The sequence below is a fragment of the Diceros bicornis genome, chromosome 5 (assembly GCF_020826845.1).
Source record: "Diceros bicornis minor isolate mBicDic1 chromosome 5, mDicBic1.mat.cur, whole genome shotgun sequence".
NCBI lineage: Eukaryota > Metazoa > Chordata > Mammalia > Perissodactyla > Rhinocerotidae > Diceros > Diceros bicornis.
The window spans coordinates 62,386,983-62,675,340 of record NC_080744.1 but is presented as its reverse complement, the minus strand read 5'-3'; the positions used below and the strand labels follow the sequence as shown (position 1 = coordinate 62,675,340).

General features: G+C 48.7%; 2 protein-coding genes and 1 non-coding gene across 5 annotated transcripts; 2 read left to right on the top strand and 1 right to left on the bottom strand.

The window, feature by feature from the left end:
* The first annotated feature begins 2,895 nt into the window (after positions 1-2,895).
* Positions 2,896-3,002, top strand: LOC131406699 (U6 spliceosomal RNA). Its single transcript, XR_009220325.1, has one exon. It is a non-coding gene; the product is annotated as a U6 spliceosomal RNA (small nuclear RNA).
* Positions 3,003-27,206: 24,204 nt separating this feature from the next.
* Positions 27,207-65,862, top strand: ANP32A (acidic nuclear phosphoprotein 32 family member A). 3 transcript variants are annotated; one of them, XM_058541943.1, is made up of 7 exons: positions 27,207-27,504; positions 57,941-58,090; positions 58,330-58,452; positions 60,972-61,170; positions 62,524-62,621; positions 64,318-64,381; positions 64,644-65,862. In XM_058541943.1, exons 1-7 carry the CDS (start codon positions 27,346-27,348, stop codon positions 64,703-64,705), a joined length of 855 nt encoding a protein of 284 aa, XP_058397926.1. In that variant the 5' UTR covers positions 27,207-27,345; the 3' UTR covers positions 64,706-65,862. The 3 variants fall into 3 exon arrangements, with proteins under 3 accessions (XP_058397926.1, XP_058397925.1, XP_058397927.1); XM_058541942.1 differs by lacking the exon at positions 27,207-27,504 and adding an exon at positions 27,520-27,705; XM_058541944.1 differs by lacking the exon at positions 27,207-27,504 and adding an exon at positions 28,598-28,837.
* Positions 65,863-108,187: 42,325 nt separating this feature from the next.
* On the bottom strand, positions 108,188-245,123 carry CORO2B (coronin 2B). The gene is made up of 12 exons (XM_058541941.1): positions 244,784-245,123; positions 174,894-175,094; positions 134,576-134,692; positions 122,010-122,159; positions 121,150-121,314; positions 119,054-119,170; positions 118,813-118,917; positions 118,086-118,182; positions 114,508-114,620; positions 114,080-114,170; positions 113,737-113,876; positions 108,188-110,167 (listed from the first exon to the last, which is right to left on the bottom strand). The coding sequence occupies exons 1-12, from the start codon at positions 244,796-244,798 to the stop codon at positions 110,036-110,038; spliced, it is 1,443 nt and encodes a 480-aa protein (XP_058397924.1). The 5' UTR covers positions 244,799-245,123; the 3' UTR covers positions 108,188-110,035.
* Between the last annotated feature and the right edge of the window lie 43,235 nt (positions 245,124-288,358).

Sequence of the window (288,358 nt, the reverse complement as noted above, 5' to 3'; positions counted from 1 at the left end):
GGCCCTGCAGGCTCACAAGCAAAGTGACAATCATGAGACACTGAATACCGGTGGACGACAAGGGACCCGACGTAGGCACAAGGCGGTGAAAGCAGCTTGCCGACAGTCGGGACGGCAAAGCTTCCTTGAAAGAAATGAAATTTACACCAGATAAGGAATGGCGGATAGGACTTAACTAGCCAGACAGAAGGAGGGGAGAATGTCTTAGCTGAGGGAAGTGACATGATACAAAGCACAAGATCAGGGTGAGCCTGTGTTCCTGAGGGAAGGTGGACGGCATTCAAGGTGGAAAGACAGGGTTAGGCCAGATAATAGAAATCTTCCATCCAGGGTGGCTGAGACACAACGAGGTGGTGGAGCTGCACCTACAGAAGATCCATGTGGTAGGGATGCAGGGACACGGACGCAGGGACGTGGAAAAGGAGGACGGATCCCACTGTGTCCGTGAGGCAGGCCTGAGACAACTTCCATACAGAGAAAACAGACAGAAGCCTTCTCTACCAGCCCAGGTACTGGTGGGAAAGAACCTGGGTTGAGGCCTGGGCAGTGGAAACCTCAAAGGAAAAATGCTAAGGCTGGTTTGAAGGGAGAATCAGCAGGATTGGGAACGTTTGTGTCCCTTGCATTTAGACACTCACGGCAAACTGTCTTATCAGCTAATTCAGTGTTTAATGATTTTGAATGAATGTGTGTAAAATTGGAGGTTCTTTCCCCCACCCCCCACTGTTACCTCCACTTGTTTATCCTAAATGCAGAAATGTTAGTCACCTGAGAGGTAAACAGGATTTTTCAGCTTATTTTCTCATCCCTGAAAAAAATTCTAGTGCAAAAGCAAACCAAAAGTATGTATTAGGAAAGTTCACTTTTGAAAATTTTGTATTTGATACTGCTCATCTGTAGCACTTAAAACCAATTCTATTCAGACTCAGTACTTCAGTATTCATATTCTAGCCTGTACTGTCCAACATATAAGCCACTATCAAGTGTATGAAATGTGGCCAGTCCAAACTGAAATGTGCTGAAATTGTAAACTATATCCTGGGTTTTCAAGATAGTGGAATAAAAGAATTTAAAATATCTCTTTAATATTTTTATATTGATTCTTTATTGAAATGATAATGTTTTGGATATATTGGGTTAAATCAAATAGATTATTAAAATTAATTTTACCTATTTCTTTTTACTTTTTTAACATGACTACTAGAAAATGTAAAATTATATATGGGCTCACATTTATGACTCCTATTATATTTCTATTGGACAGTGCTATTTTATTTTATTATTTTTTAATTTTTAATTTATTTTTTTCCCCCCAAAGCCCCAGTAGATAGTTGTATGTCATAGCTGCACATCCTTCTAGTTGCTGTATGTGGGATATGGCCTCAGCATGGCCGGAGAAGCGGTGCGTCGGTGGGCGCCCGGGATCTGAATCCCGGGCCGCCAGCAGCGGAGCGCACACACTTAACCCCTAAGCCAGGGGGCGGCCCTTGGACAGTGCTATTTTAAAAGCTTCATTTTGTCTAGAAATATTATGCTATGGAGTGGTCCGTACTGCAGTTAATGACATTAACAGGTGAAAGGGTTTTGCACGCCCAGTGAAATGATAAATTGTTCCCTACATTTCTATTTTCTTGCAGGCTGAATCTGCGATTTAGCGATAAATCATACAACCATCTTCATGCACATGCTATATTCTATGCTTTCAAGGACAGCCATTTATGTGATTATGATTGCTTTTCTCATAGGGGAGGGACTACGAAAGAGATTTGCAATAAAATTTTCCATTCGTTAAAAAGTTTTAACAATAAATATTTTAGATTACCACTAAAGCGTGATAAATGATGTGCCAGCATCATTTTAGCACCAATTTCCAAAATCCATAGGCAGCCAACAGTAGGCCCTTACTGAAGAGGTGTGGTGTTTTGCTGCTGTTGTTATTGTTTAATTACGTCTCTCAAGTATCTTTTAATCTACAGCAGCCCCCTTGCTGCTGCTGCTTCATTTTTTTCATGGCATTAACTTTTCAAAGATTTCAGGCCAATTGCTTTGTAGAACAACCCGCATGGTGTCCCTTCACTTGTCCCACTATCCCCCAAATTCCTGGAAAATGGAGATCGGGTCTAGAGAACTTTGATTATGTTCGGGCCACACATTTTAGTAAAAATACTTAATAGTTGATGTGTACTTAATATTGCATCATACTAGGAAGCACATATATCAAGTTTTTCTATGATTTGTGATGTTGAATTCGATCACTTGTTTAAAGTAGTGATTGCCAGATTTCTCCATATCAAATGTACATGTTTCCATTTGCAATTAATAAGTAATCCAGGGGATGGTACCATGTGAATATTTGGTTTCCTAATAATTGTTCACTTAATGGCTGTAGCATCTATTACCAGTCCTTGCTTGGAGCAATTATTTCATTAGGAGTTGCAAAATGGTGATTTCTAAATTCTATAATTCCTTTTACATCTATTAGCTAGCACTTTTCTATAAAGAATCACTTTTTCCTTTGTCTCCTTTTTATTACCGTGAATTCACGGATTGTTATTTATGCAATATACTACAATCAAGTACAGTCATTACTCATTTTGATGCTCAAATTGTCCCAGATTTGGCCAGTGTCCTTTAGACATGCCCCATCATTCCTTGAGTACTTCCTGGCTTTCCAGCACAATGAAATGTCTCAAGCTCACCTGGTACTTTCTCTACCCCAGACTGGGTCCCCTTTAGTGAAGAAAGATATTTAGAAGCCAAGATGTGGACACTAGATGTGCTCAGTGCTATAAGGGTCTCTCAATGAACGGTTTTTTAAAATTGAGATATAATTCACATACTATAAAATTCACCCTTTAAAAGTGAACAATTCAAAATGTAAATCAAAACCCCTGAGTGCTCACTTCAGCAGCACATACACTAAAATTGGAATGATATACAGGAGATTAGCATGGCCCCTGTGCAAGGATGACATGCAAATTTGTGAAGTGGTAAAAAAAAAATCCACAATGAGATACCACTTCATGCCCATTAAGATAGCTATCATAAAAAAAACTTTTTTTAAACAGAAAATAACTAAGTGTTGACAAGGATTTGGAGAAACTGGAAGCCTTGTGCATTGCTGGTGGGAATGTAAAATGGTGCAGCCACTATGAAAAACAGTACAGCAGTTCCTCAAAAAATTAAAAATAGAATTTTCATATGACTCAGCAATTCCACTCCTAGGTATATACCCAAAAATACTGAAAGCAGGGCCTTGAAAAGATGTTTGAACATCTATGTTTATAGCAGCATTATTCACAATACCAAAAGGTGGAAGCAACCTAAGTGTCTATCAACAGATGAATGGATAAGCAAAATGTCATAAATACATACAATGGAATATTATTTTGCCTTAAAAAGGAAGGAAATTCTGACACATGCTCCAGCATGGATGAACCTTGAGGACATTATGCTCAGAGAAATAAGACCAGGTACCCAGAGAAGTCAGATTCATAGAGACAGAAAGTAGAATGGTGGTTGCCAAGGACTGGGGAGAGGAGGAAATGGAGAGCTGTTCCTTAATGGGGTATGGAGTTTCAGTTTTGCAAGCTGGAAAGAGTTCTGGAAATGGATGGTGGTGATGATTGCTCAACAATGTAAGTGTACTTAATGCCACCGAACCATATACTTAAAAATTGCTGAAAAGACAAATTTTATGTATATTTACCACAATTGTTAAAAAGTGTACAATTCAATGATTTTTACTGTATTCCCAGAGTTGTACAACCATTACCACTATCTAATTTTAGAACATTTTTATCACCCCCAAAAGAAACCTGGTATTAGCCATTACCAGCAATTACTCCCCAGTCTCCTTTACCCTCCAGTCCCTAATCTACTTTCTATCTCTATATATTTGCCTATTCTAGATATTTCATATAAGTGAAACCATAAGGTATGTGGCCTTTGTGTCTTTCATTTAGCATAATATTTTCAAGGTTCATCCATGTTGTAATAAGTATCAGTACTTCATTTCTTTTCATGGCCAAATAATATTCCATTGTATGGATATACCACATTTGTTTATTCATTCATTAGTTGGTTGATATTTGGATTGTTTCCATGTTTCAGCTCTTAAGAATAATACTGCTATGAACAGTAGTGTACAAGTTTTTGTGTGAACGTCTGTTTACATTTTTCTTGATTGCTGGGCTATATGTTAACTCGATGTTTAACTTTTTGAGGAACTGCCAGACTCTTTCCCACAGCGGCAGCACCGTTTTACATTCCTACCAGTGTATGAGGGTCTCAAGTAAGCAGTTTTTGAATGCTGTCATTTTCTAAACTTTCTAAAAAGGTTGTATAACTTTGTTTAAATCATTTGGCTTTGTATTTCCTTTTGCTTTGCAAATTTGTAATAAAATAAGCTGAGGATGCCACAGGTGAAAAATGAACTATTTTAATAATAAAATATATAATATAACCTCTGTTATCTATAATGCAGATTATTTTTCTATTCAACTCTAACACCTGTGGCTCTTGACTACTTGTCTGACTCTGGCAGGTAAGTATGGGGATATTCTCAGATAGACCTGGCACGTGTTGCTGGAGACACTGTTTTAGCATTCAGCATCACTCCTGCCCCTCCTCCGCAATGCAGAGCCGCAGGGAACTACATTTCCCAGAATGCCCCCCACCCACCCAGGTTGGAGTTTGCATGAAAGCAATTTGGGGGAAATTTGGAAGGCAGACGGGAAAGGGAATCTATTATTCTCCAGAGGTGGTGACAGCCAGATGCTGAGCAGATGGAAGAGTAACCCAGGCTTCCCAGCAAGGTCTCAGGAGCCACTCGCTTCAGGCTGAAACCTTCAGCGCCCACTTCTACCTTCGCAGCAGCTGCCCTGAGCTCCGTTCCCTACGCTCTTCCAACAATCGTGTAAGCCCCTAATGCTCTGTTAAACCCCTTATACCCAGAAGACATAGAGTGGCTCGTGTTTTCCTGAACAAATCCTGCATAATACACATGTATTTGGGGGCAGAGGTACCATTTAATGTTTAATATTTTTAAAATACAATGAAAGGGGAAAATGTGTGTAGAGAGAGTGCTTTTTCATCAATGAGGAATTTGTTTCTGAGCCAAACTGAAGTACAGCCTTGCTATCCTTAATTTATCAGGAGCATTAAAAAAAGGCGTAAAAAAAGAAAAACGTGTCATTAAAAACTCATTGTAAACACCATTTAATGGTAGAATAAAAATCCATCAAGCAGATATCCCACAATTTAACAAATTAGTCCCATAATGTTGGCATTTAGGTTATTTTTATTATTTTGGCTATTATGAATAATCCTGAAAAGAGTGACTTTTTTGATTACTTCCTTTAGGCAGATTCCAAAAAGTAATATTTCTGGTTTAAAGGATGTAAACATATTAAAGATTATTGATATACATTGCTAGATTGGTTTCCAGAAATGTGGCAATTGACACTTCTACACGTAGTGACTAAGAATTCATCTTGCCACTTCGTGACTGCCATCAAATACGATAATGTAACTATAATGTTTGCTAATGTGATAGGTAAAATTTCAGGTTTACTTTTTGTTCACTTGTTGATTAGCCATTTGTGTTCTCTCTCCCTTCCTTTCCTTTGTTCCAAACTTCACTCCCCTCCCCTCCCTCCCTTCTCCTCTCTCCTTTCTCCTTTTTCTTTCCTTCCTTTTTTTTTTTCTCCCTCTCTCCCTCCCTCTTTCCTTCCCTCCATTCTTCCTTCCTTTCTGGAATTCACATACTTTGCCTATAAGTCTGTCAAATATTATGTTTTTTATAAATTTCCCCAAACTTCCTGTTGCATTTAATTTTGTTTATATCTTTATATTTTTATGCAGCAAAAATCCATTCCTTTAGATTCCTAACATTACTTTTAATATTAAAAAGTTTATTTGCCATTGAGAAATCAGATGAATTTTAACTTCTATTTCCTATTACTTATGGCTTGATTTAAAATTATGGCTTGATTTTATACATCAACTCTTTGAACTACCTGAACTTTTTTTTTTTTTGGTACATATTAAAGGGAGATCAAACTTAATTTCCCCTTAAAATAACTAGTTGCTTGAGTACACTTTGGACAAATCTTATCTTTATGTAATTAATTTTAGATCCTAAATGTGGCTCTTTTTAATAATTAACATGCTTGTTGAAAAAAGCTCACAGACCTCAGAAATACATAATGTGGAAAGCGAAAGAATCCACCCCCTAGAGAGAACCATGGCTGATGATCTAGTGAATTAAAAAAAAAATTTAGCTTTGTAAATTGAGGTATAATTTACAAAATAATATACATAGATTTTAAGTGTACCGTTTGATAAGTTTAGACAAATGCGTACACTCCTATAACCACCACTCAATCAAGATATAAAACATTTCTGCACCCAGAAGGTTCCCTCTGGCCCCTTTCCAGTCAATCCCCATTCCCCCAAAGCAACAACTAGTCTAATTTCAGTCTCTATAGTTTAGTTTTAACTGTTCTTGAACTTCATATAAATGGAATCATAAGTATAAACTCATCTGTGTCTGGCTTCTTTCACTCAACATAATTCTTTTGAGATTCATCCATGTTGTCTGTGTATTAACAGTTTGTTCCTATTTACTGCTGAATAGTGTTGCATTGTGTGGATAAACCACAATTTATCCATTCACTTATTGATGAACACTTGGCTTCTTTCCAGTTTGGGGCTATGTCAAATAAATCTGCTAAGATCATTCTGGTACAAGCCCTTTTGTGGACATTTTTAGGAGTGGAATGACTGGGTCATAGGGTAAGGTGTAACTTTAATTTTGTAAGAAACAGACACACAATTTTCCAAAGTGGTTGTACCATATAACCACCCACCAACAGTGTGGGATGGCTGCTCCACAGCCTCACTGATATTTGGTGTTATCTTTTGTGTGTGTGTGTGTTATTATAATTTTAACACTTCAAAAAAAATTTGGCACAATCACAAAAGTTGCAAGTATAGTACAAAGAACATTTTTTCCTTCACCATTTCAGAATAAGTTGCAACCTGATGCCCCATCTCTCCCTAATTCTTTTTTTTTTTCTGTAAGGAAGATCAGCCCTGAGCTAACATCCATGCCAATCCTCCTCTTTTTTGCTGAGGAAGACTAGCCCTGAGCTAACATCTGTGCTGATCTCCCTCCACTTTATGTGGGACGCTGCCACAGCATGGCCTAACAAGAGGTGTGTCAGTGTGCGCCCGGAATCCCAACCCAGGCCGCCAGCAGTGGAGGGCACGCACTTAACCACTACGCCACAGAGCTGGCCCTCCCCCTAATTCTTTAGTGTGTATTTCTTAGAACAAGGACGTTCTCCTACATAATCATCAAAATTAGGAAGTTCATATTGATGAATTACAACCACCTAATCCTCAGACACTATTCAAGCTTTAATAATTGTCCCAATAATGTTCTTTCTAGTAAAAGGATCTCGTTCAAAAAGTGTATGTCACATTTAGTTGTCAAATTTCTTTAGTTTCCATCAAACTGGAACTGTTCTCAGGTTTCCTTTTTCAAAGTTTTAATGTTTCCAAGCCAACTATATTGTAGAATGGCCCGAAATTTGGGGTTGTCTGATGTTTCTTCATAATTACATTCAGGTTATGCATCTTTGGCACAATTATCACAGAAGGTACATGACATTAATTTGTCCCTTTACTGATGATGTTTGCTTTGATCAGTTGAATAAGGTGGTGTCTGCAAGGCTTCTCCACTTTTCATTTTGTAATTAATATTTTTGTGGGGAGGTACTCTGAGATTAGGTAACTATTCCATTGCTTCCTAAAGTTTCAATTTGTTCATTTGTTAATTTATATCTGTATGAACCCATGGTTTCCTATGTTCTTCAGTGAGTAATAATCTATTACTATCATTATTTACTTTGATACTTAAATCGTACCAGATTTGACATTACAATCTGACTTCTGTGTCCTTTTGACATATCCCTCTCATTCTTGGAACAATTCTTTGTTTTCTGGCACAAGAATATCCAGAATCACCTTGAACTTTTCCTGCCCAGCCCTGGAACCAGCCATTTCTCCAAGAAGCCTTAGTTTCTTTTAATGGAGAATGGTATTTAGAAACCCAAGATTTAGGCACTTGATGTGCTCATTGTTACTAGCATATCACTGCACCCAGTGCTTCTCTCAGGAGAGAGCTAGGGAATATATGGATGGATACAGACACACCCTCCCAAATACATACATTTACAGCTATGCTCATTTCTGTACCTCTCTACATGTATTCAAAACCATCAGTCTACACCAATACTTCTAATTCCAATCCAACTCATAGGGTTCACTTTAGTTTTCCCCCTTTCCATATTTGTAGCTCCTTTCTCTGACATGTGTTATCCTTATTATATTTACTTATTTGATCAATATGCTGAATATATCCAATCTCCCACGTCCACTGCCATCCCCTCTCCCATGTGGTCACCCTCCTCGCTATGCTTACTCTCTGACACTCCACTCCAGATCACTCCCTACCAGGAGACCCTCCTCTCCTTGCTCAGGTTCTAAAATCTTGCTTTGGGCCTCCCATCCAAGTGGATGCCCTCCTTAATCCACTTAGACTGTATCTCCATGCTGGGCTGTCTCCCATATGGACTCTGCTCTTCCTTTCAGGCTCACATGTAAGATTGGGCTTCCTCTGTGAGAAGGCTTGTCTCACCCTGCTTATGCTCTAATATGCCATGTTGGACTGTCCCTGAACATGGTTGCCCCCTCACCCTGCCAGAGCTCTGATACAGTGTTCTAACCCATTGTGGCTGCCCCTCTTCCCAAGTCTCCATCATGTGGCAAATTCCTTGCTCTGCTCTACATAATGGCTTTAGGACTGAATCATTTGGTAAGGGAATGGAAGGGAAGAGGGGAGGGAAAGGGGAAGGGTGTGGAACCATTGTCATTCTTTTAAATTTTAGTTATTATAAAGGGTATGACATGGTGTCTCATTATGTTTTTAATTTGTATATCTCTGATGACTAATGTCATTTTTGCATGTATGTCTTCTTTTATGTGTTTATTAGCCATTTGTACATCTTCTTTTGTCAAGTACCTATTTGAGGGTTTTTAAAATAAGGTTGTTTTTCTTTGCCTTATTGATTTGTAGGGGTTCTTCATTATATTCTGGATCCAAGTCCTTTTTAAACATATGAGAATGTATTCAACCACTCTGTGGCTTGCCTTTTTGTTTTCTTAATGATGTTGGTGATCAGAAATTTTTACTTTTTATGAAGTCCAATTTATGAGTTTTTAATTTTGTGGCTAGTGTTTTCCGTGTTCCATCTGAAATATATGCCTACCTCAAATTCCTGAAGATATTCTCCTGTGTTTACTTTTAAAAGCTTTAAAGGTTTAGATTTTATGTTTAGGTCTTTGATCCATCCCAAATTATTTTTTGTGTATGCTGTGAGACAAAGGCCATGGTTATTTTTTCCATACAGATATCTAGTTGTGCCAACACTTTTTGTTGAAAAAGATCTTCATTTCCTGATGAATGACGTTGGATCTTTTGTCAAAAAACAATTATCATATATGTGTGGATTTATTTTTGTACTCTCTATTCTGTTCCATTGATGTGTAGTCTACCAGTGCACTAATACCCCATTGTACTTGATTACTGTAGCATGATATTCAGGTGGTGTAAGTCCTCCACTTCTGTTCTTTTTCAAGATTGTTTTTGCCAGGTCCTTTGGATTTCCATATAAATTTTAGAATCAGCTTATTGATTAGCTACAAAAAATGATCCTTGGGACTTTGATCAGGATTATGTCTAATCTATAGGTCAAATTGGGGAAAACCACCTCCTTAATAATATCAAATTTTCTATTCCATGAACATTATATATCTTCATTCATTTAGGTCTTTGCTAAATTTTCTCACAATGATTTATAGTTTGCAGCGTAAATGTCTTGCAGATCTTTTCTCAAATTTATTCCCAAATATTTTGTTTTTGCAATGCCATCCTAAGTGGTACTTTTTAAAGTTCATTTTTTCAGTTGTTTGTTAGTAGCATATACAAATATGGTTGATTTTTGTATATTTACCTTGTATCATGCAATGTTCTCAAATTCACTTTTCAGTTTTAGTATTTTTTTCATAGATTTTAAAAGAGTTTTCAGTGTAAACAGTCATGTTGTCTGTAATAAAGACAGTTTTACTTCAACCTTTTTCAATCTGTATACCTATTTCTTTCTCTTGTCCTACCACAGTGGCTAGGACTTCCGATATAATGTCAAATAGAAGTGGTGATGGTGAAGATCCTTGCCTTTTCCTGATTTTAGGGCAACATTTTTCAAAATTTCACCATCATCATACAATATTAGCTGTAGGATTTTCTTAGAGGCCCTTTATCAGATTGAGGAAGTTCCTTGCCATCCCAGTTGAGATGCTTTAATTATGAACTGATGCTTGCTTTTATCAAATGCCTTTTCTGAATCTACTAAGATGATATAGGTTTTCACCTTTACTTCATTACTGTGACAAATTTCACTGATTGATATTCTGATGTTAGACTGCCCTTGCTACCCTGGAATAGATCTCATTTGCTAAATTTTGTTTAGGATTATTGTAGCTATGTTCATGAAAGATATTGGTCTGTAATTTTCCTTATTTTATTTATTTATTTTTAATTTTTTTTATTTTTAATTTTTTGTGAGGAAGATCAGCCCTGAGCTAACATCCATGCCAATCCTCCATTTTTTGCTGGGGAAGATCGGCCCTGAGCTAACATCTATTGCCAATCCTCCTCATTTTTTTTTCCCCCTGTTTCTCCCCAAAACCCCAGTAGATAGTTGTATGTCATAGTTGCACATCCTTCTAGTTGCTGTATGTGGGACGCTGCCTCAGCATGGCCAGACAAGCGATGCATCGGTGCGTGCCCGGGATCCGAACCCGGGCCGCCAACAGCAGAGCATGCGCACTTAACCGCTAAGCCATGGGGCCGGCCTCTGTAATTTTCCTTTTTTGTGATATCCTTGTCAAGTTTTAGACCCAGGTTATGCTGACCTCATAAATGTATGAGGAAATATTCTCTTATCCTCTAAATACTGAAAGAATTTGTGTAAAATTAGTATCTTTTCTTCATTAAATATATGATAGAATTCACCAGTGAGGCCATCTGTGCTTGGAGTTTACTTTGTTGAAAGGTTTGTTATTAGAATTTCAATGTGTTCACTAGATATAGGACTATTCAGATTTTCTATTTCGTCTTGATTATATTTTGGTAAATTGTATTTTTCAAGGAATTTGTCCATTCATCTAAATATTCACATTTGTTGGCAAAAATTTAATCATAATATCATCTCATTCTTGATACTGGTATCTTGCGTTTTCTCTGTTTTCTTATTCAGTCTTGCTAGGGCTTTTTCAATTTTATTAATTTCAAAAAACAACTTTTGGCTATGTGGATACAGTCTATTATAGGTGTGTATTCTATTTTATTGATTTTTGTTCTTATTTTTATTATTTCCTTCCTTCTACTCGCTTTGGATTTTCTTTGAAGTTCTTTTTCTAACTTCTTGCATTGGAAGCTTAGATCATTGATTTACAACTATTCTTCTTTTCTAATATATCTTTTAGATCTATAAATTTATTTCTAAATATTGCTTTAGCTGCATCTCACAAGTTTTGATAGGTTGCATTTTCATTACACTCAGCTCAGAATATTTTATTATTTCCATTGTAATTACTGCTTTGGCCCATGGATTATTTTTGAAGTTTTTTCCTTAACTTCTAAATACTTTGAGATTTTTAAATTATAGTTCTGTTAGTGAGTACTAGTTTAATTCTATGGTGGCCAGAAATAATACACTGTATGATTTTAAACCTTTGAAATTTGTTGAAACTTGCTTTATGGGCTGAAGTACGTTTTATTTATTTGACAAATGTTACATGTGCCGGGGCTGGCCCAGTAGTGCAGTGGTTAAAGTGTGCACGCTCTGCTTTGGAGACCGGGGGTTTGCTGGTTCGGATCACGGGCGCGCACCAACGCACCTCTTGTGAAGCCATGCTGTGGTGGCATCCCATATAAAGTAGAGGAAGACGGGCACGGACGTTAGCCCAGGGCCAGTCTTCCTCAGCAAAAAAGAGGAGGATTGGCATTGGATGTGAGCTCAGGGCTGATCTTCCTCACACACACACACAAAAAATGTTACATGTGCCCTTGAACAGAATGTGTATTCTGTACTTTTGGGGTGTAGTAGTCTATAAATACTATTTAGGTAAAATTGGCTGATAGTGTTGTTTAGATAGTTTATATTTTAATTTTCTAACTTTTCTATAAATTACTGGGAAAGTTGTGTTGAATTCTCCAAATATGGTTGTAGATTTGTCTATCCTTTTATTTTGTCCACTGCTGCTTTATGCATTTTAGGGCTATGTTCTCAGGTGCATATACATTTAGCATTGTTGTGGCTTTCTGTTGAATTATCTCTTTTATCAATATGAATTTCCCTCTTTATATCAAATAATAGCTTCTTGCCTTAAAGTTTACTTTCTCTGATATTAATATAATCATATTTGCTTTCTTTGGTTAGTTGTTTAAATGACATATTTGAATCATCTTTTCACACTAAACTTATTTGCGTGTTCATATTTTGGTGTATTGTGGTGTGTCTCATGTAAGCAGCATGTAATTGGGTCTTTTTTTAAATCTTCTGTCAAGCTATGTTTTTTAATCAGGTGTTTTGTTCCTTTACACTGACTCTAATTATGGATTAATTAAGTTGAGGTTAATTCTACTATCTTGCTATTTGTTTTCTATTTTTCCTGTCTGTTCTTTTCTTCCTCCCTTCATGCCTTCTTTTGTTTTGGTGACGAAGATTTGCCCTGAGCTAACATCTGTTGCCAATCTTCCTCTTTTTTTGCTTGAGGAAGAATAGCCCTGAGCTAACATCTGTGCCAATCTTCCTTTATTTTGTATGTGGGTTGCCACCATAGCACGGCTGACAAGAGGTATAAGTCCACGCCTGGGATCCAAACTCACGAACCTGGCCCACTGAAGTGGAGCTAGCCGAACTCAACCATTATGCCATGGGGCCAGCCCCCATGCCTTCTTTTTATTAATGAAGTATTTTAATATTCCATTTTATCTTTTTTGTTTACTTTTACTATCAGTCTTTTAGCATTTTAGCATTTGTAAAATCCTAGAATTTACAAAATGCATTTTTAACTTATTTCAGTGTACCTATCATTATCACAAATAATACAAGATCTTAAAACAATTTATCTCCATTACCCACACACACATATTTTTATTGCTTTTATATATTTTATTCCCTACCTATGTTATAAATCCCACAAATATTTGTTATGATTGTTATTTTAATAGTCAATAGGCTTTTATATTTACTCAGTATGATGATGTGGGATCATTTCCCTTCAACTTGAATAAATTCCTTTAGGATTTATTATCATGTTAGCCTACTAGGGATGCAATTTTGCAGCTCTTATTTGTCTAAGAACTTTTTTTTTACTTTCATATTTGAAGGTTTTTTTTGAACACAATTCTAAGTGGCAGGGTTTTTTTTTTTTTTTTTTTTCCCTTTCAGCAGTTTAAAGATGTTATTCCATTGTCTTCCAGCTTCCATAGATTTATGTTAAGATATCAACTATCATTTTTATTGTTGTTTCCCTAGCAGATATTGTATCTTTTTCTGGCTACTTTTAAGATTTTCTTTTTATCTTAAGTTTTTATTTTTTTTATTTTTATTTTTTGTGAGGATGATCAGCTCTGAGATAACATCCACGCCAACCCTCCTCTTTTTGCTGAGGAAGACTGGCCCTGGGCTAACACCTGTGCCCATCTTCCTCTACTTTATATGGGACGCCACCACAGCATGGCCTGACAAGCGGTGCATCAGCGTGTGCCTGGGATCCGAACCCTGGCCACCAGCAGCGGAGCGCATGCACTTAACCACTACACCATGGGGCTGGTCCCCATCTTAAGTTTTTAGAAGTTTGACTATGGTGTGCTTAGGTGTTTTTCTGTTTGTTTGTTTTTGTGAGGAAGATCAGCCCTGAGCTAACATCCATGCCAATCCTCCTCTTTTTGCTGAGGAAGATTGGCCCTGGGCTAACATCTATGCCCATCTTCCTCCACTGTATGTGGGACACCACCACAGCACGGCCTAACAAGCGGTGCATTGGTGAGCACCCAGGATCTGAACCCGGGCGGCCAGCAGCAGAGCGCGTGCACTTAACTGCTACGCCACAGGGCCAGCCCCTAGTTAGGTGTTTTTTTGTTTTTGTTTTTAATTATCCTGCTTGGTGTTTGTGACACTTTTTTAATCTGTGAGCTTTATCATTCATTAAATTAGGAAAATTCTCAACTATTGCTTGTATCCTGTCTCTCTCTCCTCTCCTTCTGGGACTCTACTTATATGTATGTTAGACCTTTTGCCTGTGCCTCACATCTCTCTCATAACTTGGTCTTTTTCATTATTTTTCCTCTGTGTTCAGTTTATATATTTTCTATGACTATCTTTGAGTCTAATCCAGTGCTGTAACCATTCAAATAGTTCTTAATTTCAGATAATTCAACTTGTATTTCTAGAATGTCCATTTGATCTCTATTCATAGATACAAATTCTCTGCTGAAGTACTCTATCTTTTCATCCACTTTGTGTATCTTTTCCTCCAATTTCTTTAACATACTAATTATAGTCATTCTGAAGTTTTTGTTGGCTAACTCTAATATCTGAATCATCTCTGGGTCTGCTTCTTTTACTGTTTTATCTCAAGGTGATTTGGTTGCTTTTTTCTTTGCATGCCCAGTGGTTTTTTTGTTTTGTTTTGTTTGCTGGTTAATACAGTAAAGAAGCTCTAGATCATATTGCCTTCCTCTGAGTGTTGAATCTTGTTCTGGCAGCAAGTGTCTATTTAAGTTTAGTCCTTATTCCTATTGTGTAACACTGCTAGTTCATGATCCTTAATCCTAGGATGTGGCCTTTCTGAGATCTCCGTTAATGGCTAGGTATTTATAAAGGTTTATACAGTCTACATTAGGCTGGGCCTAGCCTCTCATGTCTCCCCATTATTGTGCAACCTCTGATATCTCTGTTCAGCTCTCAGCCTCCCAAACATTGTTCTCTGCTAGGTCACCTGGAGTCCTGCCCTCCTCATACACATCTTAACAGTGGGCCAAGTTCCTGAGGGAAATTGCTATGCAGTTTTGGAGGGCTCCTTCTTTGCAGCTCCCTCGTCTAAGGTATCTTGCCCTCCAAACCCAGCTGTGTTAGTAGGCCTGGACTCTGATCTCTGTTTCCCTTGCCCAGAGACACTGCTGCCCTCTGCTGGAGCTCTGTATCCCTGTGCTGAGATGAATGTGAGGCTGACCTCATGTGCTTCCCTTTTCTGAAGGGTAATAACCCTGCTTTGGTTTTGTCCAGTGCCTGCAATTGTTGTTTTACACGATTTGTCTAGCTTTAATTGTTGTTCACAGCAGGAAGGTGAGTCCAATGTCAGGTATTCAATCATAACCAGAGCTGGAAGTCAAGAGATTCATACTTTAAAAGGAATGAATTTAAGGAACCATTATGTTTTTCTCGTCTCTAGTTATAGTGCAAGGCTCAACATAAAGAGCCTCTTACCAAATGCTCCCACTCAAATTCAAATTCCAAATTGAATGTCTTATATTTTTATAGGGTTCTGTCTTTATTTTCATGCCTTCCATAAATTAAAAGCTTAATAAAATATACTTATTCTAATCTTTGCTAAATTTTCTATACATATAATTGGAGTAAAATTAAAACATTTACATATTGATTTTCATATTTATTAATCATTACAGAAAAAAGTTAGATTTCTTAGGTCAAAGATAGAACATGGAAGTACAAGTGCTCAGATTCCATCAATTGTTAAATAAGAGTGAAATAGATGAGCTTTGTCATCTCGTTCCTTCTTTTTTTACATTTTTAAAAAATTTTTTCCAGTTTTGAGACGTAATTGACATAAAACATTCTATTAGTTTTAGGTGTACAACATAATGATTTGATATATGTATATATTGTGAAATGATTACCACAATAACTTTATTTATTTTTTTGGTGAGGAAGATTGGCCCTATGCTAACATCTGTTGCCAATCTTCCTCTTTTTGCTTGAGGAAGATTGTCCCTGAGCTAACACCTGTGCCAATCTACCTCTATTTTGTATGTGGGATGCCACCACAGCATGGCTTTATGAGCAGTGTGTAGGTCTGTGCCTGGGATCCAAACCCATGAACTCCAGGCTGCCAAAGCAGAGCACGCGAACCTAACCACTATGCCACCGGGGCCGACCCCGCACAATAACTTTATTAATATCCATCACCTCACATAGTTACAAGTTCTTTTTTTTTTTTTGTGAGGAAGATCAGCCCTGAGCTAACATCTATGCTAATCCTCCTCTTTTTCCTGAGGAAGACCGGCTCTGAGCTAACATCCATTGCCAATCTTCCTCCTTTTTTTCCCCAAAGCCCCCCAGTAGATAGTTGTATGTCATAGCTGCACATCCTTTTAGTTGCTGTATGTGGGATGCGGCCTCAGCACGGCCGGAGAAGTGGTGCATGCCCAGGATCCGAACCCAGGCCGCCAGTAGCGGAGCACACGCACTTAACCGCTAAGCCATGGGGCCGGCCCTACAAGTTCTTTTTTCTTATGATGAGCACTTTTAAGATCTACTTTCTTAGCAACTTTCAAATACACGGTACAGTATTATTAACTGTAGTCACCGTGCTGTACATTACGTCCCCAGAACTTATTTATCTTATAACTGGAAGTTTGTACCTTTTGACCCCCTTCACCCATTTTGTCCACCCCCCCACCTTTGGCAACCACCAATCTGTTCTCTGTATTAATGGGTTCGGTTTTTTTAGATTCCACATATAAGTGAGATCATACAGTATTTGTCTTTCTCTGATTTATTTCATTTAGCATAATGCACCCAAGGTCCATCCATGTTGTCACAAATGGCAGGATTTCCTTCTTTTTTTTTTTTTTTTCCTGAGGAAGATTCACCCTGAGTTAACATCTGTTGCCAATCTTCCTCTATTTTGTTTGTGAGCCTCTGTCACAGCATGGTCACTGATGAGTGGTCCGCACCCAGGAACCAAACCTGGGCCACCAAAGCAGAGTGCACTGAACTTAACCACTAGGCCACTGGGGCTGGCCCAGGATTTTCTTCTTTTTTAAGGCTGAGTTCATATATATATATATGAACATATATACACATATATGAACATATATATACATGTGAACATATATATATGAAATCACATTTTCTTTATTCATCCATTGATGGTCACTTAGGTTATTTCTGATACTTGGCTGCTGCAATGAATATGAGGGTGCAGATATCTTTTCAAGATAGTGTTTTCATTTTCTTTGGATAAATACCCACAAGTGGAATAGCTGGATCATATGGTAGTTCTATTTTTAATTTTTTGAGGAACCTCCATACTGTTTTCCGTAGTGGCTGTACCAATTTACTTTCCTACCAACAGTGCACAAGGGTTCCCTTTTCTCCACATCCTCACTAACACTTGTTATCTCTTGTCTTTTTAATAATAACGATTCCAACAGGTGTGAGGTGATATCTCATTGTGGCTTTGATTTGCATTTCCCTGATTAATGATGTTGAGCACCTGTAATGATGTTTTCACATACCTGTTGGCCATTTGTATGTCGTCTTTGGAAAAATGTCTGTTCAGTTCCTCTGCCCGTTTGTTAATGGGATTGTTTGTTTTTTTGCTATTGAGTTGTATGAGTTCTTTATATATTTTGGATATTAACTGCTCATCAGATATATGATTTGCAAATATTTTCTCCCATTTCATAGGATGCCTTTTCATTTCCTTTGCTTTGCAGAAGCTTTTTAGTTTGATGTAGTCCCTCTTATTTATTTTTGCTTTTGTTACCTTTGCTTTTGGTGTCAAATCCAAAAAATCATTGCCAAGACTGATGTCAAGGAGTTTACAGCCTATGTTTTCTTCTAGGAGTTTTATGATTTCAGGTGTTTGAGCTTTGTTATCTCATTCCTTCTTACTTTTTGATGGATGTAAAACTCAAAGGAAAAAATATTGTGTACCTTCACTAAAACTGGCATAGACACAAAATTAGATTAGAGTTATGGAGCTCTGTAATTCCCATCTCTTCCACAAGTTGCATTTTAAGACAATTCAATCCCTGGGTAGGAGCCTAAAATAAAAGGACAAGACAGTTCCTGGGTAGGAGGCTAACATAAAATTTTTATAGTAGAAAAGCTTCTGTGTTATGGTCATCGAAACAAGAATTTATTTTTGTTTCCCTCATGTTGGAAAGAATAAAGAAGTTACTTAGTAATCCCTGTTTCCCCCAATACCCTATTGCTACTTACTTGATATTGAAGATTAATGTTATGTAAATGTTTCAAAGGGACTTTTTAAAGTAGGGTGCCTACTATGTGCAAAGCATTTGTTCAGTCATTAAATATATATTGAATATTTAATGTTCAAATAATGCAGGGGTAACAAAAATGTGTCAAATATTCTTATCTTAAAGCATTTATTGTGGGAGGGGTAAATAAACATAGTACATGGAAGTAAGTTGCCCCTTGCTACCCTTTATAGTGTTATGAAAGTTCCAGGAGAGGAAAGATCTTATTTGTTTGGGTGATCAAAAAAGGTTTCATGAACACAGTGTCATCAAATTTGGTCTTAATATTTGGGTAGGATTTTGACTAGTGGGGATAAAAGGAAAGGGTGTATAAGCTTGGAGAATCACATAGTCAAAGACAGAAATGGAGGGAACAGCGGAAGGTCCAATTTGTCTGGAAATTAGAAATAACAATGGGAAGGTGGTGTGGGGTCTCCTTGTTGGGAGTTTAAATAGCAGGTTGGGGGGGTGTGGCCCATGGGGAACCAGAAAGGTTGTTATTGATTGGAGGAGCACTACCTGAGTACAAAATCTTTGACAATGTTTTGAGTTTGCATAAAATTAAAATTATTTAACTTAAAGGACTCTCCTATATTCCAAAGTTGAGTCCTCCCTACATTATTATTTTAAAAATAGTCTATAGAAAAATAAATGATAAATGCCAATGTTCATTGCAGCATTATTTACAACAGCCAAGACATGGAAACACCCAAGTGTCCACTGACAGATGAATGGATAAAGAAAATGTAATATATATATATATTTATAATGAACAATATATATTATATATAATGGAATATTACTCAGCCATGAAAAAGTTTTTAAAAGAATTTTTTTATCTGGCAAAATTAAGAGCTGGCAATCCTACATTGGTCCTTAAAACAGTTTTTTGAATGTTATTGCTAAGAAAACTAGAAGCCTGGGAACTGCTAGCTCATGGGGTCAATTTAGACAAAAGGGAGATTGAAGTTGGTTCAAGTACTCTTGGATAGAGTGGAGAAAGTGGGCTGAAAGGAAGAAAGATATTTGGGAAATAAAACTTAGAAGATGAGGCAACCATTTGGCTATGTGAGTCAACAGAGGACAATTTCAAGGGTGCCATTGAGAAAAACAGGAGAGTAAGGAGCATGATGGTATTTGGTGGTGGCAAAGTAGGCAGAGGCTGACAGGGAAGACTATTTTAGTTTTGGAAATGTTCTGTGGACGTTCCTGTGGGACAGCTGTTTAGAAATGTCCCATGGGCAACTGAAATGTCAGTCTGGAGCTCAGGAAGGAGGCTCAATTTATTGATGAAATAACAGACATTTATTTTTACACCTACTATGAGCCAAGCACTAAATTTGGGGGAGGTATATTTGCATGTCATTTATATAGACTCCTTTACAATTATCTTCTCCTCGTTAAATACTTGTCATTTAATATAACCCTTTTATCTTTGTTTTATGGCGCTTCTGAGAATCTTTAATTCAAAGATATATTACAACACAATAATAAATATTTGAAATTTGCAATTGATCTACAAAATCATAAACGAATAGAAAACTAAGACTGAGAAAAAACTTTTAGTGTATTAGCATAGGCTGCAGTAACAAAAAAAACTCAAACATGTCATGGCACAGCACCATAAAAGCTTCTCTCTTGGTCACAGTTTATCTCTTGATGATCAAGTGAATAAGCTGGCAGAATGGCTCTCCTTAAGAGACCCAGGCTGAAGGAGATGCCACCTTGTGAACAACACATGGCTTCTAAGGTCACGCTGTCACCTCCATCTCAGTCAGCATGCATTGGAGAGTTCAGGCCTCAGAGTAGCAAATGTCACTTCTATGCACACTCCACTAGCCAGAACTCAGTCATATGGCCCAATCTAACCACAAAGGCAGCTGGGAAGCATAGTCAAGCTTTGTGTCCAGGAGGAAGAGGAAATAAATTTTATTGAATAATGAGCAGTCTGCCATGATTTGCATTAAACCATCTGAGAAAAAGCTGAACTCTAATAAATAAGACAGGTGGTCATGAAGAGCTGTTTGTGTATCAATGAACAGAACCTTTAGCACTGCATCTCTGGTGAGAAGTTATTGCCACTGATAAGGAACTTCTATTCATGTAACAGTTAAACCATGTTTTAATAGTTGTAAAAATAAAACTAGAAAACAGTTGAATTCTTATAACATTGTTCAGAGTCCTTGCGAGGGTATCATTTGCTTTTTCTAGCTGAAAAGCAATCTAAGCTAAGTGACCTGAAATGAAGGGGGGCAAGAGGAAAGAGGACAATATCCCAGGATAATATATTTTCTGTAAGCAGATCTTTTATGACCTTCCTCTTTGTTCCCAGGAATATGGGCCTCTTTGATGTGTTTGTGGTTTTTGCATTTCTTTCACCATCAGCATTTGTTCTTCAAAACAGTCCTTAAAGTGACTGCATCCTTTTATGAACCCTCACTTAGCCTGTGACCACTTGCCTACTTCCAATAAATTGTTACAACAAATCTCATACCCTTCAGCTTAGTTCTGCACTTGAGCCTGAACATGTGCTCAGAGCAGCAGACTGAAACCCATCAGCAGTAGCATATCATTACTCAAGATCTTATATTACTTGATATCCAGAGATCTCTGCATTTATTCATGAAATATAACATGTAGATTATTCCTATCTTTAGTGTACCCCTTAGGACTAAATTCCTTATCATTTAAGATCAAACATCTCTACTGGGGATCCTTCTTCTGGAAGCTTCTATTAGCTCTGCTTTGTTAAGTATTCCAATGACATCAACAATATATTGTTTCTCCTGGCCTAGGATTTGGAAAGGGAAGCATTTGAAAGGAAATTAAGGATTTCAGATGTTAGCTCTGTTTGGGGTTGATGGCAAATAGTTGATGCAGTCTTAGTCCATTTGGGGTGCTATAACAAAATGCCACAGCTCGAGTGGTTTATAAACAAAAAAACCTTTATTTTTCACAACTCTGGAGGCTGGAAGTCTGAGATCAGGTGCCAGAAGGAGGCCCTCTTCTGGCTTGCAGATTTCTCGCTGCATCCTCACATGGCAGAAGGGCTAGGGAGCTCTGTGTGCCTCTTTAAGAATGGCACTAATCTCAGTCATGAGGGCTCCACCCTCATGACCTAGCCACCTCCTATTAGGAGGCTCTACCTCCTAATATCATCACCTTGGGGATAAGGATTTCAACATATGAGTTTGGGGTGGGGGAGACACACAAAAATTCAGACTATAGCTAGTCTCTTCTTGGTAAGTGGTAGGGAGCTGGAGAGGAGTTAGAACAGGTAATTTGGATCATTAGGAAACCTTCATAGTATTGTTTAATCAGAACACTTCAGTGGATTCTGACCTAGCATCAGAATACTCTTTGGGTAGAATCCTAAAGTTGATGAGAGGCAGGGTCACATATCCCGCCGTAGAAGCTACAGGAGGCAGATAATCACCCATCCCCCTCTTCCGCCCCCAACAGCTGGGGCATCTGCAAACGTTCCTGCCAAGGGCTTTGAACCTTGAGGGAGTGACGCAAAAATGGAGGCTCCTGAGAGATCATTTGCAGCAATGGAGGGGTGCAGAGTCCACAGCTTAGAGATGACTTCTAGGTGTGGGGTCTTCCGCAGACTATAACTGGAACAACATCTTGGCTGCTCCAGACTGCCCAGCTTCCCGTTTCCTGCTCTTTTCCTGGCCCTTGTTCTTTGGTTCTGTGATAGCTTTATAAGAAATGGCTTTCTGCTTGCTTTGGTCAGGGAGAATTTCTGTTGTCTGCAACCAAGAATTCTGACCAGCACAAAATTCCCCCAAATCTGCTATACCTATATTTTCCATTAAAAATAACTTTTTCTTAATGAGAAAATTATCAACTGGAAAACTTAGACAAAACAAAAAGCACTGTAACCCCTTCACCCATAAAGAACCTTTGTGAAAAAATTTTAAACATTTTTGGTGCATACTCTCCCAGACTTTTTTCCCAGGCGTATGAATATATTCTCTTTCTTTCTTTAGCTTTTATAAAAAGTGCTACCACACTGTGATCAACAGGCTCATTATTTGCCTGCTATTCTGCCTCATCTATAGCATTGCCTCTCCACGTGAACAGGAACACAGACATAATGAGTTGGTCCAGCCTAGTGAAAAGTCTTTGCCACACTTACTCAAGTTGCTTTTAAACAGATATATATAGAAGTGATGATTCTCATACGTAAGAAGACATTTAAAAGGATTTAAGGTAAATTCTTGGAACAGAAGACCAACCCAGCAGAGTAAAGCATGTGTTCCTCTGCTGGGCAAGGGTCCTCAGGCATCCAACATGGCTATCTCATTTGGTCATGGGCAAATGAATGCATAATTTTTATATTCAAGTTTTTAGGATTCAGAATTTCCAGAGAAAGTTTAGGCTATAGGTATACTCTCCTGAGGACCTACTATTTCAACTAGAAATGTATTTAAAAATGACTAATTTCTCAGAATGCATTAAATTGATCTCTAATTCAAGAAGAGCTGTAGTATATATATTTTAAAAATAATTACGTATATGTACAAATAATAACTACTATTACAAAGTAGATAATCTGAGAGGACAATTTTACTATGTATGCTTAAAATTATAAATACTATTTGCAAATAGTAAATATATTAAAGGTTCTTAGAAAGTCTGGCCTCTACCTCTTATATATATATATTTTTTTAATTTTCTTACTGTTTTATTCGGACATAGGCTAATAACAAAGCAAACTTCACAATTTGATAGATGGCAAATAGTTTGGATAGGTAAAGATTTTTATGATTTCTTTTTGCCTAAGATTTCAGTTGGAATTATTGGATTTAATAAAATATTATGTAAATCTTCATTTCCCCCATTACTTCACGTTGACTGCCAATGAATTAATGATATTTAATTTCACCTAATGTAGTTTCCTTATCATGGAATGTGAATATAATGAAAGGAATGTTTTCCTATAGTCTTGTATTTTAGGATGATTACATGTCTTATGAAAACCAGACTTATTTTGTCCTACCTCTTATATCAATAGACTTTAGCACCCTTCTCTTCATAGAGGTAAACTTCAACCCCAGATGGATTAAAACAAATTAGCAGATTCTAACTTAATTGCATTTCTATTTTTTCAACCCAGATTGCCTTTAGTCACAGTCTTGTTCTATGACTCCTCATTCCATTATTTGCCTTCAAGGCATTTTTTTTTTTTTTTCCTTTATAGCCATATTTTAACACTAAAAAATAAGAGCTCATAGCTCTGGTTTTCTTCCTGGTGAATGGTAAACAAATTTTTCTCTTATCACTACCCCCAAATTATCTTTAATAAATATATTTAAGAAACTGATTCACAAACTTTCTAGTGATTTCCAAACAAGTGTGCAGGTAATAGTTTTTTTTTCTTTCTTTAAGCTGCTCTTAAAATTTTTACTATTAATTTCTAAAATCACATATGACTATTTTCATCTAACAGTGCTTTTTGTCCAGTACCAACCCATTGATAGGGTAACTATTCAATAATTTAAAACATAAAACCATCCAATTCTTTATTAAACAAAAGAATTAAGACTAGTTAACTTTTTAGATCCTGGGCCTCAACACTGCTTTGCTATTCGAATCAAAATACAGTAGTCTTCACATTTGTTACCATGGATTTCAAAAGAATCATCTACATTTCTAAAAGCTATTTATATAGAAAGACAAAAGAGAACATAATTAAGCTGGAGTCTTTCCATATTATTGTATTTTGGGGGCCAGGCAGCAGAACCATGATGTAGGTGGAAAAGTCCTATGGCCAGTCCAGTGTATGTGATTCAAGCTGAAGAACAGAAAGTTGCACTGTGAATACATTAGCTTGACTCATAAAAAGGATGTTAACCAAAGGGTCCCCATCTTTAGAGACCAAACAAGGGCAAATGAGCTAAAATGGCAGCAGCATCAATGTGGGTTATTTATAAAACAGTACTTTCCAACACGTATCAAGGCTAGGACACCCATTGCTCATACCTCTTAGAGAACAAGATAGGCTGTTTGGAATGGTTCTTGAAGGAAAATATTTTGGAAGACAGGAAGCTATCTCTCCTCACTTAAAGGTCATCTTTCTCCCTATGGGCTCAAACCTTTGAACTGTATCTCATTTACTCTTCTCAGTGTGAATCAAACCCAGTTGTGGAGGTTACAGACTACATCATTCACAACCTAACTCCCATTGTAGAATCACTCAGCAGTTAGGAACTCATCCTGTTCCCTCTCCATATCAAAATCCAGCCAAGATTCCTTCTATGGGACTTCTTTTCTTACTATATCTTCTGATAGTCGAGCCATTCAGAGCATTTATTTACTACTATAATATGCAATAAAATGTAACTTAAGAAACAACCCTGTAAAATAAGGAATACAAGATTTTATTTTGTTTGTTTGTTTTTTAATGTTTGGTCAAGTAGCCTGAAGCAAACGGCTCAGCTTTAGCTGAGCTATATTACTATTTCTTTTTTGATAAAAAAATCAAAACCACTAAAATTTTCTTAGAAATAAACTACAAACAAATGTATTTGTAAAAGTGAGAGGAAATCTCTTCTTTCAAAGTATATTGGAAAGATGGAAAGTTAAGCATTCAATTGGTTATATACAGTTTTTGGGTATTTCAACTTATGTGATGATTGACATCCAGCAAAGTCTTCTTTCAATTTTCTAACACCAATACAAAAGCTGTTATCAAAATGTGAAAGGTAAGATGCTTCTAAAAACAACTACTAAATTTAATATTTTGATGTAGTGATCAAGCCATAACTATTTGAATTCTAAATTTAATTTGTTCCTATACACTCTCTTTAACGGGGGTTTGGGCTTCCAAGTCATCCTCTTCCATCTTTGTACAATAAAGTGAGCTATTTGCCTTCCTTTAGCAGAGCTGGATGGGGAACATCTCTGCATTTGATTGGTTGGCTTTAAGGGATTACTCCTTGGGAAAGGGGCTGTCCCAAATCACATTGCTAGCAGTGTGGACTTCATTGTGGTTAAAAATTTAAATTGAAGATGAGCATTTACCATCAAAGAGAACATAAACCTCAGAACTCCTATGTTACATAGTTCCTACACATCATATTGACTTGATGTGTTTGTGATGAAGAGCTGTTTTGTAACAACCTTAAATACCACATCCAGAAATAACAACTGACTCTGGCAAAGAGAGGTAATTTGGGGTCCCTGTATATTTTAGAACAAAGCTAATACAATTTTTAAAAGAATAAATTCCAACTACACAAATTGACTTCAATAAGATTAACAAAACTGAGGAAGACAAATATGTTAGCTAAGTCAACAAGTCAAATAACCTACTACTCTATGCTATTTATACCCAGATGAAATAAAACAATGACTTTCCATTTTATTTTGCATTTTTCCAGCTACTCAAAGAGTAAACATCATCACTTTTCAAATTCCACTTATTATTTTATCTGAAAGAGGAATTTACTTAGTAAATTTAGCTGCAGGATTTTGTTTGCAATCCATCAGGTTACAGTATCAAAGTTACTACAGTTTCTTCCCCAGTGTAAGCATTCTATACGTGCGTTTTATTTACATTCTGTCACTTATTTCCTCCTAAACGTTATATGCTGAAGAATGAAACTGTATTGGTGTTATGTAACAATATTTCAGATTTGCAACATACATATTGGTTTCTTTCTCCCTTGAACCCACGTCCCTGAAAAATAAACACAATGTATTCAAAAAATAAAAAACCACCGTAAAGTGTATGGGAAAGAGTGTAGACACGTAGAAATAAAAGGGCTAAAAAACAGTTGTGGAAGGGTAAAAATGTATTTGTCCTTGTTGACGACAATCCTCATGATTTATTAACAGCAATAGGCAGCTAACTTAGTACACAAGGTCCTAGGCCTGGCCATAAGAAGTTGGTAACCAGCGGGAATTAAGGCTTTAAGGTCTCTCACAACTAATGTGATTCAAACAAACCCAAAGCAAGCAAACCGTAAAACCTGGAGAAAGTGCTCCAAATAGAGCCTCTCTGGCAACCCAAATTGAACCAAATGACTCAGGTGGACGATGAGCGTCAACTGTGCGCCGTTTTCTTTCACTAGGTCTATAAAGCCCATAAATTACGTTTGGTCCAGAAAACCAGGAGTTATTAGCACCTTCCTTTTCCACTTTTTAATATTCAATATATTCAGCAACAATTCTTAATGCATGGTCTCCATTCATTTGTTGACTAAACGAGATCCTGGGTGCCTCTTGGTGATCACTCCTTCCAAGCTGACCTTATATCACAGCAAATTGAAATGCCCCTCCGTGGAGACAGTCGAGACCGCGAGGTAAGTCATCCAAAGGTGGACGCATCTCGCTTTTATTTACTTATTTATTCGAGGGGCGGCGACGGCTGCGGCTGGACTAAGACGAGGCGGCAGGCGAAGGGGCGCGCGGGCTGGGAACCGCAGCCCAGGGGTGGGAGCCCGCGGAGGAAGTGGGGGGCAGCAGCCACGCTCCACCAGCTCAGCCCGCCGGACCCAGAAAATGACCAGCCCCTCCCCCAATGCACCCTTGACCCCTCCCCCTCCTTCCAGACCTTTCATCCGCCCGCCCGCCGAGCAACGCTCGGCCCCCAGACCTCACGCCGCCCGCCTCTCTCCGCAACCCCGTGGTGCGGCGCGGGCAGGCCCGGGGCGGCCCAGCGGAGACCCCGACCCGACCCCTCCGGCCGCGCCCCTCCCCCTCGTATAACGCACCTGCGGCCCCGCCCCCGGCCAAACGCTGAGGCGGTGGCGGGCTGGTGAGGCCAGGCGGCTCGGCCGTCGAGGCACAGTCACCGTCCCTTCCCCCGCCATTCCGCCCACCCCCCTCGCTCAGCCACCGAGCAGCCGCCGCGCTCCTCAGCTGCCCCGAAATCTAAAGGGGTCCGTCCCCGGCAGCACAACCAAATGGCTGAGCCTCCCTGGCCGGCTGCGCAGTCCGCCCATTGGTCCCTTCCCCCCCGCCGCCGCCACCATTGGCTGTTGCCCGGAGACCCTCGGCGGCGATTGGCTCAGGCTGCTGCCGCTCATCTGCGGGGCCGCAGATCCCGCCTCCACGGTGATCAGGTTAGTGTGCGCCGCGGGTGCTGGGGGCTCGAGAACCGAGCGGATCTGGTTGAGCCTTCAAAGTCCTAAAACGCGCGGCCGTGGGTTCGGGGTTTATTGATTGAATTCCGCCGGCGCGGGAGCCTCTGCAGAGAGAGAGCGCGAGAGATGGACATGGACAAACGGATTCATTTAGAGCTGCGGAACAGGACGCCCTCTGATGTGAGCATTTGCCAAAAATATCTCTGTCGGTCCATTCTCCTACTTTGTGTGTGTGTGCGCGCGTTGGGGGGAGGCACTTTTTTTTGAGGGGGGGCGCCCGGGAGGTGTGGGTTTGGGGGTCGGACTGCAAATGAATTGCAAGGTTGGGGGGTTGCAATGCCATCCGAGCATGTTCCGGCTGCCGCCGCCGCTGCCCTTGGTGTGTGACTACCTGTGCGTGTGCTCCCGCGTGTGTGAATGTGGGTGCGAGAGTGTGCGTGCGAGTGTGCACCCATCGGGGGCCAGCGGGCGCACGCGTTTGGGTCGGAGAGAAGGAGGCAAAATAACCCTCTGAGCTCGCTGCTCCCGTGACTCCGTCTGGGGGAAAGATTAACGAGGGGAGGAGGAGGAGAGGGGCTGCCTCCTGGATTTAACAACAAAAAAAAGGGGGTTTATATTTTATAAATGAATCCCCCCTTCCGCCCCCTCCCGCTCCTTCCCCCTCCCTTTCTCTCTCTCTCCGCTCGCACACACACAATAAGTTTTGGGCTTCGCGAGTCCGGTTTAGTTTCTGATAAATGTGGGCCGAGGCCCCGGGGGAGAGCGCGTGGGGAGGGGGCTGCAGTGGAGTTGGGAATGGCTCGAGTTTAAAGTGCGTCTTCATTTCTTTGCAGTGATGAGGCGAGAGACGGGGGAGCCATATTTGTAACTTTGTAGTGTTCGTGAACGCGCCCTTTCTCTCCCTCCCTCCCTTTCTCTGCCTCCCTTCCTCTCCTCCTCTTTCTCCCTCACTCTTTCCACCCCACCTTCGGGCCAGATGCTGATGTTTCTTCCTTTTCTTCAGAAGGGAGGATAAATTGGAAGAAGGGGGGAGGGATTTTCGAACGTTCGAAGCCACAGATAATCCCCGCGCCTCCGCACCTCGGGCGATCGCTACTGCAAGTTACCCAAAGGCGACGTCCCGGTCCCCCTCGCCCCTGCTCCTTCCGGGCTCCCTCAGATGCCAGCCTTGAGCCCTGGCTCAAGCCCCCCGCCGGGAACCCCGGCCCGTCTTTCTCTAGGGTGGGCTCCTCGGCAGCCATTCGGCGCCTGGTTAATAAATGGGCACGGGAAACTTTGTCAGGACGCGAGCTGCCCAGAGCTGGTGCCCGTGGTGGGTATTGGCTGGGTCCAGATTTATGCGGGCACAGCAAACACGCAGCTCCGGGATGGGAGTTTGCCTTCTGGTCGCCGTTATTGATTGGGCAGCGGCGGGAGTACGGCCAGAGGAAACTTGCGCGGATGGGAACTGGGAGGCTCGGGCGAAAGCCCACCCCCAAGGAGGGGAAGGTGAAGGTGGGTTACTCAACGCTCCTTTTTCTGTCTCCCTCTCGCTTTCAGACAGTGTTTTATGTGAGTTGGCGGCTCAGCGTCGGGGACCCCGGGTCTGGGGCGGAGACGCTGGCCGACTCCCCTCGTGGCCCCTCGGGGGACCAGGGGAGCGCAGGCCGGAGGACCCCCCCGCGCCTCGGTGGCCAGGGTTCCACAGAGTTGGGAGTTTGGGTAGCACTGTGCGCTGACCTATCGCCCCTCCAGCCCGTTAAAACCCGAACCCCTGGCGAAGGCAGGCCTTGCTTCCTCTTTTCTCTAGTTCCTCCCCCAAACCTGAGTGAGACTTTTGAAAACAAGATCGTTTTTGTGCCCCCCCCCATCATAACGCAGCTGTGGACTGTAGACGTGCCGTGCCTTATGGCGCGCAGGGCGGGGAGGGGGGTGGCGGAGGGAGGGGAGGGGGTGCCCGTCGGAGGAGGCAGGAGTTTCCGCGAACAGTTTGCCGGTGGTTTGCCTTTCTCTGGCCGGTTTCATCCCAGCTTGGACCGCGAGCCGGCGGATTTGGGGGCTGGGTGTGGTGATGGGGGAAGGGGCCGGAGCCGTGGTCTTCCCGCGTACTTTCCGGAAGCCCCCTGTTCGGAGGGGGAAGGGCGCCAAGTTGGGGGCCCGGGTCGCGGCGGGTGGGTGTGGAGGCGCGGTTCGCCCGGCCAACCCTATCCACACTGCTGGCCAACTGGGAGTGAGATCGAAAGCGGGTCGAACCGGCTCTTTAAACTTCCCCGAGTGTGTGCTGGGGGAGGGGAGCGCGCCGCGCCGAACTGGGAGCGATTCTCACGCTTCGCCCCCTCGCCTCCCGAGTGTCTCTGCCCACACGCCTGCCCCCTGCCTTGAGGCGGGGTGGGGCGCGGTGGGGGTGGAGGGGGCACTTTCTGCGCATTTGGGGAGGAGGGGGAGAAAGCTAGCTAATGAGGGACAAAAGGGGTGGGGGAGGAGGAACTATTTTTTTTAAAACGTTCTGAAGACAAATAGCTCCCAGAGAGCGCCCCCTGCGCCCCTCCCCGCCGCGTTCCCCCCCGGGGCCCCCACACACCCACCTTCGGAGCCTCTCCCAACTCTGATCCGGGGGCTGGTGGCCACGCCGCGACGCCGAAATAGGACGAGCAGCCATGTTTCCCGGGTCTCTCGCGGCCCGCCCTGCCCCTGCCCCTCCCCCATGGCGCTGCCGGCGCCGAGCGCGGGGCTCCGAACGCGGGCGCCCGGCTCCATGCGGCGCGGGGCGCGGGCCGGGGGGCCCCGTGCGCACGGGCAGGGGCGCGGGCGCGGGCGCGCCGGGCTGGACCCGGGCGGGCCTTTTGGCCTCCCGAGCTGGTTTGGAGCTCGAGGTGTTTTATTTGTTATTATTATTTTTTAGCGGCCAGGCCCGTCCGAGGCCGAGCCCGAAGGCCGCCGAGGCGTTATTGGGGGGCAGAGGCCGCCGCCAGGGCCCTCTTCGCCTGTGGCACGACTACCGGGCGCCGGGCTGCCATTTTGTCACCGTGGCTGTTGTCGCTGTTGGAGGGGGAGCAGAGTCTTGCGCCATCGCCCCGACGGCCCCGGACGTAGAGGCAGCAGGCGTAGTCGGCTCCGGGGGCCCCCAGTTGTGCTTTGGGCCCCGATGGGGGTTCGCTTCCCGCGCCCACGGCCTGAGGCTTTGCTGGAGCGTCGCGGCGACCGTGCGCTGGGAGGGCGACGATCCTCTCTGCAAGTGCTCCCCCCACCCCCAACGCACTCCCTCCCTCCCCCGCCCCTCTTCTCTGCCTTATTTCGTCGTCCTCCTGCGGGCATTTTAGACAGAGTTAAACGTGGCCCTAAAGAACCGATCGCTCTGGTGTTTGCTCTTTCGGCGGAACTGATAGGAGAGTGGGGGGAGGAATTAAACCTGAGGTTTCTTTTGGGGGGGGGGGAGGCGCACGCGACTCAAGCGGCCCTGACTGAAGCCAAGGACAGCAGCCGCTTCCCGGGAGGGACGAGCTGTCGCTGCGCTGGGGAGACGCCCTCTGGGGCTGGGCTCTCCGGGAAGGTAGGTCGCGCTCGGGGTTTCAGGTGGGTGTTGCAGCGCGCCCTGCGGGCTGCCAGGGGAGCGCCCCTCGCTCTTCCTTTTCCCCTCCCCTTTTTATTTTTGCCTAGGGGAAGGCAGCTATAGTAGTAAATGTAACCCTAAACCGAAAAGAGAAGGGAATAGGTTTGTTTCTTTAAAAAGTAAATGATGTCTTTCTGCCGACTGCCTTTCTCTATTGACTGCGGAGCCAGGCAAGGCGTCGCGTCGCTGGCGTCGCTCTGGGACTTTTTAAAAGCCACTGTCGATGCTGGTTAAGCTCTTCACTGGTTAAACTCTGGTGACTGTATGGAGACTAGCTTTCATGGCAGTGCCCAGCAAAGGCTGCCCAGGAAGCCAGGTTTCACTTTGACCTTTGGAATACATCGCATGATGTTTTCCAGGCTGACTTACTGCCTAATTGGGTTCAAGTAGCTTGATATTAACTCCAGTTTATGCAAGCCGTCCAGGGATCCACAGGCAGAAAATTGAGTGTGAGCTCCGTATAATCATGGTCAGTTATGTTTTGTTACTGAATTGTGCTGATGATGGTAGTTTTGAGTCTGGGGGCTCCATGGTGAAGCTGGGACCTGAGTTTTAATTCCCCCTGACACAAAGAGGTAGGATGAGTTAAACTGCTCCTGTGATCTCAGGCAGGTTAACTTAACCCCTATCTCTTTGAACCTTGGTTTCTTCACCTGTAAAACAGGAACAATAATCCTATTTAATGAGTAAGTGGAAAACTGGCTTGATCTGGCTCTCAGATGCTCAGTGTGTGATAGTGTTATTCTCAGAGAGATGTTGGGGTGCGAGGAGGCACAACTTTAAGTTTCTCTACAGTTTAGAATAACAACAATAATAGCTAATGCTTATGTAGCACCTCTGCTATGCTGGCAGAGCTCTGAGTGGGTTTGACATGTATCAATTAATTTAGTCCCCCCAACAGCACTGAGGTAGGTACTATTATTATCCGCATATCACACACAAGGAAATTGAGGCATAAAGGTTATCACAGCCAGTCTGCATATTCAGTTTGTGCTCTCTCCTGAAGCACCTTTTTTGTAAGACACGCTGGGGAAGAGCTTTTTCTCTTCTGGCTTTGACATGGTACCACCTTATGAGAGTGCGTTTCCTGTCATTGAAGGTATTGAAATGAAGACTGGATAGCCGCCTGGTTGAAGATATTGAGGGGGGTGGTCAGGACCCTAGGGGGAAGCCATACACTTTCTGATGAATCTGGCCTTCTAGGTGTAGGGGGACACCTTTTCGGTAATGAGAAAACAAGCAGGAGCAACTTTTAGGCAGTGTTTTGTATGGCATCCTGCATGTAATGTATTTTCCATTTTTATTAGTCTCCATCTACAGCCAAAAAACTGAAGGGAATGGCATGTCTTTGGTATCTAGGATGCAGTATACTAATAGCACTGTATGGATCACCTCAGTTAATCTTCCCAACAACTGCTTAAGGGTAGGCCAAGCGGCGTGAAATCCTTCCTCTTGTGAGGGTGAATCACCCAGGTTAGGAGAGAACAACCATTACATAGCAGAGTTGGGTTTCCCCCGCCCCGTGTAAAACCAGAAGCCCCTTAGTTGGACAGTAAGGACTTTGAGAGTTCTGTGGTCCGTTGGCTCCCATCACCAGAATCACCTGGAGGATATAAAATACAGATTCTTGGCTCTACCGCTGGGCTTTCGCTTAGCACAGGCTTCGCCAAATTATGGGTGAGCTGCCTGTTTTTGTATCATGAGCTAAAATAATTTGTACATATAAACATTGCAATCAGTTTGATGATGTGGAACAGTTAACTTTGAATCCCAAATAAGTGAAATGTATCCCCCCCAAAAGAATTCCATTTGTCTTGCCAGACCTTTATTGCAGAAAGAGTTGTACTCATTACATATTTTTAATTTTATCAATAAGAAAATTGTGGAAATTTGTTTTCTCTCATCATGAAAGTCCCTATGTAGTATCGTCAGTTTTGCTTCTAGGTCAAGTTGACTATCTAGCCCTTTACAGAGAAAGTTTGATAATCCCTGGTTTACTAGATTGGGAGGAGAGATGCTGGCATCTGGGCTTTTAAGTTAAAATTTTTTTTTTAAGTTTCTTATTAAGCGTATGGCAAACCATTCATTTGGGAGGTGCTTTAGGGTCTTTCCAGGTCCTTCTGTGTGTGCCCTTTAACTAGCTGATGCCTAGTGGAAGTCGACCTCAATCCAAGAACCTTCGTCAGAAGAGAAATTGTCCTCGTTACTGGTTTAGAATTGAGCTTCTCTCCAGAAGTTCTTCTCTGTAACCAACTGAAATTCTTTATCTTGCATACTCAGAATATTTCAAAAAGTTTTTGCATATCTTGTAGTTAAATGGTTTCTCTCAAATTTTAGATGTTTTCTCTGAGCTAGAGGTAAGGAGCTTTGAACTGCAACGGTTTGAGCTTTGAGGCTTGTGAAGGTGCAGCAGCTGTGTACCCAGTGGCTAATACCAGACCCTCAGAGCGTAGATCATTGAAAACCACGGATAACCCTGGAATCTCGAGACGTGGCCTGCCGCTCTTCCTGGGGAAGGAACCAGCAGCAAAGTGGCTTTGAGTTTCAGAGCCCTTCTTTCTACCTCCAGCCTCTTGTGCCTGAGCTGATGAGCGGAAGGAATAGATACAAGGTTGGCCAGGCCGAGAGGAGGAGGAGATAGATCCAAGGGGGTGAATCCCGGTCCCCCTAATTGCAGCCTGTGCTTTAAGGACAGCAAACCACAGGCCCAGTTCCCTCTCTTGGCCGCTGCTGCACCACCAGCCTCTCAAGGTGGTTTGCTCTAGACTCACGCAGTCCTTCTTACTTATAATACAGGCACCTGATGACCAGCTCGGGTGGTCATCCCAGAGCTTCAGTCCGAATTAATTACACCGCATTGAAATCAACATCTTGGTGATCCTTTATGGAGATTGAAGGATACTCATCAGATGTCTCCTCACCATTCTGCCTGCCCTTTCTACCTTGGTGTAGTCACTTAGCAGAGAGCTTGTTGCTGAGTGGTGATGAGCCCTGGTCGAATGAACTTGGCCCAGTTGTGTGGCCCGAATTCTGACTTGGTGAAGAGGAGGCTCATTACTCTGGTGTCCAGAGGGGGCAGTCCCTTAGAGATGTTTGCTGCCATGCCCTCCCCCCCATTTTGTCCTGTCCATCCCCTGTTCTAGCTAGTTCTCCATTCTCCTAGGGAGTACTTTGCACCAGTGCCCCATCACCACTCTCTTCCTCCCACAAACAGGTAGAGAATCATGGGCCTGACTCGGACTATTACATTACATTGAAATATAATTATACAATAAATGATAAATACCCAACAATGATGTTTTCATTAAAGAGATGGAGTCTGGCAGGGATGGAGAATTGGGAACGCATCTGTTATTCAGAACTTCTCATTAAATAAAATTTGTTGAAACTAGATGAGCAAAGCCCCCATGGCCCTGGGCCACCTGCCTAGACGTAGAAACAGCCTTCTTGTTTAGAACCAGTTGTCCTGATATTTGTTAATACAGAGTCAGTACACAAGATAAAATGTCCTTGTTCTACCACACCAGGCCCTGTCCTGTGCCTGCTGGGCCACACCCGGCAACCCCCATGTTTTCACTCAAGTTTATTTTGTTTCGGAGCCACCCTGGTGCTCTCATCTACCATCTCCCTTTACCAGAACTTGCTCCAGGCCAGAGATCTAAAAGATCAGCTTACTTACTCCCCTATCACTTACTCTAATGTGGATTAAAGTCAGGGCTGTCTTTCCCAGAGCTGTTTGCATTTGGAGATTCCGGTTTGGTGAGGAAATTACCAGAGAACTATTAGAGACCTGGGTGCTGTTCTCAGCTTTGCTATTAACTAACTTGGATAAGTTGTTTGCTTCGTGGGGCCTCTGTTTTCTCCACTCCAAAATGAGAGTGTTGAATTAGATCAGCAGCTTTCAAACTTTTCGATCCTAACAGTAAGAAATATGTTCTACACCACTACGAAGTATGTATGTACGTACGTATGTTGTACGAAAAACTGACAATACGCTCCCTTACTTTGTGTAAAACACTTCTATTCATTAAAAAAAGTGTGCTGGCTTTGACCCATAAATTGATTTTATTACTTGTTAATGTTTAAAAGACATTAAAAGATGACTATTAAGGTTCCTTCACACTCAGATATTTTGTGGTTTTATTTGGGGGAATGCCATTTGTAGCTTTGTGAAGTCTTTCCACCAAGGGTCAACAGTGAGTCCTCCTGCTTTTAAGCCAGCTCATCTCAGGGTCCCATGTTCTCAAGCTGCGCTCCTTCTAGCTCTTTCCCAACCCAAACCTTCTCACGGCATCAAGGAATCATTATCCTAAATTCCTACCCCGGATGGATGCCTTCCAAGACTCCTGGTTGTGCCAGTGGCCCTCAGCCAAGCCTGTTCCTCCACCCCCTTCTTTCTCCCCTCATCAGCCGTTGCCCTCCAGCCTTCAGTGTGCCATGAGCCACGAGCTGTGCAGGTTGCCTGGGGCTCCCACGTTTTTCAGCATGGAGGAGAGAAGGCTGGGGAGAGAGGGGAGTGCACTTGGCTTCTGCTCCCACCCACGCTTCCCCGGGTGTGCATCCTGTGCCCCACTTGCAGCCGTGGCACTGGGCAAGCTCCTTCTCCTGAGGGCCTTGCCTTTTTGTCTCTGTAAAATGACGATGAAATAGTACCTACCACACAGTCCCACACACAGTAAGCACTCAATAAACGTTAGATGTTATTGTTGTTATGGTCTGTTCCTCTAGAACACCACAGTTGGCATTCACTTAAAAAAAAAAAAAGCTTACATTATCAACAGACTTATTGTATAAAAAGTTATATTTGTTTCAGTGGGGAAAGAGGTTAGAAGCTAGAGATTCAAACTTGCCAGAAGTTATTTTCCCCACAAGCAATTCAACAGTAAATGTGTCGTTTCTAGATGTGAGTATAGCTATAGCATCTAAACCTCTTGGAGCAGCCCCAGTGTGGAATTCCAGGTAGTTTCTGCTGAGGGTAATGTCACCACTCGCCCTTCTCCTGGGCAACTCCTTTTGTCCCTGCCCTCAGCAACTGTTTCGGACTCTACTCCTCCAACTGCCCACCGACCCTCCACTCTCTCCAGCCCAGCCGGTGACCTCTCCCCTCACAGAGAAAATTGAAACCTGGTTCCCTAAGAAATTCCTAGAGCACATCCGCGCCCAGCTCAGCTATACTTTGGGTCTCGTCCACCCCTGCCCTTCACTTCCCTTCTTCCTTCCTGGGCACCTCGCTGCTCCTCTCATTGGATCCTTCTCAAGTTTGGGCTGTTTCTCCCATTTGAAAGCAAACAGAAGACCTTCCTTGGTTCTTAAATCTCCTTGTAGCTACTGTCCCTCTCTCTCTTCCCCTTTACATTCCGCTTGCTGAATTGTCTGTAGCCACCTTCTCCATTCTCTCTCTTTTCTCCCACCCCAGCCGCCTTCAGTCTGGTTTGCTTCCTAAACAGCTCCAGAAACCCTACAGTCCTCACTGTCTGCTCTTCCCTGCTTCTGCAGCAGCAGTATTTGCACCCTTGACCTGCATGAGATATGTTCCCCCTTGCCTTTCCCTTTTTCCAGTATTTCTCCTGCAGGTCTGGCTCCTCCTCTGGGTAGCCATGAGGTATTGGACGCAGTCAAGCCTGGGCTCTAGACTCTCTTCTGTATTCCTTCCCCATGAAATCTCGTCGTCCCTCACTGACAGCTGCACACAGTATGTGCTGCCCTGCCATCTCATGTTTACCCCGACCTGTTGGCTAAGCTCAGGACCCACCCAGTGCTTCCACCTGAGTGTGCCCAAAGCACCCCACACATCATGTCCAAAGGGAACTCGTGACCTCTGTACCCTCCTCCATCCTCTCAATGCGTGATCATCTATCCATCTCAAGTCCCGTCAATTCAGAATATCATCCTGTACTCCTTGCCAGCTGATCTTCCTGCATCACAGCCCCCTTGAAGCCATGCTTCACACTTCAGCCAGAATGATCTTCCCAAAACACAGATGTAATTCTGTCACCCTGTACTTAAAATACATTGTTGTTCTTAGGATGAAGTCCAGAATCCTTAATAAGACCAACAAGGTCCTGCATGAACTGGCCACTGCTGGCTTCCTCCTCTCGCCTTCTCCCTCAGCCCCCTTCTCACTGTGCTCGCCTCACTCACCACCTTTTATTCCCTCAAATGTACACACTGTGACTGCCACCCTCACCTGCTTAACATCTAATCATCTTTACCGTCTCCTTCATCTTCCACTCCTCCTCAGCTCTAGGACTGGTTCTTTTGTTATAAAACTCTCATAGAAATTTCCTTCTAAGTGCTTCAGTTTGTAATTTTACATTCCTGAGTGGGAGTGTTTTAATTAGCATCTCTGTCCCCCTGTGTAGCCGGTAGGCTGCATGATTTAAAGGACCTGTTTTTGCTCATCACTGTATCCTCAGAGCTCAGCACTGCACTTGGCACATGGTGGGCATTCTAGAAGTACTGGTTAGTGAAGGAATCATGGTACTTACATGTTCTTGTCATTTTCATTACCCACTGTCTGATAAGCCGGGCACGAAGCCACTGAAACAAAGCATCCGAAACAACACAGCGGTTTCCCCTGGGTTGCTGTGAGCTTCTGCCTCTGGGTGGCTGATTCACACTTTCTCAGCCCAGTGGTCTTTTTTTTTGGTGTTTTTGAGGAAGATTGGCCGTGAGCTAACATCTGTTCCCAGTCTTCCTTTTTTCTCCCCAAATCCCCAGTACATAGGTGTATATCATAGTTGTAGAGTTGTAGCTCTTCTATGTGGGATGCCATGTCTGCATGGCTTGATGAGCAGTGAGTAGGTCTGAGCCCAGGATCCAAACCGGTGAACCCTGGGCCGCCGAAGTAGAATGCGCCAACTTAACCACTACACCACTGGGCCGGCCCCAGCCCAGTGGTGTTGAAAGTATAAGTTAAAAAAATATTAAAATATAAAAGTTCTAATTTCTTCCTGTACCCCAGGGGATTATCTTGGGCGATCCACTGAGGAGACCACTGTTCTAATCAGTTGCTTACTAAGATCTTCCCAGCGCTGGTGTGTGATGAGTAGAGGTGGAGAGCATTCATAACCCCTCTTTGATAAATAGGGAAAATCCAGTTGTATGCGTAAGATCCCCAGCAAATCAGATGTCTTGCTGTGTGTCAGCTCAATGCTGCCTGGTTAGGCTGTGTGCACAGACCCACCAAAGCCCCCTTACATCATCCCTTAGGGTCCAGCAAAGGCAAACCCTGGGCTGTTCCTGCAGATGTCTTGAGAGGCCCAGAGGTGCTGAGGTGAAAGGATTCTATCAGCCATAGACTTAGGCTAGTCAGGGGGCAGGGGGAGGGGGGCTTTCTCCTACTTATCCTCAGCCTGGGAACAAGTAAAAGGCAGGATCTGCTGCAGGCTGGAAGAGCTGGAATGGAGGGCCCGAGTGAAGCCTGGAGGAGAGGCCTGCTGGTGTCTCCATGTGACGCACTTCAGCAAAGTTGTGCTGGGACCCTGCAGTCAGAAGTGCCCAGAAGGTCTGGATCGCTGGATTCTGCTGCCTTCCACCGAAGTCATGAGAGAGAGAGTGAGAGAGACAGAGAGCGAGTGTGCGTGTGTGTGTGTGTGTGTGTGTGTGAAGGGGGTGGGAGGGTTTAGGCAAGATCCTGTAATAGTAAATTTAAAGGGATTACTTTTGGGTTTCTTCAGGGGCATGCCTCCTGCGGAGGGACTCATCCCACATTATGTAACCAACTTGCACCTTGGCTGTTGGCCTCACCCGCAGGCCCAAATGGCGTGGCTGTGAAGGGTGGCTGGGGGGAGCCCCCTTGACTGACAGGGCCTGTGTGCCCAGCGTCCAGAATGATGCAGAGAGTTATATCAGTGCTGCTTAAGTATCTGTGTAGCAGATTGAATTAACTGAATCTGGTTCCTGTGTCCTCGGCTAGTGGGGTGGGGGGTTACGGGAAGATGGTATTGCTTGTTTCTGTGGTGGAGTTGGGAGGTAGAACACAGCACATAGACAGGAGGAAAGAAAGTGTGGTTAGTAAGGCAGATTTCAACCCCAGCTGCATATCAGAACCACCAGGGGAGCATTTTAAGAAATTCCCAGGCTCTAACCAACTACAGGATCAGTCTCAGAGGGTGGTGCCTGGTCTGTGTATTTTCAGAACGCTTCAGAGGGGGCTCTGAAGCACGGTTGGTAGCCACCACATTGAAGCAGGGTGCAGAACTTCACAGCAGGTAGGAAGAAGTAAACTAAGTGGATGTAAAAAGAGGAAAAGGGAGCCAGGAAAACAGCAACCAGGAAAGCAGGGTGCAGGCCCCATGCATGGAAGTCACACACACCCATGTTCCTTTTCTCACACTTGTAATTTCTCATTTACCTGTATCTCGTGAGGCTGCTCCTGGAGTGTTGAGGGGGGTTTCCTGAGTGAGACTGGACTTGGCCCGTCCTCGATCTGCCAGAGATTGAGAGGCCAGTGGGCCTTTAGTAAGAAAGAGGAGACCCCAGGGCCAAGCAGTCACGTGTAGTAGGCAGTGCTGGGGACTGCTGAACTCCATTGCTGGCAGGTCACCTCTTTGAGCCTCAGTCACCTCATCTGTAAAGTGGTGACTGGCAATAATACCTGCTTCTCCGGGGTTGTTGTCAGAGTAGAAGAAGTAAGGTTTGTGCCAGGTGTGTCGTGGACAGCTCCTGAAGGTTAGTAGATTGTAACTGGCCCGGGCTGGAAGGAGGTCTTTGAATGGGGCTAGGGGGCGGCCCGTCTGAAGAAGGCCTCTGCTCGGTGTCTGAGCTTGTGTGTGGTGGGAGCAGTTCTTGGGAGAGCTGCCTTTGCCTGCCCCAGAAGGAGGCCTCACTTGGAGCTGCCAAAGCAGGTGGGAGCAGGGGACAGGAGGGGCCCCAAGCAAGAGACAGAGCCCCGGTTTTTCGTTGTGGGGGGGCTGGAGCTACATCAGCCAAGCTGCACACCTCACCTGCCCTGGGACCTCCTTTCCCGTGGTGGGGTAGGGGCAGGGGCTCTGCCTGGCTTGCCTTTTCTGGAGCAGTTGCTCTGTGTCAGGAGGCCCTCCTGCCTCTCAACTCCCCTCCTGGCTGCTGAACTCTGGGTCTGCCCCTCCCACGCCTTTATCTTTCATTCAGACATCTCCTGAGAGGTCTCCTTCTCCAGGAAGTCTTCCTCAGTCACTGGAAGAAGGGGAGCAAATTGTGTCCTTCCCAGGTCAGGTGGCGGTGTTCTCCTCTCAGCTGATTCTGGTAGCGCCTAAGTGGGGTGTGCATTGAGGCTCGCTCTCCGTTGGGTCTGGTCAGTGTCTGTTCCCCCTTCCAGAGGGCAGCATGGAGGGTTTGCAGAGCCCAGCTCAGCTCTCCTGCAGCTGGGTGCATGGGGAAGGCTTTGCGATGACGTCATGTGGTCTCCAGCCTCCCTGCCTGGCTGACTGTGGGAAGGATCTGTCTTTTCTGGCACAGGGGCCTGTTCCATATGGAGGGCCAGGAACTGGCCATCCCAGTCACCCGGGGCGTTCCTTCCACTTCTGCACGTCTCCCCTTCCCCATGGAGATTCGGGTGTACCTGGGGTGTGGCCTAGGAAGAGTGGGCAGGCATGTGCTTTAGTAAAACTCCCAGCTGTCTCTGTTAGGCCTGAAGAAGCCTATCTGCAGAGGCTGGCCTGCCGCCATCGTGAATGGTTCTGCTCCTTTGAGCCCCCATCTCGTTTGCGGCTCTGCTGCAGACATGCCTTTGTGTGTCTTGCTTAAGAGAGCTGGTTGTCTGTACATTTAGGTGTGGTTTGAGAGTCTGAGGAGCCCTGTCCTGGAGTAGGGCCCTCCAGGGCTGCTGTTCAGGCTGGAGGTAGAAGAGCAGGCCTAGGAGCAGAAGTGGAATGCTGTCCTCTTAAAAGCAAAGGCCTGCTTGGTTCAGGGCAGGCAGGTGGCCTCTGTAGGCACCCAGGAGCCTTCCCTCAGTTCCAGTGGCCTATGTGGTCATTGTCAGGAGTGGCCACAGCGGGGGGTCAGATATGGAAGTGACAGTGCACCTCCAGTTTGACCAGCGGCCATAGACTCCAGCAAGGTCTGGATCCTGGTCTGAAAGGTGCCCACTCTGCCGGAAACCAGCCTTGTATTGGGCACATGCCTGGCCAGCCCCAGGAGGCTCATTAGGGCCACAGATGTCCCTGATGAGCAGCACGTGGCCAGCTAGTGTCTGATGTCAGAGTTATGAGGGTGATTTCTGCAAATTGAAGACTGTGGAGGGGTCATTCTTTTTCAGGTATTGATTGAATGTCCGCCACGTGTTGGGTTCTGTTCTAGGAGTTCTAGGATATAGCAGTGAACCAGACAAGCCTATCGTCTGTACTGCCTCTGTGGGGCTCCCGTTCCATTGAGGGAGATGGTCAGTTAGCCAAGCAAAGGCATGACTGTGGTGTGACAGGTCCGGTGAAGACAAAGCTGCGTTAAAGGGGAGGGATGATCCAGGAAGGCCTCTCTGAGGAGGTAGCATTTGAGGAAAGACTCATAACCTGCATTGGACTTCCAGCCCTCATGAGCCAGAACCTTAGAATATCTGATCTGGAAGTCCCTACGAGTCATCTTGCTAATGAGTAAGCTGAGGCCCAGCGAGGTTAAGATGCGAATTCATGAGGTGATTAATAGGAAAGATGAAATGATAACAAAAGAGGGACAAAATATAACTGGCCAGTACTCTCTGCTCACAACCTTAGGCATTTCCCCTGGCCAGCTGACCTTCTGCTTTTTCATCCCAAAATGTCTTTTATTATCCTCTTGAGACTCACACTTTGAAAGATTTAAACTTCCAAATTGCATTTATTAACAGTAGTAGATTTATTTTCTCCTTTATGGCTGGGTGTGTTGGTGGGTGGGGGGCAGAAATTACAAACACATCTGTAACCACAGTCAGCCCTCCCGACAAGGACTAGCCACCTGGAGTTGGTCTTTTTGCTGCCTTTCACAATGGGATTTCCATTGGTCTTTCTGAAACAGCAGTTTCTTGGAGGACCCCCATTGCTACTCTTTGGATTCCATCTGGACCTTTCAGGTCCTCCCACCCTGGTTTGGGGGTCCAGGTGCCTTTGGTCAGAGCCTACCGACGCTCTGACCAAAATGGTGAGGCAGGACTCAGAGGGCCCCCAGGGGTTTTTTTAGGAGGAGAAGCCCACAATTAGGTTAGGTCACAAATCCAGCCCTGACCCACCTCTCCCAGGGACCAGGGTGAGCCTTAATTGGCTGATAGTTTTCATCTAGAATCAGGCGTCCTGCATGAATTTGAAAGGAGCTTCTGGTGAAGTAAGACTTCATTAATTAGCCTGTTAGGAAGACACCTTCCCAGTGTTATGGGGGCTGGATAATTTGATGCCTACTGCTCTTTGAGCTTCTAAAGGGAAGGCACTACATTTTCATCTTTTTACTAAATATTGAGAAAAAGTATCTTTGCTATGTGTTTTGTTTTTAACTGTTGGATATCTATATTACATATTTAGGGACACCATATTTATTCTTATTTAATCTATACGGAAATGCTACAAGATGAGTGGATTGTTGCCACTTTAACAGATAAGGGAACTGAGGCTCAGAAAGCTAGTTAAGTAAGTAGCTCCAAGTCAAATAGTACCAAGAGCTGTGCTTGGGTGCAAAGCCGGGTCATTGACTTCAGGGCTGTGCACAGAACCTGGAGTCTTAACTTTCACCTCCTGCCTCCTCCCAGCCACTTTGGGGCCCCTGATAATATGGAAATGCTCTAGACTCCTGACTTTCTCTTTCCATTTCTTTCTCTTTATTGTTTCCCTAGGAAAGCAAAACAGATATGCCAAATTTTCTAACTTTTAAAAATGTTTTATTGTGAACTAGAACACATGTAAAAGTAAACAAAATAAATGTGAGGCTCAATGATTTTTCTCCTTTAGATTTTTTTTCCTTTAATTGATTGTTTTACACTGTCAGTGAAATCAACTCTCCCTGTCCCTGCCCTTTCCTTGCTGTGCCAGGGTCCTAATAAATGTGTCTGGGTTTCCCCTTACGGCTCTGACATACTTCAGACACGAAGGCTGGTGCACACAGATGAGAAACATACCCAGGGCGCCTCCGAGATACTAAAGAGAGTCTGGAAAGTGGGAAAAGACCAAACTGTTTTCCAATGAAAGTAGACTAGGACATGGTTAGGGACTTACATGCTGCCTCAAACTAAGTAGCAGTGCAGTCCAGGCTTGTGTAAGAAGAGAATAGTGGTTATTGTGGCATGGCTGTGGCAGTGCTGTGCATTTTGCCTGGAACACCTCGTTCCCCTTGCCATCAGCAAGACCCTTCTGGGACAGGAGTTGGGCTCACTCCTCACTGAGCATCCACTATGAGCCTTGCATCATGCTGGGTACTTGGCAAGCATTACTTTTTTGATCCTTTAGAACACCTGTAAGGTGTAGGTACGGCCACCCATTTCCAGACAGGGAGACTGGCCCACAGAAGTCAGATGGCCTTCAAGGCACACTGAACTGCCCCTGTGTGTTGTAGCAGTCCCTTCCTGCTTGTCCCTCCCAGACTGGACACTGAGGGCAGAAGGCAAGGACACCTTTATCGCTGGATGCCCAGCGCTTGGCACAGTGCCTGGCATTTGGTAGGTTCTGAGTAGCATTTACTGGATGGGTGGAGGTGAGGTAACTTGCCCACATGGGTGCAGTGGTGAGCCCATTAGATGTAGGACCGCAAGGCTGGTGACTCTGCCCTGTGAGTCAGAAGTGAGATATCCTTCCAGCTCTTTGGTTAATAGGCTGGGTGAATGCAAAATGACGGATGTGCCAATTTGTCTGTATTGTAAGATTATTGTAGCAAAAGATTGGAAGCAACCCAATTACTCATCAATTAGGGGCTAGTTAAGAAAAATGATGGCCCATCCACAAAATGGAGCACCATGCAAATAAGAGACGAGGAAGGTGTTTGTGTACTCTATTACACAAAGCAAAGATCAGTGTATAGTGTGCTAGTTTTGGGTAAACGGGAGAAAAATAAGCTTCTGAATTTGCTTTTATATGTGTAAACACACTCTGGAGGGATAGTTAATGGGTAAGATGGTTAACTGTACAGGATGGGAGGGAGAATTAACTGTATAATTTACAGTTTTGGGTTTTGAAACCATGAGAATGAATGTGTTACTTCTTAAAAAATTTTTTTTAAAAATACCAAAAGTGACTTTGGACCAGCTATTTTACATATCTGGGCTTCAGTCTCCCCATCTGTACAGTGAGGCAATTGGATTAGGTCAAGCCTTCTTCATCTGGAGTGAAATGCTCTCTGTATTGTGTGTATTGTGTATCTTTGGCTTTCGTGGGCTTTTCCAGGAGACCCTGACCCTGTACAGTCCCTTTTCTTGGTGGCCTGGATCTGGCCAGGTTCTTTTAAGTAGATCTCTCACCCCCAAGGTGGACTTGGACCTGGATCAGCTCAGGCTGATTGAGAAAGGCTGGGGTGGTGCAGAGCAAAGAGTTTTCGGCAGAGGTAGCAGGCCTTGTTCTTGTCCCCGTTCCTGGGAGTCTGTCCTCTGAACACCCTGCCCTGATGTGACTCAGTTGGTTCTTCCGCCAAAGTGAGGGATTACAGCGAAGAGAGACTGATCTGGAGCATTCTGGCAAAGTGCTGCACTTTCATAGGAAGAAAAAATGGCAGAATGTTTTCCCAGGTTATTTTTAATGCTTTTCAGTTCAGCAAACATTTATTGAGAACTAAATGCAAGGCAGTGTGGGGAATCAGAGCTGCATGTCACCTCGTCTCTGCTCTCTGGGGTGCGAAGTCGTGGGTAAGAAACTTGCTTGTAAAACTCCTCCCTGTCCCCTCAGCACGGTTTGCCTCATCTGGTCCCATGGAGACTGGTGGGATCGGTAGGGGTTCTTCTCCCCATTTTACAGACGAGGAAATTGAGTCTCAGTGAAGGCTTGCCCAAAGCCACACAGTTGTAAGTGGTAAAGCCTGGAACCAAACCAGATTTTCTGACTACTTCTCAGAATCAAACATTCTGCCCTTGGATATTCCCAGGGGTGTAGCTTAGGCCCATTTCTACCTGGAAACACTGGGTCAGCACAATGCAGAGTAAAGCTTCCTCACTTGTTTCCTATACTCAAAAAAAGAATATAGGTTTTTTTCCTTCAAGGAAGGGCAAGGGAAATCTCAGGCTTATGGTTGTGTCTTGGGTCTTACCCCTTTGCTGTGGTCTAAACGGTTCTATCCTCCGCTACCTGTGAAACCCACCACCCTACCAGCAGTTATGTGCTGACTGTCCCTGTGCTTAAGGGTGTGTGACAGACAGCAGCTTTCTCACCACCCCATTCTCATGCCTCTACTTCCTTTCCTTCCCTTGCGCAAACCCTGTTGCTGCCACCTGTAGTCCTAGAAAGGCCAAGCACACTCCCCTCTCAGGGTCTCTGCCCTGGCTGTTCCGTCTGCCTAGAAGGCTCTTCCGTCATCTTCACTTGGAATCAAGTCCCCACTGACTCACCTTGGACAGGCCTTCCCCAGTCACCCTTTCTAAAGTGGTGTCCCTTGTCACTGTTGCTTTTCGGTCCCTTTTTTTTCTTTGTAACATTTATATATATTATATACAGGTCTATACATTTATTGGTTTATTATCTTGCTCCCCCACTAGAATGTAAACCTAGGAGGCCAGGCCCCTAGCTTTGTTTATTGCTGTAGCTCTCGTGCCTAGCATAGGTGCCCAGCATGTTATAGATAACTCTGTAAATATTGTTGAATGAGTAAATCGGGCCTGTGGCCTAAACAAATAATGCTTCTTTAAAGAAGAAAGAATCAGATCATGGCATTTTAAGAGGTGAAAAGACCCAAGGCTCTTCTATTTGCAGGGCTTCATCATACAATATTGTTAATTCATTTAATAGTTGCTCAGCACTGTTTATGTGTAAAGTTCTTTGCAGACGGTCACTTAGCAGCCTCTGATTTGTGTGCTTACAGGGACAGAGAGCTCACTGAGTTTTCAGAGCAGCCCATTCTTCTGTGGGACAGCTGTAATGATTGAAACACCCTCTTATATTTTACATTGGGCTGAAAACTACCTCTTTGTAAAGCTGCACACTGATCTTAGTTCTGGAACCTCTGAAGAACACAGAATAAATGTCCTTCTATTTGCATTTGACACTCCTTCAAATAACTGTAGAAAGATAGTTATCATGAGTCTCCCCACCTTCCCGCCTAAACATTACTAGTTCCTTCAATTGTTCATCCAGTGTCACAGTTTTCAGATGCCTTCCCACCCAGGTTGCCTTCCTCAAGTTTGCTCTGCTTCAAGTTTTGGAATTTAAGGTTTGGTCCTGTCAGAGCAGAGTGTTGAGGGACCCTGACTGGGGATCCTTGGTCCATCCCACTTATTTCTGTTAACACAGCCCGGGGTGGCTTTGTCTGTGTGGACCACCTTGGTAAGGGCCTCCTACATGAATTCCTGATGAAGATCAAGCTCTTGAGGTTCTTCTTTACATTGTTGCTAGTCACCTGGCCCTCCCTGCTGACTCTTTAAGAATCATAAAGGTGGTAAGGTTTTTGGTTTTGGTTTTTAGCATTTTGAGATTAAAGCAGCTGTAGACCTGTGAACAACGATGAACTCAACCTGTACTCTATTTTTAAAAACAGTAAACGTAGGTCAAAATTCAAGTGAAGAGGGGCGACCTCTGAAAGTAAAGCAAAACCTACAAAGCCTATAACTCTCCTTTCTGCCCTCTTTCTGTCTGTCTGTCTGTCTCAGTGTCTGTCTGTCTCTCCTTCTCCCTCCCTGTTCTGTTCTTCTCCTCCCCTTCCTCCCCCGTCCCTCACTTCCCCGTTCCTTCCTTGCTCTCTCTCATTCCAGTGCTTCCCATTTTCCCCCTTTCAGTTAGCAGACGGCTGGAACTAACATGACTTCTTAGCATTTCTTGTGCTTCCATCACCAATACTTTTGCATTAAAGCGTTTAATTTACAGATTATGGCAAGTTGCGCATGTCACATTTCTTTAAGGGAGAAAGAACTGAGATTAAGTAGCTTCTTATGTGTGACCCTTGGCTAGTTTGTTTTGTGGCCTTGGATAGAAACATCTTTCAGCCCCAGCTTTAGATTCTTCTGCATGATTGGTTCCCATTTCTTCCCAAATCAGTGGTTTCCCATTGGTGGTTGGACACCAGGGCTTCAGTGCCGCGGTGTTTGCTCTGCTTCTGTCATTGCCAGCGCCGCTGTCATTCTGGGTAGAGGTGGCAGGGAAGGAGGCCAAGGTCGAGGGTTTCTTCTGAGGCCACTTAGCCTTTCCCTGCCTCATCTGCACTTCCAGCCCTACTGGGGGGTGCGTGGAGGCTGGGAGGGAGGGAGAAGGGGCCGAGCTCACGGCTGGGGCTCTTTTCCTAACAGCTATTTTCTTTTTCCTCTTCTGTTTTCTTCTTGCTTCAAAGAGAGGCCATGTGAGAGGCCTGTGACTTTGGAGTATGGGCCCTAAGTTAGGAGAATTGAGAACGGCCCAAGGTTTGATTCCACAGCGGGCTAACTGTGTGACTGTGGGTGAGTCGCTGGGTGGGTTTCCACCTCGCTTCGTTGGTTGCCCGAGTTGCTGGATTGAATCCACTGGTTCCCCAGAGGTGGCAGTGATGGGATCCTTTAGTTCTCTGAAGCATTTTTTAAAAGCCGACTGGAAATCCAGCAGAGGCCCATATAGGGCCTGTGGGCGTGTCCCAGACTCGAGTCTGAATGGCGTGGTGTCTTAGCTGGGTTATGTGGCTGGGCTGAGCAGAGGCTCTGAAGTGCCAGCTCAGGGATCTCTGAGTAGTGAAACTGAGGAAATGAAATAACTTTTGTTTTGCAGACCATTCTTCCACTTAGGGGTCCATGGGGAGTGGGCAGCTGTGAAGGTCCCACTGGAGCCATGGCAGAGACCCTGGCCTGTGCTCTCTTTTTAGCCTCTTTTGCTTCAGAAAGTGAACAAGGGGTGAGCCTTCTAGAATCTAGATGATTCTCCAGAGCCCTTGCCCCCTCCCCCCCCCCCCCGACTCCATCCCTTCCTCTAGCTCTAGTGACCTGATCCAGTTTGACCACTTAGCAAGAAAGCCAGCCCCTCTGGGCAGGGCACCAGGGGGACACTGAGACCTCAGACCTTAACAAGCCTGTGTTTGGAGGACAGACAGCAGGAAAAAAGACTGCCAGCTGTCCTGTGGCTGAGCAGGGCCTCTCAGAGGGCCCTGGTGGACAGGGCAGTTTCTCTGGGAGGGATGGCATGGGGAGAATTCCAGTCGTCTGTAGATTCAGTGGGTGAGGCCTGGGGAAGCACTTTGTTAACTGTAATGTGCGGGGGAAATGCTGGTAGTGGCACTGTGTTTGCTGAGGTCAGGGAGGCTGGCAGAGGGGTGCAGTGGGGACAAACTGCCTTGCAAGGAGGCATGGGGCTTTTGGTTAGGGAGAATTGATGGTTGGGGGACTGGGAATCCTCCTCTGCATTTGCACTTGATCCCTGTGGCCATTGAAGGGTTTTGGACAGGGGAGAGACAGACAGGATCAAGTCGCATTTTAGGCAGATTGACCAGGGTCTGCCCTCTCTGCTCTCCAGGGCTCCAGTCTCCTCATGGCTTTTCTGTTGCATGGGCCAGTGCTGTGGCTCTTTAACGAGATCCTCGTGGACAGTGTGGGTTTTTTATGAACCACAGGATTGTTGAGCGGGAAATAGGACTCCATGGGTTGAGGTGCCTGCTCCCTGCTGCCCTGTGAGGTGGCAGACATCAGATGGGGAGGTGCCAGAGTCCCACATTTGGAACCCAACACCCTGGGCCTCTGGGGGCTATTTTTGTGTGTTTTTAAGAGACTAACTGATTGATTTTTGCATTTCAATAATTATCCGGGATAATGGCCGGGTGTCCTAGATTTCCTTTCTGGAATCCCTGAATGATGAAGCTTGGGCTCCTTTAGCCCGTGAAATCTCCCACCTCCTTTTGGGCAACAGTGACTGTTTGGATGTAGGGGGGGACTAAAAGCATATGGACCCGCAGAATTTTGGAACTGGAAGAGATCTATCTCATCCCTGTCCTCAGGCTCCATTGTCCAGTGTATGGATTAGGGACTGGCAGAAGCCCGGAGAGTAGATATGACTTCCCGCAGGGCACACAGCAAGGTAGTGGCAAAGTGAGCACCAGAGTCCAGGCCATCAGACTGCCTGACAAGCATCCTTTGCACTGCACCTCAGTGCTTCTTGTCTCCCTTTCCTTCTGGTCACCATCCAGACACCGCCTGCAGGGACCAGTGTCTTCCTTGGACTCTGCTTCCAACTCCCACTTCTTCAGGCCTTCTCCACCCACTGAAGGTGGGAAGGGACAACCATTTAGAAGATGTAGTCTGCTAGATTGTCACCTGATCATGTCATCCACTAGTTCCAAAAGCCTCATCTCCCTCTCCCCACCTCACCCCCAGCAAAGTCAGACCCAAGACTACTCTTCCCCACTTCCTGGCCCCCAAATAGCCCTCTGAGCCTATTTCCTTCTGTTCTGGGAACAGTCCTGCACATACTCTGAAATCAGGCATGGCTAGCGCGGGGCTGGGCAATCAGGGAAGGCTTCCTGCAGGTGGTAGAACTGGCAGGTCTTTAAAGTGGACTGGAATTTAGACTGGCTGGAAGGGAGGAATGAGGTTTAAGGGGAAGAGACGGAGGGGCGCCAGCTCAGCAGGCCCGTTCAACAAGCCCAAAGCCCAAGTCCTACACTTAACCCCGGTGGTCCTCGGGTTACTGCCCTGGAGTCTGTCCTGGCTGGAAAGAAGCATCTGCAGTGGAACCAGCTCCTCTGTCTTGGTAAGGCAGAAACCAAGTCCGCCCCACACCCAGGGACGGGCTAGGAAGTCTGTTCCAGGCGACGTGGGAGCCAGTCACAGGGCTGATGTTAATAGGGCCCTCCCCTAGCCGCCGCTTAGCCTATTACCCGGGCCCTGGCCGACAGCTTAATCACCGCTGCAGCACGCCCTGGCCTGCCTTCCATGCTTCCCTAAAATAATACGGATGGCGTCACCGACTTCCTGCGGCCATGTGCTCCCACCCGAGCCGGCAGAGCTCTATTGTAGGAAACAAACAAAATCCAGAGACTCAGATGCTTTTTTCTTGGAGAGATGTTTTTGTTTGTTTGTTTTTTGTTTTTAAAGTAATGTGGGCCCCTGCCCCTCAGTGAAGCTTTTAAAGATCTTTGAGAGGTTTGGAGACCTGAGTCTTAGCTACCATTGAGGCTGCAGAGTAGCCTCCTGTTAGCAGCAACTCGAAAGCTGCGTGGATGATCTGTTCATCCCACGGTCTTCCACCCGGGACTGTGAATTTTGATCCAGAGCAGCGGTGTGGTGTGGTATGGTGTGGTGTGGCAGAATTACCCAGCTCTGGGCTCGTGGGCTCCAGGCCAACTCTGGACCTTGCTTCTTCTGGAAAAAGAGGGCTAAACTAGACTAGCATTTTATAAACTGTTGTGGGTCATGTTAAAAAATATTTATTTTTTTAATGTTATAGAAAAGAGTAATTGTAAGGGTGAGTTTTGTTTCAGTGTGTGCCTATACACACACAAAAACATGTGCACTGAGCCAAGGTATAAAATGTACTTTTTACTGTGGGTCGTGGTCAGAAAGCCGCTGACCTAGATGATCCCGAAGGCCTTGCAACGTGTCCGGCTTTTCTCCCAGAGCCTTGTTGTTCCCCCCGTGGAACCTGACTGATTTTTGCAGGTTTTGCCACACTGACTGTTAAGCAAAACTAGAGATTTAGTGGTTAAAACGACAAAATCACAAGCATCTATCAGGCCTTTGGAACACCTTTGGGAAGAAGCCCATTTCCCCTCTGCCTTGGTGTCTCAAACAGTTTGGCCTTCTAGCTAGAAATGGGATCTGCAACAGGGGATGGCCCATTTAAAAGCTGACCTATTTAAAACCCATGAGCACCAAAAAAACACGGGGTCAATTTGATTTGAGTCTTCTCTTCTGTGCAAGCCTGGAATTTGAAAACTAAATTGGTCGGGGACTGGCAAGGTGGAAACCAAAGCTACAAATATTTATTGAATTCTTGCTCAGTGAAAGAAAAGAAAATCAGGACTCAAGGATAGTGGGAAAAGAAAGAAACAAAACAAGGTATAGATGCAAAATCAAGAGGGCACACCATCTTAGTTCTCCAGAACTCCAGAACTGTTGAGGCCTCGTATGTTCCATGAGGAAGCCTTGCAGACAGCTTGGTGACTCAGTCTCTGGCCTGCCTTTGCTCCCACTCTTGTGCCGTGACTGTGGACACAGCAATAAAGGTGGCTGTGGATCAAGGAGAAGGAAGGCAAGTGGTTTTTTCCAAGCTGGGGATGCTCTAAGTCCATTATTTCATTTAATCGAACCCTCGGTATTGTCATTGGAAACAGAAACTCAAGAGAGGTGAGATGAGCTAGCCAGGGGAGAAGCTGGACTTGGGCCCGGTCTGTCTGACTCCGGAGCTGCCGTCTGTCCCCCTCTCCACACTGCCTCAGGAAGTGCTGCAAAAATAAAGCGTGGTTCTCACTCGAGCCTCCTCTCTGGTTCTGGCCTTCAGAGGGCTCTGTTTTAGGCCCAAGCTGTCCATTTAAATCAGGGCCAGCTTCACAAGCTTGTGACCTGTGTAGTCACACAGGACCCTGTGCTCAGAAGGGCCTTGCTCTTGAGTTTAATGTGCTGCTGTCACCGTGTTGGAATTCTTAGTAATTTTTGAGCAAGAGGTCTCACATTTTCATTTTTGCAGTGGGCCCTGCAAATTATATGACCAGTCCTGACTTTGATGTAGTGCGTCCCCTTTCTTAGTCTCTCTGGGTCCCTCTTCTCAGCCATTAGCGTGCCTGTCCTCTCTGGAGTGGAGGCATTTGAAGAATGCACTCTGTCCCAACCTCAGGCCTGCTACCTGGCACACTGGACTGGAGTTGTTTACCAGCCGTCTGTCTCCTCCTAGCCCGCGGCTGCACCTCTTGCTGGCAAGGACCCCAACTGTGGCTCACTGTCGTCTTTGTGTCCCCTCAGCCTTTGCCCAGGTGAACAATGTCGCAAGAGCACCCTGTTGGAGAGAGCGGTTTCTTACAGGCAGGAGACCTGTGTGCAGAGCACTGGGTCAGGTCAAGAGGAGTGTGCACAGTTGACCTGCCTCCCGGGGGCTTATACTTGTCTCGGGGACACAAGACATACACCAGAAAAGTTGTTGTTACTGTTCATAAAAGGATAGTGTTCATTGAAACTGTGTTGGACCAGTGACACTGTACGTTTCACGATGATTTGCCTCACCCTTTATGCCCGGCACCTCGTGTTGTGCCTGGCACGATAAACAGGACATTTGTTAAGTAGTTTCTCTGCTGTCCGCTCCCCGCTAGGCTGATTACGGGGAAGGACAGTCCCTGACCTCTAGGAGGATCGGATGCTTAATACATGATTAAATGATTCATGCGGCAGCTGCCCCGGTGCCCCAGGATGCTCAGCGCTAGATGCCGGGAAGGTTTCCTGGGGAGGGAGCTTGCACTCGGTTTGCAGTGCAAAGGTGAGAGGTGGGAGCGAGAGGATTGGGGTAAGTGGGGGGAGATCGAGAGTAGAGGGCCTCCTTAGGTCAGTTTAGGAACTTGAAGTTTTCCCCCCAAGCAGCAGGGGAACACCAGGAAAGTTTTCTAGGCTAGTTCTTGTTAGTGCCATTGAGTTGATTCCCACTCCTGGCGACCCCGTGTACAGCAGAGCAGAACCGTGCCCAACTTTTTTGTGCCATCCTCTCACCTTCTGGTGCTACATCAGATGATGCCCCCTACTATTCATAGGGTTTTCATTTCCAGTTTTTTTGGAAGTGGAGATCCTTCCTAGTCTATCATAGTCTGGAAGCTCCACTGAAACCTGTCTACCCTGGGTGACCCTGCTGATATGTGAAATACCGGTGGCATAGCTTTCGGCATCACAGCAACATGCAGCTGCCACAGTATGACAGCCGACAGACGGGTGGTGTGGTTCCCTGACCGAGAAGCGAACCGAGGCTGTGGCAGTGAGATTGCCGAACCTTAACCACTAGACCACCAGGGCTGGCTTTTCCAGGCTAGAGTTTGCACTTTATAGGTTAAACAGGTATCTTCGTTCCCTTTCTGCAGAGGCAGAGCCTGAGACCTTGGGGACAGAGGCGGGGTCATCCAGCCAGCCCGGTCCTTGGCCTCCAGGTCGAGGCCTATTCCCAGTAGTCCAGCATCCTCGCTGTCACAGAGACCCTATTTGGAGGCAGAAGCAGGCTTAGAGTGACTTAGATGACCGTGACCAGGACTGAAGTGTTAGGAATAGAGAGAAATAAATAGTCAGATTTGAGAGATCTGTAAAGACAAGATTTCACAGTTTTGAAACAAGCAACGGGTTGTTCCTTAGAAGAGTAATGTGTTCGTGTTTATCATGGATGTTTCAGCTCCCACTGGTAAGAAATGACTGCTGCGTCTTTGCTCTGGGGACAAGTTTTTTAGGAAATGCCAGAGCCGGGTAGTCTGATTTCTTGTGAACCTTCAGTGCCTCCCACTGACATCTCTTGGGGGCTGAGTATGAATATCCAGGCTCCTCTTGGGTGTTAACACTTGAGAAATGAAGCATAGGAGCTGTGTAGGTTTGTCATTGGGGTGTTTGAAAAGCTCCTGATAGAAGCAAAGTAATTCTAGTCGTTGGACTAGAGAGAGAGTAACCACATTCGGATATTTTTAAATGGCCAGTGGAATCGGGAGAGAGTCTAAACCCAAAGTACAAATTTTCAGTTTAATTTTAACTTTGCACTTAGCTCACACCCAGGATTTGGTGGGGAAAATGGGCCTTACTTTTTTTTTTTTTTTTTTTTTTTTTCTTTTTTAAGCGGAACACACCCTGGATGTAAAAGGGCTGTTCTCTTCTCATGGAAGGGTTTAGAGCCATAGCCACTGAGTAGAGAGGAGAGACGAGAGATAGGAGGAAATGGGTGGGAATTGCAGCCAGGAGTTCAGAGTTGATTTAAGGAACGCTGGGGCAGGTTGGAGGTTTTGAAACATGCCAGCCTGTCCTGGAGCCCAAAGACAGTGTGGGCCTCCGTGGAGGGCGGAGTGACTTCCACAGGTTGGCTCTTGGGCTGGCATTTTTGTTTTTTCCTGTTTGATCTCTTTCAGACACTTCATAGTCAGCTAACCTGCCATCTCCAGTGTGACACATCACCCCACAAAGAAGCAGTGGGTTTCCCCGACTGATTTGGGCTTTTTGGTGATATCAGCAACCTCAGCGTCTAAGCCTAGGCCTCTCCCTCTCCTCTTTGATCTCACCCCAAACAGGGCTGAAACCCCTGCCAGGAAGGAAATGCAGAAACCGTGGGGATGCCAGAGGCCCCCCACCCGGACCTGTAACAGCCCCCCCCCGGCCCTCCAGACACACAGGGTTTTCTTCCCAAGTGGTTGGAAGCAGTCTCCTGCTACTTGGCCGAAAGCAGGGCCCCAGCCCCCAGCCCCTCTCCAGATCCCCGCTCGCTGACTGCAGCGTCATCTGAGCGAGGGCTGGGTTGGGTTTTGTGCTTTGGTTACTGAGGAAGTGTAACCAGGGTGGAGACTGCTGGGAGTGGCCCCCACCCGGCTGGTGGAACAGTTAGAAGAGGGGCTAGGGGGAGCAGGCGCAGTCGGGAGCTTGTTCAATTCAGTTGGGGGGTCTGGGAGAGCCTGTGCCCCACGTTTGGGAACATCGGAGAAGCCATCAGGTGCCCTTCCTCATCTTGCGGCAACACTGACCCCCTCGGTCCAGGGGACACCCTGCTGTGACCATTCCTGGGACTTTAGGATAGGTGGTTCTCCTGTGGCTGTAAGACAGGAGAATACCCCATGGAGCGATTGTGAGGATTAAATGAGCCAGTGCGGCTGAAGCACTTGGAGTGTGCCTGGTTATCATTAATGAAAACATTTATAGTAGTGGCTTCATCTGTCCCCAAGAGGAATAGCCCCAGTTTGGGTGTGGTGCTGGGAGCTGGAACTGGAACCTCCTATTTATCTATAGAATTCCCAGGCAGCATTGTGCCTCTCCAGGAAAGAGGCCGACTTCCGGGAGGAATTCCCTTGACTCCCAGCACTGCCTCCCCGTTACTGAGTCCTTCTCCTTGGCTAATGACCGTAAGAGGAGAAGCCCTTGACCCGTGTAGAAAAACCGCATGTCTGAAATCTTTGAGGGTGGACTGGAATTTGTCTTTCTTTGCTGGAGCTTAAAGAATTCCCAGGGCCTTCCAGGGAACCGAGTAACTAAAGACGACTGTGGGCCTTGTGACTCCAGCATTCACTGCAGCCGAGGGAGGGGCTTCTCCCTCCCCCAGTACAGCCGATCTCCCTTCATTTGCTCTGCTCCCCTAAGGCCTGGCTTCCTGGCTCTACACAACTTCCTGCCCTAGGGCAACAGGCCTCGCAGGATTTATTCCCAGGCACTCTTGCCAGTGACCTTGAGAATGTGGCTTGACCTGGACACCTGGCCTCTCCTGGGAGAGTGGGGAAGGACTTAACTTCTCCCGTCCCAGATCCAAGGGAAAGGTGGACCTTGGCGCCAGTGCCTTGGCCGAGAGCTTGATAACTCTGGGAGAGAGCTGTGGCACCTAGCTTGGCCCCTCCTGTCAATTGCTGCTGTCCTGGGCTGAGCGGTGTGCTTCTCTCTCTACCAGGGAAGAAGAAATCAGGGCAGCTGTGGGGCTCTGCAGCCCACATGTGCCCTGAGCTCCCCTAGTCTGTCCACTGGCAAGGGTGGACTGAGGAGGGCAGAGCTGACCTACTGTGGATTCTGGTCCCTCAAGTTGGCACTTGGCCTAGAGATGCCCAAGAGGGAGGGGCATCTGGAGGACCATGGCAAGGTGGTCATCCTGGGCCCTGCAGGAAGAATCTAGGCAAATTGGCCTGCTCAGTGGGGGAGAAGCCCTGGACAGGGACTGGTTAGGAGGCGCATCTGCTTATCCAGGAGAAGAAAAGGTTCTGAGGGGCAGGAATGACTCCCTCAGACAATGTGGGACTGCTACTGAGAAGGACAAGCCTGTACCGTGTGACCGGTGGGTGGAATCCAGGCAGGTATCCTGTCCAGGTGACATCAGCGTGTGTTTCCTGGAGGCTGCAGGGAGCGGGCAGGCTGGGATGCTGTGTCGAGCAGCAAATGTAGCCAGGGGGTCGCCTTTAAGGTGCCTGACACACCTGGAAGGCCAGGGAGCAGCCAGACTGCTCTGGGACGGGAGTGGTTGACTCTGGGCATCTGCCTAGACAGCCAGGCACCCTGGCCTCCCTTGCTGACCCCTCTGGGTCATTTCAGGCCTGAGACCTGATTACTCTTCCTCAGCCTGTCTCCCTGCCGTCTGTATGGGAGCCTGGAATCTCACCTTCAGCCAGGTCTGCCTTTTAACAACCTAAAGAGAGGGTAGCATTTTATCACTTCTTTCTACCTCATTAGAAGTAAAGGATTTAAGGCCCAGATTTTAGGTAAGAAGAGAAGAGAGGAGAATCTGAGAACTCTAACAGGGCAAAACTGCTTCCAGGGAGTTGGTCAGGGGAGAGATAGGGCCACCGAGGTGCCCTCAAAGACCAACTTTTGGACTTTGCCAATCTAGGCATTTCAGTATGGGTCTATCCTGGGTTTGTGGATTTCCATTCTGTGCACATCTGCTCTCAGGACCCTGAAGAGCAAAGTCTAGAGCCTTGATATCTGATATGGTAACTTACATGTGTCTCTTTACACATAGATATATATATATTTTTTGTGTGTGAGGAAGATCAGCCCTGAGCTAACATCCGTGCTAATCCTCCTCTTTTTGCTGAGAAAGACAGGCTCTGAGCTAACATCTATTGCCAATCCTCCTCCTTTTTTTTTCCCCAAAGCCCTAGTAGATAGTTGTACGCCCAGTAGATAGTTGTACGTCATAGTTGCACATCCTTCTAGTTGCTGTATGTGGGATGCGGCCTCAGCATGGCCGGACAAGCGGTGCATTGGTGCGCACTCGGGATCCGAACCCAGGCCACCAGTAGCGGAGTGCGTGCACTTAACCATGGGCCGGCCCTCTTTACACATATATTAATTAAAACTCAATAAAATTTAAAACTCAGTTCCTCAGTCTCACCAGCCACATTGCAAGTGCTCAGTGGCCACACATGGGCTAGTGGCTCCTCTCTTGGACAGTGCAGAAGGTTTCCATTGTCGCAGGAAGTCCTGTGGGACAGCACTGGTCTAGAGAATGGGGAGTTGGAGGAGTCCCTGGTCTGCTGCCACTACTGTGGAGCAGGCCAAGCCGGTGACCATGGTGACAAAGGCCAGGCCCGGTGGGCAGGCTTTGACTGTGGTGGCAGGAGCAGGTGAGAGCGAGCGCACCTGTGCATCTTGGGACCCCTCAGCACACAGAGGGAGGCGGGACTGAGGATGGGAAGTAGTAGGTAGGTGGCCTGGGGAACGTGGTCAGGCTGGGGCCACGACGGGCATGGAGGTGAGGGGATCTGACGGTGTGGCTGGTGCCCATGGGAAGCTGGGGACCATGGTGTTTTACTCTGTAATGGAGTTTTGGAAGAGTGTGGCAGTGGATTGGAATGAGACTGCCATCCTTGCCAATGGCAGCAGGGCTTGTTGAGTTTGTCTTCTCCAGTCTGGCCAAAGGCTCCTGTTCAGAGTGGCCCTCTGGTTCGCAGCTCTGCTCGCCTCCCCCCGCCGCCATGTTGTTGCTGGAGGCAGAAGGACCAGGGTGGGCATTGGCAGTGCCATGCTCCGGAAGAGCTGGAAGAAGTGCTCTTTGTAGCGTATGATGGGCTGCATCCTGGCTCTGTCGCCCTGTCCTCCAAGGAGGCCTGACACCCTTCCCCTGCCTCAGCCTCCATTCCTCGCCTCCATTCATGCTGCCCTTCCCTTTTCAGGTGAAAGAGCTTGTCCTGGACAACTGTCGGTCGAATGAAGGCAAAATTGAAGGCCTCACAGATGAATTTGAAGAACTGGAGTTCTTAAGTACAATCAACGTAGGCCTCACCTCAGTCGCAAACTTACCAAAGTTAAACAAACTTAAGAAGGTAAACAGAGTGTAGGAGCATGTGTGCACGGGGAGGCGGGGGTGGGGAGGGGGAAGGGGTCATTACTTTGTGTTCAGGGAGCATAATTGAGGGTGAAGCCAGGCGCGTGCACCAACACGCCTGATGATTTCCCGAGACGACTTTCCCCTCCTCGCCTGTCTGCGGAGAGCTGGGCGGCGTGGAGCCCAGAGCCTTCATTTTAAGAGCTGTTTCTACTTTTTCTCTCCTGCCTTGTTTAGCTTGAATTAAGCGATAACAGAATCTCAGGGGGCCTGGAAGTATTGGCAGAAAAGTGTCCGAACCTCACACATCTAAATTTAAGTGGCAACAAAATTAAAGACCTCAGCACAATAGAGCCACTGGTGAGTCATGTGGGTCCTCCCTGTCCGCGGCAGGAGGTGGGCAGGCTTGAGATCAGGGGTACTGCTTTTGTGTTTGTATAGCATCCTTTTTCTGACTTATCTTCCTTTATTTGACTGTCATGTATTATGAGATAGAGTTGGAGTGGTAATTTCTACTTCATCTGTAGAGAAACTGAGGCCTAGAGAAGTGAAATAGCTTGACCAAGGTCACATAGCCAAACTGGGCAGGTGGGGTGGGGTGGAAGGGTAGACCTGGACCTCAATTTCTTGTCTGATGCGTTTCCTCATACAGTTTCTGCTCAGTTTTGGAAACCTGAGCTGTCATTTCTCAAGCTTACAGCATGCCTCATTGTCCCTCTTTGGGGAGGGAGGAGACGTCCAGGACTTAAGCTGACCCTGGAGGTGGACACCTCTTTTCTGCGTGGGTCACTGGCCTGAGGCTGGTGCCTCTGAACCGTGGGAGCCGGGTGGGTCCTGACACAGGCCCCCCAGGATGGCAGAGAGCTGTGTGGTATGGGAGCCTCACGCAGAACTTCCTCTATGTGCCATAGGGAAGAGTGACCCGTGGTCTCCAGTCCTTGGTCACATGGTGACCAGGGCCTCAGAGACCTGGGCAGCGTTTCCGGCTCCTTTACTTGTCCTCATAGAGCTGAACACACCCCAAACTTCCCTGATTTCACTAGCCAGAAAGGGGCAAGTCATGGTCAGAATAACAATTGCTACATTACCCAGATCTGAATGACTATGTTCCATTGATTTCAAGAAAATCAACTGTGTCAACAAGTTATGTCATTAAGTAATAGCTTTTTTGGAATATAAAAGTACTACCACATTAAGTAAACATGCTTATTGTAAATACACACAGAAGAATCACTTCATAGACCATGCATCTCAGATCAAGAAAAGGCCATGGGGATGTTTTTGCCAAATTGCTACATTTCCCTCTTCTGGGTATATATTGTGCAGGTCGGGACATCCCTCAGTTTGGGTTTGTAGGGTCTTGTCCAAAAAGCACTGCTTGTGGATGCTCTAGGGGAGCTGGTTGATGGGCCAGGGTGACAGAACACGAAGCTGGCATTTCTTTTCCAAGCTCAAATTTTGCCTGTCCACCTGTGGCATGGGGTCAGCCACTAGAATAAGCTGCCCGTAGAACTTGTCTTCCACACATTTCCTAGGGGAAAGCAAAACTATCTTGATCTACCTGGGCGTCTTGATTTCAGAATTTCATTACGAAAAGAAAAAGCTTTGAAGTTCTGTATGTGTGTGTTTTGGGAGGCGAGGTATGAGGATCGAGTATATAAAACATTGTGGTCAGTCACTGTTAGAGATCGGACATAGACACACACACCTACACACACACACTGTGCTTCCCCCCCCACCGCCCCGGCCAGACCATACACGTTTTTGTAGCTTCCCCTTCCCTGGTTATCAGTGTGATGTGTTACACTTGCCTCCTGTGGGTGGGAAACTGCCTTTGGCTGGGGAGTCCTGGGCTCGCCCACCCAGACCACAGCCTGACTTCCTCCCCGCCCTTGACCCTCTGCTGAGCACGCCCAGGTCTCTATCACAAGATCCTGAGAGAGCAACCTAGTTCCCAACGTTGACCCTGAGGGACTTCACTCCCTAGTTAGGCCTGGCCCATTGGAACTGGGACTCAGCCTGGGACGGGTGTTCTTGTACCTGCGCCTTGAAGACGTGAGGTGGGAAGTCGAAATGTTTCTGTTTCTTGCCAGCTGTGTGACCCTTGCACTTCCTGGGCTTCATTTTCCTCAGCCACCAAGCAGGCATAATATGGGTTAGAACCCCTCTGGTGTAAAGCTTTAACAAAGCAAGTCGGGTTAAGTTCTTCCAACAAAATCCAGATCCTCCATCGTTTTTTCTCTTGCCCCTTTTGACAGGCAGTATTGCAGAGTAAGAGCACAAGTCTGGAGTTGGGCTGGCTCATCAAATCCCAGTTCTCTGCCCTCCATTTCCTCGTCTATAAAGCGACTTAATAATTATTTTACCTTGTTGGGGTTGTGAGGATAAATTGAGTTAGTACATAAAGTGCTCTGTTAAGTGTCACCATCATCATCGCCATCATTACTAGAGGCAGAAGAAGTTAGTTGTTAGTTCATGTTACCTTTTTAGTTCCCCTCTGACTCCTTAGTCACAGGTGCAGCAGCAAAGCTCTTGGCTCCTGCACCAGGAGAGCCCAGGTTAATTCCAGGCCAGTCACTGTTGAGGTAAAAGCTGTGGCTGGAGAACAGAAGTGTTAGCATTGGATGAGGCTTTAAAGATCCTCAAGTGCAGCCCCTCATTTCCAGGTGAAGACTGAGGCCCCCCAACCAGGGGTGATATGTCAGGGGTTACCTCGTGGCTGAGCAGAGCCAGATCAGACTTTCCTTATGTCTTGTGAGCCAGGAGCTCTCCCCGCTGTCACACGTCACCCCCACCTGTTTCTGGGGGGTGTTTCGTCACTACCCCTCACCTCACCTACCACACGTTGCTCACTGTTGACTTCATTTCTCTGCTTGCAGAAAAAGTTAGAAAACCTCAAGAGCTTAGACCTTTTCAATTGTGAGGTAACCAACCTGAACGACTACAGAGAAAATGTGTTCAAGCTCCTCCCGCAGCTCACGTATCTCGACGGCTACGACCGGGACGACAAGGAGGCCCCTGACTCAGACGCCGAGGGCTATGTGGAGGGCCTGGACGACGACGAGGAGGACGAGGACGGTGGGTGATGGAGGGGACGGGCCAGGGCAGGCCCGGGCTTCCTCCCTGCTTTACAGAGCGGATGGGCTGGCTGTTGGGAGGCCCCCACTGGCCACTGAGGGGCCAGCTGGCTGACAACCTTTTTCCAGAACTAAGGAGGGGAGTGAGGCTGTCTTTTTCGTTTACCATTGTCCTTAAGATGTCTCGTTGGTTGACTCCCCTAAAAGAACAGGGCATGAGCCCCAGAGAAAAACAGCTTGAGATTCTCCAGTTGCATTGTAACACCTTAGAAACCATCTAGCTGAATCTTCTCTTCAATTTTTTCTCTTTTCCAAAGTCCGCCAGGGAATGAGATTCAACAGTCTCTCTCTGTGGTGTGACCCTGGCCTCAAACACTCGCCTAGGGAGGGGGTGAGAGAGACAGGAGGGTGGGGTGTGGCCTGAGAGGCTCCTTTCCCCATCTAGGTGTCCAGTAGTAGAGGTGAGGTCATGAGCTGGAGAGGTCGTGGGGCCCCCTGGTGGCTGCAGCCCACAGGACCACAGACCAGGACTTGAGGGGTGTGGACTCCGCAGCCCCAGGGGCCCTGGAGGTGGAGGAGGCTGCAGGCAGCACGTTGGCTCCCTGCAGTGGCTCCCTGGCAGTGCGCGAGCAGTGGGCCTGCAGGAAGGAGAGAAGGAGAAAGGAGCCCCTCCTCCCGTCCCTACCCATGGCCCAGCACAGTGCGGCTTCCCTGCAGGTCTTCATGGCCAGTCAGGTTGAGAATGGAGACGCTTGCCTGAGTAATTCAGACACGAGATTTTGTTTCTCCTTGTTAGGTGGAAGTATTTTGCAAGATATTCAGACCCCCGTTTGCCTTAGTGTGTTCCATCCTGTGATGCGACAGAAAAGGCCCAGGGCTGGAGTCCTACAGTCAGGTTTCTAGGCCCAGCTCGCAGCTAACTGGATGTGTGACCTTGAACAAGTCACTTCTCGCCTCTGGGACTCAGATCTCTTACCTTTAAAGCAGGGAGTTTCGTTAGATGCTCTTTCTAAATGAATTCATTTCTCGGCTTTCCCAGGCCCTATAACTTGTTCCTCTGATCTGGCAATTTCCCTGTGGTCTCAACCGCCACAAGGGATCTTTGAAAAACTTGGGAGGGTGGCTTATCTTTGCGGACAGTTTAGGATGCTTATCTTTAGGATTACTTTAGGATGTGCTCACTCACATTAGAGTGTCCAGGCTCTGGGCCTGGGTGGGTGTGGGAGGGTCCTGGGCGCTACACTGAGGACCGGACGCCCCGTGTCAGGCCCATCAGCCTGGGTCCTGTGCTGTGTGAGGGAGGGGCCAGCTCACCGCCACTTCCGTTCTTCTTGTCCCCATTTCCACTGCACAGAGGAGGAGTATGATGAAGATGCTCAGGTAGTGGAAGACGAGGAGGATGAGGAGGAGGAGGAGGAAGGTGAAGAGGAAGACGTGAGTGGAGAGGAGGAGGTAAGAGGCTGGGCTGAGTGGGGGTACCATATCCCCAAGTCCCCCTTACTTGCTGCGTCTGAGTCAGTCCCACTAAATGCCTCAGTGCCCAGCCTTTGGCAGCCCGGGAACCCTGGTTGGGCAATTGAGTCCATTTTCAGGGCCTCTTATTGCGCTGGTTTGGGGGAGGCAAGACTTGCAGCCGGCTGTAGGAGGGGTAGAGAGGGGGGATTCTGGAGGCAGGTGAGGAGGGGACTCACCTGCTGGGGTAAAGCCTAGCCCTCATTTCTACGTGAAAATTGGTTCTCACAGAATCCACATTCCCACTGCCTGCCTTTTTGCATTCATATGTTAGTTCAGATATTCACTGAGTACTTACAGTGTGTCAGGAAAATCAGAGACTGCCTTGAACTGATGGGAAGCAGGATAGGCCACTGCTGGATCCCAAATCAGAGAGTGACAAGGGTCCCCTGCGCACAGTAGAAATAATGCCATTGTCCTAACACGTTGGCTGGCTCCCAGTTTTTTAACAAGGTCTGCGACCTGTCTGTGAGGGGTCATATAGCACAGAGATTAAGAGCACAGTCTGTGAGGGGGGGTCCCAGCTCTACCACTTGCTGGCTGTGTGTCCCTGGACAAGTTCCTTGACCTTTCTGAGCCCGTTTCTTCAGTCAAGGGCACAGGCACCCCTGCACACAGCCCGCTCAGGCAGGATCTCCCAGCCGGCCCACTGCAGGCATGGAGAGGCAGGTCGGGGCAGATGGAAAAGCCAGTGAGGTCGGGGGTTCCTGCCTCGTTGAGTGGCTGGGTTTCTCTTCTCCCGATGTGCAGGCTGCTGGGCTCACCTCTGAAGAGTATTGCAAGTGTTTTAAAAATAAAGACTTAGGAAAACAGGTCCCCCGGGCCAGGGCAGTAAGTCGTGTTGGCTAATGGGTTTTTCGTCTTGCGCTTCCTGTCGCTGGAGCACAGCATGCAGGTTTTGTTTCTTGTTTTTTTGTAATCTCATTGACCATCTGCAGATTTCCAGCTTCCAGTAAAGGAGAGCTTATACACGCACAAAAAAACCAGACTCTTAGCAAACACACTGGTTAAGGAACTATTTGGTGACATTATAAAAGGATATTTCCCTTGACAAAAAGAAGTCTATCACCATTTCTTTTAAACAATGGGCTGCCTGATGCTTTAGGAACAGCGTCCAGCATGGAGACGTTCAACCAGCGTGGAACTTCAGGAGCAGCATAAAGCAAGGGTCGGGTGCTGAGAATGAATGCACGCGCTTGCTGCATCTCAAGGACCTGGGGATGATGTCCTCAGGGGGGCTTGAATTTATCCTCCCTTTCCTTCCCCGCCAAGTGATCCACTTTGGCAAGATGGTGAAGGGACTGGGTAGGGGGAGGTTGGACTCGCCCACAGAATCTGGATTTGCCGAAACCGGGGTCTTCCCTTGAAACCAAAACTAGAGTGAGGACAGATGAAAGGATGGCCTACTTTACCTGACAGAGAACCGGCTTGGGGAACTCTTCTCCTGAGAGCGTGCAGACTGGAAAGCTGCGTGAGTTATAGGGGGCTTCAGGTCGGGAAGTCTAAACCTCGGGGTAGGACTCCCCCGCACACATTGTTTGCAAGTATTGTAGTTCAGTGTCAGGGAAAGTGGCTTCCTCAGCAAGTCCCTAGGCTGCAGGCATTCCTAATGTCTGGTGTCTGTTTTCTCTCCTAGGAGGATGAAGAAGGTTATAACGACGGAGAAGTAGATGATGAGGAAGATGAAGAAGATCTTGGTGGTATGGCACCTTTTTACTCTCAGCTGGTTGCAGGCTGGCCCCTTCAGTTGACAATAGATTGATGAGGCCCTGAGGACCTGGCGGTGGGCAGAACGGGCCCATCTGAGGCCGCAGGTGCCTCCCTGGCTTTGCAGACCCCCCGCCTCAGTTTGCCAGCGTTGGCAAAGCTTCCTGGCTGTATGGTCCCCTGGTTTCCCAGCGGGTGGGCTGGGTTAGAGGCAGATCAATGTTTAATCTAAATGCCTTTTTCTTACTCTTCCAGAAGAAGAAAGGGGTCAGAAGCGGAAACGAGAACCTGAAGATGAGGGAGAAGATGATGACTAAGTGGAATAACCTATTTTGAAAAATTCCTATTGTGATTTGACTGTTTTTACCCGTACCCCCCCCCCCCGAATCCCGCCCCCCGAAACTTATTTTTTTCTGATTGTAACGTTGCTGTGGGAACGAGAGGGGAAAAGTGTACTGGGGGTTGTGGGGGGAGGGAGGGTGGGAGGGGGTGGAATAAAATACTATTTTTACTGCCACTCTTTATTTTTTTTCCCCTACTCTTTCTTTGTGTCTGGTTCTGTCCCTGTAAATGCGATAGCTGAGTACACACCAAGTGAGCATTTGTTCCTTACTCTCGGAGAGGATGATTTGGAGGTCTCTTACATTTCTTGGTATTTCCCGTCTCTTGAGTTGGTTGGAAGGCCGTGGCTGGCCCCAGTTTCGTTTCTCAAAGCCCAGGAGGGGCTGGGCACCAGCCACATCTTACCTCTTGTTCTGGTTCACGTGATTTCTGCATTTCTTGGGCCTGCTAGAGGCATCCAACGCCCTGGTCTGTAAATAGCAACCTAAAGGCGTATTTTGGCACTGGTTGGGGGACGCTCCCCGTCTCCCATTCCCTCTCCCTCTTCACAGATGGTGGTGGGCTTCACTCTGCAAAGAAGACCCTGATGTCACTCTTACGAGTATGAGCCAGAGAGCTGAAAACAGCAGGCTCATGAGTTATGAGTAAAATGGATTTGGTAATTATAATTAAAAGAGAAGCAAACCCTCAAACTTCAACCTCTTTAAAAGATTCAAAAAAAAACTATCTTGTTCTGTAAAATATTAGAACACTTTGTTTTACAAAATGACGAGAGAATTCTTCCACCTGTACTTCTATGCTTAGACCGTTTCTACAAGCCTCAGTGCGGGAGGCGTGCATGTCGGCTGGGTTTTTTTTTCATACACCCGAGCACGGAAAAACTAATGCAAAATTGTATTTTCTTACCTAGTGGAAATCTGAAATGACTGCAAATTCCTAGTGAATGTACAGGTGTGTTTTCATGTCCCTCTTCTGGATTGCTTTAGAAGTGACGTGTGACTCCCTAGCCCGTGTTTCATCTGTATAAAAAAACATCGGCCCCGGTTTTTCTCCTCCCCCTCAGAAGAGCCAAACTTTTGAGTTTTATGTCTGTTTGTCATTGATAAATTTCAATAAATCTTTTTATACAATTTTTTTGGGGATGGCTTCTTTGAGTCCAACAGGCCATTGGTGCTTCTAAGATGCATTCCAGATAAGCTGCTCGGCGACCAGTGGAAGCTTCACTGGTTACCTGATAAATAGCTTTTCTCAGAGGATGTGTAACTTGATACTAAGTTTGGATGCTTTGAGTCTCAAGGCAAGACTCAGTGGTTGGTGTCTTATCTTCATTAAAAGCTTCATTTTGAGAAAAAAGAGATAAAGATATAAAAAGAGCTATTAAAAAACCAAACACCAAAACAATCAAAAAATTAAGCCAACTTTGGAACCTTATTTTGAATATCTTTCTTTGTTTTGTTGTTCAGACTGTAAAAAGAATATATGCTTGAAATCCTCAGGAATGTATAAAACCAGTTATTTCACAAACCCAGAGGTTTACATGGTGGTTTTTTGTTCCTTTTTTATTTAATGTGTGATAATTTCTCTCTACCTCTAAAGAGTCTTCAAAAGCATATATCTTAAATGGCTATGTAGTAGTTGATTAACTAGTCTGATTTGCTTAATTTTAACCAAATAGATGTTTGGCTGTAGTGGACATTCTGTTATACTTTTGGGGGGTTTCTTAGTATAAATTCTTAGAAGTAGTCGTTAGACCAAAAGATAACATTTGTAAGGCTAATGTGCAAACTTCTATTATGTTTTCCAGAAGGGTTATACCAATGTTCTTTGGTAGTTTATATATACACACATATATTCATTCTCAGCCTTACAGCCTTGAACCCCACGGCAAGCCCTAGTGTGTCTTAGAGTCATTGTGGTTCCAGCAGTGAATGCCTTCCAGGAGAGGGACCCACCCGATGCTTTGCACAGTGCCCTAGCACCTACTGTCCCTTTCTTTGGAGCAGACAGACATGCTCTGGCTCCAGGTGTAGGATGGGAAGGTGGCCTCCCAGAGGCCAGGTGCTGTGCTGGAGATGGGGACTGTAAGGATGAACCAGGCAGGTGTGCTCTGTGTCTCTCGGAGCTCGTCTAAACATGGGAGTAGGGTGCAATCAAGAGATGCTCTGGCCTGGCCTCGGGTTTTCTGGCCCTGACTCTCCAGAAGGCTATAAGGATCAGTTGACTCATGTAGATACAGAAATAAATGCTATACAATGTAAGGTAGAATGAATGATGATGAATGGGTTAATGCTGATGGGTCTAAGGGAGGAAAACCCTATCTGTATCAATCATACCAAGCATTGACATCAACCCTCGAGGAAAGGTCTTACTGTGCCCATTTTACACATGAGGAAAACTGAGGTTCAGTGACTTGGAGGTAAGGAGTGGAGCCAGGGTGAGACCCAGATCTATCTGGGCTATTTCCATGTCATCAGACTTAGTCATGAAGCAAAGAGGAAGAGAAAGCTCAGCCAGAGGAGAGGCAGTAAGAGCTGACCTTTATTGAGTGTTTGCTGCGTGCCAGGTACCAGGCTTTATATGCAGCGTCTCATTCATATTGAATCCTCAGCCACACGAGGTAGGTGCATTACCCTTGTGCGGGTGGCTCAGAGAGGAATTTGCCAAAGGTCCTGCAGCCAGAAAATAAACCAGGAATAATGCAGTCAGGAATAAACCAGGGGTGTGTAGTTCCAGAGCCAGCCCTCTCCCCTTACACTAGAGCCTCCAGCTTCTGCTCCCCTGAGCTGCGACCACCTGATGAGCCCACTGTGTTGAAGCAATCCCTCACCCTCACCCATCACAGCTCCGGTGAGCAAGGTTTCCCCACTGAGGGCTAGCAAATGCTGTAGGACAGACCCTTGAGAGGAAGGGCCCTCAGAATTCAGCCAGTCCAACCCTCTCACTGGACAAAAGAGGAAACCAAAAAGCCGGGAGGCCAAGTGATGTGCCCAAGGTCACGCTGCAAGGCAGTGGCAGAGCCAAGCCTGGAACTCAAGACTCCCATGCTTGGGCTTCTGCACCATATCTCATACCACTGCACTGTGTGATTGCAGGGGGGCCAGCTGTGGTGAGAAGCAGAAGATGCACAGTCTTCCAGGACGAACGCAGCCAAGCCTCGAATGGATATGATGTAGTGAGCACCATGGCGCATCTGTGTTTCATGTGCTTTGAGTGCACCCTGTGTTTTTAAATATTACAGTGGATTTGGCTTCCCAATAGTGTCCGAGGTTGATCACCTCTGGAAAGGGTGTGCATTTCTTGATGCAGACCAGTGCCTGGAAAAAAGAGGAATAATGATGATTCTAGATTATGAGCTCCTGCTGTATGATATGCTTTATATCCATTGCCTCCCCTAACCCTTGCACAGATTTCATAGACGAAACTGAGGCTCAGAGAAGTAAGAAAACTAGCCGAGATAGTAAGTGGCACTTAAGCCTCAAACCTATGATTCTGACACTAGACACCTTGTTCTTATCCACTATGTTAGAAGAGCCAGGCAGATGAGGGAAGGGGGGATGAGCAATTCAGTTTGTCTCATTTGCTGACTCGCAAAGGCTTTTTTTATCCTGGTTCAGAAACTCATTGTTCATAGTTGGAAAGATTCCCGCGGTGGGTCCCTAACAAGCAGCTTTGGACAATGGCGGCCCTGAGTCCCTGGACCAGCCCTTGGACAGGCCCCTGTGGCAGGCTGGGCCCAGGGGTGAGTGGGCCGAGGAGAGGGCTGGAGATGGTTGGACAGATGAGGGCAGGTCTGAGGCTGAATCAGCCTAACGGAGGCCCATAAGGCAAGCCACGAATTTGCCAGCAGGGGAGGGACTGGAGAAAGATTCAGACCTGATGGGGCATCCATAGACTGCTAACTGACTGTGTGACTTTGGGGAGCTGATGCAGGGGACGTCTGTGGAGTGGCCTGCTAAGCATCAGTTCCTCTTGGTCTGGCAGAAACACTAGAGGGGACCACTGGAAGGAGTCATGTGGATATGAACCATTCCCATTTCTGAAGTGCAGAGGGGCTAACCGCCACCTCTCTGGTTCCTGGGGAGCAAGTGACCCAGTCCTGGCCAATCAGCATATTCCAAACTTAGACTATAGTGACTGGTACAAGGAAGGGCCTGGAACCCAAATTGGTTAAATAAGGCTTGGTCTCTGGAATTTGGAAAATGAGAAACTTCTTGCTATGGGTCCTGGGCTGGGAGGATGGAGGCCAGGAGTTGTGGAGACAAATCCCTTGGAGAGAGCCTCTGGATGATTCCATTTCAGCCTGAGTCCTAACTAATACAATGAAGTGAGGACACTAATACATATTTAGAACTTACTGTTTGCTGGGCATCGTACATTATTTTGTTTGTTTCTCATAATAACCCTATGTGGTTGTCATTATTTTCCCCATTTCAAAGATTGAACACATATAAGCACTTGATAGATATTAGCTGTTTAGTGCCAGACATAACAATAAGTGCTTCATAAAAATCAACCTCGTGTTTCCCAAATTTCACTGATAAGAATCGCTGGGGCTTGTCAGACTGCCTGGCCTCCCCCCCTGGGAATTCTGATTCAGTAGCTCTGGATTGGGGCCTAGGAATCTGTGTTTTAACTAGTACTCAGAGGATTCTCACCAGTGGGGATCTTTGCGAAACGCTCTGTTAGACTCAATACCCACCACAGCCTGTGTGGAAGGTATTATGGCCGTGCTTATTCAAAGTCAAGGGAAGTGAGGCTCAAGAGAGGTTAAGTAACCCGCCACACTAACACAGGCAGTGAGTAACAGACCTGGGATTTGAACCTGTGTCTACATGACTTTCACACTTTTTTTGTGTGTGTGTGTGAGGAAGATCAGCCCTGAGCTAATATCTGCCAATCCTCCTCTTTTTGCTGAGGAAGACTGGCCCTGGGCTAACATCTGTGCCCATCTTCCTCTGCTTTATATGGGACACCGCCACAGCATAGCTTAACAAGCAGTGTGTCGGTGCATGCTGGGATCCGAACCCCGGGCAGCCGCAGCGGAGCGCGCGCACTTAACAGCTATGCCACTGGTACGGCCCTGACTTGCACACTTCTTGTAGAAAGGGGATGATAATAACGACCTGTGTATCTCTCAGGTTGTGAGACAATGCAAAAGATAGGAAAGAACATTGCAAAGTGGAAAGCAAAAACTGCTATTAAAAAAGAGAGATGCCAGTTTTATGAAAAAGAAGCCCAAGCAACATAAGTATTTTCTGTAACAAGGCCAAAGTCCTAAAAGCCACTTGGTAATTAAGATAATCTACATGGGACTGGCCCCGTGGCCTACTGGTTAAGTTTGGCGTGCTCTGCTTTGGTGGCCTGGATTCGGTTCCTGGGCATGGACCTACACCACTCATCAGCGGCCACGGTGTGGCGGTGACCCACATACAAAATAGAGGAAGATTAGCACAGGTGTTAGCTCATGGCGAATCTTCCTTAGCAAAAAAAAAGATAATCTACGAGTTTTTTTCCTCCCTTTGAAAATTTACCTATAATAAAATTCACTCTTTCTATCAACCCACTGAGTCGTGATACAGTTCATGGAAAATCTTAGCTGTAAAAAGAAATGGATTTTTGCTCTGGGAGTATCCTAAACCTTGCTGATGGCCTTCGGAAGGTGTTACAAGTTTTGACCAGGGTTCAGAAGTCAGGAGACCTGGGTTCTCGTCCCAGCTTGAGACTGACTGGCTGGGTGATTGCAGACAAGTCACTGTTATGTCCTATAAGAAGAGCGATGCAGATAAATGACTCTGACAGCCTTAGTCCGTAGCTGGTTGTTGCACTCTTTATCTCGTTGCCTGAGGCCTCTAGTTATGTCTCTGTTGAGCACAAAGTTTAGTAAAGGTGTTCCCTGCCAAAACCCCGTGGTGGCAGTAGGAAGGGTCACTGCGGGAAAAACAGCCTTTCTGCTGAGGCAGGAGCAGACTGATGAGGAATTGGCAAAATGACTTTCTGAGGTCTCAGTGTGTAGACAGATAGCCTGGTCTATACACACCCACAACTGCCTGGGTAATCCAGCTGGGCCAGTAGGGAAGCAGAGATAAAACTATAGTCATGCGCCACATAACGACGTTTTGGTCAAGGACGGACTGCATAAACATAAACAGTGGTCCCATAAGATTAGTACCATATAGCCTCGGTGTGCAGCAGGCTGTACCATCTGGGTTTGTGTTCACACAGAGAGGAAGTAGCCTAACAAAGCATTTCTCAGAACATATCCCCGTCGTTAAGCAAGCGGGACTGTAATCTATATTGAGTGCTCACTATGTGGCCAGAGCTTGATAGGTGTGATCTCATTTCATCTCATGGCAGAATTCTCTTCGAGGTAGTTATTATTCTCTCCACTTTCCAGACGAAGAAACTGAGGTTCAGAAATATTTTGGAACTTTCTCCAGATCACACAGCCTGGAAGGAACGAGCTGGCATTAGAACCCACAGCTTCCTGGCATGAAGTACAGAGGTGTTTCCTCACTTCTCAGGTCCTGTGCAGCTTAGAACCAACTGCATCAAGATTCATCGCCTCCAAATCTTGGTTTGACTAATTTCACACCTTTTCTCAAGATTCTAGCTCTCAGGCCCAGCACGGTCCTCCCACTCGTCTCTGCAGTTCTCCAGACTTCTAAGTCTGTGACAAAACCAGTCTCTCTGTAGTCCCTGGGAACAGATGTCTTGCAACAAAAATGATTTGAACCTCAGGAACGAGGAGAATTGATCTCTACCTCTGGAGAGAGGGACACTAGATGTTTTGAAGGGTCAAGAGGAGCTCCTTCCAATGCTCGAAAAATAGGGAGAGGCAGCAGAGCTAGTGGTACCATCCTGGGCTAGAGCCAGGAGGTCTGAGTGACCTGGGACAAGCCACCTCTCTGTAGTATCTACCTCCCAGAAGTGTGAGGAGATACACGGCATGTTTGTGTGCTGATAAGAATGATCCAGCAGAGAGGGAGGCATCAATGATGTGGAAGAGACAGAGAGAGTCTTGGAGAAAATCAGAAGCATGGGGGCCTGTAACTAAATAGAAGTTTAGCCTTTGGTAAAGGAAAGGACACTTCACCCTCTGTATCAGGAGGGAAGGGAGAGAAAGGCTATCAATCAGGTAGGTGGGTAGATTTGGTGGAGGGAAGATGGCAGAATTTCTATCTGCTTTTGAAGGAAATATGAGGCAAGGTCATCAGTGGATGGGGGCAAAGAGGGGCAGAATGGGAGTAGGGGTTTGAGGAGAGATGAGAAGGTGTGAGACAGCTGTTCTGGAGGGTGGGAAAACAACCACCCTCGGGAAGCCTGGGCGGAGCGAATGCCCATTTACCTGTGACTGGTGACCAAGACTTTAAAGAGGGACTGGTCAGCATGGCTCAGCCGCTTGAGTGCAGGCATCGAGGAGGCAGGCGGTTGGGTTTAACCAGCTAGATGATTATAATGCATAAAACATGGGGCAAGGAAGATGGGGTGTTTAGAAGATTGTAAAGATGGATCATGAATTCTAAATCAGCTAAGGAAGGAAGCGAGCCATGACTGATAGTAAGACCGTGGGAGAAGGTCAGTAGATTGGAGAACTGCTTGGGTTGAAGGATCGTTGGGATGGGAACACCAAGGTAGGTGAGCTGCAAGGAGAAGAGGCAGCAGTGGGAGAGTGGAGATGTCCTAGGTGGGGCAGTTATTTGTGAGAAGGTCAAGGATCTGACTGGGGGGTGGGTGTCTGAGGTGGGGTGGAGAAGCAGATCTTCACTGGAGGTGAGGAGTTTGCAGAACTGAGAGGTCAAGGTTTTGGATAGTTTATCCTTGAGGTCATTGAAGTTGCTAGGAATGATGACAGGAATAATAATAGGAAAAAAGATAATGATCCAACTACTAGAGTCCTCACTAATCAGGAGGCAGATAACAGCAACAGAGGCCCTTTAACTGCAGTTGTGATCTTTAAAGGAGGAGGGAAGAGAAATGGAAGCAGTGATGGGGAACAAGAATATGCCCGCTTCCTCGAACCCTATCCAGATTCTGCGTGTTCTGGCCTACCTTGATTGGCCTCTGGAAGTCCCTTTGACCTCCATAATTGAGGTTCCTGACACAGTCCTTCTGCTCCTGACCAGCTCCAAGCTGTTGCCATCCAATTCCTTAGAAGGCAAAGGAGAGCAGAAAGACACAGTGAGGCATCTTAAAAAGCAGGATAGACCAATGGTTCAGTTGACACCGTAGAGTCAAATTCTACCCAACAGATCAATATTTAGTGAAATGGACCACACTACAGAAAATATTAAACAAGCAGTCATTGACCACCATGCCAGCCATAGTAGGAGGTATGGGGAGGGACTACAGTGTTGAGGGAGGGTTACCTCCTACCTTATTTCAAGATGGCAGACTGAAGCACAATTTGGACTTGAGGTGTCCCTTGAAATTTTATAGTGACAAATTAAATTTTGCAAAATTTCATCAATAGCCATCAAAACTGATAAATCCTAAAACTGTATCAGAATGGAAAAAGGCGTATAACACTTTAAAATAGGAAGTTTCCTGCTGTCTAGGAGGGAAACAAGGGGAAATATGATGATATAATATTTATTGAAAAGAACAGAAAACAAATTAATATGCATACAAATAAGAACAGTATATAAAGTTTATTGTCATATGAAAAGATTACATGCTATACAATTTAGTAAGAACAAAAAACCCAGTGAAAAAATGAACTAAATATCGGAACAGACCGCTTCACAAAGGGAGATACAAATGGCCAATAAGCACGTGAAAAAGTGCCCAACATCATTAGCCATCAGGGAAATGCACATCAGACCCACGATGAGTTGTCACTCACCCCCACCAGAACTCTCATGTATATTTGGTGGGTGCATAAAATGCTACAACCTCTTTGGAAAAAGTTCTGACAGTTTCTTTTAATTTTATAATTGTATACCTACCTTCTGACCCAGCAATTCCACGCCTAGATATTTACTCAACAGAAATGAAACATGCTCACAAAAAGACTTGTACACGAATATTTGCAGCGTCTTTGTTTGTAATAATCCAAAACTGGAAACAACGCAAATGTCCAACAACAGGCGAATAAGAAACAAATCGTGATATATCCATATAAGGCGGTACTCCCCACCAGTAAAAATAAATGAATTACTGATAAACACAACAACTCGGAAGAATATCAAGGCCATTATGCTGAACAAAACCAAGCCAGACACAAAAGAGCACATACTGTGTGATTCCACTTACATGGAATTTAACAACAAGCAAAACTAATCTATGGTGATAGAAGTCAAACACTGGTTTGCCTCTGGGGGCATGGGTCTGGGGATTGATTGGAAAGGGGCATGAGGGAACTATCTGGGTGATGGAATTATTCTATATCTTGATTAGATGTGTTACACATATGTATACATTTGTCAAAATTCATCAAACAAGACTGGTGTATTTCACTGTGTGTAAATTTTAACCAAACAAATTAAGACCCATAAATAAATATTGAACTTTGGCTAGTGATACGTGTGCTGAAGTGTACTGACTTCTGGAACTTATTTTGAAATGCATAAAAAAATAAAATGGATTGATGGATATGTGATAAAGTAAATATAGCAAAATGTTAATTATGGCAGCTAGGTGGTAACTATATGAGTGTTTAATGTATAATTTTTTTTTCAGATTTTCTGTATGTATGAAAAATTTCAGAATGAAATAATCATGTGATGACAACATGAAAAACAAAGATTATTATAGAATTTAGATTATGAATGATTTCTTTATTTTTTATTTTTATTTTTTGCTGAGGAAGATTCGCCCTGAGCTAACACCTGTTGCCAATCTTCCTCTTTTTCTTTTTTTTTTTTGCTTGAGGAAGATTAGCTCTGAGCTAACATCTGTACCAATCTTCCTCTACTTTGTATGTGGGTTGCCACCACAGCACGGCTGATGAGTGGTATACGTCTGTGCCTGGGATCCGAACCCGCAAACCTGGGCTGCTGAAGTGGAGTGCGTCAAACTCAACCACTACACCATGGGGCCAGCCCATGAATGATTTTTTTAATCACCTAAAACATTAACTTTATATTTTATATTCAACTACAATACTTTAACATTATTCTTGTATTACCAAAGGAAAAAAAAAGCTTATTATAGAAATTTTGGACTATGCAGAGAAGTAGAAATAAAAATTTTTAATCTGTAATCACAAGACCCACAGAAAGTCACTAAACGACATATTAGCATATTTTTTTACTTAACATGTCTTGAACATTCTCCTGCCATTAAATATTCTTAAAAACATGATTTTTAGTTAGTAGTATATTCCATTGTATGTATGTACTATATATAAACTGTTAATCATTCCCTATTGTTGAATGTTGGCTTGTTTCCAAGTTTTTCTATTGCAAACAAAGCTAGGTGAACATCACTGTGATACATCACTGACTACATTTTGATGTTCCTTAGGATGGATTCCTTGAAGTTGAACTTAGGTCAAAAGTTAGAAACATTTTTTACATTTAACACTAGCAAATTGCTTTCCAGAAAGGTTATACCAATTTACATACCCCAAGTAGTCTATAAGAGTGCTTTTTTTCCTGTAACTTAGTCAACTTTGGATATTTTTTTAATTTAGGTTTTTTTTCTGCCAATTTCGTAGGAGGAAGATTGTATTTTATTATAATTGTAATTTGTATTCCTTTGAATACTATTAAAGTTAAACATTTCTTTTTCCAAATTCTTATTAGTGATTTGTATTTCTTCTATGAATTATCTGTCCACATCCTTTTCCCTATCATTCTGGGGGGATTTTTACTATTTTTATATTGATTTATTAAAATATTGATATTAAACTCATTTCAGTAAAATGAGTTTATGAATCCCATGTCTTATGTGTTTGCTACAGATATTTTCCCCAGTTTATTGCTTCTCTTTTTTTATTGAAATTTTTATTTTGAGATAATCGTAGATTCACATGTAGTTGTAAAAAATAATGCAGAGAAACTCTGCGCAACCTTCACCCAGTTTCCCCCAATGGTAATATCTTGCAAAATTATAGTACAATGTCATGACCACGATATTGATACTGATATAGTCAATATACAGAACATTTCCATCACCACAAAGATTCCTCATGTTGCCTTTTTTATAGCCACACCTACTTCCCTCTTGCCCCCAATCCCTCCTTCACTCCTGGCAACCACTATTCTGTTCTCCATTTCTATAATTTTGTCATTTGAGAAATGCTGTATAAATGGAATCATACAATATGTAACCTTTTGGGATTGTCTGTTTTTACCCAGCATAATTCTCTGGAGATTCATCCCAGTTGTTGCATGTATCAATAGCTTGCTCCTTTTTATTGCTGAGTAGTATTCCATGACATAGATGTACCATAGTTGAACCATTACACCCATTCTAGGACATCTGAGTTGTTTCTAGTTTTTGGCTATTATGAATAAAGCTGCTATAAACATTCATGTATAGGTTTCCATGTGAACACAGAAATGGGATAAATGCCCAGGAGTGCAATAACTGGATTTTGTGGTAGTTGCATGTTTAGTTTTCAAAGAAACTGCCAAACTTTTCCAGAGAGGCCATACCATTTTACGTTCTCACCAGGAATATATAAACGATGCAGTTTCTCCTCATCCGCCAGCACTTGGTGTTGTCCTATTTTTTATTTTAGAAATTCTGATGTGTGTAGTGATATCTTATGGTGGATTTAATTTGCATTTCTCTAATGATTAATGATGTTAAACTTCTTTTCTTGTGCTTATTTGCCATCACTAGATCCTCTTTGGTGAAACACCTCATGTGTTTTGTCTATTTTCTGATTAGATTGCTCCTTTCTTTTTTCTTCTTTTTTTTTTTTACTGTTGAATTTTGAGAGTTCTTTATGTATACTAGTTACTAGTCTTTTGTCAAATATGTGGTTTGCAAATATTTTCTCCCTGTCTGTAGCTTGTCGTTTCCTGCTCTTAACATTGTATTTTGCAGAGCAAAAGTTCTTAATTTTGATGAAGTCCAGTTAAGCCTTTTATGGATGATGCTTTTGGTGTCAAAACTAAGAGCTCTTTATTTAGCCCTATATCTGGAAGATTTTCTCCTATGATTTTTCTAAAAGTTTTATAGTTATACATATTACATTTAAATCCATGATCCATCTTGTGTTAATTTTTGTATGAAGTGTGAGGCTTAGGTTGAGAGTTTTTTTTTTCAACCTATGGATTTCCAGTTGCTCCAGCACCATATTTTGAAAACCCTCCATTGAATTGTTTTTGCACCTTTGTCAAGAATCAGTTGGGCATATATGTGGGGATATTATATTATATTATATTATACTGTATCGTATTATATTATATACAAAAAATATATATATGTCTATTTCTGGGTACTCTATTCTATTGATCTATGTGTTTATCCCTCTGCCAATAGCACACAGTCTTGATTACTGTGCTATTTAATAAATCTTGAAATTATGTAGATGAATTCCTCCCACTTTATTCTTCTTCTTTAAAATTGTTTTAGCTATTTTAGTCCCTTTGTCTTTCCGTATAAATTTTAGAAAAACCTTGTCTATGTCTACAAAAAAAATATTTTGTGGGATTTTGATAGAAATGCGTTAAACTTATATATCAGTTTAGAGATAAGTGACATCCTTACTATATTGAGTCTCCCAATCCATTAATGTAATCTATCTCTCCATTTATTTAGATTTTTAAAAATTTCTTTCATGGGTATTTTGTAGCTTTCAGCACACAAGTCTTGTACGTTTTGTTAGATTTATACTTATTTCATTTTTTTGAGCAATTTTAAATGGTATTTTATTCTTAATTTCAGTGTCCACGTGTTCATTACAAGAATAAAGAAATACAATTGATTTTTCTGTGTCAATCTTATATCCTGCAACCTTGCTGAACTCACTTTAGTTCTAGGAGGGATTTTTTGTAGATTCCTTGGAGTTTTCTCTGTGGACAATTATATCATCTGCAAATAGGGCCAGTTTTATTTCTTCCTTCCAATGTTTATGCCTTTAATTTCCTTTTCTTGCCTGAATGCTCTAACTAGAACTTCCTGCGCTATGTTGAATCAGAGCGATGAAAGTGAACATCCCTGTTTTGTTCCTGAAATTTGAGAGAAAGCATTCAGTCTTTCTCCAGTAAGTATAATGTTAGCTGTAGGTTTTTTGCATCAAATTGAGGAAGTTCCCTCAATAGGAAGTTCTATTCCTGTTTTTCTAAGAGTCTTTATCAGGAATGGATCTTGAATTATGTCAAATGCTTTTCCTGCAATGATTCATATGATCATGGAATTTTTCTTCTTTAGACTGTTAAGGTGGATTACATTAATTGATTTTCAAATGCTGAACCAACCTTGCATCCTGGCAATAAACTCCTCTTTGTCATAGTGTATAATACTCTTTATATAGTGCTGCATTCCCATTGCTAATATTTTGTTAAGGATTTTTGCATCTATATTCGTGATACACATTGGTTTGTAGTTTTCTTTTCTTTTCTTTTCGCTGAGGAAGATTTGCCCCGAACTGACATCGTTGCCAATCTTCCTCTATTTTGCATGTGGATTGCACCACAGTATGGCCGCCAACAAGTGGTGTAGGTCCCCACCTGGGAATGGAACCCAGGCTGCCTAAACGGAGTGCTCCAACTCACCCACTAGGCCACCGGGCCAGCCCCCGTAGTTTTATTTTTTGTACTACGTTTATTTGGTTTTGCTATCAGGGTAATACTACTTTCATAAAATGAATTGGTAAGTATTCTCTTCTATTTTCTTGAAGACATTGTGTAGAATTGATGCTAGTTCTTTAAATGTTTGGTAGAATTTCCCAGTGAAACCACGTAAGCCTGAAGATTTTTTCTCTGGGAGTTTTTAAGTTATGAATTCAATTTCCTTAATAGTTACAGGGCTACTCAAGTTATCTATTTCATATTAAGTGAGTTGTAGCAGTTGTGCTTTTTGAGGAATTGGTTTTTTTTTTATCTAAGTTGTCAAATTTATGTGTGAGAGTTGTTCATACTATTATTACCTTATTTTCATTTTGATCTCTACAGCGTCTGTAGTGATTGCCTCAATTTCATTACCAATATTGGTAAGTCATGCTTTCTCTCATTTTTTCTTTGTCTTCTTAGTTTCGTCAGTTTCATTGATCTTTCCAAAGAACCAGCTCTTCGTTTCATTGATTTTTCTCTATTGTTTTTCTGTTTTCGATTTCACTAATTTCTCTTCTTGTCTTTATTATTTCCTTCCTTCTTCTTGCTTTGAGTTTATTTTGATCTTTTTCTAGGTTTTTGAGATGAGAGTTTAGATTGTTGATTTGAGACTTTCCATCTTTTCAAATGTATGCATTTAGTGCTAACATTTCCCTCTCAGCACTGCTTTAACTGCATTCCACAAATTTCAACATGTTTTATTTTCATTTGAATTCAGTTCAATGTGTTTTTTTATGTCTCTTGCGACATCTTTTTTGACCCATGGATTTTTTCCAGTAGTGTGTTGCTTAGTTTCCAATTGTTTGAAAATTTCACTGTTATCTTTTCATTATTGACACCTAGTTTGATTTCATTGTGTTCAAAGAACAAACTCTGTATGATTTTAATTCTTAGATTTGTTGAGGCTTGTTTATGGCCCAGGATATGGTCTACCTTGGTATATCTCGGTATATGTTCTGTGAGTGCTTGAAAGGAATGAGTATTCTGCTGTTGTTGGGTGGGATGTTCTAAAAACGTCAATGGGATCCCGTTGGTTGTTGTGTTCTCTACTCCTGCTGATTTTCTGTCTAGTTGTATCAACGTTGAGAAGGTGGTATTGAAGTCTTCAACTATACGTGTGGATTCATCTATTTCTCCTTTCAGTTCTATCAGTTTTTGCTTTATATATTTTTCAGCTCTGCTGTTGGTGCACACACATTTAGGATTGCTATCCTTTCTTGGCAGATAGGCCCCATCATCACTGTGTAACGTCCCTGATAAAATTCGGTGCTCTGAAGTCCACTTTATCTGATATTAATATAGCCACTCCTGCTTTATTTTGATTGATATTTGCAGGGCAGCTATGTTTGCTAAAGAGCGTTTTTAATATGGAAAATGGATGATGAGAATTCTAGTTAAATACTTTTTAAAAATAGAGCAAACTCTTGGTTATCCATAATGAAAGGAAGCTAAAAGTGCAAAGACTAAGTAGCATTGCTGAATTTACTTATTTTACTCCCTATGTACCTTCTGGTGGGTGAACAAATTAATAAAAAAATAGAAATGAATCTTAGTAACTTTGATATGCCTGATTCAAAACTGGCTTATATATAATCCTTGCACAACTTATGCCACAGAGCAGAACTACAGTCAGAGGTCTTCTCCAAATTTCTATTTTGTAGGAACAATTCTCTCCAGCCTCTAGAATTTTCCTGGATTCCCCCAGGTCTTGCATTCACAGAATGTCTTAAATATAGAATTTTAATCTTATTTCCAAATGAAATTATACATGTAACCACAGAGACACTCTAAAAAAATTAAAGGGAGATGTTCACCCTGCAACTTTCTTTCTTTCTTTTTTTTTTTTTTTTTGTGAGGAAGATCAGCCCTGAGCTAACATCCATGCTAATCCTCCTCTTTTTGCTAAGGAAGACTGGCTCTGAGCTAACATCTATTGCCAATCCTCCTCCTTTTTTTTTTTTTTCCCCAAAGCCCCAGTAGATAGTTGTATGTCGTAGGTGAACATCCTTCTATTTGCTCTATGTGGGACGCTGCCTCAGCATGGCCGGACAAGAGGTGCGTTGGTGTGAGCCTGGGATCCGAACCCCGGGCCCCCAGTAGCAGAGCACGCACACTTAACCGCTAAGCCACAGGGCCGGCCCTACCCTGCAACTTTCAACACATGGCCCATTTCTGGACCACATTGCTGATCATGTGCTGTGAATTAATATTTTTGTCAATTCTGTAATTATCTTCTGATTAGCACAAATATAGTGAATTTCGTTATTTCTGTTTTTGTCTTAAAAGGGCCAATTTTAAAAACGTAGATATTTATAATACTTAAAAGTTTTGTGGCCCCATTTGGGCATTTCTTCATTTTATAACCTACCAGGAATCCAAAAAATGGCATTAGCTGAGGTCTCTTTTGATGGCTAAGGGAATCTACGGTGAGCCCTGAGTCTTTTGAGTTCAGTATGTTCTGACCTAGGATGACTGGATTCATATTAGCTGATGATTTAGGCCTTTATCTAGAAAGAAACAGGATTCAGGTATTTTCCTCTGGTGCTGGAAAAGCACCCTGGAAGAATCAACACTTAGGATGGTTGCTTTCTACTCACTGCCTTGAAGCATCAGGCTGGGATGCTGATCTACCAACGCAAATGAACCATTTAACAAAACCAAAATATCACATCATGTCCTTCCTGTAAGTAATAGCAGGGGAGCTTCGCAAACGGAATACAAATTAAAAGTAGACATTTTATCATCTTTTCAGGAAAGCCAAAAGCTTTCTCTAAATTTACTTGAAAGCTGATGCCACGACTGTGTAATATAAATACCACCAATCCAAGTCCCGGTCCTTCAAGATAGGATATTTTGGGGAATCTAGATGTTCAAGAGATTCAGGTCCCCCGAATCATGATGGAGGAAGATGTAGGGAGAGTCGATGGCCTCGCTAACTTGAACACTATAGTGAGTTAAAAGACTTAAGAAATCAATACACAACACAACTGATATTTGTGCTATTCCATTGTTCACTCACTGGAAGCAACGGCCCGAGAGAGCAGAGTGGTCAAAGAGAAGCGTGGAATTATGCGTAGGTAATATGTTACCATCCTTGTGTTGCCGTGGTCTAGCAGAGCCATGTATAAGGTGTTATGATGGGATTCAAGCCTTGAAATCATGATATTTGTGATCAGGATTACTGGAGGTTTTCATCTGCTATCTGTTGCTACTTTAAAAACAACAAAACAAAATCCTTCTGAGGCTTACAAGATAAATATTAAAAGAGCAAATAGGTACAGAAATCTCATTAACTGAATACTTAGGACCTCTTCTCTCACACCACTGGCATATGAATTTGAAGCAAAGTTAAAATTATTGTTTTGTTTTAGTTTAAATAAGTAATACATTCACATGGATCAAAATCAAATAACAAAAAGGTGTACAATAAAAAGTTTCATTCCCACCCCACCTCCAGTTACTCAGTTCCCACCCACTAAGCTACTGATATACTTACATTGTCTTTTCTTTTTTGCATTGCTTTTTTTATTCCTTCTAAGATTCCATTTTGCAAATATGAATATATTATTATAACTCTCTCCCTTTTTTATACAAAAGATTTGCATAAAGAGCATTAAGGGCATGATCTCTGAAGCCAGTCTGCCAATGCTCTAACCTCAGTTCTTCCACTCGTTAGCTGTGGGTCTTATAAGCTAGGTTCATAACCTCGTAGTGCTTCAATTTCCTCATCTGTACAATGAGGATAATAATAGCATCTGTCTCACATGGTTATTTGAGGATTAGATGAGCTAATATATGTATGAAGCACTGAGGACGGGGCTGGCATCCAGGGAGCCCTCTCTATGTGATCTGTGGTGCTGTCACCGCAGGGAGGTGTGGTGTCAGGAATCTAAGAGCATGGGCTCTGGAGAGACTGCCCAAGGTCAAATCTCATTTCCTTACCTGTAAAGTGTACAAAATAATAGTACTTACCCTCACACGGTTGTTGTGAGACTGAAATGGACAGTGCCTCACACTTGGTAAGCACTATTGTATTTCATCAAATCCAAGATGCCACGGATTGTAAGACACATCATTATTTTATGGACTAGGAAAGAAAAACCATTCCAATTAAATTATGGCATGCCTTAGACTACAACACATCCTCATTTCAAAAATGTTACAAAGTGAAAAAATGCACATCTTAGAATTGATGAAATATGGGATACAAGTGTTAGCTATTACACTCTTCTTTTCACTTAAAAATACATCTTGGATATTGCTCTGTATTGGTACAAAGGGAGCCTCTCTTTTTTCTTTTTTTTTAAACAGCTATATAGTAATCCATTGTGTGGATGAGCCATAAATTATTTAACCAGTCCCCTATTAGTTTCCAGTCTATTGCTGTTACAAACAATACCGCAATGAATAACCTTGTAGACATGTCATTTTGCAAGTCTGCTAGTATATCTATAGGATAAATTCCCAGAATTGGCAATGTTGGGTCGAAGAGTATACATATTTGAAATTTTGGCAGGTGTTCGAAGCTCAAGTTTAAATTGCCAGGCTACTTCAAAGTGAGAAAATCATGGATCAGGAATGTTTGAAAAGGATCCACCTAATGTAAGAGGAGAGCTGAATAGAAGCGTCCAACCCTAAAGGTATGGGAGAAAGAACATTCTCATGCACTACTGGTGGCCATGTAAATCAGTCAGACTTTTTGAAAGGCATTTTGGCAAGTCTCTTAAATTCTACTTCTAGACATCTATTTTACAGAAATACTGGGACAAGTTGCAAAGACATATGTAATAATAATTATAGCAAGCACTTGCAATGTGGCAGACACAGTGCAAAGTGCTGTACAGATATGAACTCACCTAATCCTCACAGCACTACCAGGTAGGGGCTGCTATCCCAGTTTAACAGTATGGAGACTTGAGACACAGAGAGGATAAAGCTAATAAGCTACAGAGATAGGATTGGACCCAAGCAGCCTGATACAAGTCTGTGCTCTTAAGCATTGTACAAATAACTATTTTGAAAAAGTAAAAAAATATTTGAGAAGCCTAAATGTCCCGAGTTAGTAAATATTATTAAAAACCCACACTGTGGGAAACAATGCAACCATGATAAAGTATGAAGTAAATCTTTATATAGCAACCTCAACATGTGAACATAATGTATTGTCTTGTTAAAAAAATGAAAAGGAGTGTGACATCAGCATCATGGCAGAGTGAGCTGTTCCCTTTGTCTCTCCCCTCTAAGTTATAATCAGTCAGACATCTAGTGACTGAAAAAGGACTCCCTGCACAGTACACCAGAATACCTGAGTGATCCATGAATCTATACATCTGAAGGTGAGTGGACTGGACCTCCAGGAGGCAGTGGAACTAGAGGAGTAGCCCTCTGCCTCTTCCCTAGTGGTGGCAATCCAAAACATGGATCCTCACACTGGCATGCACACCAGCGACCACAGGCTGCAAGGGCAAACACAGCACTTGTGGCTTGGCCCCTGCCCTGCCCCCAGTGGTGACAGGTGGCACACACATCTTGAGGCTATAGGACACAGTGGAGCTGGCAACCCGGCCCCCTCTCCCTCCCCCAGGAGTGGTGCTGGTCTCTCCAGCAGTGGAGACAGCAACCAAAATGTGGATTTCACTGGCAGGAGCAGGGTGCCCTGAACTGAGGTCTCAAAAAGCACACTGGTGGGAGCCAGTCATCAGAGACTGCAGGGCCAGCAACACCTGCTGCTTAGCCCCTACTCCTCCCCCAGCAGTGGCAGGTGGCACTTGTGACTTGAGATTTCAGGAACCACAGCAGAACCTGAGACCCAGCCCCAGTGGCAGCACCCCTGTCACCAGCTCTACTAACAGTTGGGGCTGCTTACAACAACCTGGGCCCCAGACACCACGGTGACACCTGTGAACTCAGTGCCCCTGCCAGCAGTGCTGCCAGCACCCCCAGATAACCCAGAAGCAGGAGTGCAGGCAGTGCAAGGGGCAGCAGCATCCTAGCCCATAGAGAGCCTATGGAGAGCAAGTGGAGGAACACGAGACCCAGGTGACCCCAGAAGCAGCAGAAGTGCTCACAACCTGGTGACCCCCATGGCAACACCTGAGACTGCAATAACATCGAAAGCAGCAAGGCATCAGCAACCTCAGAGGCACAAGTGGCACAAGCAGGACAATGATGACATCTCTGGATGAGGCAGTGGAGGGTGGAAAGTACAGGCTCTCAAATATGACCAGAAGCAGATCAGAACCAAAGTAACCAAAGCTGCACTCAAATAAGAAAGGTGGTTACTACCACAAATGCACTGGCAGAGGATCAATTCATCAAACACCATGAAGAACTACAGTAACACAGCAGAACAGGAGAATGACAGCTCTCCAGAAACCTAACTTAAAGTCACAGAAGATTACAATCTGACTGACAGAGAATTCAAAACAGCTGTCATAAAGAAACTCAGTGAGTTACAAGAAAATTCAGACAGCTCAATGTGCTCAGGGATAAAATTAATGAACAGAAGGAATACTTCACCAAAGAGATTGAAGCTCTAAAATAAAAACCAAACAGAAATTCTGGATATGAAGAACACAATTAATGAGACATAAAAAATAGCGTAGAAACCATAAAAAATAGAGCAGACCTTATGGAGGAGAGAATCAGTGAGCTTGAAAATAGGCACCTAGAAGTGATGCAGGTAGAGGAAGAGAGAGAATTAAGATTTTTAAAAAATGAAAAAATTCTTTGAGAAATATCTGACTCAATTAGGAAAAATAACATAAGGATTATAGGTGTCCCGGAGGGAGAAGTGAGGGGGAAAGGAGCAGAGAGCTTATTCAAAGAAATAATACCTGAGGGCCGGCCCTATGGCTTAGTGGTTAAGTGCGCATGCTCCGCTACTGGCGGCCCAGGTTCGGATCCTGGGCGCACACCGATGCACTGCTTCTCCGGCCATGCTGAGGCCATGTCCCATATACAGCAACTATGTGCAACTATGACATACAACTATCTACTGGGGCTTTGGGGAAAAAAAAAAGAAATAATACCTGAGAACTTACAAACTTGAGGAAGGAACTAGACATGCAAGTACACGAGGCTGATAGAACTCCTAATGACATCAATGCAAAAAGACCTTCTCCAAGGCATATAATATTAAAAGTGTCAGAAGTCAATGACAAATAAAAAATATAAAGAGCAGCAAGAGAGAAGAAAATAATCTACAAAGGAACCCCCATCCGGCTTTCAGTGGATTTCTCAGCAGAAACCTTACAAGCTAGGAAAGAGTGGAATGATATATTCAAGATACTGAAAGACAAAAACTTTCAGCCAAGAATACTCTATCCAGTGAAATTATCCTTCAGGTCTGATGGAGAAATAAAAGCTTTCCCAGATAAACGAAAGCCAAGGGAGTCCATCACCACTAGACTTGCCTTACAAGAAATGGTGAAAGGAGCCCTCTACCTGAACCAAAAAGGCAAAAGTTTACAAAGCTTTGAGCAAGGAGCTAGACAGACAAAATAAAAAAAATGCAGCTCTATATCAGAATAGGTTACAAACATTTAATTATAAAATAAAGGGTAAAGGGAAAGAAAGCATAAAAAATAACTATAACCACTTCAATTTGGTCACAAATTCACAACACGAAAAAGAATAATTTGTGACAATAGGAATTCAGAAGAGGAAGAGGAAAGGGATGGAACCTGCATAGGCTAATGGAGATAAGAGGCTATCAGAAAATGGACTATTTCATCTATGAGATCTTGTATACAAACCTCATGGTAACCACAAAACAAAAAATCAGAGCAGAGTCACAAATCATAAATAAAGAGAAAACTGAGAAAACCATCACAGAAAACCAACAAACTGAAATGGCAGACAGAAATACAAGGGAAAAGAAACAATGGAAATATAGAACAACTGGAAAACAAAAGAAAGATAAAATGGCAGTGTTAAGCCCTCATATATCAATAATCACTCTAAATGTAAATGGATTGAATTCTCCAATCAAAAGACATAGAGTGGCTGGATGGATTAAAAAACAAGACCCAACAATATGCCTCCTCCAAGAAACACAACTCTACTCTAAAGGCAAACATAGACTCAGAGTGAAGGGATGGAAGATGGCAAGCAAAAGAAAGTGGGCATAGCCATGCTTATATCAGACAAAGCAGACTTCAAGATAAAAAAGATAAGGAGACACAAAGATTGCCATTATATAATGATAAAAGGGACATTCCAAGAAGATATAACATTTATTAATATTTGCACCTAATACAGGAGCACCAAAGTATATAAAGCAACTATTAACAGACCTAAAGGGAGAAATTGACAGCAACACAATAATAGTAGGGGACCTTAACACTCCACTTACATCAATGGATAGATCATCCAGACAGAAAGTCAACAAGGAAACAGTGGCCTTAAATGAAACACTAGACCAGATGGACTTCATAGATATATGTAGAATGTTCCATCCAAATACAGCAGAATACACCTTCTCCTCAAATGCACATGGGACATTCCCAAAGATAGACCATATATTGGGAAAGAAAACAAGCCTCAATAAATTTAAGAAGATTGAAATCATATCAAGGATCTTTTCCAACCACAATACTATGGAACTGGAAATCAACTACAACACAAAAGCTGGGGAAGTCACAAATATTTGGAGACTAAGCAACATGCTACTGAACAACTGTTGGACTGATGAAGAAATCAAAGGAGAAATCAAAAAGTACTGGAGATAAATGAAAATGAAAACAACATACCAAAACTTATGGGATGCAGCAAAAGCAGTACTAAGAGGGAAATTTATAGTGATACAGGCCTATCTCAAGAAACAAGAAAAATCTCAAAAAACAAGCTTACCCTATACCTAAAAAAACTAGAAAAAGAACAACAAATAGAGCTCAAAGTCAGTAGAAGGAAGCAAATAATAAAAATCAGAGCAGAAACAAATGAAATAGAGACAAAAAAAAAAAACAATAGAAAGGATCAACGAAACTAAGAGCTGGTTCTTTGATAAGATAAACAAAATTGACAAGCCCTTTGCCAGACTCACTATGAAAAAAAGAGAGAAGACTCAAATAAATAAAATTATAAATGAAAGAGGAGAAATTACAATAGACTCCACAGAAATACAAAGGATGATAAGAGAAAAGCTTTTTCTTGCCTAATTGCTCTGCCTAAAACTTCTGAAAAAGTTTTCAGAATGAAAAACTATATGCAAACAAACTGGATAACTTAGAAGAAATGGATAAATTCTTAGAATCATACAACATCCCAAAACTGAATCAAGAAGAAATAGAGAATCTGAATAGACTAATCACAAGCAAAGAGACTGAAACAGTAATCAAAAACCTCCCAAAAACCAAAAGTCCAAGACAAATGGCTTCTCTAGTGAACTCTACCAAACATTCAAAGAAGATTTAATTCTTATCCTTGTCAAACTATTCTGAGAAATTGAAGAGGACAGGATACTTCCTACCTCATTTTACGAAGCCAACATTACTCTGATACCAAAACAGACAAGGACAATACAAAAAATGAAAATTACAGGCCAACATCACTGATGAACATAAATGCAAAAATCCTCAACAAAATCTTAGCAAATCGAATACAACAATACATTAAAAGGATCATACACTACGATCAAGTGGGATTCATTCCAGGGATGTAGGGATGGTTCAACATCTGCAAATCAGTGTGATACACCACATTAACAAAATGAAGAATAAAAATCACATGATCATCTTAATAGATGCAGAGAAAACATTTGACAAGATCCCACATCCATTTATGATAAAAACTCTAAGCAAAATGGATAGAGAAGGAAAGTACAGCAACATAATAAAGGCAACATATGACAAACCCACAGCCAACGTCATACTGAATGGAGAAAAACTGAAAGGCATTCCTATGAGAACAGGAACAAGACAAGGATGCCCATTGTTGCCACTCTTATTCAACATAGTACTGGAAGTTTTAGGCAGAGCAATTAGGCAAGAAAAAGAAACAAAAGTGATCTAAATTGGAAAGGAAGAAGTGAAATTCTCACTATTTGTGGATGACATGATTCTATATATATAGGAAACCCTAAGGAATCCACCAAAAATCTACTAGAAATAATCAACAAATACAGTAAAGTTGCAAGATACAAAATTAACATACAAAAATCAGTTGCAGGGGCTGGCCCAGTGGCGCAGCGGTTAAGTGCGCAGTCCACTTCGGTGGCCCAGGGTTCACAGGTTCGGATCCCGGGCACGCACCAATGCACCACTTGTCAAGCCACGCTGTGGCAACATCCCATATAACGTAGAGGAAGATGGGCACGGATGTTAGCCCAGGGCCAATCTTCCTCAGCAAAAAGAGGAGGATTGGCATCAGATGTTATCTCAGGGCTGATCTTCCTCACAAAAAAACAAAAAACAAAAAACAAAAATCAGTTGCATTTCTATACACTAATAAAGAACTAGCAGAGAGGCCGGCCCCATGGCGTAGCAGTTAAGTGCACGTGCTCCACTGCTGGCGGCCCAGGTTCGGATCCTGGGCACGCACCGATGCACCGCTTCTCAGGCCATGCTGTGGCGGCGTCCCATATAAAGTGGAGGAAGATGGGCACAGATGTTAGCCCAGGGCCAGTCTTCCTCAGCAAAAAGAGAGGAAGATTGGCATGGATGTTAACTCAGGGCTGATCTTCCTCCCTACCCCGCCCCCCAAAAAAAAGAACTAGCAAAGAGAAGAATACAATCCCATTTAAAATCAAAACAAAAGAATAAAATACCTAGGACTAAATCTTTCCAAGGAGATGAAAGTCCTATATACTGAAAACTATAATACATTATTGAAAGAAATCAAAGAAGGCATAAAGAAATGGAAAGATAGTCTATGCCTGTAGATTGGAAGAATAAACATAGTTAAAGTGTCCATATTACTTAAAGCAATCTACAGATTCCGTGCAATCCCAATCAGAATCCCAATGACATTCTCCACGGAAATAGAACAAAGAATCCTAAAATTTATATGGAACAACAAAAGACCCTGAATAGCCAAAGGAATCCTGAGAAAAAAGAACAAAGTTGGAAGTATCACACTCCTGAATTCAAGTTATACTAGAAAGCTATAGTAATCAAAACAGCATGGTACTGGCAGAAAAACACATACACAGATCAATGGAACAGAACTGAGAGAGCAGAAATAAAACCACACATCTATGGACAGCTAAACCACTGTGCCACTGGGCAGGCCTCACATATTCACATATATTGAAGTGTACTCATGCTGTGCAAACTGCCCTGCAGCCTCCTTTTTTATTTTATTTTTAGTATTTAGTTATTTATTTTAAATCTATTTTATTGAGGTCATATTTGCTTTTAACATTGTGTAAATTTCAGGTGTACATTATTATATTTTAGTTTCTGTATAGATTGCATCGTGTTCACCACCAATAGTCTAGTTTTTATCTGTCACCATACATATGTGCCCCTTTATCTCTTTTGTCCTCCCCACACCCCATTCCCATCTGGTAACCACTAATCTGTTCTCCTTATCTATGTGTTTGTTTATGTTCCATATATGAATGAAATCATATAGTATTTGTATTTCTCTGTCTGACTTATTTCACTTAGCATAATACCCTCAAGGTCCTTCCATGTTGTCGCAAGTGGCGACACACACACAAAAAATATATATATGTGATGTATCAATCAAATAGATGGATAGATATTAAAAGGTCTGGAAGAATAATTAAACAAGGATATTCATTGCACATACCCCTGGATATGAGAGTGGTAGGGAAGGGGGACTTAACTTTGTATATTTCCCAATTGTTTGATTCTTTTTAATGACGAGTGTGTTCTTGTCCTGAGCTTGTTGTTGTTATTAAGAGGGCGTTTAATTACAGACTCCTAAAATTTTACTTCATCTCTGCACCAATGTCATCAGAAACACCAAAAGTGATTGGATATAAAAGGGCACTGTGGACCCTGTGAGTTAAAAAAAGAGAACCAACCCAGATTCAGAGATAAATAGCACTGATCCGTCCTACTGCGTTACCTGGAAATGATTCAGCAAGAACATCTACCAAAGTCACTTATCAAATACTAATATTCTTCTTTTTTTTTTTTTTTGTGAGGAAGACCAGCCCTGAGCTAACATCCGATGCCAATCCTCCTCTTTTTGCTGAGGAAGGTTGGCCCTGGGCTAACATCCGTGCCCATCTTCCTCTACTTTATATGGGACGCCTCCACAGCACGGCTTGACAAGCGGTGCGTGTCGGGGATCCCAACCTGTGAACCCCGGGCTGCCTAAGCGCAGTGTGTGCACTTAACCTCTGCGCCACCGGGCTGGCCCCCTAATATTCTTTAAAAGATTAAAAGATAGTGTAGTTGTCTCTACTTTTAGTATTGTTTCCTCCGTTTCTACGTTCTTTTTACTCCCTAGAATCTTCCCAAGCTGACGACTCCCTCTTTAAAACCTACCACTTAAAGTAAAATTTAAGATATTTTACACCAGGATGTGCAAGGTGTCTATGAATGATCCTGCAGAGAATACCCTTTCGTGAAAGTTCCAGTGTAGGCTGAGGTGGTGGAACAGGCCTGGGCACACTGGTAAGAGGAAAATCTTTGATGATTTCAGAGAGCAAGGGGCAGCTGCCTTAAGAGGGAGGCAGTCTCACACCAAGATAGCCCAACCCGCGAAGGAACCCTGCCCTGCCCACTCGTTGAGGGTGGTGCATAAAGAGCTCACGGCTTCTTGGGAGGAGAGACTTGCTCTCAAGGAAGGAGGAGAATCACTGAAAAATGATGGTTTGGTGTTTGGAGAAAGTCATTTGAAATCATACAAAGGGAACTTTTTTATTTTGGTGAGGAAGATTAGCCCTGAACTAACATCTGTTGCCAATCTTCTTCTTTTTGCTGAGGAAGATTGGCCCTAAGCTAACAACTGTGCCCATCTTCCTCTATTTTATATGTGGGACGCCACCACAGCATGGCTTGGTGAGTAGTGCAGATGTCCGTGCTCGGAATCCGAAGCTGGGAACCCCGGCGGCCGAATTGGAGCACCCAAGCTTAACCACTAAGCCACCGAGCCGGCCCCCTAAAGGGAACTTTTAAGGAATCAGTTCTTTATGAGGAAAGCTGAGAAGAGAGGATCTGAAGTTTCATCTTCTATAGAACTTCTGTGCTGCTAAGTTCTCAGCAGGAAGCATCTATTTCAGTACACTGACCCTCTGAGGACAAAGTTGTTGCCCTCTAGCTTCAGGCTCTGGATAATGTCCCCAACAGAGGATCCTAATTTCAAGCCTATTCTCCTTTTTATCACCCTTTTCTTACTTCATGAGGTAGTCAGCCTGCCTTCCTCCTTTCTCTTTGCTTTTTTTTTTTTTTTTGCTACTATTCCTCTGCTGAGAGTTTCCTGGAGTGTGGGGCATTTGGAACCTTTTTTAGGAGAAAGATTCTTGGTTCTGACTCCTTCTTTCCTGTTTATCTTAAAATGTGATGTTTGCTGCATCTTGGGGACCCTGTTCTACTGTCCTGTGACTCACTTTCCCATTTATTATTCTGCCCTGATATGTTGGAGGTGACTAGAAGGGGTTTCTTGAACTGATATGGTTCCTGAACTTGTAAACTCCCTCTGTGTCCAGAAGTGGGAGGAATCTGCAGTCTCTGGCTGTGGTGGGGAAGTTGTATGCAGGGCTTTACAGCAGAAAGGGGCAGAATTTGCCATTTTCTTGGAGATCTTTCCCATCAGCGCTCATCCTCACTGGTGGATTGGCGATTGGCACTTTGGTGTTTGTGCTTCTTTTCCTTTTTCCTCTCCTTTTCTTTCTTTTCCTTATTTAACTAAAACATTGTCTTGATTGCCTTCTGCTTCACGGAAGTATTCAAACATCTATTCTTTTCAACTGTTCTTCCCTTATGATGAAAGGGGGCAAATATGGGGCCTGGAAGAAGCCTGCTTCCTGGTCCTGGGTCGTCTCACCAACAGACTGACAGAGCGCCTCCTCAGGGCTAGCCACCACCCCAGGGGGTGGTGCATCCAGTCCCGTCTTCCTGCTTTCTCCACAGCTCTCACTTCTGCAAAGCTCTGCGTCTTACCCTGAGCCCTTCGCTCAAGAGTTGCCTGTGCAGAGTCTCAGCAAGAATGTCTGCCTCCTGTGCCTTCAACTGGATATAAAGCGCCACTTCCTGGATCGCGTCTTTATATGAAGTACGTAACTTCCTGGATTGTGTCACTTCCTGGAGTCTGGCATCTCAGTGGGCCCAGCGAACCAACTTCCCTATTCGATTTTGTCCTTGTCACCTACAGGTTACTTGGAAGTCACCTCCTGACTTTAGTCACTGATTATGGTATTATGCGCTTCAAAATTTGTTAAGAGGGTGTTGGTGTTCTTGTCACAAAGAAACAAGCAAACAAACAAAGGACAGAAGGACATTTTGGGAGGTCTATTCTCTCGTTTGTGGTAAAGGCATCAGGAGTGTGTGCACATGTCCAAACTCATAAGATTGTACACATTAAATATGTGTCATTATTTGTATATCAGCTGCGCCTCAATAGAACTGTTTTAAAGTAAATAACTCCAATCTTTTATAATGTTCTGCAAGCAAACCTGCCCAACCTTTGCCCTGGAGGGACAAACACATGTGACTATTATTTTTTTTCCAGGAAATTATTCTTTCTAGGTTTTTTACATCTCTCAACCAGCTCCTCTCTTTTGAATGTTGCATGTGTGCACACACACTCAGTGGGCAAAACTAAAGTGTACCATCTCTGGTGGGCCAAAGGCTGCACTTCTCAGACTCGCTGTGAAGGATCTGGGATGTAGCTGGGTAGATGCTAGCCACACCAAACAGGCTTCTGGGGTAGGCCTGAGCCTATTTCCCTCATTCCTCAGTGTTGCTATTTGCTGTAAATGTCCTCTAGGCCCTGGTTCCCCTGGAAGGCAGTGGGGCATCATAAATAATCCCCATATTTCATTGGTGCTTTTCTATCACTTAGAATTTTTTAATTTTGTATTTATTGAAACTGCTCTTTTAGACTTATTTAGACACAGATTTTCTTTTATCATATATCTCTCTTGTATACACATAAAAAAGAAAATATAAACAAAATAAATTGGTTATGACCTCCCTAAACTTGTCCACATTTAGAGTCTGGCTCTTGTGCATCACCATGGCTCAGCATCATCAACGTCTGTGTTTTTCTACACAAGGTCATCTTCTGTGCCATGAGGTGGTTGAAGAGGCAGCATTTCTTAAATGGACACTTCCACTGTAATCTTTGGAATTTTCTTCCTAACCCCTGACACTGATTTTGCAAGTGCAGGCAATAAAACTACCTAAAGATGCTGCCTGGCCAATATGGTTATGAGACACATCCCAATATCAGAGATGTCAAAATGGGAAAAATGAGGGTCTTTGAACTGGAGAAGTATAGCACGGAATCTATTTTTCCTCACGTGATGTGATGATCAATAACCTGCCTATTGTTTCTTCATAACCCTTTGTGATGTAGGTCATATTATCATCTCTATTTTTTAGGTTTGGAAACTAAAGCTCAGAAAGGTAAAGTAACTTGTGCAAACAGTTTTTGGAAGGGTTTGCACTCAGCTATATCTGACTCAAGCCATCCTCTTTCCATGTCCCTTCCCATTCTGTCATGCTCCATCTGTCTGACTCTTTAAAGCCTCTTATTTTGCCCTTGGAGGTTAATAGAGCTTTGGGCACAGTTTCTCTAGGCCACAACAGCTTGGGGGACAGAGAGTATAATTGCATCATAAATAACATGAATGAAACAATGTTTTTCTGACTCAGCCTCTACCCAAGTAATTGCAGGAATCCCAGAGCCTCTCAAATCCCTCCCAACCAGTTTAGGGAATACCCAGGGGGTCTCATATGTGCTTCCCAATTAGTCCACCTGACCCTTACTCAGTATGTTTCCCTTCTCCCATTTATTCTTCTGTGGGCCAAAGGTCACTGGCCAGAAGTTCCACAGGGAGGACCTCCCATCCTGTGCCCCCATCTGCTCTAAATACCCTCCATGTATGGTGGGACTCTCTTCTGCTCCCTGCTCCAGGGCTCGGCCCTTGTACCAAGACTGTGGGTTGGGTCTCTCTTTGGAGAGAGGCTCTCTGACCTTCATGGAAAATGATTCTCGTCCCTTCAGCCTTCCTGTCTACAGTCTAGACACCACTGACCCCCGACCCCCCCCCTTCCAGATATGCTCAGATGCATAGGAATTTATAGCTGTGGCAGCTTAAGGCTAAGCTCTCGATCATGGAACCCCAAGACACCAGCCCCGTCTCCTTGTATTCTTTCTCTGTTGCTGTAGTAACAAATCACTACAAATGTAGTGTCTTAAAACAACATGCATGTATTATCTCACAGTTCTGTATGTCAGGAGTCCAAGATAGCTTGGTTGAGTTCTCTGCTTACGGTTTTCATAAGGCTGAAATTGAGATGTCAGCAGGACTGAGCTCTTGTCTGGAGGCTCTGGGGGAGAATCCACTTCCAGGCTCATTCAGGTTGTTGACAGAATTCAGTTCCTTGTGGTTGTAGGACTGAGGTCCCTGTTTCCTTGCTGTCAGTCTGGGGCTGGTCTTTGCTCCTAGATGCTGCCCTCAATCCTTCCCATGCTTTCCATGTGCCCCCTCCACCCCTCCAGCAATAGTCAGTTGCCCTCTTATGCTTTGAGTCTCTCTGGCTTTCTCTTCTTCCTCCTCTCTCTGACTCTAGCTAGAGAAAGTCCTCTACTTTTAAGGGCTCATGTAATTAGATGCATCCCACCCAGGCAATGCAGGATATCTCCCTATCATCTTAAGAGCCAAAGCCTTAATTACAACTACAAAGTCCCTTCTGTCATGTAACAGAACATATTCACAGGTTTCAGGGATAAGTGCATGGACATCTTTGGGGAGGCCAGGATTTGACCTACCACACCCCCCAACTAGTTTGGAATCTCCTTGAGGAGTGAGGGTACTGCACAGCCCTGACAGTGTGAGTGCCTAATAAATTCTGTTACTGCAGGGACTTGGGGGGTCCCACTGTCTAATATAGAGGATTAAAGAGAAGAGTTCAAATTCCTGAGGATTCAATTTTTAAAATATTCTTTACTCAAAAATTGATAGGGAAAGAGACATTGCCTCCTTGTGGGCGGTAAATGCCTTCAAGTCAGTGGCTTTGGCTGGTGGTACTCGTCAGAGGTTGATGTGAAGAAGGCTCTGGGTACTGTCTGCTGTTGCCTGGGTGGATGGACCAGATGGCCCAACTCTTGTTGGTGATCAGACTGGGCAGAGTGGGTTTGCTTAGGACCGGGGAGTTGGGTTTAGAGAGATGCAGGCTTTTCTCAGGCTAGCTTTCAGCCAGAGCTTTGGGAAACCTTGGAAGGGGAGGCTATGTGGCTGAAAACAAGTCCACAGGCATTTGGTCAGGTCTCCTTTGTGCTAAGACTTCAGGACCTCACCAAACCTCACAGAAACCCCTCTAGGTAGGTTATAGAGGCCCCATTGTATAGGTGAGGAAACTCAGGCTCAGAGAGGTTAAATGACACACTCAAAGTCATGCAGTGATGCACAGAGGCAGGACTAGAGCCTGCTCTTCTGTCTCGTAGTTCAACGCTGTTTCCTCCATACTGTAGCTGTTTCCTGGGTGGGAGGTAAGGAGCCATGGTTTGTCACTGATGTATTGGTGGACTGTGGAAGCTTCTCCACTCATCATTCAAGTCCTAGCCTACCTCTTTCCTGACTAGCCAATCTATACTGATCTCTTTTTTCTTCTGAAAGAAAAAAGGAACAACCTTCATTCATTTATTCTGAACTCAATACACTTATTCAGTATCTATGACACACTGGGCACTATACCAGATGCTGGATATGATGGGGAGCAGGACAGACATGGTCCATCTGTCTTGGAGAAAACAATTATGCAACTAACAACTGTGAAGAGTGATGAGTGTTAAGACAGGGAAGTCAAGGATGAGTAGTAGGGTGTAGGTTCTAACCTATTCTAGTGATGGGAAGGACCTCTTGGGAGGTGGCATTGAAGTTGAGACCTGAAGGATAAGATGAAATTAGCCAGACCAGGAGACGGGGCAGGAGTGATGCAAGCAGAAGGGATATGGTGTACAAAGGCCAGGAGGCAAGACAGTGTCTTGAAAAACAGCTCAGGAAATCAGGAAAACAAAACGTATCCATTTGAGATATTTTCTGACACCAGCCAATTCTCCAACACCAGTTGGGTTTTCAATAATTCAATTCTGAAACTAACTAACTAGAGTTAGCACAGACCCCACAGCTTAAGGGCTTGGTCCCACAAGACTGCCCCCACCTCAGAGCCAGTTGCAAGTCTCAGGCCACCCATACTTCTGACCGACTGGCTATAAATTGGCGGCTTCCATAACCCCCTCCTTGGATTCGATAATTTGCTATAACAGCTCACAGAACTCAGGAAGGCACTTTACTTGCATTTACCAGTGTATTATAAAGGATACAAATGAACAGCCAGATGAAGGGGTACATATGGAGAGGTTGGGAAGGGTCCTGAGCAGAGGAACTTCTGTCTCCATGCAGTTGGGTTGCACCACCATCTCAGCACATGGATGTGACCAACTCCGAAGCTCTCGGGATCTTGTTCAAGAGTTTTCATAGACCTCAACCTCCAGCCTCCCCTCCCCAACTCCCAGGAGGTCAGTGGGTGGGGCTGGAAGTTCTCACCCTCTAATCAATTGGTATCTCTGGTGACCAGCTCCATCCTGAGGCTATCTAGGGGCCCTGCCCTAAGTCACCTCATTAGCATAAACTCAGATGTGTTAGAAAGGGACTCCTTATGAATAACAAAAGACACTCCTATCACTCAGGAAATCCCAAGAACTTTAGGAGCTCTGTGCCAGGAAAAGGGACAGAGACCAAATATTTATTTTATTATACAGCAGTCTATAAGGAGCAGAGAGTTTCAGGCAGCAAATGGCAAGACATGAGGCCAGACAGATAAGAGGACCAGATCAAGAAAGACTTGTAGATGAGGTTAAAGAAGTTCTACTTTAGATTAGGGCAGTGGGGAGCCACTAACAGTTTAAGTAGGGGAGTGACAGGGATGAGATTTGCACGTTATAAAGATCACTATTTTTGGAGAACTGATTAGAGGGACAAGCCTGGAGTCAGAGAGACTGGTAAGGAAGCTATTGCGTTAATCCTGGTGGAGACAATGATGGCCTTGAGAGGTCATGAAGATGGAAAGAAGTGGGTGATATCATGAATAGGTTGAGCTGGCTGGACTTTGATTTTGAATGCATTGTGATCTCTATCCTTAGTCCAACAATTACTTGTGTTCTTCTTCAAAACATTTATTTTTATTTATTTATTCCTACTCCTTTAATGGTGTTATTTGACTTTTCATGCATTTATATCTTGTCTCTCCAAGATTCCTTAAGATCTGAGATTATCTCGCATACCTAATCCGAATTTAATATTTTGATCCTTTGGCCCTCATTGTTAACATGGATTTGATAACCCATGTCTTTCCTGCTTCATAGGGTTATTTTGAAGACCCAGTATTCAATGAGATAAAATGGTGAAGAAGCTTTAAATAGCGTGCAGATGCAATAGATTATTATCATAAAGGAATTACCTATCTGCATTAGATTAGCACTGCCCAAAGAGTATATTGGTCAGGATGCAGTCAGAAAAGAGAAGAAAAAAGCTGATGTACTCTCTCTTGTTTGGTTGATTCTTAAATTATGACTGAAGTTCAACCAACAATAGCCAAATAATATTGACTTCAGCCCGAGAGAAGCCTGGAAAAATGTTTATTGTGATAATCGACAAGAATTGGATAGCTGATGGTTTCAAATATCTACTGGGTTAATCCTAACACCTCAACTCTATAAGTGATTGGTTTAAATCCCATCTCACAAGCTAGGGAAACCCATGCCTTCTCCAAGATATCTGTGAATTCCCTGGATTTGTTTTTCAGGAATTTGTCATCTCTGGCTCTGAATTTTCTTCTTTACTGTCTTGTGGCCACACCTTGATCTCTATCTCAGAATTGCCCCAAAAGTTGAACCCAGCCCCTTCTCTTTGATGCCCACTAACCCTGCTCCACAAGGTAGCTTTGTGTAATAGACATTTATTGGAGGCTTTGAGAATGGATTACATTGGAGAGAAGGTTGGATTGCAGAATTGCAGTCTAGAGATCTCTCTGTTCTTAAAAAGCTTCCCCAATTTCCCACCACCTAGGGCTTTAGTCTCTGACTAATAACAAACCTTTTAATCTCAAGTTGTGCCAGATGTGCAATAAGCCAATCACTGAGACACCGTGCTTGGAGATGGAGAAAAGTTTATTTGAAGTGGCAAAACAAGACGGTGGGAGGATAGGTTCTCTCAAATCTGCCTTAACAAAAGAAGAAAGCAGCGGGTCTTTATAGAGCTAAGGGGCTTGGGAGGAGGAGTTTCAGAGAAACAAAGGGGGAATCCATGTTTCTTTCACTCCAGATAAGCTCTAGGGCAATCAAACTTCTGGGTATCAATGAGAGCTGGGGGCTGGTTATCTGTTGATCGTAACTTCCTTAAAGGCATTCTTTTTCTTCTGCAAAACAAGCTTATAAATCCTTGTGACCCTTGAGTCACCCCTCAGGTTAAATGAGAAAACAGCAAATTAACAAGATAACTTCTTTTCATCTGTGTCTTTGCTGGGAACAAGGTTGAAAGGTAATCATGTTCTTATTGAATATTTACAGTAACCTTCAGGTACCTGGCTTCATGACCATATTGCCTAGTTTTCCTTTTTCCTCTGTTCTTCCTGATCCCCAAATTCTTGGTCACTTATTAGGCTAAGTTATTTAGCTAGCTTTGTTTTTTCCCTCCCCACCCACATCCTCAGGGCCTCACCTGCTACCCCAAGGGGGCTATCAAAGTATTTTCCTAAACAAAGACACTTCCTTTCCTAAAAGGAATTCTGGTGTCTGCTGATAAAATAATAACTTGTCTTATCCGCTATGACAGTGACAAGGTTGCCAAATCGTGTTTCTTCTTTGGGAGATCTGATATTAGTTGGGCCTTCTGGCCAAGGGGAAAAGTAACTGGTCCGCACTCCTGGTAATTTAGGTTTGCACCCATTGTGTCATTTGATTTGATGTTCACCAGTTTGGGAGAAAGGCTGGGTAGTTCTGTTTAGCCCATTTTGTGATGGGCAAAAATAGGGTTTAGAAATGGTCAGCGACTGGATGAATGAGCTTATGAGCTAGAACTTGAACCCAGATCTCAGCTCATTCAATTCTCTTTCCCTTGAGAGTTCTCATGAAAATGGAAATTGTCCCTTGTTTGTTCATCAAGTGAGCTGTTTTAAGAATGAACTTGTTGCCCCTGTGTAGAAGGTCAAAAGAGACATGAGTAATTTGGCAGACAGGTTTTACATAAGTGCTGGAGGAAAAGATAAGCTGTCAGCAGATGCTTTTCTGTGTTGAAACTGAAATGTTATCCCCCCAAGATAACCATCTTGAGGCTGTTAGGAACAGCTAAGGCCAGGGAGGAATCCCACAGGACTGCTTAGGACTCATCTCTCAAGGCCTTCTCTTTGCCACGGACAGTTTTCCTTCTCCTCTCTCCTCATCCATACACCATCTCCTTCAAGGCCCACTTCCCACTCCTGAACATCCTCTGGGAAGCTGTCCTGGACAGCCACATGTGGATTGAAACTGTCTCTCCTGGGAATCCCATTGGCAATTACTTTCTGCTTTGCACCATTAGTTCATTCTAGATCAGTGGCTTTTCAACTTGGTTGTGACCCACAGTGAACAACACATATTTTACCTTGCATCTCAGTACACACACCACACTACCGTCTCCCTCTCTCTTTCTCTCTCTCCCTCTCTCTCTCACACACACAGAGCAATACACACATGTATACTACTGAACAAAGTTTCATGCAGATATTTACCCTTATTGTGTGATATGCATACTATTTCTTTTCTATTCTACTTAATTCTATTCTATTCTAAGAAAAAATGCTGGTTGCCGACCCATTAAATTGATTTCATGACCTGCTAAGAATAATTATTCCATTAATCTCTCTGCAACTTAGAGTGTGATATTTTATTATATATTGCGGCCCACTTCCCCTCCCTCCCTACGCCCCCCCCCCCAACTGCTCCTGATTCTGAGTTCAGTTCCCTTCATTTCTCACCTGGGTTCTCCAAGAAGCTCCTCACCAGCCTCCAGCCCTTAGTCTCTCTCTCTTTTCCACTATCCCTATTGACTTTTCTCAAACACAAATTTCATCTGATCGTTCACAGGCTTATAACCTCCTGAGGCTTTCCATAATGGAAAGCATAAAAGTGCGCTTCAAATGAATAGCCTGAGTATAAAGTCCTTTGCAGACTGTCCACTCGCCAGCCTTCTCCTCAGCTTCAGCAACTCAAGGCCCTTTGTGATCCCCCCAAATGCCAGCTGTTTCTTGCCCTTGACTTTGCACATGCTGTTCCCTGACTGGAATGCCTCTCTCTCTTCTCTGGTGGAAAACTGCTTTCACTTCAAGAACTCAGATTACTAGAAAGAAGGAAATCCTGCCATTTGTGACAACAAGGGTAGACCTTGAGGGCATTATGCTTAGTGAGATAAGCCAGACAGAGAAAGACAAATACTGTATGGTCTCACTTATATGTGGAATCTAAAAAAGCCAAGAGTAGAATGGTGATTACCAGGGGCTGGGCAGGTGGGGGAAACGGGGAGATGTTGGTCAAAGGGTAAAAACTTGCAGTTAGAAGATGAATAAGTTCTGGGGATCTAATGTACAACATGCTGACTATAGTTAACAATACTGTATTATATACTTGAAAGTTGCTAAGAGACTAGAACTTAAATGTTCTTACCACAAAAAAGAAGTGGTAATTATGTGCCATGATAGAGATGTTAGCTAACGCTACAGTGGTAATCATGTTGCAATATACAAACGTATCAAATCAACAATGTTGTACACCTTAAACTTACACAATGTTATATGTCAATCAAATATCAATAAATAAAAAAAAATAGAACTCAGATTATCTCTCACCATGAGGTCTTCTTCTGTCTTCTGTATTTTGATTGTTTTTATATACAGCTCTGATATAGTACTTATTACACTGAATTGTAATTACTGATTCACACTTCTGCATCCCTCAATAAACCCAAGGCCAGCGACTTGTGTATGTCAATTGGTTTTATATCACTGGCAGCTAACGTAGTGTCATTGTCCAGCAGATATTAATTGAAAATTAGCAAAAGAACACTATTCTCCAGGTCCATATCATTAATTAAATTTCTCCCATTCTATATGGTCTTAATCTCTCTGGCCAGGGGCCGGCCCCGTGGCTTGGCAGTTAAGTGCGCGCACTCCGCTACTGGAGGCCTGGGGTTCGGATCCCAGGCGCGCACCGACGCACCACTTGTCCGGCCATGCTGAGGCAGCGTCCCACATAGAGCAAATAGAAGGATGTTCAACTATGACATACAACTATCTACTGGGGCTTTGGGGAGAAAAAGGGGAAAAAAAAAAGGAGGAGGATTGGCAATAGATGTTAGCTCAGGGCCGGTCTTCCTCAGCAAAGAAGAGGATTGGCATGGATGTTAGCTCAGGGCTGATCTTCCACACACACACACACACACACACACACACAAAATCTCTCTGGCCATTTTGATGATCCGGTTGTGTGTGTGTGACAGCGTGCGCGGGGGTGAGCACCTGTTGGGAGAGGGTTGGTGGAGAGGGTGGATTTTGGAAAGAATACCAGTTGTAGATCTTGTAGTCCCTTCTCCCTACCCCAGCCAGAGGTATTCATTGTCTGAGGGAGGATCAGGACTCTGAAAGCAGGAAGGCATAAATAAACAAACCAATAAATTGTCAATAGTCAGCTTTTGAGTTTCCAAACAGATTTTCAAAATTTCATAGCTGAGAAAATAAATAGCTTTGAAAGCCAAGAGTTTTGATTTGAAGAGGAGAAAGGGCTCCATGCCAGAGGAAGCAGGTCATAAGGTTTATGCCACAAACAGTAGCTAATGGGAGGATGGGTGAAGAGCCAGTGTACCCAGGCAAGATTAGGGGTTGGGGCCACCTGGGGTGGAATGGGAGGAGGTCAGTGGGTGGACAGACCCAGAGGGATCAGGGAAGGCCAAGTCAGCATCAAGAGGATCCAGGCAAGGCTGAGCCAAGGACCCATGAGCATCTGGTGCCACCTTTGCCTGTGCTGGGGTCCATGTGAGCTGTACATCTCAGTGGCAAGGAGCTGGGGTCTTCCTGTCAGGACCCACCTGTCAAGTGTCCAACAGAAGTGACACCTGGCCAGATCCAAGTCTGCTCACACCATCCAACTACTCATGTGGGCAATCTCCTCTTCTGGTCCAGAGGGACAGTGGTGATGTGGGAGGAAAAGCCCCAGTACCCATACCTGGTGAACTGAATGGAACAAGCCTGAAGTTTCATCCCAAGGGACACAGTTGGTGGGAAATCCTTAGCTTTTACATGTGTTTAAAATATCTTTGTGTGTGTGTGTGTGTGTGTGTGCGTGTGTGTGTGAGGAAGATTAGCCCTGAACAAACATCTGTTCCTAATCATCCTCGTTTTTCTGAGGAAGGTTGGCCCTGGGCTAACATCCGTGCCCATCTTCCTCTACTTTATATGGGACGCCACCACAGCATGGCTTGATAAGCAGTGCGTAGTCCGCATCGGGCATCCAAACCTGTGAATCCAGGGCTGCTGAAGCAGAGCACATGAACTAGTAGGGTAGTGCACAAGCACTACCCCACCGGGCCGGCCCCTAAAATATCTTTAAAGTTAAAAAATACCTTCCTCTCTTATTGGAAAAAATATATTTATTGTAGAAAAATGCAGATATTCAAAAAGAATAGAACGAATCCATTTTCCATCACCCTGAGATAATCACTGTTAATCATCTTAGTTCTTCCAGACACTTTTCTCTGCGCTGCATCTGAATTTTAATTATACGTTAGACTGGAACCTCTTTGAGAGCAAGAACCACGTCTTGCTCACTTCTTTAGTCCCAGCACCGAGGATAATACTTGACGCAGAAAAGGCACTTGATAAATATTTGCTAACATAGTTTTTGAATGAAAACTGTTTCAAACCTCCCAGTAGGCAAAGAGAGAGAGAAAAATGACCTATTTTCATTATCATTACAAATGACTTAGTGGAAGGATGGACGATGTGTGAATTTCAGGCATCCCGTGTCTGTCTGGTGGGGGGCAAGTTAGGTTGAGAGACTCTAGGGTGGGTGGGGGCTTTCACTTAACAGTGCCAAGCAGCCCCAAGGGGCAGCCAGGTCTTTCAGTGATAAAGAACCCAACAAGTTTTCTATGAAAGGCCCTCCCTCTGTCAGCTAGTCAAAATGACACCTGTGAAGCAGGGTGCAGCCAGCACCGTCCTCGGGTGCTTTTGGGGATGGTGCTGGTTTATGAGAGACATAAAACCGGCTGCCTACCTCTGTGCAGTGCCCCATCTGATGGCAGGGGTGGCTCATCTCCCATCCCAACTCTGCCTCCATTCCTGGGAGGTCTCCTAACATGACCCCTCCCTCTGCCTCTTCCCTGCCCCATTTCCCACCCCCAACCCGTTCTCCCCCTGCTGCGCCCACCCCCCACCCTCCTGACCAGAGATGTCCATTCTCAAGTCTGCCCTGACCAGTGCGGCAGCCACGCCCCCCCAACCCCCACCCCCGCCCCGGCCCACTAGCCCACCAGCCCCGACCTGGCTCCCTGCTTCAGTGCTGCCCTCGAATCCTTTCCTCTCGCAGCAGCCAGAGGGAGGGGGTCCATTCCTGCTTCAAGCCCTGCCTTGGCTCCCAGTCTCCGTGAGTGGAGTCCAGCCTCCCGGGGCAAGAATTCCGGGCTTCCTCAGTCTGGCCGCGACCCCTCTTCCTCTGCCCCGGCCTGTATCCGTGCTTGGGATGCTGCTCCTGTTTCTCTCATCAGTCACTTCCTGGAGACTGCGCGGCTGGAGCTGGGGAGCCCCGGGGCCGGGCTGGGCTGTGACCACCCGGCTGCAGGGATCTGGCCTGGACCCCTGCTCCTCCCTCCCCTTCCTTTTTTCCCTCCTCTTCACATTCCCCGCTCTTCTTTCTGCCGCCTCCTCAGCCCCAAGCCTCGTCGAATTGCAGACTCTCCAGGCAGAAAGGGCCCCTCTCTGTCATTGTCCCTGCGGGGAAGCTGCTCACGGTCACGGAGCAGGTCAGGGGCTGGGCTAGGACAGGAGCCCAGATCCCGGCCTCTCTCCAGCGCTTCAGGGCAGACGGCCTCAGAGGAAGAAGGTGAGGGGAGCGCCCTCCTCTGGCCGCTCCTTGGAGACAGCTGACCTGGGGCAGCAGGAGGGTCCGGCTGCCTCCTTTTGAACCTCCCTTCTCCAATACTTGGGGCATTTCAGATCCTGGCTACTTTGTGTGCCTGCTTTGCCACCAGGCCCTGGTGCCTCTGGTTGGGTCCTTAATTCTAGGGTGGGGTGGAAGGTGGCAGAAGGGACCCAGCTCAGGAAAAAAGGACTTGATAGGAAGACAGTAATCTGCCACCTGCTGGCTGAATTCAAGCTCCCAGCAAACTCTTCCTGGCCTTTGAATCTTGCCTTGATCACTGTGACCTTGAAATCCAAGATTTCTGTCCTTAGTGTCCCCACCTCCCTCCTCCCACTGGAGACGCGCCCTTTTTCATTGTCTCCAGGTTCCTTCCCAGTCTGTTAACCACATTCACAGTAGCATCCCAGTCCCTGGGGATTTGTATATGAAGAGGGCTCTGACAAGGGCACTGCTTAACTCAAAGGGACTGTGTGCTAATGCGGGGATTCCAGGCAGTGTGACAGGCAGGTATGAGGGAGGGGCTCTGGGACAGGAGCTTCCTAGAACTCCTAAGACAGTACTCTGTAGATGCTCACCTTCTCTAAGTAAGGCTGACCCACTTGTGTTTGTTACTGAATTAAAATTCCAAGGGAAGACAGGCTGCAGGTTGTTTCCAAATAGAAACACACATGCAGAGAGAACAAGGAGCTTCTGCCAACATCCCAGACAGGGCTCTCTTCCCCTCCCTGCTCCACAGGCCAGCAGTCCCTGGGCTGGCCGTCTGGGGGAGGAGAGGGATCTGGTAATGCTTCCTGTGGTCGAGGTAAATGTTTGCTCCTGCTCCAGGCAGCCCTTCCAAGCAGGAAGGCTGGCGGGGGGGCTGCGGTGGGGGTGTTTTCAATATGAAGTCATTTCCCACAGTGAAGAAGCAGCCACGTTCTGCACGGTCCACTGGTAGTCTGGGATGTTTGCCCGGCACCAGGAGAGAGTCTAAAAATGCCCAAACCCATCTTGGGAGCTCAGGAGGCTGTCTGGAAGAGAACCCAGGAGTCAGTGAATCCCAAAACAACGGCACCCAGCAGAGGGTGAAGCTCATTCCAGCTGCCAGGGGCTCCGCGTCCTGCTGGGTGACATGATGCCCATAGATTGACCACTGGCCGGAGCCCCTCAAGGGCAGGCCTGTTTCTTCCCCATATCTGGGTTCTCAATGCCCAGTACTGAGTAGATCCAGCTACTCAAGTGTGTGTTAGAGTTGAAATCCAAGTTGGTGTTGAGGGTGGGACAGGGAGTTCTAGGCACACCCAGGAGGGACCTCTCCACAGAAGACAAGGGTCTGGAGATTAGCCTAAGGTGTCCTCACCTGGAGAAAAGAGGGGAGCAAGCACCTGGTGGCAGTCGGAACGGGTTCAAAGAGCCGGAGGGGCGGGGCGCTGGGCGCGGCTCAGTGGCGCAAGCGGTTAAGTGCGCGCGCTCCGCTGCGGCGGCCCAGGGCTCGCAGGTTTGGATCCCGGGCGCGCACCCACGCACCGCTTATCAAGCCATGCTGTGGCGGCGTCCCATATAAAGTGGAGGAAGATGGGCACGGACGTTAGCCCAGGGCCAGTCTTCCTCAGCAAAAAGAGGAGGATTGGCATGGATGTTAGCTCAGGGCTGGTCTTCCTCACAAAAAAAGCACAAAAAACAAAGAGCCAGGAGGGGGCTTGCTCTCCTCCGTCCTCACAATAGTCAAAGCAGTGTGATGGGCTGGGCCGTAAGCGGCAGCAGAGTATATCCTAGAAGACAAAGAACTAGAGGGCACGTGGACAGCTAACAAGGATGAGGAATTCAACAAATGCAGTTGGAAAAATGGGCTTCTTGGGGGGAAATCAAGTTCGACTGACCTTGGACAATTTGCCCTAATAAGTAATGATTAAAGAGCTGCCCAGTTGGGCTCAGAATTGAGGATTTGGTGGCCGAGAGGCACACCGGAGACAGATCACCTTGTCCATTCACCTGCTCCCCCGGGCCAGGCGGGGGAGGCCTCCGCCGGGCAGCCAGCTCCATCTTCCTCAGCATCCCAGGAGGAGGAGCTTAGGGAGGCCGGACTCTCAACGACCTTAGCATTTCTTTCAAGCCTGGGACTTTGTCAACTGATCTAGGGCAGAAACTCCAGGGCTGTCTTTGTTCAAATTCATGTTTAGCAAAAGTGCTTTTCTGCACCCAAGCCTTGCAGGAAGCCGTCCTGCTGCTTCCCTTCTCCTGGTGTACTTCCTGTTGCACCACTCAGGCTAGACAATGGGGGGTCTTGGGGAATCATCCCATTCTCCCAGCTGCTGGTATAATGGAAACTTAAGATGTTAGACCAGGAAGGGGCCCTAGAAATTGTCCTGTGTCCATTTTTATAGATGGAGAAAATGACGCCCAGAGAGGAGACGTCAATTACTCGATGTCACACAACCAGTCAGCGGCAGAGCTCGGCCTGGACCCCCCACTCCCGGTCTCTGGCGTCCTGCCCACTGCTCCTCTCCAGTCCTTTATCATTTCCTCTCCAGCCCTCTTGTCTAGGGCCTTCATCGCTCTACTCTGGCTCTTCCAAGTTTCCTGTGGCATCCACACTGCTCCGTGCCAGTCCACCTCGCAGCCTGACAACTCTGCTCCATGACAACCCTGGCCTGGTGAGAGTGCGAGGGTGCGCTGGTGGCCTGGAAGTCCCTGCCCAACATCCCTTGTCTCATGATGGGCCCCAGCCCTCCTCCCAGAACAGACTCTGCCCAGCTCTGAGCCTGGCTGAGGACTGTGAGCATGTACCTTCTCTGGCTCTGAGCTCAGAAGATCCATGTCCCTGTGTGTCTCCCTCACTATATCAGCTGAGTGACCTTAAGCATGTCACCGCTCTAGACCTGACTACTCTTCTTAAAAATAGGGATAACATTAGAACATAACACCTAGAGCTGCTGTGAAGATAAAAAGTCAAAGATATGGAATAGTGCTTTGTAAACAGCAAAGCATCATTCCAATGTAAAACGTTGGTGTTCCCCAGACCCCAACACAGGGCTGGGCACAGAGCAGATGGCTAGTGAATAACTGTAGAACAGTGGTTCTCAACTGTGGGTGATTTTGACACCCCAGGGGACGTTGGGTGATATCTAGAGACATTTTTGTTCAACACAACTGGGTCGGGTTGCTATGGCATCTGATTGTGGAGGGCAGGGATGCTGCTAAACATCTTACAGTGCACAGGACAGCCCTCACAGCAAAGAATTATCTGGCCCCAAATGTCAATAGTGCTGAGGTTCAGAAGCCTCACTGTAGATGAATGAAAGTGTGAAATTGTATCTGTAGATACAGACGTGGGGTGTTGTTCCCGAAAGGCAAAGGAGCCGCGGCTGGGGAGGTGACCAAGAGCAGGAACCACCCACGGTGAAAGGAGATGGCCACGCCCAGCTTTGATAAGTTGAAAACATTTTATTTCAATTCTATCCTTGGGAGGCAGCATAAATAATCACAGAAGACCACAAAGGTCAATGGGGAAGAAAAAAAAGCTCAAGAAGTGTGGGGAGGAGGAGATGAGAGCTGACACTGTCTGGCCGCAGGAGTGGGAGGTGAGGAGACCCTGCTTTAGCTGGCTGAGAGGTGTAAGGTTCTTGGAGGAAAAGCCCGAGGGGTTGGGGGGGGCTTTCCCTGCCCAGGTCACCTGGAGGGGCTGTGGGTGCCCCGGTCACCCATCTGGATGGATGTTCTGCAGGGCGGCCATGGGAAGAGCAGGTGTGGAGTATAATGCGTGTAGTAGATCCTAGCTAATGAGAGAGAAGAGTGGACACCCATTTCTTGATCCCCAGGCCAGATCTCACCCCCAAACCGTGACTCTTCTGAGAAGAACAGTGTTTATGGACTCTGTGGATAGTGGGAAATGAAGGGAGAAAAGAAGGAGGAAAAAAAGAAAATGTGTAGAAGACCAAATGAAATGTGGCGTTTCAGAGTCCTGTGACCTCGGGCCACTTCTCGGTTTCCTCATCTGTAAAATGGAAAGAATGAACCCTACCTCCTGGAGCAGATGTGAGGCGCAATGAGATCTTATGTGTCAAAGAACTGTGTAAACTTTAAAGTGCTATATGACGTGAGGGGCTGTGGTCATTCTACAAGTGTAAGGCTGAAAGTGGCTGAGATCGCAGTGGCGAGAGACACACGTGGAGCATCTCTCGAAGCAATCGGACCCCTGCTCTGCCTTCCCCGGGCCGAGCTCCCCCCTTCTCAGCCTCAGCCTCCAGGAGGAAGAGGCCTCATCTCAGAGGGAGTCCCCCAGGGAGTAAGAGCAGAGGGTGGGGGTCAGGAGGGGCACTGAGTGTGAGGGGCCTCAATTGGGCAGTGTGACACATTGGCACTACTGGTGTTGGGCAGACGGTAGAAGTGGTTTCCAGTTTTCATTCTTCACAGAGACTTGGGCACCGGTGAAACCCCCATGGGATTGGCATCTTGATGCAGTGGGAAGGGCCCTGGCCACAGGGTCTGGACACCCTAGGTCCTGGGCCTGGGTCCACTGTTGACCTGCTGGGTGACTTAGTAGGTCACTTCCCCATTGCAACCCTCAGTTCCGTCAACTGTAAAATGGGGACACTATTCCCTACCCTGCCTGCCTCACAAATTAAATGGGAAAAGGGTGTTGCAAGAGCTTTGAAGAGAATCATGGGAAGGCAAAGGGTCATTATGGCCTTGGCGAGCAATCCTCTTAATTCCCTGAAGACAAGAAAGAGAGGGCAAGAGACAGAAAGGAGCTGGGCTGCTTGCAACCCTTGTCAGGAGAATTGGGCTTCTGGGGCTTTGAGGGAATAGAGGGAGGTGGGGGAAGTGGAGGAAGAGCTGACACGCGCAGTCCGGCGATATGGTCCATCAGGGATGCTGTGAGCCACAGCAGGGAGTGCTGAGAAGTCCTGGCAGCCCCCTTTGCGGGGGGAAGTTCAAGTTCTAAGTCTACTGGGATGCTGGCTTCCCGCTGCGCTCCCTGGTCCATTGACGGCACCCCTCAGAGAGTCCGTGGTCTTTGCCTGGCCGAGAGGAAGCCAAGGCTCCTGGGGTGGCAGGGAAAGGGGCTGGCAGCGGTGGGTCTCCGGGAGAGGCTGGGGACTTTTATTAGCATGAGGTCAAGAGGTCAAAGGTCAGCTTCCAGTTCTTGAGGTGGCAGGTGGGAGTCCTCAGGCTCTCCCCCAGCTCCAGTCCTGGCTCTGTCTCTGGGATCACCGGATAAGGGAAAGTTAAGGGACGAGTAGAAACAACGGAGAGATCGGCTTAGAAAGCAGCCCACCCGGGGAGCTAACAGTTCTTGGGGCTGTTGCGCAAGTTTTTCAGTTCCAGCTGTAGCTGCCGAATGCGGATATCCTTCTGCACCAGCTCCTCTTTCAACCGCCGAATCTCATCCTGCTGCCGGAAGAACATTCGGAGGAGCTGGGGTGGACGAAGAGAGGGGGCCACGGAGGGCCAGGGAGAGAGCAGGTGAGAAGTGACTTCTCGGGTGGGTATCCAGACCCCTGCCCCGCCCTTCTCCCCCCAGGCCTTCCACTGCTCCCCCACTTCAGCATCCCAGGTGACTCATGTCACTGCAGCTCTCCCTTCTCCAGACCCAGCTCGCAGCTCCTACTTTCCTCTGTGAGGTAGGAAAAGAGAAAGCTGTGGCCTATGCAGACCTGGCTCAGGGTCACCGCGGAAGGGTGAGTCCACAGAGGCCAGTTTTCCAGACATCCCAAGCTTACCTTTTTAGGGGTCCAAATCTAACAAATTTATTTACCATTCTGGATGGAAACCTTTCTAAAATGTTTTACATCTGTCTCTTCTTAAGGAGGCCTAGGGTACAGAATGAAACCTAGTGTTTTTCCTGCTGACAGGTGACTATCATAGGAACACCAAAGTTTGCACGGGGCAGTGATTCATTTGCTGAGGTGCGCAAGGGCGAAGCACAGGTATCTTGACAGACCTTCACGCAGAGGACTCTCGGGATTGACCAGTCTCTCCATTTCTTCCGTAAAACAGACCAACAGACACCCACAAAACACTGAGTCCTGGAAGGCAGCCGGTCACCTGAGGACTCCACACACTTGAGTTCAATGTCACCAACAAACAGTGGTGTTTGTCCTCAAACTTCCTGGTGTGAGTTGCATTTGTTCTTGCAATTGCATAATTTAATTAAATCTGACATAAACTGACGAAATATGAATACAAAAAGAGAGTTGCTGTTTCTATAAAAACTAAGTTGAATGCATTAGAAAATCTTCATAGAGGCAATGCTAAAAAAGTTGCTGCTGAATTAGGTGTGGATGATATTACCATAACAGATTGGGGAATATTCCATATCTTGATTGTGTGATAGTGGTTACACAGCTGTATGCGCTTGTTAAAACTGACGGAACTGTACGCTACAAAGAATGAATTTTACCATAGGTAAATCAGACCTCAATAAACTTGTCAAAAAAAATAGGGAAAACTTTGAAAAAACTAGGGCTTTGTTTTCAGGTTGACTTTAAGTTCTTATTCCACCTAAAAGCAACTAAAATCGGAAATTAGAGTTAAAGTGTGATTTACGTGAAAAAGACAGCTGATCCCAACCAGGGGAGGCCTCAAAGAAAACATCTTGATCCTGCATCAAAATATGTTGGAGGAATCTTTATGTTTTTGTTTTAAATGAAAAAAATGGTTTAAAGAATATATATATATATATCATTTTTATGATTCTTTACTTTAACTGACTTTAAAAAAAAAATTAACCAACAAACCAGTCCTGGTTACATCTGTTCAGAGGGATGATACGCAGTTTGCCCTACAGTAAATGATTTACGCACTCCCGTGCCTTCTAAGTTCTCAAAATGTCTTTGCGTAATTTCTTGGTTAGCTTTTGTTAAAAATACAGCTTTATTGAGGTGTAATTCACATACAATAAAGCTCACTAATTTTAAGTGTACAATTCAGTGATTTTTAGTGAAGTTATAGAGTTGTGCAACCATTAGTCTCCTCCCCTGTGTCAAGCTACCAATTGTCTCTTCACACTTAGCCCAATGTGTGTACCACCTGCAGCTCCATTTTCTAATTGGTTGCTTCTGGTCTACTGTGATGATTAAAATTGTGGGCAAAAACGGAGTTAGCAGGCTCTGAGCAAATTTCTTCCCACAGAGGAGGTGCACAAACTTTAATGTAAAGAGACTGTGGCATCTGTGTTGTCGGCTCAGAGACCCTTTAAAATTTTCCTCCACATCCTCAGTTCTGATGCATACAGATAAGGCTATAGCTAAGTGTTACTCAGTGTAACTACTGTTCAACTCCCCCTTCTCCACACTCGATACTGGAACTGAGTTCGGGCTCTTGTTATGGCCCACGCCCACCTGGGCTAGTGCAGCAATTCAGGTACCTCTATCTTCTCAGGGTACTTAAATATATATATTTTTTAATGGAAGATGCCAAATATATGCAAAAGAATAAGGATTGGACCATGAACCTTCAAGTACTCATCACCTGGCTTCAACAGATAACATGTGACCCACTTCCTCTGCACACCCCCCTTGGGGATTATTTTGAAACAAATCCCATTTATCACATGATTTCGTTCAGCCCTAGAAATCTGAGCATCTCTATAATGGCACATAAATATATTTTACAGCAACTATCAGTTTGCCTGCCAATTTTCCCTTTAAGATGTTCCCCTCCCCGATGTTATCCCCTCCCCTCCAGGGTGGACTGGACCTAGTAACTTGCTTCAAATGAATAGAAAATGGCAGAAGTGACAGGATGTCATTTCCAAGGTTAGGTTACAAAAGGACCGGCTTCTGTCTTGGATACTCTCTCTTGCTCACTCACTCTGAGGGACACCAGCTGCCATGTTTTGAGCTGCCCTATGGAGAGGTCCATTTGGCAAGGACCCGAGAGAGGCCTCTGGCCAACAACCCACGAGGAACTGAGACCTTCAGTCCAACAACTTGTGAGGAAATGAGTCCTGCCAGCAACACGTGAGTGAACTTGGAAGCAGGTCCTTTCTCAGCTGAGCCTCCAGATATGACTGTAGCCCTAGCTGACAGTTTACTCCCTTATGAGAGATTTGGAGCCACAGGCACCCACAGAAACTATGAGATAAATGTTTGTGAGTTTAAGTCATTAAGTTTTGGGGTAATTTGTGACAATAGATAGCTAACAGATAGCTAATATGCCAATAGATAGCAAACATGGTTAGCCTCTTTGAGCACTTAGTATGAGCCAGGAAGACTGCTAGACACTTAGGGATTATCTCTTTAATGCTCACAGCATTTCACATCTCCATTTTACCATGAGGAAATGGACTTAGAAAGGTCAGGAAACTTGCTCGGGCACAGCCAGGAAACGGCAGAGCCAGGATTCAAATGCAGACGGATCCATGCAGCCATCTCTACTTCAGCTGCATCAAGCCAAGCGTCTGGCACACAGGAGGCATTCTGCGGATCCCGGTTGAGCTGAACTGTCTTGGCACCAGGGATTGAGGGTGTGGTTGGAAGGAGAAGCCTTTGGGGCACATGGACAAGGCCCAGCTATGGATGCCCTTGAATGAGCTGCTCCCATTCCAAATGGTACAAAGAGTACTTTCATAAACAGCCTCTTCCACAAAAACAGGAAACTGTCAGACCCTGTTGCCACTGCAGTGCCAGGGAGGAAGGCAGTGCTGTAATGCATGAGGCCGGCTTTTCCCCGTGAGTCAGGAATTTATAACTCCCGTAACAACAAATGACAGCAACATTCTGAATTGAATTCATGAGGAGACACGTAACGCTGTGGTTTAGTGAATTTGAGGTAGGGGGAGGGGCGTCAATATCCCTACCATATCCCAGCCTCTATTTATTGGGGTCAGAGGCAACGGAAGCCAATAGCAGGCTACTTATGGTATTTGTCACTGAAAGAAAAATGCCTCAGAATCGAGCTGGCTTAAAGGCCTGAAGCCCGTAATTGAAATGTAAGGTCTCGCTCTTCCAGAGCCTGTGGAGGTAATAACTTATATTCCTTACCTCGTTCTCTGTCCGGGGTGGGACATTTTCTAATAAATCTATTCCGTTGACCACAACGCTCTTCTTTTCTTTGATGGGAGCCTTAAATACCATTTTTGAGGACTTCTTATAGCCTTCTTTCAACGACATCAGCACGGGATCTAAGGAAGCAAGGAACATGTTCTCACTGACTGTTCGATGGGCTGGCAGGTGATGGTGTTGACCACTGACACCCGGCTTGACAGTGGCCGAGTGTGAGGGGAAGTTCAAACAGGAGGAGAGGCAAGGGAAATGGGGCGAGCTAGACCGTAGGCGAGGGCTGCAGTCTCTTAGCCTCCTCTGTGAGGTCCACCCCTTGCGGTACCTCGGTTGATGCCTCCCAGCCATTCATCAGGGGTCAGAGCTGGCTCCGTGCCCGGCGTCATGGGGTAAATGTCTTCCTGGTAGGAATCCGACTACAGCGGGGGGAGCAGAAGAGTGGACAGATGGGGGGCTGCCGAGAGAACCCCTGCTCTCCAGCCAGATGCTTCTCCTTGCCGACCTCCAACCCTGCTACCTGCTTTCCTGCCTCCGAGCCTTTGCACTCACAGGCTTGGAATTCCCACCCTGATTAGTGAGCAAGCCAAACTGTCCCCACCTTAGAATGTCCCCCACCCCCCACCCCAAATTGTGCCTGAAGACCTCAGTCCATAGGACCTCCTTCTTCTGGGCGCCTCCAAGCTTACAGTCAGCAGTGAGCGAGCTAGGATTCAATGCAGGGGTCCCTTCGGAGGCCGGCCCAGCCCCACTTACCCTCCGGGGCACGATCATGGAGATGGGCTCGATCAGGCCCTTGAGAGTCACCAGCTTGTAGAAGCGGAACACCTCGCAGGCCGACACATCCAGCCCGTGCTTGGGCATGACCCCTGTGGACAGGCACACATGGCTCCAGGGGGGCCTGGGAATCCAGCCTCCGTGCCCCTCCTCCCTGAGGCCCTGGCCAGGGGAAAGGCCCAGGGGGTGGGCATTAGGTGTGGGGGCAACACCCCATGCAGAGGGCAGCAGGTGGGCTGGGGGCTTCTTGAGTCAGGTCTGCCTCTGGGTGGTAACTTCTCAAATAAGCCCTGTGGGCTAGACCTGCCTCACCAAGGTGCATGCTTTAGAATCGGGGCCTTTCAGAACTGGAAGGGGCTGTAGATATATTTGAATCTAGTCCATTCTTTCTATAGATGAGACTCCTGAGGGTCAGAGGGGAAGGGGAAGGTCACAGAGTGTTGTTACAGTATAAGCCACAGAGCCCATCACCTTCTGAAATGAACTGGCTTCCCTAAGCCTGTGTCACTGGTCCTCAGACAGAAAGAAGGACAGAGAAACCTTTCCCCACATATCCCAGAAGTTTAAATGCAGCCTAAGACTGCTGTTCCGTCATATGTCTTCTAGGACCGACAGTGCCTGCGTGTGTGTGTGTGTGTGTGTACTGTCTGCGTGTGGGCACTAGTCATAGTGTCCCTACTAGGGGCACCAACTGAACACCCACTCGGGGAGCAGCGCATTGTGGTGTTAGGAGCACAAGCTTTGGGGTCAGACAGACCTGGGTCTGAATCCTGACTCTGCCCCTCTTTCTGACTGGGAGTCCTTGGGCAAATCACTACCTCCCTGAGCTGCAGGTTCCTCGGCTGGTTAGAGGAGGACAATGGTAGCCCCTCATGAGTTGGTCAGGGGACCGAGCGCGAAGATCCTTGTTGACTGCCTGGCATGGCGATGAGCACAGATAACGTGAGTTCCCTCCCCATGATGTGAACATGAGTTAAGGTTCTACCTCTCCTCGACTGGAATGGAAGGCCGCTCTTCCAGATATGGGGATTCCAGGAGCTGGAGGGAAGTGGCCTAACGGTACCCAAGTGGGATTTGAAGCCACCAGACTTGGGTTTGAGTTCTGGCACTGCCACTTATGCGACCTGCCTGGGGTGAGTTACTTAGCCACTCTGAACCTACAAAAGTGCCTGGCTCACGGTAAATGCTCAATAGTGGCCACAGGTGAGGAGGATGAGGAGATATTGTTATCCATGGTTCCTCCCTCTCCTGTCCTCCTCTCCAAGTCCTGCTGACCCTACTTTCCATACATCTGGGTTCATCCTCTTCTCCTCATCTTCAGGCCATCCCCTGAGTTATCATCCTCTCTTGCCTAGAAGTCCACAACGGCCTCCTAACTGGTCTCTCTGCCTCCCTCCTGCTCTTTCAAAATCGATTCTCCATACAGAAGCCACAGCAATCTTAAACTAACCTTTCAGATCACATCACAATGTCCCATCTCCCACCCCGCCGAAGCCCCCCAGAAAAAGAAGACCCTCCAATGAGTTCCCAATAAAACCCAAACTCCTTCCCCTGTGTGATGGTTAATTTTGTGTGTTGGTGGACTCAGTAAAGTAAATTGCCCTCCCCAGTGTGGGTGGGCATCATCCTCCATTGAGGGCCTGAATGGAAGAAAAGGCAGAAGAAAGAGGAACTGGCCCCTTTTGTCCTGCGTCACTGCTTAAGCTGAGACATCTTATCTCATCTTCTCCTGCCCTCAGACTGGGATTTACACCATCATCTCCCCTGGTTCTCAGGACGTCAGGCTTGGACTGAATTACACCACTGGCTTTCCTGGATCTTCAGCTTGCAGATGGCAGATGGTGGGACTTCTCAGCCTCCATAATCATGGGAGCCAATTCCTCATAAATCCCCTTATATATATATATTTGGATGTTTCTCTGGAGAGCCCTAATACATCCTGTCTAATGCATCCCCTGCAGCCCCTGCCCAGCTCTCCAACTCAATCTCCTAATGCTCTCCCATCTTCTGCTGCGTCACAGTGTCTGCTCTATGCTGAGCCACACTGACCTCCCTTCTGTTCCTAGAACATGCCAGGCTCATCCTTTGCACTAACTGTTCTTCCTGCTGGCACTACTCTTCCCCCTTCCTGCCTCTCAGATCTTAGCTGAAAATGTCACCTCTACAGCCAGGCCTTCCCTGACCACCTGGTCTAAAATCACCCCCAGTTACTCTCTGTTCTATCACCCCATTTGATTCTTTGCTTAGAACTTACTACCATCTGATATTTTCCTTCCTTCTTTGTTTATTGTCTGTCTGCACTTCAGTGGCATGTGAGTAAGGCTGTGTTCTGTTTTATTTATCACTGTATACCTGGACCTAGTCCAGGGTCTGATATCCAGCTGGTACCCAATAAATGTTTGTTGAACAACTACATGAAGGAGCAGGAGGAGCCAGGTGCTCTGCCAAGTGTGTTGTCCACATGGTCTCTAAGCTTTACAACGGCCCTTCAAGGTAGGTTTGATTATCCCCATTTTACAGATGAGGAAACCGAGACTCAGAGGGGTTAAGTACATAGTTGGAGTTGAGACTCCAAAGGCCAGGCTGCTTTTTAAACTATTTGATAAAAGGATGACAGTGAGGGAGCTGGGGATGACAGAGAGTTGAGGAAGGGTGAAGTCAATGGGATGGTTATCAGGACCTCAGGATCTCTGGGCTTCCATTTTACTGTCAGTCACTGAGGTGGGCTCTTGGGCCCTCCCAGCCCTGATGTCTCTGAAGCTGGCCCTCAGGCCCTGTCCATAATACTAGATCCTCTGAAGGAACAAGCCAGACTCAAGTCCAAAGGAGAGGTGGGAAGGGAGCCCCTGAAGAGATTTCTTCCCCTGGGTGATTCGGACCCCAGATGGGGAACTGTTCAATTGTGTGCACTGCCAGTGTTAGTTAATAGGAATGAAAATTTTACTGTGAGACTGTAGTGGTGGGAGAGCGTGCAGTGTGAAGAACATCTCACCCCTACCCTGACTCACTACACTCGTCAATCCTGGGCCCGCTCTAGGGTTTGCCTAAGAACCTGGGGAGCCTGGGGATGCAGGGATGGGGACACCCAGGAACTTCCTCCTGTCCTCTCAGGCAAGGACAGAGCTGCTCCTGGGGCCTGGGGGTCCTGGCTTCCCAGAGGCTTCCGGAAGGGGTCTGAGTCTAGACCCTGCTCTGACCTTTAGTTACTGAACCACCTCCCCTCAGTGTCAGAACCACGTTGGGCTTCCCATCTGCAAATGGGAATGAAGACACCGTGCACACCCCTGCAGGCTGCTGATAACCAGAGACGGTGGAGGACACCAGCACCACGGAATGATGGAGCCAGTCAAGTGGGCGGTGACAGGCTGGCTGAAGAAGGGCAGGGGCTGACCTTCATAGGGGCAGCACCTGTAGGTTCCATTCTGACTTGCCCATGAGCTGTGGCCTTCTGAGTCTGCTTTTTCATTGGGGTAACAGGGTGGGAGTGTCTCATGAGCCAAATGTCCAGTCTCTTCTTCCATAGCCTAACAGCCATGGCAGCCTCTGGACCCCCTTACCGAGGCCTTTCTGCGGGGCTGGGGAGCGGAACTCCATGAGGTAACTCAGGTAGGGCTTCTCAGTGCTGATCTCGTAGTACCGGATGTTTCCATCTCCCTGGGGGCAAGGAGACAGCGAGGTGAGGAAAGTAGGGGGAGGGGAGGGCTGAGCAGGCCCTGGTCCCTGGGGTCTGCTGAAGAGAGCCTCTGCTGTGCCTCAGAGGTGGTCAAAGGACCAGGGAGACCTGGCCTCTAGGCCCCTGGTGGCCCTGCCACAGGGGACTTGCTGGGGTGGTGGGATGGTGTGTGTGTGTGTGTGTGCGCGCGTGCGCCACAGGGGACTTGCTGGGGTGGTGGGGTGGGGTGTGTGTGTGCGTGTGTATGTGTGCATGCACACATGTGTATATAGACAGCCTTTCTGACAAACAAGGCCATATTTGCTAAAGATCTCCTGGCAGGTTCTTCAAATTCCATCACTAATCATTGTCCTCTACACTCTGATCCTTATTCCAATGTAAAACCCTCACCAATCCACCTCTGAAAGAATTCTTAGTCATTGACACTTCAGTAAGAATGAGTGTCAGGCTTGAGGATAGGTTTTGATGGAAGAGGGTGAGACCTAGGTTAGATCAAGGGAAGGCCAGCGAGGTTAGGCTGGCTCTTCTTAGGGGAGCAGGGCAGGAGCAGGGTACCAGTGGGGCAGGGGTCTCCGACAGGCTGCCCCCGTCCCTCCCCCAGCTTCTACTACCTTTCCAGCCAGGTAGAGCATGTGGGTGTCAGCGTCGTAGAAGGGGAACAGGAGGCCGGAGAGCCCATCAATTTCCTCCTCGATCAGGGGCATGGATAGGTCCTCCTGTGGATCGAGAAGGGGGCCAGTATCAGCCTATGTCCAGGCAGGATGGCACCTCACCTTCCCAAACCCCAGCAGAGCCCCCAGAGCTAACACAAAAGGTCCCTCCATGTCACCACCCACTCTCCCCACAGCTGACCTGGTCCCAGAGGGCGATCTGTCTTGTGTTCCACCTGGAGACCCCTGTCGTAAGAAGCCGCTTCATGTTTCCCAGGAACACCACCCGGTTCACTCTGTGGTTTTTGCAGTTTGCCTCCTGGGAGGGACAGAGACAGCTGGTGAGCCAGGCCCCCCAGACACTAGGGTACTGTAGCAGGCTGGATGGTGGCCCCAAAAGATATGTCCATGTCTTAATCTCTGGAACTGTGAATGCTTCCTTATTTGGAAGAAGGGTCTTTGCAGATGGAAGTTTAAGTTAAGGACCTTGAGATGGGAGATTCCCCTAGACTATCCAAGTGGGCCCTCAACACCTTCATGAGTGTCCTTATGAGACAGGCAAAGGGAGATCCCACAGGCACACCGAGGAGAAAGTGATGTGATCGTGGAGGCAGAGACTGGAGTGAAGTGGCCACAAGCCAAGGAAGCTGGCAGCCACCAGAAGCTGGAAGAAGCAAGAAGGGTCTCCCCTAGAGCCTCCGGAGGGCGTGTGGCCCTGCCAACCTTGACCTTGGACTTCTGGACTCCAGACTGGGAGAGGATCCATTTCTGTTGCTGTAAGCCACCCCGTTTGTGGTAGTTGTTACAGTAGGCTCAGGAAATGAATACAGGTGCTGTGGAGCAATGACGGAAGAGGGTGGGACCAGGAACCAGGCCTTTCTGCCACGTCCGAGAGCTGGTGGGGAATGGGGAAGGGGACCTGGGACTGACCAGGTCCCAGTAGGGCTGGCACTGCTGGGTGCTGTCACCACAATACGTCACAACAGTCCCTACTGGAAGGAACCTCTGAGGATGAGGAACCTGACGCTCAGGAGGACAGACGACTCATGCCGGTTCACTGCTCGACGACTCCCTTCGCCAGGGGCTCCTTCTCAACTAGGCCATCCTCTGCCTCCTCTCCTGCCTCTCAGCTCATGACACTTCCTTTTCCTCCTGCCACACATGGGTCTTGGCCAGGATGAGTCAGCGTCAGGTCAGAAACCAGAGGCTGGTGAAGCCGTGCTAAAGACCCAGGCTGGCGTCACTTGCTCTGGGATTAGTTGCACGTTCTGCCAAAAGAGCGTAACCTGGGAGGAGCCCCTCACCCTCTCTGGGCTGTGTCCACGTCTGTGATGGAGGCTGGGTCCTCTGCTCTCTAACATCTTTTCTGCATGGCATAGACTCTGGGGTCCAACTTGCTGGGTTTGAATTCTAGCTCCTACTGTAACTGAGATGCAAGTCTCTGACCCTCTCCAAGGCTCCGTGTCCCCACGTGTGAAATGGGAAGGTAATAGTACCCCCCTCAGAGCACTGTCCTGGGGATTGAACGAGGTAACGATGTGGAGCCCTTGGGACAGTGTGTGCCACACAGCGAGCTCTGAGTAAATGTTGGTTAGTACTAATGATGCTAATAACCATGATTATTAGTATTTATAGTAGCAGTAGATGACTTTCTGCAATATTCTGCAATGTTGGACTCTTCCAAGATAAACACAACCAGGTCATGCCTCAATCCTTTCTTGTGTAGGAGGTAAACCTCAAATGCCACCCCACCGAGCCCCATGACTGGCACACAGTAGGTGCTCAAGAAGTGTTAATTTCTTACTCCCCAGTGGCATCTAATCTCTTCCTCACAGTCAAGACCCAGGAGACTCAAAGACCAAAGCTGGAGCTAAGCTCACCATCAACCTCCCCACTTGGAACCGTCCCTGGGGCTGGCACCCTGAGCCATTTCCGTCAGGCTCATCCCATGAAGGTGGCTGGGCAGTGAGTCCAAAGTCCCCTCCTCCTGTGCCCACGATGGGGCTCGGTCAACACCCAGGGATTTATGTGTGGAAGAGTGTCACAGCTCAGCCCCCAGAGCAGGCCAGAAGAATCCTAGTGGGGATGAGAAAGGCTGCTGAGGTCCCTCCCCACCCAGAACAAGCCAGGGTTCCTATGAGCTGAGAAGGGCCCAGAACAGACGGGCTGGTCAACAGAGGTGCAGGCCGGGTGCATGTGACAAGGAGAGCTCGCACAGTCTTTTCCTCCAGGCCTGGCTGAAAGCAGACCCCCAGGCCCCAATATTTCCTTCCCCATCAAAAAAATGTGGGGCTTCACCTGCAGAACGCGGCCAGAGCGGGGCTCGATGACGCGCAGTTTCTTGTCCTTGCATGTGGTGGTGAGCAGGCTGCCGTCGGTGTTGAAGGACATGCAGAGGATCACGTCTGAGTGGCAGTCGATCATCTTCACCGGCTCCCCCACGTCCAGGTTCCAGATGAGGACCTGGGAGGGCAGACATGCAGGAGGTGGGGTCAGCCCTGCTGCTGCCATCATGGGGTGGCCGTCCCAGGTCTGCACCCAATCGCCCTGGGAGAGATGCCCTGTGCAGGGCCCGGGGTGGGCTGGGGTGCAGGACGGAGTCGTTGGGTTCTGCATCAAAGGCTGATGCGCCCTTGTCAAACAAATCCACAAATATCCTTGGGCCAATCCCAGGCCCAGCCTGGGCTCAGTTTTTACAACCAGCAAGGAGGATAAATGTTCCTTCCTTGCCACGTCTCAGCGGCTGGCACATCTCTTTTGAGGGCCTGCCTAGGGGTGGGGGCTGGGCTCCTGTCTCTTCCCTCCAGCAGCTTCGGTTGCTCCTTTTTCCTACCAGGAGAGCAGCAGCCACTTCTTAGTTAAGAAGTGGCCAGGCACAGGGTGTGGGCATGGAGTGGCATTCTCCTCCAGTCCCTCAGCTCCAGAAAAGGCAGTAAAGATGCCTCCAGCCTCTGTGGACCCCAGGAGTGACGGGGTGCACAGAAGATGCTCAGTCGTGTGTGGTCAATGAATAAATGTATGAATGGCTGAGACAGTAGTGGTTAACATGCTCAGAGAAGCAACAGTGCTCCCTACAGGCCCCCCAAAGATGTTCTTCTCTCTCCCTCCCGCTCCCCACTGAGTTGGCTCTGGCCACAGCTGCCCCCTGAGCTGCCCACCTTGTAGTCGTAGCCGGCACTGAACAGGATGTTGTTGGTGGTGGGGTGCCACTCGACCAGCCCCACACGCCGGCTGTGCCCGTGCAGCTCCAGGAGAGCCTCCGTCATGTTCCGCTTCAGCCCGCCCTCAGGGATCTCCCAGATCCGCACCTGCAGAGGGGATGGAGGGTCTAGGCTGGGTGGGCAGGGCCAGGAGAAGCTTTCCGAGATCTGCCTGGTGAGGCACCTCCTGGCCAGGGCGGTGGGCAGAGCGCAACTGAGGCCTGGGGGAAGGTTCCAGGTTGTGGTTAGAGAGGCAAGAAATCATTTCCTCTTTGCCTTCAGGAGGGTTTTCTCTGAGAAGTCTCTGCAGACCTCGGCAACTATTATTACTGGCCTGTTGCTATTGTTATGGTCTAGCCAGGCCCAGAGGACCACTTTCCAAGCAGCTTTTAGCAACGACTGTGTCAGAAAGCCTGTCTCTGCTTCCCTTCCCATGCCCTTCTAGGAGATGTGCTTTCAGCCCTAGCTCCTCTGTTGACCACATGGCCTCATCCCCCAATCTGTCCCCAACCCAGGGTGCACACCTGAGCAGAGGGAAACCTATCTGGGAGGCTGGGAGGCCCTGAGCCTCTCCTGAGAGATGAAGAACTAAGAGGCAGAAACGGATCAGATCTTGGAGCCCGAGCCGAAAGGATGGGCAAAGCCGGGATGCAGCTGCTATTTTCAGACTTACGGATGCTGATAAAAAAGCAGAAAGAGATGATCGGCGGAGACAAGGATGAGACATGCAGAGAAGCAGAGAGAAGAGACCATGTGGTCCTGGAGAGAGGAAACTCAGTTTCTCTGCAATCTTTGAATAACCCCCCGATTATTTACATCAGCCCTGGTGGGCTTCTGTTTCTCAAGCCCAACATGCTCTGCGTGGTTTCAACTGTTTCATCTATAAATGAGGGGAAAAAATCTTTGCCTTGCCTTGCCTCCTGGTAGAATAAAATAACCTACTGGTTATAAAAGTTTGTAAACTATAAAGTGCTCTAAAGACCTAAGGAATTGTCATTCTTGTTATAATTGTTGTTATTATCATCCTTCATGCTATTTATTATGACCTAACTGGACGGACAGGAAAGAGCATGTGTGCCGACAGCTGAGCACACCTTGAAAATCAACCTTTTGAAAATCTGAACTCCACCCTTGCTAGTAAGGAGAAAAACAGGAAAAACAGCTTTCAGACACCATTTATAATCTTTTAAAATAATCAACTGGAAAGAAAAAAAGAGCCAGCGTTGGCAAGATTATACTGGAACTTGTAGCTTCAGTCGGGGTTGGTAGTATTATAAATCAAGGTAATCTTTTGGAAGCCATTTGGCAATCTTTAGCAGGAACCATAAAGACATTTATATTATATTCTTTGACCTAGTAATTTCACTCCTAAAATCCAATATAGGCAAAAATCTCCACACATGAAGATGTTCACTGCGACACGGCAAATTTAGAAACACTAAGTGACCAACATTAGGGGAACCATTTCCTATGTCATATCAATATGGAGTCTTAGCCATTCGACCATAATCCTGAAGGCTAGGAATAAACATGGGAGCATGCTAAAGAAAGTCAAAGGCAGTCCCAGGGGCAGGGGAGCAAGGCTGGGATCTGGGGTGCCCCTTAGGGAACTCCCTTGGCGGGCTTCCCTTCTTGGCGCTTTGCCCTCAGACTATAGGAATGAGTATTTCCCACACGTGTGCCCCGAAACACCCAGCTTTGCCATGTCAACACGGGAGGCTTCAGGGTAAGGAAGGCAGGTCCCATCAAAGATTTGGGGTCACTGTTAGGCGCACCATTCTCCATCTCAAAACACACTCGAGAAAAGTTTATAATTAGGGACAGCTGAGTGTTTTCCCGTCCCCACTGTAGTCTCCTTTGCTTGCTCCAGCTCTCAGTAAAGCCAACACTCCCACACAGCCCAGCATGGTGGCGGGGCCTGGTGGAGGCAGGTGACATAAAAGGCACCCAGCATGACCCATGACCTTTCCTCGACAGGCCCAGTGCAAGGGCGTTCTGAGATGGGGTCTGATCTGGAAATGGTGGGCAGGGCGGAGTGGGGATGGAGGGAGATGACTCAGTAGTCACTAAGACGATGCACATTCCTCTTCTCCCCAAATGTACCAGAGGAAGTGACCTTTGAAGAGAGGAGACCAATGCTTGGGTTAGACACTCACACAGACACACACATGCACACACACACGACATGCATACACACCGCACCATACCATAGATCTCACACACACACCACACCCCCACACACATTTCTTTGTTTTTAACCCAAAGGGATGTTATTCTACATGTACTTCTGCAACTTGCTTCTCTCACAAAACAGCAGGTAATGGGAATCTTTCCATACCACGACCCATGGATCCACCTTATCTTTTTAAGTGGCGAGAGGGATATCTGCTCTATGACTGTGCCACGATGGATTTAATCACCCTCTATCTACAGACACCTGGGTTCTGCCCCCTTTTTTCACTATCACAATTCATTCTATGGTGAACAGCCCTGGAATACAAGTTTGTGCATGGGTGTGAGTATTCCTGCAGGACACATGCCTAGAAGCGTTCCATTTTTTTTACAGATACTGTAAAATTGTCCCCAAAAGCTGTCCCAGTTTTCACCAACAGAGTCTGAGAGTGCTTCTTTCCCTATGTCTCTAAAACTATGTCTTCAAACATGGATTTTTGCCCATCGGATTAAAACAGGTTGCACTGCTGTTTGGACTTGCATGTCTTTGAGTCTTAGAAATACTGGGCATCTTCTTATATGTTTATTGGCAACCCTGGTTTGCACCTGAGTAGGAAGCTTGAGAAGCCTTTGGTCTCAAGCGGATGAGGGTTTCAGGGGCAGAATGACAGACTAGTGTGGAGGCGTCTGGGGGCAGAGGATATTGTCTATAGACAGCTCATACTGTATCGTGAGGACAGCAGACAACTACGGACACACACGAACACCACGTCATCCCGTGCATAAGTGTAGACTGAGGCAAGAGAGTGGCCTCTGGCCTTTGAGAAAGATCTCTGAAACAGAAAGTTGAGCCTCATTCATTCCACACACACCTCGTAAGAGCCCGGTGCTTGCTAGCCAATGGGATGGGTGCAGAGCTGGCCCCATGCCTGCTCTTGAGCAGCACACAGTGGGGCCGACAAGGCAGAGAACTCACAGGAGCACAGAGCTGGGGGAATCAAAATCCAGCCTTGGGGGTGATGAGGTGGGAGGGTCTGGGAGGAGCAGGGTTAGAAGAGGGGATGTTGACCCACGTTTGAAAAGACAGGTGGGGGTTGTGGGGAAGGGTGAGGAGATAGAAAAATGACCAGCATGTGTGGGTTCGGGCACAGTGGGTGGGGCAATTGCAGGCCGGTCAGCCTGGCTGGGGTGGAGCAGGCTGGCAGGTGGCAGAGGAGGCCAGAGGCCATGTGTGTCACACCTGGTCACCAAAGCCCAAGGAAGCCCTGCTTGGGCAGAGTGTCAGAAAAAACTCTTTCCCAGAGCAGCCTCATTCCTGAGCAGCCAACCATCTGAGGTGTCCCTGGGTGACATCAGGTGCCAGATGATGGCAGAGATTCGCAGAGCTGTGTGGTGAGGCTCCACCCAGGCTCTAACCCCACCGACTAGCTGGAGGACCTTGGAGGAGCCAGTCCACCTCTCCGTGGCTCAGGCTCCTCATCTACGTAATGAACTGAGATGTGTGCACCTTTAGAGTGGTGCACGTTAAACTAAACTGGGCTTCAGAGTCCTGGTAAGTGTGAAGCTTTCTAGCCACACGAGCTGATTTGTTGGGGTGACAGCTCTGCCTAGGAACCTAGGGGCCAAGGGGATGGGGAGGCCAGCTTGTGTCTGTGCCCTGCTCAGCCCCTGGACTGGATACAAGGCTCGTGGAGCCAAGGGCTGCGGGGGGGGGAAGCCAAGAGCTGTTTTCACCAATAACTGTTAGATGTAGGGGTCCAGGCAGGGCTGGGGGGACCCGGATGAAAAATATCCCACAGAGAGGGACACAGGCGCCTTGCCTCATCCCCATCCCCACTTCCCTCCCTGGGCCTCGGTTTTCTCAGTTGCACATTGAGACAGTATTAGTTAATCTTTCAAACTTCTCTGCTTTTGACATCACTCAATACATCACGGGGTGGAGGGAGGGGAATGGCTCTGCTTGATCCACCGCTACAGCAAACAGTTGGCACCACATGCTCCGGGAGTGCAGAGGAGGAGCTGGAGTTCACAGTGGGCCTAAGTGGCTGGAAAAGGAATTCTAATCCCTTAGCATTCAAGGGATTTGTTGGAAACAAAGAGTGGATGGGCGTGGGAGGAGCGCTGTGGATCTGTCCAGAGGTTGCTCTGGGAGGTTACTTCAATTCAACAGGAAATCCAACAGGAGCTGCCAAACCGGATTTCTGGAAGGAAGGGGAGGGGAAAGTGGCAAAAGCACTCTCTCCAGCAAGGCAGCTGTGCCTGGGACTGTCCCCTTCGTAGGTCCCCAGGTCAGCGCCCTGTTTAACTCAGTTACATTCAGTCCAACAAAATATGCTCAGCCCCTCCCTGTGTCACACACATTAGACACGGGGACGGTCCTTGGTCTCAAGTAGCTCGCAGCACTGTAGAGGAGACAGCACACGCGTACAGACAAGGCTAAGGCAAGGTGGCTGATAAGGATGGTTAATAAAGCTAGGAAACTAAGTGTCCCCGTGCATGGCAGAGGGAGCAGCTAGCCAACAAAGTGAGAGCTTTGGGGTATGACAAGCTCCGTTCAAATCCAGGCCCCAACCTGATTGGCTGTGAGACTTCGGCCAAGTTATTTAGCCTCTCTGAGCCTCAGTCTTCTCATCTGTAAGAATAATTATACCTATAATTATAGTTGCTAGGAAGACTAAATAAAGGTAAAATATATACCCTACCAAGAGATTACTAAACATTTAATAATACTTAACAATGCTTGCTTAATATTAAGGACTATATACAAGTCTTATATAAGTCAAATTTTAGATGTGATTTATATTTTTCATGTGTACTTTGTTGCCCCCTGTGTAGTCAATGCATGTGGTATGAAGTTTGTCTCCATTTTATGGAATGCAGCATAAATTTCCTCTTTAAAATTATTATATGATCATGAAGGTGTCTGGTTGGGTCTCTCTGCTTTCTGACAATTGAGAGTTGTGGCTTCTAGTGACCAAGGGTCAGGGCCTAGTGAGGGCCTACTCAGCCCTCTGACAACACTGTTCCTAAGGGAAAGAATGCTCTGTTTAGGGGATCTGCTAAAGCAAACAGACAGTACATTGTCTGTATCTGTGGTATAGGAGCTCAGAGGAAGACCTGGAGTTCACAGTGGTCCTAAGTAGCTGGGAAAAGATATGGATTCCAATTCCTTGGTATTTACTTAAAAAACAACTCTGTTTGGAGTAGTGTGGGGAGGAACAGGAAAGTATAAGATATGGTTTCTGCCCTCTGGAAGCATCCAATTTAGCTGTACTACATTACCCTAGGATTTCTATCCAACCACTCCACAGATACACTGCCTGGAGCCGAGATCAAAGCAACTCTCACGTCTTCTGCAGCGAGAAGAAATAAACGGCGAAGGTCTTGCCCAGAGCCAGGAGGCTCCTGGAACTCCCACCTCCCCATTTCTTGGCAATTATTCTGTTTACTACTAGAAACTGAGTGCATCGTCACTCACCTAAACAAGAGGTAGAATCTCAAAGTCGACCTTAATGTTGATATCTTCTGACCACCCAACTGTTTCCCAACATGGGAAACAAGTCACTCCAAACCCAGGGAGGGAACAGAGGCCACCTGAGGCCCAGAAGGAAGCATGATTGAGCATCTCCTGCTGAGAGTCCTGTGAGGGGGTTGCTAGAGGAGTTAATAAAATGCATAAATGTGGGGCTGGACATATAAAAGAATATGTGCTACCTAATCTTATTATTATTATTGATGATTATCCTTACACAGGTAAGGAAGGGAGGAGCTGGGAGTCAAACTCAGGATTTGAATCAAGCAAACTACCCTGATCCTCTCTTCTGTTCCCCTGCCCCTGCCCAATCCCTTTCTTCTCCCCTGGAAGAAATCTGAAAATTTGGAGAGGGCATGGTCTGTCCTTCTGCTCATCTATTCCAGGAAAGGGATGCAGCTCCCTGAACCCAAGTATCTAGAAACCACCCATGCTAGGGCACAGACAACCTGCCAGGCCTCCCACTGGATGGTCAACTCCTCCATACAGGAGTGCAGTCTTTTAATTCACTGCCCTATCTCCAGGGTGAGGAACAGTACCTGGCACATGACAGGCACCCAAGACATCCTTGTTGAATGAAAGAACCAATAGAAGAACCCGAGAAGCCCAGAAACTGTTCTACCATCAGCAGGTTCAGCAATGAATCAGGCCCTGACCTGGGGGAGCAGGCAGCCCTTCCTCCGGCTGGTGGTGAGCTAGGTAGATGAGAAATCACCCCTTTAGTCCTGAATTGGAAGGGGGGACCTGGAGGGGAGGATTTCTTTTCTGGATTTTGAGGCTCGGCATTCAGCTTAGTCCTTTTGGGAAACCAGTGACGGAAGGCCTCTTTGGGGCTCAAGGAGCAAAGAGTGAGATACAGTGGAAAGGGCATGGGGTCTCTGACTGCCAGCCCTCTGGCTACCCCTCACTGGGGCAAGTTATCTAAACTCTGCGGTCTCTACTTAGGATAAGAAAGTAGCAGTGAATGTTTATGGAGTTCTTAGTAGCTAAGAAACACTGTTACATTCACTTAGTTCTCCTAATGAGTCCAGTCTGATCCCCATTTTACAGCAGGGCAACTGGTGCCCAGAGAGGCAAAGAAGCTGGTCCAGGCTCACAGATCTGGGAAGTGGCAGAGCCAGGATTTGAACCTAGGCCTATGGCCCCCTGAGCCTGGCTGCTTACCGACTGAGCCCCACTGCCACACTGCCAGTTTCTCTGCCAGGTGCGTTGGTGAGAGCTGCAGGGACTACCGTCCTTCCATCTCTAAAAGGAGTGTGTTGCTCCCTTCCAGCTCCAAGAGGCACTGGTTCTCTAGCTTGTGTGTGGGTGTGTGTGTAGCAGGGCTGGGTGGTGGGTGGCTTCTGGCTGCTTCCATCTGACAGCTTGCCCTATCGCACCCCCAGCTCCTCTGGGAGGGACATCATCTCTCCTGGGTGGGGGGTCGGGGTGAGGGCAGCTGCTGGACGGAGGAGCAAAGGAATAGAAGGCAAAGGAAAGACGCAGAGCTGGGCCCGCCGGGGAGAGGGCCTCCGTCTCCTTCCTCCACCTCTCTCCTGGGAGCACTCTCCTCTCCTTGAGATGTCAGCAACCCCTCTCTCTCTGTGGCTGCTGGAGAAGGGCTGGGAGCACGAGGCTTGGAAACACATAGCGCCCTTCCCTGCCGCCTGCCAGCAGCCCTCCCTAGCTGCAGCAGAAGCTATAAAAAGCACAGCCCTTCAACAATAGGTGACATCACCCAGCGGCGGAAAGAGCTGGATTCTGCCAGATGCCAGGAAAGTTACGGCCCCCACCCCACCCTCAGGACAAGAGCCCCTTGGGAAGGTGCTTGGGTATGTTCCACTGGATCCCTGGAGGGATGGGGTTAGACTCCTGAGGACCTCCTCACACGGGGGGATGGGAGGCCGATCCTGAGGGACACGGGGAAAGGACTTCACTGGAGATTTTTCAAGGGATGGGGGTATGGGAAAGGAGCTGGGGGGGTAGAGGCTCGCCAGATCCCCTCAGTGTCTTCTGAATGTTCTGAGACACACAGGGGGGTGGAGTGGGGGTGGGGAGTGGGTGTGCAGGCACTGCCAGGAGATGCAGGCCAGACCCGCTGGAACAGCTGCTCCCCGGGCCCCTTCGGGCTGGTTCTCTCCGCAGGCCAGGTGTGAAGCGCAGGGCCTGGCACATAGTAGGTTTGCTGACTGACCTCTTAACCGTGGTTCTGGGTGTCGTGTGTGATGCGCAGTAAGCTGACCAGTTGGGCTGGAGGGGGTAGAGGGAGGGTGTCTCAGCGGCCTGCCCCCTGAGGTGCTTTGATGGAAGCGGGAAGGGCAGTCAGAATAGCCCTGGCAGTGAGGACAGGCCTCCCCACCCCACCCTGCGAGCTGCAGGCTCCACTGCCTTCACATCCCACCCCTCCCAGGGCCGGTTGAGGATGCCTGTGCTCCGTGTGCCCTCGGTGCCCCGCACAGCTTTGCAGAGAGGACGCTGAGATTTAAATATTGAGCGCTTGATGGATCTGAACTGTCAGCCCTTCACGGCTCTGAGCCTCAGTTTCCTCACCTGTAAAAGTAGGGCTGCTGGTGAGGTGCTCAGAGCGCTGGCTGGGAGTCAGGAGACGGGGTCCCAGCCCTGCCTGTGACAGGGACTCCCGGTGTGACCCTGGGCAAGGCACGTCCCTGGGGCCTCAGTGTGCCCTTCTCCAGGAAGGGCTTGGCTCCAGCCTCAGGGGCCTGTTGGCCCCCCTGCCAAGATCCTGGGCCCTGAGGCTGGGGAGGGGTGGAGACCTGAGGGGGAAGGCGGGGGCTCTGAGCCGCTGCTTCAGGGGCAGCTGGACTGGCAGCCGGAGCAACAGCTTAGTTCCTCTCTGGTCTGGAGACTTAATCTCCTTCTCTCTGGATCAGCAGCCCTGGGCCAGCCCCTCCCTCCCTGTGCCCCAAAGCCCAGGGTCCTTTCTCTTTACAACCCACCCCCTGCCCCCCTCCCCCTCCCCTGGGTACTTCCCTTCTCTCTGCAGAGCCACATTCCAGCACTGTGCAGCTGGCTTGAGCCCCACCTCCTCCACAAAGCTGGCAGTGACCCCTCCAGCCCCAGTAGCTCCCCTTGCCTGATCCCCGGAGCGTGCAGCGTCTCCCACACACTGCAGGCGTGGTGTCCGGCTTATGCTTGGAGGGCTTGAGAAGCACAGGTCTCACTTCAAAGCTCAGCTGCTCACCCTGGCATCCCAAGCCTTCTCTCTGGCCCCAACTTCCTCTCCTGCCCACTCCCCTCCCTGGCCACCCCAAGACTCCAGCCACATCAGATGACGCCGTTTTCCAAGCATATCATATGAACTCTGCTGTGCTCTGAATGTTCATGTTGCCCTAAAACTCATATGTTGAAATCCTACCTCTCAATACGTGGGGCCTTTGGGAAGTGATCAGGTCGTGAGGGGAACCCTCACGCATGGGATTAGTGCCCTTATAAAAGAGGCTCCAGAGAGCTCCCCAGCCCCTTCCACCATGTGAGGATACATGAGAAGAGGACCCTCACCCGACCACGCTGGCACCCTGATCTTAAACTTTCCAGCCTCAGAACTGAGAGCAATAAATTTCTGTTGTTTATAAGCCACTCATTCTGTGCTATTTTGTTACAGCAGCCCGAGCACACTAAGACACCCTCCCTCCAGGTCTTTGCCTGTACCCTCTGCCTGCGCCTCCTTCAACCCTTTCTCTGCTGTCAACGTCCTGCTTTTCCAGGGCCCAGCTCTCTCTAACCCTCTGCCCTGCCTACACCTCGGTTAAAATGAATCCCTCTCTCCTCCCCATGCACACAGCCCTCTGTGTGACTTCGGTGGCTGCAGTGACATCATTCTGCATTCTTTTTTGGTGAGTGGGTGGGATCCTGTCCCCCTACTGGCGGGGTTTCCAGGGCAGGACTGGGAGTAGCAGGCATGGTGCTGGGCACAGATCTCCTTCCATCCTCACAGCAACTGCCAAAGGGACGTATCATCATAACTGTTATAAAGATGAGCAAAACGGAGGCTCAGAGGGTAAGTAACATGCCCAGCTGGTAAATGGTGAAGCCAAGGTTCAATCATGGGTCCACCAGATTCCACGGTCGAGCTCGCTCTGAAGCCCAGCATCCAGAGCGTGGTGGGCACACAGTGGTCCTTCAGGCAGCACGTGTGAGACTGAAGAGAGCTGCTTGGCCTGTGTGGCCAGGGCTGGGGTCTTAATGCTCTCCTTGAACACACAGCATGGATGTCTGGTTTCCTAGCAGAGGTCTCAGAGCATCAGGCACCTCTCAGGTGAGACAAGCTGCTGAGCTAGAACCCGGCAGGGCCACCAGGGCCAGTGAGCCCTCCTGCCCTCGCCCTGATTTCGGCAGAAGAAGTTTGGACCTGTGGTGGAGCCAGAGTGGCCAGGGACTCCAAGAGCCCCGGCCTGATCTGTCCCTCCCTCAGCGAGCTGGACACCGCTCTTCTCTTTCCAAGCTGGCTCCCCTGGTGACACGAGACACTGAGAGGGGCCTGAGGCTTCCAGCACAGACTCTGGATTCACGCCATGACGAGACTTCGCAGAACAGAAAGAGCACGGGCTGTGTCGCTAGCAGCCCTCCTCTGCTTCCTAGTTTGTGACCTGCCCCCAACCCTCAGTCTGGGAGTGGCAGTGCCTGTTTCTCAGAGTGGCCGTGAGGGCTAACTGTGTAGAAAACGTCCAGCCCAGAGTGGGTGGAGGAGCTTGGTATAAGGCAGCCTTGAGTTTCAGGGGTGTTTGCTCCCTGATGGCTGGTGACAGTTGCTCAACACGTCAGCAGGCAGGGATGGAGCCGGCTGTGGTCGCTGGCACTCCTTCTTGGGCTTCCTGCACCCAGAAGAGAAGGATGGGCAGCACCTCCACCTGCTCTCTCTCCCACTGAGCCCAGTCCTTACCTGCACTGACCACTGAACTCTCCAGCCCCCACCAGCTCCACTTGCGTCCTTCCCAGCCCAGAAAGCAGCCAGTGACCTCGTTCCCCCCGGGGTTCCTCGCCTGTCCTGGGATCCATCACCTCATGCCCATCCTCTGGCCTGCCTGTTCTCTGACCCCTGGTCACTGTCCCCATTTTGCTGAAGAAAGTAACCAAACCTGATGGACCATATTCACCACAAGTTCCTGCTCTCTCTGCTCACACGGGCCCTGCCCTCACTGCTGCTGCTCTCAGGAATCCTCTTGGGTTGACTTAGGGCTTTGACCTTCAGGTGGTCGTCCATTCCACTCTCTTAGCCCCCTCCCTACCACTCCCATTTACTAGATACTGTGCCAGCTGACCTCCCTCCAACATTATTAACCAGTGGAGACTATTGAAAGAAAAGAGAGTGAATCTCTCTCTCTCTTTGGATAATGGATTAGTTGGGCTATATTCATTCACTCATGCATTCATTTGTTTATCTTTCCTTTCATCCATCTGTCCATTCACCTTCATCCAGTCACCCATTCATCCAGTCATCCTTCCTTTGTCTATCCATTCTCCATCCATTCAGTCATCTCTCTACCCATCAATGTAATCACCTATCCAATAATCTATCCATCTATCCATCCATTTAGGCTTCTGTCCCGGCATGCATGCATCCATTCATCCATCCATCTATCCATCCATTTAATCATCCATCCCATCCAATACCTACTAAGCATTTCCTAGGTACTAGGCTCTGTGCTGGATGCTTAGGATTCAGAACCAAACAGGCTATACTCTCTGCTCCAGGGGCTCACAGTCTAGTCTGGGAAGACAGGAGACATGAGCTCTGAAGTTCCTTCCAGTTCCAGTATCCCAGGAGTCTATGACCTGTACCCAGGCTATGCCGGTGAGCACTAGGTAGATGCTTGTGGCCTGACAGCAAGGCTGATCTTCCTTCACCTGGGAGCACCAGGGGCTCGGGCAGCCTCTCCACGCCAGCTCAGCTGAGGCTCTGAAATCCCCTCTTTCTTCCAACCTGGTGTGTTGATGTTGCTCAGGGCAGTGTGAGGAAAGGCATGGGGCCCCTCTCTAGAAACATGGAGGCTACCAACAACACTTGACCCTACCTCTACCTGTGAACATTAGCAGAGCCCGGGGAAACGGTGGCCAGAGAGCAGCTTCAAATTTTACTCTCCCTGGATTCTTTATCTCCCCTCTCCAAAATCTCTCTGCTCACTTTCTTCCTTCTATCTCCATCTCTCCTATCTGTTCTTTCTTCCCCTTCCCTCCCTTTCCTCCCTGCTCCCTCCTCCTCATTTCCCTTCTCCTTTTTCTTCTGCCTTCCCATTAAGTGGTGGGACACATGGACTTCAATTTCTGGGCCACTATTGTGGGACAATTCACAACAATTCTTAGCCCAGTGTCCTTCCCACACCACTGTGGGACAATTCACGACAATTCTTAGCCCAGTGTCCTCCCTAAAACCACGGCTCACAGAGGACAGAACCAGATGGCACATTTGCCACGCCCAGCCTGCAAGAACAGGGGCTCGTTTCCTCAGGGCTCATCCATTTCCTTCCTTTCTCCCCTTCCTCCTTGTCCATCATCTTCCTCTCGCCCTTCTCCTTTTGAGACCATAGACGAGTGCTGAATCATATACTTAATCTTTTTGTTCAAATTTTCACCTACGAAATCAACACCTCCAAACAAAACAATGCTAACGGCACAAGATCTGCCAAATAGTTCATGGATTCGCTCCCTCAGTCCTTTTCCTAACTCCCTCCCCACCCTAGGGCTAGCTAGAAGGATGACAAAGAGGACAGAAGAAGGGCAGAGAAGGGAGAGAGGGGGGAATTTAAGAAGGGAGGCCTCCAGGGGGAAGCAGGGAGGAGTCCCTGTGGGCCCACCCTCCTCGGGGAGCACCCCTCCTACTCACCGACGTGTCCTCCGAGCACGAGGCAATGATGTTGTCGATGAAGGGGTTCCACTTGATGTCCAGCACGTTGCCCTGGTGACCACAGACCTTGGGGTAGTTGGGTTCAATCCTGCCCGTCTGCCGAGGACAAAGAAAGAGAAGGGGATTAGTTCGATGGTCCTTGGGTGGCCCTGAAAGGAGAGCCTTTATTCTGGGCTTCTAAACCGGACTGGAAGGTCCTCGAGGATCCACCAATGTCTTATTCGTCTTTGGGTCTGTGTCAGGCTGGGCCTAATTGCTCTGTGGCTGCGTCCTCCCCAACACTGAATGGTGATGGAGCGGGCCACACTGCAGAGTGGGGGGGGTGGCATCACTGTTGGTCCATATGATGCCTTTGTGCAAATTAGGAAAAGGTGCCTCTTCCTCAAGTAGACAAGTTTAAAGTCAAGATGTTACTATCCACCTGAGTGACCAAAGCCTGGTGGGCAGCAGCCCTGGCAGCGCATACACCCGGACACTGGGGTCTCTGTGCTCTCCCCAGTACCCATACTCGTCACCCGCCCACAGGAGGTGCCACCGTTAGGTTTAGATCAGGAGGCTCTTTGCTGCTGCTGCGGGAATCAGCAGAGAGGCCTGAATCTCTGGGTTCACCTACACACTCTCATATACATTCTTCTGCCCATGATGTGAACAATGCCGCTCCCAGATGTGGCATCCTTGTTCAGTGTGCATCTTAAACACCTGTACGTAGTGCCCTGTGGTTGAAAGCATAGTCTTTGGAGTCACACAGTCTTTGGAGCACACACATTTGAATCACAGCTCTGCTTCTTTTTAGCTATGTGGCCTTGGGAAAGTCAATGAACTTCTCTGAGTCTCGGTTTCTTCATGCCTAAAATGAGGATAGCAACACCCACTTAGCATTGTCGTGAAGATTAAAAGACCTAACGTGCTTAGCAAAGGGCTTAGTGTGCAGATTATCATCATAATGAACGCTCAGTATAGACAGCAGTTATTATTATCATACAGGTTAGATGACGCCTCCTCCTGGAAGTCTTCCCTGATCCCTCAGTGGGTTAAGAGCGCCTCTTCTGTGTGCTCACGGCATTCTGTGCTTCCCTCTAGTATAGGCATGACCACAGAGAATGGCAGTCTGTTTCTATTTGTCTGTGTCTGGGGACAGGGTCTGTGTCTGCTTTGTCTCTGAATCTCCAGCTCCTTACAAGCGTGGCACAGAGTGGGTGTTCAGTACATGACCTGAAAGACATCCTGTGAGGGGAATGGAGTCCACCAAAGATGGAACAAGGGATGTGGGGATGAGAGGTAGGGAAGGGTAGGCCCATGCTTAGGGCCCATAACGGTGGCAGGAAAGGGAAGGAAAATTGTAGGCAGAAGCTATGTCTCCCTTCCAAAGTCTTTTCAATACTAGCTTTTGGGGGGTGTTGAAGGAAACAAGGTTTTTCCAGTCACTGCCATCTGCTATCACGGTTAGGAGGTCAGAGGCACCTTGGGCGGGTCATCCCTCACTCTCCTTTTGGTTCCGTGACTGAATAATGAGGAAGAGAACCAGTTTCTGCCAAGCCCCTGCTCCACGTGCCTTGCACTTCCCCAGTGTGGTGGGCAAGAGTTACTTCAGAGGGTGTGTCCTGTCTGACCTCTTCCCCACCCACCGCCTGCCTGCATCTCCATTAGCTCATTTCCAGACTGTTTGATTTTTTGTGACACAGCAATGGCGAGATGAGTAGAGAAAAAACAGACCTAGAGAAAATGGCAGTGGTATGGAGGGTGAGGAACGAGGCAGAGAAAGAGAAGGGAAAATGTCTCAAAGGTTATGCTCAGGAGAACTTCACTGACACTGTGCATTGTGGGAAAACTAGAGAATGCAGCAAAGGGCTCGGGAATATTGCTATCAGACAGAAATGAGATCCCCTCCAACATTCTATGAGGGATGCAGTTCCAATTGGAATATCTCTTTCAATTACTTTTGGGCTGCTGGACTATGTTTCTTTAGATGAGCCTCTGAGCAGAGACTGAGCCACATGGGACCCTGGGATTTATTAGGGCTACACATTATCTTCTTGAACTCTCACAACAACCCTGTGCATTAGGCATGAGGAAATTAAGGCCCAGAAAGGCTAAGCAACTTGCCCAAAGTTGCTCAGCTGAAAGCGAAGCTGGGATTCCCACACAGGGGTGACTCTCAAAGCTGAACTTTCTGAACCCCACTGCCCATTGTTAGCCAGCTCCCCTCCTCGAGCTCTGACTTCCATGGGCACACGGGCCCTGCACTGTCTGCTTCCACAGCTCACTTACTCTCTGAGAGAGCCATTCCTTACATCTGATCCCAAAGGCTGCACTGGAGCGATCCCTGAGCAAAGCAGTCTGCATTAAGCTTTTGGCACCCAGCCGAGCCCAGGCAAATCTGAGGGGCACCGAATCAGTCCATAGGTGGCCATCAGCTAAGAGCAGCTTCTGGCCAGCAGCCTGTGGAGGATGCACAGGAGGGACAGGTGAAGAAACATCACTGGAACCTGTTCAGACGGGGAGAGGCCAAAGCCCTGCATCGGGAAGGGAGTAAGTCTTTCAAAGCAGAGAATGACCCTGATGTCATGTATACTTCCAGGTGGGCCTCTCTTACCACAATGGATGCATTTCCCAATGGCGTGGATAATTATGATTTTCAAGACCGAATCACATTGTCGTTTACATGAATGGTGACCGCTGGAGTTGTGCAGTGTACAACCTGCTGGCTATACGCAGCAGCCCTGTAGGGAAGGAGCCCCTCTCAACCTGGCAGCTCTGATTTTCCCATTGTACATAGTAGGGTTCCACATAAAATTTTGTTTGTAAGACAAGTTCCACTGCTAAGAAGAAAAATTTGAAAACCACTGTTCCATAGAGAAATTAAGCAAATTAAAATACAATTATTAACTCCAGGAAAACAGTTGTATAAGAAAGCTTAATGTAATCATAGTGATAATGATGTATGTACAATATTTACATAGTTTTAATAACGTAAATCCTGAATATTTATTTAAACAAGAGTTGTGTTATAATACACTGGCAGGACAGAGGTAGGGAAAGTGTGTGCATGTGTGTGTGTGTATGTGTATGTGCATAGAAAGAGGGGAGACAGAGCTGGAAGACAGCCAGATCCTCATCTTCCATAATAGGAAGTCAACAGACGATGTCCAAGATTTAAAAAATCTAGACACAGCAGTAAAAGCTTATAATTAAGAAATATGGAGATAAGTGCAAAAAGAAACAGCTAAAAGCAATGAAAGTAGCTACATTTAGGGAGTAGGAAATGGGGGTATACCAGAGTGGGACAGGGATTGAGGTTACAGGCTGTGGTGTGCTGGTAAATGCTTAACAACTGGTTCTCCAGGGAAAAAAAGGCTCTCATCTGTAGCATTTGCCAATTTCCGTGGTGTAAGTATTCCCGCCATAGCTAACTTCAAGCTACTTAGGTGAAATCACCAAAAGTAGAGTTAGAGACTCACAGTAGCACACCGTTATATAATATTTCTACCATATAGATATAATAGATGTAAAGAATCACAAGAACACAGATAGTAATAAAATAAGTAGGAAGTAATGAGTTTTTAATATTTACTACCTCTGTTTTTAATATAATTTATGTAATTGAAAGTTTGCATAACTTAATTTTTAATAATGGCCGTGTTTAACAACTGGCTTGCAAAACTCCTAAAAATTTAACTATAGGCTCTCGTGGGCCAGTGCAAGCCGACGCCAACACATCACTTACAGTACCATGGGCCTTCGAGTCCTATTAGCCTTTATGACCTCTGCACAATTATCACTCTGATAGGCATAAAAATTAAAGAACAAATAAAACGTACATAGCAGGTGTTCTAAAGGAAGCTTCTTCTGAATTTTTTAAAAATGTGAATAATCCTCCCCCCAGACCCCACAAATGCCTCTATTTTCTATTCCAATTTAGGTAAGGGGGTGTGGCTACAGACCAGATCCAGACCTGACTCTTAATTGCTACACAATACTGCCTTCTCATACTCGTACTCATACTCACACTAACACTCTCAATAGTACTCACACTGATACACCAACGCCAACACTAATAGCTATTATTAATATAATATTATATTAATATAATCAACTTCAATCCTCATAGCAACCCCATCTTACAGCTGAGAACACAGAGGTTCAGAGAGCTTCTAAGGGAGTGAAGTCAACGTTTTCCCATGTTTCATAACTGTAGAATAGGGTTGAGATGGTCAGCTCACAGAACTGTCCCAGCAGTAGGGCTCTCAGGGTCCTGGGGTCTAACCTGCCATCTGGTCCTGGAACCCCAAAGAGAGCCTCAGGCTCAACAGAGCCGGGGCAGAGACCCTGCTGCGCGGGGTGGGGCGGGGGAGCCTGTCACCTGGAGTCTATAACCACCAGGGAGATCCTCATGCTGTGGGTGTGGCCTCATCCCAGGGGCCTCAAAGGACCAATCCAGCCCCTCTTTCGCAGGGATAGACCTTCAACATCAAACATCGGATGGCAGCTGCTGCACGCCCTGAGTCTTCTCAAGGCGGAGCCGGTGCTGGGAATCAGGCTGTATCTCAAACATGCCCCATCTGCCAAAAGACAGAACTGGGAGGGGCTGGGACACAGGCCTCTCTACAGGGCGGGAGGGAGCGTGAAGGAGGGCAACTTTCCCGCAGGTCCATTGGGCAGGGTGGCTCAAAGACTTAAAAGGTTCAGAGCCTGTGATGAATAATTCCACTTTGGGAATCTATCTGAAGGAAATCAACAGAGAAGCACACTGAGACATTCACTGCTGGGTTATCTATAATAGGGAAAAATAGAGTAAATACCCCAAATGGGGCACTGCTATAATGAGTTACAGTACACCAATATAACAGAACATTGTGAAGTCATTTAAAATCATATTTTCAAAGAATATTTAATGACACGGGAATTTCTCAAGATCTAATGTTTAGTGAAACAGTCAGAATTAAGTTATACACGTTAAAATGGTCCCTACCTATTAAAAAATACACAGTCGGTAAGAAAAAACACCAAAACGTTAATAGTGGCAATCTCTGGCTGGTTGGATATTAGCGGTTTCCAATTCTTCCACAATGAACAGTTAAAATTTTTATTAAAAAGGTAGATATTAAAAATACACATATATACCCCCCTCCCCAATAGATTTGATTGAAAAATATTCCTCTCTGGTTTTGGTCATACAGGACTTAAAGAAATGAGACGCAGCCTGGCGTCTACCAGGTTCACACGTTTCAGAAGCTTTTGTGGAACATAAATGTGTTTGCTTATACAGGCTTCTCTACTCCCCTGTTACCACAATGATGGTTTGAGGGAAAATAAGACCCTGGAAGTTGAATAAAATTGTATAATTAATTGAAAGTGGGTTTCTGAGTGTGTGTGTGCGTGCACACGTGTGTGTCTGTGTGTGTGAGACACGCGTGCAGCAGCTGAGGCCAGGTCCTCCCTTGGAAAGGCTGGTGGGTGCTGCTCACCCAGCAGGCTGCCCAGGACCGTGGTGGGTGCTCTGGGCCTCAGTCCCGACTTTATCTGAACCCAGTGAACCGACTGAGGACAAGATATTTTCAAAACAACCTGCATTGCAGCTTCAGCTTCCTAGAATCTCCCATTGCTGCAAAGCTGAATTTTGTACACAGAAGCGAAGTTTTCCTACCTGGGGAATCAGCTTAGCGAGGCAGAAAGAACAGACCCTGAGCAGGAGTTCTGGGACTCACCTCACTGGCTGAGTGAGTTTGAAGATGGCCCCTGGCTTCTCTGAGCTTCCCAGAGTCCCAGACCCTGGGCTAATGCCTTTCTGCTTCTTCGTGGCTCCCTTTTTACTTTACAAAGCAAGGCACGCCTGCAACCAGAGCGCCTCGCTTCTGCCTAACAGCACAGAATATAGGGATCCAGGTCAAGTCATGGGAGGGCAATACTAATGATAACGATGAAAAAGACAACGATGGTAATAGAGACCATTTGACAAGAGCTTACAAAGGGCTGGGCCTTGTTCTAAGCAATTTATATACCTTATTTTATTTAATTCTTGTAACAACCCTATAAAGTTTTAGTAAATCCTTATAAACCCTCCTGTAACAATCCATTTTATGGATGAGAAAACTGAGCTCTGGGACGTGACTTGCCAAGGGTGATGTAGCTGGAAAGCGAGCAGCTGCAATGTGCACTGGGTGGTGTCTGGCTCCGAGACACCTTGGCTATGCTGCCTCCTATTTCAGAATGTAGGTGAGACACTTGCTAAATTAGGGGAAATGTCATAAATCAGGAGTAGGACCGCAGAACTTCTAGTGGGGTTCTCATAAGGAGCTGGCTGGCAACTCCATCGGGAAGCCCCTTAAAATTGCTCTTGGAGACTCTCCCTTCCCTCCCTCCTCCTTTCTCAGTCTCTCCCCTCCCTCCAGTGGTTCCCAAACTTTGCAACATTTTAGAGTCACCTGGAAAGTTCCCAAAATCCCAGCGCCCAGGTTGCACTCCATACCAATTTAATCACAGTGTCTGGGACCGAGAAGCCAGGCAACAGTATTTTTTAAAATCCCCAAGTGATTCCAATGGGCAGCAAAGTTTGGGAACCACCACCCTCGAGGCTCCATACTCTGCTGGGGCCTCAAGGAAGCAGCTGCAATCCTCATTCATTCTAAGACAGGTCCGAGGCTGCCGGTGTGGGGGTGGGGGTGGGGTGAGACAGCAAAGAACATTACTGCACATTTAATACGGGCTCATTTGCAGAGACCACAGACAGAGAAAACAGGAAGATAAGTCACATCAGGTGATATGTGATTTAAAGGAGGAGCCAGGGCGATGGAGAATGCTGAGCCAGCAGCTGGGTGATCTAACGCTGGAATCCCAAGCTTCCGTATGGGAGACGTTTTTGGATGGGCCACCCAGGTCATCACATTTCCTCCCCACCCCGGTCATCACACTCCCTCTTCCATGTGCTGCCCCCTGCATCCCAGACCATCCGGCCAGGCGCTTGCGTTCTTCTCTGCTCTCTCTCCTCGGGATGGAAGTCGATATTAAACGCGGGAGTCATTATAAAACAGGCACCACAGTCCTTCTCCCCAAAGCCCTGGGTGAAGGTCAGGCCCCATGTCCCAGCCTCCTGGGCCTGAAGGAGGCCTTGCCCCCAACACACAGCGCTTGACTGTGAGCACTCAGTCAAAGCAATCACACATACGCGCTCTTAATTAACACTGCCCAGGGAAGGTGTGACTCAACAAACGGGGAAACTTGCCCCTGGTCGCCCCACCTGGCAGCGTCAGCCAGAACGAGGCTGTGCAGGTCCAGAGCTCTGGGGCCCACCATGGCCTTCTCGGCAGGGGGCAGAGGGGGGTCTCATGTCCCTAAGCATCGTGTGCCCTTCATCCAAAGTGTGGGTGCCCTCACCCCACAGTGTGCCCAATTTGCCAGGGACTGTCTCAACACTCTTGCGCACACACACACACACACACATTCACACATTTATACACCCTCCTCCCACACAAGCTCCTCTCCGTGGCCGTTTCTGCACAGGCCTCTGACTGCTCTTTCCCTCTCTCCATCCCAGTCATAACTCACTGCTCTCATGTCCCATATTTCAGGACCCTGCTCTCTGCAGCCAGTTAACCCAATAAAGGAAAGTCTTCTAGGGAGAACGCTGGGGGATAACGGACGAGTCCCTTTCTCCTCACAGGTCACATATGCGCATAGGGACAGGAGACTTTTAGAGGAAGCCTTTTGGCCCAGAGGTGAACTCTCCTGGGTTCGTAGACTCTCCGGCATTCTGCTGGGAGATCTGTTTTGGGTGGAAGGCTTTATTCATGCCAGGGCTCATAGGACTGTCTCGTGGGATTTCTGAAGCGGGTTCGCTGATCTGTCACCATGCCTCTAGTATCTGCCCTCTTCAGTTTTCTCTCTCCAATCCATCTTACATACTGTTGCCTAATTTTCCTAGAGTACAGCTCTGTTGCAATAACTCTCTCACTCCAAAATTTTCAACGGCTCCCTATTGTCTAGACTCTAAAAGTTCAACTCCTTATCCAGACATCAGAGCTGTTGTGTCTCAGCTTAATTTTGCTTTGACACAATCCCTCACCCCACTGCTCATGCCACACACATGACTATACACTCCTCTCCACACCCCCCGCCCCCACAATGCTCTTGCTACCTGGATGACCTTCAGTTCCTGGTTCATCCCTGCCCTAGGCCATGAGCACCATGAGGACAGTGACCTTGACCAAGGCATCTCTAGGGCCTCATTCAGTGCCTGGCTCATAGTAAGAACTCAAGCTGGGTGAATGAATGTCACCCTGTCCCCACCTCTGAGTCTTTGCCCATGCTGTTCCCATAGCCCGGACACTGCTTCCCTTCTCTGTGCACACCCATCCTTGGCACCCAGAAAATATCATCCAGTGAATAGACAGATGCTCTCTCCCTTCCCCATGCTGGGAGATAATTCTGGATCCTGTTCTTCTGACTTGAGAAATTCTAAATCTGGGCTGATTTGGGGTAGATTCCGGGTCAGAAGGCAGAGAGTGAGATAAAGGTTGTGAATGTTCTGAAGTTAGAGAGAAGTTCAAAGGGAGACCTCAGAAAGCCTCCTAACTTCCTGTTTTGACTTTCCCCGATTCCTTTATCTTTGTGTTTTTCCGATGGAAAGGGTTTGCTGGTTTTTCAGGGGAAAATCCCTGGGGGCTATGTAGGCGTGCCTGTGCGTGTGCTGGGGGAGGGGGTGGGTCTCTCTGGGGAAGAGCAGTAAGGAATTCTGCTGCTCCTGGTGTCTCAGCTCTTGGAGACCAACTTGTTCTCCAGGCTCCAGGAAGAGAGGGGATGGGGCCACCTTTGTCCTCGGTTGAGGGCTGTGTCCTTTTGCAGATCCCGGAGGAGAGATAAGAGGCTCCTTGAGCCCGGGATAGGAAGATGTTGAGTGACAGTGAGTGTGTGTGTGTTAGGGAGGGGGCTGCCTGGGACCTCAGGTTTCCTGATTATCTGCCCTTTATACAAAACCCCGTGCAGAAACATAACGAAGAAACTTCTACTATGCCTGGCAGATCTGCATGGGGTGGGGTTTTTGATGGGGTGTCCTGGGGTGTGAGTTTCTGCCCCTGGCTGCTCACAGCACGTGGGGGAGCCAGACAAGAGCAGGACAACTGCAGTGCAGTTGGGGAGCTGTGCCGTGGGAGGGCAATGCCCAGGGCTGTGGGAGCACAGAGGGACAAGTACTCAGCACTAAAGCCTTTCCAGAGGACGTGCCGGAGACCCATAATAGCACACAGCCCGGGACGGCATGGGCGAACGCTTGAGATGGAAGGACCAGCCCCTGCAAAGGCCCGGGCATATTGGGGAAAGCCAAATAAGTCGAGAGAGACAAGGCCACGGAGGAAGGCCCAGACCAGACGGTTCAGGAACTTGCTGGCCTCCTGAAGGTTCTGGACTTGATACCCCATGCGCAGTGGGGAACCACTGATGGTTTAACGCGGGGGAGTGGACAGCAGTGGGATCCAGATGTGCAGGCAATTACTACAGAATGAAAACTATGTTATGTTCGGGGAGCCCAGGGGCCCGAGGAGGGCAGAGAGGGGCCCCTCCCCAGGAAGCATGATTCCTGGCATCCGAGGCCTGAAGTGTGATGGGGCGGGGGGCAGCAGAGAGAGGGAGTCTCCTAGCATCCCAGCGCCCCCATCACATCCCAGCGTCCCACAGTGGGGAAGGAGGAGGAGTAGGCAAAAATCTGTAACTATTGGAAACATGAAAGAATTGGCAAAAAATACATGACGGCACCTATGAAAATTGTGGGGAAAGTCTCAGTTTTGCTTGTTTTCTAACGAGTAGAAAAGCAAATTTCTGGTTCAGGCAGTAAATCCAAAGAAAAAGAGAGTGTTCGTGCCATCTCGAGCAGTGGACACCAGCACCGGCCTTCTCCTCCCGCCACAGAGCCAAGGTCTCCTAGAAGGTGGGGAGCACTGGGCACAGGGGTCTGGACCACCGGGGAGTTCAGCCACAGGCTCTTCAGTGTCTCCCCGCTTCTTGGCCCCAAGCAGGCCTCATCCTTCATGCCCCTCCTGGAGCTTCTTCCACCTAGTGGAAACCCACCCCAAATGTGGGTGACCGGGTGAGGGACAGAGGCGTGCATGACCCTGAGGGGGAGCCAGGTCAAGGTCAGGAGCAGTGCCCAGGTCAGCCCTCTCCTTTTTGGCCCACATCTGCTGTATCAGGGGCCATCTCAAGAGAGGCCCCACCAGACGCTCTTGTGTTTTTCAGGGGCTGCTGCCAAGAGTATAAAAATCCCTCCTTCCCTTTGCCGCCTGGCCCAGGGAAGGAGGAGAGAAAGGGGCACCCTCCGCCTGAAGCCCTTCCTGCAGACTCCCTGCACAGGCCTCCTGTGAAAGGAACTCGCTCAGAGCTATTTTTGTCCAGCCCGCCAGGGGTTCGCGGAGCATCACTAAACTCTGTTCCAGTGGGCAGGGCAGCAGCCTGGGAGTCAGGGCACCTGGCTCGTCTCAGCCCTGCGGCTCCCGGGCTGGGTGGCCTGGGACAAGGCTCTGCCTCTGGTCTCAGTCTCTCCCTCTGAAAAGTGGAGACATTCTGGAGGGACGGAGGTAACAAACACGGGCACACTTGCTGCCCCTCGGGCTTCCCTCTCTACAGCCGGCACTGCTAGTTGCTCACTGTGTCCCACAATCCTTCCCGGTGATCAGAGGGAGCAAATGAGATGAAGTCTGAAAGCCCGCCTGCGGCCACGTGACCCCCTAGAGCTCTGACAGCTGTTTGCTAAGCCTCTGAGACCCCGGTATGTCTCCACATTCAGAGCGGATTCCCAGAGCCTGGATAAGTTAATCCTCACGAATGCCTTCACATCTGCCCCTTCCTCTGCAGGCCCCTGTGCCCCCCACCCCAGCACTCCAGCAGTCTTCCAACTGGTCTCCTTGGTGCTGGTCTCTTCTCGAACGCCAGTGTGAGATCGGAATTCTGTGATTATCACCTTCCTTGTGCAGCTCCTCCAGAATCTTCCACGGTTGTAACAGTGTGTAGGAGCTTTGGCAGTTGGGTCTCCAAGCCCCCTTCCTGCTTTGGAGGACTCTCCTGCTGTGTGCGGTACTGATGGATGCAGTGCCTCACCATCCATCCTGAGAGCTGAAGCAGGGGTTCCTCCTACCTAGGGTCCTCTGCTGGCCAAAGAGGGGCATGTGACCGGGCTTGGCCAATCAGACCCTTCCACCAGGATGGCCGCGGACTGACTGAACTTCCTGCTCTGGGCCCTGAGCTGACTTGGTGCTCACCTGTGTTCCAAGTCGTTGTTCACCGCCCCTAGCCCCTTGATCTGTGAAGGCCCCAAATCCCTGCCTGCTTAAGAGGGCCGGGTGACTGCTGTGCCGGCAGCCAGGGATCCTGACGGGGGCAGCTCCCTTGCCCCTGCCTCTTCAGATCTAGCTCATCTGCTTGGCCTTTGAGGGGCCCACACACCCTGTTCCCGCCCCCACCCTGCCCCGACCTTACCGGTCAGGTGGCTCACCCTACTGGGGTCACACTTCTCAGACTGTCGAGAGACAGACTCCATTTTAAATGTGATGTCTCAGGTCCTAATAAAACACTGAAATCTCCCTAAATCCTAATATTTTGCTGCCCACACCTTTTCTCAGACTGCTCCTCACATCCAGAGGAAACACAGGACCTCTCTGCTAGATTATGCGTGTCCCAATCCTTGGCTTGGGAAAATATGGTCCTCAAATCAGGGCGCTCCTCCCTGGCCCATGACAGCATCTCTCCCCCCACCTTCCTCATGACACCCATCCTTAGAAGGACCCACTCCTCTGGGCCTCCGCAAGCCCTAATCCTCCTTCAAGAGCCAGCCTGACTCCTGCTCCTGCTGAGATGACTCCTCTGGCTCCTCCACATCCTGTGATCTCCCCTTTGTGTCAGCTTTCACAGCCTTTCTCCCCATAACCCACCATCTGTGATAATACTGGCTCTCATTTCCTGAGCGCCCTCCCTGTGTCAGACCTGAAACCAGGTGTTATTTCAATTATTTACCACAATCACCAATGAAGTACATATCATTGTGCCCATTTTACAGATGAGGATACTGAAGCTCAGTGAGATTAATTAATACAATGGCAAAGCCAGGACTCAAGCCTCAGTCTGTCTGACTTCTGAACTAGAATGTAAGCGACATAAGGGGTGGCGTCGGGTCTTGTTCTCTGCCGTAATCCCAGTGTCTGGAATCGTGCTTGACTGATGGTAGGCTCTCAGCAAATTTTTGTTGAATGAATTAATGATGCCATAAACTGTGGACTTAATCAGGGTCCCCTGCACAGTTGCAAGGGTTGTGTACTGCACATCTCAAGGAGGTGGGGCAGGGTACCATTCACACATTGTGCAGCCTTCTTTGGTGCTCTGGGCCTAACCATGATGCTGCCCTGCTTCTCAATTTAGCACTGCCTTGTATTGTTTGCTTTATTTCATGGTTGTTGGTTGCCTTCCCTAAGAGATTATCAGCACCTTCATCGTAAATAAGACAACCATGCAGGATTCCCAGCAGAGTGTGGGACGCAAGTGAAACCTAAGAAGTATAAGACATGCTTCTTACGCCCTCTGGCCCCAAACACAATGTCAAGTCTATATTCAGGACCAAATGATCCCCTGACCACATGCTGCCAGTCGCACGGATGCTGCTTTGCTCAGCAGTGGGAGGGCATCACAGGCCCATCCACACGCCCCCGAGCTGGGCCGCTCCTCCGCCTTGCCTCTTTGGGATTATCCACTGAGAGAACCCACCATCCACCAGGAGCATACAGACTCTGCAGGGGCCCAAGGCCTGCCACATTCCTTGCCCAGACACCACCAAGACTGCCCACATGGAAGCTGTGAAACCCATGGGCAGGGCAGGGGACCAGGGGTTCAGACCCCCAGCCTTGCTCCATCAGGGACATCTAAGACGTCCCAGAGAAGGGGCTGCACCACCTCCGAGGCAATGGCCCTGGAACCTTAATGGCCTTGAAAAGTCCCTGTAAATGGAAAGAGAGCAGCCCAATCCTTGGATGCCCCACCCCTCCCAAGCATCTCCCTGCTGAATCTGCTGAGGGTGGGGGATGCTCGGGGGCGGGGCTAGGGGGAGAAGGAACATATCGCACTACGAGCTCCAAGGAACTGGGGTCTAGTTTCAGCTCTGTTCACACAGATGAGTGACTGAGCAAGCTCCTTCCTCCCAGGCTTCAGTTTCCTCATGAGACAACAAACGTAAGCTCACTCCACACAGTGCCTGGCACCAAAGAAGCACTCAATAAATATTAGTTGTCATTGTCATCTGCAAAATGAGGGTTCGTGGGGCTGGCCCCGTGGCATAGTGGTTAGGTTCGCATGCTCCGCATCGGCAGACCAGATTTGCAGGTTCAGATCCTGGGCGTGGACCTACACACTGCTCATCAAGCCACGCTGTGGCAGGCGTCCCACATACAAAATGGAGGAAGATGGGCATGGATGTTAGCTCAGGGTGAATCTTCCTCACCAAAAAAAAAAAAAAAAAAAAGGGTCCATGTTCCCCTCTGCCCCGTGCTCTGCACATGCCTCCCCTGTACCATGTTCAGCGTCTCACGGCTCTGTCTCCCCCACCTGACGGTGAGCTCTTGAGGGTGGGTGTGCGTGTAACCCATCTTTGCTCCCCCAGACAGAGCACAGCCCCCGGCACACATGCTCAGAAGTGTCCGCTGAACAGAACTGACACATCAGGGCCCCTGCAGCTCTGACGGTCTGTGGTTATACTGAACCTCCACCCATGTGCCCACCAAACACAGACGAGGAGTCTCCCTGGGCCGCTAGAGATGAAACCCTTCCTTTGTATGTCAGCTCCATGACAATCTGTCTGGTCGCTGCTGCATCCCCAACACCTAGCACAGTGCTAGGCACACAGGAGACTCTCAATAAATGTTTATTGAATGAATGCATAAGTGAGAAGCAGGTGACACTTCCAGGAAGGCCCACGCCCTCCTCACCCATCCAGAGGGCCAGGGCAGGGACTGGCTGCCACTGTCAGGCAGAGCTGAGCTGTCAGAGGGGGCAGGGAGGGGACATAGCCCTGGCACGCCTGCCACCTGGCCTCCAGCCAGACCCATTATCTCCCAGTGACCCGGGGCCTCTCATTCTCCATCCATAAATGGGAGCACTGGGGGATGCTGCTCTGAAGTCTGCGGGTGAGTGTTCAGGGAGCTCCCCGCGGGAGATGCGGTGGGCCCTGGCCTCTGAGCTGGGTCCTGGCCGCCCCACCTGCTGGTCCCTGGGATGCACTCAGCCGCTGCCTCTTCCATTCTTGCCCAGTGGCCCTGCAGCCATCTTCTGGGGGCTGTGTGTGAGGGAGGGCAGAGAGGGCCCCCATCTGCACAGAAATTGGGGCTTCCTCGTCCTCCAGAGCCCACACTCTGTGCCACAGAGCCCTACCATTCTGCCTGGCTCCTCCTCCGGGCAGTGCCTGGCTCGGTGGTCTCCCCAGACCGGGTTGGGGAGGGACTCTAACCCCCTGGGGTTGCAGAACGAGCCGGCAGCCAGCGGCATGGGTGCTGAGCAACTCCCTGGGGATGTGGAGGGCACGTTAGGCCTTAGCCAGGAAGGGACAGTGGCACTTGGGGTGCAAAAAGGGGCTGCTGTCAATTACAGAAGGTCGGGCAGGAGATTTTTGCTGAGGCTTAATCTCTGCTTCGGACGGGTAGGAAGCCCGAGCCCCATCCGGCCCCACGTCTTTCTGCAGCTGTGGAGAACCTGTGCCCAGTTGAGCTAGGGGATCAGGATCTGTTCTTGACACGACAGTAGTGGGAATCTGTCCACCCAGCCATGGGTGCAGGAGGAAGGCAGGAGGGAGGAGGAGGAGAGGGAGAGGAGGACACACACACAGAAGGGGGCTGGGCAGTGAGGGAGTAAGCCCTCTGACCCGGCAGGGCTGTTTCATAAGTGGATGGGGCAGCCCAGGGTGGGCCATCTGCCAGCACACAGTCACCAAGGCCTGTGGGCGGCAAGAACAGCTATTTCCTTTCTGCCCACGGAGGCCTTGACTTTCACCTCCTGAATAGCCTTTGCCTCTCCAAGCAAATCCTCGAAACCCCTGCTTACAGCCTCATCATCCCTCCCAGCCTGGTCTTTCCCACAAAAGCCACCTCCCAGCTGCCGGAGGAAATGTGTTCCCTGCAGCAGGAGGGCCCTTGCTCCTCAGCCTCGCCTGACAGAGGGAGGTCTCAGCTCCACCACTGCTGTGCGGCCTTGAGCCACTGTCCCCTGTCCGGGCCTCAAGTGTACCATCCGTATAATGGGGCTTAGTGCTGGGTGACCTCTGAGGTTCTGGAATTTTCTGATTCGTGGACTCCCTTCAGGATCAATGGAGGTGAACGGCGATGCACCCCGTAAATACAGCAGGGGGAGGAATTAAGTCCAAAGTGAGGGGAGACGTGCAGGAAGGGCTGAGGAGCAAGCAGCGGTGGGACACTGATGGGTGGCCCAGAGGAGCTGAAAAGTGTGCACGTAGGGCCCCAGGCCTGGTGGAGATCGCAGCCCCAGAGGCACTGTTAGAAACACAGAGCTTAGGCCTCCTCCAGATCTACTGAATCAGGGTGTCTGGGGAAGTAGCATTTTAAACATGTTCCCCAAGTGGCTCCGATGTGCCCAGACCAGCACGGAGGTGGCAGTGGGCATCTGGGAGCCACTGCAGCAGCAGCCTGAGCACCAGCTCGGGAGTCTCACGGACCGGGGTTAGAGGCCTTCCTCTGTGGCTTTCTGGGAATGCAGCCCCATCTCACAGGGAAACAGAGACAGCATGTGGACAGGCCTGGCACCTAGTGGGTTTAGTCAGTGGGTATCCTTGCTGTCACAGCAGCCCCCTCACCCTCCGTCCCTCAGTCCTGACAGCTGAAGAAAATGACCTTCAGCTAGATCAGCCCAAGGAAGTTGAAGGCCAAGGTGGGCCAGGAAGAGGAGGAGGCTCTGCTTGAATTCAGGGTCTTCCCTTGGAGTGTCTGTGCAGCTCACGACGACTCCCTAACATCCTCACCCACAGATGCCAGACTTGCAGCCATGTTAACCACCCCAACACACATACAGTAAGCTGACTGGATCACAATGAACATCTAATTCAAGCTGAGCCAATCAGATTCCTGATGCACTGTCTCCCCCCGCCCATACATACAGCTGATTGGACCAGGATGAACATCTAATTCAAGCTGAGCCAATCAGATTCCTGATCTGCAACCAACCCCCACCCCCACACACATACACACAGCTGATTGGACCAGGATGAACATCTAATTCAAGTGTGAGCCAATCAGATTCCCTGACCACCTATTTAAAGTTGTAACTATCCTTTATCCTCCCACATCCCTGTCCTCTTCCCTAATTTATTTCTCTTCCTAGCATTAATTACTTTCTATTATATTCTGTGGTTTACTTGTCTGTCTCCCCGACTAGAATGCAGGCCCCATGAAGGCCAGGATGTTTGCCTGTTTTGTTCTCTGCTGGGTCCCCGGTGCCCCCTAAAGTGCCTGGCCCATAGGAGGTGCTCAGTAAAAACTGGTTGAGTGAATGAATTCTCTCCCCCAGGTAATGTGATAATGGCTAATATTTACTGAGAACCTACTATGGGTTAGTGTTTTCTAAGCACTTTGACTATGTATTAACTTGTTATCTTCATTTTATGGATGACTTGCCTAAGGTCACACAGGGGGAGAGGCAGAATTCAAAGCTGTCTCGCAGAGGCTGGGGGTGTGTGCGTGTGTGTGTGTGTGTATTATTCTATTAATGACCTTACTTTTATGGTTTACAAACATGTTTATAATCATCTTGCTTGAGTCTCACCAGTCCCTTGGGGGAGGTATTATTTCCCTAATTTTAGAGACGAAAGAACTCAGGCTCAGAAGAGTTAACGAACTTGCTCAAGGTCACACAGCAAAAAAGTGACAGAGCTGAAACTAGAACCTAGGACTTCGCACCTTCCCCCTAAGTCCCCAGTTCTTTCCAGACCCTGGGGCAGCCCTCCTGTGTCTAGAAGATGCTGTTCCTGCCCTCAGAAGCTTACACTTTCCCTGTGAAGATGGACTAGAAGAAGGGACAGATCTGCAGGCCCAAGCAGAGCCTGACCTGACTGAGGAAGGGAGTTAACACAAGCTTGTGTCCCCTCAGTCACTGTAAAATCCACACGAAGGACTGACAGCAAAGCAGAAGGCAGGGGCTGGAGGGGAACTCCAGAGCATGCTGAAGCGGGTACGAGCACCTTAATTCATGCTGGATCAGAAGTATTTTCGCCATCATGGCTGCCTTCCTCAGATTACCTTCTGCTCTATTTCCCAATTAAAGTATGGCTCACGGAGCTTAGAACAATACCGCACTTCAGCCTGTGGTCTGACCAGCACAAATGGAGGGGAACGATTTCCTCCTGCTTTCTGACTCTAAGATCTTGCTGCCTTACAGAAGGATCTCTGACTCTCCAGTTGACTCATATCTGAAATTCCACCATTAGGGATTTATTCCTTTGCTGGTACACCTTGCAGCTCTTAACATATACATACTACTGAGGAGGGCATAGTGGTGGGAGATGCTGTTGGTCATTGCCAACTCATTCTGAATGAGCTTTGGGAACTTTCCTAGAGGCAGGTCTGACAGGACAGAGCACGAGGGCATTGGTGGAAAGGGTGGAGAGGGGAAAATAAGAAAGAAAGACTAAGGTGGCCGGGGTCAGTGCAAACTCTTAACCTCAGCCTTTGCCTGATGAGGTCATTGTGCATCACTGAGTTTGGTGTTCTTCATGCTGCATCCCACAGAGGAGCCCCTACCCATGAGCCTCTCTGGTGGTCAGACCCCCTGCCCCTCCATCCACCATCAGTGTGAGGCCCAGAGAGGGGAGGGCACTTGCACAAGGTCACCCAGTGAGTAAGTGGTCGATGGCTATGCCCAGGGCCACACCCAGGTTTGCAGACGCCCAGGTCAGTGCTGAGTCACAAGAAGGGGGCAGTAAGGTCACCCTGAGAAGACAGAGGGCACCCATCAGTTACCCGAGGGCGGTTCCCTGGCTTTACTTCCATGCTACAGACACTGGTGCGGCATTTTGCTGATCTTGCCCGCCTTCCTGGAACATCTGTGCAGGGGATGTCCCCCACCCCCTCTCCTGAAGCCCCCAGCGGGGAGCTCTCAGACCCCAACTGGTTGCTTCCCATCCGGAAAGCCTTGCCTGGCCTGAGGACAGCCTTGTGTCCAAGCAGGGGAAGCTGTGTTACCGGCATTCCACCAGCAGAGGGCGGTGGCTGCGCTGCTCTCAGCAGCATCCAGAACTGTAGACTGTGGGAGGAAACAGCCCCCTCGCCTTCCTGAGGCTAGGGTTCCTGAGACACACTCCAGCCTTGGCTTGAATGCTCCCAGTCAACTGCAGCTCACTACTGTGCTCAACTTGCTAAAAAATTCTTATATATATTGAGATGAAAATCCACCTCCTCGTAATTCTCGCCATAAGTGCCTAGCTGTGCTCCTGGGGCCACAAGGAAAAACTCAACCACTTTTTAATTTGCCGGCTCTCGGGAGTTGGAGTCCCTTTCCTAGTTGGCCACCCACAGTGCTGTGGGACTTGGGGCAAGACACTTTGCTTCTTTGGGTCTTTATATCTTACCTATAAGACAATGGGCTGGACCCTGATAAATTCTAAGGCTCCTTCCAACTCGAACGTTCCAAATGATGTCCCTTTCACAGTTACCACTGAGGGCAGAAGAGGGGACACTCTGCACCCTCCACTCTTGGCCTGGGTTTCGAGCCCTCACAGTGGCTCCCAGGCCCTCCTTTACGGCCCCTCCAAGCTACAGGCTGTTCTTAGACCTTCCCCTCGGGGTTTGGGTTCTCCTGGCTGCTGCAGACTCACTCCCACTTCCACCTGAGCTCGTCCTCAGCCCCGGCCACGGACACCTTCCACCAAGTGCACCTGGCCAAGTGCCAGGTGGGGGCTGCTCGCAGTCACTGAGCTCACCCCTGGCTCTCACCATTCCACCTGTGGTCCCACGACGCCCGGCCACTTGGTGGGAAGTGGGGAGGACAGGGTCTTAGGTGGGAGGGTCCCCACCTCCTGACCTGGAGGTGCCTCGATTTGTCGCATTCCCTCTCCACCTCCCCCCAGGCCTCTCTGTCCTGGACCAGGATTCTTCTTGGTTCTCTTTTCTTCTCCCTTCCAAGCTGGGCCACCGCCTCGCCTGTGGTTTCTTTTGAGAGTCAGATGAACACACTGTCCGTGGGCATTTCTGCTTTAATTTCAAAAGTCATGCACACTCAAAGAAGACAGTCTGAAAAACACCCCAAAAGTACACCCCCCCCCAACTCCCGATTACCAAGTTGTTCTACTACCCCTATCCCCGGGGATAATCACTATTATTTTTGGTGTAGGTCTTCCCTAAGCTGCACTCAGTGAGCAGGTGGAGTAGGGTCCTTTCATTCCTGTTCACTATCCCTGTGGGCCCCCATTACCCCATTTCCAGGGCTTCCAAAAACGGCGAGCATAGTCAGAATTTTGCAAGCTGACACATAGCCCCCCACTGCCCCCTGGACCACCACGTGTTCCTGTAAAGCACTTGAACCCTGGGATGTGGTGGTGGGCAGCCTCCAGGATGGCCCCTGCAGTCTCCACCCTTGTGTAGCCCCCTCCCACATTGCACCAGGGCTGGCCTGTGGTGCTAACAGAACATGGCAAGAGCTATAAAGACTTGTGTTTTCTGCCTTGGGCTCTCTTCCTTTCTTGGATCGCCCCTCGGGGGAGGCCAGCCGCCACAAGTGAGGACACAGCCTACGGAGAGGCCCAGGAGGCAGAGAACCAAGGCCTACTGCCAATAGCCATGTGAGTGAGCCTGGAAGCCTAAGTTCCCCCAATAGAGCCTTCAGATGACTGCATCCCCAGGGGACAGCCTAACAGCAACCTCCTGACAGACTCTGAGCCAGAACTGCCCAGATCAGTTTTGGGGTAATTTGTTATGCAACAACAGAAAACTAATATAGACATATTTTCCATTTGTGTGAGGGAGGCAGAAGAGGCGTTACCATCTCAGACTTCAATATGAGAAAACGAGGCACACGGCAGGTCACCCATATGGGTGAGACTTTCACCTACACGTGGGTCCAAAGCCAGTGGGGAGTGGATCTGATGTGTGAACTTTTCTGGGTCCCCAGTGTGGTCTCCAACCACTGACATTTCAGAGGCTCCCTCCTCATTTTTTGAAAAAGTAGTAAAAAAATAAAAAAGGTAGGAAAGTTGAGAAATATAAATAAGGGATAACTGCTATTACGTCCTGGTGAATATCAGCTCCATTTAAACCCGGTGGGAGAGAGTTTCATTTTGTTTTTTCCTGTACTATTAAATATTTGTTGACATCACCATTTTTAATGGCTGTATTGCATTTCAGAGTATGGCTGTCGCACAGTATATTATGCAATCCCCTGCTTCTGGATCCATAAGTGGTTTATAATTTCCAATACTTTAAAAAGGCTGTGGTAAATATAGCTGAATCTTTGTACACATTTGTGATTTTTTTTTTTAAAGGATAAATTCCTAGAAGTGAAAATGCTGGGTTAACAGGACTGCACTAAAAAAATGCTTTTATTATGAATTTTTAAATGCCCTTCAAAAAGGTTGTACTAATTTGTATTCCCATCAGCAACTCAAGAGAATGACCATTTCCCCACACCCCTGACAGCACAGGCTATTACAATATTTTTAATTTGCTCATTTTTAGATGCAAAATAAGACCTCATTGTTTCCATTTGCAAGTCTTTGATGCCTAGGAAGGTTGATTATGTCTTCATTTGCTTGTTGGACATTTGCATTTCTTTGCTTGTGAATTATCTCATGAAATGAGGTACTCAATTTTTTTCTAATGGGATGTTTATCTTTTTCTTAATGATTTATAAGAGCTCTTTGTATATTAGAGATATTAACTCTGTATTAATTCTTCATCACATTTATTGTCCCTTTTTACTTTTGACCCATCTACAAAAACCAATGACTCTAAATATTTCTACTTTGCCTTCTTGGTCCCTATCCAGTTCCCTACCCAGTTGGTTATCTATAAGCAGTCTGTTATTAGCAGGAAACTGTCAAGGATTTCTTCACTGAGCCCTAAAACCACCCTGGCAATGTTCTCTCCAGTGAGCTCAGATTTCTGGCCCAAAGGCATAAAATCAGGGCTAGCTCAGAGACGGCCTCACTCATTGGCCCCAAAAGAAGTGGGGCAGCCCAGTGATAGAGCAAAAGTCAGGGGTGGTCACAGGAATGGGTTCCTCTTGTTAGCTCTCGTGGCCCCGGTGCACTCCTGATTATGCAGAGCACTGCAATCTCTTTCAGAGAACACGTCCTACCCACTGGGCCAGAAAAATCTCCCACATTCTGCACACCCACACCCACTTTGCCCTGGCCAGAGAGAGGCCCTGTCATGATTCCTATGAGGGAGCCCGCCCATTCACAGGTTGGCAAAGGTACCCGCGTAGATTTCAAACACTCAGATGCAAATAAGCCAAGGTCCAAGTGTGAACAAGGTGCTCTGCTTCTCAAGGTCAGGTCCTGTCTCAGGCCTTCTAAGGGATGTATTATTATGTGTGTTTCTTTGCTTAGCTCAAGTCAGAGGCACCCTTGAGCTTGAAATCCTCCAATGGCTTCCCAGGCACCTAGTGAAAATCCAGGCTCCTCGGTAGGATCTCCAGGGTTCTGGGTAATCTAGCCCCTGCCTGTCTCTCCAACTGCATCTCCCAAGCTCTCCTGCTCACCCACGGTGCTCCCTTCATGTTGGCCTTCTTTTCTGCCTCAGGCCTTAGCAGATGCTGTTCCCACTTGCTAAGACACTCTTCCCTGTGGCCTTTACATGACTGGCTCCTTCCCGTCCAACTTTTCAGAGAGGTCCTTCTTGACCATCTTCTCTAACAGATCCCTCCCGAGTCTCTGTCATATTACTGAGTCGGGTTTTTTCCACAGCACTATCCCTGTCTGAAACAATCTTAATGACTGATTTGTTTCCTTGTTGATTGTCTCCTTGACTGGCCCACACAGCTCCTGAGAACAGGGACCTTGTCTGTACACCTTGTCTGTACTGTCCACATGGTCTAGAATGTTCTCTGATCTTCTGTAGCTCTCCTTGCTGCTCCCCCTCCCCCTCTCTCCTCCATTCATGCCTCCAGATTGCCACGTGGCAACTGCAGACGACCCAGGCCATCTTGCCGACTGAGGCTTGCTACGTGCCAAGTGTTCTGTCACCTCTTGGCCCGCATCATCCTGTTTTCTTCTGGTTCTACCACTTTCCAGCTATGTGACTTTAGGTAAGTTACCTAACTTTCCTGTGCCTCAGTTTCCTCATCTGTAAAATGGGGCAGCCCCTGTTTCACAGGGTTGCTGTGAGCATTAAGACAAGGAGCAGTCCCTGGCCCAGTGTACGAGCTCCACAGGGGTGGGTGATTATTGTTCTCATAACGACCCTGAGAGGCAGGATTTATTATCTCCACTTTATAAATAATGAAACCAAGGTTTTAGGGTCAAATAGCTCAGCTAGGAGGTAGCTGAGTCAGGATTCTAAGCCCCGAAGCTCATGACTTCACGGACATATATTCTAATTCTTTTTACAGAGATGAGCTAAGTGGTCTGAAGTCTCTCTCCCTTTCTAGCAACTCCCTCTCCACAAATACAGAACTAGCTGTTTCTGTATTCCTGCAGCGTGAGGCAATGCCCACATTATTCCAGTCTTCAGCAGGCTGTCCCATCTCACAGAGGGTGCAAACTGAGGCTGAGAAGAGGCATGCAGGGGAGGAGAGAAGTCAACCTGGTTTCTTGACTTTAAGTTCCCCGGATACTGCTCCCAGACACTCAAGCAGGTGGCTTCTCCACATGGGGGAATGGCCGTGGGCAGCTGGGTGGGATCTGCTGGAAGCCTTTGTCTTGTCCACAGGGCCTCGCCCATCGCATCCTTCACCCAGAGGCTTACATTCAAAGCTCTATAGTTAGGCAGACTTGGGGCTTTGGCTAAGACTGTCACCACCCTGAGCCTCAAAAGGTTTCCCCATCCAAAAGGATCCTGGTCCAGCATCCTGGCAGGACCCTGGCTGTTGGGAACAGAAGGATGAGTGGGCATTGTCCCTGGCCTTAAGGAGCCCAGGAGGTACTAGCAGGAACAGGTGTGAAAACAGACTGAGACCCCCCAAATGGCAGGGATGGTGGGAGCAGAACCCGGTGGCAGAGCAGATGAAGAAGCACAGTGGCTCCGGGAAGCTTCCCCGAGGTGGGGCGCTGGAGCTGTGCGGGGACGAAGGAGAAGGGCATGGAGGTGGGAAAGACCAGGACTGGCTCAGGGTTGGGGTAGGGGTGGGGTGAATCCCCAAGGAGGGGAGAGAGATTCAGTGGAGCCAGGGTAGGTGAGGACTTAATCCGGAAAGGGAGGGGAAGCTTGAGGGCTTTCAGAGCAGGGGAGGGCCCCATGAGAATGAGGGGAGATTTGGGAGGGGTGAGGCTGGGGTGAGGGACACCCAGTGACCACCTGCCGAGGGCCTTCCTCCTGCAGACAGGCATTTCCATTGTGATTGCGAATCCTCTCGCCACCCGAGGAGGAGTTGAGAGCCATGACCCAAGGCTCAAGGCCATGCAGCTAGTTTCTGGCAGTGCCAAGATTTGAACCCAAGTCTGCCTGACTATAAAACTGTGTACTTTCTTTTATATCTTTTTTTAAAAAACTCAAGGAGGTGATTGCAATAGTATAAATTAAAAATGACAGGGGCTGGCCTGGTGGCATAGTGGTTAAGTTTGCGCATTCTGTTTCGGCGGCCCAGAGTTCGCTGGTTTGGATCCTGGGCGTGGACTTACTCATCATGCGTCAAGCCATGCTGAGGCAGCGTCCCACATAGAAGAACTAGAAGGACCTACAACTAGGATATACAACTGCGTACTGGGGCTTTGGGGAGAGAAAAGAAAAAAAAAGAGGAAGATGGGCAACAGATGTTAGTTCAGGGCCAATCTTCCTCAAAAAAAAAAAAAGACAATGCAGAGGCCCTTCTGTCCCCCATGGGGTTGAGAGAGACACAAAGCCCCTGTGGCCCCATCTTTACCCGTCCCCCAGCCCCAAGCCCCCACACCCCCGCCCTGCTGCCCTGCTCCAGCTGTCCAGGAAGAGCTCATTCAGGGGAGGGGAAGCACCTTCTCAGCCCACTTCCCTTTCTTTGTCTGGGGCTCTGCCAGAAGGGGCCAGCTGGGCAGGAGCAGGAGACAGAAAGAAAGGAAGAAAGGAAATTCCCACCAGGTGTCAGGAAAGAGGCTGTCTCTTGGAGAGGCTATCGCCCCCTCCTTGGATCCCGTAGAAGTCTGGGATACTGTGGGGTGGGAGAGGCTGCATCCTTTGCCTCCTTTCACCTGAACATCACCCCAGCCTGCTCCCCTCTACTTCAGACACCCATGTGACACCTCGGGCAGGGCACTAAACTGCCTGGGGCCTCACTTTCAGTATTAGTACATTTGAGCTTCATCTGATGACTTAGCACAGGCCAGGTCCTGTGCTACCCACAGAGAATGTCCCCAAGGAATTCTCCATCTGAAGCCCCTTCCCCACCTCAAATGGGGCACCCAGCATTGGCAAGTACAGTAAGATGTTAATGGTAGACTCTAGGTGGTGTTCAGTGCAAAACTCTTTAAACTTCAAGGTATGTTTGAAAAGTTTCATAATAAAATGTTGGCAGAAAAAAGCTATCTTTCTCAATGCAAAGTATTTAATGGGGAAACATTTGACGTATTGCCATCAAAGTTAGGAATAAGACACCACTATTATTTAACACTTCCCTGGAGGTACAATCCAATGTAATTAGAAAATAAAAAGATATGAGAGGTATAAAAATTATAAGTAAAGAGGTAAAATTATCACTACTTGCAAATGATAAGATAGTATCTCTAGAAAACCTAAGAGAAAACACTGAAAAACTACTATAAACAATTCATGAATTTAGTAACATGATGGGATAAAAAACTGACATACAGAAACCAAAGGGTTTCAAATAAACAATCACCAATTAGCAGATATAATGGAAAAAGGGTCATGTATACAACAGCAACAAAAAAGGTAAATGCATATAATAAGAAATGTATAAGTTCTATGTGAAAGAAATTTTTAACATGCTATGAATGGACACAAAAGACAAGAAAAGTAAACTATGTTCATAGATAGTTAGACTCAACATCATCAGGTTGTCCACTCTCTTTAATTTATTCTATGAATTTAACATAATCCCAATTCTAAAATTAAATACTAAAACAAACAATCAAGAAGAGGCAGCTAGGGGCCAGCCCAGTGGCGCAAGTGGTTAAGTGCGCGCACTCCGCTGCGGCAGCCCGGGGTTCGCTGGTTTGGATCCCGGGCGCACACCAACGCACGGCTTGTCAAGCCATGCTGTGGCGGCATCCCATATAAAGTGGAGGAAGATGCGCATGGATGTTAGCCCAGGGCCAGTCTTCCTCAGCAAAAAGAGGAGGATTGGCAGATGTTAGCTCAGGGCTGAACTTCCTCACAAAAAAAAAAAAGAGGAGGCAGCTAACATTTGAGAAAAGACAAGATGAGTGATGACTAGACCTATTGATACTAAAACATGTTATAAAGCCTTAGGAACACAGCATTGTGGTCTGGTACGTGAATAGAGAGCAGATCAGTAGAAAAGAAGGGACAGTCCATTAATACACCCAAATACATACAGAAATGCAGAATGTAGCAAAGACGGCATCTCAAATCAGAGGAGGAAAGTTGGACAACTGGATAGCCATCTAGAAAAACATTACATTGAAACTATACCTCATACTTTACACCAAAATAAATTTCAAATGTATCAAAGATTTAAACATAAAAATGAAATTATAAAAGTACTGGAAGGCCTGGTGGGAAGACTACTTTATAACCACAGAGAAGGGAAAGCTTTTTTCCCCCCTTTTCTTTTTATGGCTGTAACATTGGTTTAACATTATATAAATTTTGGATGTGTATCATTATATTTCAATTTCTTTTTTTTTTTTTGTGAGGAAGATCAGTCCTGAGCTAACATCTGCCAATCCTCCTCTTTTTGCTGAGGAAGACTGGCCCTGGGCTAACATCCATGCCCATGCCCATCTTCCTCCACTTTACATGGGACGCCGCCACAGCATGGCTCGACAAGCAGTCCGTCGGTGTGCGCCCGGGATCCGAACCGGCGAACCCCGGGCCACTGCAGCGGAGTGCACGCACCTAACTACTTGCGCCACCGGGCCAGCCCCTATATTTCAATTTCTGTGTGGATTACATCATGTTCACCACCCAAAGACTAATTACAATCCATCACCACACACGTGTGCCTAATCAACCCTTTCGCCCTCCTCCCTCCTCTCTTCCCCTCTAGTAACCACCAATCCAATCTCTGTCTCTATGTGATTGTTTGTTGTTAAGGGAAGGCTTTTCTAACCACGGCCCAAGATCCAGAAGCCACCAAAGAAAAGACTGGCAAATTAAACTTCTTGAAACTTAAAAGAAGATATCTGCATTGTAAAAAGCACCACTTGAAAAGTATATTTGCAACGCACATCCTAAACAAAGGGCTAATTTCCCTAATATATAAAGAACTTATTAAATCAATAAGAAAAGAATCAATGACCTGCTAGAAAAATAGGGAAAGGTTATGGATAGACAATTCACACAAAAAAGGAAATGCAAATAGATTTGAAACATATAAAGATATTTCAACCTCATTTTTAATAAAATTGCTACTTGAAACCTCTCTGAGAAAGTTTCCCACATATCATCTTAGCAAAAATTTTAAAAGTATGGTAACACTCCAACTTTAAGGGGGTAAAGAAACAGGTCCACTTATACTTTGCTGGTGAGAATGTAAATTGTTACAACCTCAATGGAAGACAATTCTGTCAATATCTATCAAAATTTCAAAAGCACATACCTTTCCCTCCTAATTTGAAAATTTTCACTAAGGTATATTTTTATCCAATAAAATACAGAGATCTTAGCTGTACAGCTCATTGACTTTTTACATATGTATGCAGTCATGTAACTACCACCACAATCAAGATACAGAACATTTCCATCATCCTAAAAGTTTTCTCACGCCAACACAAAATGCAACAACAATTCCGACTTCCACCATCACAGATCAATTTTGCCTGTTCTTGAACTTTGAATAAGTAGAATCATATAGTGTACAGTATTTTGTATTTGGCTTCTTCTGCTCGATATATTTTAAAGATTCATCACGCTGCTGTGGGTGTCGGTAGCTATTCTTTTTTTTTACTGCTGTGTACTATTCCATTTTATGAATCTATCACAATTTGTTTATTCTGCTGAGGGGTGTCTGGGTTGTTTCTAGTCTGAGGTTATTATGAATAAAGCGGCTATGAATATTCTTTTACAAGTCTTTTTTGTGGATATATGTACTCATTTTTCTTGGGTATTAACCTATGAGTGAAATGCTCAATCATAGGATAGACATTTGTTTAACTGTATTAGACACTGCAGAACAGTTTTCCAAAGTGGCTGTAACATTTTACATTCCCACCGGCAAAGTATGAGAGTTCCAGCTGCTCCTCATCCTCATCAACACTTGATATTGTCAGTTTGTTTAATTTTGGCCATTATGGTGGGTATATAGTAGTAACTCATGGTTTTAAATTGCAGTTTCCTGGTGAGTAAGGATGGGCACAGCATGTAGATAAACAATTCACACAAAAAGGAAGTGCAAATAGGTCTTAAACATATAAAGAGGTTTTTTAGCCTAAGTCTTAATAAAAATGCCAAGTGAAACTATGCTGAGAAAGCAGTACCTCTTCATAGGCTTATTGGCCATTTCGATATCCATGTCTATGCGATGCCTGTTTAAATCTTGCCTTTTTATTTTTGCCCATTTTAACACTCAGTATAAAGGATACCAGTGCTTTGTTCGATAGACGCATTGCAAATATCGCCCCCATGTCTGTGGTTTGCCTTTTCACTTTCTTAATGGTATCTTTTGATGAGCAAAAGTGGTTTTTGGTTTTTTTTTTGTGTGTGTGTGTGTGTGGGGAAGACTAGCCCTGAGCTAACATCTAATGCCAATCCTCCTCTTTTTGCTGAGGAAGATCGGCCCTGGGCTAACATCCGTGCCCATCTTCCTTCACTTTATATGGGACACCGCCACAGCATGGCCTGACAGGCGGTGCGTCGCTGCGCGCCCAGGATCCGAACCTGCGAACCCCGGGCTGCCGCAGCGGAGTGCACGCATTTAACCACTGCACCACCGGGCCAGCCCAGAGCAAAGTTTTTAATTTTGATAAAGTTCAATTTGTCTGTTGTTTTTATAATTATTGCTTTCTGTGTCCTGTTAGACAATCTTTGCTTACTACAGTGTCAGGAAGAAGTTCTCCTCAGTATGTGTGTGGGAAAAGAGCAAGATACAGAGAGAACAATGCAAGTAGTGTGCTATCTTTGTGTAAAAAGGGATATATCTATCTAGATATAGATAGATATAAAATTCCAGGAAAGACACTTGAGAAACTCTTAACACTGGTTGCCTCCTGGTAGAAGAACTGAGTAACCGGAAGCTAGGTGTGAGGGGCAGACTTTTCACTGTGAGTCCTTTGATCGCTTTTGAAGTTTAAACTATGTGAAAGTTTTACTATCTGAAAATAAATACTTACTTATAAATAGATGATATTCTAAGTGGGTAAGATTTTCCACATGTGGATGTCGGTGAGTAAGGGCAGTCCAGAGAAGGGAAGAGCTGGAGCACACGCCTGGAAGAGGGAAAGTTGCAAAGTCCCACATGTCCAGGGGCAGTGACAGCATTTTACAGACCTTTGCCCAGGGTCTCGTCATGGCCTCAGTGTCGCACTCCAACCAGCACGGGCTTTCACCGTCCCAGGTGTAAGCCCTCAGGGAAGAGCCTACCACTATCAGCACTGTATTGGGGTACTTTACCGACCCTTGTTCCGATCCCAAGGGGCAGTCTTAGGAAGGGTGTCGATCGGACCAAGGAGGAAAGAGAAGCTCAGAGAGGTTATGTAACTTGCCTAAGGTCACATAGCCATGAAGTAGCCTACCTGGACCCAGGGCTGTGCATCCTCCCCTCTCCAGAACTCTGTAAGACTGGGGTGGGAAAAGGGCGGTGCAAAGAGTTAAGCACTCAAGAGTAAGCAACCAGGCTCTTCCCTGGCACTTTCTCAGGCAGCCCCTCCCCCTCCCGCCCAGGTTGCTGTCTGGCCTCGGGCCCCATTTATGCACTCCCCGCATCCCTCCTCCCAGCCGGCTGACTGCAGGAAGGAGGCACAGATGGCAGGCGAGGACGAGGCCCCCAGCCAGGCTCCCCCAGCTGTCGCTTTGGAGAGCACCATGCATCTCCTCCTCCTCCTCCCTGGAACAATTGGGAGCTGGCCAGCCTGGCCCCAGCTGTTCCCTCTCCAGGTCCAGGGCTCCTGCAGACCCACGCTTCTGAGGCCTTTGTCTCCAGAGGAGGAGAAACAGACTCCAGGGACGTCAGAGCTGGATAAGACCTGAGAGGACAAGGGGTCCAACCTCTCATTCTACAGCTAGGGAACAAAGGGACTTGTCCAAGGTCACAAGCAGCCAGGCAGTGAAGAGAGGCTCCCTCACTGCCAGCAAAGTATAGGATTTGGGGGCGCCCCATGGGGGTCGGGGGTGCTCATGCAGGTTGCATTGGCCCCTCCCCACCAAGATTCAGCCAGAGCAGTTCTGCTCGTCCTGATTTTATACAGTGATAACGTCTGTGATTTTATTTCAGGGGCCTTTAACCTGGCTCCATAATAGACCCTCTAGGAGGTCTGTGAGCCTGGAGAGGAGAACAATTGCATCTATATTTTCACTAGACACTAAAGGAAATTTAATATTTCCTTTGTTTATAAATGTAGGCAACAAACCCCAGTAGGACTGGCTGAACCTATAACTTTTCCATCAATAGACGTCACAGATACTTTCAGATTACATGACCCTGTTACTGCGATCTCAAAATATTGTTTATGCTTTGAAATTACACTACTTGTTAGGTCCTCCACTTGGTCATGTTATTAAATGCGTTAATATAAAAGCACACATACTACTATATCACAATTCTGGTATACACTTTGATAACTAAATTTCAATATAATTGGTGTCTTTGTAATCCTATTTATTTTATTTTACGTACTTAAAGACTTTATTCTTTGAAGGGGTCCGTGGGCTTTTCCAGATTGCCAAAGGGGTCTATCTCCTGCCCCTCAAAGTTAAGAACCTGTTTTATTTGAACAAAATGTTCCAGTGTTAAAAACTAAAGTTTGAAAACTTTTGTACTATATCTATAACCTCCTAAGATTGGTAAGATTGAGGCCCAACTCCCTTGAGATAAAGGAGTAAGCCCGGGGTGGAGGAGGGGGCGCTGGTGCCCTAGATGGGGAGCCCACGTGCACACCCTGTACCAGGCAGCCTTCCAGACTTATGTAACACCTCGCTGAATCCTCAGAACAGCCTTGGGGTTGAGACTAGAGTTTCTCCCATTTTGCAGCTGAGGAGACTGAGTTAGATGACTTGCCCAAAGCACATGGCTAGTCAATGGTGGAGGTGGAATCTGAATCCACGCAGACCAATGCCAGAGCCTTTGTGCCTCATCACTGGGCATCCTGCTTCCAAGCCTGTCACAGAAAGTTCCTAAGGTGTTGCTGCTGGCTGGGTGCTTCTCATGGTGGGGCTGAGGTGGGGGGAATGGGCTCCTGAAGGGTTTGCTGCCCCAACTAATTATCTGACACATATGGCACTAACTAGCTGTGCAAACTTGACCAAGTGCCTTGCCCTCTCTGGGCCTCAGTGTCTCCAACTATAAAATGCAAGGTTCTAAGCACTGCCACCCCACCTTCCCCCTCCCTTGTTCACCGGGGACCCACTTGGAAACTTACGCATAGGTTGCTTAGCAACTAAAATCAAGGCCTTGTCTGAGTGGAACGGAAAGGGGGTAGGACAGGCTAGCACCACGCCATGCTGATGCCACAGAACCATCTCTTGTTTTAAGAGGCTGAATGCTGTGACCACCTCCCCACCAATCAAGGTGACCTGGCCCTTTAAGAGCCTTGGGATGGGGTTGGGGGCAGGGACATGAGGACGGCCATCCCGAAAGGGAAACTGCCCTAAGGACTAAATCAGGCCTGCAGTTTCTCAGGCCAGGCAAACACACACTCATTGTTCTGGAAGCTGCTATGAGAAGGGCCAGTTAGTAGGGGTCTTGGCCAAGGTCTCAGGGTTCCCTTGGCCCCTAGAGAGATGCTGTTTCAAGCCAGGCCACCTATGTTCCGCTGCCCAGCCCCTTACGCACCCTGTATCACTTTTGTCCCCTAGTGTTCAGAGTCCACGGACACGTGAGGAGGGAGCGTCAGAGGCTATGGCCCCCAACCTGAGAGGGCAGACACGTCTCCTGAGGGCCTGGGGTGGCTGCCTGAGTGAGCAGATCTCCCTGCAGCCTGAAGTCTCACTCTTAGCAACACATTCCTTTGGGTCTCAAGAGTTTGGTCTCCTAAAATCTCACCCTAACCTTAACCAAGTGCACATTCCCTGGAAGTCACTGTCATCACTAACACCTTAGTAGTAGTCTGATTAGGACTCAGAAGTGGCTGAGCGCAAGGATTCCCGGGAAAATGCTCAGAGGGCGTCCAGGCATGCCATGCAGCCTTGGATAAGACACCTCTCTGGGACTAGGATTTCTCATGGGCACAATGAGGAGCTTGGAACAGGTGACGGCTGGAGTCTCCTCTGACTTGGGCATTGTGTCAATGTAAGATTGGAATTGGGGCACCGGGAGGTGGGCTAGGGAGGGGCATGGGCTGTGAGGACTGCGTGGCCTCAGGCGGGCTCAGAGCATAGAATCTCAAAGTCACACCCACGGCCCGGCCTATGCCTCGGATGTGCCAGCTAGATTCCCCAATCCCAGCACCCTCTCCCCCCAGCAACCTGGCGCTTATTACAGTGGTTATAATAACAGAGGCAGCACAGCTCGGGTTTATTGAGCACCTGCTGTATACCAGACCCTATGGTAACCTTTACACACCTGATCTCATGTAACCCTGGCAGATAGGCAGACTCCAGAGAGGCAGGCAGGCTGACGTCAGGCGCCAAAGGGGGCCCAGACCCCTCCCTAAATTCCCCTCCCTCCAGCACTCAGCCTGATACAGCCATATCAGTGTGCCCCCTGGAGACCCCGCACCAACACCCCCATTCCCTTTTGGGCTCTGGGTGCCTTCCCCTCCAGTCAGGGTGGGGCTCACTGCTGGGAATGCTCAGGGATGGTACCGGACAACCGAGACAGTAGCGAGAAGGGAAAGACACGCTGGCTGCAGGCTGGGGAGCCCGTGGGCTATTTCTGGGCCTGGGTGGACTGAGGCAGTGGAGAGGATGGGCGAAAGCCCTTGGCATCCATCCTACAGCTCCTACTTACTGAGCACACACTATGTGCCAGTCTATACGCCTTAAGGGCTTTATACAGCACCTTAATTGTCATCACGGCACTCGAGAAACAAGGACACACCATTATCATTTCACAAACAGAGACAGCGAGGCACAGAGAGGTTCCATGTCCAGGGCTTCACAGATAAGGGATGGAGCTAAGATTTCGAAAGCTGTGGGATGCTCTAGGCCGGAACATCTGGGCAGAGTTAGGGCCCGGGGCCCGAGTCCACAGCGTCCCAGTGAACCAGGCTCTATTATTTCCAGCTTCTCTGGCCCTGCTAGGACTGAGGGGAATGAAGCTCGGGAGACGGCTGCGGAGGCCCCAGCCCGAGGAAGAAGGACAGGTTCTTTGACCTCCCAGGATGCCCACCAGCCAAGCTGCATCCTGGCCCCTGCACCTCAAATCACCAGAGAGCGCCCTATCCCACAACCGTGAAATAAAATAAGGGAGCTACGCTTCCATTCCTGCTGAAGAGCTTGCCTTCACTTTTCTCAAAAATAAGCAGTCATTCTTCCAAAAAAGGGAAAAACACAAAGCAGAGCTGTCAATCTCAGGCTTCAGACAAATGGAATCAAGTTGCGACTTCTCTCTCAGAGCACAATTCTCCCCCCTTTCCCAAAGTCACTGTACATTCAGGCTGTCACAGGCTTTGAGATGCAAATCGCACCAAGCGGAAGGCAGCTTGAAGAACAAAGACGGACTAGGGAAAGATGTGAAAAATGGATTTGGAAAAGGCTCTCTGCATTCCCTGTAGAGAGGGAGACCCCTCTGCAGAGAGGACGGGTGGTGAAGATCTGGGGCTTTTTTACGGAAGAGAGAAGGATTGAGGGGCTCAATGCTGATTGTGGGGAGTGATGGGGGGAGTTGTTACAAAATCTGGAAGAGAAACAAAGTCTTTGGGTGAGCAAAACAGTCTGATTTTGTTACAGTCTTCAGCACTGAGCTGGGCACTTTTTTTCACCCTTCTTTTGATATTAGGCCTCAAACATGCTGTGAGCCATGGAGAGAAATGGTCTGCCAACTTCTGCGTGAGATTCCACAGTAAGAGCAGCTGGGTCAGGAGACACTGTCCTAGGAGCTTTGAGGGAGGAGGCAGTGCCCCCTTCAGTCGGGGCATCTCCTGCAGAGCACCACCTTCTCCCTGCAGCCTGGAGGGGAGGGGCGCCCGGGACCAGCAGAGAACCAGGGGGAGATAGGGCACAGGGCCTCTGGGACCCGGCCTCAGGTCAGCCCAGTGCCCCCTGGCTGAGCCTCACTGTGTGCAGGCCCTGTACACATCAGACATGGTCCCCACTCCCGGGGGTTCAGAGTCCAATCGAAGCAGTTAACTGGACTGCAAACTTCATGCCGACAGGGACTCGGTCTTGTTTATTGCTGCATCCCCGGTCCCGACACTGTGACTGAAACATAGTAGGTGTTACTATGAACATTTGTTGGATGGGTAGAAGGATGGACGGATGGGCAGGTGGATGGATGGGTGGACTAACCACCTAGAAAATAAGGCAGCATGTAGGAAGTGCTCCAATCTTGACAGACACAAAATGCCTCCGGATGGGTATCGGGATGGGGAAAGCCTCATGGCGCTGGCCCTGTTTGAGTTGGGCCTTGAGGGATGAGAAGGACTCATTCTTACATTCTGCACAATACCTACCAGCACACTGGTGAGGACACATCTGAATAAAAAGATGTTAGAAGGGAAAAGAATGTGAGACCTAAATTGAACTCTAAATATCATGTGGTCCAACCCCGTCATTTTGCAGAAGGGAAAGTTAGGGCACAGGAAGGTTAAGTGACTCACATAAGGTCACAAAGCAACTAAGTGGCAAGGCAGGGATTCAAGTGAGGTCTGTCTGCTTCTAGAGCCTGATCTCTTAGCCCCATCCTGTGCTGTTCTCCTGCTCCAGGGCTCTGCTCTCCTCACTGAGATGCCCTGTGGATTTTTGCTAGCATTCCTGCCCCAGCCCACCTCCACCACCCACTCCTGCATGGCTGGGGAGACCTGGAGGAACTGGTTAGGCCTCCCACCCTTGAACTTCTTCTCTCAGAGACTGGAGAAGAAGCAGGAGTGTGCAAGAGGAGGCCACACTGACTGGGTTGGAGAGGAGAACGCAGCACCCAGAGACCAGCGCCAGAGACCAAGGGGGCGATGTTTTGCCACCAGGTCGTTGAGACTGAGCAAGGCATGGGGTTGGGGAGGGGAGGCCACAGGGCTTGTGCAAGGCAGTAGGAATGACCCCCACCTGCAGACCAAGCCCAGCATCCCAATTCCAGAATCGGGTTATTGTCATTACATGCAGCTAAGTCTGAACATAAATTACCAAGGGACTCCAGCTTCTGGAGAGTGCGATGATGTCCCATCATTTGTAACTGCTACCAGAGAGCAGTTAAGATGCAGACGTTCAACAGGTCCCTTTACGTACCATGGAGTTGTTTCCTTGAGCAAGACATGGGCAGGACCCTCTCAGGAAACTCCCACCTACCCAGCTCACCAATGGGGTGCCCACAGGTCTCTACCAGGCCTGACATTACTTGAGTCCCCAGTGCCTGGCACGGTGCTGAGTGCCCAGTCTATACCCCGTGACTAAAGGAACGATGCCATCGTGTCTGGTCTCCTGCTCCAGCATACCTCTCTACCTCTCCTTGCCGGCTAAAATTGTTGCTTCAGTCCTTTGGAAAAGCAGCTTCCCCATAGAGTCTAAGAAATGCCTGCTCTCCTGACTTCCAGAAGAGAGGGACACATGTGGTATCAGCACAACAGAGGAGCTCATCAAGTACTGGTTGAATTCATGTTCAAGGAAATCCTTGGAGATATTCAAATGACAGTAAATAATAGTAACACAAGGACCATTTATAGACATGCCTCCCCCTCACCCTCTGTGAGGGGGCCAGTTGGGAGAGTCCTGGGTTTAAATTCTGCCACTTGGGTGCTGTGCAGTCTTGAAGGAGTTGCTTGACTTCTCTGAGCCTGTTTCTTCATCTGTAAAATGGGGAGAATAACTGTACTTTCTCATGGGACTTGAGGTGAGATTCAAAAAGAGCAGGTATGTTAGACCCTCGAAAGCTCCCTAGGTGGTACTAGCCTGCAGGCAGGGCTGGGAACTGCTAGGTTACAGTGGGAACGCAGACTTCCCATGTCCAGGCCAGGTTTCTTTCTTTTCTGCCAGGTGCCAGTTGGGGTACCAGGTAGCTGGCTAAAGCTTAGGCATGCGAGACTCTGCTTCCAGCCTTGGCCTTCTTATGGCCTGGACGTGGAGGCGGCAGGCGGCCCCGTGGAGCACAGCAGGAAAGGGGCGGCGCACCTGGGGAGGCCTAGTGGTTAATCAGGCCACTGGGCACAGTGCCCGGTCTCTGGAATATTCATAAGGCCCCTCCAGCTGTGCCAGGCAATCAGGGTGCTGATTGCTCCCCCATCTGCAGCTTAACATTCCACTCCAGAAAGGAGAGAGCTGGCGGCTGAATGTTAACTAGGGAAAAACAGGCTGTGGCCTTCTCAACAGCAGCCTGAACAAGAGCGGGGGAGACAAATCCACTCCTTTGAGATCTGCCAGCCACCCAGAACTGAGCCGTTCACCAGAGCCACGGGCAGTGCAGAGAGTCATGCATTCAGAAATAAGTGAGCTGGTTTCAGGTCCAGCTCCTGCCCTGACCAACTGTACGCCCGTCTCTGCAGCCTCAGTCTCCCCAGCTGTAAGATGGGGATGGCTCTACCTTCCACCCAAGAGGATTGATGAACACAGAGTTTGTTGGACTAGGGTGCTGTTCAATGGCAAAGCATAGTCATCGTGGTCGTTTGTAGTTTTTGTGGACATGGCTTCCAACCCCAAGAAACATTTTTAGTCACAAATATTGGAATCTCCAGCAAGCTGGCTTTGAGAGAAACTCAACAAAGGGAGAGACACGCCTGAAGAGTCGGAGCCTCTCTCAGAAGGCTCAGCGGCCTCAGAGCAGGGATGTGGGGTTCCCAGGCTAGTGCCCTTCTCAGCCTGCTCCAACCTCTTAGAGAAGCAAGAAAGGAATGGGAAGGACAACTGACAGAAGACAGGAAAAATTCAGAGAAGAACTACAAAAGCAGACAATGTTCTGTGGCTTTCTGGTTGCTCAGGAAAAGTCAGGGGCCATTCAGCATAGGGACAAAAGCATGCCACCACGAGTTCATAGCTCATAATTAATGCTTCTGGCAATGATGAGGATTTGCCAAGAAATGGCCCAAGTCTCTTCTGTGTTTGTATTGAATAATACAAGAAACTGTTTCGAGAGAGATTTCTATCAAACTGAGGGGAAAAACCCAGAGCTAAAATAATAGAAGCTTCTCCTTCCTAGAAAATTGACCCATGTGGAGCAGCTCCTCTCTACTGCTGCCGGATAATGAAGGGTTCTGACTTCAGCATTATTGTTATTGTTTGTTAGCCCTGCCTGCTCCTCCCCCCAGACCAGCCCGGCCCAGGCCTGCAGGCTCAGCCCTGACCACTGTGGGCAGGAGACTGCCAGCCTTGACCCCGGCTACAGGGCCAGGCAGGAGTTTGCCCTGACTCCTAAGCAGCCCCTCTTTGGGGGTGGGACCCTGCTCCACAAAGCATCAGACACGGGGCCCTGCTCAAACTAAGTGAACTGCTCAGATCAAGGAGCTGCCTCCTCTACCGTCCCCACCGCCACCCCTCGCCCTCACTGTGGGTACTTAGTCAACAAACCGCTTTTATTGTTTTTCCTCTAAAGTACAAAATGTTAAGTCTTCATCTAAAAAAAAATCTAGAAAATAAAGCTAAGGAAAAAGAAGAAAATGAGAGGGCTCATGATTCTAATACTCAGAGATAACCATTTTTAACATTAGGTGCATATTCTCCCAGTCTTTTCCAGATAGGTAGATGGATAGATGGATATTTTTTAATGGGATTAATCATATTTTATCTTTTTTTTCACTTAACAGTACGTCATAAAATCTTCTCTCTTTAAATATTCCCCTGCATCGGTGGTTCTCTTAAGTGGGGTCTGGGGACCCGTGGGGATCCCCAAGGCTTTTTCAGGGAGTCTATTGGGTTAAAACTACTTTCATAACAATACTAAGACATTATTTTCCTTTTCACTCTCATTCTCTCAGGAGTGTACAGTGGAGTTTTCCAGAGGCTGCATGACTCTGTGATATGGCAACAGACTGAACGCAGAACCAGACACGCAAATTCAGCCGTCTTCTGTTAAGCCACACTAATTTAAAGAGATTTGCAAAAGTGTAAAACAATGCCATTCTAATTTTTTCTGTTTTGGAAAGTACAGTTATTTTTCATAAAAATATGTTTTTCAGGAGAACATGAAATAGGTTTATTATTGTTAAGTTAATTAACAAATACATATTTTTGAATTCCTTCATTTTTATTTTGAATATGCTAAATATCGATAGAGATAGCCCACATAAGCAAAAACTCTTCGGGGTCCTCAGTAATTTTTAAGAATGTGAAGTGATTCTGAGGCTGAACAGCCAAGAGTGAATGCTTGGGTGTTTCTGATTTGTTAACCCATTTCCTCACTGATGGACTTGCACGTTGCTTCCAATTTTCACTATTATAAAAGTGTTGCACAAATCCAGTACTTAGGTAAAGTGAAAACTTCTTAAAATTAGAGAAAACCACAGAAACCAACTGGTAGGGTGAGCCATCACTATCAGCCCATTACTAATCAAATTAAACAAAATGTATCATAGAATGTGAACAAATAAAGTTGAAAGGTACGTGTACACTGAATATGCATGTATGTATGTGTATAGATACATTGTATATTTCTAGAGAGAGAGACTTACACTCGTAAAGAGGACTTTTTTTCCTGCTGTGTTTTTCATGAAGTGTTTACAAAATCTGATCATATTCTAGACCAGTGCTACTGATGGTATAAAACTCTTTGGTACCATTACAGAAATTGAGACGAAAGGTTTAGAAACTTTTAAGCAATTTGAGAGAAAAATTTTATTTCTGTAGAAAATAATAAAAAATTGATGTTTGTAAAGAAATTGAGTACTAAAAAATGCTGCAAACATTTTTTTTTTATATACTTGAGAATAACTCTATAAGATAGATTCCTAGAAGTGGAATTGCTGGGCCAGTGGACGTGCATCTTTAAATGTTAATAGATATTGCCAAGTTGCTTCCATTTACTAAGAGATGTAAATACACCAAATACACCAAGAGTGTATTTGAGTGCCTGCTCTCACACCTCTGGCAATACCAAAGATAATTATTGTTTTAAATCTTTTCCTGTTTAGAAGGTTAAAACAAACATTTTGTCTTCTGTGAATTGCTTATCTATATCCTTTGCCCACTTTCTATCGAGTTCTTTTTCTTATTGATTTTTCTGGAACCTTTATATATTCTGGACAGGAATCTCTTGTCTGTTATATACTGCAAATATTGTACTCAATTATGTGGCTTGCCTTTAATTTTGCTTACATGTCTTGTTGTAGTACAGAAACTTTACCTTTTAAAAAATTTAATCTAATCTATTAATTGTTTCCTTTATGGTCTGGAGGATTCTTGATTGCTTAGGAAGCCTTTCCTCATTGTATGATTTTTAAAATGCTCTCCATTTTCCTCTAAGACATTTGTAGTTTTCCTTTTTCTTTTTCTTCTTTTTTTTTAATGTTTAGACCTTTGATCCAGCTGGAATTAATTCTTGTTACGGGGTGAGGCATTGACGGGTGACCCTTGTAAGCTGTAAGTGGCGTATGGCAGGATGCCAGCTACGGGCCTGAGCCCCAGTGAGCAGCAACCCACACATGCTGGGGACCTGCAGGCCTGGTGAGGCCAGAGCTGAGCTGGTTCCCGAGGTAGACAGATATCTGAGCCCATCTAGTTTGGGAAGGGAGGCAAGCTACATTTCAGAATCCTTCTTAATGTGTTACAGTTGCGGTGGGCACCTGCAAAGTTGACAAGCAGAGCTGCCGACTTTCCCAAGAAAGTACCAAAGCATCTTTAACGTACTATGCAGTTCACCAGGAGCTTTCATGTCCCTTATCCCACTCGATGCCAATATCACAGATGCAGGGACAGGAGAATTTAGGATCCTCGTTTTACCGTTACAGGAAAAGAAGGTGCAGAGAGGTTAAGTGACATGCCTGAGGTCACATAGCCAGCAAGCGGCAGAGCCCAACTAGAACCCAGACCTCCTGCCACCAAATCCACAGCTCAACATCTCTGTGCATCAGGCTCTGTCCTCAGTGTCTCTGCAGCTGCCCGCTTCGGTGGAAGGGAGGATCTGGCCTAAGCCTTTCCCAAATCTGTGCTCCCCCACTGTGGGTAGAAGAGACTGGAAAAATCCATCCTCCACCAGCTGACAGGGGATTTCGAGAACCAAGGCTTCCTTCCGCGTGCACCTCCTCCTTCCCTGAGCCGCTTGGCGCTTGGCGGAGGGTGGGAGTGGAGATGAGTCAGGCGGGGAAGGGACAGCTCAGCCATAAACAAGCGGGACTGACAGCGAGCACTTTCCCTGAGGCGCGTGACCTCCCACGGGCCTCTGGGGACCCCGCTTGCACGGCAGAGCTTCAAAATTTCATGATCTAGGCTTTGCAGATTTAATTTGCTATATTCGCGAAGGCAGCCACAGAAGGGGGGAAACCTTTAGACAGGAGGTGGGGGATGAGGGAGAAGGTAAATTATTTCCAGTCTCTCCGTGGAGAGCTTGCAATGTTTTTTTAATGTGTGCCATTTTTGCAGATGCCTAATATGCCTATGGCGGGGTCGTCATCCCTTCCAGCTCCAAACCAAAAGGACGTCTAGGACGCAGAATTGTAGGGCTGAACCTGGTTTGGAGATCAGTCGTTCCAATCCCTCGGGTTGGAACCACATGTACCCCGAGGGAAGTGACGTGTCCAAGTGCACCAGGGAGGGCTAGGGCGGTGCAAGGCGCCTACCTGCTCCAGGGGGATGACGAGAAAGGAGCCTCCTCCCGCACTCTCGGTGACGATGGCCAGGAAGCGGGCGTTGACAGCGCAGAAGTGGTTATCGTGCACATTCTTGGTGATGGGGATCCCGTCGAAGCAGTGCTCCCGGTTGGCCACTTTCCCGTAGACGTTCCGGAACTTGGAGCTGCGGTACTGCGGACGCCAGGACATCTGTGAGGGGCCAGGAGAGACAACGGTCAGCCTGGCCACTGCTTCCTGAAGGGCCTGGGCTGGAGGCTGGGGAGGGGGAAGCTGCTCCCAGGCACGCAGGAGGAGAGGGAGCCCTGGTGCCCCACCTCAGGACACGGGGAGAGGAGAAGGAGCCTCCAAGAATTGTGTGCCCGGCCCTGGGAATTACTCTTTCCATAAAGTCCTACAGGAGCAAAGACGGGCATGAGGGCATTCACACATCTCCTGCTTTGGGTACACACTCCCATCCCACCTACATCCCAGAAAGGATGTAGGGTCCTTTCACTTCTAAGGGAAGTACCATGTGATAGAGCAGACCCTCCACCCAACAAGTGTATGGGCTGCCTCCTGAGTGCCAGAAAGTGCCCAACTCAGTAGGGAGGTGCAGAGGGAGGAGGCTGGGTATTCACATACACAGAGAACACTGCTGATGACCATGGGTGAGGGAGGAAGATGTCCCCCTCTATGTGTAAAGAGGCAAAAGGCCACCCATTACCATACCCTCCTCTGGTTCTCTCTAGGACTTCTAATCCACAAGTGCACCCTCAGAAATCTCTTAGTCCTGTACATCATCATCATCACCACCAGGCACAGAGAGGTTAAGTGACTTGTCCAAGGCCACACAGCTAATGAGTAGGGCCATGAACACAGGTCTCCTGACTGGAAATCTGAGACTCTTTCCTATGCCAGACTACCCTTTGTAGCCAGATTTCTTAATGTTTGGCCCACAGATCACCTGTTTCAAAATCATCTGGAGTGGAAGAGGTTTCTGAGCCTCCTGCATCATTTGTTAGAAATGCTGATTCCTGAGTCCCAGTCCAGACCTACCGAATCCGATATTTTGGGGATGGGGCCAAAAAATTAGCATTTAATCCAGCTTCTCCCCGCCCCCCATGAGACAGAAGCACACTGAAGTTTGAGAGGCCCTGTTCTAGAGAAAGGAATGAGTGGTACCCCTCCCCAGCCCTCCCTACCCACCATCGAACACACAGACTTGAACCAACCAATCAACCAGCTCCTACTGCACGCCTGTGCCACACTGTGCACAGCGGAGAACACAGGTATGCACGAGGGGGTGGGTGGAGGACAGGATGGGCAGCCCACCGTGCAGACCAGCTTTGCTGTAGGATAGCGCCTCCTATGGGGAAGCCCTACAAAGGGGCCCCACAGCAGATGGAGCCCGAGAAGGTGCTCTCCTGGCACATACACGCATCCAAGTGCGACGAGCCACACGCATGTCCCCAGCCAAGGGCCTGGCATACAGCAGGAGCTCAATAAGCGCTTTGTAAAACGAACATGCTTCTGACCCGACTTTGCCATTGTCCATCCCTTCTCCTTCCTGTCAAATCTCCTGATGTGCCTGGAGTCTCCCACTCCGTCTCAGGGCAGAAAGGGACAAGCTCATTTCTTCCCATGAACTTTCCAAGGGGAGGAAAACAAAAGGAACCACCACCACAGAACCAGGAAACCAACTAGGGAATTTGACTGAAAACAAAACTTGGCATGTGACTTAAATAAAGCTGGGAGCTCAGCCACAAAGGCCTCTTGATTAGGAAGAAGTTCAGCTCCAACAAGGAGAATCCCAGGGAAGGCTCCTCACCTTCAGGCAAATCCTCTTCCCCCAGCTCTCTGGGCCCCCCGCCCCAGCCCTTCTCCTCTCCCCCAGGTCCTCTCCATCCTCCCCACCCCCCAGCCTCTGCTCACGCTGTACCCCATTCCCGCCTGCCTTCTCCCCTCTCTGCCGAGTTCTGCCCAGGACTGTTCAGGACAGAGTCTGCTGCAGAGGCAAGCGCACCGGCCGGGAGCCTGGTCGGTCACTCCTGGCTGTGTGACCCCAGGCAAGCCCTTTCCGCTCTCCGGGTTTCCGACTGCCCATCAGGATTACGTCAGTGATCCCCAGAGTGCAGTCCTAGGGGGTCACTCATGGTTCCTTTACACGAACAGAGATGAAGCTTTTAATTGTAGTAGTTACGTGTTTATTTTACTTTGTATTAGAAAAAATATAACTTGCAGGCCAAATCCACGATTTCACAGGTATTACTGCTAATAAGGCTAAGTTAAAAAATAACGAATCAATTCAAACAAAAATACAGTATGAAAAATATAGTATGGGTGGTACATGGACCTGGCAAAAATTCAATCTGATACAGGAGTGCTGGTAATCGCTCTGTCTCATCCAGGTAGAACATTCTAGATCCCACAGTTCCCATGGAAGAGAAAGGAGGTGGTAAGCTTGCTCACTCCACCCTCTTGTGCCTTGCCGGTGCATTTCTGGCCTAGAATGCCTTCGCCCCTCTCCTCTGCGCAGCCCAACCTTAGCCTTCAGGGCCCGATTCAACTCTGACTCCACAGCCCACAGCGACCTCCTCAGGACCCCCGGACAGCCAGCACCTCTTCCTCGGCTCCTAGTCTAGACCTTGTCACAGGCTCTCTCGTCCCAAGGGCAGGTCTCAGCTCTGTGATGGCAGGCAGTGACCCCAGGACCTCTGAGCAGGACTGAAGACTGGTCTGTGATCTTCCCGGGCAGCTCGAATGAGTCCCGATGCCATGGGGAGACCTGCTGGGCACCAGGCCCCGTGACAGGCCCAGCCCCTCTTTGAAGGGAGCCCAGCCTAGTGGAAGACAGACAGGTGCAGTTCAGCCTTCATCAGAACCCAAGGCCCAGGGAGCCACTTCCCAGCCCATGTCTGGTGAGCAGGATCTCAATTTCTCTCTCCACCCCCAGCACAGCCCAGGCTGGGCACCTGGGATGGGCTGAACAGGCCCTGCTGATAATGGCCCAGCTCTGTGCTCTTCCCCAGTGCAGACTTCACTTCAAGGTCTCATGGGTGGCTGTGAGGGGAAGAGGAACAAGAACTGGACTAGAAGGCATGCAGACCTAGATGCCCGTGCCGCTTCTGCTGCCACCTAGCTGTGTGACGTGGGCAAGCCACTTAACCTCTCTGTGCCACCTCCATCTGCTCTTATATAAAGGAGGCTAATACTCCCCACTACCTCCAAGCGTGCGGAGCAGTCAATGCCTAGCTGCCATGATGTGCACAGCGCGGCCTGGCCCCCCTCTGGATGCTCACTTAACAGAGCAGAACACGAGGCAGGAGAGGAAGGGCTGGGCTCTGTGATGCCCACCCCCAGTCCATCTGGAACACCCCAGAGCCTGCAGGCTGAGGAGAGGGGTCTGAGCCCAGGCCCTCAGGGCCTCCAGCCTGTGTCCACCATGGCTGGGGGATCGACAAGGGCCTCCTAGGAAACCTCCCAGAGCTCCCCAGACATCCAGGCAAGCTGACCCGGCCGGCTCTCCGCAACCCTCCACACAACACGTAGTTGCCAGCTATCCCTGGGTGTTTTAGCATCTGATCTCACCTCTTCCTCCTCCACCTCTCCTCCACCCTTCTCCTTCCTCCTTTTTCCCTGCTCTGTCTGCCCTTTCTCCCTCTCTCCATCATCTCCCCAGCTCCCCACTCCTCAGGATGCAGATACAGCAAAGAGGCCTTAGTGGCTTAGGCTCCTGGTGGGCACACTGCATTCTTCTTGAACACATCCCGTGCCGCCCCTCACAGCCCCGCTAGCATTTCTGAGCAGATGCTACGTCCTGGAGGACCAGGGCCTGCGCTCAGCAGGAATGTTCTTCCAGTGAGCATGTCTCCTGGGGTCAGGTCCGGCATGCCCTAGAATGATACAGTCCTCCTTCCTGGGGAAAATGGAGAGTGCCTTTCCAAGGGCTTTGTTCTCAGCATCCCTGGCGCTGTCCTCTCCCCGGTGGCTGGTAGACTGGGGCTGGATCTCCATAGAGATTCTCTCTGCTGGGCCTCTGGAAGGACTGGGGGAGGGAGACCAGGGGGCCCTTGACGATCAACGGTTCCTCATCACTGGGCCTGCAGCTTCACCCCACACGAACCCGTAGCAAGCGTGCAGGGCAGAGCGCTGACCTGGGAGTCTGTAGTCCTGGGTTTCCACTCCCCATTCTGACTCCTACTAACCTTGGGGCAGACACTTCGCCTCTCTGAGGTGCTCCATCTCTAAAATGAGATCCATAATTTCTGACTTTATGTGCTTGTTTTAAGAGTCAAAACGAGATTACGTAGGTGCAAGGTCCTATCCAAGATAAAATATCACTGCTGCTCCTGTGTGCCTGGTCTCCCAAGAGGTGCCCTGGAAAGCACCAGACACAAATCCCACTTTCAAACACCTTACAAGCCAGTGGAGGAGACAAAACTGACGCCTGACAAGTTTACAGTAATCCAACAGACGCTTGGTGGCAAGCACACTGTAGAGACACAGTGCTACAGGAATGAGAGGTCAGGGAAGGGCATCAGGGTGGGCTTCATGGAAGACAGGGCCATCCGCCGGCACTGAGAGAGCACCAGGCACTGTGTGTACATGATTAGTCTCATAACCCCCCATGAGATGGGACTATCCTTGTTGTACAGGGTGGGAAACAGACTCAGCCCAAGTTCAGACAGTTGTAAGTGCAGGGCTGACTTGAACCTGATATTTCTGACTCTGCAGTTCATACTGTGTTTTCTCCAACTTTTTATTATGAAATATTTCAACATACAAAAACAGTTGAGAGAGGGTCGGCCCGGTGGCGCAAGCGGTTAAGTGCGCGCGCTCCGCTGCGGCGGCCCGGGGTTCGCTGGTTCGGATCCCGGGCGCGCACCGACGCACTGCTTGGTAAGCCATGCTGTGGCGGCGTCCCATATAAAGTGGAGGAAGATGGGCACCGATGTTAGCCCAGGGCCGTCTTCCTCAGCAAAAAAAAAAGAGGAGGATTGGCGGATGTTAGCTCAGGGCTGATCTCCTCACAAAAAAAAAAAAAAAAAAGTTGAGAGAATGGTACAATAATCACCCCCCATCTAGGTTAATTATCATTAACATTTTGCCATATTTCTTTTTCTGCGTGTGTGTGTGTGTGTGTGTGCGTGTGCATGTACTTATTTCTTTTGTGGAATCATTTGAAAGGAGGCCGCAAACATCATGACTCCTGCCCTCTCCTCACATCAGCATGCATTTCCTACAAAGGAAGACAGTTTCCTACATTAGCACATCTCCATGATCACATCTATGAAAATTAACAATTCCTCAATACCATCCAAAACCCAGACCATATTCAAAATTCTCCAAAATGCCTTTACAGCTATTCCATATTTTGAACCAAGATTGGGAGCCACGTTGCTCCGGAGTGTTTTCGTTTGGTTGTGACATCTCTTTTGGCTCCTTTAAATCCAGAACACTCCCAACACCTTTTTTTTTTTTTTTAAGTCACATTGATCTTTTGAAGACATCAAGTCAGTTCTCATAAAATGTTCCGCGATTTGTCTCATGTTGCTTTCTGGCATCTTCAAAGTCATTCCTGTATTCCCTATAAACTTGAGGAGTCAAGCGTAAAGCCTTGATTCGATTCAGGTTGAAGATGCTCCTGTTAATAATCACTTGGCTCTGGCAGGGGCGAGGACGGAGAGGAGAGGGCAGAAGAACCTGTGAGCATGCACCTGATCTGGTTGGTGGCAGTGAGGGTGCCGGCTGGCCAGGGCTGAGGGTTTGTTCTGGAGAGTGGTAGACAGAAGGCTAGAAGACTCGGGAGGCCAGATCAGGCACAGGCATGCACTGTGGGCCAAAGCAGGGCGTCTGCAAGCCCAGGAGGTCCGACCTTTCCACCCGAGGTTACTAACAGGCTGACTTCATTCTGAGGTCACATGCATGGTCTGCAGGCAGGAAGCAGAAAAGACTCCTCCCTATTCTGCCAGAGGAAGAGGCCGCACCGAGGCTGGGACTGGAAGAGCTGCCCGGAACTCAAAGGGAAATCATGGGGGCAGCCATGAGGTGACCTGAAAATCTGGCCCTTTGCCCTTTGCCCCTTGCCCCCACGCCCAGCCTAGATCCTGATGGATTCCCCACCAGCTAGTTCTAGTGAGGGCAGGACACACACTCTCTCTCTCTGGACCTTTCAAGAGCAATGAGCACAAGATTGACACACATTTGAGCTCCCCAAAAGGAAGGACTTTCTTAATGGTTAGAGCTGGCTGAGATGGAAAAGGAAGCTGACTTGATAGGTAATGAGCTCCCCATCCCTGGAAGGGTTGAAGATTTAGGTGAATGACCTCTGGTCAAGGGCAATGTGAAACAATGGATGGGACTAGACGGCCTTCCAGCCCCGAGATAACAGAGTTCCTCTACTTGATTAAAGGCACCGTGTTGCAACAGAGAGGAGCACTGGGGTCGGAGAGTACCAGCAGGAATCCTGGTTCTGCCACCCAGGCCAGGGACCTTCCTCCTCTGTAAAACAGGGATCCTAATGCCTCCCCCGCTGGGTGGCTGTGATCCTGAATGACAAGGGCTCTCAGGACAACTGCCACGTTCCCCAGGGTGTCCCACAGAGTTGATTAATGCTTGGCCACTCATTTCGAGCTTTAGGTACTGTATGTTTTCTCTCTTGTTACCAGATTGTAAGTTATCTGATCATCCAACTCCTCTGGCCCCCGCACAGCCCCACCCCAGCCCAGGCCTGGTACTGGCCCAGGCTCCCATCTAGCGGGAACCTCAGAGTGATGCTGGTTGAGTACTCTCTCAGGATGGCGGGAGAGCAAGAGCTAAGGTCAGGACAGCTGCCTGGTACCCTGGACACCCCAGGTTATCTCCCTCAGAAACCTCACTGCTGGGCTGGGACTTCAGCCTGCTGACGTGTTGAGTCTCATTTTCATTTGGATGCCCCATCCCTGCCCACAGGATGAAGTCTGCCCCCCACCCCCCATTAGTGCTTCTGGGTCCAAGCTCTTCCTCTCCAGTGTTTGTTCTGCTAATCATGCAGCCCCATCTCCTCCAGGCTCCTTGTCACCAGGACGCAAGGCCTCCGAACTCAGTACAGCTCTCAGGCTGGGGATGAGCGAGTCCTTTGTGGCTGACAGCACAGAATCAGCAAGGGGACCAGTGGCTGCAGAACTGTCCCCAAAAGCCCACCCACAGCCACAGCTGTGACCTCTCCAGACACCCCCTCAGCTGACCAGTGGGCAGAGCTGGGCAGATGCTACAATCCCACTGAAAATATATCCTACATATAGGACTAATCTGAGGCTCAGAGGGGTTAAGAGACTAGCCCAAAGTCACAAGCTATGAGATTGGCAGAGCCAAGACTTCAGCCAAGAACTTTTGACTCCTGCTCTACTGTGCATTCCAATCTAATACACATCTCCTCCTCTTCCGGCCTTTCCACCCAAACTCTTAGCCCTGCACTCTTGCTCCGTATACTGCAAGGCACTACACAGAAGTCTAAAGACAGAAGGCAGGGTTTTGAGCGTCCGAAAGAATCCAGAGGTTTCTATCTTGGCTCTGCCCTTTGTTAGCTGTGTGACTTTAGACTAGTTACTCAACCTCTCTGAGCATCAGTTTCCTTAACTGTAAAAGGGGAACGATGTCCATCATCCAGCTCACTGGATGCAACAAAATGATGAAATGCAAAGTGCCTGGCAAGGTGTCTGGCACAGGGTGGGTGCTCACCAAACACTTATTTCACTCTCTCCCCTTCTCCTGCAGGGGAGAGGCTCTGACCTCAATTAAGTGTTTACTTGGGGAGGCCAGGGTCTGCCAGGAGGAGGTGGGAGTGCTGGGCTGGGCTGGGCTGGGCAGAGGGTCAGGAGGAAAGAGGGGGAGGGTCTGGCCTCCAGATGTGTGCAGCTGCTGGGCCCGTTCCCTGGCGGCCTCTCCCTGGGCCCAGGGCCATCCTGGTCTCCCTCGGAGAGGGGAGGGCCCGGAAGGAGGAAGTATTCATTTCGCAGCTGAATGGCCCTTATAGCCTCTTAAGAAATGGAGGCTGGCTTTTTTCTCCTATGAGATAATCACTATGTACTCTCCACATGGAAGCAAATTGTATCCTGTCCTCAGATCCCGAAAATGATTTATTGTGGCCAGCGGGTGCATTTTCTAGATGATGATGACTAAAACTCAGGCCTTTAACTGGAACACAAAAATGGATGAGGGCAGTTCCTTTTTTTGGCTCCAGCTCAGGTGAGGGGGCAGCTCATGGCCATATCCTCAAGCGAGAGCTGTCAGCCGGGGGAGCCCACGAGACCTCTGGGATCTGCCGTGGCAGCTGCAGGGGAGCAGCTCTCTTCGTATGGGGCTCCCCGTCAGGATCTGTGGGAGAGCCACTCCTTGTCCTAGTGCAGTCAGAGAAAGGCTGGCGTTTTCAGTCTTGTTTGGGTCACTAGCTGTGTGACGCGGGACAAGCCACCTGCCCTCTCCAGGCTCAGTGTCCTCTCTGGTGAAATGTGGGTATAACTGCACCTACACCCTGGAATCCCCATGAGGATGGGACACGAGAACATGGGGGAAGGGGCTTTGCAAATGGTGTGCTGCTCTAAGGAAACGCAGACGCTATTATCAATATCTCCCTCGCATTCACCCACAACTTTCTGGATCCATGAGCGATAGCTGGTCACGGGGTCCTCCTCCATCTCTGAGCCAGCTCTGCTTTCCCGAGCCCAGGGCTGGGCACACAAGGGGGACACAGTGCATGTCCCCAAACTGGAGGGGGCAGAAGTGAATCTGCCCGAGCTGAGAAGCTCGCCAGGCCAGGCAGTAACTACTGACGGACTCTACCCTTCAGTTTCCGCCTCTGTAAAATGAAGAGCTATGATCTGTCCTTTTTTAGCAGGAGAACCTTTTCTCTAAATAAAATATTACTCAGAACTCCAAAATGTAAAACGGGCCAAGTCAGAGCTGTTTGCATTCAAGTCTGCAAGGAAGCAGTGGTCCTGGGACTGCACAGTGGAACCCTGGGCCCACGCGGAACCCAATTTGAGAACCTCTGACATGAAGAAAGATGTCAGAAACCTGCAATCCAGCTGGCTCAGCCACTAGCTCTCTGGAGACCCTCAGGCAGATGGGCCAGATGACCTACCCTCTAGCTCTGCCATTTCATGGTCTTAATGAGTTCTCACTGGCTTCCAGGACTTCTGAGAAGATACTGTAGCCATTCAAGAAATCCCCAGCTCGAAGAAGCTGGACCACGCAAGGTCTGTTTGACTTCTCTGCACCCTACAGCACAGCCAATTTCAGCAGCGGCGCAGGCCAGAGGAGGCTGCCACACTGGCCCCGTTCCTCCTTCAGGCCATTGTTCCCAGCCGAGCAGCTCAGCAGTGGTCAGGAGGGCGGGCTCTGCAGCCAGGGGACCTACATTCGAATCCTGGCTCCACCTCACCCAGGCCGACCTCGGACCAGACACAGAACCTCCCTGAGACCCAGCGCCCTTTACATGTAACGCAACCGCCTTGCAAGGTTGCTGTTCCCCCTTCTTGGAATGCTTGTTGCCTCACTTCCTTTAGGTCTTTGCTCAAAAGTGACCTCTCAATCAGCCCTTCCCCAAGCATGTGTCATTATCAACCGTGTGACATATTTGACTTCTCTGGTGCATGGCCTTCTCTTCCACTAGAATGTCAGCTCCAGGAGGGCAGGGATTTCTGCCTCTTCTGTTTACTGCTGTATCAGCAAGCCCTAAAACAGTATTTGGCGCATGGTAAATGCTAGAAGAATGTACCTGCCATGCGTCTAGGGTAGTGCTGTGCTGGTAGATGGTTTACAACCAGCTCTCTGAGGGAGAGGGGAGCTCTGATATGTAGTGTTTGCCAATTTCCATGGTGTAAATACTCCTGCCACGGCTGATTTCAAGGTCCCAGCGTGGCATCACTGAATGTGTGGTTGGACTAGAGTTAAACTGCAATGGAAATAAGATGACAGAAAAAGAGGCAGAAGCGACTGAGAGAGACAGACAGACGGCCAACGGGAGACTACATGAACTGTATGGTTCTCACCACTCCCCTCAGTACAGCATCTCTCAGACCCCTGGTCTGGTGATTCCCTAACCTGGCTATGCATCAGAATCGTCTGAGGAACGTGTGATGAAGGCATGTATCTGTGGACACGGGGGTTTGAGAATATCTGCTCTAGCCTATGCGCCTAAGAGTAGGCCAAAGCTGCACTGTCCCATACGGTAGCTACTAGCCACATGTGACTGTTTACACTCAGATTAACTAAAATTAAATCAGATTAAAAATTCAGCTCCAAGTTAGACTGACCACATTTTGAGTGCTCACTAGCCACACATGACTAGTGGCCACCATACTGAACAGCACAGGTTACAAAGCGTTTCCATCACTGCAAACAATTCTGTTGGACAGCGCTGGTAGAATGTTAATTAGCCCCCCAAAAGTCACATCCTAGAAGAAAGAGTCAAACTGAACCTCCACACCTGGGATGCACAGGGACCATGGAAGGCCATGATCTAGAGTCACCCCAGTGACTTTCCACCCCTAGCAAATGTGGAATGCCTGGGTTCCAGGCCAGCTCTCCTACCAATTCACAGAGCCTCTTGGGAAGGCCCTCAGTCTTCTCAACCATGAAATGGAGATTCCTCCCCTGTGCCCAGCTCTGTCCTGCCTCCCTTACGCTATCAAGGAGCAGATCAAAGTCAAGTGGGAAGGAATGTGGTGGGGATGGTGCCTTCTCAACAGTCTGCAGATGGGAAGATACAAATCTAGCACCCATGGATGCCGCATTCTCCCCATCACCCAACACAAGTCCAGCCAGACACGAAGTCTATTCCTGGAGCAGGCTTCTGCCCTGAATCCCTGCAGCCTTTCCTGTTCTGCTGAGACGTGAGGAGAAGGCTGCTGGCCTCCTCTGCTCCAAGCTCTTCTGGAGAGCTTCCCACCTCCCTCAAGAAGGCCCCTGAGCTGGGAAGTGTTCCTGAAGCCCCCAGATTCTGTCCTGTGCTCCTCTATTCCTGGCTCATCACACTAATAACAATGGCCAACATTTATTAAGTGCTTATTGTGAGCCAAGGATTTTACATTCATTACATCCTGTAATCCTGACAACAAGCCCAAGGAATAGGTAGCACAATGATCCCTATTTACAGATGCAACTAGGCTTGCCCAATGCCACCTAAGTGGGGAGCTGAGATCTGAACTCAGATATGACACCAGGTCCTCAACAACAGTGGATGTTACTTGAAGGCAAGGACTGTGTCTCATTCTTCCTTATTTTTCCAGGACTTACCAGTGGGCTGAGTATATATTGATAAATGTTTACTAAACACACAAATGAATGAAGGAATAGGAGGACAGGGATAAGGAAGACCCTGACTCTTCCCCTCAAAGCCTCTAAAAGCCCCTTGGTGCTCCCAAATATAAATACTGTCCATCCACTTATCCACAGGACCAGATCTCAACTTGTAAGATCCGGCCTGGGCAGAAAGCCAGGAGAAGGAAATGTCTGCCTCCCTATGGGCCCAACTTTTCCTACATGTAGTCTTGACACAAAAAGGCTTTCATGGAACCATAGGCTGCCAGATCAGAAAAGGACCCTTGGGTCCACTAAACTCCAGCCTCTCATTTCACAGACTGAGGGCCAGAGAGGGGAAGTGACTTGTCCAAGGTCACACAGCAAGGTCACCTGATGACCAGTCCACATTGCAAGCCACCTTTCCGGGGGTGGTGGGACATGGTGCTGCCAAGTCTCCCCTGCAGGCCAACCCACAGTGGAGTGTCTGGGGGCAGGGAGGCCCCACTTAGGAAGCCCCCACTCTCCCCTAGGGTTCTGAGCTCTGTACTCCTCTGCACAGTGTGGCAGGGGCGGGGGAAACCAAAGCACAGGCCCCACAGATGGTTTCTATTTGCAGCCACTGAGCCTGGTCTGTGCCAGACTCCTGACCTATTTTGAGGAACTGAGGGCTGCCCCGCTGGCTTAGGGGTGGCCTCCCACTCGCACCCCTTAACCCACAGTTTGGCAGGAGATCAGATGGGTGGTTCAAATCCAGTGGAGAGGGGGAGTGGAGGGAAAAAAACCTTTGAAAATGAGGCTAGGGTGGACATCTGCAAGTGTGAACTCCGGAGAAGGGATCCTCAGAGTGTCAGCCCCAGGCGACCTGTCTCAGAGGCACCCAGGGTGTTTGTGAAAATTCAGGTTCCTGGGCCCCACCTCAGGCCTGTAGGATCACAGCCTCTGGGAGTGGGCTGGGGAATCTGCATTTGAACCAAGCTCCCGAGGTGATTCCTGCTATTCAATGTACTGTCTGTGAACCAAGAGCGCTGGTTAGAAATGCAGAATCCCGGGCCCCACCCAGGGCAGCAGCAGAATCTACAGTTTAAGAAGATCCCAGGTGGTTCGCAGGAATGTTAAAGCTGGGAAGCATGGCTCCACTTCAGCACTTCTCAAACTTGAGTTTGCATCCGAATCACCTGGGGGCTTGTGAAAACACAGATCGCTGGGCCCCACCCCCAGAGTTTCTGATTCAGGAAGTCTGGGGTGGGGCCTGAGAATGTGCATTTCTAAAGAGTTGCCAGGTGATGCTGAAGCTAAAGTCCCTGAGCTGCACTGTAAGGAGCCTTGTGCCCTCTGAAGCCCTAGCTCTGTGACCTTCCCTAAGTCCCTTTCCCTCTCTGAATCTCAATTTCTCCGTCTGTAAAATGGATATAACTCATACTTTTTTCCTAGGACAGCTATGAGGCTCCAATGAAATAATGTGTGTGAAAGTGCTCTGTGGACTGCTATAAAAAATTATTACATAAATCAATTTGTACCTTAGAAAGTCTTTTAGGTGATTTCATTTGCCCTTGATAGACAGCGAGGTCAGTCAAAGAGCCAGGCCTAATGCATTCCTCGAGAGCCTTCTTCTGCATTCCTAGACTGCCGAGGACAAGACTGGCCATGCGATAAGTGCTCAAATAACGGCTGGTGGAACTCAACCCAGGATTTCTCATCTCAGATCAATTCTCTTTCCACTGCAGTCTCTACTTCTCACACCTTCCTTCGTGGCCCCGTGGCCTCTTGGTAGGACAGGCTAAGCAACTTTTTTTTTTTGGAGGAAGATCATACCTGAGCTAACATCCATGCTTATCCTCTTTTTTTTTGCTGAGGAAGACGGGCTCTGAGCTAACATCTATTGCCAATCTTCCTCCTTTTTTCCCCCCAAAGCCCCAGTAGATAGTTGTACGTCACAGTTGCACATCCTTCTAGTTGCTGTATGTGGGACACAGCCTCAGCATGGCCGGATAAGCGGTGCGTTGGTGCGCGCCCGGGATCCGAACCCAGGCCACCAGTAGCGGAGCACACGCACTTAACCGCTAAGCCACGGGGCCGGCCCTAAGCAACTTTTTTTAAAAAGGTTGTTTGATAGCCAAGGCTAAAGGCTGAGCTGGGAGATGCCAGGCACCCCCAAGGCCCCTCACCTGTGAAATGCCCCGCCTGACTCTCGGGATGATTCGGCATCCCGTGTTCAGAGCACCTGGCCCAGCCCCCGGCACACAGTGAGTGTGCCCTCAATGCAGGGGTCCTTCCGTTCTGTCTGACCATGCAGGCGTCCCCAAGCCAGGGCACGTCAGGGCTCATATGTTTACAGTCAGACGGAGCATGGGCTGATGCTACTCCCTGTCAATGAAACCTCCTAAAACAACGTGCCGAGTGTGCCTGCCGGGCAAGGGGGTAATCGCAGCTGCCTGTGGGGTGCAGTCCCATGGGCTTCCCCCAGGCCCTGCAGAGGGACCCTACTTGTTGGTCCTGGTAGCCAGGGGACACTCAGACCACCCAACTCACAGACCAAGACCTTGGCTCCCTGTCACCTGGCACTGCAGAAAAAGATGGGCTGATAAGCTGTCCCTGGGGGAACGTGAGAACGTGATTCAGGCCTTCCCCCTCCCAAGAGACAGTTTCTCTAACTCACCACCAGGGAGGGCATGGAAGAGGATGGCCTGTGTGCTACGGTTAGTATCTCTGTTACAGACCAGAAGAAACCAGCCCATCTCTCAGTGCCCTGGATGAGAAAGGAAGGGAGGAAAACCTTTACATTACTGTTCATCACCCTGGGTGTAAGAGAGCACAGTCACCAACTTGCCCACAGAGAGGCAGACACCAAGCCACATGCAAAGCTTATTTGGGGATAAACTCTTTGCATTGCTTACCTGCCACTGTCCCCAACGGATGTGTATATGCCTGTGTGTGTGTGCTGTGTGTACGTATGTGTGGTATGTGTGTGTCTATGTGTGTGTGGTATGTGTGTGTGTATAGGTGTATGGTGTATGTGTGCATGGTGTGTGTATATGTGTATGTGTGGTGTGGGTGTGCGTGTGTGTGTGTGGTGCCTGTGTATGCATGTGGGGTGTGTGCATGTGTATATGTGTGTGGTGTGTGTATATGTGTATGTGTGGCGTGGGTGTGCACGTGTGTGTGTGTGGTGCCTGTGTATGTATGTGGGATGTGTGCATGTGTATATGTGTGTGGTGTGTGTGTGTGTGTGTGTGTGTACGAGACACCATTTCCTCCCGGACTTGGGAAACAATTCAAGAGGCCTCACCAGCTGAAGGTCTAGAAACTAGAAAGGAACTTTTTGATTAAACTTAATGTTACTGAGAAAATAAAACAGCTTTCATTTGAAAAACCCTGTGCCTGATGACTGTCATGATGTTCTCTACATTTCACTCACTGCCTTATAAAAAGAACCTACAGTTAATTTAGGGCCAGCAAGGAAAGGAGACTCTCCCTGGATCTTTGGCCAACAATTCCCCCATGGCAGCCTCTGTTCCCCAGACTCACAAGGGTTGCTGCCTCATCTTGGTGGCCCTATTGTGTCCCACATGATGTCCAGCTCAGCGCCGCGGCTCTGCCCCAGTAGGAATGACCCACCCTCAGTCACTGGCTCAACCCCTCAGCTCCTCCCTGGAGGGTTAAATGTGAGCCAGGTGGAGGCAGCGGTTGGCAGCAGAGGCAGAAGCCATGCACTGAGAAAAGGGCATGGAGAGGAGGACAGAGAGAAGTGTGAGGAGGATCGTCAAGGTTACTTTTTAGGTGTGTTAGTGTGCTTACTCTTTTGCACTGACTAATTGTGACCTTCCCTCTCTTCCTCTTAATAGCATCCATTCACCCAGGGAGATATAGGACTGTGAAAGCAGGAATCCAAAAATCCAGGTAGTGACATCCAAAATAGGATTTTGCAGCTTTACAACAGTCTGTGTGTGAGCCAGACGTGAGAGTCTCTCCAGGACTCCCATCTATTTCCATTAGCTAACGAAGAGTCTCGCCTGGCTGACTGGATCCTAGAGAGGTCCTGGGCAGACACCAGAGGAAGGGGAAAGCCACTCCTTGCAGATGGAAAGACTGTGAGAATGAGAAGGGAAACAGAAAGGGAAGTGCATGTTCAGATGTGTGCCACGGTTTTCTACACTTTGGGCCAAAATCTCAGGGGAGATGTGCTCGGTAGGTTGAGGGTGCTGCCGAGGGCAGAGGGTAGAGGGGTTTCTCTCCAACTTCTTGGTTAGGATTCTGGAAGGAGACCACTATTCAGGATGGTCCCAGGACAAATAATATGTGGCCTCACAGAATGAAGATGGCCAGACAGAGGGCCGGGTGGGCACTCTTGAGCCTCCTTCAGCTCTTGGCTGATGGAGAGAACTCAGCAGTCAGGCCCTGCAGCCCCGAGGGAGGACCTGGAAAGTCTAAGAGCCACAGGCCACCAAGAGGTTGCCATGGTGAGGGCCAGCTAAATGCATCAGAGGCTGTGGGGAGACAGTTCAGGCCTGGGGCAAGATGGACAGTGAGACAAAGTCCCAGCTGGGGATGGACCCCGCCATCGGAGCCAAGAAAAAGTGGACCATGAGTTTGTCAGCTGCAGACTTCAGTGGCAGATGCCCAAAGAATGCCCTGGGATGGAACAGACCAGCCACACATCAGTGGATGTCAGCCAGGACATGTCTAAGGACCAGCACTGAGCCATAGGTCCCCCTTCTCCTGATACCTGGGGTCACATAGGCCCCGGCTGTCTACATCCCCAGACGCCATTTTGAAAAAGAGCCAGAGGAGGAGGAGCTCTGAAAGATGAGCCCTTTGGAGTCATTCAAGCCTAAGCCAAATTATCCCAAACAGGCCGAGCCTTCACATCACAAGACTGTTTAAATTACTGAACCAGACTGACGCCACTGGGTGGGCTGAACGTGTTTTATCACAGTGACCCCACGAGGTGGGGCTCCTTAATGAGATCAGATCAGCTTCGGAGAAAATAAAGAATCTTTATTGCACCTTCTTTGCACATCCAAGTTGTAAGGGCCGCCACGTAAGGCCGTGAAGGTCGTGTACTGCACAGCATGACTGTGTGAATAGCGCCCCCTGGAATTATGCAACGCGAGGAGGCCCTGCAAGTCCCCTCACAGTGAAGAAGTGGCCGCAGAAACAGGAGGCGGAGTAAGAGAGCTCTCATCACCATCCCCGAGTGCAGGCTTGAGCAGACAAGATAACCAGGGGGATCCCGAGCACTTGGAGCTCTGACATGTCATTGCAGGCTTCTGGTGTCTGGTTGTGCGGCTGCCCGGGAGACGGTGAGGCTTCCTGCTGGTCACTCTCTTGCCTCCCATTACGAACAGTAAACAGAGAGAGTCTGTTTCCAGCAACCAACAGAGAACCCACTTGAATGATGAGGAGGGACAACATGCGGCCTCCCCTGGGCAGCTGCCCTGAGCCATTCCAGCAGCCAGTCTACACTGCCAAGTGTCTATACTGGCAAGTGGAAGCGTCTGATCCCTGGCAGCTCAAAAGAAGGGACTCTCCTTGTGCAGGTGCGTCAGGACCTTCTCCAGTGCGGTTGCTGGTGTCAAGAGGCTAATGAATTGACCCCAGTGGGTCTCTGACCACCCTGTCCCTGGGGACTTGCCCTTCCTGAGCACCTGCTGCATTCCTGGCTGCAGCAACCAGTGGGCACTTGGTGTATACTTCCTGGTCTGATTGGCTCTGTTCACATGTAAAGAGAAGGCTCTAAGCTGGCCCACATGCCAGCTTTGAAGTTTGGAAAGAACAGGAACTCTAAAATCAGATGGACCTAGCTTTCAATCCTAGTGCCACCACTCACTAGGTAGGGACCATCCATACTTGGGACAAGTTCATTAGGTTTATGGAACTTGCATCTTCATCTGTAAAAATGGAGAATTACAATGCCTACATCTCAGGGCAGTGTCCACCCCCTTGGTCCCCCTCAGAGTGTCCTGCACACACACTCATAGCCAACTGTTGGGTAAGTGACTGGCTTTTTTGGGCTGTGGGGGAGGGAGTCAAGCACAACTTCAGGACTTCTCCGTGATTCTGCCATCTGGGTGTTCCCTGGGAGCAGTGGAACAAGTGCCTGGAAAAGGGAGATGTGGCAGATGCTGCTGACTGGCTCCATACCAGCCATTCCCATCCCTTTCCACCCACCTCCACTACAGGAGGGATACTCACTGTCCCAGCATCCCTCACATTCAGGAGAGGCCCTACGATCCAGTTTTGTGCTGGGGGACTTCTGGGAAAGCTTTTTTCTTGTTAACAAAAGAAGAGAGACACATAAAAAAAGCTCTTGATATACTGACTAATGCACTGCTTCCTGCCTTTGTTTGCATTTGAGAATGTAAGGCCTGGAGCTGTGGTAGCCATCTTGGGCCCATGAGGTGACAAGCCCATGACCTAAAGCCAACAAGATGAAGAGGCAGACCAGAAGGACAGAAAAAGCCTAGGTCCTTAATGACACCGTTGAACCACAAAATCAATGATAAAACCTCCTCCTTCCAGCCCTCTTGTTCAATAAACCATAAATATGCCTACAGCTTGAGTCATTCTTGGTTGACTTTTTGTTTCTTACAGCCAAAAGCATCCCAACCGATAAAAGATGAAGAAGAAAGGCCTGGTGGTAGCAGATGTCTGAATCATTGGACACTGCCCACGACCTGTCTCCATGAGGTCTCTATATCTCAGAGGCTCGGCCCTCACGGCCAAAAACCTAGATATTATGAGGAGGCCTAGCCCCCACATAGCCCCACCCATGCCCAGCAGGCCTGCCCCTGCTAGAAGGCAAAGAAAACCAAGGGCCCCTCTGGTCCCTTTCCAGGTTTTCTCTCATCTCTCAGCAGAGCTCCTCAGGGTGGGCTGATGCAGCCCCAGCCTGCTATGCAGTCGCTGGAAAAGCCGCACAGCTCGGGGGGGAATAACGATGACCATGGGGGAAAAAGCGATAATCAGACTCACTGCTGCTGCACAGCAACCCACACAGTACCTCCCGGGTCCAGCACCACGGTTGAGACTTGGAACATTTTCCCCCTCTTTTTCCTGATTCCACTGAATGCTGTCACCACTACAGAAACCATGAGAAGAGGGGTGGGGATGAAAATGAGGTAATGTATGTAAAACATCTGGCCCAGTGCCTGGTGGGCAATGAGCAAACACCAACACCCCTCCTCTTCCCTGCCCACATAATGGCAATGCGGGTAACAAGACACAGCCATCGGGCAGCTCCTAAAGGGTGGCGGTGCCTCTGCAGGGTACCCTCCCACTGTCCTTTTGGGATTCTTGCTTTTTTGAAGTGTGCTCTCTCCTTTCCCTCACGGTATTCACGCACACACACATGCACACATACACACACAGCTAACTCAAGAGCCCAACCTCACTGACTCCAGTGAGCTGGGGTCACGGTCACAGGGTCAGGTTCTCAATGAGCATCTTCTTCAGCCCCATCCAAACCTTCCTGATCTGATCACCACAGAGGCTGCTCCTGTCACTGATCCTGCTGCTGGTACCCGGTCCATTTCATGAGCACGTTACGAAGCCCTTGAAGTCGCTCAGTGCTCAGCCTCTCCATACACATCACTGCATCCGAGTCCCGGTCCCAGGCTGTGTTCTTGCTTCAGGCCTTCCTGAAGCTGCAGTTCCCTAAGTGCCAACCCACTGGCATCATCTGGCCTCTGCAGACTCACCTCTGCAGGTAAAGTCTCTCTACTCACTCCTTCCATGCAGTCAGGACCACCCCAGTCTATAGGGCACTTCTGTAAAAGTAAAAAAAGATGCCCCTTTCTCTGGGCAGACACAGCTCCAGACCAGAGCCCACAGCTCAGTAGGTGGAACATGGGCTGGATTTCAGCCCCCACTTGCTCCTCTGCCAGGCGCCCTTGTGCAAGGCAAAACTCACACAACTGTACATGGTGGCCATGCATGGAGCCTTTCCAATTACAGTCCCATATTTCTGACCTAAATGCTCTTCTCGGATATTGACTACTCCGGAACTTCCAACGTGGAGGAGCCCAGCTCAGGGGGCAACAACTTTACAAAACCGCAAGACCTACTTAGTCCTCCTCAGCACAATCCCATGGTTCACCCAGCACCTCCATGCAGGTCTCACCTCCTGCTAACACTTCTCTGCTAACACTAGTTACAGTCACAGCACCTCTGCCACCCAATTCCAAGTCATTCCTCCCTGCCCTATCTGGAGGTGAATCACACAGCTGTCCCCAGAGGCACGGGGGTCCCTCCCTCCGGTGTTCCATCCCCCTGGTTAGAAGTCTTTCTCTAACACCAACCAGCTACTGTCACAGACAAATCACTTTACTTCTCAGTGCCCTGTTTGTCTCTCAAATGGGGCTCATAGTGGTGCTTCCTCATGGGTTCCATGTGGGGATTAAAAGAGAAAATGCATGTAAAATGCTCACGAGACTACCTGGCACACCATGTGCTTAATACACATAGCCACTGCAAAGCCCCTTGACTCCGCTGTTCCTGTTTCCTTGTTTATAACATGGATAAAGCAACATACTGCATGTTTTATTGTATTTGACACTTAGTGTTGTACCTGCATGTGTCAGGTACTGTTCTAAGCATTTTGCAAATATTAACTTCATCCTCATAGCAACCCAGTGAGGTAGGCGGAGAGGTTAAGTAACTTGCCCAAGGTCACCTAGGAAAGAGGCAGAGGAGGGATTCGAACCCAGGCCTTCCGGCTCCACTGGGTGTGTGCTTGACAAGCAGGCTCTGGGGCTCCTCGGTGGCTGTCATGGGGATCAAATGAGATAATGCATGCAAAGTGCTTGGCACACAGAAGGCCCTCTACACATGGTCATTATGTTAATGTATCATTATTGTGAATGTTTATCATCATTATTACTAATATATGCAGAGTGCTCACCAAAATCAAGCTGCCCCTTCTTCCCCTTTCTCCCTCCCTCCACTGCTGATGCTGCTGGTTTTGGTGGCGGTGGGCAGGAGTCTTGGCCTCTCTATAGAAGGCGTCCTGCTGGGTTCCCAGTTTGTGGGTAGGGCGAGAAGATTTCTGGGACAAGGCAGAGGGTGAATGACTCGCTCAGCACAGAGCCTCATCCAACTGGGGGTACATCAGACACATAACAAATCAAGGTGGCTACAACAGGGGGAGGCTGGCAGATGAGGGTAAGCAGCGGGTCTGGGGCAGAAAGGAAGCCATCCTCATGAGCCCAGGGATTTATGGGGTAAGGAAGCAGATGGAGGGAGACCAGGTTGCCCCTGCAAGTTTCAACTCAGCCAATGATAACTGAGCCGCCTAATAGAATCTCTGAGGCCCAGTGCAAATACCACTTCCTCCAGGAAGCCTTTCCATATCTCCCAGGCGGTCAACACTTTCTTTCCCTCTGCTCCCAGAACATTTTATATTTCTAGCCCCGCCCTGCATATTATGCCTACTTTGTTTTAGATTCACAGCACAAAGAGGCCAAATGTCTCGGGAGAGCAGGGACCAGGTCCGTAATATCCGTGTCCCCTGAAGGGCTTTTCGTACAGTAGGGGCTTAGCAAACTCTTGTTGAGTGAATAGTGACTGAATGAGACACAGCTCCCCCTCACTTCGGGCTTCTCTCTTCTGTGACCTCATCACTGCAGAGCAGCTATGAGGTTGGTGAGACCCCAGAGTTGGCCTGAGAGGTGAACAACATGAGGGCCCAGCTGAAGGAGGAACAACGGGGGAGACTGCGACTCCTCTCCCTAAGGACACCGGCTCTGCCTCACCCGGAGGAGGGCAGCATCACGTCCCGGGCCCCCTTTCCTTCCCCGGACCTGGCTTCCGCCAGCACCCAGTCATCCCTCAGGCCAGGGCGCAGCCCGGGTCTGTCCAGGCCCCTCTCCTGCTCACATCACCCCATCCCACCCCGCAGATAAAGATCAGACTTGTCACAGTGCCTCTCAGCAAACCACCATCCGGGGTCTCCTCTCCACTGATTCCTTGTGCTGCAAGCACACTCAGCTCATTGTACCCAGCACTGCTCACCTCCCCTTCCCCAATTCAAAAATGGCCCAAAGGGACACTGCCCTCTCCTCTCGGTGTCCTGGAATCCTACCCATCTCTCCCGCACAGCTCCAGTGCCCTCCCGCAACACACACCTTCCCAGACCACCCCCACCCACAGGCTCTTTCCTCTCGGGGCTGGGGGGCGCTGCGCACACTTCAGGTCCCCTCACAGGGCTCGTGGGCACTTAGAACAAGTTGCCCTGCCCTGGCGCATTGCTTTTCCCAGGTTCAGGTCTTGCCTCCAAATTCCCTGAGGTTAGGAGGACCCCTTAGTCATCTGCAAATCTCCCATATGAAACCCGCACAGGGTAAAAACGATGATGAATACACACAATTAAAGTAAAACAAATAACCAAGCAAAAATAAAATGTAGTAAGTACTAAGTAATCTGACAAATAACATTTATTCAGTGCCTACTACGTGCCAGGCACCGTGAGAAGCAGTTTACACGAACTAACTAATTTAGTCCTATGATCCTTATGAGGCTGACATTGTGTCCACTTGACAGATGCAAGAACGGAGGCAGAGAGAAGGTAAGCATCTTGCTAAGGTCCCACAGTTAACAATGTTGGGACTGGCAGTTAAACCCAGGAGTCTGTGCTCAGAGCCGCTCACTGCACTCTCGTCAGTACTTGCTCAGTGGCTCAGGGATACGTGGCCTCCTAGCCACTCTTCAAATCCTCCCAGTGAGGCTGGCAGGGAGGCAGGGGCTGGGGAGCCAGGCTGTGGCCCCGGCCTCTGCCAGATCTCCTGGCCCCTCTCTAAAGCAGTGCTCTCAGTCCTTGCGGCACCTTAAATTCACCTAGAGGGATCTTTCTTCACACGTACTGATGCCTGGGCCACCCCAGTCAATGAGACAGAATCGATGATGGGGCCTGGGCATCTGTATTTTGAAGAGCTCCTCATGGTGACTCTAAAGGCAATAGTCTCCGTGGGCTCCCTGGCTCTACCTCGCTGCCTCCTCCTCTCACTCAAAGGCCAGGAGTCCTGCATCTGTGTCATCCAGGCCGCTGTCTTCTCTTTTCTGTCCACATCGTTCCTCCCCAGAGGGCACAGGGGAGGCAAAAAGAGCAGAGCTCAACCCAGTCATGGCCCCAGAGCCCCCGACATGCAGCCAGAGTGGGCCTCGGAACATGAATGCAAGTTTGGAGTAGTCTCAAGAGTTTTTTTCATGTTCTCTCGGACACTGAACATTCCCCTCTCAGTGTTTCCACCCTTAAGTCTTAATGACATAATCCAACTCCCTGGTGATTGGCGCTATTTTTCCATTATTTATCTGTTTGTGCAATGGTCTTCCATTCCTGGGAGCTGGCTTTGATGACTTTATTTGTGGGGCCTTTGTGCACCTTCAATCCACCAAGCACATCTGGTGGGGGTGCAGAGAGTGCCAGAGCCCTGGGCCTCCAGGGGAAAGGTGAGCTGCTGGAGACAGGGCCACAACTTGTCCACCAAAGGGCGTAGCAAGACTTCTAAAACAATGGACAGCTAGGCTTTTGGTAGAGTATATTATAAGAGCAAAATAATCCAGAGACAATGCCAACTTCCTGGTTTGAAACTACAGCATCTTAGGGTCAAGTCCATGAAAAGAACTTATAATGAATCAAGCATTGTGCCCAAAGTGCCCACCCATCCCCACTGACCCCTCATTCTCTGCAGGGTCCAGCCTCTTCCATGCCCATATCCCTGCCCATGCTGACTCTTCTGAACGGCATGTCCCTTTTGGTGGGCAAACTCCTACTCATGCATCAAGGCCCACCTCAAAGTCATCTCATCTGAGGAGGCTTTCCTGACAGTCTTAGGTACTAGGTACAGTACTATCCTTTCAAAACATCTTTTCACACAGCTCATGGAGCCCTTATCCCAGTGTGCAGTTACAGTTCTACAAGGCTGGTTTCTCCCACTAGAATAAGAGCAATTCAGGGGCGAGAATCCTTCCTCTCCGCATCCCCAGCACTTAGAACAGTCTCAGCCACAGGCCATGAGACAGAGATCCACAGACTCAATCTGGCCCGCAGATGTGGGGTTTGAAAGCCAGCACAGTGATTAAAAATGTTCTGCATTAGTTGCCAACATTAAAAAAATTGGGACACTTCAGATAAAAATCCAGACTTCTTTCGTTTCTTGAAAAACCAGAAATCAGAAGATCTGGCCCTCCTGGACCCGCACTCCCGCTGCTGCTCCTCTAGGAGGGAAGTGGGTGCTCCAGTTATGGCCAAGCCACCGCCCTCATCATGGCTCTTATCGGAGTCTTGTACACACTGGAACTATGTGTTCTGGTCGAGGCACGCAGTAGGTAATTTTTGAAGCAGGCAGTGAAGAAAGATCTACATGTGAGTGAAACAAATTGCATTTCTTGCTGTTAGACAGCATTTCTGGAGAAGGGTAGGGACAATTAAATTACCCCAGGAAGATCAACTGTGGTAAATCCATACGATGGAACACGACTCAGCAACAAAATGTGACAAACTACTGAAACCCTTGATGCCACGGATGTGTCTCAGATACACTGTGCTGTGTGAAGTGGGCCAGACAGAGGGCTGCATGGATCATTCCACTGATATGACCTTCTGGAAGAGACAAAACTATAAAGGCAGAAAACAGATCAGCAGCAAGGCCTCGCGCTGGGAGGAGGGGGTGAGCACAAAGGGGCAGGAGGGAATTGGGGGAGAGTGATGGAAATGTTCCACGTCGTGATTGTGATGGTGGTTACACAACTGTATGCAGCTGTTGAAACACACAGAACTGTACACTAAAAAGGATGACTATTACTGCATGTCAATTATACCTCAATAAACCTGACTTTTAAAAAAATTACCTGAAGGAATTTTTGTCCTGGTCCTTGATACAGAAAGTCACATACAAGAAACTGTGGAAAGCTTCCAGCGTAGAGATTCCTGGGCCCTGTTTGGTGGACCGAGGAGAGCTGGGTCCCTTTAGCCATGCAGTGGCATGCTCTGGGCACCCGCTACAAGGAGCCTTAGTGTGGCACAGAGGAAACGTCCCTGGGAATGCTGCCTCTTGTCCTCTAATGTCCCCACTCTGGGCAATGTGGCCTTCAACCACTAGCATCGAAGTTAAAAACAGAGACCGCACCCCCCCCAGCCCCACCCCAGCCCCACTGAATTAGAATCTCTGGGGGTGGACCCCAGGAACCTGCTGGTCTGATGTTTAAGAAGCCCCTCAGGTGGTTCCAAGGCACAACTAATATTTGAGATACGTCATATATTGGTTTTAGGCCCTACCGATAGTAGTTCATAATATGAGCTCCAGGCTGGGGAAACACTGAGCGGTACTTTTCAAAGACTCTGATGGTCTGCACATCATTATTATTATCTGTGTTGGTAACTGTGTTCACTGTTGATTCTAATGTGTAACCTGGGCGGGGTGCTTCCAGCTTACAGAGCACCCTGCCGGGAATCACCTCATGAAAGACAGGCAGCTGGCTGGCTATTTTAATCCCCAGCCATTGATTGGATGAGGAAACAGAGAGAGAGGTTAGGTCACCTGCCAAGGTGGGGCAGGGGGCAGGAGCCGTGACCCCGGTCCTTTGAGTCCCTCACACTGCCCCTGGGGCTTGAAACTCTCCTTCCCACTGGAGGCTGAACTGAGGAGGCTGGGCAGAGAGGGAGGAATCAGCAAGGGTTTCCTCAATCCAGCCCTCCAGAAACCTGTTGTGCTCCCTGTGCCCAGTCTCAGAGCGGCTGCTGAAACCCATGACGGCAGCAACGGGGGTGCGGGTGGGGGCTGCTCAAGGCACCCGCCTCCGCTCTCGCTTGCCTAACAAGTGCCACAAACTGGTTTACCCCGGGGGCTGTGATCCAGCCTGCAGGAAGGGCACCCAGCCCACCCGCCCGCCTCTGCCACTCCCCGGGAGCACCAGGCTCCTGGGCGCTGGCATGGAGAAGCCCGGCAGGATTTCCAGAGCAAAGGAAGCTGAAGACCGCCCTTGGCTTCTCCCCCTGAGAGTCCACCCCACTGCATGAGGTGACTCCTGGACACCGTCCAGGACAGCCTCGGTCAACATCACCACTGCGAGAGGCTGGCCTCACCCACTCTGTCCCTTTGGGATGGGACGGGGTGGGGCTGAGGAGGCGGGGTAAACACAGCCGTGGGTGGGGAGGGCTGGGGGTCACTCATGTCAGCTTGCGCATGTTGGATATGGCCAGGGTTCCCGCAGGACCTTCCAGTGGTGGTGCAAAGGGCCCAGAGTCACAGTCCAGCTGCTTCAGTTCTGGCCCCAGCTCTGCAGCTCTGGCAAGTCTCAGGGCCTCAATTCCAGAGGCAATACAGGGTGGAGATGAAAAGAGCTGGGTCATCTTCTTGCTGTGTGACCCTAAGCAAGCAACATCACCTCTCTGAGCCTCAGGTTCCCCATCTATAAAATGGGGATGATATTAATAATGCTTACTTCATAGAGTTGATGTGAAGATTAGATTCCATAAAGTATATAAAGCACCCAACACATTCTAGCCCTCTGTAACTTTTAGCTATCACCATCACCACCACCATCCTCAGTTTCCCAGTCTGTTAAATGGTAATAATCCTAAACCCTGCCATGCCTACCTCACAGGGGTGTGTGAGACAAGGTAAACAAAACTGTAAACTCCATGAGGACAGGGTCTCTGTCTGCCTTGTCCCCTGATGCATCTCCAGGATCTAGAATAGTGCCTGGCAATGGTAGGTGCTCGGCAAATGTCTATGAACGTATGAATGGAGTGTGGGGATGTATCTTGTGACTCTGAAGATATTCCACAGGAGTGAGCTGCTTTTATTTCTAATGAGCAGTCAGTGATGTCCAACGACAGAATGGATTGTATTGTGAAGTGGTGAGTTCCCCATCACTGGAGGCAAAGAAATTGGAAGGTCACTTGGCACAGGTGTCAGAGAAGGGACTCACACATTAGGTTCAGATTGAACTGGACAACACCTCGAGAGTCCTTTCCAACTCAGAGCGAATGACGAGCTCACTCATCCCATCCCAGCTCCTTCCAAACCCCAGCAGCCCTCAGTCAAGTCTACTCAGCTCATACTTAAGCGAATGTAAACCAACCCCCTCGCATCCTCACGCTGTAGGCACATACTCCAGATGGACGGTCTCAAAAACATGCTCATCTCCAGACACACCTACCCCACTTTGCACACACAGCCACTCACCGAGCAGTTGCCACCATCATCATTAACAACAGCAGCAGCTAACGTACTGAGCACTCAGTACAAACCAGGCTTTGGGCTAAGTCCTCCTCCAACTTGGTCTCGTTTAATTCTCACTCCTAAGAGGAGAGCTCATTATCCCCATTTTAGAGATGGAAACCAAGATCAGAAGGTGAAATGACTTGCCCAAGGTGACACGGCCCGTGGCAGCAGAGCTGGGCTTTGAACCCGGCACTGTCCCACTCCAGAGCCTGTCCTCTTGAGCCACACTGCCTCCCTAAGACAAACCAACAACCATATAGAGTGAGCCCAGCTGGGTCTCGCAAGGCTGCTTCCAGCCCAGCCGACGTCCCAACCTTGAGGGATGGTGGAGCCAAGTGGGCAACCTGCTCAATGGGCAAGGCAGAGTCACGAAGCCAAGGCACATTCTCCACTGGGGTGCACGCGCGCTGGTCTCCAGGTTCCTGCAAGTGTGGAACCCCAGCCAACAGTGGATTCCTGCTCGGGCACGAGCAGCACATGGACCCCAGCTTGCGAGTAGTTCCAATCCATTCTTGTAGCTTGTCTCTCCTACTACCTCGCTCAACCCTACATCCCAGCCAAAGCAGACCCTTCTTGGTCATTTCTGGGCCTTTGCTCGGCCAGCCCCTTGTCAGGAATGCCTTCTCCTCTTCTCCCGGCAAATCCTATTCAACAGCACAAGTACAGTTCAGATGTCTCCCACTCTGCAAAGCCTCTCTGAGCCCTGTGAGGGAGAACTCATCACTCCCTCCCCGTGCTCCATCCATAACACTTGGTCCATTCCTCCATCCCAGCACTTACTGGATTGTTCTCCTGCTAGTTGTTTATGTGTCTGCCTCCCTCGCCAGACTGTGAGTCCCTTGGGGCCGAGGCTGTGTCTGATTCAATGTGAGAGTCCAACTGTGAGCACAGGGCCTGGCACCCAAGGATGCCTGATGAATGCTGTGGTTTCATTCCTTATGCCCAGAAGGTCTCCACGCAGGACGCTGGCAGAGTATGCGGTGGTCACCTCATTGGGAACATTCACTGCTGACATCACCCGTCCACACCGAGCCGAGGAACAGGCCCATTAGCCAGCTGGTGAGCAGAACCTCTGGGGCTCCTTCAGAAAGCAGCCACTTCCCGGAAGCAGAGCAGTGTGGAACCAGCGATATATCGTTCACGCTGCTCCCGGGTGGAGCCCGGCCAGCAGACTTGCTATGTTCCTTGAGGGATTTCATCACAGAAACTGGCTCCTTGCTCGACCCTGCCTGACACACACGTGGGAAGGACGGGAAATGTTCTAATCCTGGTCCCGCCACAGCTGCTGGGTGATGGCAGGCCCACCCCACTCTGGGCCTCAGTTTGTTCATCCACAAAACAAGAGAAACGGCAACCCCAGCTGTGTCTGCCTTATAGGGCTGGGGTAAAAAGGGAACACGTGAGTAAAAGACAAAAGGCGTTCTGGAAATATAAAAACCATTCAAAAGCAAGAGGCAGGGCCAGATGAGGCTGGAAGGGGAAGGCTCTCTTCACTCCTGTGGCTTAAAATAACCTACAAGACCCATAGACAAGGTCCTTTCTGGGCCTCAGTTTTGTCGTTTGACAGAGGAGGGTTGAACTGAGTGAGTGTTTTCCAGACTTCATGATTTGTGTACCACTGCCAACAAGCTGCCATCTCTACAAACCACCTGAACCATATTTATTTTAAAATTTTGTTTAAATGGACTCTTCTTAAAATTTAAATATCTGCCTGAGCCTCATTCTAAGCAATTTTATCCATGACGTAACTGGTTTGATATGTTAGCTACATTTTTTTCTAATACACGTTAAATAAATTAAACCAAACCATGACAATTAAACCAAACCATGTTCCTCCAGGGCCCCCTGAAACCGTCTTGCGCACTACTGCTGATCTATGTCCGTTCTTTGAGAAACAGAGAGAAAGAGAGAAGATCCTTTGGGCCCTTTCCAGTTCCAACAGCCCAAGGTTTACATCTACGTGATGCCCTCACCTGGCACCCAGCCAGGGGACAGAAGCCCCAGGAGATGGTAAGACAATCCTCACTCTCCACGAGCTTCCAATCTTGTCTGTGAAAAATGCTCTCCAGTTGCTTCCATGTGTTTTACTTGTATTTTATTTAAAGCTTGCTCTAAGGCATTGCAGCAAAATGTATATATTACAGCCAGATGAAAAATTAAGTAGGTGATGAAATTCAGATTAAAGCAAAGTGAGGGTAGGAGAACTAAGGCAAGACAAAATGAGACATAAAAGGCTTACTGGAACTCTCAAACGCTCCCTAGAAGAGTACCACAGATTGGAGCTTTGAGCTCCCTAGCAACCAAAGTAAAAAGGGAAACATGATTCATTCTCATCAGCATTTGATATATGAGCAATGTTCTCAACTGCATCCCTAAGATAAATATGATGTAATAGGTCTCTGGTGCTGGTGACCTGGGCAGAAAGATGCTGCTCCTGTCTCCTGACAGATGTCCCTGCCTCTCCTTGAGCCAATCTTCTATGCTGATGCCCCTGTGATCTTCCCCCAAATAAAACTTTGATCATATCACTTCCCTTTCTCAAAAATGTATAATGTTTTCCTCTTACTTCCCAAATGAAATTAAAAATTTCAGGCTTGTGTTCATGCATCTCTACGAATTAGCCCCAAAATATCTTTAGGATTACATCTCCAGGAACCTCATATTTAGATCTCAGTGGAACTACCTCAATTCAAATTTCGGCTCTACCACTTAGCAACCACGTGACCCTGGGCGAGTTACAAAACTTCTCTGAGTCTCAGTTTCCTCGTCCGTAAGAGGAAGACATCAAAAGTTCCTGTCTTCCAGGATTATTATGAGAGCTGAACGTGGCGACCCAGGAAAGGCGCCGCTCCCACGCCGGGCGCATCAGTGGGAGCTCCTTCAACGGCGCACTCGCACATCTTCTGGCCCGCGCTGGTGCTGACACCTCAATCCGGCTCCTTTCCCCTTTCTCTGTTGACTGAAATCCTGTTCATCCAGACCCACCTCAAGTGCCACTTGAACCGGGGGCCTTCCCTGATCTTCCCCATCAAAGGAACCCATTCCTTGCTCTCTTTTCCCACAGCACATAATTTATACGCCATACAATCTATGCAGTATATGCAACACTCAACCAGCGTTTCTCACCCTGGAGGGCCACCTCTTACTAGTAGGTTATGAAATCCAAGTGGTAGGCTGCTACCAGCACTTAAAAAAAAAGAAACAGAGTAGAAGAGACTAGAAAATATCAGAGTGCATGGCATGACTTTTGATGTGGTTTTGTATAAATAACATATATATGTGCATGTGTGCTCCGTCAAAACAGAAAATCATTTTCTTTCTAGGAGTTGCAGCCAAAAGATGTCTGAAAGCCACAGCACTAACTGTGGGTTTCCGGAGAGCAGGGATCAAGTCAGGTTTGCCTCTGTGTCCCCAGCACTTAGCACAGAGCCTGGCACATAGTAGGTATTCAGTAAACACTTAGTGAAGTGAACTGAAAATCTAGGACCAGAACAGTGTGTTTACTAGGCCACTCCAGGTGCCCGAGATTCAACTACAAATCCCCATGTTCAGCCACAACTTCTGAGGACCCCATTCAGTCACAGGACCCACCCAGCAGCATGGTGGCCACCCAGTAGGGATTCCAAAATTGAGGTGGTTGCATGTGAGTGGAAAAGAACAATATGGCTTAGTCCCTGCTTACCCAGGACCCAACTCTCAAGACTCCACTTTCATCTTCTACAAAATGAGAGCAATGATGTCAGCACTGCCCACCCCATAAGGAGAGAACACGGTGAGGAAAGGCCCAGCGTTCACCTGGTCCTGCTCTTCATGCTGAGTTTGCTGAGAATGAACACACACAAGCACACACACACGTACATGCATGCACACACACACATGTACATGCAAATATACTCACAGACACATAGACACGCTACTCTTCATTTCACAGCTGGGGACGTGGAGGCCCAGTGGGGGCAAGTGACGCGCTCAAGGTCACACAGCACGTTAGTGGCAGAGCTGGGACTAGAACCAAGTCTCTTGGTTCCTAGACCAAGAGTGAAGAGAAGACAAATGATACATTAAACAGAAAGGTGCGTGGTCCCTTTCCAGAGTGAGAGGTGGTGTCATGCCCAGCTCCAGGATCTGCAGAGCTAAGAGGCACAGTGGCCGACATGCCTGTCTCCTCCTGCGCTGACTCTGGGTTCTGGCCCACCCCCAGCCACCAGTCCCCCAGGGCCACCTGTGCCAGGAGACCACACTGTCCTGCTTTGCAGAGCCTACGGGAGCCAATGTCATTGGAAAGCATGGGCTTGGAGGCAGACAGACCGGCTGTAACTCAGTCCCAACAATCCTGGCCCGTCTTCTTAACCCCTCAGAGCCCTGGTTCCTCATCTGGTAACCCCTGTTACTGCTCTCCACTTCATGGTTCCTGGGAAGATTAAATGAGACAAGGTAAGTTAAGTACCTGGTAAGTGCGTGTAAACATTAGTTGTTTCCCTTCTCTTTCTCCCTTGAAACCCTTTATTTCATCCTCAGAGATTTCTTCCAAGTAAAAACAAAACACTTCTGACCATATCTTCCTCTGCTCTAACACCTTCAAATGGCCCTACACTAGGAGAATCAAGTGCAAACTCCCCAGCCCAACTCTCAAAATCCTTCACGGATGGGACCTTTTTCTTTACCTCTTTTAGCCCTTTGTCCATCGACAGGATGGACGTCACCTGTTGCCTGGGATCACTGAGTTTGCTGAGAATGAACATGCACACACACATAAGCACACACTTCTACACATATACATGCATGCACACACACACACACACACACACACACACACACACACACAGGGCACTCTCCCCTCGGACTTATCTTCCCCACATCCCCCTTTCAAAACTCCAATTCCAAAAGCCTTCTCAGACCCACGCAGTTGGAATTAGTCTGCCTGTACGAATTTGGTTCCAGAACCAAATGCACTTCAGCACACTGTGTAATCGCTCCTGTGTGCCTGTCTTTCCCAAGAGATGGTGAGTGCCTGGGAGGCAAGACACGGATCCCGGGTGCCTGGGTAGGGCAAGGCCCTGGCTCACGGGGACCTCACAGACGACTGGAGCAGGGCATTCCCTGCGCAGGTCGCAGCCCATGTGCTGACACAGCTGCACTCGTGGCCTGTTAAAATCATTCAAGCCGCAGCCTGGAAGACTCGCACAGTTGCCCACGGCATCCAGCAGGCGGTGTGAACCTGGATCCGGGGCAGCCACCTGCTTTTAAGGGAGTGCGGCACGGCAGAAAGACCAGCAGGCCAGGCAGCCAGAGACCCTGAGCCGAGCCTTGCCCTCTACTGGAGTCACGGTAAAACTCTGAAATCTATAAATAAGACTAAAAATAAGGCTAAATACCTGTCTGAGAAGGAACTAGGACAACTGGAGAGCTTTTTCAAGCTACATACATCCTGCCCAAGATTCTTAACCCTCCTCCCCTGATAAACGCATATCAGAATCTGGGGAGGTAGAGGAGAGGCATGCGTGTTATTCAGAAAAGGCTCCTGTGATAATTCTGATTAGTCATGTCCTCAACAGCACCCCAGTTTTACCCGTCATTACACTATTCACCACCACAGCGCAAGCTGCAGAAGCGCTCCTTGGGCGATCTAAGCCAGGATACAATGCCTAACCAACCTGAGCTGAACCAGTCCGAGGCAGGACACAGTGCGCTCCAGTGAGAGCTGAGGGCAGTGGACACACGATGCTTCCACCACCAGTGGAGAGAAGGGCTCCTTGCACAGGGCTGCGAGGAGGAGGGATTGAGTCCTGCATGTCAACCACCCCGCAGGTCTGGCCCACAGTAGGGGCTCTATAAATGGCAGCCACCCCCACCCTCCTCCTCTGGTGAAGTTGATGTCTTCCATCAGGCAGTAAGCATCTAGGACGGAGGGCTATGCGACTTCCTTCTGCTTCTCTGAGCCTGAGCCACAGCCCCTGGCTCAGGAATGAACCCATCGCAAAGGCTTGAAAACCCTTCCCCATTCCACAAACATCTACTGTGTGGTTGCCCTGCACCAGGCCCCCAGGTTAGGGGATACAGAGAAGAGCAAGACCTGCCTGCACCTTTCAACAGGCTCCCAGTCCAGGGGAATGACTGATTCTCTGTCCACTCTGATTAGGAAGGTGTGCATTAGTCCTGTCTCCTGGGTGCCTGAGACCCTCAGGCCACACCACAGATTCCTCAGGGAATTCCTGGCTGTTTGGGGCCAGAGTTAGGCAGAGAGCATCTGTGAATGACCAAACAGTGCATTCCGAGCAGGCCTGGGAGCCCTGGGAAGTGGAAGGATGGTTTCACTGGCTCCCCTGAACTTGAAGTTAGCCATTGCTCCTGCTTCAGCCAAGAAGGCCTGCAGTGGCACCCATGACACCTCACCTCTCTCCTCTCAGAGGCCCCACTGCAAAGCCCATCTCCTGTACGCAGCACCCCCCACCATCCCAACTTCTGGGCATCCAGTGCCTGGTAAACAGAACTCTGTGGGGGGCCAGCCCCCACCCCACCCGGCTCCCACACACAGAAGCTTTGTCTGAGCTGCTGATGCATAATACATGGGCGCAGGCCCGGACCAGCCTCGGGCCCATCTTGGACAACAGGCTCGTCACTAAGAGGCTGTGAGGGGCACAGCCAGGACACAATGCGCTCCAGTCAGAGCTAAGGGCAGTGGATAAAAGGCCCACTGGGGCCCTGGAACCAGCCCCTCCTCCAGTGCACACTGCAGGGTGGAGAGGAAGGCAGTCCCCAGAAAGCCCCAGGGAGGGTGTGTTTGTGTGTGTCCTGAAATCCTCCCGGCCACTTTCCAGTGCAGCCTCCAGCCACATCCTCCACTCACAGACTTAGCTCCTTCTCCCTTGTGTCCCATGGAGAGTCATCCAGGACCCCTCCTTGTCTCGGTCCTCGTGTTGCTTCTTTAAAAGAGTCTCCCGAGCAGGGGATGCCACCTATCAGTGTCTAGTATGCTCCTTGGGGTCCTGGGCTCCTTATCTTGGCTGGCCCAGAGGCCCCTCGCCTACCCAGGCCCACATGTCAGTGGGAAAACAACGTGGGGATAACGGAGAATAAGAGAGAGGCATTATGAATCACCCACGACATACTTCTATGGCTATGCACAATCTTATGTGATAAAACAGCACCCTTTCTCTTGCAGGATATCTAAGTAGATAAATCCACGAGCAACCCACGTCAATATAAGCAGAATTGGGGAACTGCACGTACAGCTGCTTTAGCAATAGGGGTCTGGGAGACTCGTTTTTGAACCACTATGCAAACACATCAAAGACATGTTCAGAAGTTCTTGCTGGCACAGAGACGCTTGTCCTGGAGCCCACTCCCAGAGATTCTGATTCAGGACGTCTGGGTGAGAGCCCAGGAATCTGCATTTGAACAGGCACCTAAGAGATTCTAATGCAGGTGGTCCACAGAGGACACTTTAAGACACATGGCTAAGGAGAAATTATAGGTTTCAAACATGCAAATAAGTACCACACACTGGTGGTTCACTAAACAACCCACAACAAACTAAATCAATAATGATGGAGCTAAACTTACAGCAATTTATAATTAAAAAGCAAGGATAGCAGCAACTGGACATTAGAGCCAACTCAAGATGACAATGAGGGCAAAGTGTCCTTACTGATAATTTCAGGAGTTCCAGCTATCAATATAGGTGCACGCAGTAGGAGCTTTGCCAAGGACTGCAAAGGCACTAGCCACCTTCATAGAATACCGATTCCAAGGCCCAAATAAACTCTAGGGATATACTAATTTGGGTTTACAAATACCAAGCTTTGATAATCCTTGTTTGATACAGGAGGATATTTGTAAGCAGCTTTCGGTTGTATATTAAAAGAAAATCTATGGAATTGTGCTTCATTGGCTCTTAAACATCCAAGGAAGGGCTTGCAATTCTGAATCTGTTCTCAACCCTTCAGGGAGAGCCTTGCCAACCACCAGTGGACTGAAGACTGGCTCTTCAAGACTTGCTACAGAGAGAGAAAGGAGGGAAGGCATGTGAGGGTTGAGAAGGGGAAGGATCAATCTATTTTGATAAATCTCAATTTGGTAAGCCATTTTAATAAGCTGAAGCTGCCATCATGCAGCTATTTTGAGCCTTGAAGTTCTAGGCTTTAAGATCTATTTTTTGCAGAGATTGCTCATTTTCCCCCAGATTCTGTCCTCCTGTTCTCATAGGAAGAGTCTCAGTTTTTAGCAGGGAAAAAGACTACATTTCCCAGCTACCTTTGCAACTGAGTGTGTGGTCATGTGAGGAACTTCTGGCCAATAGGATGTGAACAGTAGTTATCATGTGGCAGCTCCAGGTCATCTCCTGTGAAGGAAGGGGGAGCCCTCCTCTTCTCTTCCCCCATCTGGCAGGTAGAAACACAGACATGCAGGTGAGCCATTTTAGATGACAGAGCAACAAGACAGAAGGAACCTGGGCCGCTAACCACTTTGAAAAGAAGAGCCACCTTAACAGCCTGGACACTTACATCTAGACTGTGATGTGAGAGAAAAATAAACTTCAATTTTGTTTATGCCACTTTGGGTCTTTATTAGAGCAGCCCAAACCACGCCCTAACCAAAGCACTGTTTCTAACTCCCATTTCTCACTCTTTCATGACCCTGGGGGATCGGGGGAAGGGGTCTGACCTCTGATTTTGAGAGGCCAGTTAAGATAAAGCACACAAGCTAAGACTAAAGGCTTCCAGCACCTGCCTCTTCTGGAACTCCTGGGGAAGAGGAGAAAGTAGCAGGTTTCTCTGAAGGGTCATCAGGAGTTTTGGTGAAGTCAGGGAAGGGAGTCCCATATCATGCTAAACCTGGCCATACCAATTCCCTGTGCAATGCCAGGGCTAGTTAACGGCTCTGACGTTCTACCTGGGTAAGGGATGCCAAGAAAGTTCTTCCAGGCCCCAAGGAACAAACTGGTCCAGGTCCCAAAACACCAGGAGTGAGATGGCTAGGATCACTTATAAACCAGCTACTGCCACCTGTCTCTCGTCAAATGCTGGAAACCCCCAAGCTATAGATCTGCAGAGCTAGAAGAATCCTGAACATCATCTATTCCCACTCTCTCACTTACAGAGGAGAAAACCCAGGTGTGAGGAGGGGAAGTCATGTGTTCAAGCTCAGTTGGAGAGCAAGTTAGCAGCAGGCCGAGGCTTGAACCCAGGTCTCCTGCCCCCACTCAGTTCAGTGCTCGTTCTAGACTTTGTGCCCCAATCTGACTGCTGGAAGAGCCCAGCTCCCAGGAACTCAGGGGCATGCAAAATCTTACCAAACAACCTCCACCCCCCCGACCCCCCCAGCAGCTCCCCTGCCCACCCCAGACCTCAGAGCACTCACTTCTACATCACCCATCCTAGTATTTGAGGGCTCCCCTGCAGCACTGGCATGTCTCATTCTCCTTGTCTCTCCCATTCTCTCCCTCTGTCTCTCTCTCTCTCTCTCTCACACACACACACACACACACACACCCTGATAAATAAATGGAGTTACTCACTGCTGATTTGTCCTTATGATCATCATTTCAAAGTCTATGCACAAAGAACTCCATGGAAAATAAGAACTTGTAAGTGTAATGCCTATCTTTAGTCCTCTATAATCACTTTGGTCCTTGTCAACATTACAAGTGTCTGCATCAAGCACCTTTAAGACTTTCATTCATTTTTTCTCATCATACCTATTCCTGGGAATTCACCCCAATAAACACTGAGCAAGTGGACACATTTCAAGTATCGAGATATTTCTTTTTTGTGTGTGTGAGGAAGATCAGCCCTGAGCTAACATCCATGCCAATCCTTCTCTTTTTGCCGAGGAAGACTGGCCCTGAGCTAACATCCGTGCCCATCTTCCTCCACTTTATGTGGGACGTCGCCACAGCATGGCCTGACGGTGCGTCAGTGCGTGCCCGGGATCCGAACCTGGGCCGCCAGCAGCGGAGCACGCGCACTTAACCGCTATGCCACGGGGCCGGCTCCTGGGATGTTTCTTAAAAGTAGAAAGTTGGACCCCCCTAAAGGTCCAATAATAAGAGGCTGATAAAATCAATATGTTTATGTTCGTATGATAGACTATTATACAAGCATAAAAATCATGCTTTTGAAGCATATACCATATTTCATCAAACAGAATTTAATCAACCGTAGGACTGACCATTATGTTATGTTCTTCTAAGAAAGAAAAACATGTAATTAACTACGACATGCTATCAATTGAAGATATATTCCAATTTCAGAGATCACAAAAATGTGAAATATTGTAATTAATGAAATATAGTATAAATAATACCATGGGGAAATGCTCCTGATACAATGTTATAATATTAAATGCAAAAGGTAAGATATACTCATATTAGGAAAAAACAAGTGAAAGGAAAAGCAGCAAAATGCAAAGGGTGGTCTCTTGGAAGGGGAGGATAAAGAGTGCGAGTTTATTTCCATCTTTACATTGTTCTGATTTTCCAAATTTCCAGAACGAATGTATACCATTTTAGAATCTGAAAAATATTTTATTTTAAAAATAAGTATAAAAACGAATACAGTGGACAAGTAAAATCATGGTGAGCATGCGCACATCCACACGGAGAGCAGGTGCACACGAGCCACGTGTGCTCGGTGGCTGGGGTACGTTCCCTCCTGCTGAAGAAGTGCAGTTGGCTTAGCTAAGCTGTTTTTCAGTACACGGAACGTTTCCCAATCTTTTGCTAACACAAACAAAGCTTTGTGCAAGGTGCTTCTTTTATCCTCCCTCTTGGGTTATGTCCTTGGCCACTTCCAGGGTGTGGAACGGAAGGTGCGACCTGACATCTCTGGGTGTTAGTTGTTGTCTTTGTGATTTGGAGTCAAGGGACAGGGTGGTGTCTAAGGTCCATTTTCACTCTGATCCTCCGTTTCTATACGTGAACATTCTGGACTGGCCAGATGCCATGCTGCCTCCCAAACTCGCCTCACAGAAGCTGAAATTCAACTGGGGAGCAGAGTATTGTACTCTGCAAGGTGATAAGCCAATTTAATAAGTGAAATGAAAACATCAGTTCCTCGAGAGATGAGACCCTGGGAGATATGTACCCTCAGGTGTAAAGGTGGACATAGGATCTAGTCTGAGACCAGGTTTCCACAGGCAGAACTTAAAGGTATGGGGGGAGGGGGAAGGGAAGGTTGGGAGAGTAGGAGGGGATGTATGGGGGAGGGGAAGTGAGGGAAAATGCAGAAGGACATGACACCAAAGGGAAGGGCACAAAAGAGGAGACCTGGGGAATGAGAGACAACCTTCTCTAGGGAAAGCAGCAAGCGAGAGTCAACACCTGCCTCCCTGCAGGGCCAGGGAAATGACGGGTCTCTACCATCTTTGAACCCCATGCCAAACTCCCTAGAGGTATTTGTTTTTTTCGTTTTGTTTTATTTTGTTTTTTTGTGAGGAGGACTAGCCCTGAGCTAACATCCAATGCCAATCCTCCCCTTTTTGCTTGAGGACGATTGGCCCTGGGCTAACATCCGTGCCCAATCTCCTCTACTTTATGTGGGACGCAGCCACAGCGTGGCTTAGCAAGCGGTGCGTCGGTGCACACCTGGGATCCGAACCTGCAAACCCCGGGCCGCCGAAGCGGAGCGCACACACTTAACCACTGCGCCACAGGGCCAGCCCCGAGGTATTTGTATCAGTAGGAAAAAAGGGGGGTGGTGAGCAGAAGGGTGTGAAGATGCGGGCTTCTCATAAAGGGTTCACATCCCCATCATGCTGTCCCCCGGTCAGGCCCATGCCCAGCAGCCCCAAGGGACCAGCCAACATGTCAGGAATGGTCAAAACCTTGGACTAGGACCAGGAGACTAAGGTTTGAATCGCGACTCTTTCAAGTAACCTTTGGTACGTCATGTGCCCTCCAGTGCTAGGTTCAGGAAACATAAAACGGAGGCATAAACTAAGTCATCTTTAAGGTCCCTCCTGATTTGGACATCTTATGGTTCCAGAATAGACAACTCAGTCAAGTCATTTGTTTAAAAATTTTTTATTTGATTTTAAAAATAATGTATATATTTAAGGTGTACAACATGATGATTTGATATACATATACATAGCGAAATTATTATTACAGTCAAGCTAATTAACACATCCACCTCCTCACCTTTTGTGTGTGTGTGGTGAGAGCACCTGAAACCCACTCTCAGCAAACTTCCAAAATGCAATACAGTGTCATTAACTGTCGTCATCATGCTGCACATTAGATCTCTAGACTTGTCCTACATAACTGCAACTTTGCACCCTTTGACCAACATCTCCCCATTTCCCCACCTCCTCACCCTTGGTAACTACCATAATGCTCTCTGCTTCTATGTATTCGGCTTTTTAAGATTCTACATATAAGTGACATTATGAGGTTTTTTTCTTTCTCCATCTGGTGCATTTCACTGACCATAATGTCCTCTGGTTTCATCTATGTTGTTGCAAATGGCAGGATCTCCTTTTTTTTAAGGCTGAATAATATCCCATTTTCTCTATACACCACATTTTCTTTATCCATTTATCCTTCAATGGACACTAAGGTTGTTTCCATACCTTGGGTATTGTGAATAACCCTGCAATGAACCTGGTGGCACAGCTATCTCTTCAAGGTACTGATTTCATTTCCTTTGGATAAATACCCTGAAGAGGAATTGCTGGATCATATGGTGGTTCTATTTTTAATTTTTTGAGGAACCTCCATACAGTTTTCCATAGTGGTTGTACCAATTTACAGTCCCACCAACAGTGCCCGAGGGTTCCTTGTTCTCCACATCTTCACCAACACTTGTTATCTCATCTTTTTGTTAACAGCCATCCTAACAGGTGTGAGGTGATATCTCATGTGGTTTTGATTTGCGTTTCCCTGAGGATTAGTGATGGTGAGCATCTTTTCATGTGCCTGTTGGCCATTTGTATATCTTCTTTGGACAACGTCTAGCAGATTCTTTGCCCATTTTTTAATTGGATTTTTTTTTTTTTTGCTATTGAGTTGAATGAGTTCCTTTGATATTTTGAATACTAACCCCTTATTGGATATATGGTTTGCAAATATTTTCTCCAAATCCATAGATTGCCTTTTCATTTTCTTGATGGTTTCCTTTGCTGTGCAGAACTTCTTTGTTTGATGCAGTCTCACTTGTTTATTTTTGCTTTTGTTGCCTGAGCTTTTGATGTCATATCCAAAACACTATTGCCAAGGCCAATGTCAAGGAGCTTTTCCCCTATGTTTTCTTCTAAGAGTTTTATGGTTTCATGTCTTACATTTAAGTCCTTAATCCATTTTGCATTGTTTTTGTGTATGCTGTAAGATAAGGGTCTAATTTCATTCTTTTGCATGTGGATATCCAGTTTTCCCAATGCCATTTATTGAAGAGACTATCCTTTCCCCACTGTGTATTCTTGGCACCCTTGTAGAAAATCAGTTAACCATATTTTCTTGGGTTTATTTCTGAGCTCAAGTCACTCATTTTATTCATCAAACAATTATTGAACATATTATCTGTGCAAGGCACAGCATTAGGACCACAGGAGCTGCAAAGAAGAATGGGAGGAGGGAACCACATTTACAAAACATACTCGTCAGGCGCTGAGCTACCCTACCATTAGTGACAATCCTAGGAGGCAGGTATTATTTTCCCCCATTATACAGACAACAAAACTGAGGCTCAGACCTGTCAGAGTGTCTGCCCAAGGTCAAAATGGTAAGTGGTCGAGTTGAGAGCCGAACCCAACTTAACCCACTATGTCTCATCTTTCCGCTAAGAAAAAAACCACTGTTTTTGCCTTCAAAGAACTCACAATCCCATAAGTGTCTGAGTTAGACAACTAACTGCGATGCTGAGTGGGAGGCAGAACAATTCCTGATTGACCCCGACAGAGAAATGGGGAAGGCGTCCAGGAAAAGCTGGCATGGGAGTCTGCTTGAAGCTTGACTCAGGTTCCAGATTGGGAGTGCAGAACCAAGGGCAGGGGTGGGGAGGAACGGCACTGGCATTTTGGGTAGAGGAAACAGCACAAAGGCATGAATGGAGAAAGGGTCAAGTTCACGGGCCAGGAAACAGCAAGGAGTCTGTTGTTGCTAAAACAAGAGGGTCTGGAGATCCGTGCGGGAGACAAGCCTGGGAAGATGGGCGAGTCCAGGCGGTAAGGGGTCTTGGGTGTCAAATCAAGCATAGGCGGTGAAGAGGCGCACCCAGGATGTAAGCCAGCCCCCAGCCCTTCCTCCACCGGGTCACGAGGAAAACGCAGAACTTCAGGGCACAGTGGCTCACTGCCTGCTTCGTAAACCAGGCACTGGGGCCCCGTGCCATCCTGTGGAGCCCTAGCTCCATTCTAGGCTGCATCCACCCACATTTACTGAGGACTGCTGGTGCTGGGGCCAGAGGACTGCAGGCTCCCTGAGGACAGGGCCCATTTCTCACAGATCTTCAATGCCCAGCTCCTAGGGGGGGCTCAATAAATAGTCACCCAGTTAATTGTGAATAACAAATGCAATCATCACCACATCCATTTTCTCTCCGTGCCTGAGTCTGTGGCCAGGTTTCTATCAAGAAAACTGGGGGGTGGAGAGGAGAGGCTGGTTGCACAATGACAGGGTCATTGTGCTAGCCCAGGTGATGGGCTAGCTGGCCATCTGGATGATTCATGTAGATTCCAGGTCAAGCCAGTGTACTGAACGAGACTTCTGCGCTCTCCTCCATCCCATTCCATCTTGTCTATCATCATAGCCGTGACAAGGCCCAAAAGGCCCGTCCGCATGGGTGTGCGGTAAAAATCGGCTCTTAAATCCCATGTCCTCGCCTGCTGAGCTCAGCTCACCCCTGGGCAGCCAGAGCAGCATCCTTCCACTGGTAGCCTTTATGCCTCTCGTAAGTCACAGGAGGCTCTGGGAAAAGAACAGGAGCAAGAAAGCAAGGGCCAGGAGAACAGCTTGGGCCTGGCGCAGGAAGGAGCCTGAGGCCAGCAGCAGAGAGAAGATGGAGACCCCAGTTACCCCACTACCGACTCCAAGGAACCTTCCACAAAGACACCTCAGCAAACGCCCACTGAGCACCTCCCGTGTCAGGGGGCCACCTGCCACCGTGCAGGAGGCAAGGCCCGGCCTGGAGTTCTGAGACTTCCCTTCCTTTTCCTCTCCATTGACCCTACTCTGGTTCAGGCCCTCACTACCTCACGCCTAGATGCTTGAAGTGGGCCATAAACTGACCCCCTGTGCAAAGCTCATACACCGAAGGCCCTCTCCTTTGTTTGTTTGTTTGTTTGTTTTGGCGAGGAAGATCAGCCCTGAGCTAACATCCAATGCCAATCCGCCTCTTTTTTTTTTTTTTTGCTGAGAAAGACTGGCCCTGGGCTAACATCCATGCCCATCTTCCTCTACTTTATACGGGACGCCGCCACAGCATGGCTTAACAAGCAGTGTGTCGGTGAACGCCCGGGATCCAAACCGGCAGACCCCGGGGCCACTGCAGCAGAGCGCGCGCACTTAACCACTTGTGCCACCAGGCCGGCCCCACAAGGCCCTCTCCTTTGATACAGACCCCATGGGAGAAGGAGGGAAGACCGCTCCTAACGGCCTGGTGTGACCCAGTTCACCAGATCCTCTTCCCTCTTCCAGAAAAGACTTGAGACGGGGAACGCTGGAGGATGAGGACTAATTCTCTTGGCAAATAAGCCCCTGCAGGGCAGCTGCACTCCTGGTCCCGACAAGGCCCATGCTCACGTTGTTCCCATCCCCAGTAGCTCCTTTCCCTCTCCCTGCCCCACCTGCTGGTCCACACCGCAGCCATCCCCAGAGGCCCAGGTCAAGGCTGCTCCTCCACGAACCCTGTCCTGCGTCCCCTGCACTGTGCCACATCCTGGGGCCCCGGGCACTTCCGGCCGGGCATGGCGGCCAGTGCAAGTCGGCTCCTCTCTGCTGCCCAGTGAGGACAGGTCTGAGCTTGATTCTCTCTCTCTGCGCCTGGCACTGAGTAGAGTTTTAGTAAATACTTGTTGGATTTTAGTAAATACTTGTCACAATACTTGTTGAACAGGTGAATGGAGGGCTGGAATAGCAGACACTGCGGGAGGCAGGTGACGATGACAAAGAAAATGACAATGAAGAATTCCAAGTTCCCTCCTGGAGCCCCATCACTCCAGCTATGGGGAGCCTGAGAAAGGGCACTGGGGAGTCTGGCAGGGAGGAGCAGGGAACAATGCCTTGAGGCTCCAACCACTCAAGATTCAGGAATTCTGGTTCCTGGGGGCATAACCTCCCTAGGGGAGGAGGAACTGGGAAGAAGAGGGGAGTATGTTCCCTGACACTGGGTTCTTCCATTTCTGCAACAAATCCTTTCACTGCACAAAGAGCCAAATCCTTGAAAAATAGAAATGTCCCCCCAACACACACACACACACACACACACACACACACACACACACACATACACACACACGAAGGTGGAGAGAGCTGGGCTCCCCGCCAGCCAGCGGGTCAGCCTACACGGATTGGCCTGGCCAGGGGAGTTATCCTCAAGGCTGCAGCCCTGAGGGGACCAGAGTGTGGGGAGGGAGAAACTGCCTTGCTGGCCCTTTTCCCAGGAGGCCTGGAAACCGTAACCACCACTCCTCGGGTCTGGCCATGGCGGCCAGCCATAAGAGGCCAAACCTTGATCACTCCACCCTGGGTACTGCCCAGCTGGTGTCAGAGGAAGACAGCCTCTGACTTCCGGCTCTGGGCCTGCAGTGGTCCTGGTCAGGCCCCAGGTCTGGTTTTGGTTGCCCAGGTCCAAGGGAAAGGAAATGCTTGCCCAGAGGTAGGTCACAGGAAAAGCATAAGTCCTCTCCCAAGGGCGGTATTTCAGTCTACAAAGCCCTCCACAAAGTCGTAGGCCAGTGGCCCCAGCTGAGCCCAGGGGCAGCAGCTGGGCACTAGGATCCCTCACTCCCGAGCCCCTGCTTCATGAGGTGCTATGCCCAAGGGCACCTGGTCATACTGTGTGACTCTGAGACTAGGTCAGAAGAGGTCGTGCATCTTCTGCCTTGTTTGCTGGAACACTTGCTCCTGGATCCCCGAGTCATCAGGTAAGAAATCTGACTACTCTGAGGCTGCCAGGCCATGAGGAAGCCCAAGCCACATGGAGACGTCACGTGTAGATGCTCCAGTTGACGGTCCCAGCTGGGGTCAGCCTTTGAGTCATCCCAGCCCAGGCACCAGACATGAGAGTGATGGACATTCCAGATGACTCCAGCCTCTCGGATGTTCAAGTCACCCCTAGGCATTTGTGTTTTCCTAGCTGACACTCCAGACGTACAACAGAGACAAGCTACCCGCTGTGCGCCCTGTCTGAATGCCTGACCCACAGAATCCATGGGGCCCCTAGCTAACCCCTCCACCTGCTCTAGAAGCCCAATATCTGTCTCCACCCTGGTGAGCCAGGGAGAAAGCCAGGAGAGACCTGAGACTTTTGGGGAAAGCTCTTTCCTGGAGTGCCCTCCAGCTTGGGATGCCCTTTCTGTGGCTCCAAATCAATCTGCAGTTAATGGAGGATGTGCTGAGCACTTACAAAGTGCCTGGCCCCTGCCAGGAGTTCCAGGGGATGCTGAAAATGTCTTCCATGCCCACCCCTCTGCACTCAAGAAACTTACCCTCTATCTGGAGCCGTCAGAGGCTAACCAGAGATATCAGGGGAGATGTAACTCTGTCTTCAGTTATGCTCCGGATTTTTCCGTGTCTGTCCCAGTGTGAAATATTCTGCCCCACTGTATCCACCAGCTATCAAAACATCCCCGTCATCTCAATGTTCCCATAGACAAATTGCATTTTCTACATGACCTCTTCTACCCAGAAGCAGCTCAAAAATCTTGCAGACCATACGCTAGAATTTGGGATATGGAAAATGTTTACTTTAAGGAGAACTACTGACCCACAACAGTTCTGTTCAGTGCAACAGAATGGACGCTTACAGCCTGCTGCCTGCGTGTAAGGCACTGTGCTGGGCACTTTGGGGCCCATCGATGCTGTTTTTGATTCAGGAATCCCAGAGCTGGAAGGACCCCATCCACACTGCTAAATCCTGAGGCCAAGGCTTCCTCATGCTTGCCCTCTGGACGGCAGTTGGTGCAGATGACCACTCCCTCCTCCTTGATCTTCCCTTGGCCACACTTGCTCAGTCACCTCTGAAGGCTCTTTCCCTCTTCAGTCTCAGCCACGGAGGGCTCCAGGCTCAAACCCCCCTCTGCTCTTTCATTCAACCCAACCCCTCCCTCCCATCGGAATTACCTGGGGAGCTCTGAATACATGCTGATGCCAATCCCACCCCGGAGATTCTGATTTACTTGCCTGGAGGGATCCAGGGGACTGTAACAGTACCCATGGATGAGACCCACTGCCCCACTCTTCCCTGCCTGAGGTCTTCCACACTCAGGGATCTAAGCACCATCTACAAGCTGATGGCTCTAAATTTCTACCCAGGCCTGAGCCTCTTTCCTGAGCTTCAGACCCATCCATTTGGATTCTCCCAGACACCCCTGACCTAATGTGTCAGGGACTACAGATCTCCCCACTCCAATCTGCTCCTCCTCCACCACCATGACTCCCAGGAAACAGGACCCTCATCCACTCCGCTGCTCCTCCCACAAACCTGAGAGCCCTCTGTAAATCCCCCTTTCTTTCTCCCCCAGCCCACCCTAGATCCTGTCAAGTCTCCCCTCACTCTTCAGTCTCAGAACATCTGTATTATCCAAAGAATTTTTACACAGTTAATCATGATGTGCATAAAACTTGCACCCGCCTCTCTCACTTAGCACGCACATGTTTCCACATTGCCATATCATTTTGGTATTATAATTTTTAACGGCTGCAGAGTGTTCCATTGAATGAATGCTGCCTAATTTACTTAGCCAACCCCATATTGTTAGACCTTTATTTTGCTTCCAATTTTTAGCTGTTATAAATAATGCCGTGATGAGCATCATGATGCATAGAGCCTTTTCCCGCCTTCGGATTATTTCCTTTGGATAGATTCCCAGAAGTGGGATTACTAGGTCACAGGATATGGATATTTTTATGGCTTGTGATGCATGCTGCCAAATTGCGCTCCAAAAGGGTGATACTCTTTTGTTTGTATGTGTCTTTGATAATGGCTCATACAATGCTCGAATATGACTCCACGGGACCCAGGAGAGTCCTGGCAGCTGGGAGGTTGGAGTTTTTCTCTTTTTTAAAAAGACTTCTTAAAAGTTTGCTTAATTTTATCTTAATTAACAAAGTAATAAATGCATAATATAGAAAGGCAAACACAGAAATGTATAAGCGAATAAAACAAAAGCCCTTATAATGCCACCTTTCCATAGGTTCTCAGAGACATGATTTCTGACTGTCAAAATGCTAGCTAGGGTGAAGACCTCGGCTGAATTAACACAGAAGTGAGGCTATTGCTTTAAATCACGGCTTATACATAGAGAGAACCCTAGCCTTTCTGGAGTAGTCCTCCGGGAAGAACAGGCACATATTCTAGTCATGGTTGAGATCAAATCATCCATTTTTTCCCCCAAAAAATCACTTTCTAAACTCCTGTTGTGAAATCCCGCTTAGGACTGGCTAGGGCTATCTTCAGGGAGCGCATATCTTTATTAACAGGGTTCCTCTCTTTAGCCATAATCCAGAGTCATTCAGACACAACCTGGGTCCTTTCAAGGCCAGGAAGATGGTCGGGGGCGGGGTGGGGGGGCGGGGGGCTGGCCATGAAGCGCAAAACTGATTTCCTGACCTTGGAAGCTGGTCCTGAAAGCTGCTCTCAAGGAGGTCCCAAAACACCCTCAACAGTGGCCGGAGCCCCTGGAATATGTGTTGAGAGAAGGGGGCACCCAGAGTGACGACACTGACAGGAAACCAGTAAGCATGAAGAAGGATGATGCAGCTCAGGTTTATTGAGGACCTACTATGCGCCAGGCTCTGTGCTAAGCGCTTTCCACATGTAAAATAAATGTAATGCTCACAATGCCACTTGTACAACAAGGAGTTAGAATGGTAACTATTATTATCATCACCTACAGATGAGGAAACCGAGGGTTTAAAACTTGTCCAGAACCTCACAGCTAGAGGATGGAAAGGGCCAGGATTTGGACCCCGGCAGTCTGACTCCACAGCCTGGGTTCTTATTCTGAATGTCTTGGGTGCACACATCCTAGTGTGAGCTCTGAAGGAGACCAGCCGCCCTTCTGAATTCTACAAGACGGCACTACCCACATGGTCTATCCACCTTACCTCCAGCTCAGATCCAGCGTCCCCATGTGCACTAGTCTGCTAGGGCTGCCACAACAGAAGGCCACAGACTGGATGGCTTAAACAACCTCACAGCTCTGGAGGCTGGAAGTCCAAGATCAAGGGGCCAGCAGGGGTGGTTTCTGGTGGGACCTCGCTTCCTGGCTTGCAGACGGCCACCTTCTCGCCGTGTCCTCACTCAGCCTTTCCTCTGTGTGCCGCGCACTCCTGACCTCTTCCTCTTCTCACAAAGGCATCAGTTCTACAGGATTAGGGCCCCACCCTTATGACCTGGTTTAACCATAATTACCTCCTTACAGGCCCTATCTCCAAATACAGTCACGTTGGGGGTTAAGGCTTCAACATATGAATTGGGGGGACGGGACCATCAGTTCATAACACCGCGTCAACCTAACTCTGCTCTGAGAAATGCAGAGTCCTGACATCTGCCAGATGACCCTGCCCTGTCCCCGCAGCTCCTCCTCCATGAAGGCTCTTCTGTCATCATGCCTCACATTAGCATTATCAACAGGCATGCTTTTTCTGACTAGATTAGGATTATTTGGAAGTTAACAGGCCAACTTTCACTCATCTGTGCATACCTTCCCCTTCATTCATTCAACTCATTCATTCATTTGTTCAGCCACTCAGCTGTCCAGCAACTAGTTTAGCAAGCACCTACGAGCAGCCAGGCACCATGTTAGCCCTGGGACTAACAGTGCACAAGACACAGTGACAATTCTGCATCCTAATGGCCAACCTGCCCACTTCTCTCCCCCTGGTGCGCTCCCTAACTCCAGGCCACCTGTCGTCTCTCACATCCTATCCTAACAGATCCTTGAAAAACCCACACCAGGCAGAGGGCTCTTCATCACCTTCCTGCTCAGGGGAAACAGATGGTGTTAATCCAACGGGGCAGCTGTTTTTAAGCATGGGATTGCAAAGCTGTGTATCCCCTCCCAGAAAACAAAATTACGCGTGTCCCAACAAGAGAAATAAATGTGTGCTTGCAAAATTCATATAAGCAGTCCCTTTGTGCCCGGGAAACAGGTTTGCTTCCATGAAATATTTCTATTAGAAAACAGAAAGGAATTGCCTCTTGCTGTTCTTGGAGAGGAAGAAGGTGGGTATTGCGTATCTCCCTGAACCTCCCTTCACTGAAGTAGAGAACTATAAAACTCACACCTACCATCCTCACCCCAGGGAGGGGAGGGCAATAAAAGGAGGATAAACTCCACTGCAGGCAAAACCATGGGACCCCCACCAACCAGAGCTATCAGAGCCCTGAGAACCACGGAGATGAGAGCTGCACTCTGTTTAACTTGGTACGTGATACGGATAGGAGTTAAAGACATATTATAAAGGGCAGTGAGAGTCTTCTTTGCTCGTCTCTCTCCTAGTGGCCTGAAATTTCCATATCAAGGTGAATTAAAACATTGAGGGAAAGTGTGTGTGTGTGTGTGTGGGTGCATAAAACCAGTAAACAGTTCCCTCCCCGACCCTCAGGATAAAGTCCATGGTCCCTACACATTGGATAACAACAGTCCTCCTTGGCCTGGGCCCCACCACAGCACCTCTAGGCTCCCACTGTGCTCAATTTCTTTCCGTTCCTCAGAGCCTCTGTTTCTCTTTCCCAGGACTTGCACATGCCGCTGTTTGCTCTACCTCGGTCACTCTTCCCAAGTGTCCACTTGGCCAAATCCTCCTCCTCCTTCGGCCTCTGCTTCAGGGCCACTTCCTCAGGCAAGGCTTTCGACCCCTCTAGACTGCGTTAGCCGCTCCTCGTCCGGGCCCCCGCGCTCCCCCATCCCAGCATTCCTCACACAGTGGTGCAACAGGTGTGGGGTCGGACCCCGCGCTCCCCCATCCCAGCATTCCTCACACAGTGGTGCAACAGGTGTGGGGTCGGACCCCGCGCTCCCCCGCGCCGCGGCCCTTGACTGTCAGCTCCACGCGGGCCGCGACCTCTGCCGCCTCCACCACTTTCTCCTCAGTGCCTGCCTGAAGCCCAGGCACACGGCAGGGCTCCGGGGACATTGGCTCCATGAAGGCCCAGCATGAGGGCCCAGCGACAGGCGGGCCCCTCAGCCACTCGGTGCCTGCCCTCCCCCCAGCCCTGGAGGCGGGCCAGGGCAGTCTCTCATCCATCTCTGCATCTCCTGGCGCAGGGCTTGGCACACAGCGGGTGCTCAAGGAATGTTTGCTGCACTAAGGGGAGGGGGTGTGGAGGAAGGAGCAGAAAACTCAGCTTTCTGAACAGATCTTCAAATCTCTGCTTCTGTCTGTTAGCCATTCACACACCCATACACCTGCACACACCCCATCCCCCTCGATGGAGACACACACATCTCAGAGTGCCACTGCCTTAAAGGCCAGTGGGGAGGCGTCTGTCCCTTCTAATTAAAAGTCAGGCAGGCGGCCTCCTCCCCACTCATTCCTTTCTCTCCAGGTCATTTCTGGAAACTGAGAATCAGCAGGACAGCTGAGAAGGAGGTGTAGCGGATGTGGAGAAATTGCTGGGTTTTCATCTCTCCCTTCCAACCCTCCTCCCACACTACACGGTCTTCCTGTGGTGACCAGGCTGAGGGGATGAAGGGCCAGGGGCCTGGGGGCCTGGCAACCAGGAGGCTGGGGGCTGGGCCAGGGCTGTCCCCAGCTTACTGTTTTCATTTCCTCAAGACTTCTTTTCTTTTCCACTCCTCCCGCAAAGGCCCGGTTTTAGGGCATTCCCTTCTTCCTCAGGAGGGGAAGGCAAAGTGCCCGCCCCCTGGCCATCACCCATAGTCATGGGAGGCAGGAGGGTCTCTGAAGGCCCCAGGAGCCATGCCAATAGAGAAACTCCCCGGCCTGGGCCCTGAGGTGGGACTAAGGGCAGAGAGAGGCTGCTTAGCAAAGACCCCTTTCTCCTTCAGACTGAGCCCCATGGGGCCCCAGGTCTGGGGCTCCAGAGAGGAAGGCAGGGGGTACCTGTGTTGGAGGAGCTTGTCACCTGGTGCGAAGCACACATGGTGTGTACTTGGCAAAGTCCGCTCCTGGGCAGACTGTGGTGAAAAACATCCCTGAGGCACAAACCAAGCACAGTGGCAAAATGAAACTAGAAGAGAGACAAACATCCCAGAAAGGCTTCCTGGAGGTGGTGGCATTTGAGCCAGGTCTCCAAGGAGGAGTGCAACTTCCAGATTTTAGAAAGATTTGCAAAACAAACAGCACTTAAACCACTGGAATTTAGTGGTAGTGGTGTGTGTGTGTGTGTGTGTGTGTGTGTGTGTATGTATGTATTTTAGATGAAGGGGTGTTTGATTGATTGTTTGTGGAGGAAGGGAAACTCCCTGGCCAGCAATGAGGCTGTGGGATCATCTGTGAGTAGCTTTTATTCCTGCAGCACTGGGAGGAATTGTGGACTACACCATAGGGGTCTCTGCGGCTGCTTGCAGAGGCTGCCTCCATCCTCTCTCCTCAGCCCCACGTCCCCTCTCGATGGGGCCTCCACCAAGCAGTAGGGACAGCAGCCCCAGTCTGCGTGGAGGGGTGGGCGGGGGAACCCTGAGCCAGTCTCCAAGGACGCAGTCCATTAGGACACATCTTTCATTGCCATGGAGACTCCAGGCCCACAGAGCCTGGCTAACAGTCCCCAAATTCACTCAGGCCTCGAGCACAATTAGACAAGACGAATTTTTGAGTTGGAGCATAATGAGACCTGGACATCCGGAAAGCATATGGCAGCCTCCCAGGGGACAGCAGAGCCCCAGGAGAGCACACTGCTGTCACGAGGTCACCAGGCCACCACCTCTCTTGGGCGGGAGGTCTGGGAGGCACTAGGGAGCAATTCCCCTCCTTTAGAATTCTTCAAGGGCAGCACAGCCTCCGTCTGAGCGGCGTGGGGGATGGGAGAAGGGAAGAATAAGCTCCCTCTATCTGTCCCAGGCCCTGCTGGGGACAGGGTTAGGAGGCTTTATTCTGCACCCTCTGATGAATCTGCCAGCAAATGCATCTCACATGGCTCAAGCTATGCTGTACACACAGAACAGATTCTTCTGTCCGTGCAAAAACACGAATATGTCATTCAGAAATCTCTACTTGAACATCTACAGGGCCAGGCATAAGGGAACATGCCATGGGATCCGTGGCATCACACACTCCCTCCCACGCAGGGCACGGGGCTTGCCCTCTGGAAGGGGAGACAGGACACGTTCAGCTATAACCATCTCAACACAGCAGTGACATGAGAAGGATGGGGTTTGGCGTGAGGAGAGATCAGAGAAGGCTCCATGGAGGAGGTGGCATTTGGGCTGGGCCTTGAAAGCAGGGATCAGGAGGCCTTTTGAGTAGAGAGGGAGCAGAAAAACACAAATTGAGTTTGCAAGCATATCAGTATGGCTGGAGGGCAGGGCCTGGGCAGGGGCCAAGGAGGTAAATGGCCAGAGAGGGAAGGCTTTGAACGCCCAGCTAAGTGGCCTGGGCAGCGGGAAGCCAAAGAATACGTCCACCGAGGTGGCCAATGGGCTCCAGGAGTCCAGGCTGGTAGGACCCACCCCCCGAATCCCCTAATCCAGGGCAGCCCAGGCCCAGCTTGGCCTGAGCTCAGCGCAGGCTCGCAGCACGGCTGCCCCAGTTCCCACCCCACCAGTGTCCCTCAAGCAGCATCCCTCTTCCAGAATTTCTGGTCAGAACAGAAACTTTCTTCTGGCAAGGCTCCTGCACAAACCGCCAGGGTTCCAAACACAGCCCAGTTTACAGAGTAGCCCCTGGTGCCCAGCAAAGAGCCCAGCAAAGAGAGGGGAAGGGAGGGGGAGAGTCAAGGTTTGTGCAGAGTCCAAAGTAGGAAGGAAGGAGCTGGGGAGACAAGGCTGCTGCAGAGGGGACACCCTGGGCCTGGCGGCTGCAGGGGGCAACATTAGCAGGGCCTGGCCTCTCTAGGGCGCTACACTCCCCCTGGCTTCTCTAAGGCCCAGGCTTTCTTAGAAGGCAGGCCTACTCTCCCGAGGAAATTGGATTGCTGTCCTCGGATCCATTTTTTGTCCAGGAGGTTGCTTTTAGCAAAAGTCACTGACCCTGCGTGATAGAGGAGCAGAGACGGCGAAACTTTTTGTTCTCTCTCTCTCAGGCCAGGAACCCAGATCAGCTCCCCAGGAGCCAGGACACCCCGATGCTGGCCGGCTACCACCCCTCTTCTCCAGGGCCTGCGGAGCCCAAGGCTCCGAGCTTCAGCTTCTGTGGGATCTGATTTTCTGAAACCGAAAATGCTCTCAGAGCCAAGTCTATGGAACACGGCCGAGGGCCCGGCCGTGGGGGCGGGGCTAGGTCTGGAAAACAGGGCCACTGACCAGAGACGCCTTCTTCTAGCCCAGACTCGCCTCCACCGGCTTATCAACCTCCAGAACGGCACCCTGCGTCCTGTTTCCTCTCCAGCGCTGTTACCACCTGGCCAGCTCAGGCCTCTTGCCTGGACCACCACAAGGGCCCCTCACAAGTCTGCTGCCCCCAGGCCCGCTGAGAGCAATGCGTCTAACTGTGCCGGCCCCCGGGAGAGGGGCAGGGACGGCGCCACAGCCCCAACGGGACTTTAGCCCGTGCCCCGCTCTGCTCTGGTTTATCTCAGTAACTCTGGTGAAGCCTCTGCATTCCATAGCAATGAGGGCTTTCTGTTTGGTTGGTTTTTTTTTTTTTTTGATGGGAGGGAAACAGAAATTAGGGAGAAGCTATAGGTTAAATGCACTGCTTTTGAGGGACAAAACAGCCAGGCAGTTATGGCATGGGGTCTGGAGTGCGTCAGGGATGGGACAGAAGCCTGGCTCCACCTCAGTTTACCAGCTGTGTGACCTTGGGCATGCTCCTTAACCTCTCTGAGCCTCAGTTTCCTCCTCCATAAAACAGACGTAACAGTAGCACCCCCCTCCCTGTGCCTCACAGGCTGATGAGAGAATGTGAGATGCATGTGAAACAGCTACCACAGTCCCTGGAACACGGTCAGCACTCAATACACAGTACTCATTAGTATTTTGTTACTGGTGAATTCCAATCCTGCAGCACCTCCCTCCTGGCCGCTCACACCGCGGCCAGCCCGGAACAGATGTGCCCAGCAGCCAGCAGAGCAGCCTCATCACTTCCCTCCGTCATGTCTCCTTGACCCGAGAAGGCTGTGCCTCTTAATTGCTCTTTGGTTTTACTCAATTTGAAATGAGCAGGGCACCAATTCCCTGTAGGAAAAAAGAAATATGCTCTTGCTCAAAATACTAATGAGGTTGGACGCGAGGTGAGGCTGGCAGGGGAGGGCAGCCCCTGAGGACTTCCGTAGAGCCTTGCTGGCCCCGCAGGAGGACCTGGCCCCGTTTGGAGCATCCTCCACAGGGCAGGAGGGATGGAGGCTCTGGCTTTGCTCCATGGCCCCAGGGCAGAGGCCGGGCTGGCTCAGGTGACCCGTGCGAGGGGGTGTAGGAAGCCAGCTGCAGTAATGCCCCACGGATTCGGGGATCCGCTCTTCTCTGGGAGCTCCAGGAACACCTTGGCTGCTGTCTTCCTCTCTTCCCACCCAGCCACCAAGGCCTGGAAAGTCCTCTTCCCTGTGCCCACTGCCTCAGACCCTCATCAGCTCAACGTGGCCCCTCTCCGGTCTGTCCTCCCCACAGTTCTCTGAGTGGTCACTCTCAAACAGTAGGTCAACAAACATTAGTGAGTGGAAAGCAAGTGCCAGTCTGTGGGAGGCAGGAGGAGTCCGTAAGACCCAGATCCAGCGTCACCCCCATTTCGGACCCTCTCCCCCACACTCCCCAGACAAGGCCCTCACGCTGTGCCTCGAAGGGCAGGCAGCCTCCTCCTAGGAGTCTTGAGCTTGCTGCTCTCTCAGCCAAAAGGATCTTTCCAGATTCCACATGGCTCCATCCCTCCCCTCATTCCACTCTGGGCCCCAAAGTCCCAATTCCAGAGCCGACTTGTCTGAAACAGCCCCTGCCCTCGCTCTGCCCCCTGACCCCGCCGCATTTTTCTTAATGGCGTTTACCATCCCCTGACATCCTAACATTTATGTATTTGTGTTCTGTCCTGTCTCCCCACCTCCAGGGCCAGTCCCCTGAGGGCAGGCACTTCTGTCCTGCTCACTGATGTTGACGTGTCCTGTCACCTAGAACAGTGGCCAGCACAGTACGTGCTTAATGAATACTGACTGCCATGGAATCTAACGAATGGGTGAGGTCTCCTTCCCACAAAGAGCTCTTGACTGATTCAGGCGCTGCCAGCCCGGCCTCCATCTTCACCTCGCCTCTGGCTCCTCCTCAGTCCCCTGCCCACCTTCCCAGCCCCTGACTGCCCACATTCAAACCTCCCTGGACAACCTCGAAGCTCTGGAAGGCCCCGGAGCCCGGCTGCCCCTGCCTTTACTCATGCTGTGCCGCTGCTCCTCCCCTCTCCCAGCCCCACTTCCCCTTCACTGTCAGCCGCACATTGGGGTCTGTGTCTGCCTCCCAGACAGAATTCAACGTCCTTCAAGGTCGGGGAAATCAGTCCCTCCGTGCGTCCCTGAGCCAGCGCCGCAGCTGGCACGGAGCAGGAGCTTAGTGGACGGTAGTGTGTATTAAGACTCAGATGATGCTAATGCTAAAAACTGTCGTGAACTATTAGCTCTTACAGGGCCCAGCATGGGACACAGGAACCGCAAGCCAGTGATGAGCTGGGGGTAGAACCGCAGCCCCGGGAGAAGCCCCCGCAGCCCCGTCTCAGGCCCCCGAGTGTGGACAGCAGATGATCTGAGGCCGCCATGAGGCTGGCGGCCTGGAGCCACAGACTTGCACATCTGAAGACGAGCTGTTCCCACTGTCCGGGGAAGTGCTGCCTTGCTCCCCAGCGCCTGCACCTCCCAGCGGACATAAACCGGACACCCACGGCCCTGCCTGGGAGGAAATCCTGCCAGTGTTCTCTGGGACAGGGGACAGCGCGGCTCAGCTGGAGGAGGCTCAGCTGGGGGAGGAAGGCGGGAAGGGGCCCCAGGGCAGGCCTGGGTCCCGGGAGCACTCCCTCTGACCTGACCACAGTGCTGGCAGGGCTGGCCACTCAGTCCTGCTTCTAGTCAGTTCTCGGGACTCGAACACTGCATAGCTGGGACTTCTGCATGGTACAACGCTCCCTACACCCCTTCCTACCCCTTCACTGCTTCAAAGCAAACCCACTCCACGGCTCATTGGACTCTCCAAACACTACCAAGGAGCAGGCAGAACTGGATTGATATCTCCCTCTTTTCAGATTTGGAAACAAAGACCCAGGGAGGTTAAGCAACTTGCCAGAGGTCACACAGCATGTTAGAGGCAGAGCCCAGAATAGTAACTAGGCTGAGATTTCAGTTGCTATTATTTGGAGTCACCAAGAAAGCACGTGCTGAAAAGATTTCCTGGGACTGGAAGAAGGGAGTTTAGAGGGCTTTCTATCCCCTCCAGAAGTCCCACCCCTTCCTTCTGCGAGCACACAGGCTCTGTCCCGCTTCCAACGCGAAGAAATTCCACCTCTGCTCACTGGCTCTCTGACACGGGAAGCAGCCCGTTCCCTGTGGCTTCTTCCCTGGAGGATGCGTTCAATAAACAGAGGCCCTTTCTCATCTTCCTGCATAAATATTTCAGGAGACTAAGAAACAAACAGATCTGTGTTTGATCTGCTGCTGGCTACTCAGAAACGGGGGCTCCTCTATCCCAGGCAGGATCCTCACTTCCCCCCTCCCAGCACTCAGTGTCCACCAGGCCACGGGAAATACAAGATGGCAGGGACAGCCACCTTCCTCCAGGGGCTGTTCCCCTGGGTTGGGGAACCTGCTGGGAGCCAGAGAGCAGAGCCCAGTTTTTACTGGAAGAGCCCCCTCCCACCCACTGCTTGCTGTTCCTAGAAATGGGAGGACACAGTCTGCTCAGTGTCTGTTGTTCCTGGAGACGCTTCAATCGCTGCTGCCCAAGACCACTCTGCAGGGGACATGAGGTTCCTGCAGAGACGGGCACCGCCCACAGGGAAGGGTGCAGGCCCTCCAAGAACAGGTGGACCGAGTGCTGCCTGTAAACCTCGGCAACCTAGCCGGCCAGTCCCCCCAAGTCTTCCCCAAACATTCCTTTGGTTTATTCATTCAAATGTTCACGGAGCACATTATTCTTGGATCCAGAACATTCAGCAGCTCCCCATTGCCGACAGGACCCTGACTTCTCAGACTGCCATTTCTTGTGCTTCCCAATCTCGCCCGCCCTGGCTTCCCCACCACATCTCTCTCTGCTCAAGCCACACTCCGCACTCCAGCTAGTCTGCTTCCTCCCTTCCCCCAAAGGAGTCCCGCCCTTTCCTAAATGCTGTCCTGCCTTTGCCTTTTCTCCTCTCCCATTCTTCTCTGGCTCTTCTCAGGATAGTGCGTGCACTGCCTCCTCCATGAAGCCTTCCTTGATCATCCCACCTCACAGTGATCCCCTTCTCCTCCCTGAGCTCCCTCATGGATCGCTGCCACTGCTGCCACATGGAACTGCTCCGGTGACACTCTCACATGTGAGGTCTTATCATTCCAACTCAGTTACAAGCGTCTAGAGAGCCAGGCTCCAGCTTCTGTTGCAGCCAAGTGTCTAAGCATGAGAGCTGCATCTGGACAGGGCTGCTCCAGAAAGAAGCTCAGCTTTGAAGAAGTCCTGATGCCCGGGCCCCTCTTCCCAGAGACCCTGATTCTATTGTTCTGGGGGGAGGCAGGGAGGGAGGACCAACTACATAATTTATCGGGCCCCTTCATCAAAAATTATGAAGAATTTCAAGACAGTGTCAGCAGAACACTAAATCAAGCATTGTACAGGTTGCACACCCAGGAAGCAGGCCCTGGGCACAAGCATTTAGACCTCCCCAGGTGAGGTGCCACCAGCGTTGAGAACCACCACTAATGGTAATGGGGAGCTACTGAAGGTCCTGCACCTCTGAGCTCCCACGACAGCACACACATCTGTGTCTCCTTCCCCTCTGTATGCCCGGGCTGCCTGGAGCACAAACAAATATTTGGAGAGTGAATGAATATATGAATGGATGGAGAGAGACGGAGCTCGAACCAGAAAGCTGAGAAGAATGCTTCTTTCCATTTGTTTTTTAAATCAAATATAGATATATTAAATATTAATATTTTATTAATAATAAATTATTTTCTATAATAAAATAAAATATTCATATTTTAATGTTACTACATATGAATATATCCAACACGCCTATAGTGCACAAATCTTGCATTCGGCTTGAAAAATTTTTACACATGCAGACATTCATCTACCACCATCACTCCAGAAGGTTCTCTCGTGCCCTATCCCAGTTAATACTACACTCCACCCCCAACCCAAGTCACCACTGAAAACTGGATTAGAATTTTCATCAAAGAAGGGCTCTCCGGCTGAAGGAGGCAGAATCGGCACAGGTAAGATGTACTAAAGAGACATGGAGGAGACTGACTCATAAAATCCCCTTATGTGTGCAAAGGGCTGATGTTTATACCAAATGGGAGGGAAAAAGCACAAAGGTTCAGACAGGCTGGACTGACTTCCTCAGAGTCACAGGCAGATCTGGTGGCAGAGCCGGGACTCGAACTCCGGTCCTCAACTTCCAAGTTTCGTGAACTTTTTACAACCTTGGCAGTCTGGAGAGAGTGCGTGTGTGTGTGTGTGTGTGTGCTGGAGGACACAGCTCAGAAGGAGACTCCTGCTGCAGGGTCTGGGGAAGCTGGGGGAGGGAGAGGGTGGGGCAGCCACAGGGCATGAGCTCTGGGCATAAGCACACCCATAAGCTCACTCCTGCACCCAGTCTCGAAACAGGTGAAATTATCCTAAGGTAGTTGGGGAAACTGAGTCCTAACCAGAGGGGGAGGTGACTGACCCAAAGTCACACAGCCACACAGTGTCAGAGCTGGGGTTTAGGCAGGAGCCTCCAAAATCCCACTGCAGTGGTCTTCTCAGCATGCCATAAACAAGTCTTCCTAGAAGGAGACTTATGGTCCTCTGTCCGCTCCCTCTGATTTCTCAACCCCCGGATCCAACCTTTCTGGCAGCCCCAGGCAGAAGGGAAAGGCCAGTACCACAGAGTGGTCCACCAGGGGTATCTCCCTGGAAAAAAGGGGTACGTACAGCGCCCACTCGCAGGCACAGGGAGATCCTGCAGGAAATCTAGGCTGGGGGCCGGAACCCCCTGCTCCCACCTCATTGCACACAGACTTTGTGAATGTCCACTCACCTCTATGCCTCCAGGGCAACTGGGGTTGGGGCAGACCACCTAGAGTGCAAGTAGGATCATGCCACTGCTCTGCTTAAAACCCCTCTCCCCCTGGCTCCTGCCGGCCTCTCCAGCCTTGTTTCACCACTCACCATCCTCCCCTTCCGAGCCAGCAGCAGCAACTCTTGTCTCTCCTGGAATAAGCAAACCTGTGTCCCTCTTCCACGCCTTTGTTCATGACACCCCCTCTACCTGGAATGCCCTTCCCTCCTCTTCATCTGCCTCTGCCTGCTCATTCATGATCTCTTCCTCCAGAAACCTCCTCTGGCCTCCCCACCCCGCCCCTATGGCTTCGGAGTTCTGTGCACACATCTCTGTCACTGTCCCCCCATGCCCCTGCTCACCAGCCTCCCTTCCCCACATTCCTGCAGCCCTGTGTCCTCCTGAGCGGCCTGTCTCCCCCACTAGCCTGGGATCCCTGAGGAGGGGACTGCTCGGCTTCCTCCCTGCATGCTCAGTGCCACATGCTTTGGGCCCGGCACACAGGGCTCAGCAAACGTTTTCTGAATGAATCTGGGGCCTCATTCTACTTGCACAGGGGCGAGGGGTGGGGAGGGTGGTCACTGGTTGGAAGAGCAGGGCAGCCAGGGTGGAGAGGTACACAGAATAATGGCCAATCTCTCCACTCCCGTTTCCCTGGCAAAGCTGGTTCACGGTAACCAGCTCTCCCTGCCTGCCTCACCCTCCTCCTCAGGAACCTCTCCCGAGTCTTGTTATTCTAGGGTCTTCCTGTCAGCAGGCTTAAGGCATTACCCCGCCCAGGGGAATATATATTTTAATAACATCTAAAAGGCCCAAAGGGCCAGCCAGGTGGTGTAGTGGTTAAGTCTGCACGCTCCGCTTTGGCAGCCCGGGGTTCACGGATTCAGATCCCGGGCACAGACATACACACCAGTCATCAAGCCAGGCTGTGGCAGGCGTCCCATATACAAAATAGAGGGAGACTGGCACAGATGTTAGCTCAGGGACAATTTTCCTCACCAAAAAAAAATTTTTAAATAAATAAAAGGCCCAAAGGAACCGAATTCTATAGCCGGTTCTGGGCATACTGATTGGGAGGGCATTCTTAAAAACGCCATCACACAGCATGATCAGCCATCCACTGCCAGGCCAGCGGGCCGCTAAGTTCCTGCATGTCCATGAGGCTGTGCAATCAGACACACCGCCGTCAGGTCCCAGTTCGCCCTTCCCCACTGTGTGAGCCAGGGCGAGCGCTGCCCTCTCGGAGGCTCGGTTCCCCCTCTGTAAAGTGGGTACACCAGCAGAGCTGTGGGGGTACATGAGGGACGTGCCGTGCTCCGTGGGCGGGGCAGAGGGGGCGGGCTCAGGAGAGCTGCATCGCTTCTGGTGCTTTCCCCAAGCAGAAGCCCCGAGGGCCCGCAGCTCCCACGGCCAGCTCCAGCAATGTGGGTCTCCAGGGCCCGCAGAGGGGCAGCTTTGTTTGTGGCTCCTGAACGCCCCCTCCTTCCCTCCGCCCACACTCCCTCCCTCCCAGCCAGAGATCCAGGGAAAACTTGGCCTGGAGACTTCTCAAGCCAGTGATAAGGTCTGGCCAGAGGAAAGCTCTTAGCAACCCAGGCTCCCAACCCAGAGGCCCTTCTAACGGTTTCAGAGAAACAAAGGAAGGAAAGATTGCCCGCAGCCCAGAGTGCCAGGAGGGCCCGGCTTCCAGGAAGGAGAGCGGGGTTCACGTGCTGCAGCGGAGGCCAGGGTGGCCGCCTGGCACGTAGGGCATGTGGCTGCCAGATCTTGGTAATCACAGCCCCGAGGCCGAGCAGAAAGAGCCTCCTGCCTCTGCCATGATCATGACCAGGACCCAGGGTGGGGTCACTTGCGGAGCCAAGCCACTCCATTCAGGTGCCCCCTGCCACCTAAGCTAAGTTCTCCAAGTCTTCTTTCGGGAACTTTCCCCCTCCACTCATTTTTGAATCAGTCCTGATTTCTACTGGAAGCCTAGAAAAACCCACTGAACTGAAACCCGTCCAGCCTGACCCCTCCATTAATCAGAGGGAACCCCAGTTCCTGCTCAGCCCCTTGTGCCCCCTTGGATAAACCTTCTGGGGCCTCAAATTTTCTCCTCTGCAAAATGAGTGATCCCATTACATCTCTTTAGAGCCCCTTCCGGCTCTAGCAGCCCATGGATTTACAGGAGTAAGAATTTAGCCCAAGCAGCAGCAGCCAGGGAGTAGTTTGGGCTTGCTCCAAACCCTGCACAACCTTGTATCTTTAACCCAGAACCCCAAAGTCTATACTACACCTTTGATGAGTGCTGTGAAAGGTACTAAGAAGAATCAGACATGATCTCTGGCCTCAGCAAGCTCACAATTAAGGTAAGGAGTCAAGTTCGTGCTCATAGAACAATCAGCACACGACATAACGAGTCAGGCCTTTACCTGCGGCTGGTATAGTGGAGCCTGGGTGCCACAGGGCTCAGAGGACAGAGAAATTAACGCCCATCCAGACCCTGCAAAAGCCAGTTTAACTGGACAATTCCGGCCCTGAAATAGCCTCAATCCATAACAATTTGAGTTTGTTCTCAGATATTATAATGACTACGGCAGGAAGGCAGACCCAGGGCCTTTAGAGGACAGATTTTTGATAATGAAAGGTTATCAAATGGACCCTCAGGTACACAAAAATCCCCTTTCCCAGAATTCTAAATTTCCAGGAATCCCAAATTTCCCCATGCATTCCTGTAAACCCAACTGATCTTTCACCTGGAGGTCGGCAGGGCAGGCCTAAACAGCATTTTCTTCATGACATTAAACAAAAGACTCAGGAATTAAATTCTTTTGTCCCCTTCCACCAACACCTTTCTTTTTATCAGCTATTCCATGTCCTGAAAATTCCCCCAGATCCCAGATCCTAAAGCTGCTAGTTCTGAAACCACACTCAAGGCATTTAAATGGTTTGCAGCAAACACCTCAAGCTAGTAGAGGATATTCCTTTCCATAAACCCAAAGGAAAAGCAGGTCCGAGCCCCAGGGGCGTCAGGGTCAAAGGTCAAAGTCATTTTGGCAGTGGGGACAGGTCTCTGAGAGACCTGGGTGGGACTGTGCCCTGGGACCATCCTGCCCACCTTCCACAGGGAGCTGGGGCCTGCAGGGAGCCAGGATGATACGGATCAAGGCTTAGATGCTTTATTTGGCTCACTTTTCAAATGAAAACAGGACACCCAATTTTTGTAGTCAGATTATTTGTCCCAAGCATATGAAAACAGCCAAAACAGACAGAACAGGAAGAGAGAAAAGCAACTTTTCATCTGCACCAAACTAGCCTGACAGTAAAAACAGCAGCTGTTGGTAAGAGGTGAACTTGTCTACTCCAACAGGGTACGAATCAACTCTGAAGTCAGGACTACGGCAGCGGGGAAGTGGGTTAGCTGTTGGATGGAACCCTAACTCTGAAGGCAGTAAAACACTCGTTGGGGGGGCAGGAGGGGTGCTCATCAGACATTACAATAGGCCTCCCCCTTCCATGACACCTACAAGCACCCTACTTACCTATTACAGCACCTTGTGAGGTTGAAGACTAATTCCATTTTCCCAGAAGAGAAAACAGAGGCTCAGAGACGTTGAAGACTAGCCCAAGGTCACACAGGAAGGAGCAGAGGCGAGAGCAAGACCTAGGTCTTCTGCCTCCAGGGTCCCCTGCTCTGGCCACACGTTTCAAGGTCATTCCATCCTGACAGAGTGGTGAGACAGAAGGCCTGGGAGGCAGGCTCAGCCCCTAACCAGCTTTATGACCCTTCCCTCTCTGGGCCTCTGTTTCTGCAACTGTAGAAAGCGGACAGTAAGAGCACAGACCTCACAGGTGGTCAAGAAGATGAAATGAGCGAATACATGTGAAACACTTTTTACCTGCCTGGCATAAACTAAGCACTCTGGAAGGGTTAGCTCCTTCTGTTGTTGATTTCACGGTCGGTTCCCTGAAAGCAAGGACCTAGCACCTGGTAAAAGGCTGGGAACAGCCTATTAATCAATTAGTACTTATTAAACTAATCTAAATTAAGTTTAGGAGTCATCCTAATGTTCCTAAAAAGTGTGGAGTGCCAGGGAGGCAGAGGGCTGGCCCGGATGACCTCAGACGGCTCAGGAGTCAAACACTGGGCTTCTTCCCAGGGATCGGTGTGAGCACCCACCCAGAGCTAGTCTCCTCACATCCCCCTCTCCGGGCAGCCAGGGCCTCCCAAGTTGTTGCCATCTGCGTCACACAGGGGCCAGGAAGTTTATGCCTGGGGCACAAACTCCACGTAAAACGTCTACCTTCTCCGAGCTCAGGCAGGGCGGAAACAAAAACGCAGACGCCTAATGGACTCGTAACATTAAAAATTATATATATGTCCCTATAGTTTTACTTTAAAGACCAAGGCCCAATCCAATAATCAGAAAGATTTAAAGAACAAAAACAGTCGTAATTGGGCCCAGTAACAATATAAGGTGGAAATTTTCCTGCCAGAGCAAAGTTTCCTCTTGGAAAAATAAATGACCCCTCCCCGGAGCTGCATGGGAGCCAAGAGGGCCCCTGCCCTCCCGTACACGGCCAGGGAGGCTCTGTGAGGGGCGGCAGAGGCCGGACAACTGAACGTGGCGCTTCCACACCCCTCTTGCCCAGGTCAGTTTAAGAAGTGGCCCAGGGACGAGCCATCCTCCCTATGAGCATCAAGCCACAGGGAGGAAGGAAAGGGTGCCTGAGTCAGGAGGCTCGGGTCTGGACCAGCCTCTCTTCTGCCTTGCTGGCCGACCTTTGGCAGCTGACTCGGCCTCTCTGAGCCTGTTTTCTCATCCGTGAAGTGGGGATAACCACAGTAACCTACACCATGAAATCGCCCTGAAGATTAAATGAGCCAAGACACACACCGAGCTCTCCCCACTGCTGGCTGGCAGGAAGCAATCCCGCGAGCTGCTTCAGATCCCAGACATTCACCCATGATCTTCCCTCTGCCCATTCTCCTCTCCTCTCCTCCTTTCCCCTGCTGCCTCCTACTCATCCTTCGTGATTCAGCTTAAAAGTCACTTCCTGACCGCCCCTGGCTAGATCAGGCCCCTTGCTATTATTCCCCGAGTTCTCCGTACTTCTCATTTCATAACCCCCAGGACACTCACTGTAACCATTTGTTTAATTTTCTGTCTTCCCGATGTTAATAGCTGACACTAACTGCCAGGCATGTGGTAAATGCTTCACGCGGATCAGCTCATTTAATCTTCATAATAATCCTTTTAAGTACTACTATTATCAATCCCAACTAATGCATGGGGAAACAGATGTTCAGAGAGGTTAGGCAACTTGCCCAAGAACACACAGCAAGTAAATGATACAGTGCCATCTGTCTGACTCTAAAGCTGGCATTCTTAGCTGCTGGCACCCCCCTGGTCATCAGGGGCCATCTCGAGAGACAGCCTCTTCTCATAAGGGCTGCAGGCCTGGACCACAGACCTGCATTCCCTACACAAAGCTAGCTTCAATGGAAATGGAGAAGGTGGTCCTGCTTCTGTCACACTCGCTCCGCCCCTGGGCTGGCTGCCCTCCTCACCCAGCACCCTTCCCCAAATTATTTACGTGGTTCCCAGCTCCAGGAAAGGCCACAGGGAAGTCTAAGCAGGATACACCCATGGTGTCACCCTCAAGGCAAGCAGCATTTGTCAAGCACACCCAGGTGCCAGGGCCACAGACACAGATGGGAGCCCTCTGCCATGGGGATGGCGGGGTGGCACAGAGTAGGATGGAGCACCAGCGCGAGAGGTCTGGAAATTAGATGAACCTGTGCTCCGGGGTCAGCCGGCCCAGGCACAGAGCCCCACTCCCCACCCACTAAACCTGTGACCTTGAGCAAGTCACCTACCCTTGCTGAGCCTCAATTTCCTCCTCCGGAAAATGGGATCATCTGACGATAGAATAGACCTCATGGTTGTACAGACTGAATGCGATCACGCAGGCCCAATGCCTGCTTAATAACCATTATTCTCGTGACAACAATGATTAATCTTCACAGGATGTGGGCCATTATGTGATCAGATTGAGAAGGTTCTGGCTCTAAGTCAGAAGATCTGGATGTGCATCCTGGCTCTGACCCACATTAGCTGTGTGACTAGGGTGTGGCCACCTCTCCACTCGGAGACTCTGTTTATTCATCTGCAAATAGGGGGAACCAGCTCCACCAAGGGACCCTCAGACCCTCGAAGGGATTCAGTGCAGGAACCCATGTTTGTCTTCTGTAAATAGGACAGTCCTGAGCAAACCTGGGTGCCTCCCATTGCTGTGTTAATTAATTGGAAGGAGGGTGCCAGCCAGAAACCAATTATAAAGTCCCTCCAGGGGCCTCTGCGGGGGGCAGGGAGAGGGGGTGAGGAAGGGTGGTGGCAGCTTCTCCCCTACTCCCTCCCCTACACACTTGTGCCTCCTTCGCAGCTGGTCCCACACTCCAGGCCCACAAAGGACAGGCTCATTCTAAACAGCTTCTTTTCGTGTGCAAGCCACTGGATTTGCATCCGTCCCTCTCTGGCAGAGCCTGCTCCATGCCAGCTGCTCCAGCTTCCCAGGCTGCAAGCTGCTCTGGCCCAGGCCTGAGCCGGTAGGGTCCACGGGCAGGGAAAGGTAGGGGGACAGAATGAGCCAATCAGGAGAGGATGGAAGGAGAGGGGGCTGGGCACAGAGGGAATGTGCACATTCTCTCATCTCCTGGACACCAGACAAATTCTGCGGCCAGCGTATCCAAATCAGAATCTGGGCCGCCCCAGTGCCAGGAGCCGGCGGCGGCTGAGGCCATGTCTGCTCCACCCCTAGCCAATCTGGGAGAGAGTGGAAAAACTCACTCCATCGCTGAGCTGCCAGGGCCTGATGCTGCCAGGCCGTTGGTCCAGCCGGTGTCCACAGTCCCCAACTGGCCAAGCTCAAGTCTATGCTGACTCCATAGGGCAGGCCAGTTGCGGGGTGACTCTGGAGCCCAAGGGAGCCTCACAATCCTTCCCAGATGGCTCTAAGTGCCGCCATAGGTGCCAAGGTGGCAATGCACCCAGGCAAGAGAGCACAGGGCATCTGGGCACACTCAGGAAGAAAGTAACTCACCAGAGTTGTTCTGGAGAGTGAGCTCCAGTGCCTAGAGGGAGACAGAGTAAGGAAGGAAAGAGCCTGCATTTATTGAGCACTTAGAGTAAGCAGGCAAGACAGACCTCTCCTGGCTTGCATCCACTGGACCTTCCACATGCTTCTCCTTGAAGGTCCTGGACAGCACGGGCTGTGGCTAATGTATACTGTGACCCTAATGCTCAACACTGGGCTTGGCCCAGAGGAGGAGCTCCGAGGGCGCTGGCTGAAGAAGCGAGTGAACATTAGCCACATCCCTTCTGCATGAGAATGAGAGATATCAGGAAGAACTGAGAGGAGGGAGGAGGTGTCATGAGTGCGGGCAGCAGAGAAGGCAGAACCCTCACCCCACCCCCAAGGGTCTGGGAGCTGGGTCTGTGCAGGCACCTCTCAGCCTTTTAACTGCGGCCCTGTGACATGCTGGCTTTCTCATCTCTTCTCCCAGTGAGAGCCAGACAGGAAAGAGGTCCTGGGAAGTGGAATCTCTGGCGGTCCAAGCATCTCCTAGGTAGACTAGATTCTGGGTCAGTGAGTCGGAGGCAGAAGGGCCTTGTAATCCCCTTCTCTCCATTCTGACCCTGGGGTCAAGATGGGGGTACGGGGTCCCACACACCTTGACCCCAAAAAGGAAGAGGCTGCCCAGCAGAGGGAAACCCAGACACCAGCAGTCCAGGCTGGGGTGATGCAGCGTGGTAACTGGAGTGGGGCCAAAACACCTGCCCCTGCTCAGTACCCCCCAGAGGGCAGCCAGGTGGAAAGAGGACCGACCAGCAGTCAGGAGGACCCAGGTTCCAGCCCCTCCAGCCTCCAACTTGCTGAATGACTTTAGGCAAGTCATGATCGGCTCCCTGGGCCTCAGTTCCCTCATTTGCCAAGGAAGAGGGTTGGGTGATCTGACTGCTCAAACATTCTATTCTCTTACGAGCCACTCTATAGAGGCCCTAGAGACTTGTGATCTTTGCCAAACAATTAACTGTTATTAATTACCTGGGCAGAGCAACACCTTCCCAGGTCCTTCACATTCAGCAGGAGCCGGGGGCTGCCACCGTGAGCTGAGCTCGGCTGGGACAGGCGCAGGAGAGAGAAGGCTGGCCTGTGGAGAGAGGGGCCCGGGCACAGCTGACAATGCTGCTTGCAGACAGGGCATCAACTGCTCAGTGGCGAGGAGGATGCTGGCATCCAGGAGCCTCTCTGCGCTCATTCCTCCTCCTAAGTCCTTCTGAGGTACCATTCTTGCTGCTGAGGGTACTCTGTTCTTGGACCGCTGACCCCCTGAGCCAGCCTCAGGAACTTGGAAAGCACTGAGCTCACTGGCACCTAACTAACAAGGCACACCTGGGAACGAGGACGCCCAATCACTGTGAGCCACCACCTTCCCTACCTTAGAAGCCCCATCTCTGGTCACATCACAGACAGAAGCCAGGAAATCACTCCAAAGGACCTATGAGCAGCAAAAAGGAGTTGCACAGCCCAACATTATAGCTCGAAAGCTTTTCTCATAGCCCATTGACTTGTATGCTACACACAATTCTAATGTATTTTGTTCTGTTTTTCCAGTTGGCGACAGTTTAGGAACAGACATTTAGAACTGGAGATGCCCTGCTAGCCTGGCATATGACTGAAATGGACTGGAGACAGAAAAAATACAAGAAGCAGGCACAAGAACTCAAAGAATAAAATCATCTGGAATAAAATCTCCCTGTTACTAGGAGAGTAGCCTTCCCTCCCTCTCCCCTGACTTGTCCCATGTGAGGATATGGGACTAAAACTGGGGGGCGGAGGGGCCCTGACCTCCTGCGGATGTTTGCGGTCTGGGAAGCTGCATCTGGTCCTTCCCTCTGTTCTCTCTTCTTTCTTTATTCCTTTCTTCTCCTCCTCGTTACATAAAGAAACGAAGCCAGCTTACTAAAATACATACCAGAAAATACAGTTTAAGACATCATAATGAGGAAAAACGCCATCAGGCTAGAAGGTCACAATCCAGAGCTCTGCATGGCTCCATCTCTAGTGCCGGTTAGGGCAGGAAGCCCTCCAGAAACCCCCAGGCTTCATATGCACCTCCACCAGCTATACCCCACCATGAAGGGGGGCTAGGAGTATGCACAGAGGGAGGGTGGTAAATGGAAACTGAGGCCCACCTCCTCTAAGGAAGTGCTACTGAGGATCTAGCAACTTGCATCTGACTTCCTCTTTTTCACTTTCCAGGTTCTCTGAGCTAATGAGACCGTCTCCTGCAACCCACGTCTAACCCTGGCCAAATCCTTGCCCTCAGGGGGCGTGACACAAAGGCTTAGGGCAGGGCTCCGAGGGGCGGGAAGCCGGGGCTCACCCTCTCATCCATTCCCTCCCCTGTCTACCACCCCCAGTTTGTAAGCAATGAACCCGCCTCCCAGACTCCCTTTAGGGTTCTTCTTCATATCTGTCTTGTAACCAGACCACCCCTGGCGAGAACAGAGAGCCCTCAGTCTCCATCAGAACTGACTTCCTTGCCAGAGCCGAAAGCTCCCAAGGCCCAGCAGAAAGGACCCCAGAGATCATCAAAACGACTTCCTGCATTTCACAGATGGGAAAACAGAGGCCCAGAGAGGGAAGTGACTGGTTCAAGGTCACACAGTCTGGTAGTGGCTGATTTAGGACTAGAAGCCAGGCCTTCAGGCTCCCAGAGCACCATGGTTTCTTCTAGAACTTGTGGAGGAGCCTCTTCCAGCAGGCTTTCAGGCAGCAGAACGGCGCCCTGGCCCCTCTCCTGCATCCCTCCTACTCCTCCAGAGCCCCCTACAGAAACACTACCAGTCTGTGAAGGGCTGGCAAGGGGAGAGAAAATAGCGTTAAGGTGGGGATTTTATTTAATCCTCTGAGCTGGCTTAAACCGATGCCACACTGGTTAGAGTAGGAGGAGAGAGACACAGAGGAGTTTGGAGGGGGAGGGGAAAAAGGGGGAGCATTAGTGAATAATGACTGGATACCAAGAGGCCAGGCCTGCCAATGGGTTTAACAGACAAGTACCCACCTTCATGGACTCCCCACCCCAGGGCCCAGGCCTCCAAGTAGTGCCCTTCTGCCATGGGAATAACCCAGTCTCCAGGATCCTCAACAGTGCAGAGCTATCGAAAGATCATAGACCATAGATTGAGACAGACCTAAGGCAAACCCCAGCTCTGCTACTTACTCACTGTGACCTTAGGCAAGTCACTTTACCTCTCTGAGCCTCAGCTTCTTCCTCTGTTAAAGGAAGCTGAATGCACCTTCGTTGCAGGCCTCCTGGGAAGGAAGGCTGCCTGAGCTCACGTACATAAAGAGACACAGGGGAGGCATTGAGTCAAATCTCACTGCTATTATTACAAATCCCACAGCCTTCATCTCTCATCCAGGCTCATCCATTACTCTTCTGCCCCGGCCTGCTTGCGTCTTTGACATTAATAACCTTAATGATAATAATCCTTCCCAGCCGAATAGCATTTGTATCATCTCAAAACACTAAGCCTCCTACCCTCTGCGGGTCACAGCAGCCCTGCCAGTAGAGCCAGACTGAGGTAGCCCCTCAGCCCCCAAGTTCATCTTCCTACAATGTTTCCAAGTCCCAACTTTGGAATGGAGCCCAAAGACCCTAAACAAACACGCTGTCTTATGGTAGATCTCATGGGGTCAGAGGTAGCCCCCAGCTTAGTGGAAGGAGCCAAAACCACCCCTCCCATCACCTCCATGGCTGACCCTCCCTCTGGCCCACTGCTCTGACCACAAACAGGATGCCGTTCCCACTTGGGCCTCCAACCCTCCAATTGTGAGAGCCAGCTGGGCAGCTGGCAGAGTCTGGCCTTAGGTGCATGGATCGCCAAACCCAAGGGCAAGGCGAGGCTGTGAGCTCCTGACCCGACAGAGCTCTCTGAAAAGTGTGGGTTCACACCCTTGATCTTACTGGTTCTTCAACTGCCTGTCACCACCCCTGGAACCAGAGTATTATCCTCACACTCCACAAGAGGAAACTGAGGCCCAAAGCTGAAGTGCCCAGCCAAGGTCACCGAGGGCGTTTTGGGTAGAGCTGGGGAGTGAATGCAGATCTCCTCTCCTAATCTGGGCGCTTTCAACCAGCCCGCTGTCCTCTTAACTCTTTTCTCCCCCCAACAGGGAAGCCCCCAAAGTCTCTCCAATAAACCGGCGCCAAAGTCCAGGAACCCTCCTCCAACATAGGGGCTGCCAGAATGCCCACCTCCCCCTTCCCTGTCACAGTCCCTCCCCGTATCTTCAAGTCGGTCACCGCAGAACCCTTCCTACCCCTGGCAGCAACGCCCGAGACTGGGGAGTGCCTTCTCCACTAACTGGCTTTGGAGTGGGCCAGAGTTCCTGCGCTGGGCGGGAGAGGCCAGCAGGTGAGGTGGGCTTTCGTTCGGCTGGCCTCCTCAGGGCGGCAGCCCATTCCCACACCACTGCCCGGGGCCAGTCCCTGCCAGCGACGCTCCCCGCGGCGCACTCCAATCGGGGACACCACGGAGCTGCCCAACGCTGCTCTCCAGGGGTTAAAAATGCAGCATCCTAAACAAGGGTTAAAAATGCAGTCCTGGGGTTGGGCCGCTGCGAAGCGATGTTGCCCAAACCACAGCGGCTTCCAGAGCGGCATCCTCCCCCTTTCCTCCGCAGTCCTTGGGGGCCAGAGCGACTCAAGCGACTGGGGGAGCAAGAGAGGCGCACGCCGCACCTTCCCGGCCCCAGGGCCCCCTCCCACACCCACACCCCCGCGCCCCCCGTAGCCGACGCCGGGGGCTGCAGGCGCCGGCGGGTCCCGGGCGCGGCGGGCGAGTGGCGCTTACCTTTGTGACAGTCATGCAGAAACTCGGCGGCGGTGCGGGGGCGCGGGCGCGGCGTGCGGGGGCGGCGGCCGGGGTCCGCCGGGGGCCCGAGGCGCCGGCGGGAAGGGGTCCGGCGCGGCTGGGCGCGCTCGCGGCCCGGGCAGCTCTCCGCGCGCTCCCCGCGCCCCGCGGGAGGCTCAGCCGAGCCTGGGGCCGCGCTCCGGGCTGGCAGCGCGCAGGGACCGCTCGTCGGCGCTCGCCCGCCGCTCGGCGCTGATGTCAGCCCCGAATGTGCATTTATAATAGATGAGCCTCCTTCGCCGCAGGAAGGCGAGGCAGGAAGAAAGGGAGAGAGGGAGAGGGCCCGGGCTGGGGGGCGGGGGGAGGAAGAGGGGCCGGGAACTCGCTACAAAGGAGGAGGCGGAGGGAGGAGGAGGAGGAGGAAGCGCACGCCCGCCCGCCGCCGTGCCCCGCGCCTCCGGGCTGGATGGCCGGCCGCCGGGCACCGCCGCTCCCGGAGCCCGGGGCAGGCGCCCAGGCCCGCGGCCTTAACCCCTTCAGGCCCGCGGACGCCACGCGGCTGGGCGAGGCTCGGTCCTGGCACCTGCCGGCTGGGGGAGTGGGCGGCGACTTGGGCTCTCGGTGCCCCGTTGGCCCTGGGACGCTGGTGAAGTCACACGCTAGACGGCCCAGGCGCCGCGTGGGCCGAGGGGACCGCCGGGCTCGCCCCCTGGAGGTTCGCAAAGGCGGCCCGTGGGCCGCGAGAGCCGCGCGGCAGGCGGAGAGAGGAGCGTGGCAGCCGCAAGCCCGCAGCTCTGCCAGCACCCCTGCCTCGCGCAGACCCCTGGGCACAGGGTCGTGGGATGGGGTTTGTGTAAGCAGTCGTTTGAATCTACTTCCCGCGATTAACTGGCCCAGAGGGGATCGTCGCCTATTTTACAGAGGAAACAGAGGACCAGAGTGGGAAGTGACTTAGACAAGGGCACACAGCCGTACTGGCCCCAGGCGTCTCTCCGGGCGCCCGCTCTTTCCACGTCGCCGCAAGCTCTCTAGGAACCCCTTGTTAGAAAAGCTGCGTTCCAGAAACAGGACGGGCCCTGCCCTAAGTGTGTCTACACTGCCCTTGGGTGCAGCGCTGCTCTGGAGGAACACAGGTGCGTGCTCTGTGGTGTACTAATCCTGATCCGGGTCACTATATCCCGGAGCTGCTGCAGGAACTTGACGGACAGTCACCTGAAGGTGACCCCACAAGCCTTGAGAAGGAAGCCCTGCTCGAAAGTACCTGAGCAGAACCGGTTTCGGCAGATACTGAACTGCTGAGACAGGAGGGTGGGGTTAGCGGGGATGAAGGCGGGGGGGGGGGGGGGGGGGGGGAATCTTCCACGCATCACGATCTGCCGGCGAGCCCGGAAGTGCCAGCCTCCTGCTCCACCGCGAAGACGCAACGCAATGAACTACGACGTCTTCGACATGGTGGGACTCGAGCACCTGCTCCGTGGAAGGTGCTGGGGGAACGGAGAGGAGATCGGATGCCTGCCTTCAGGGAGCCCACTGTTTGGACTAGAGCAATAATGATAGCGTAATCAGCATCTGTAGAGCGCTTTGTGGATCATCATGCTATTTTTATTGACATTTTCTCCTGTAATCCTAAATGCAACAGTATGAGGAAGGAATTACCATCCTCATTTTGCTGATAAGTGAAGAGACTCAGAGAGGGAAGGAGACCTGCCCAAGATCACGCGGTGACGGAGCCAGGACTTGAACAGAAGTCTTTTTAAATCAAGCACAGCACTGTGCTTTGGATTTGTGAATCCCAGGGCCACTCACACCTGCTGCCTTATTTGAGCTTCACACCTGTCTTGGGAGGTAGTTGGAGAACCGTCAGTCCTGGTTTCGCACGTGAGGAGTTTGAGTGACTTACTGAATCTCTTGAGGATCAAGTGTTGCTGCAGGCCTCAGGCATCTCCTTTGTGCAGCCCTGTCCTAGGTGTGTTCCCAAGTTGGATCTCCTGCCTTTGACCACATTGCTTGCCTGCCAAGAATGCCCTCCTCCTTCTTCTGCGCTAATCCAAACACTCCCCTCCTCTCATGGCCACATCTCCTCGACACACCCCTGACAGCTCCATCCAGCTCGCATGCCCCCCCCCCCCCCCCCCCCCCCCCCCCGTTGCATTTGGGTCTGAGTGTCTGGTCTTGTTTCCGTTAACTTCCTGTTGTATAGATGGTGAGCCGGCCAGTTACCTGAGCACAAGGGTGTGCCTTCTCCTCCGGTGTACCCCGGGCACACAGTAGGCACTCAGCGAATATTTAATGCTGCCAAGAACAAATCAAGCAAAATAAAGCTTCAACCAGCAGCAGAAGAAATTTAAATTGGACTCACAAAAGCATGTCCTCTCATCGAGCTATCCAGCATCAGAAGTGGTCACATTCCGTCTGCACCGTTGTGGTGGTCAGCCTCAGGACGGGAGGATGGACCTCAAAACCTTCCCAAGGCCCCTCCAGCCCTTGGAAGCTGTTAAAGGGCGTCTCAAGAACACTAGTCACCCTTCCCCCATGGCTGTGACTTGTCCACCTTTATCTCTGGTGGGTATTTAAAGTCCCAGATTGTCATCCTCAGCTACCCAGCATGCCTCTTGGCAGCTTCCCCGCCATCCGCCGGCGTTGTGGGCTCTGGGAATGAGACAAATACTTAATATCAGCTTGAGCCAAATGTAATTAGGAACATCAATCTGCCCCCCACAATCCACGTGACATGCTGCAAAGGCAGAAGGAAAACATTTCTGATCCCTCCTGTGCTGCTGGCTCGTGCCTCTGTCAATCTCCTCAATCAGAAGGGAGGTCTGGACGACCAGGGGCCCTCTCCAGGAACTCTGCATCCCCCTGTCAGGTCAAGGGCTTGGCTCATAGAAGATACTCAGAAATGTGTGTGTTTTTTGAGTTGTGATCGTCTACACCACAGTACCTCCCACCTGGGTCCCCAGCAACATAACCCATCTTAGTTTGGATTCTCCCTAAAGCAGAGCCTGAGAAAGGAGTTAGATGCAGGTGGTTTAACTGGAAGGTGATGGCAGGAAGCAGGGGTGGAAGAGTGGGGCAGGGGTAAGAAGTGAGATTGGAGAGGAGGAGATGCCCATATAAAGAAGAGCTTTAGGCTGTGTGTTCTCAAGGTCACTGCTGGAGGCCAGGGGCACGCTTCCCCCAGAGACCTCTGGGACGTGTCCAGGATTGCCTGCCTGGAGTCAGTCAGCAGGCATTTATCCACAGGCTCCTCTTCGCCTCTGTTTGAGGGCTGCCCCTGAGGGCATTACTTCAGCTTGGAGAATGCCCTGGGGCAGAAAGTGGAAAGACTCCCAGCTCTTACTTGAAGTGGGATGCTGTCAGCTCAGGTCTGAGCTCTCAGACCATCCACTGAGCTGCAGAGGAAACAAACTGTGGAATAAATAAGAGTTCACAGTAGTAGCTCTGGTCTCCTCCAGCCTGTTTCATGCCTCAATGCTTTAGACCATGCTCTCTCCTCAGCCTTGAATGCCTTTACACCTCTTTCTCTGCATGGCAAACTCCTATTCATCCTTCAAAGCCCAGCTCAAATGGCACCTCCTCTATGTAGTTCTCCTGACACTACCTCCATGGTGGCCTGATTCACACTTTATTATAATCATAATTAAATATATCTGTCCTGTCTCTTTTGATAGACTGTGACCATGTGTTGTCACGTGCTCTTTTTTTTAATCACAAGTTGTAGCTGACACATAGGAGATGCTGAATAACTGCTCAACCAATCCAATAATGCTGCCATGGGCACCTTTAGCTTCTGCTTTAATAACCCCTTGGCTCAAGTCCCAGCACCCCATAGTGAGGAGTCGGGCCTCTCAACATCAGGCTCTGCCCCGCCCAGTGTGCTCATCTGCCTAGCATTTGCCCAGGCCCTGTGTGGGGTGCCACTGTACAGAGTGAGAAGGGCTTGGTCCTTGCCCACAAGAAGCTTGCAGTCTCCCAGGAAAGACCCACAGATGTGGGCGCACGTCCCAGACCCTGGGTGGGTGCTGCGCTGTAGCAGGGGGCTGAGGGAGAGTCCAGAGCCATGGAGCCCATGGAGGGAGGGACCCCTCCAGTCCTCGTGGCTGCCTCGTTCCTGCCGCCCCAGGACACACATCCACATTCCACCTGCCCTCAGGTGCTCCGTCTTCAAGCCCTGCAGATCTCACTGCCCCTGAAATCCTTCCCCTCCTCTCCGTCTCTACCCTTACTGCCCTCGTGCAGCGTTTTATTGTGCTTGTGCCCCCTGACTGACTGGTCCTCCTGCCCCCTATCTTGTGCCCGCCAGTCCGTTCTCCGCCGAGCAGCTCATGTACCCCTCATCAAACACACACAGATCTGCCTCCTCGAAACCCATCAGGGGCCCTCTGCTGCCTTCAGGATGAGGCCCAAACAGAGTCCTCTGAGACCTGCCCCAGCCCCTTTAGTCTCCAGGTTTCCTGTCTCATCACACTCTTGCCCTTCTCTCCCCGTCAGCACCTACCAGACTCTTCCTCATTCTTTCCTCAGATGTTGCCTCCTCCAGGAAGCCTTCCTGGACTGTCACCCAGCTGGTTTAGATGCCCAGCCTCTGTGCTACTTTCGATAACTCCCTGAGTCCCCTTCTCTCTGCACTTGTGCATTGTTTTATAGTTCCCTGTTTGTGTGTTTGACGTCTTGCTGGAGGACGAGCTGCATTAGGACAGGGTCTGCTCTTTCTCTTGGTAATTCCAGCACACAGCAAGTGCCTTGCTCAGTCCCCTTCACGCTATATAATTCTCCTGGTTCCCATTTCTCCCTGTCTGTCTCTTTTTGATTGTCTTCCCAACCTCTCCCCCCAACTCCGTGTCTCCGCTCCCAGGTTCTCCCTACCCCTGTTTCTCTGTTGCATCCACCTTTCTATGCTTTGAATCTCTGTGTCTGTGTCCTCCCCACACTTCTTCACCAATAGACGCCCCTAAAGCCTACCTTCCCCACTCTGCCCCCCTCACCCCCCAGTACCCCATCCACTGCTCTTCATGCCTGGGTATGGGGCTCTCCTCTCTCCTTCCCTCCTCTTGACTTTCCTGGTTTCTCTCTTCCTCCTATCTCTCCTCCAGCTCTGTCCTCCCACCAAGTCTGCTTATCTGTTCCTCCTGTCTTCCCATATGTCTGTGTTTCCGTCTCCATCTCCCTGTCTCTGGCGCTCTGTCTCTCTTCTCTCTCTCTCTCTCACTCGCTCTCTCTTCCTTCGTCCCTCACCCCTTTCTCCGTGGCCTCCATACAGCACATATGATGCTGACTTGGGCATGAGGGAAAGCTGGGGCAGGTGCCCTGGGGGTGTCGTCTTTCACTCCATATCTGAGGGGTGATGATGGGTGAGCTGCCTGAAAGCAGGTATGTCTGGGGCCTCTGAGGGCTACGTCCTTGACCGGAGATGCCATCACCTGGGCAGCAGGCTCTCCATCCTTGACCCGCTCTGTGAGCTTGCGTGGGTGTGTGTGGGATTGTGGGTATCCATATGTATACCGCATGTATGTGGTATGTATGGAAATGGATGATGGAGGGAGGAGCTGCAGAACTGAGCTCAACAAGGGGACCCGGGGGTCAGCCTTCCCCAGATGTCTGCTCTCCCAGCTCTCTCTGGGACCATGATGGCAAACAGGCACATTCAGCCACAGAGAGGGCAAATGGCGTGCCCTGCCAGGCTCCCTGTCAGACACTGCACATGCAGCCCAGAGACAGACGTGCTCCAGAAACGTTGTCCACTCTTAAGTAGTGCAGTGGTTAAGCACCCGGCTCTGGAGCCATAATAACTGAGTTCTAATCCCGGCTCCCCACACTCTACCTGTGTGATCAGGACAGTTGTTTGGGCTCCTTGGACCTCGGTCTTCTCTCTCAACATGGAGATAGTAATAACACTGGCCTCAGAGCGCTGTTATGAGATGTAAATGAGAGAGAGCACTTGGGGAGTGTATCCACTCCATAAACCCTGTTATTATGGTTAGAAAGCAACAGTGTTCCTGTCATTCAATCTTCTGCTTTCTGTTCAGTCCTCATAATACTCTAGTCAAGGTAGAATAAACAACTATCATCATCCCCATTTCTCAGAAAAGGAAACTGAGGCTGGGAGAGACCATGGGGCTTGCCCAGGCTCACAGCCCACATGTAGCAGAGTGGGCCCAGGGCCCAGGGCTGACTCTTCCTTTACTATACTTTCCACAACCCGAGTATCTGCCTGAGCGTCTTGTGGACCAGGGCTCCTCCAGGTCCAGGGGAGGGAAGCAGGAGACCTGAGTTCTGGCTGCATTGTTGCCACATGGGAGCATGGGGCTTACCAATGGCTGGCCCAGAGCCCAGCCAAGCCATGGTTCACTCATATAGAATGGGATCACAGAAACCCATCTACTTAAGAACTATCAATTGGTAAATATTTTATTTAAGATGAAAAATGTTTGGGAAAAAAATGAAGGAAAAGAAAAAGAGGAAAAAAAGCCTGCCATACCAACAACCACCAATAGAGGGCGTGAGCTGTCCCTGGTATAGAGCCACTTGGGACCAGGGAACCTTTAGAGCCCCTTGGATCTACGTCACACCTACGTCAGTGGTTCTCAAAACGTGGGTCTCAAACCAGCATCAGCTTCACCTGGAGGCTTGCTTTAAATGCAGATTCTTGGGCCCCCATACCAGGCTTACTGATCAGAAACTCTGGAGGTGGGGTCCAGTCGTCTGTTTAAATGAGCCTTCCAGGGCATTCTGAGAACCACTGATTTACATCATAAGGTACAGTGAGCACCCTGTCAGATAACAGATGAGAAAGTGCTTCATAAACCATGCAAAACAGATATGAAGGAGTTGATTCTCCCTCCATCTCCCAGGTAACATAGTTGAATTTTAACTTGGGCTTCAATGTCTTAACCAGAGGATTTTTAAATCTTTCCCCTGAAAATGAGGAGACTATAAGCATGGCAGGAGGCAGAAGGATGAGGGGAGGTGGCCTGAAACAGCTCCAGCAAGGAACCATAGCTTTGATGTTTCGTGCTTTGGCTTGAAAATGTGATCAAACTCAGGGACATCCTGGGTTAGCCCTACTCACCTCTCTGAGGCTGAACCTCAAGGTGCCCCAAGGGTGGGAATGGCAATTATCCTGAGTGCCGTGGGAGACACACTCCCCAGTTTGGAGAGCAAGGAGGGGGCCTCAGAGACTGGGAGAAAGATCTCCAAGATCTACTTATAGCCCAGCAGCCTTTCCCTGATGCCCCTCAGCCAGGCCAGTCCAGTCCCTGGCAGTGCCCCCACAGGTCCTAGTCATTCCTGCCCCTCTGTGCCTGGCCCCACACGTCCCAGGAATGCTCTGCTCCGTTCTCCTCCAGGCTGGCCAGATGTAGCTACACTTCAGGGCTCAGCAGAAAGCTCTCTCATTCCAGGGAGACCCCCTACCCCCACCCAGACACTCTGTCCTCTCCCTCCACTGAGCTCCCAGCACTTAGCAGATTGTCCGTGTTACATACACTGAGGCGTCTGTCACTGCTGCATTTCAGTCCCTTATCGTGTGTAAAGAGCAGGCCTTGGACCAGATGGTTGCCAAGGTCTCCTCTGTCTGCTGCAGGATGTTCAGAACTCTAGTTCACAAGAACGAGGCTCATCTCCCCCAGTCAGGGCTGCTGTTAGTGTGTGCAGCGCCTTGCATAAATTTGTGTGTGTGTGGGACCCACGTCTCTATGAACAATTTGATTTTAAAATGTAATACAAAACTCTTGGCCTATATGAGGTATTGTGATTTATTGATGATGATGTAGAAAAATGGGTAGAGAAAAGGTACTAACATATTTGTTTATTGTCCAATCAGTGCACGTGAAGATTCTTTGTAGGGTCCAAGGCCATCTTTTCCTGTTCAGGTCCAGGAACCATTTCTTCATGTTTTTTATTGTTAAATATGTCATTCTTCGTTAATTTCTTATCTCCTACCATGAGAAAAAGGTGACAACACTCTTATTACAATGCCATGGCTCTTAGGAACCTGTTTGTATCTAAACAATATAGACCTTCTTGCCTCTGAAGTTGCCTGCTATTGTTTATTTACTGCTGGTGGCTTCTTTACTCATGACGCTGCATCATCCATTGTGTCACCCATGAATACTGGCTTCCAATGACTCTCTCAAAGGGTCTTGGTCTGCTTCATTGATGATGGTCATAAACACAAGTGTGACCCGATGTGCAGGAGAATGAGAAGGATCGTTTGTTCTCTGGTCGTAAATTGACCATTCAGAATGTTAGAGTGTAGATGACAAACGCTTTAGGCCATGGAAGACTGCAGTGGTGTAGGGTGACACCCAGGTGCTCATAGAGACTGGCACCAGGGGAAAGGATGTTTGTTACTGCCCCTGCCACTCTTGGTGCTTAGGCCAGAGGTGACACCATGGTCAGACATAGATGGACAAGAGCCACCACACAGACTCACACACAGGGCTCAGGCCCAAGGGTCAGCAGGGGACTGATGGCGGCCCCGAGGCCTGAACTTGTCCTGACTCCCACGTGGCAATCATTCAAAATCAGCATGTCAGCACCTTCTAGTGGCCAATCTCTCACGATCTCGATCCTGCAAGAGGGATATGGCACCAGGCTGACTGTGGGAACAATCTGCCCACCAGTCCACCCTGTTGGAACTGGGGCCTGGCCGCGGGGCTCTAGGACAGCTCCCCAAGTGGGAGTCCCAGAGCTCCTGGTGGGGGGTCATCTAGCCAACCCCATGCCTGGAGTAAAAGTCAGAGAGCACCCAAAGGAGAGAAATGAGGGCCCAAGGCCCAGGCAGGGTCCAGGCCAGGCTCCCGGGCACCTTGCAGAGGTGGCACTGTAGGCCCCAACTCGTCGCAGATACTGGAGGGGAACTTAAAAAGGTTCGAAGAAGTCAATCCACTGTGAGGGCCCATGAGGTGTGAGCGGTATCGCCCCTGGCACATCTTTGCCCTCCTGGGAAGGACTTTGCTTTGTACTTCTTTCCATCCCTCTCTGCCTTGGCCTTCTTCTGTGCTCAACAATTATCTGTGGCTCGGCTTGGGTAGGTAAAGGCTAGCTGCAGAGTCTCCTCCTGTAAAACATGCTGTAAAGTAGGGCTTCTCAAACTTTAGTGAATCCCCTGGGCATCTTGTTAACATGCGGATTCCGGTTCAGTAGGTCTGGGGCTGGGGCTGGACTGACACTCTGCATCTCTAAAAGCTCCCAGATGGTGCTGATGCTGCTGGTCTGCGGACCACAGTGAGTAGCAAAGCTCCGCTCGGGTCTGAGCTTACCTCTGGTACAGGTGACACCTGCTTTCAAAGAGAGCAGTGAAGGTGGCTTGAGTGGCGCAGAGAATGCTGGGCTGTGGGCTGTGAGTCAGAGGACCCGAGCCTCATCACTTACTTAGCAGCCACGTGAGCTTGTGTAAGAGTCCACCCCACGGTTAGCCCTGGGAGGGCTTGTTAGGGGAGAGGGCTGGTGGCTGGACCATGTAGCCCATGTGGCCCAGACTCCTTTCCCCCGAATCTTACCAACCCCTTGGGGCTGTCTCCCTTCTATTGCTACAACTTCCATCAGAATAATGGTATTAATTAGATGATTCATTTGACAAATACTTGACAGGCACTTACTCTGTACCAGCCACTGTGCTGGGGGCTGGGAAATAGGTGGGAACAAAGCCAAGCACTTGCCACTCATAAGCTTTTGTTCTGTGGGTGTGTATGGGGTCAGGGATACAGACAACGAACAAATTACTAAGTAAATACATGTCAGGGGTGCTACGTGTGATGCAAGATAAGGGGTAAAGGGAGGGGGTGGGGGGGTTCTGGGGTGGTCAGGGGAGGTCTGATTGATACAGTGACACTTGGGCAGAATCCCAAGGGAGCCAGGACAGGAGTCCTGCGGGTGTCTGGGGACGAGGAGCCCAGACAGAGGGAGGGCGTGAGCCTGAATACCCTGGAGGAGGCCCGTGAGGGTGGACAGGAGGGGAGAGCAGGGTTCTGCGACGCTGCAGGGCAATCCTTCAGGAGCTTGCAAAGGAGCCAGCTTAAACACTCTTGGGCAGCTCTTTACAGAGACCATCAGATCTCTATCCCCAAGCTCTTCCACAGCCTGGGGCACAGCTTTCAGATGTCAGCCATCCATTACCGCCCCTTTCTCTTCCTCAGACTTCCTTCCAAAAGGACAAAATCCCACTGGGCACCCCTTGAGCTGGGAAGATGAAGTGTTTTCTGCCATCGTCAGACATGGGGACCCAACATCAAGAATCAAAAGGTGAGCCATCCCGGGAACCCTCCCTGTGCTGGCTGCTTCAGGTCCACTGTCTCAGTCTGTCTTCACCGCAGTCCTAGCCGGCTTTATCTCCACTCACAGATGAGGAAATTGAGGTACAGAGAGTTGGAGCCCAGGGTCCTCCCAAGAAGCAGTGACGAGACGAGATTCAACTCTGGGTCGGCCTGGCTCCAACCTGGGCTTTTTCTGCCGCACCACGCGGGTCTCTGCCTTTTGGGACACAGATTCTTCCCTTGTGCTCCCCTCAGCACAGCGGGGACAGGCGCAGCTCCCACAGACTTCACTGAACCCCAGGGAGAACAGAAGTAGAGCTTGAAAGCACCCCTACTTTCCTACTCGGGCTCCCCAGGCCCTCAGACCAGCCCACCTTTGTGGGCACTTTTTTTTTCCATTCACAACATCTTAGCCCCTGGGCTGGTCTCGACGTAGAGACACCAGCTTATGAGTCACCAACCAGAAGTTTCCCCCGTTGTCTTACAATTTCATGGTCAAGACCCACAATAGCCGCTAACTCATTCTATGGGACCAGAATTACCCTGACACCAAATCCAGACAAAGATATCACAAGAAAAGAAAACTATAGACCGATATCCCTTATGACTATAGATGGTCTAAGGTCTAAGTAATTGCGGTGTTTACATGCAGGCACTTTATATACAGAGTCGCCTTTGATCCTCCCAACAACCCCATGAAGTTGCACACACTGAGCCTGAAAAGGTGAGAAAGCTAAGGCTTGGAGAGTCTAAGGGACTTGCATGCATCAGAGCTCAGGAGTGGCAGAGCTACGATTCAAACCCATTTCCAACTCCAAGCCCAGCTCTTCCTACCACACCGCCCAGTCGTCCACAGAGGGAAAGAGAAACAGCTGACCCCGCAGGTTTGCACCTTTGTTCCAGTATCACCTCTTCTTGCACAGGTGACTCACCAGAGTAGCCTCTCCCTGCGGGTGAGAGCTGTCTCAAAGCCTGCTGGGAAGGACAGTCCCCACTGGAAAATGACTCCTCAGCCAAAGAACACCCATCAGCCTGCACACTGTGAGAGTTATGTGTGTAGGAAGAAGGTGGAGTGGGAGGGCAATCTGTCATTGCCTGGGCCTCAGGAGAAGACCCTCTGCAAAATGGTGGCAAAACTCCAAAACACTGACAACACCAAATGCTGGCGAGGATGTGGAGCAACAGGAACTCTCATTCACTGCTGGTGGGAATGCAAAATGGGACAGCCACTTTGGAAGACCGTTTGGCAGTTTCTTACAAAACCAAACATACTCTTACCATGCAATCCGGCAATCGCTCTCCTTGGTATTTACCTAAATGAGTTGAAAACTTATGTCCACACGAAAACCTATCCACAGAGGTTTACAGTAGCCTTATTCATAATTGCCAAAACTTGGAAGCAACCAAGATGTCCTTCAGTAGGTGAATGGATAGTAAACTGTGGCACATCCAGACAATGGAATATTATTCAGCACTAAAAAGAAATGAGCTATCAAGTCATGAAGAGACATGAAGGAAATTTAATTCATATTACTAAGTGAAAAAAGCCAATCTGAAAAGGCTACATACTGTATGATTCCAACGATAAGATGTTCTGGAAAAGGCAAAACTATGGAGATAATAAAAAGATCAGTGGTTTCCAGGGGTTAGGAGGGAGAGAGGGATGAATAGACAGAGCACAGAGGATTTTTAGGGCAGTGAAATTATTCTGTATGATAGTATAATGATGGATACAGGGAAATAGGCATTTGTCAAAACCCATAGAACGTACTAACACTAGGAGTGACCCTAATGTAAACTATGGGCTGTGGGTGATAATGACGTGTCAGTGTAGGTTCATGGATTGTGACAAACGTACCACTCTGGTGCAGGATGCTGAGAGCAGGGGAGGCTGTGTCTGTTTGGGGGAGGGGAGTGTGGCAACTCTTCTGTACTTTCTGCTCAATTTTACTGTGAACCTAAAACTGCTCTAAAAAATAAAATCTATTTTTTTAAAAAATGGAGGCAAAACCACCCAGGTCTCAGGCTGGGGTAAACAAGCTAATGCCATAGAAACAATTTGTAGACAGCAAGTAGGTTTCTTGATATAAGGGATTGGAACTAGTACGTTTTTAAATCCTAGCTGTGCCAGAAATCTGCAGTAGGGGTTCAGGTGGGTCATTTTCACTCCTTGGGTTCCTGTGTCCTCAGCTACAAAGCCAGACAATAATACTTGCTCTTTGTTCCCACCCCATGACAACCTCTCAGAGAGTAAGTGGCAGCAATGATGATGATGGTAACCACCATTTACGTCTAGGCTCTGTGTCAAGCACTCTATACACATGCTTTTTTTCCATCCTTACAACCATCCTCATTTTGCGGATGAGAAAACTGAAGCATGGGGCTGGGGGAAGTGGGGAGCAGGGTGGGGTGGGGGACAGGCAACTTGCCCTGGGTCACACAGCTGGTCAGTGGCAAAGTAGGTTCTGGAAGACTCAGGGCTTGTACTTAACCTCCAGCTTTACCCCCCATGCCTCCCAGGCTGACCCTGGAGGGCACCCCAGGGAGTGGTCCCCTTGCCTGATCACCAGGGACTGGCTTCATATTAACAAATGGTGATCACAGCCAACATCTCTATAGGACTTGCTATGAACCAAGACTATTCTTCAGCATGTGACACGCACTGTCTCATTTAATTCTTACAATAACTCCACGAGGTAGGTACTATTATTGTGCCCATTTTACAGACGAGAATACTGAAGCACGGAACTCAAAGAATGGAAAACGTCAGACCCAAGGGGACTGTGGGGAGCAGCTGGTAGGAGTCCTTTATTGGACATTCTGCCTCCTCCCCAGGTGATCTCAGGCCCTCGAGCTGCTCCAAGGCCAGTAAGGGTCAGGCGTGAGTGAGCGAGCGCGTGAGTGTGTGTGTGTGAGTGTAGTGCACACTGTGCTATACTGTTGCTGTCACACTTCCTTTTGGGACCCACCAAATCAATAGCCAAGACAGGCCACACCTGGGCCTCCAGAGCCCTGTCTGCTGCTGCGACCACCCCAGGAGCACCTGGCAGTGCAGGCTCCTTCCCCCACCCAGAGTGACCTTTTGTCCCCAGATTCCAGGCTCTGGAAAGAAAGTCAGGAGCATGGAGCCTACTTTTCCCCTTAACCATGACAGAGGCCTGTGGAGCAGGAACGGGCCAGGGTCGGGGCAGGGGCAGGCGGTGGCCCAGGGAAGCAAAGCATCTAGGGCCAGGAAGCAGGTCCATTCAGTGTCCTGCCTCCCAGCAGCTGTGACCTGGGGAGGGGAGGGGCCAGCATCCCTGCAGGCACCTCCTCATGGTACCCACAAGATTGGAGACGTGATTTTAAGTGGGAGCCCCTCAGAAAGGACGTTTTGTGTGGTGATCGGGAACATAAGACTTTAGAACCATCCAAATCCTGTCTCTGCTACTCCCTGGCTGTGTGACTTTGGTTGAATTACTTAGCCTCTCTTAGCCCCAGTTTCCTCCTCTATCAAATGGGGGTAATGACGGCAGCCACCTCAAAGGGCAAAGTCTGTACCTGGCCTGGGACAGGGACTGGCACAGAGTGAGGACTCAGATCACATTAGCTGCTTCTCAGCTGTAAAATGAGATTTCTAATAGTACCTGCCTTGTTATGAAGGTTAAATGAGTAACAGACATGGAAAGTGCTTAGGAAGGATCCTGGGCATGAGAAAGTGCTGACCATCCTTATTATTAACATCCTCTTTCTCCGTATCCCTTCTCCTGGTCCAGGCAGGGCGCTTAGGGCATGGGGAGGGGGCAGCTCGACTTCAGGATACAAAGTGCAAAGCTGGCATTGTTCTCAGCTGCCTCTCCACAGAGGTGGAGGAAAGATGGGGCTGCAGGAATTTCTTAGCGCCAATTAACACTGTGAGGCTCCCTTCTGCTCTCACCCTGGTCTGCCTCCCTGCTGGCTGGGGGCCCAGAACCACATGGCAGAGGAAGCAGACAGGCATGGGGGTGAGGCGGATGTGGTGGAACCATCAGCTAAGGCTGGGTTGCCCCAGCAGAGCGCAAGTGGGTATTATTCTAGCTGCACAGGAAAGGTCCAGAAAGGAGCAAGGTGGGCATGGAGCATGAGGCAGGCCTGTTCCTCAGGGCCATGACAAATGATCCTCCCACGCAGTGGTCCTCCTAGTGCATCTGGCACCCAGAGTGGGGGACATCCCTTCCCCCGTATGGTGAACACTTTCAGTTATAATTTTTCAATGAAAGAAATCACAAAAATGATTAAAAAAAAGAACCATAAAAATAAAAAAAAAAGAAACCAGACAGTGAAAGTGTTTTTTTGAACTTCATATATATATATTCATGCCAGTAAAAAAATCTAAAAATAAAAATACAAAAAGGGAAAATAGTAATGGATTAATACTTTTTAATGACATTAATGTGTTTTTGAAAACAGTGAAAAACTTATATCTCTGTATTAGTCTGTCACAGTAGCAAATAATAACAATACGGCTTCTGCCGTATTGTCAATCTGTGAATGGCAACGTCCAAATTGATCTTCTCAAATTCACACTCAGTGGATGGTAAAGCTGTATTTGTCCGTCTAGTTTTGCTCATAATTCATTAAATAACACTTTTTATTAATTTTAACTTTGAAAATTTACTTTCACATGAAACAACACATACTTAGGAAAAGTCTTAATATAAGGATAGATTTAGTAGAGATTCTAAAAATTCCATTTCACAACAAATTCCAGAAATTACAATACTACATCTTTGTTTCTTTATTATTGATTATAGGGTTTTTAAATGTTTCTTACAGTCAAAAACTTCCAGTAAAATATCTTCACCAGACATTTTTTTCACTCTATTTGGCGAAAACTCCTGAAGTTTTTCATCTCCAAAAATCAGAAAAAATGGCTGAAAGAGAACATTGACATGATTTGACCCACTGCTTTAGAAGGATGACAGAATTGAGTCACTCAAGTTCTATTTCCTGATCTTTACAATGACTCTGTAATCATTGATAATTTTGAATCTATTGCGACACAAACTACGCCAGAACAAGGTCCGAGAGATTTTACTGTAATTAAATTGTTCTCCAAACAATCTCGTAAGGAAACTTAGTTGAGGCATAATCAGGAGTTCTCCAAATTGACTCACATGTTGAAAATGATGTTTATTAAAGGTAAGTAATAAAAGTGCTAACTTACAACACACTCCTCCCACACACACACATTCAACAATAAATACAGCAATTATTTAGAACTTAGATCATCTAAATGTTCATAAGGGATATTGGCCTGCAGTTTTCTTTTCTTGTAAAAGTTTTTCTTTGGATTTGGTGTGAGGGTAATGCCGCCCTCACAGAATGAGTTAGGAAGTGTTCTCTCCTCTTCCATTTTTTGGAAGAGTTTGAGAAGGACTGGTGTTGATTCTTCTTTAAATATTTGGTAGCATTCACCAGTGATGCCATCGGGTCCTGGGCTTTCCTTTGTTGGGAGGTTTTTCATTAGTGGATCAATCTCTTTACTTCTTGTAGATCTGTTCAGATTTTCTTTTTCTTCTTGGGTCCGTTTTCATAGTTTGTGTCTTTCTAGGAATTTGTCCATTTCATTTAGGTTATTCAATTCTTTGGCATACGATTTTTCGTATTCTCATATAGTCTTTTTTTATTTCTGTAAAGTTGGTACTAATGTCCCCAATTTCATTTCTGATTTTAGTAACTTGAGTCTTATCTTGTTTTTCTTAGTCAGTCTAGCTAATAGTGTGTCCATTTTGTTAATCTTTTCAAAGAATCAACTTTTGGTTTCATTGCTCTCTCTATTCTCTATTTCATCTATCTCTGCTCTAAGCTCTATTATTTCCTTCCTTCTGCTAGCTTTGGATTCAGTTTATTCTTCTTTTTCTAGTTTCTTAAGGTGTAAAGTTAGGTTATTGATTTGAGATCTTTCTTCTTTTATAATGTAAGCATTTACAGCTATAAATTTCCCTCTAAGCACTGTTTTCCCTGAATCCTAGAAGTTTTGGTATATTGTATTTTTGTTTTCATTGTCTCAAAGTATTTTCTAATTTTCTCATTTCTCTTGTGATTTCTTCTTTGGCCTGTTGGTTGTTTAAGAGTGTGCTGTTTAATTTCCACATATTTGTGAATTTTCCACTTTTCCTTCTGTTATTGGTTTCTAGTTTCATTCCATTGTGGTCAGAGAAGATACTTTGGATGATTTGAATTTTTAAAATTCATTGAGACTTGCTTTGTGACCTAACATATGGTCTATTCTGGAGAATGTTCCATGTACTCTCAAGAAGAACATACATTTTGTTGTTGGGTGGAGTGTTCTATATATGTCTGTCAGGTCTATTTGGTTTATAGTTCTGTTCTAGTCCTCTGTTTCCTTACTGATCTTCTTTCTAGTTGTTCTACGCATTATTGAAAGGTGGGTATTGAAATCTCCAAATACTATTGTAGAACTTTGTATTTCTCCCTTCAATTCTGTCTTCTTATATTTTAGGACTCTGTTGTTAGGCGCATATTTGTTTACAATTGTTATATCTTCTTGATGGATTGACCCTTTTATGAATATATAATGTCCTTCTTTGTCTCTGATAACAATTTTTGACTTAAAATCTATTTTGCTTGATATTAGTATAGCCAGTCAAGCCCTATTTTGGTTACTATTTGCATGGAATATCTTTTTCCATCCTTTCACTTTCAACCTATTTGTGTTTAGGGGGGGCTTCCAGTATAGGGTTGCCAGATTAGCAAATGAAAATATAGGACATCCAATTAGATTTGAATTTCAAGACATTATAAGTAATTTTTTTAGTGTAAGTATATTCCATGCAATATTTGAGATGCATTTATACTGAAAAAAATACTCGGTTTTTATCTGAAACTCAAATTTGACTGGGCATCCTGTGGTTTATCTGAGAACCCTATTCTAAGAAGAATGTAAAGACATAGGCCCTGCACTCTGAGAACTTCTGATCTAAGGGGGAAATCAGGGCCTACCCTGGAGACACTCCCAGTTCAAGGGGGAAATACAATCCTTGTATAGGGAGCTCACAATCTGAAGAGAAAGGAGGGGGGAGAGGTGGCACAATCTTACCAAGAAAGCAAGGGGAGTTAGCCACACCTTCCCGTCAGGGCCCCTGCTCCTTCTTGGGTCTCCCAAGGTTCCCCCATCCACATCTCATTATCCAGCCAGTGCCCAGCACCCAAAGTCCACCTTTAAACCCAGTGGGTAGGAGCTGGGGAGTCCCAGCAGCCTGCTTTTGGGGACAAGGTCTGTAGGAGAACAGGGTACTCACAACCCCCACCCCACAATCCACCCACATTCATATGCATGTGCACAAACTCACAACACACACTCCTGTTCGTGCCCACAGGTACACCGTTACTATACACACATTCCCATGCATTACCATACACACAGGCCCACCAAACACACTAGCAGGATAAACACAGTCTTGTACACTCAGGCCCACTGAAATATGCTTCACTCACACAGACACGTGGCCCTGCACACGTTTGCATACTCATCTACACTCTCTCAATCCTGCATACAACAACATACAAATCACAGTCACAAGAAACCTCGTATACTCTGCTTGTCCTCTCTCAGGCTCTAGATGTGTGTGTGTGTGTGTGTGTGTGTGAGTGTGTGTTTATGCATGTGTGAGCATTTTCTCCTGCTTTTTCTATCTGGATAACTGTCCTTCCTCCACTCTCACACCCCAGCTGTCTGCCTCCCTCCCTGCAGGAAGGCTGAGAGAGATGGGAGGCCTGGTCTCCACGACAACCAAGAACTCTCTACCCTGGATGGAGAAGGTGCTGGGCGGGAGGCAGTGCTGGCTTTTGCCCAGGCCCTTGCTCTGAGTGGGGCTGGGGTGAGGGCAGTGAGGAGAGTGGAGGAGGAAGGGATGGGATGACCATCTGGACCTGGGAGAGTGGAGCTGCAGGCACTGCCCAATACTCCAAAATGGCAGATGGGCATCATGGTGCCTGAGAGGAACTGGGAGGGGCTGGGGGGCAGCCCAGTGTGGCATATGCAGGAGACCCCTACTACCCCAGCCCCCCGACACACACACCTTATCTCTCTGAGCACCCTCAGATCTGACTGATTCCAGAAAACCCCTCAAAGCTCCTTTTCCTGGAATCCAACCACTACTGAGAGCTGGAGTCGTGCTGGGGGTGTGGGGGTTACTATGTGCATGGAATATCTTTTTGTTACTATTTGCATGGAATATCTTTTTCCATCCTTTCACTTTCAACCTACTTGTGTTTGGGGGGGCTTCCAGTATAGGGTTGCCAGATTAGCAAATAAAAATATAGGACATCCAATTAGATTTGAATTTCAAGACATGATAAGTAATTTTTTTATGTGTGGGGGAGGCACAAACCCCTTAAAACCCTCCAGGCTCTTGCACCGTTTGTGTGCCATTCCCTTGGGGAAATGTGGCCCCTCCTACATTCGCATTTTGGATCCTATCCCTAGGGGCTGGTGGGGAAGGTTACACTGACCGTGCCATGGGAAATCCAGAAGAGTGGGTGCTAATTTGTGCAAACCCCACAACAGGGTGAGGAGGGCTGGGCTCTCCCCTCCTATCTAATCGGTAAGAACGCCTGCGTATGCCTGGCCCCCTGCCCTCCGGGTCCTGAAAGCCGGACCTGAAAGGGAGGGGTTTAGGGAAGGCAGCTAGAAACGGCCCGGACCTGCAAGCAGCAGCGAGGGAAATGGATTGTTTGCGGAGGACCGTGCTTTGCGGGAGAGGAGGATGCGTGCTGCTCGGATCCCTCTTCAGGAAAGAACTTGCAGATCAGCTGTAAGGAGTGCAGTTAGCTGACAGCTTCCAGCACCTTCTGCCCGTGGAATGTGAAGCCCTATCTTCCCAACAGCCCTGAGCCAATAACCAAGCACAGCGAGTTTCAAGGGCCTGCCCGTTTCAGCCCCCCATCATGGGACTCCTCGGACGGGCAGTCTGGCTTCAGAGCTCCCTGTCGGTTGGGGTTGGCGGAGACTGTCAGATCTGCATCACCGTCTGAGGCTCTCCCTGCCAATCCTGCTTCCTCCCTCCCTGCCTCCCTTTCACAAGTTCAAGCCTCAACAAGCCTTTTGCACTCCTAACTCCGTTTCATTGTCTGCTTACCAGAGGACCCAAAGTGACACAGATGCCAACAGCCACAGTCGTGTGTGCGCGCGCTCGTGCTAGCGCCATGCGTTTGGAGAAACAGGGTTCCTCTTTGAGCCCTAGAGTTCTTACGGAGGATATGGGCTGCCCTCTGATGGACACTCGGTGGAACTACATCTCCTAAACGGAAGGCAGGCGGGAAGCGTGGAATGTTCTCTTTGTGGTCTCAGGCTCATAGACTGTTCCCCGTGAGAACTTCAAGGATCACTGTACCAACGGGGAAACTGAGGCCCAGAGAGGGAAAGGATTAAAGACAGGAAAGGCCTTGGGGGACATCTTGTCACCACCAAGGTTATTTCCTCTGCCCGGCATCTTGCCCCTTCAGTTCTTCTTGTGGGCCCTGGCTCTGGTACTAACTTTGCCCCCTTCTCCTCCTTCCCTGGTAGCCAATCCCACCCAGGCATCCTTTCTTACACTGGCCTTCATCCCCACTCCCCAGGACCGCTGTGACAGCCTCCCCACAGGCCCTTTGGTCCATCCATCTTTCTGCAGCCCGGTGACCTTCCTGAAGCACAAGTCACACGCCATTCCTTTCTGGCCTAAAGCCCATCATGGCATCTCAGCCCACAAGGCCCTCTGTACTGTGGTCCCACCTCCCTTCTGGCTCATTCCCCGCCCTCACCCCGTTGTCACCGAGCACCCGAGAACTGCACAAGTCCCACATCCTCCAGCCCAGGTTAGGCTGTCTCTTCCACACGGCCTGAGCTCGCCTCCCATATGGCAGGTGTCATAGTTTCTGGTTGCTGCTGCAACAAATTGCCACAAACCCAGTGGCTGAGCAACAACACAAGCTTATTATCTTACAGTGCTGGAGGACAGAGGTCCAAATTCAGCCTCACGGGGCTAAAGTCAGGGTGTCAGCAGGGCTGGTTTCTTCTGGAGGCTCTAGGGGGAATCTTCCCTTTCCAGTGTCTGGAGGCCGCCTGCTTTCATTGCTTTTTGGCCCCTTCCTCGAAATAGCGTCACTCTGACTTCTGCTCCATCACCATATTGCCGTTTCCTGCCTCTGACCCTCCTGCCTCCTTCTTATGAGGACTCTTGTCGTTACATTGGACTCACCCAGATAATCCAGGACAATCTCCCCATCTCAAGATCCTTAATTTAATCACATCTGCAAAGTCTTTTTTCACCATGCAACCTAACACATTCACAGGTTCCTGGGATTAGGATGCGGGCATTTTGGGGTGGGCGGGGGTGGGGTGCGTGTCATTATTCAGCCTACCTATTCAGGCCACTTTTCAGTAGGTAAGGTTCAATCCACGCTTTCAGAGTGTAAGAAGGGGGACAGGTCTTTATTTTCCTAAACCGAATTGACCTTTATCGAGGCCCACAATGTGTATTTTTTTTCCTCTCACCACCAAGCAGTTCTCCAATTCTCAGCAGACACTGACCAGGTATCCCACAAATTTAACTCAATTCTGACGCTATCTACCTAGAGAGTGCATCAGATCCCACAGGTTAAGGGCTCAGTCCTACAAGACTGCCTCCCCCTTCAGATGCCAATCGGAAGTCCATGTTGTCACCTGTGCTTCTGACCAACTAGTTAGCTGTAGATTGAAGGTTCCCACCACACCCTCCTGGGGTTTGATTAATTTGCTAGAGTGGCTCACAGGACTCGGAGAAACATTTACTTACAGTTACTAGTTTATTATAAAAGGATATAACTCAGGAACAGCCAGATGGAAGAGACACAATGGGCAAGGTATGTTACAGAGTTTTGGATTGGAGGACACAGGGACGTGAGGATCTTGAAGTGAGTCTTGATGATTTGGTTGTAGGTGAGCTGTTTAATGAGTTCACAGTCTTAAAGTAACTGCAGGCCCTCTGGGACCAGTTCAACTGACCCCATCTCTTACCAACAGAGTGATTAAGAATTGCCTTTTGAAAATCCACAATGTCCTGTAGCCAGAGCATGCGCAGAAGAAGAAATCTTGACCTGAAATGACCTTGGAACCAAAGATTCTTCCTCCCCATGGAACCAAAGGACCAGGACATGACCAGAACTTAAGAGTCGGACTCTTATCAGAAGCAAGGGGGTCCCTCATTCAAGAAGATCCGGTGTTAAAATTCCTTCCCCACCTCATCACAAATGTTTAGAACCTTATCATAAATGCTTGAAACCCCCCAATCAAAACCTGTCCCGCCAGCATTTCCGCATGCCGTCCTGTTCTCCCTAACCTCTTAAAGGTTGCCCCAAATCCTGAATTTTGGGGAGACAGATCTGAGGGCACAAGCCCCCTGTCTCCCTGCAGATCGATCTTGCAGAATAAAGCTGATCTCTTTTCCCAAAGGCTGATGCTGTGATTAATTGGCTTGTTTATGCACATCGGGCAAGAGAACCTCAATTTTGTGTGGTAACATTAACATTCCTGGAGCAAATAACGAAGTCGTTTTTGCTTGGTCTCCGGATTGTTTAATACAAGGATGGGGAATTGTTTTAGTTTCATTTCTCACCTCACAAAGGACTTCAGCTGTAGAAGGTCACTGCCTAGTGCTGCCCCTGGCTCCCTGCTGGGCACTGCCACTCCCCCAGAGGGCTTGCAGAGAGTAGACACTCTCCCAGGCATGGTCCCACTGCAGGGACCTCCCCCAGGCTGTGAGGCCTCCCAGCTAGTGGCTTGTCCTCCACGGCTCACTGAGGCTTCCTCTCCGAGGTCCTGGCTCCCCAGAGGCTCTGTGTGGCCTGACCTCTGACCTCTCCAGGCAGAGGTCATTCCAGCCCTCAGAGCCCATAAGGCCAATCCCACATTTTGTGCAACCCTGCCCAGTCCTGCTAGTGGCCTCACAGACCTCCGTATGCTTCAAATCATGTGGGCAGCTTGCTAAAATTCAGGTGCCTGGGCCCTCTTCCCAGAGTTACTGCTTCAGCAGAGTAGGAGTGGGGGCTGGGAATCTGCTTAAACAAGTGCTTTGAGTCATTCAGGTTCCTGTGGTCTTCTGACCACACTTTGGGAAAGATGGATCAGAATTTCTAAAGTGAACACATGTGTGTGAGTTCATCAAAGGCTTTTAATTCCCCCGAAGTCTGCCCCTCCTCCTGCCAGTGGGCAGGGGAAATTTACCTCTTTATTATTTTTTCTTACGCAGTTGCTCTAGGCAAAACAAAGCACAGGGTAATTTCTACATTAAAGTATGAATAGAACACCCTTCACTTTTAACTAGCACTGATGTCACTGAATCATAATTGCTCCTTGTCTCTCTGGTGTTCTGCTCTTCTGGTAAAGCACAGCCATGTCGTATGCATATCTGCTACTCACCCCCTCCTTCACGTAACACAAGCTCAGTAAACATTTACTGAATAAAATTGAAGATGATACGGCAGCAAAAGAGAAACAAGCTCCCTCCTAGGAGGCCTGCACAGGTCACTTTCTCATCCATTATCTTATTTTATTCCTCACCACACCTCCATAGGGTGAGTACCAGGACCTAGAGATGAGGGAACTGGGGCTCAGAGAGGGGAATTAACTTGTCCAATGTCACACAGCAGGTCAAGGCAGAGCTGGGATTTGCTCTAAGATTCATCCTGCTCCTTGCACTTCTCCTGCAGCTACCGACCAGGACCTGGGAAGGCTGGTGGCCCGATATCCACCCTCCCCCTTTTATCTTCAGACCACATCCTGTCTGGAGTCCAGGGGAAGAGAGTTTGCTTTCTCCTCCCCACCCCAACCCTCCGCCATCCAGAGTTCCAGCAGGATCCCTGGACCTGCCAGGCAGTGGCAGCAGGAGACAAGAGGCTGGGTTTATCCCAGCAATGCATTATGCATTGGGGGTCCCCACAGAGCCCCTCAGTGTATCCCTGCAGCGGGTCCCGTCGGGTCGGGAGCCAGCCTCACCTGTCAGCTTCTCGTCTGCCCTCCCCCAGGCCTGTGCCGCCCCGGCCCACTGACCTGCCTCTGTGGAAGCCCCTGTGTGCACACTACCTTCCCTACCGTTCCACTCCGGGAGGTGCCCACAAGTGCCTGCCATTGGGTTAGGGCCTCCTCAACTGCCAGGACACCCTCCAAAGGCCCACAGTGCCAAATGCCACAGTGCCAAAATGCCCCCCACTTGAGGTATGTCTTTGGGACCTTCCAGAGACGTGCTCGGTCTAGCTGGACAGAGGTAATACATTACCTGGGAGGCGTGTGATTTCACATCCATCCTTCACCACACCCCTGTCCTTGCTTAACTCCTGGAAGACCACGACTCAGGCCTCCGGAGCCCTGGTTAGCAGTGCAGACTCTGATGGAGACTGCCTGGGTTCAAGTCCCAGCCTTACCACCGGCCAGCTCTGTGACCTTTGACATTCACTTAACTTCTCTGTGCTTCAAAGTGATAATGAAGATAATGGTACCCACGTCACAGGGTTACATGTAAAGCACTTAGACCAGCATCTGGCCCGTAGTGAGCCCTCGGAGAAGATGCTGCTGTGGTTACAATGCTGCGTGCAAAGTGCAGGTCCGGGTTCCCCGCCCTGCACTGCCATTTCTCAGAGGGCGGCCCTTGGATAGATTAGCCCTGAACCCCAGCTTCCTCACCTGCAGCCCTCCCAGGTTTCTGTGCAGGATTAAACCCTGTGTTATAATTCTCTGTGTATCCCCTTCAGAGTGTTGGAGAAAGTGTAAGAGGGACAAGATGGTGTGTTGAGCTGTGTGTTCCCATCGCCTCATTTCAGTGAGCGCCCAGGGCTTTCATTTCCTCTCCTCGGGAATGTTCAGACTAAGCAGAAGTTGCCAGCAAGAGCCGTACCTCCCTTTGGCTTCTGTCTCCGCAAGCTGGAAGCTCGTTAGAGGGAGCGGCTATGCCAAACGGCCTTGAGAGAGGCCAGCAGAGGACTGACTCTGAGAGGGAGGGAGAAGGAAGATTTTCCTGAGTCCCCTCCCCACGAGGAGGGGAAAAGGGCCCAAGGGTCCCACAAGAGGACTCCAGGCAGCGGTCAGGTCTCCGCGGGAGGGCTCGTTCCGAGGATCACGGGGGCTTGGACGGCAAGGACATCGGCAGCCGTTGCGACAGAGGCAATGCCTCAGGTTCTGGTGCGATCCTGGGGTGGGGGGCACCCCTAATAATAACCAAGTGGGCTTGCTTATCAACCTGGTGGGATGAGCTCTCTGCAGAAGGAAGATGCTTTCATGGGAATAAAGTACAATTCAGACACCCCCGAGGTTGTAGATGGGGGTTCACCCTGCTCCCCAAACAAAGCACTTGAGCTCTCAGGGGGCTGCACTGGGCGTCCTTTTCACCTCAGCATCTCTGGCCTGAGCCATTGGGGCCCAGCTTTATCAGCCTCACATTTGGGGACTTTGTGAGCATGTGATCCATCTAGACCGGAAGGCCGACTCCCCTAAATATGACACGTCAAAAAAGGGAAAAACTGATGGGCTGTGGGGGAGGCGGGGCAGGAGGAGCCAGTGTTAGTTTGGGAAAGGGGGATGTCTTCCCAGCGCAGACCCCACCCAACTGTTTTTCGGAAGCCTGGGTGAGCCCTGCCACCCTTTTCCCGGTGGAGCTCAGAGAGGGGTGGGCTCTGCTCTGTCCCCATTCTTGTCACCCATCTTCTTTCCTGCCACGCATCCCCATCATTAGTAGGCACTGCGGGAAGATGGAAAAAATAAGTGGCTTTCTCTTCTTCTGGTCTTTTCTCCTTTCTTGGTCTGAACCTCCTCCCCTCCCTCTGGGCCTGAGCCAGGTGGCACAAGGGGTATAGGGACAGGTGGGCCTCCTCTGCTTTCCTTTTCTGAACCCCGCTTCCCTCTGCACCAACCTTTAACCCTTCCGAGTCTAACAGTTCCAGGTCCTCTCCCCCCAGCTCTCAGGTCACACAGAGGGAGGGGCCCAATTTCGGTCTGTGGCCTTGAGACTGACCGGAGTCACCGTGACCCCTGGCCCTCAGCACACACCCTCTCGTGGGAACCCAGCCCCTGCTCCTCCCTCCCAGACTCAGCCACGTGTAATCAGAAAAGCATCAGAGACAGGAGGCCACGTCCCCCTCCCCTGACTTCTCAGAGTTGGGGAGCCATCAGGAATGTGACCCAGTCAACTGTGAGCAAAGTTGTTTTCTTCGGTGACAATGTGATATCACACAAATTTCATCAAGATGGAAAACAAAAATCTCCTACCTCCACAACCAGGTAATCTGGGCCCCTCTCCCAAGATCACGCACACAAACACCGGCACCCAGATGCAGGATGGCACCCGGGGTGTGAGGTGAGTGAGTCCCAGAACCACCAAGGCTGCCACTGCCTCCCCTCCCCCCTGCCCAGCCCCCAGCCCTGATTCGGGAGTTAGGAACTGTGAGCTCCGCAGTGACGGTTTCTGTCATAACTAAAGGGTCACCCCGAGTAGGGAGCTCTTTTTCTCAGTCCTTCAGTTTGTTCATTTGCAAAAAGAGGGGCCTGGACTAGAACCTCCTCCAGCTCTGGGGGGAGGGGAAGGGGAGAGGGGAAGGAGCAGCATTTGTGGAGAGCACGTCTGGTGTGGGACAAGGCGGGAAGGTGAGCCTCCCTCAGCCCTGACTCCTGGGCACCCTGAGGGGGAGGTGTTAGTCCTCTCCAGCGGCTGAGTCCCCCAGCATGGAGGTCATGCCACTGGGGTTAGACCCGGGGTCTGTCTAGCCAATACCTGTGTTCTTTCTGCTTCTCGGCGAGTCCTCTGAGTGTTCTGAGAAGCTGAGCCTGAGAATCTATTTTTAGGGCTGCTGCATTTCTGCAAAGCACTTCACACACTCTGACCACCCCCCACCCCCCCACCCTCCGCCAACAACCCGGGGAGAAGCAGGGCGGGGCGGAGGGCCCGGTTTCCCATGTGGTGGACTGGGCCTCGGGGAATGGGGTGACCCGCCCAGGATGGGGAACGGAAAGTTGAGGAGCAGGGCATTGGCAGGACTTCACCTGTGGCCGGGACTGGCAGAGGCCAACTGGGAAGAGCCGGAGGACATGCCCAAACAGCCGTCCCTCTGTCTCTGGAAATTGCCCAGAGCCCTGTTTCCTTGAACCGGAGCCCCAGAGGGCAGGGAGCAGACAGAGCCCTGCTTGGGAGTGCAGAGGTCTGGGCCCACCCTCTCATCCCACCTCCACTTAGCTGTGGACCTTGGACAAGACGGCACCTGGGAAAGTTCAAGTTGGAAGTTTAGGGAGAATCTAGCCTGGTGGTTCTCATTCCTGGGTGCACACTGAAACCACCTGGGGACTTTAAAATGCAGATGCCGGGGCCCCACCCCAGAGAGTCTGGTTTAATTGTCTTAGGGGCAAGGCCTCAGCATCTGTATTTTTAAAAAACTTCCCGAGTTTAAAAAACTTCCCAGGCGGGGAAGCACCATGTTGTCCAATCCACTCCTTTCAGTGGAGACACCCCTGGGTTTGGTATCATAGGCTGTAGAGTCAGACAGGCCTGGGTTCAAATCCCAGCTCTGCCATTTACTGGCTGTGGAGGTGACCTTGTCTGACCTTGGCCCCAAACCCTGGGGCCCCCTTCCTGGCTGTAGGACTTTGAGTAACTTACCCGTCAGCTTCTTCAGTCTCTCTGAGCCTCAGTTTCCTCATCTACAAAGAGAGAACAGCACCTTTTTCATAGAGTAGATGAGAAGACTAAACCAAGGGCTGCAGGTGAAGTGTTGGCACTGTGCCCAGCACACAGGGCGTGGGCAGTGGATGGTGGGGAGGGGGTGGTGCAGGCTCCTATCCGGTAGACGGTAGACGAGGAGGATGAGACTGCAGGTCTTTCCCTCCAGGCACTGGCTGACTTCATGTCAGAGCTGGGAGCAGGTGACCGATTTGCTTGTGAGCCGTCTTCTCACGGAAGCTCACCATCACTCACTCCCCACTCTGGGTCTCAGGTGTGGGCGGGGGAGGACCAGACTCTCATGTGTTCTATTAACGCCCCAGACCTGTGAAGCAGACCAGCTCCTGACTTTCAAACAGACTTTTTGGTTTATTACACTTTTTTCTTTTTGAAAAAGTGATATCTGTATATCGTAGAAAATGTGGAAAATTCAGAAAATTATAGAGAAGCAAAAAAAGAAAAAACAAAATGACAAAAATAAAACAAAAAACCCAAACCACCAAATTTATAGCAAGTCAAGGTTTCACTTTGGCATATTGCTTTCAAATTTCTTTCTTTGCAATTTTCTTGGCAGAGTTGCGTTTATACCATTAAGACAATTTTGCCTGATATAAGTATTTTATGAGTACTTTCCCACATCATTAAATTTCTTGTGTGTGCAAACATCTTTTTTTAAGGCCTCGTCGTATTCCTTCCTACAAGAGGCCCTAAATCCCCTAACCATTGCCTGTTGTTGAGTAGATTGTTTCCATTCTCCCAGTTATAAACCCTGCCATGAGATACATCTTCGTACATAAATCTTTCTGTCACATCTCTGCTATTTCCATAGGACACATTCCTAGAAGAAAAATTACTGGCTGAAAGCAAATGAGCATTTTTTAGGCTAGATTCTCAAGTTGCTCTCTAGACCCATTTACCAATTCACTCCCCAGAGTCTCCCTAAACACTGGCCATCCTCCGACAAGAGGATGTTTTGCAGTTTAATAGCCATTTCTTTGATTTCTCATAAAGATGAGCGTGGTTTTCCATCTGTTTCCTGTCATTTGTTTTTGGAGGCTTCATAGCCCCTAAGTTAGGGCCAGGGTCTCTCGGGGTGCGAAGGGGACGCTCCAGCCCCAATTCCTCCTGACAGTGGGGGAACTGCTGATATGGGACGTCAACAATTCTACAGCCCCTGCCTACCCACCGCCCAAGGACCAGGCCTGACTGTGCATGTGGGGTAACAGGGAATTTGGAATAAAGGGGTAAAAGAGCAGGGTTGTTTCTCCAGGAACCTAGCCAATGCCCAGCCTCAGCAATGGCAGCCATAGGATCTTAGCATTGTCATGCTTCTTCTGCTAGGTCTGCAAAGAGGAACGGCCCCAGGCCGGAGGGCTGCCTGAGGGAGGAGGTGAAGATCTGTTCAGGCCTTGGCAGCCACAGGGTCTCTGGGTGGGACGCCCCGGTTTCCAGGGAGGCGTCTCCTGGCCTCTTGAGGGTTTTGCCTGGGGCCCTCGGCAGAGCCCAGATGGGATTTCTGCTCAGGATCACACTCACCTGCTCCGAGTCCTGAGGCACGAGCCCCTGGATGGTCCTTCTAACAGTTGCCTCTGCGTCCAGGCCCCTTGACCTCCTCCAGCCCCTCACCCCAGCTCCCCAAATGTGACCGATGGCACCACCTACTGGCAAAACTACAATCTCTTCTTTCTCCTTCTCCCCATAGCCCAATAGTTCCAGGGACGACCAGTCCACCTGCTGAGCTCCTTCTGCCCAGCACTGCCTCTCCAGCCCGTCGCTGCCACGCTCATCTTCCCGTGGGACTACTGCCCAGCTTCCAACTTGGTCCCCCCACATCCCTCTTGTCCCCTTAATCCTTTCTCCCTTTGGAAGCCAGAGTGACCTTTCTAGGATTCCAATGTGATCCAGCCACCCCCCTGCTTAGAACCTTCAATGGCTCCCCATTTCTCTCAAGGAGATGTCCAAACTCCTTTCCATGGCATGTAAGGCCCCGCATGGTCTGGCCCCTGCCCTGGTCTCCCTCCTCATCTCTGACAGCCCCCCCACCCCCAAAATCATCACTGCACTGCTGCCAAGTCCTTTGGCACCACAAAAGTGCCAGGAGCTCTCTCTTGCTTTCTGGCCTTTGCCCAGGCTGATTCCTCTGCCCCTTTGCTGGACTCACTCCTACTAACTCTTCAAACTCTGCTAGACATCACCTCCTCTGAGAAGCCTTTACCCTCCTATTAGTTTCTTGTGGCTGATGTAACAAATTACCATGAACTTAGTGGTCTAAAACAACACAGATTTATTCTCTTACACTCCTGGAGGCCAGAAGTCCAAAATGAGTCTTATGGGGCTAAAATCAAGGCATTGGCAGGGCTGGTTCCTTCTGGAGGGTTCAGGGGAGAATCTGATCTTTGCCCTTTTCGGCTTCTGAGGCCGCCTGCTTCCCTTGCTTTGTGGCCCCTTCCTCGCATCACTCCAGCCTCTTGCTTCTATCATCGTGTCTGCTCTCGGAGACGCTCCCGCCTCCCTCTTATAAGGACCTTGTGATCACACTGGGCCGCTCAGATAATCCAGGATGATCTTCCCATCTCAGGGCCTTAACTTAATCACACCTGTAAACATTTGCAACATAAGGTAACATTCACAGGTTCTGGGGATGAAGACACAGACATCTTTGGGGGCCATTCTTCAGCCTACCACACCCCCCTCTCCCCCGGCTGTGGATGAGAGGTCTTTCTTCTGTGCTCACACAGCTCCTGGGACATCCTCCTTACTGCAGCACATCCACCTGCGTGTAACTCTCGGTTTGCTTGCCTGACCTCCCTGCTAGGCAGAGCTGCAGGGACTGGGCTGTCCTATGCACCCCATCTTCCCAGGGCCTCACACGGTGCCTGGTGTGTAAGACATGCTCACTGGATGTTTGGTGAATGAATGAATGGCTACCTCTCTGGCTTCTTCAGTCACCCAAAGGCTGACAGCAGGGAGCCCAGCTCAGGGGCAGCCTCTGCAACCGCCATGCATCCTAGTCTGGTGGCAAACCTTCCTTTTCCCTGCTCTCTGCCTCTAGGAAGCAGTGACCCCAGCAAGCCACAAGGTTGGGGGAACTGCTTGAGCAAAGGTCTGGAGGCAAGATCAAGGATGTTGTCATCAGAGAGCTGACCAACTTGGGGGAGAAGGCAGGAAATGAGGCAAGAAAGGGTCCTAACCACATCGGGGGGCCTCAAATGTGTGCAGGAGGCAGCATGCAATGAGGGAGGAGGTGGCTCCAGCCAGCTGGTGCTGCAAAGACTGGAGACTCATAGTTGCACACTCTGCACACAGCCTCCCTCTGATGGGGCTGTCACCGAGGCAACAGATGGAGCTGGCTGCCCAGCAACAAGGCCCTGCCTCCCATCCCTCCTATGGCCATTTATGCCCCTTGGGAGCTTTGAGCCCTTTCTAGGTTAATCCAGGTTTTAGATGGAACCAGATTCCCTCTGTGTCCGAACACCAAGGGTAGCAGATGAAAGGGGCTGCATTTGTGGTTGTTGTGGCTGGGGTTGTGGAATTGGCATCAGGAGAGAGGAGGGCCAGGATGGCCTGGGTGAGGGGAGAGGAACATGGGGGTGTTTCAGCCTCAGTCTTTCCTGGGTGTTTTCCTTTTCCATTTTACTAAAGCAAAGCAGGAAGAACTCCAGCCTAGGGGTCAGGAGACCTGGCACCATGGCCTGGATCTGCCTCTCACTTGCCAAGTGTTTCCAGCAAAGGACTTGTCCTCCCTGGTTCTCGGTTTCCCCATTTTTGAGAGGAGGGTTTGGGCAAGCTGATCACCAAGGCCCCTTCTGGGCCTGACATTCTGTGATTCTGGAAGCTCAGGGGCAGAGACAGAGCAGACACCAGGCCCCGTGTTCCAGCCCGGTCTCTGCACACCCTCCTTACCCCCAGGCCCGCAGCATCTGGTCTTGGTCCATGGGGGGAGGGGGAAGGAGGGCCGCTCGGTTCTGGGCCCACATTCATGAAGGGCCTCAAATCTAGACTATAGATGTCATGCCAAACAAGGTTATAGTCACTGTCATGTTTTATAAGTGGAAAGTATTAATCTGTAATCTTAAGCATTTAAAATACGCTGTAACTCTATTTGTCATTTTTCATTTTTCAAATATACCTTGGTCTAAAGAAATGGAAGTGGTCCAGATGTCCCATTCACCTGGAAGGCCCTGGATCCCTGGCTCCAGGGGGCTAGCTGCTCAGTGTCCCTCCAGGGGCTCTCCGGGTCTGGCCTGTTTTGTGGAAGAAGGGAGACAATGCAGGACCTACAGAGGGAGTGAGGTGGCCAGTCAAGGGGGCAGTAGGGGGGCCCAGTGTTGAGGAGAAAAAGAGGCTAAGGAGGTATTGCTGGGGGAGGGGCCCCCCTGGGCACATCTCTTGCTCCCTCTGCTTCTGGAGAGCTGCTGGGAACAAGAGCCAGGAGCAACATGGCTTTGTGCACAGCCCATGAAGGGGCTCAGGGGCTAAGGATCTCCAAGATGAGAGGAGCAACCCCTAGGGCCAGCGTACACCTTGAACCTGCGAAGAGAATCCCTGGGGATCGTTTGCCGGGTCTCCCAGTCCCCAGCCCCCTGTGAGGCACCTGGGTGGGTTGGAGGTTGGGCACTCGCACAGAATGAGTCCCCCGAGAGCATCTCAGCTCTGCGCCCTCTGAGCTGCCTCTTTCAGGTCATGCCTTAGGTTCTCCCAAGTGCACCCGTCTCTGCCCACCTCGGCAAACACAGCTGGGGAAGGTCGAGTGGGGCACTCCGTTCAAGGTCATCCAAGGGGCGGACGGCCTGGGCCCCCTTCCCCTGGAGAGTCAGGAACCGCCTCTCCACCCGACACACACCCAGCACGCTGTGCGAAGCCGGTCACCCAACCTCTTTGAGCAACCTCTGCCCCCAAGCAGCCGGCATCCACGGGGGACGGTGGCCGGTAGGTGGGAGGGAGACTAGAGGTGTGGACAGGGTAGAGTGTTTCCCTCTGGGAGGCATGTGGCCTGGGTTCGAGCCCTGGCTCTGCCATGACGGCAGGAAACCAGCATGCCCTCTTTAGCGTCAAGGTCTCCCTCCGGAAAATGAGGGAGCTGGACTCTCCAGAACTCCATCCACCTCAGACCTACTCTGGCTCCATAGGGACCTCCCTGTCCGCTGGAGAAACCCCTCCCGCGAGCGGCTGGGAGATTTGTTCTGAGACAGCACCACCTGCTGGCCATTCTGGGAATGACGCTCATCCTTTCTCAGGCGACCCCAGAATCCTGGAACTCAGCGATGACAGTGATGATGATTGTTAAAATGTACCTGTTGAGCCTTAATTTGCACCTGGATCATTTCATTAAAATTCTGCAATAAACTATATGAAATAGGTGCTACTGTGTTCTAATTTTATCGATTATGAAACTGAGCTTCAGAGAGATTAAGTAACTTGCCTAAAGTGGTCAGGGGTGGGGCTGAAATTCAGTGTTGCCATTCTGACCCCACAGCCCCTCACATCGCTAACTAGCCCCCTGAAGGGGAGTTTTCAGGAGGGGTCCTGAGGCCCAGGCTGAGTGACTTGCCAAGGCCACAAGGCAAGTCAATGACAAAGTTGGGAAAGAGCCTAAATCAACCAGAAGGAGCATCACATCCCAGGGGCTCTGCCAAACTTGCTTCTGGGGCTTGTCTGAGCAACTCTGTGTCTTCATGCTGGCAAGAAAGAAGCAGCTTCAAATCTGTCTCAGCAAGCAGGTTTCTCCACGGAGAGCCCCCAGCTTCAAACACACCTGGGGCCTCCCATCTCTCCTTCCACCGCTTGGCTGACTCTACCTTCTCCCAGGTCTGGAAAACCTGCCGAGTGTAGTTTTCAGCCTCCAGGAAGCAGGAAGCAAGGAGCTTACCAAGACTGCACATGGGCACCAGTAGTTTCGTGGAGGAGCTGGGACCAGAATAGAGTGACCCAATTGCCAGCTCAGGGCCTTTTCCATTCCATCCTCCTGTGGCCCCTCACCCTGCCCCCCAGAAGCCCCGAGCTGGTTCAGCCAGAGGCTAGCCAAGGGTCAGAGGGAGAGAAGGAGGGAAGGAGATGGAAGTCCTTGCTCAAGACGGCAGGAGGTTTTGGTGCCACAAGAGCAGACACATTAAAACAACCAACCAATAAAAAGACTAAAACCAAGCATGGAAGGTGTGTGGAGTGACATCACTGGCCCACATGGAGGGACAGTGTAAACGGCCCCATATATATAAAGACCAGAAGGTAATATGTCAACACACCGAGAGTGGTTATTTCTGGGTAGTAGGATTGTAAGTGGTTTTTCTTCTCCTTGATTATATGTATTTTCTCATTTTTCCACAAAGAATGTGTATTGCTCATGTCATAAGAAAAAAAGGGATTTGTAGAAAGGATACAAGGAGAAGAGTATATTTATGACTTGGAGAAGAGGAGGAAGAATTTCTTAAGAAAACTACAAAAAGCACACACCAATAAGAAAGAGATTAGTAGGTTAGGTTCAAGATATTTGCCATTCATGTAACAGACAAGGGATTAGGGTATGATGTAGGAAGAACGCCTATCAATCATTAGAAAAAGATAAATAACCCGAGATAAAACAAGGCTAAGAGTTGCCTATATGAATAGGCAATTTGCAGAAGACGAAATCCAAGTCATTAATAAACACAAACAAAGTTGTTCAACCTCAATGGTTGTACCATTTCTCATTCATCATATCGGAAAAATGGAAAAGTCTGGAAGTATTGAGTATTGGTAAAGTTGTGGAGACACGAATACTCTCCTATGCCGCTGAAAGGAGTGTAAATTAGTAAGGTCACTTTGGAGAGCAATTTGGCAATAAGTGGTAAACTTGAGAATGCCCACAGCAGCTTCATTTTGAAATACATCCTGGAGAAATGCTGCTGTACGTGCACAGGGAGACGTGTCTGCAGTGGCGTACTGGAGCCAACTGGGACCAGCTCACAGGACCCGAGTATGTTCAACTCTCCCCAGCTCTGCATTCAGTGACATGGTGTTGGTCGCTTGAAATCAGTCATGATGGGAGTATTTACACCATGGAAATTAGCAGACACAACGAACCAGGGCTCTTTTTATCAGAGAGCTGATAGTTAAACATTTACCAGCACCACTGCAAATCTGTTCTTTGCAGCTTTGATTTTAATAGAAAGACATTGGCTAATCTACATGTCCATTAACAGGAGAATGGATGAATAAAACGTGATATACTTATTCTATGACATAGTGTGCAGAGGCTAAAAGAAAAGAATTATATTAGTGTATCAACACAGATTGATCTAAAAAACACACGGGTAAGTTAAAAAAACAGTGACTGAATGAAATGTTTAGTAGAATACTGCTATGTAGATTAAAGACAACATTTGATATTATTTATGGAACATAGGTCTGTATTTTAGACGGACTGGAGGATAAACACCAAATTCACCGTGGTAGTTGCCTTTGGGAAGAGGAAGCGGAGAGGAAGGAGATAGAGGACTTTATCTCAGGTGTTTTGTTTCTTTTATTTATTAAAGTAATTCGGACAAAATATTAACTGCCATTGTAGATGGTGGGGTTGCACATGTTTGTGATGGTCTCTGTATTTTCCATATTTTTAAAATAAAGGAAGCAGTGCTGTGAACTTTCTTGCTCTAATTGTGGTTACTGAGGCTATAAATATGGATGCAGTTGATTCACACAGACTCTCTTTATGAGGAAGCATAATTCCAGGAAGAGTTGAGTTTCTCTACCTTATTTATCTTTATCTTACAGACTAAGGAATTCTGTAACTAATCATGTTGCCCTCTTTGCATTGGCTGCTAGGAAGCTCAGCAGCAGATATTCAGCCTATCTCTAGCAATTATACTGGACCTCCCAGTTTGCCTTTACCTCATTCCTTATTTTACCTTCTCTTTCTTACCACCACTTTCCCCTTGCAGTGATTTCTACATTTATATGTTTCTTAATTTACTTCATTTTGTATTACATTTAAATTTATAAACTGCTTTGAGTCTTTTCTGGAATGAGGCTGGCTATAAATTAATTTATTTTTGAAATCCTTCAAGTAGATAATGTGGGATCCAAGAGAGGGAGAAAGTATCCTGAGTGCTTGCCTAAAATATTAGCTAGTATTTGTATCTTTCCTTTGGCCCGACCTAAACGATTGGACGATAGAGTGGACAGAGGGTTGCAAATACTAGCTAAAGTCAAGGCTAGAGTCAGTGGAGGAGGAAGTCAGTAGAAGACCAGAGATGGGCAGGAACAAGGCAGTATCAACAGTGTAACAACACAGCTTTCGTTTGTTCATTCACTCATTCATTCATTCATTCAATGACTATTGAGCACCAGGCACTCAGTCCAGGGCAGGCAGACAGCAGGGGAAGAAGAAAACGCACTGCACTGGGCAGTGAAGGCAGGCCAGGCAGGAGGCCGGCAGCAGCCCCTGGTGGCCCATCTAGACACCCCAGGCTCTAGAGTTACCAAAACCCAGCTTGGGCAAACCCACACTGGGCAGCCGGGGGATCTGGGCTGAGGCAGCTGATTGTTCCCACTCTGAAAGGACTCCCCGCTGGTCCCTGGAGACCTTGGAAGTCCCTGGGGTGGCTGAGCCGGGATTCAGTTTACAGAAACTCATTCCACAGACAACCCACAGCAGTGTGTGCTGTTGGAGGTGAGGAAACAGAGACACATGCAGCTGGATGGCAGATCTCCAACCAAGCGCTGGGATATCGCGGAGAAAATCCCTCGATGTCTCTGGGACAGGCTTCTTCACTTGCGAGAGGAACACTGCATTTCCCTGTCTGGTCAGCCTCCTGCAGGAAACATGAAGGGGAGAGGCCTGGGGTATAATGGACAACCAACAAGAGGTGGTTCTACGCTCAGAAAAGAGCTTCAAGTCCACTTTCTGCCCAGAGAACTGAGGGCAGCGGGCACGACTCACTGTTGGTGTCTCGCCCCGGAAAAGGAGTGCCGTGAGTTGGCAGAAGAGGGAGAGCAGAGCGAGGTGAGGTCTCAGGGTTTGGGAGACTCTGTGCTGGGGAAATGAGATATTTTTGGAGGAAATGCCAAGTCTCTGGGTGGCCACTGGCCCTGACAGGCTTTCTGGGCCCTGGCACAGCTGTGTGCCACTTTCCTAACCACGACCTTGGGGCTGGACTGGGGACGTCTGGGCCTGAGCCCAGGAGGTGATCTCAGCTCCCGCCACTCTCATGGGGGTGCCCACAGGCCCCGTTGACCCCAGCTCTTTACCTGCACTAAAGTGGACATGGGATTTTTCTCTCTCGAGAAAGGAATGTTCCTGCCAGGACCTAAGGAAGCCTCTTTGGCTCCTTCGAGTGGCCCCCCGGCTGTGGCTCTGATCCCCTCTCCCCGTGTTACCACCCCTTGGCCCTGTTCCGAGCAAGATTCCAGAGGGAGGAGGGCACGTGCACTGGGCCTTCGCCTCAGGGAGCTTCTGGAATGGTAGGAAAGGCCAATAGGGACACCCCATTCTTTACCTCAAGAACTTTACAGTGCGGGGAGCAGCCACACACACAGGTGATGCAATTCAATTCACAATTCCATTCACCACCTCCTGTGTGTGGTAGGAAGGCCACAAACTTTGGAGTCATATAAACCTGAGACCTAACCTTTATAGCAGCAAATGCCTTTCCATAGCAATACAATGAAAAATTGAAACTAAGTGAATCAAACACCCAGATTGAAAAGTTAGGGAAAAACCCATGAAGGCTCCGAGGCAGGGTTTTCACATATCTGTGCCTTCCTCATTTATAGAGTCCTCCATATGTGCCAGGCACCATAACTTTTGTTTATCGCTACTGCTTCAGTCCTTACAATCCCACAGAGAAGGAACTATTATTGCCACCATTTCGTAGGTGCAGAAAAGGAGGCACAGAAAAGTCACAAAACTAGTAGGTAACTTAACCTCTCTGCGCTGCAGCACCTTAACAAATATCGCTCCACTCCTGCAGTGTGCGGGGCCAGGCACCAGGGGGAGCACAGGGGTTTAGGATGTGTCCCCATCTTCTAAGAATTTAGGGTCAAGTTGGGGTGAGTGCCTCCCCCTTGTCCACCTGGGGAGCCTGGCTCAGGCACTCCCCCCCAGGCAGGAGGACCACTCTGTTCTCTGCTCCCAGTGCACAGACACAGCTCTGTACATACATATCACAGTGTCCAGACATTTGTTCACCCTGCCTCTCCCCAGGTAAAAATAAACACGCAGGTAAAAATAAATATGTTGTAGAAATAAATATGTTCTACAAATTATTGTAGAAATAATACAGAAGAGGGTTAAAATTCTTAATGAGGAAACAACCAAAATGTCTCCAATTGCATAAAGTCTCTTCCCTTGCAAGAAATGGGATGAAGATGAAGACCCAGTTTGGTTTCGCTGCCAAAAATGTACAAAATAACTTAGAAAAGCCAGTCGAGGTCACACATTGTGAGCCCGCTACTTGTGCCTGCCCACTCTTGATCCGAGGAAAGTTGACGACCACGGTGCAAGGCAGGGCTGGTGGTGGGGCACCACGAGGTCCCCATCAGGGAGTCCCTCCTACGTGAGCCTTCAAGGAAAAGCCAAAGGAAGAAGAACTGAGCTCTGTGGTTGGCTGATGGATTTCCTCCACTGCAGTGCTGCCCTAGTCGAAGGGGGCTCCTTGACAGAGTCCCACGCATCTCTCTGTCCCAGCAATGAGCTCAGAGACTGGCAAAACACGGGACTCAGTCCATGTATGCCAGGCGGATGGGTCAATAGACGGACTAAATGATGACTAGTGCCACAGGTTACTAGTCACACTCACACTCACACACACACACACACACACACTCACCTACACACACTGCATATCGTTACATGTTGTCTCTCAATTACTCCTCCAGTAACCTTCTGAGGAAGGTACCATCTTCTCCCTTTTACGGATGGGGAAACTGAGCCACAGAGAGATACAGCCGCTTGCTCAGAGTAGAGCCAGAGTGTGGATCCCACCGTCGGGTGCCGGTGCCTCTGCTCTCAACCACTACCCTACACAGTTGGCTGTCTGCAGAGGGGGCCGTAAGAGCTTGGGGTGGGCTGGTGTGGTCTGAGATGCTTCTTAGACAATCAGAGTAAGGGATGGGGAGGATATTCCAGGAGGAATGCGTGTGGCTTGTTTGGCAGACGGGGTGGCCTGAATAGGGGGCTGGGAGAGGTAAGGGAAGGATCCAGAGTCACAGTGGGGCTTCATACCCTCCTCCAGGCAGCTGTTGGAGGCTGCTGGACAGGACACTGCAAAGGTGACGTTGGGAAGACTGGTTGGCCATCACAGGCAGGATGGATGAGCAGAGTGGGGACAGACGAGGCAGGAGGCAGATGGGAGATTTCTACAGCTGTCTTGTGGGGAGGGATTGGAGGCCTTGAGGTCAGAGACAGGCCCAGGGGCTGGACGGGAGGCCTAAATTCAAGAGTCATTCCAAGGGAAGGCTCCTTGGAAGCAAACTGGGGGTCTCCATGGGAACTGTCGACTCTGCCCCTGGGAAGTTGGCCTTGCTGGCCTTCCAGTCGCATTTTAGTCATTCCCACAAGCCCCTGGGGTGATGGAGGAAGGAGGGGAGAGGGCGGAAAGGTGGGGGTGGGGATCCGCCAGCCCCTCAGATGCTTTCAGTCTCTATGTCTCTGCAGTGTCAGGAATGGGGTCAGACACCAAGATAAACAACTTGTTGACCTGGCGCAGGCCTGAGAATGATGCTGATAGTGACTGTGAATCAGGCCCAGGCTCTGGTCCAGGACAGAGAGACATTTCTCAGCCAGGAGGAAGGGAACAAGCCAGCCACTCTTCTGGAAATTTCTACTTACATTATCCCCCTTTTAGAGGAGAGAAAGCTGAGGGCTACAGAGGGAACGTGACTTGTTCAAGGTCACATGGACAGTATGCTGCAGAGCCAGTGTTGGAGAGTGCCCCCGCGGGACCTAAGCCCAGGGTCACTGTGATTGTGAGCATTCCTGGCTCTCAATGCCTCCTCCTGCTGGAAGCCTTCCTGAGTTATCTCTACCAGTCCAGCCTGATGGTTTTTGGATTTGCTTTGCCTTGGTGGTTAAGAGTTTCCTTTGTTGGACAATAAACTCTGACAACACAGAAGTCTGGAACAAGGTATTTCTTGTTAAATATGCCTGGTAGCAGAGTGTTACTCAAGAAATCACATATTGACCACTGATGATCGAAGAGAGAGCATACACAACATACAGGTAAGCACTAGGGCTGGTTGAAAATATCCCCATCTACCTCCTTGGCATATGGTAGGACTGCACGTCTCCACTCTCTTTGGAGTTAAGTGAAGCCGTATGACTTGCCCTGACCTATGAAATGTGAGCAGAAGTGATGCATTACCCTCTGGGGAAGCTTTAAGAGCCAGTGTACAATTTTGGCTATGTCCCCTTTCTGCTCAGCAACTATGAAAGCATGCGTTGAGCTGGAGCCTTGTGTGGCCTGGTTGCTGAGTGACTACCAAGAATGAGGTCCCCTTCCTTCTGGTCCACACTGGACATGTAGTGTGAGCCAGAAATAAATTCTTGTTCATTTGGGGGTTGGTGTTAGCATGGCTTAGCCTATCCTATTCTGACGGACACAGACATTTGTATTTGGAAGTGGAGTGCTATTGAAACAAAAAACTAAATGATGTGGCATTCTCTTAGAGGTTCAGTGGCAGGCAGTGAGGAAGCTGCTGTTGGAGGCTGGAAAGATGGTGATCCATGAAGTGGAGAAGCATTTGGTAAACCTATTGCCTGTGGTTACTTGGAATGTACTGTAGGGAAAGAAGTTTGAAGACAGAAAGTTAATAATGTGATTTGCTTAGCGTTGGCTGTCTTTGGCAAGGTACTGTGAAAAAGAGATGAGCTCGGAAATTATGTGGTTGAGGATGGGTCAGCCTAATACATGGGTGCATATGATAGGATGAGATCTGGAACATTCAGGGTCTTCCAATTCCAGCCAAGAAGTAAGGGACTGAATTCACTGGCCTAAGTGAAACAACTAAAAATATGAAACAATGGTTTTTCAAGACACTGGACCTTAGGCCACAAAGACTGGTGATCCCTAAGACACAACAAACCAATGAGACAAGTCCTATGATTGCTCTGTCCTGCTGCCTGGAGAGAGTTCCTAGGCCACAGTGCAGGGGGAAGGAACACAGCAGATCCCAGCAAACTCCCAGAGTTGAGAAAACAGAACTGAATCTAGGGCGACCAAAGAGGCTAGAATTCACAGGGCACGATACTGGAGATGAGAGAGCCACGCAGAGAAAGACCTCCAAAGATCCTCAGATGGCCCCCCTCACATCTTCAGCAGACCATCAAGAAGCACATGCATGTGAGGAAACTACACGAACCAGGAGGAGAACCACCCGAGAGGATGAGGGAACAGTGGCAGAAGCTCACACAGGGCCAGGAATAATGCTTGTCCTCTGGCCAGACTGAACAACCTCATAATTCCCAGGGCACTGCGCAAAGCACTCAGAACGATCTTGCTTCCGTAGTGGGGGATAATTAGCTCTACATGATGTTATTTTGATGGAAGTAAATCACCACTGGCACTATGATTATGGTACTGACTGCAGTGACGTAGATTCCTCTGGGTCCAGCCTATCATTTTCCTGCGTAACGACCCAACTCCCCACCACTTTTTCCTCTATCCAAACTACTGTAAAACGTTTGTTCACACTGTTTGACATTCCTTGGTGTGAATTCATCATCTGTGTGCTATGCCTCCTCCTAGTCCCACTAGCCCTTAAAAATAAAATAGTGCTTGGCACCGACAGGACTCTCAATTCAAATGAAAAGTAGGGCCCTGAAATCGCATGATGATACTTAGTTATAAAGTGTTTAAATAGATCTACAATTTTCAAAGTTCGGCTATAGAATCCTGGAGGTTCCTGAGACCTTTCAGGGGGTCTACAAAGTCAAAACTATTTTCATAATAATACTTAGACACTATTTTCCCTTTTTTACTGTGTTGAAATTTGCATTGATGGTGCAAAGGCAAAGGCGGGTAAAACTGCTGGCACTTGAGCATGACTTGGGCTGGAGGCACCAGACTGGACTAGTGGTCATTGATGATGTTTTTTACCACGACACATTTGCAGTAAAAAAAACAAAAAAGCAAAAAAAGCCAATTTGACTTAAGAATGTCTTTGATGACACAGTAAAAATTATTTATTTTATTAAATATTGATCCTTGAGTATATGCATTTTTTTTTTTTTTGAGGAAGATCAGCCCTGAGCTAACATCAATGCCAATCCTCCTCTTTTTGCTGAGGAAGACTGGCTCTGAGCTAACATCTATTGCCAATCCTCCTCCTTTATTTTTTTTTTCCCCAAAGCCCCAGTAGATAGTTGTATGTCATAGTTGCACATCCTTCTAGTTGCTGTATGTGGGACGCGGCCTCAGCATGGCTGGAGAAGCAGTGCGTCGGTGCACGCCTGGGATCCGAACCCCGGGCCACCAGTAGCGGAGCGCGCACACTTAACCGCTAAGCCACGGGGGCCGGCCCAAGTATATGCCTTTTTAATATTCTGATTCTTGGTGACAAAATGGGGGAATGTAGCAATTCTGCTACATACAAAAGTATGAGAGTTGTCTGGAAGAGGATTTGTGTGGTTGAACTGTGAGCTAAACTAAGCACTTTTTTCAGGGAATATCATTTGTGTGTGTTTTTTATTTTTGGGGGGGTGAGGAAGATTGGCCGTGAGCTAACATCTGTGCTCATCTTCCTCTATTTTGTATGTAGGACACCACCACAGCATGGCTTGATAAGTGGTGCTTAGGTCCATACCCAGGATTCGAACCTGCAAACCCTGGGTCACTGAAGCAGAGCATGCGAACTTAACCACTACCCCACTGGGCCGGCCCCATGGAACATCATTTTGACTTGAAAGACAGAAAAAGTACAGTTTTCAGACTTGGGTATTTGGCAGACATAATCTTGAAAATGAATGAAATGAGCCTACCACTTCAAGGAAAAACAACTGAGAATAATTGTTGTCAATTATAAAATTCAAGCTTTCAGGTACAAATTACAATTTTGGAAAACGTATTTGCCACTGTGAGATTGACAGCTTCCCAATACATTGTGATTTGTTGTGATAGTAAGGAATGTTACCTTTTTATATTGTATAATAAAATGTATCAATATTTGGAAGATCTACCGCACTCAGTGAACCAAGATTTTCCAAAAGATCAATGTATGATGTTTCAAAATTATGCATAGGCAAAAGATCCATTTAAAGTACAAGGTTGACAGGTGGATTTTAATGTAACAGAGTATGAAACGTTCCTTGATATGGTTTCAGATTCTTCATTGCAACTAACCTTTAAGAAACTACCATTGGGCCAGCCCAGTGACATAGTGGTTGCGTCCGCATGCTCCGCATTGGCGGCCTGGGGTTTGTGGGTTCAGATCCTGGGCACGGGTCTACACACTGCTCATCAAGCCATGCTGTGGCAGGCATCCCACATAAAATAGAGGAAGATGGGCACAGATGGTAACTAAGGGCCAATCTTCCTCACCAAAAAAAAAAAAAGATAAAAGAAGCTACCACTTGTAGTAAAAATACTAGAATTTTTAAGGTATTAAAATACTCCTCCCTTTTCCAACTACATATCTGTGTGAAGCCAGATTTTCTTTTTTAAAAAACTTTTAAAAACAGCTTTATTGAGATATCATGGACATATAAAAATTGTATGTATTTAAGGTGTACAACTTGATATTTTGATATATATACATTATGAAAAGATCACCACAGTCAATCTAATTAACATATCCATCACCTCACATAGTCACAATTTTGTATGTGTGTGGTGAGCAGCAGATTTTCTTCATATATTTCAACCAAAACAACATATCACAATAGATTGACTGCAGAAGAAGATAAGAGAATCCAGTTGTCTTCTATTAAGTCAAACATCACAAATATTTCCAAAAATGTAAAATGATGCCACTCTTTTCACTAGTTTTATTTGTTTTAGAAAATACAGTTATTTTCATAAAAATGCTATATGTTAATATATAATGGGTTTATTACTTTTAAATGAATTAATTAATAAATATTTCAAAAATTTCTCAGTTTTTCTAGTATACTAACTGTGGATACACATAGGTTGTATGTGTCAGTTATCAATTTACTGACTCTTGGGTCTAAATTCATCCTTCACTGCCAGCTCTGCGAAAATGGAGCTGAGCCCTTTAAATATTTTTTCTTTTCCAGCTGCCACAATGTTAAGTTTTGTCAGTAGAGGGTGCTAGAGAGACATTGCAGGAGGAAGGGGTTTCCCTTCTGGTTCTGTGCTCTCTTGGCAGGCTTCTGCAGCTGAGGCTTCTGTAATGCCCAGCTCTGTTACGTTGTGACTAAACTTTCTCTCGGAGAAACTTTCTCTTTGAGACTGAACTGTCTCCTATGTTGTAGAAGCCTATGGATGTTAAATATCATAATACAATTCAAAAATAATGCAAAAATTTGAATGTAGGCACAATAACTGAAATATAAGAGAGTGATTGCCATTCTGTGATGTAATAATTTAAAAGGATTAATGGTTTTACAAACCATCAATGCTTAGGGACTTTAGTCCGTTCATCTCAGAGAAATGAGGACCCACAGCCGTCTCCCTTTCCCTGAA

Bases quoted from the DNA above. Each gene is read 5' to 3' on its own strand.
- ANP32A (XM_058541943.1), top strand. From the start codon at position 27,346: ATGGCTGAGCCTCCCTGGCCGGCTGCGCAGTCCGCCCATTGGTCCCTT. The intron at 58,453-60,971 runs GTGAGTCATGTG...CTCTGCTTGCAG, and splicing joins TCAGCACAATAGAGCCACTG to AAAAAGTTAGAAAACCTCAA. The intron at 64,382-64,643 runs GTATGGCACCTT...TTACTCTTCCAG, and splicing joins AGATGAAGAAGATCTTGGTG to AAGAAGAAAGGGGTCAGAAG.
- CORO2B (XM_058541941.1), bottom strand. The intron at 118,918-119,053 runs GTCAGCTGTGGG...CTCGATCCACAG, and splicing joins AGATCGCCCTCTGGGACCAG to GAGGACCTATCCATGCCCCT. The intron at 113,877-114,079 runs GTACCGCAAGGG...TTGCTTCCTTAG, and splicing joins GCTGGGAGGCATCAACCGAG to ATCCCGTGCTGATGTCGTTG.